Below are 288,358 nucleotides of genomic sequence, written 5' to 3'. Positions count from 1 at the left end.
GACAATCACACATTTTTTTTGGTGTTCATGGGAGATCCATGCCCCTTCAGGCTCCAACCTTGTGCATGCTTGTGAGAAGAATTGATGATTAAGGAGCCATTCTACTGAAAGCTTTTTGATTACTGAATGGATTCATTGTATAGTATAGTAATTGAATAATTTGTAGCAAGGAGATACATCTTAAAGTAATGTACATACAATTCATTTGCTATGATTTTTACACTGTCAACAAGTAATAAATGTGATGTTTTGAAGAAACAGAAGATAATGGCTCTTCATTTAAGAGAAAATGGGAATTTCATGGAAAAGAAATGGATTTTTGAGGTAATTCAAAATACAACAAAAAGCTGTCTCTTGCCTCAGATCTCCAAACCCTTTGCCTCAGTCTTATGTGTTATTTACTGATATATGAATATGATTATTGTTCAGAAACTCTCAACTCTTGTCCTTCCCTCAGTTCCAAATAAGTTCACTAACTCCTTTATTCATTGTGCCATTAAAATCAAGACTCCTCACTTTGTCTCCTACATTCTATCCTAATAAATCAAAACTTTAAACTTCTTACTTTCTTATGTCTTCACCTCACCCTGCGATTTGCGTTTTTTTTACCATAAGGTTAGGCCATCTATTACCAAGTCACTTCATCTTTTCTCAAAACAGTGTGTACTGTACTATTGGCCTTTCATGTGAGTTTCTGTATCTTTTTAAACTCTTACTAAATAGCTGCAGATTTTCCATTTCATATTATGAAAGCTATGATCCTGAATAACACGGAACAGAATTGAGAGAGATAAATGACAGCATTGCAGCATATTTTAAAAGAAAATTATAAATTTTTGTTTGTAGGTTCATTCATTGCCCAACTTGTATTAAGGCCTAAGATAGGGTCTACAGTTAAAATATATTATAAAACACAGAGGGATTGCCTGACAGCACATGTTTTCGGCAGATTTTTCTTCCTGTCAGCTAACAACATCATAATCAGCAAAAGAATGAAAGCAAAATTGACAGAGTTACAATGTATAAACTTAGGTGTGAAACCTGGTTAGGTGATGGTGCCTTGCACAGGTCACCTGGAAATTAAAATGGCAGTGGCTGTGATTTGACTTTCAGGACCTGAGTTGATGTCCCTCAGGTAAGTTTCTTACATCATGCTCTTGGCACAATTGCAGTCATTTCACTAAACTGTGGAAAGTGGAGTAATAATTTGATTAAATTTCACATTAGTTAAAATGTTTTGTATTATTTGACAATGTTTTAATTCTCGATGTCCTTTGAACTGCTGACCAAAATAAAACATAAGAAACAAGACCACTCATGTTATTTTGTGGAATTTATTTTGTTAATTTATGCAACCAATATTTTAAACACCTATTTTCCCAGCATTCTACCAGGGAGCAAAATAGCTGGTCTCCTGATTGCCAACCTGTTCCCTCAGAAGAGTGTTTGAGATTGTTGGTGTAATGTGATCTCGGAGGTATTCTGGGCTGTTAGTATATTAACCTTTCTGACACAGAAGCCTTCATTTAGCAGACCAAAAGAACAAAATCATTTCTTTCTACTGACTGCAAGGACCACACGTGAAATGAGTTCATGCCAATCTGAAATCAGTTTCTGGAAGATGTAACTCCTCAAGATAAAATTTGTTGTTACTTGCCAATATTTAGGACATAGAACATTACAGCACAGTACAGGCCCTTTGGCCCACGATGTTAACATTTTATCCTGCTCTAAGATCTATCTAACCCTTCCCTCCCACATAGCCCTCCTCTTTTCAATCATTCATGTGCCCATCTAAGAGTCTCTTAAATGTCCCCAATGTACCTGCCTCCACCACTTCTGCAGGCAGTGTGCTCCAATCACCCACCACTCCCTGTGAAAAAAAACCTACTTCTCTTTAGCTGTCTCACTTAGATAACATTCTTGCATAGTTAGGATGACGGGATATTTTTGAATCATGTTATCCTAATTCTAAATGTACAGGATTTAACCATGTCAGCTGGATGGATGGTGGTTACAATGCTCCCCACACTCAAATGGTGGAATATAACTCAATAAATCTTATTATTATCAGCAGTTAAATCAATTTTTTTCCACTTTTTTAGCAGGCCTGCTCATAAGATTAACAATAATTGGAATTGACTTCATCTATACAAATGGTTCCTGAGATTTTTGCAGTTAGCACGCAATCCAACATTACCAAATTAAATAATTTCACCATTATGACTTTGCTGTTTGTGAGATCTTTCTGTGCACAAATCAGCAACCATATATCCTTCATTGCAAAATTCACTTTCCTCAAAATTCACTTCATTGGCTGTGAAGCATTTTGGGACATTTTGAGATTGAGAGGCATCATATAAATAGAAGTTCATTTCCCTTCATTCTTTGCTCACAGATCTATTCCATTTTATATGAAGAAAAAGTTCCTAGCAATTATCTTGAATTTACCTTTTACTAGAACTAAATTGCTCCATCTTGTCCCACTTTCAGAGTAGTTGAAGGTCATTTTCTAAATCAATCATTTTCAGAGCTAACTCACAGGATTGGTCCACAACTAACACTTATAGAGTCATAGAGTATAGAAACAGGCCATTCAGCCCATCATGTCCACACCAAACCATAGCACTCAGTTAACTCTTTAAAAGCACAAGTTTCTCCGGTTTCTTTCAATGTGGTTCCCCTTTCACTCACCTTCATAAAGATTCACTTGGCCCCATCACCTATACAATTGAACTCAAGAGAGAGCTGTTTCCCACATGGACTTTTCCTGTACTCTGCTGTCAAATCAAAGGAAGTTTCACAGAATGACATTTACACTGTTACTCCAGTGTTTCCAAGACTCTTCCAGCAAAGTGATTGCGGACAGTCAGGAGAACTCCTGCTGAAATGCACCTTATTGAGTGATTGCCCTGCTGCCTTCCCCAAAATAGCTACAATTCCCAGTTTTCTTCCATTAAGAAATTTAATCAATTTACATTCAGTTTCAAAATTCAAAAATTGTCACCCAATTAATTCTTTTCCACTGCTGTATCCCTTCCATAACAAGTACAATTCTGTGTTCAACCTCTCAACCAATACTTTATCCACTCCCAAATCTTAACTTAAAACCTCCATACTTTGAGTTGAGTAAATACTTCTTGAAAGTTGAAAAACACAGTCATGTGGCATAAAGATTCCTCAGGATACTCTCAGAAGGTCGGTCAGGTGGACTCTTCATTCTGCAGTGATGCTGGCTATTACTTGTTAAATTACTGTCATTCCCAAGCATGTTCCCAATGGACAATTACTCTGGTGTATGAAGTACTGAAGTATGAAGAATGGCTCTTTGGCTGATGGCAGCTTTTCTTCCTTCAAGCTCTTGTTGCACGTTTCCAAGAAAATGAATGAAATACCAGATGGTCGGTGTTACGGTTGACCCTGATTTTTCTCTCATGCTTCATCTAAGTGATGCTTTACACAATTATGTAATAGAATCATTACAGTATGAAGCACTAAGCCAATCAAACCCATGCTGTTTTGTTGCAGGTACAATCTATTTTCTATGTCTTTCCCCTTAGTTCTGCATTCGTTTCTTCCTCAAGTATCTATCCAATTCCCCTTTAAAAGCAACATTGAATTTGCTTCCAATAACTATCCTGTCGGTCAGAGATCCCCAGACACCAAAGAGGAACATCTTCCAATTGCAATGATGCGTGTTTGTGTTGCAAGTATGTTTACAAATTTTAAAACTTCTTTGTAAACTTTTCTTTCCCCCTGAAGGCAGCATTTCTTTAACAATAAAACAAAAATAGGAATGATTCCAACAAGCTTTTTAACTAGTACCAATATTTACTGAGCGCCTAAACCAAAACTTTGCTTAGCGGAAAAGTTTAGTAACAAAACGTGCAAAAGAAGGGAGTTCAAATCAACTGGAGACTTTCTTCAATTCAAAGTTAAACAGAATCAGTGCAGGAAGTTGACTGGTACACATTGCCAAATTAGTGCATGTAGAAGGTTCTCTCTTGGCAGATAGATCTCAAAAAACTGAAGGGAATTTAAATTGCTACTGTACAATTAAATGCATTGTCCTCAAGTCAGATCCCTCTAAATTCCACCCTACAGTCAACATTTTTTATGCATTGGCCCACTACTCTCTTCCAACTTGCCCTGATCATTGGCCCTTCATGTTCTCCTGCATCAGTCTCTGCTCCTGCATTCTTGGTTCCATCACCCCTGCCTCTGAGCTGTCTCCTCCATCACCCTCCCTTCTTTCATCAGTGACAAGTTCTTTCACCGTCACAAATCTCTCTGGAATTCTAATCCTAAATCCCACTAATTTCCCTCATTTTGCCACTCTTTGAAAGTCTTTTGGAAAAACTTGACCTGTCCATCAGTTTTTATCCCCTAACTCTCCCCTATTTCCTCCCACCCCTGTAAAACATATTCGCTCATTTTGTCATTTTAAAGGTGCATGCAAATATAGTGCAGCGGTTAGCATAACACTATTACAGCGCCAGCGACCCGGGTTCAGTTCCACCGCTGTCTGTAAGGAGTTTGCACATTCTCCCCGTGACTGCGTGGGTTTCCTCCCACATTCCAAAGACGTATGGGTTAGGAGCTGTGGGCATGCTATGTTGGCGCCAGAAGCATGGCGACACTTGCGGGCTGCCCCCAGCACGTTCTCAGAAACACAAAAAGATGCATTCCACTGTGTGTTTTGATGTACATGTGACTAATAAATAAATATCTTATCTTATTTTGTTACACAAGTTATTGAATTAACTGAGCCTTTAATTTTACAGAATTTATGTATGATGGCTCATAATCAAAAGTCTTGTGCTGTCTCAGGAGGTTCAACGGAAAGATTTTCCCAAGACCTTAATGATCAATTGTGTCTTTTGTCAGCATTTGAGATTGGAACCAATTTTCTGATTCACTTTCTCAAACATAAGAATTAGCAACAGTGAATCCAGAAGAAATACCCTCATTTATCACGGTTTTTGAATGGCTGTTTACTCAATACATGAATAGGTAATGTGTTAATTTTACATGCATCCCTTCAAGGTTCTGAGATGTCACAAGGAATCTTCACCTTGAAGTGAAGCTGACATTCTGGATAATATGGCAGAATCAGGCTCTATCAATGTTAACATTTTGTGCTTCACATTTCTTTAAAATATATAAAGGAAAACATATTTCAGGACCACAAGGCTTCACAAAGTGTTTTTCAGCCAAGGAAGTACCTAATAATTTTAGATATGTTGTAATAAAGGGAAATTCAGCAGAAAGCTTTCCACAGAACTTGGTCCTGTAAACAGAAATGGGATGTATGACCAGATGATGGGTTTAAGTGGTAAGGAAGAAGTACTGGCCAGGATGCCAATGGGAACTCCCTTCTATTTCAAATTGCATCTCTTTTCGACCCCGAGTGGTTAGATGGAACCTTGGTACAAAATTACACCTGAAAAAGGGCAACTGTTGACAATGCACCAGTCCCTCAGCACCACACTGAAAGGGTCTCTGGATTCCACCAGGCTGAGGTGGAACTAGATGGAATTTATGATACAACCATATGCAATTGTCTCATTGACTTCTCAAAGTATGTTCACAGCGTAAACTATTCAAAGGCAAAATGTCATGGTAACACCATTCCATTTCAGCAAAAAGTTCTCTTTTCCTTGATGGTTTCTCCTGTATAATTCTATGTTTTCATCTCCAGAAAAAATATTGCCATTGGCGTAAAAACACCTTTGTTCCAAGTAACAGTACTGGCAATAATTAAACAACCATAAAGTTACAAGAAATACATAAAATGTAATTAATTTTCCTCAAAATGAATCAATTTGACACTTGGTTTGTCAGAGGGTGCGAAAGTTATTTTTTAACAGTCTTTTCTATTGTTTTCATGTTATGATAAGTCTTGGAGTGACCGGAGCACCAATCGCACATGTCACAGATAATAGTTAGTGTTTATAATGTACTTCAACAGCTGTGCTAAAACTGCCTCTTTGAATTCCAAAAACAACAGTCTGCTTCATTTTCCCCCTATTTGTTTTCTCACAGGTCGTGAGGTGACTGACAGACAGTATGTTTTACAACATTGCTTACCTCTAACATTACACCAAGGTGCAAGGTTCAGCACTAGTGTCAGTATTAAATGAACAACATGTTTTTCTTGAAGAAACTTTGGAACAATCTTTTACAATCTAAACAATAGCTTTAATCTGCATGAACTCTGAGGTACACTGTTTAAAGCGTGCTCTGTCCCACGTTTCATCTTGCTCCCTTACCCCATCAATAAAAGATTGAGTACTTCTGAGGCAGATGATGAATTGGTAAAATGATAAATTGGTTTATTATCGTCACATGTACTGAGGTACAGTGAAAAACTTTGTCAGCATGCCATTCTGATGAAGTCCTGATGGAAGGTCTCAACCCAAAATGTCGACTATCCATTTCCCTCCATAGATGCTGCCTGACCTGCTGAGTTCTTCCAGCATTTTGTACGTTGCTCCAGATTTCCAGCATCTCCAGTCTCATATGTCTCCTGTTAGCATGCCATCCATACAGATCATTTCATCATATCAGTGCATTGAGGTAGTACAAGGGAAAACAATAACAGAATGCAGAATAATGTGTTACAGTCACAGAGAAAGTGCAGTGCAGGCAGACAATAAGGTCCAAGGCCATTAGGAGGTAAATTGTGAGGTCGAGGGTCCACCTTATTGTTCTAGGGGACCGTTCAATAGTCTTATAACAGCAGGATAGAAGCTGTCTTTGAGCTTGATGGTATGTGCTTTCAGGCTTTTGTATTTTCTGCGCAATGGGAGGGGGGTAGAAGAGAGAATGTCTGGGGTGGATGGGGTCTTTGATTATATTGGCTGCTTTGCTGAAGTAGCGAGAAGTGCAGACAGAGTTCATGGAGAGGAGGCTGGTTTTGGTGATGTGCTGAGCTGTGTCCACACCTCTCTGCAGTTTCTTGCAGTCCAGACAGAGCAGTTGTCATATCAAGCTGTGATGCCTCCAGACAGGATGCTTTCTGCTGTAAAAATTGGTGAAGGTCAAAGGGGACATGCCAGATTTCTTTAGCCTCACTCCACTAAGATTCACTATACTTTGGGAGTTGGCTAGGGTTCTGTTTACAGACACTATAGATGCCAAATCTGTTTTCAAAATGGTATCTCACACACACACTTATGGCTTAAGTCAATCAGAATGCTATATCAGTGAGTACATTAATTTGTGTGCCACTAATGCCTGTTGAGAGTTAGCAGAGAAGACATATCAAGATATAAACGACCATGCCACTTTGACCATGCTAGCATCACTAAATTAGGGTGCAACACTCCACCCAATAGTTCCTCTTAATCTTGCACAGCTGAGACATGTTCAGCAGCAGGAAGGAACTCCTGCAGGGCTATTTAACAGTGTAATCAAAGGCTTGCCAGTAAGTTGGTGATTGATGTCTACTGGCTATACTACACGTCTATAAATTCTTGGAGTTTTCTGAAGTTCCAAAAGTTGCAGAGGCAGACAGAAGAATTGATGTATGATATTTGGCTGATTTCAAGGCTTCTGCATAAACCCCAATTGCTCCAGAGTGTGGGAACATTAACAGGCATTCCACTGCACATACAACGCAACTGATAAGATTAAGAGAGACCCCACAATACCATGTACCATATTATACTGTATTTTCTGACAATATTAAAAAGAGCCCACTTTGGCCTACCAAGTCTCTGCTTGCTCACACTTCCTAATCCCATTCTCCCCCCAATTTTCCCTATGACTTATTCTCCCACATTCATGTCAACTCCCCCAGATTCCACCACTTATCTGCACACTAGGGTCAACTTACAGTGGCCAATTAACCAACCAAATTACACATCTTTAGGCTGTGTGGGGGAAACCAGAGCACCCTGAGAAAGCTCACATTGTCACAGGGAGAATGTGCAAACTCCATTCCAAGAGCGGGATTGAACCCAGATCACTGGATTTAATGGCTACACCACTGTGCTGCCAAATTTAGGGCAAGCTGCTGTAAGAGGGAGAAGGGTTCTGGATGGGAGGCTTTATCTGTCCAGAGCATTCAAGAGTATTCATTCACAAAGTATTCAATTTGCCTACTTGAGTCTCAGTAAGAAACAGTTTGTGACGTAGGACTTCAATAAGGAAGGTCTTACCGAAATTTCCACCTATTCCAGATGCAATGGCAAGCTGAGGTTAGGAAGAGGACAGCCTTTCCAGTAGCCGTCAAGAAAAAAAAATCAGTAGCCTGACATGAAAAATCATGTATCGGAATCCATGGTTTGAGCAGGAGATATTAGCATTCTCTTGTAGATTGCCTTTCACTGTTGCATTAGGGAAGTCTCTATTCAAAAAAAGGTACCAGTCCATTCCTAATGAGCGTTGAACAGAATGAGCCAGTAACTCCATGTTTTCCCTAGGGCAGGGTGTCATTGGCAGCAAATACATCAGTTGTGGGTATCATATCTCAACTTTGAGATGAGCCAAAACTGAAAGAGATTCCACCCCTCAGCAAGTGTTGCCATACACAGCACATGATGGTGGCGTGCTGGTGTAACAGTTACTGCAGCTGCCTCACAGCTACAGCAACCAGGGTTCAATCCTGACCTTGGGTGCTGTCTGTATGATGTTTGCACTTTATGCCTACGACTGTGGGTTTTCCCCAGGCACTCTGGTTTTCTCCCACATCCCAGAGATGTGCCGGTAGGTTAACTAATCACTGTAAATTACCCCTTGGTGTAGTAAAATGGCAGAAGAATCAACGGGAATTGGTGGGCATGCAAGAGAGAATAAGTTTTATGATTACAAGGGATTAAGACCAATGGGGTTGCCCTGCAGTGAGCTGGCATAGACATGATCACTGAATAACCTCTGTGTTGTTTTTCAGCAAGTCAATACCTGGTGTCCTGGCAACAGTCATGATGATCTCATTCTGCACTGTCCACCATGCCCTTTGCACTTGAGCCTCAACAACAAACAAAATGATGACTATTGGATGCCAAGAGCATTCTGCTTATGATGTGCTCATGAATCCAGTGTAAATTCCATGCAAACTTGGGGAATTTAAATGCCAAAAATAACAATCTGCCATGTCAGGATTTGCAATGGGATGGCGTAAACTGCACAACCTCGTCATTCTGAGACTGGCCACCAGCCAAATAGTAAATAGTTGTGGAGCAGAAGGAGGAGGCAAGGTGGGGGGCGGGGTGCGGGGGGCAGAGCAAGGTAAAAGACAACATAGGCAGTCTCAATGTGGCCATGTTGTGTGTAAACAACCATCCCAACTGCTCTCCAGGCAAACAACTCCATTTACCAACCCATACCTTTCTTTCATTCTGATTATCATGTTCTCATTGCAAAACTGCAAGCATTAAAAAAAGAATCAATATTCCAAGCTAAATTTATGATTCAGACCAGAACAAATTGCAAAGATCAACCAATCACCCGTGAGCGATCTGTTAGTGCCTATCTTCTATGTGCCTTTTCTTTTTCTGTGCTGTGTTCCCACAATGACTACAGTATGCAAGTTAATGGCTACTCAGTTGCAGCGAAGGAGACTGCAGATGGAGGCAAACTTAATGGACCTAGACAGTAGAGCTTTGCTTTGGATTGTAACTGAGCAGCAGGAGGATAACAGGCCAGCCAACAGGCAACAACTAGGGCATCGGTGGAGTGCCAGTAGTGGGATCACAGTAGGTCCATGCTCCATAATGCCACTGCCACTCTTCTGGGGTGGTGTGATGTGGATGTAGAATCGATGTGGATAGATTTAAGTACAAAAAAAAGGTTTGGAATCTGTGGCTTATAGATCTCTGGATAACTGATAAAATGCAGGAGGACTAAGCATGACGTTTAGAGAAGCTGACATATAACTTACATAGAGGAAAACCACACAGAAAGATATCCATGCTGCCATTTGCTCTCCTCTTGAACCTTATCTTAGTTCGTCAGCAAAGCCTTTTACTCCCTTCTCTCATATGCATTTACAATATTGCAGAAGAGTAATTTGTATTGTCACAAAGACTTCAGGAAGCAGAATAGTTCAAGCCCAAAAGGCAGTGAATTTCTTGAGGCGCTGAGGACAACTTACTAGAATAATATATTTTTGAAACTACAATAAAACTGGCTATAAAGTTCAGTAATGTGTAAGAGCCTGCACGTCAATAATCTCACTACAAGAGCACTCATACCTGTTAGAGTTCAGAATGTGAAAGAACTCAGTAATAAAACAAAGAAAAGGAAGGTTTATTGAGTAAAGTTTTAAATTTGGGTAAAACTGACTTTAGGGAAATAACACATATTAATCATAATAGATGAGTCAGTTCTATTAATGGATAAAACTGCAAATGTTCATGAAAGTATTTGTAAGACTTAAAGACCTGCAAATGATACTGAAGGATAGCACTCTTACTTGTGTAATGAGCAATCAGGGAAAGTGGGAGTTAGTCTCAAATTAAAATAAAAGGACTTATATGAAAGCAAAGAGCATTTGAAATTACAGTAGGAAGAGACATGAAGAATAGCAAAAAGAAACAAAGAAATCAATAAGATGTTCAAGAAGGAAATATGAAAAATGTGGCAAGATATATCTCAGGAAATGAACTAAATTCATTATAAATTGAAACCAACGCAGTTGGATTTCTTAAATAAGATAATAGACAAATTCCCATGATATAATGGTTTCCACCCAAGGGTAATAAAAGAAGTAGGTGAGGAAATAGTTCATGAATCAGTTATTTTCTTCCAAACTTTTTTGCAGGAATTGTCTGAATGCATTGGGAAAATTGCCAGTATCTCTCTACTGTTTAAGAATGTTAAGGGAGATAAACTAGGAAATAGGAATCCAGTAGTACAACATCAGCTGTGAAGAAGTTCCTGAAATCTATTTTCAGGAACATAATGACAGACACTTGAACATATCAGAAAAGCACAACATGGATAGTGAATGGTAAATTATGTCCAGTGAACCTGGCTGAATGTTCTGAGGAGTAAATTTATACGGAATGACTGGAGAAGTTGGAGTTATTGTTCTTAGAACAGAGAGGGTCAAGGTTTCTTCCAAACCTTGTTGCAGGAATTGTCTGAATGCATTGGGAAAATTGCCAGTATCTCTCTACTGTTTAAGAAGGTTAAGGGAGATAAACTAGGAAATAGGAGTCCAGTAGAACATTGATAAATGTTTTCAAAATCATGAAGTGCTTTGATAGAGTAAATAAGGAGAAATTGCATCATGTAACTGGACTAATAAAAATACATTGTTTTAAGATGAGTGGCAAAAGTTAATGGGGATAAATGGAAAAAAAATTTGGATGGACAGCATCTGGTTTGTAATCTGGAATGCAATCTTTGAATGACAGATTGGTGACGTTTCCATTGTAACTTGCATCAGAAAATTGAAAGCAGGTCATTTCTGGGGGCATGGAGAAAGACCAGGAGTGATGGATCATTGAATAGCCAACATAGATGGAGTGGTTAGATGGCTTCCTTTGAAGCTGCATCATTCTCAGGCACTGAGAAGATAGAGTCCATAACAAAGCTGGTTCATGATGCTAATTCAGGCAGTACAGTAAATAGGACAATGGGAGGAGAAAGTTACAAAGTGACAGTGAGAGGTTGAGTGAAGTTACAAAACTATGGTAGATGGAATACAATATGGGAACACCACCACCTGCAGGTTCCACTCCAAGATACACTCATCACCATTTTCATTGAGGTCATTTGTGTTTTCATTGAGGTCTGTAACATTCTGTAGGAAGATGATCAGCCATGTCCTCATGTATTGTTTGCGCTCTCCATGGAAGTCAAGGTTTCGTAATTCTTACCACAAGGTCAATCCAAGCAGCTGCAGCAGATATCGACCATATCTCCCAATGTTCTGCTTACTGCTGCATTCTCCCAGACACTGTTTGGAAAGAAATAATTTCATCTACTTTGATTTTAGTGAGGAACAAGTGGCATCCAAGATGTGCTATTTGTCAGCATTGTTTCCTTCCCATGAGTAGAGGCAGATATTGGCACTCCCCTCCTTCAATGTCCAGCCTGTTGTGGATCCTGATCTCCCTCATGGAGCCAGAGAGAGACTGAGTCTGCACTGACCATCAACCATCCATTTACGCTAATTCTAAATTTGATCCCATTTATTATTCTCCCCACATTTTCATCATCTCCCCCCCCCCCCCCCCCCCCCCCCCAGATTCTACCACTCACTTACATACTCGGGGCAATTTACAGTGGCCAGTTAATCTACCAACTAACACTTTATTGGATGTGGGAGGAAATTGAAGCATCCAGAGGAAGCCTACATGGTCACAGAGAGAATGTGCAAACTCCACACAGGCAGCACCCGAGTCAGGATTGAACCCAGGTCTTTGGTGCTGTGAGGTGGCAGCTCCATTAGCTGCATCACTGTACCTTCCAGCTTTATCCATGGTACAGGGAATCTGATGGCTGGAGGAGACTACTTGACCCACCTCCTGTCAGGTTCTTCTTCTGGTGGATTTGGTGAGTCTCCTGACTCCCTCGTGCACAGAATCTCCTGGCACCTATCTCTTTGGCCACATTCATATTACTCTAAGTGAATATGGGAGCACTCTCCTACTTTCCTGCAGCCTTTGTCTCCTACAAGGCAGGCACAGTGAGTGTTGTTTGTCTGGTTCCCATGAAAGCATCCCTTTAAAGGTTAACATTCAGCCAATTATCAAGAGATGTGTAAAATTGGGTGAAATCCAGTCAGGAATCACAGGTCCCATTTTAGCACTAGTTTCTGAGTGCAAACCACTCCAATGCTGTTTCAAATGTCTTCTAGGCCAACTCCACGATCTTTTGCAAGGGTCCTGAACTGGCATTCGTGCTAAATGCAGTCTTAATTTTGCACACCAAAAATAGGCACAATTCAATTTCTCGGCACTAATCTTTCTGATGGGTTTTGCATAACTTTCTGCTTTTTATACTCTCTCCATTTGGCAGCTTTAAATCCATGTGCAACTTTCAGCTGGCAGCTGAATTCATATTTGGTTCCATCGGACCTTCTATTTATAAAGTTCAGGACCTTGCACGCTAACTTAACTGCTGTGTTACCCTGCCCTGCTTCCTTCAAAGATTTATACAGATGGTTATCTCCCTTCCTGCACCCCTTTTAAAATTCTGCAGATAAGCATAAAGTAGCCTAGAAAATGGATTTCACTCATTTTTGGTACGCTAAACAGGTATCATGTTTTGCCCTAATGCCAAAATGGGGCTACCAAAAAAAAAATTACATTCTTGCTTTAAGAAATCCCTAAAGAGGTTTTCACCCTTTCACAGGCAGTAGCGCCCAATCCGCACATTCACAGACAGCAGCTGCTAGCTGAGCTCACAGTTGGTATCTCACAATTTCACAGACTAACCCCTCTGAAATGGGCCCGCGCTGCTAATGTGAACTCTCCAGAGCAGTCAGAGGAGGATACTGGAGACTGAGTTGAGGCAAGGAGAGGGTTATGCAGGGTAATGTGCTGGGTTTCCTCTATATCCTGGCTTAGGAGAGAGCTGATCAGACCTCTTGCCAGAATCAGGGTGCTTCCACAGGGAAAACTGGGTCATAAACCATTATATCAACATTCTGCCTACTTTATTGGATCTGCCTATCTGCAGGACAAGGCAGGGCATCTTAATCAATTTGGGAACTCAATGTTTATAAAACCTGATGTACAATCGAGGACCCTTTAACTAATGTACGGCTTCCCATCTGGTTGCCTGGTCTGCCTTTGCTTTATTGTGAGTTAACAACGAACGTGAATCATGACATGCACAAAATACATCAGGGACATGACACGGACATTAGGGCAAATATGCCAGTAAGTGCCTCAGCACATTTCCCAAAGAGCAAAGTTTTTACCCGAAATGGGTGAAGTCACTTCAAAGCACACGCAAGACCCTTTAGTTGGCAATTATGCACACAAAAAGGAGCTTTTTATCCAGTTTTTAGACTGTTACCTCTCTGCATTATTCACCACAAGTGGTACCAATTCACATTTTCCTGCCCGAAATTTTATCTATCAAGTATTCATCCATTTCAACAGCCCGTGTCCTCTTAACTTTCTTTTGAGAATATATTTTTTCTTTTTCTCTCTATCCTTTAGTCACATTTCAGCCTGGAAATTGGATCCATTCATGCATGCTTTTCATATGTAAATAGTGCTTAATTGTGTCTTTATCCAGGCTAGAAAGCAATAATGAACATTTCCAGGTGAAATTGCACCCATCAGGGAAATGGCCTGGGCACGTTTATGCACGGTTGACTTTAATGCAGCTGATATTTTCTTCATCAATGAAAATCAAAAAACTGCAGATGCTAGAAATCTGAAATAAAAACAGAAAATGCTTGAAACAGTCAACAGGTCAGAAAGACTATGTGGAAAGAGAAGCAAATTTAACATTTCAGGTCATAGACCATTTGTCAGAACCATCTGTTTTTATTAAACACCTTCCTCATGTCAGTTGCATAGCCAATGACATTCAGGTGTCCAATGACACTTCCTCTATCGCTATTGCTGGCATAGATTGGAGCTCTTGGGTGTAATCTACTACATTTGTTGATTGCTTGCACAAAATCTAGGAGCACAATGAGATATTAAAAGGCAAGTACTGTGACATTAATCCCTTGCTCACAGATCTACCAATGTTAATTTCCAGTGCTTGAAGGTTTGGAAAAGGTATCACTGCTGGTCCCTCCTCTGGCTGCAGCCTTGCTGTACTGACTAATCAGTGAGGCAATCACTGGCCTCTTCATCAGCCCGCACTTCAGTACCGTGGAGTCACTCAGGGCAGACCATGACACGGAGGTTGCCCAGAAGATTCCTGTGCACCTTCTCCCTTGTGTTTTTCCTTGCCTTCATGTGCAATTGTTCTGCAGTTGCCATAGGGTGAATACTTCAGTCTCTGGCACGCTGGCCAACAATTGTAAGATCTTCATTCATTTCCTGGCAGGTCCTATTTCAGCACGATTCTGAGTACAAAGCACTGTGTTTCTGTCCAATTTCAAGAATTTTGCAGAGGAAACAAACATTAGTGCTAGACATTTAATCCTCAAAAGTTAGTGGAACTCACTTCCAGGCTGTTTAACTACAAATCTCAAAATTGCCTCATCTAATACCAACTCCAAACCTTTAATGCCTGTCAAAAGCTAAACTAAATGAGACAACATAATCATTATAATGTGAAAAATGAGCTAAATAGCCAACAAACTCTCTTTAGTCAAATCAATAATTCATATCTCCACAATCACAGCGAACAAACAGTTCAATATATGCAATGTGACCATCGACGGGAGCCCATGACAAGGTTATAAAACCTCAAAATGCGCAGTGGAATACCAGAATTGTCATTGGACTGAGCTTGTGCATAACAGGCTCGGAGATATGCAGGACCCACCCCTTTAAGGGATTTTAGCTACTGGATCTCAAGATTCCCATCTCCCAGCCAAATGTCACTTATCCAACCTCATGTAACTGAAGACAATGACCTTTGTAAGATGTTGATGTTAAGCTAGATTTTAAAATGAAAGTAAGTCTGCATTTTATTGCATAACAGGAAATGTGTTTTGCAGAACATTATGTTACCTTTTACTGGCTTATGTAGCCTTGCTTTGGGCAAGAAGTTGGTTTTGCTCACAGATAGCCTCATAAGGATGAGGACTGGGGCGGTTCACTCCCATGCCCAAATAATCCATGATTTGGAGCCCACTATATACAATGGTATCTGAGAGAGAGTCTCAGCCATTCAATCTGAGTTGTACCTTTTTGAGGCAGAACTTTTATTGTTGACTGCCTGGTTCACACTTGAATAATGGGCAGATACGTAAAGGAACCACATTGGGCATCAATCTGACTTGGACTTTAATGTCTGCCTGGCACTTCATTCTGAAGCTCAAGGGAGAATAGTTAAATAAGCAATGATTGCTGAACACTAATTTAAATCAAGTGGAATTTATTGGCCAGAAATGCCAGAAAGAAACATACAGAAGAGTTCATTAGATGAGAAATGAAAGAAAAACAGGAAAAAGATATCTGACAAACAGAGGTACCCTCAAAATCCTTCTCCAACCAGACTTTGCAGGGAAGCCACAATCTTATTGAATGGCAGGAAAGGGCTGAGGACCACTTGTCCGACTCCTGCTCCTGTGTTCTTGCGTTCTTGTGCTCAACCTCTAGTCAATACGCCCTGTAGGAGAAATGTCTATGTAAATCAACCATCACTAACACAAGGCAAGGCTTTCCTCTACCTTGCTTGTGTGTTGTATTAGGCATGTTGCACAAGAGGTACACAGATCCAAGAGGGGTGATGATCCCATGCACTCATCCCCTGCTAACACTGCTCAGGCACTGAAAAACTGTTGGTTTTATGTGTGTGATCCTTTAAAAGCTATATCCTGAGTTTAGAGCTATGATGAGAGGTGATACCATTGTGGGAAATTTGACCTCTAACACCCACAGCTCCTGAAACAGAGTGGTGTTACCTCAGAGAGGCTGCTAGCTGTGTTTTGGAAGAGCCAAATGAATTTCACATGCTTTTAGAGCCATTTTAATGCCTGAGGAATAGTGCAGACAAATTTCTACATTTCTCTCTTTTGCATCATCATGTCTACATATCCAAATCAGCCATAATTATAAAGACCACTGTCAGGTAACCATTTAGTTCTCTCTGCATCCATTCTGTCATCCTCCCTCAGGTTTCTAAGATTTATCTGAATTCCAGTTAGTATAGGCCCAGCTTCCTCAATCTTTCTTCATCTCAGTATTGAACCTAATGATGCTTTTCTAAACAGCATCCAATGCAAGCACAGCTTTCTTTACATATGGAGACCAAAATTTTACACAGTATTCCAATGTGATCTCACCATGCCCTGTGAGGTTACATCAAGCCTTCCCTTCTTGTACACACTGTACCCTTTGCAATAAAGGCTAAATCCCATTAACCTTCGAATCACTTGCTCTAACTGCATAATAACTTTGTGTTTCATGTACTTGGGCCCCAGATCTTTTAATATGATAACAATTTGTAGTCTCACTCCATTTAAATAATAAATTGCTCATCTATTCTTCCTTCCAAAGTGGATAAACTTGCATTTTCCAAATTATATTCCATCTATCACTCACCTAACCTCACTATATCCATTGGCAGGTTCTTTCTGTCCTCCTTACAACTTGTTAACCCATCTTTGTATCATCAGCAAGTATGGCTGGAGTACTTCTTTTCATCCAAGCCATTAATATAGATTGTAAATACTTGAGGCCCCAGCTTTTATCTCTATGGCACTCAACTAGTTACTAATCACCAATCTCAAAAGACTCATTTATCCCCACTCACTGTTTGCTGTTAATTAACCACTCCCAGTTCTACGCCAATATATTATCTCAACCTCATGCACTCTTATCTTGTACAATATCCTTTTATGTGCAGTAACCTTCCCTTCCCAAAGAAAAATGTCCCAGCAAGTTCAAATTTTCTTGATGCCAGTCACTTTTTGTTTCTGGTAAAATCCTGAAAATGATTTGTCATTTTCTATGATATTTCTAAATCCTATGTAACCTACAAATGGTCAGGTCCTGTGCCTTCTGGTTTGTCCATAGTGTACTAGTTCTAAAGTGCCTAGCAAATGACTTAAGGACGTATTCATGCACCAGACTTCTGTCGGTCCATTCTTTCCCTCTGGATTTCTCAAGCTGTGTTGTCACAATCCAACCAAAAAAGGTCAATGATATTCCACAAATCTTTCAGCAACAAGAAGCACAAAACACACAATGACCTTTGGGTCTGAAGTTCATGAGCCAGGCAACAGGCTGACAGAATTGGAGCAAGTGGAACAAAGTTGAGGCAGGATCTGGTTTCATGAGTATTCTAGAATTGTGAAATCTCCTTTGGGATATAAAAGGAAATAGATTCATGGATTCTGTAGCATGGGGAGCTCCTGCTGCCTGAAGCAGTTCTGTAGTAGCAAAGGGGCTTAACAATTTTTTTCCACATCTCAAAATTGTCAAATGTCATCTTTGGGTTGAACCTAGGCTTTGCAACATACAGACATCCTGCTATTTGTGAATGCTTTAAATCCAGGATTTACAGAAGACATTTCAAAATGCAGACAGCTACATTTAGATTTTCCACACATGAATAATGAACCTTAAAATAGCTTACACCAATAGAAAACAGTGAATTGAGAGGTTCAGAAATCCCATAAGTATATTAGGCTGTTCCTTCTGTTGTAAAACTAATCTGCTCAAATACTGTTAAAAAGTTACATGCAAAAATGAAAGTGTATGTCTAAATATCAGAAAAGCACAGCAAACCAGCCTTTGTGAAAAAATAACATTGGAAATTCAGCCTTGCAATTAACCCTAAATGATGAATCAGCCCGGGTTTGGGATACAATGTATTCATCAATTGTTCTGTTTATGTGAGAACCAGTTGTCCAGATTCGTTCCCATCACTGGGAAAATGTCTCGAGAATAGGGGTTGAAAAGATTGCATTCTTGCCTGTTATTAACATCTGGTTAACCTCAACCATAGCAACTTTCTGCATAATTGACAAGATATCTCTACTCTAGAGAGATAGAAGCAAAATATCTTCATGAGTTATGACATAAAAAATCTTCAAAGAAATCTGTATAATTTATTTAGGTTTTGTGATTTTTCAAGAGCCACACCCTATCAAAGAACTATGGAATCACAGAACAAAGCAACATAGAAGGACATCCTTCAGTCTATCATGTTTGTGCCGCTTCTTTCCAATTGGTATCAACCCCCTATACCCCACCACCTCCCACGCACCCACCCGCCAATAGCTGGGCAAATCTTTTCCACTGCAAGTACTGATCCAACTACTTTCTGCAAGTTATTGAATCTGCTTCTTCTACTCTTTGAGTTGCTATGATCTCCAGATCATAGCAACTCAATATACAAAACAAAAGGCCTAATATTGCTTCATTTCTTTTTCTAATTACTGAAAAATTGTTACCAATCCTAATGCCTTTATAAGCAACTTCTCCTTATTCGCCCTTTCAAGAGAGAATCTGTTTCTCTAATCTATCCACATCTTTCCATTTTTCATTCCAGACACAAGTTTGCTCAAACTTTCCCATGTTCTTTCAGGTCATGACATCCTGTTGGAAGTGTGGTGCTCAGAAATGGACAAAATGCTTCCAGCTGGGACTTAGTTTTATTAAAAATTTGTATATTTTTGTAAATTGTGTTTCAATTTATAAACCCAGGGACCCCAGATGCTTCCTTAACTGTAATTTCGACTTGTTCAGTGATTTGTTTCCTTACACCCTTTTAAACATACACAATTTCAATGTTCCTGTATCACATTTATATCTACAATTTAATTTATCTGAGGCCTAGATCCAATCTACCATCTGAACCCACTGCACCTACCTGTCCTTACTAACTTGCTCCAGATACAAAGGAGTGGCTAAGTTAATCCTGTGTCTTCCCATGCAATAGAACGTGCTACAAACAACGATAAGGCTTGAAAGATTTAAATATCTCTGGTAATGGTATCATGGAAAAATGATGATATTCAGCCCACTATGTCAGTACCATAGCATGAAATAGACAGATACAGGCCTTGTGCAGGCGGATGGGATTAGTTTAGATTGGTATCATGGTCAGCACAGACATTGTGGGCCAAAGGGCCTGTTCCTGTGCTGTACTGTTCCACATTATACCAGCATAATCTCAGCTTCCAGGACTAGCCCTGAAGGAAACAGATCTTCAAGTATACTGTACACCTATATATAGTTTTAAAGTGTTTAGAGTTCAAAACATTTAAAGGCCAGTAAATTGGGCTTAAATAATCATGAAAAATATTTTAAGAAGAAAATGAAATGTTATAAACACTAAGTAACTAATTAAAAACATTATCTTAAAAATAGTCAAGAAAAATAAATAAGCTGCAACTAGAACTTAACTCTTTCCTCATGGTCGTTGAGTCCATTTAAATGAGTAGCTAGTGTAAAGCTGAGGAGCCAGATGTGAAGTGCATCCATCCCCTCAGCTGAATACATCAGTGCACCATGGTGACTCCAGCAGCAGAGCGTGAGGTCAGATGCATTGGCACCTGAACTGCAGCTCATTACTGACACTGCCTCTCAACACGCAGTTGCAGATGTTGGAGACAAGGGGATTGTGAGGAAGATACTGCTGATGGTTTTCTGTGGAACCACCAGCCACAGGTGAGCACGCTCCAACCCATTGCCTTCTCTCACTCTTCTTCCCAAAATAAATCTTTGCACATTCTATATACTAAATCGTATCTGCCATGTACCAGTTCATTTTACCAGAGTATCTACATCTATCTGGTACGTCATTATGCTCATTAGGTTTAGTGTTATCTACAAAATTTTGAAGAGTGCCCCTGTTTACCCAGTTCCAGGTTACTAAAATGCACTAAAACAGCAGCGGTCTCAAAGCCCAGTCCAAGGGAACAACACTGCACATCTCCCCTCTGTCTGAAAGAAAACTATCTTGGGGCTGGATCTTTCTGGTAAATATAGACACTTCTGTGATGAACTGCATTAATTTACCTGTTTAAACTTTGGGAAGTTGAGGGCTTGTCACATACATGTCCACAGGCTGACCTCAAACATGCATTGTTTTTTTTTAAATTATAAACAGCTAGCAGAGGATTGTTTAAAGTGTTTAAAAGTATTCAGAAGTTTAAAACCATTCTTACAGATCACTTATTTTAATAATTGCTCCATTTGTCGGTGGCAAAGTGTCAGCTGGCAATGCTCTAAGATTCCCTGAACATCCCAGCTTCTCTACTGCTCTTTCCTGCTTTAAGATCTTCTTTAAGAACGGCTGTTTTTTATCTTTAGAGCTCGATATGGTTCAGAGTCAGATGTTGTTTGGTAATCTGCCTGTGAAGTGCCTTGGGATATTAGACAGCTTATTACAAATGTTACAAATAAAAAAACATTTAGCAAAATGACCAGCCAGCTAATTTTACTGATCTCTGCCTTTCAATGGAAATGTATTCCCTGTGAAGTAAAACACTGTCCTTGCAATTAATTCACCATGCCAACTGTGAATTAGGTTTAATTGCATGAAAAGCAGATTAACCAATAGTAAGAGTTCTATTGGAAATCTGAAGCAGCCAGAGCAGAAGCAAGGCAGTGTCATTGCTACAACACTTCTCTCAATCTTGTTCACCACAATATCATACATCACCTCTGACAAGCTTCCCACTAGGGCGGAACTAAACTACATGACAAATCTGGCCCTGCTGCACAATTCCAAGCCCTGACGATAAAGGTCCACAATGAAACCCCGGAAAATATGGACCACTTCCCATTCCTCAAGAGCAACTTTTCAGCAAAGTTGCAGACAAATGATGAAATCAACTGTTACCTACAGAGGGCCAACACAATCTTTGACCAGCTGAAAAACAAACATTTGTATATCAAGATCTCAAACCCAGCATAATACTCATGGTCAGCTGGGCAACAGTAATATCTGCCTTCCTACACACTTCAGATACAAGGACCACCTACAACAAGCCACTCAAAGAACTGAAGGAATAGAACTGATGTTGTCTGCACAAAATATTCCAAATCTACTGGCAGGATAACTGAATCAGCATCTTTCCTCAGATCAACATAAGAACTTAAGAAATAGGAGAAGGAGTAGGCCATCTGGCCTGTCGAGCCTGCTCCGCCATTCAATAAGATCATGGCTGATCTGGCCGTGGACTCGGATCCACCTACCTGCCTTTTCCCCCATAACCCTTAATTCTCCTACTATGCAAAAATCTAACTATGTCTTAAATATATTTAGTACCTCTACTACTTCCCTGGGCAGAGAATTCCACAGATTCACTATTCTCTGGGAAAAGCAGTTTCTCCTCATCTCCATCCTAAATCTATTCCACTGAATCTTGAGGCTATGTCCCCTAGTTCTAGTCTTACATACAAGTGGAAACAATTTTCTTGCCTCTATCTTATCTATCCCTTTCATAATTTCATATATTTCTATAAGATCCCCTCTCATTCTTCTGAATTCCAACAAGTATAGTCCCAGACAACTCAATCTCTCCTCATAGGCTAATCACCTCATCTCCGGAATCAACCTAGTGAACCTCCTCTGCACCAACTCCAAAGCCAGTATACATTTCCTCAAGTAAGGAGACCAGAACTGCATACAGTACTCCAGGTGCAGCCTCACCAGTACCCTGTACAGTTGCAGCATAACCTCCCTACTCTTAAATTCAATCTTTCTAGCAATGAAGGCCAACATTCCATTCGCCTTCATAATAACCTTGGCACCTGCAAACCAACTTTTTGCAATTCATGCACAAGCATTCCCAAGTCCCTCTGCACAACAGCATGCTGCAATCTTTCATCATTTAAATAATCTTACCTTCTATTTTTCCTTCCAAAGTGGATGACCTCGCATTTACCAGCATTGTACTCCATCTGCCAGACCCTTGTCCACACACTTAACCTACCTATATCTCTCTGCAGACTCTCCGCATCCTCTGCACAATTTGCTTTTCCACTCAATTGAGTGTCATCAGCAAACTTAGATATGTTACACTCAGTCCCCTTCCAAATCGTTAATATATATCATGAACAGTTGTGGGCCGAGCACCAACCCCTGCAGCACCCCACTCACCACTGGTTGCCAACCAGAGAAACACCCATTTATCCCAACTCTCTGCCTTCTATTGGTTAACCAATCCTCTATCCATGCTAATACCTTACCTTCAACTCCATGCATCCTTATCTTATGGATAAGTTTTTTCGACAGCACCTTATCAAACACCTTCAGGAAATCCAAGTATACAACATCCACCTGTTCCCCTCTATCCACTGTGCTCATTATATCCTCAAAGAACTCCAGTAGGTTTATCAAACAGGACCTGCTCTTCCTGAATCTATGCTGTGTCTGCTTGAGGGAACCACTTTATCCAGATATCTCGCTATTTCTTCCTTAATGATAGCTTCAAGCATTTTCCTGACTACAGACATTAAGGTAAAAGGCCTGTAGTTACCTGCCTTTTGTCTACATCCTTTTTTTTTTTAAAAAAAGCAATGTCGTGACACTCGCTGTCTTCCAATCTGCCAGGACCTCCCCGGAGTCCAGAGAATTTTGGGAAATTATCACAAACACCTCAAATATAACTTCTGCCATTTCTTTCAGTACCCTGGGATGCATCCCATCAGGACCAGGAGACTTGTCTAACTTTAGGCCCACTAGTTTGCTTAGCACTACCTCTTTAGTGACAGCGATTGTATAGAGGTCTTCACCTCCCATCACATCCACAACATCTCTTTGGCATGTTAGATGTGTCTTCCACAGTAATGACCAACACAAAATTGTCGTTCAAGGCCTTGGCAATTTCCACATTACCCAATATTAATTCCCTTGCTCATCTTCCAAGGGACCTACGTTCACTTTAGCCACCCATTTCCACTTGATATAATTATAAAAACTTATGCCATCTGTTCTAATATCTTGTGCTAGTTTACTTTCATAATCTATCTTCCCTTTCCTTATTGCTCGCTTAGTGGTTCTTCGTTGCTTTTTAGAGTTCTCCCAGTCTTCCAGTTTCCCACTACTCTTGGTGACTTTGTATGCATGAGCTTTTAGCTTGATGCCTTCTTTTGTGTCCTTAGTTATCCAAGACTGGCTCTCCGCACCCTTACTCTCCTTGATTTTAACTGGAATACACTTTTGTTGAGCATTGAGAAAAATCTCTTTGAAAGTCTTCCACTGTTCCTCAGCAGCCCCATATGGCCTGTGTTCCCAGTCTACACTAGACAACTCCTCCCTCATCCCATTGTAGTCTCCCTTGTTTAGGCATTATACACTGGTTTTAGATCAAACTATTACACCCTCCACTTGTATGAGAAATTCAATCATACTATGATCACTCTTTCCAAGAAGATCCCTAACTACAGAAGCATTAATTTTACCTGTCTCATTGAACAGGACCAGATCTAAGATAGCATTTTCCCTTGTAGGTTCAGTAACATGCTGTTCAAGAAAGTTATCACAGATGCATTCTATGAAGTCCTCCTCAAAACTGCCTTGACCAACTTGATTCGCCCAATCTATCTATAAGTTAAAGTCCCCCATGACAACTGCCGTTCCATTCTTACATGCATTAGATATTTCTTGGTTTATTGCTTGTGTCACTATCATGTTATTATTTTGTGGCCTATAGACAACGCCCACCAGTGACTTTTTCCCTTTAATATTCCTAATCTCTACCCAGATGGACTCAACATTCTGCTCCCTAGATTTTATATCATCTCTCACTATCGCCTTGATCTCATTCTTAATTAAGAGCTCTACCCCACCTCACTTACCTTCCTGCCTACCCTTCCATATTACCTGATACCCCTCATGGGTATCAGGTAATCAGGTACCCTCCACCTAACATCCCCTGTATTAAGTTTCTAATTACACTGAGCCAGCTCCAATGGCCAAACAATTTCATTCACATGCCAGATATCAGACTCCCAAACAGGTACTCTGTTCCAAGCTCCATTACAACTAAAGGTTACCAAGTGGACAGAGGAAACTCTGTAAGGATGTTCTCAAAGCCCCTCTGAAAATATGCTACATCTTCACCAGTTCCTGGGAATCCCTGGGTCACGACCTTTCAAGATGATGAAGCAGCGTCCAGGATGGAACTGAGAACCTCTTCATTTGGAACAAATAGAACTTCAGTGAAAATGGCTGATAGAGCACACTACCTTCCACACAACTGCCACACCAGGCACCATCTGCTCCTCTGTGGTGGAATCTGCACACCAACCACCTGAGAATTCAGGACAGGACTAAAAGTAAATCACACATGACCAAAAGGGTTTGCCTAGAAGAGAAGAGTATAGGACTTAACTGCAATCTAGCAAATCTCAGGAGAACCAGAGGCTAACTAGTTACGTTCATCACTGAGGTTTGAATATATCTGTACAAACTCACAGGCAGCCAGGTTAATCTAATGTTAACTATTGTAACTCCTTTAACACTGTCTAGAAATAAGGTTGAAGGTTACAACAATAAGTGGATATGAAAATAATCAAATAATCTGTGACCTTGTGACTTCAGTCCTGCTGAATTGATGGAGATATCATCTGTGGAAAATGAGTTCCCGTTTTCAATTCAACTCAGGCTGTCATCCCAGGCCAACTTCCTGGAAGGTTTCTGCCAACTACTTTCAAAGGAGCAGTATTGTGGAATTTTCCCTGTAGTTTTCCGAAAACATAAGCTGAGTTGATGATATAGTCAGAACAACTTGTATAAATTATGTATTTTCTGAAAAATGAGGCTGAGCAGTAGCAGTCTTGCCTCAGAGTCTGAAGATTTTGGGTTCATTCCCATCCTGGGGACTTGAGTACAAATTCTAGACTGACATTCCAGCAGAGCACGAGGGTGGTTCTAACCAAAGCCGTCACCCATTAGGTGAGACATTATCCTATGGTGTTCATCATTTGGCCCATGAGATAGTTTCATTTGGCTTGACCATACTTGCCACGCTTAGGGTCCTAATTGTCTTTGGGTAAATGTTATGACACTGATTAGTTAGAATGGGTTTCCATGTGAGTAGTCCAATGAGCAGGAGGCTTCAGTGTTGTGAAATGGGGTGTACAGCACATAGCTGGCCTCAGGGGCTTCATGGGATCCTAGTGTCCACCATGCCTCACTCCCACCCTTTACCCCCACCCATTATTTTTTGGTTGGAACATTCAAATATCAACCATTTTTTTGACAGGTAGGTTTGAGAGTGTTTAAAAGGAGTGTAGGAGGTGGTAATTGTTATTATGGTCAGAGAGATCAAGGTGTAAAGTGTCTAAAAGCATCCTAATGATAGTGAAATCTATATATATTCAAATTCTCTCTTTAAAAGAAAGGTTCATATGACATGCATTATGTTGCAAAAGATGTGATCCCCATATTCATATTATATAAATACAAAAATCATAATTCAGACTGATTTCATATTCTACCACCCAATAAAATAAAGCTCTTGGCTTCTGTCCAAAGTTCAGAATTGTATTGAACTTTTTACACTTTACTTAACTGTATTATTCAACATGTACTGTAAAAACATCAGATCATAATTAGCTGTAATGATTTGCAAATACGCAGTTTTATAGCAATTTGTATGTTGTGAATATTAGGTCATTAACTCAGATTGACACACATGCTCAATCCCCAGATACATAACTGCAGATATAAAATGTCAAAAGGTAATTTACAGATAAACCACAGAGGGAAAATATATATATAAGGTTTTTAGGGTAGGATGTGGGAGGTACAGCTTTTGGAAATACTCGAGGAGTTAGTACCATGGGTTTCTAAGGAAGGATGAGCTAGATGGTTAAAATGTCTTTTTTTCCTGAAGCTATTTCTAAATTGCATTAATATTAGTTTCTCCACTAAATTAAAAGACATACAAAAGTGTGTGAGATTCCAAACTACCACCACAGCACCACAGGCTGAGAGAGTCATTCTGTGCTGTAATTTTCAATGATTCTTTCAGACAGAGTTGCTGGTAGATGAAAGGAGAATTAATAATGCCATTCATGTTTACTAACTTTAAGCGCCAACTCTACTGTGCTCTTCTATATTTTTATCCTGTTCTCAGCACAAATGTTCCCTAAAAGTAGAACTCCATTTGTTCAAAAAGGGAAAGGATATGCACCAGAAATAGAATCACTCTGCGTTTCCATCAATTCTTCAAACTTCTGCAAGCATTTTATCCTTTGCTCTACAATCTCTTGCCAAATGAATGAATTCATTCTCATGGAGAGCACATTTATTTAACTGAAAATGTTACAACCCAACCTCACATGGTGGTAAAGGTTACCGTATCTGTAATTGTTAATTTTGTAAGTTGTTGCTGGTAAACTACAACTACATAGCAGTGTTCAAGGTTAAATAAGATGCCAATAATGAGTTTCATCTCACAGGGAGGATTTTGTTATGAGGGAGTATCGCAGCTGTCCATGTCACTGGAACTGAAAAGCAGGCACATGCAAAAAGAGAGAGATGATTAATGCTCCTCCATAAATAAAGTTCAAGTACATACATTTACTCAAGATTGATTTTAAATCTGCTATTGAGCTACAGAGAGCAGAAATACATTTTTTAAAATATATTCTATTAACTTTTAATTTATACAGATCTTTTCAACAGACCCCAGTTGACACAAGAACAACACGCAATGACGTTTTGATGCACCAATGATAGAGCAAAGGTGCTTGTCTGAATTTCTAGTTTAAACATTGTTTTGACCCCAGACAAAGATTGTTACTCCAAGGATTCTTTTTATGTGGCATCAAAGGAGAAAGACATTAGGAATTATTCTTCTGGGTTCTTTCTACAGTGACAGAGTGGCTCCCTCCCTGCATTCAATTCTGAGCTCTGATGCTGTCTGTGTGGAATTTGTTTGTTCTCCCTAGGTTTTCCCTGGGTGCCTCTGTTCCTTCCCACATCGCAAATATGTGCGAGTTGTTAAGTTAATTGGCTATGACAAATTACCACAGTGAGATGGTTGGAGAGAAAGTCAGGGGTGTAAGCAAGCATGAGAGAGAGTTAGAGAACTGCGCTGCCACAGTGGAGCAGCAGAGCTGCTACCTCACTGTGTCAGTAACCTGGGTTCAATCCTGACCTCCGGTGCTGTCTATGTGGAGCTTACACATTCTCACTGAACCTGCAAATGTTTTCTCCCACATCCCAAAGATGTGCTAGTTGGTAGGTTAATTGACCACACCAAATTGCCCCCAGTGTATGGACAAGTGATAGAATCTGGGGGGATTGATGGGAATACAAGGAGAATAGGTTAGAGAAAAAAAATACTAGAGAAATGGGATTGCTCTGAACTTGAATAGATTCAATAGGCTGAATGGCATCCTTCCATGTCGTAAAGAAATATAGAAAATATGGAAATAGATTGGAGAATGGAAATGATTGGATGGTTCTGAGATCCAGCATAGTAGGTTGATTGGCTTCCTGCTATGTCATTGGAGATATCTAACTATGGAAAGTAGCATATTTCAAATATAGTCATCATATTGGGATTGAATTTCCCATAGAAATACAACTCATTTTACCACTAGTGGGGTTAGATAGTCTCCGATTTCTGAACAAGCACAGCTTACTTGCAATCAGGTTAAGGACGTGAAAGTATGGATTTTCTAACCATTATTATCTTAGTTCCAGTTTTAATTCATGCAAAATAAATAAGTAAATTTCAGCATTAAGAAGAATATCACTTGGAAAAGTGTAGACAAAAAAGAAATCTGAAATTAAAACAGAAAATAGTGGAGATCCTCGGTCGGGCAGCATCCATGGAGAGAGAAATAAGAGTTAACATTTCAGGTCAATGACCGTTCAAGCAGAAACATTAACTGTTTCTCTCTCTGCAGCTGCTGCCTAACCTGCTGGGTATTTGCAGCATTGTCTGTTTTTATACCACTTAAAAAATTTAACTTTGTGAGTCATCGGTTGAAATCTAAGTGCAACATTGACAAAAGGTCATTTTCTAACGATAAAATTAAGTCTTTAGATTATTTCAATTAAACTTTTTAATGACCTATGTTTTTCCTCTGGTATGCAACAAAGACAATTGAGGACTGGACTGGTCTTTGGGATGTGCAGGGCAGCAGTGCAGTCATGGGTCTTGTTCCCAAATAAGTTAAGAGTCATGTTGATAACCCTTAGCCATTTCTGTGGTGAAACACAAGGGCTTAGCTTTTAAATCAGATCTCATCGGCATTTGATTCTTAGGGCGCAGAAATATCTTTCAGTGTGATGATTGGAATAGGGAAGGGATTACCAGAGAACTCGTGCGCATTCCATAGGAACATTCCAGCAGCGTTTATTAACAAACTCCTTAAGCACAAAGAGCAGCTCAGTCTGTCAACAGAAACTATTTTAGGAAGGTTTCAGGGTCAGATGACAATGAGCTACTTGCGTTTCATTGTCACAAAGCAATGAGTCTTTCAAACCACTTGAGATTATTTTCTCATAATTGTTCCAATTCATCATTTATTCCCACAGAATATGGTCAAAGTTATTATTCAACATTGAATACACTCCTGGCTATCCTTCTCTATGTTATACAGTATAACATTATCCTACACACAACAAATTCTGGCCATCTGTTACACTTTTTGTGGTTCTGCTCAGCAGTCTGTTATCTTGTATGTAATGCATTCTCATCTGTCTATCTTCCAGTATGTAATACATACCAAACTGTTCCTGGGGATAACATATTCTAGTCATCTGCCACTATGTGTAATACTGCATCAGCTGTCTAATCACCTATGTGACACATTTTCAACTGTATTATCTTCTATGTAAACCTAACCCAGTCATCTGCTATACTCTTTGTAACACTTTCCCAGCATCCTTTGTTTATCCTCCAATTTGTAGTTATTACTCTACCTAGAACATTACGACACAGTACAGGCACTTTGTCCCACAATGTTGTGCCGGCATTTTATCTTGCTCTAAGATCTATCTAACCCTTCCCTCCCACATAGCACTCCATTTTCCTATCATTCATGTGGCTATCAAAGTGTCTCTTAAATGTCCCTAATGTATCTGCCTCCACCACCTCTGCCAGCAGTGCGTTCCACGCACCCACAACCCTCTAAAAAAACTCACCTCTGGCATCCCCGCATACCTTCCTCCAATCACATTAACATTATGCCCCCTCATGTTAGCCATTTTCGCCCTGGGAAAAAGTCTGACTGTCCATGCGATCTATGCCTCTTATCACTTTGTACACCTTATCAAGTCACCTCTCATCCTCCTCCTCTCCAAAGAGAAAAGCCCTAATTCACTCAACCTATCCTCAAAAGACATGCTCTCCAATCCAGGCAGCTTCCTGGTAAATCTCCTCTGCACCCTCTTTAAAGCTTCCACATCCTTCCTATAATGAGGCGACCAGAACTGAACAAGTGTGGTCTAACCAGAGTTTTATAGAGCTGCAACATTACCTCATGGCTCTTGAACTCAGTACCCTGACTAATGAAGGCCAACACACCATACGCCTTCTTAACAACCCTATCAACCTGCGCAGCAACCTTGAGGGATCAATGACATGGACCCCAAGATCCCTCTGCACTAAGAGTCCTGCCATTAACCTTGTATTCTGTCTTCAAATTCAATCTTCCAAAGTGTAACACTTCACACTTTCCTGGGTTGAACTTCATCTGTCACTTCTCAGCCCAGCTCTGCATCCTATCAATGCCCTGTTGTAACCGACAGCAAACTTCTACACTATCCACAACACCACCAACCTTCATGTCATCTGCAAACTTACTAACCCACCCTTCCACATCCTCATCCAAGTCATTTATAACACCAACCTCCAGGCAGAATATGCTCCATCTACAACCACCCTCTGTTTTCTATGGGTGAGCCAATTCTGAATCCACACAGCCAAGTTTCGTTGGATCCCATGCCTCCTGACTTTTTGAATGAGCCTTCCATGAGGAACCTTATCAAACACCTTATTAAAATTCATGTACACTACATCCACTGCTCTACCTTCAATGTGTTTTGTCACATCCTCAAAGAATTCAATCAGGCTCCTGAGGCATGACCTGCCCCTCACAAAGCCATGCTAACTGCCCCTAATCAGCCTATGCTTCTCCAAATGCCCATAAATCCTGTCTCTAAGGATCTTCTCCAGTAATTTGCCCACCACTGAAGTAAGATTCACTGGCCTGTATTTCCCAGGGTTGTCCCTACTCCATTTCTTGAACAAAGGAACAACATTTGCCACCCTCCAATCATCTGCACTACACCTGTGGCCAGTGAGGATGCAAAGATCATCGCCAAAGGTGCAGCAATCTCTTTGCTCGCTTCCCATAATAACTTTGAATATATCCCACCCGGCCCCAGTGACTTATCTATCCTAATGTTTTTCAAAAGTTCCAGCACATCCTCTTTCTTCATGTCAACATGCCTGAGCATATCAGCCATTCTCACAAACATCAAGGTCTCTCTCACTGGTGAACACTGAAGCAAAGTATTCATTAAGGACCTCCCCTACCTCTTTCCACTCCAGGCACGTGTTTCCTCTTTTATCCCTGATCGGTCCTACCCTCACTCCAGACATACTCCTATCCTTCACATACGTGTAGAACACCTTGGGGTTTTCCTCAATCCTACTCGCTAAGGCCTTCTCATGCCCCCTTCTAGCTCTCCCAAGTCCATTCTTAAGCTCCCTCCTGGCTATCCCTAACTGCAATTTTGCCCTTTCAACTGCCTATCCTTCCTCACAGTTTTTCTACATGCTGCATCTACTTGTACACTAAATGCACCAAGCTCTTGACCTATCACTCGGGTTCCCATCCCCCTGCCAAACTAGCTTAAACCCTCCCCAACAGCTCTAGAAAACCTGCCCGCAAGAATATTGGTCCCCCTCCAGTTCAGGTGTAACCCGTCCCTTTTGTAAAGGTCATACCTTCCCCAGAAGAGATCCCAATGATCAAGAAATCTGAAACCCAGTCCCCTGCACCAACTCCCCAGGCACACATTCATCTGCAAATCAACCTATTCTTACCCTCACTGGCACGTGGCACAGGCAGCAATCCAGAGATCACTACCCTTGAGGTCCTGCTTTTCAGCTTCCTACCTAACTCCCTATATTTCCTCTTCAGGACCTCATCTCTTTTCCTACCTATGGCATTGGAACCAATATGTACCACGACCTCTGGCTGTTCACCCTCCCCCTTCAGAATGCTGTGAACCCGACCCGAGACATCCCTGACCCCGACACCCAGGAGGCAACATACCATCCCTTTCACATCCACAAAATCCCATCTTTCCCCCTTACTATTGAATCGCCTATCACTACCACCCTCCTCTTCTCCCCCCTTCCCTTCTGAGCCACACAACCAGGCTCAGTGCCAGAAACCTGGTCACTGCAGCTTTCCCATGGTAGGTCCCCCCACAACAGTAGCCAAAACGGTATACCTGTTATCCAGGGGAGCAGCCACAGGGGTACTCTGCACTACCTGCCTATTCTCCTTCCTTCTCCTGACAGTCACCCAGCTACCTGCCTCCTGTAGCTTAGGAGTGACTGCCTCCCTGTAGCTCTTATCTATGAACTCCTCATCCTCCCATAGGAGCCGAAGGTCATCCAGCTGCAGCTCCAGTTCCCTAACACGGTCTGTAAGGAGCTGCAGCTGGATGCACTTCGTGCAGATGTAGTTATCAGGGAGACAGGATGTCTCCCAGAACTCCCACATCTCACAAGATGAACACATCACTGACCCTGGAGCCATTCTAACTACTCTACCCTGGCACTGAAGGAAAAAAATCAGAGAAAGAAAGACAGAAGGAAACTCACCAAAGACTTACCTTAGCCTCCAACAACAGCAGCTCCCAAAATGGCTGCTCCGCTTATACATACCTTCTTCTTATTCACTGCTGTTAATCAGCCAAACAACTAGTAACAATTTGCAAATGTGCCTCTTGTAGACTCTTGCAAGGTGAAACTCACAAGCACACACGCAGAGACTCACCGCTTTTCAAAGCTCCCGCTCCAAATGTCCATTGCATTTAGGAAGCATTGCCATTTTACTACATTGCTGAGAGAAACTGAGTGAGAGAAATAAAGGTTCTACCTTAGAAATAATACACAAAGCGAATGAAATAAACAATTGTACTTCTTGGTTTTATTTTATGAAATAAAATGTATATTGCCAGAATGTATTTTATTTTAGAGCATTATTTTAGGCACTTATTTTTGTTGGAATTATTCCAACACATCTCAAGCAAGCCTGTCCCATATCCTTCCTGATCAACTATAGTGACACTGAGTTTTGTAAACAAACCATATCCCCAGAAAATGTTTGCCGAATGAGGTCAGATTGCAGGTGGATGGGGATGAGGAACACATTTTGCTCAGTCAAACTTTATTGAAGAAGTTGTCATGGTAGTGGAGCAGGAGTGTTTATCTGCATCATTGCTATAGCTCTGTGAGAGAAAGAGAAATAGTTAATTTTACAAGTACCCCCTTTCTGTTCAAATTCAATGAAAATAACAGTTGTGAGACATAAAAAGCAGTCTCCCTTTCTCCCCATGTTAAAGTCATGGAGTCATAGATGATAGAAACAGGCCCTTCGGCCCACCATGTCCATGCCGACCATCAAATACCTATCTATAATCTATGTCTACAATGATATATACAATGATAAAACAAACGAGCTGGTCATTGACTTCAGGAAGGGGGGTGGTGCACATGTACCCGTCTGCATCAACAGTGCTGAGGTCGAGAGAGTTGAGAGCTTCAGGTTCCTAGGTAAAGAAGTTTAGAATGTCCCCTTTGACACTCACCAACTTTTATCGATGCACCATAGAAAGCATCATATCCAGATGCATCACGGCTTGGTATGGCAACTGCTCTGCCCGTGGCTGCAAGAAACTGCAGAGAGTTGTAGACACAGCCCAGCACATCATGGAAACCAGCCTCCCCTCCTTGGACTCTGTCTTTACCTCTCATTGTATTGGTGAAGCAGCCAGCATAATCAAAGACCCCCCTATCCTGGATATTCTCTCTTCTCCCCTCTCCCATCAGGCAGAAGATACAAAAGCCTGAAAACATGTACCACCAGGCTCAAGGACAGCTTCTATCCCACTATTATAAGACTATTGAACAGTTCCCTAGTATGATAAGATGGACTCTTGACCTCACAAATTATGACCTTGCACCTTATTATCTACCTGCACTGCACTTTCTATGCAGCTGTGACACTTTAGCCTGCATTCTGTGTTGTTTTACCTTGTACTACCTCAATGCACAGTGTAATGAATTGATCTGTATGAATGGTATACAAGACAAGTTTTTCACTGTACCTTGATACAAGTGACAATAATAAACCAATTCATTTCCATTCAATATACGTTACAGTCTCACAAAATTGAAGCCTCCATACCTCCTTTTAAAAAATATAGTAAAGAGAGGTATCTTCAGATTTTCTTGCCACTTTGGCTGGAGAGGCTAACCGTTGGTTTGTTGGACATTTAGTTTCAGCTGCCCATAAATATCTTCCCAAAGAAATGAGGATTAATGTAAAATTAGTATAAAATGAATGGTTGATGTTTGGCATGATCTCAATGGGCCAAATGGCCTGTTTCCATGCTGTATCACTCGATAACTGTAAAGTCATTCCCCAAGTTGTCATTGTGAAAATGTTAGAGGCTATTATTATAGAGCAGGGCACTTCAAAAAGTTCAAGCTAATCCACATGGTTTTATGAGAGGGAAGTCACGTTTGACCAATTTATTGGAATTCTTTGAAGTGACATGTGTAGAGGGTAAAGGTGAATCAGTGGATGTAGCATATCTAAGGCAAATTGATAAGATGTAGCAACAAAAGTTATTACAGAACATAAAATGCCAAAGACAATTGATAAGGTGCAGTATCAAAGTAAAGGTGCAGAATGTAAAAGCTCATGGGGAGGGAGGTAACATATTTGTGTGTTTTGAAGGTTGGCTAGCTAACAGGAAAAAGAGAGTAGACACAAATGGGTCACATTCTGGCCGGCAAATGTGATGTGTGCGGTGCCGTCAGTCCTGGACTCGATCTTTTCACAGTTTATGTAATGCTGACACCAAAGGTATGGTTGCTAAATTTGCTGAGGTAGGAAAGTAAGTTGTGAAGAAGACAGAAGGAGCCTACAAAGAGATATACAACAACAACCAAAACACTGGAGGAGCTCAGCAGGTCAGGCAGCATCTACGGAGGGAAATGGACAGTCGACATTTCAGGTCAAGCCCCTTCATCAGGACTGAAAGATGCAGGGGAGATAGCCAGTATAAAGAGGTGAAGGGAAGGGGTGGAGCAAGAGCTGGCAAGCGATAGGTGGAGCCAGGTGAGGGGAGGGGTGGTGTTAGGCAGATGGAGGAGGGGAGACTGGAAATAGCAACAGAAGCTGGGAGGTGATAGTTGGAGGTGACAAAGGGCTGAAGTTGATGGAATCTGATAGGAAAGGAAGCTGGAGCATGGAACCAAATAAACAGTGAGCAGATGGGACCAGTAGGGGGAGGGGACCCAGTGGAAGGAACGTGTGGGTGACGGGCAGGTGGCATGTGTGGAGCAGGGGAAAGAAAGAGGGTGATGGTGGGACGGGGTGGGTGCAGGAAGAATTGGATAGATCAGGAGGAAAGGGGGAAGCGACAGAGGGGGGAGCAGTTTACCTGAATTGGAGAATTCAATGTTTATGCCATCAGGTTGTAGACTACCCAGGTGGAATATGAGGTGATGCTCCTCAAGTTTGCATTTGGCCTCACCCTAGTAGTGGAAAAGGCTGAGGACAGACGGGTCGGTGTGGGAATGGGGAGAAGAATTAAAATAGTTGGCATCTGGGAGCTCCAGACAGTCATGGCAGACGCAGCGCAGGTGCTCAGCAAAGCGGTCACTTAGCTTGCACCCGGTCTCACCATCAGGGGAGGTGACATGGTGAGCACTGGATGCAATAAGCAAGGCTGGTGGAGATGCATGTGAATGACTGCCTCACCTGGAAGGGCTGTTTAGGGCTCTGGACGGTGGTGAGGGAAGAGGTGTGGAGATGAGAGTTACACCTCCTATCGTTGCAGGGGTAAGTGCCTTGGGAGGGGGAGGGATGGGGAGGAACAAGTGGACCAGGGAGTCATGGAGAGAGTGATCCCCGCGGAAAGCAGGAAAGGGTGGGGAGGGGAAGATATGGCTGGCGGTGCGTTGACATTGTAGCTGGCAGGAGTTGTGATGTACTGGATGCGTAGGCTGATGGGATGAAAGGTGAGGACAAGGGAAACTCTATCCCTGTTCTGTCTAGGGCAGGGGGGAATGGGGTAAGAGCAGAGGTGCAGGAAGTAAAGGAGATGCGGGTGAGGGCTCCATCGATAACAATGGGGGGGAGGAGCCCTGTTTACTGAAAGAGGAGGACATCTCTGATGTCCTGGAATGGAAGGCCTCACCTCAAGAACAGATGCAGTGGAGACGGAGAAGCTGAAGAAAAGAGTTGGCATCCTTACAACACCCCCTCTCATCCTGTCGCATTCGAGGCCCCAAGTTTCAGAGGAGGGGCTAAGTTGAAACTGCAAATGCTGGAAAACCTCAGGAGATCAGGCAGCATCTGTGGAAAGAGAAGCAGTTAACTTCAGCAGAACTGAGAAAATGAGAAGCAACACAAAGAGCACAGGAGGAACTCAGCAGGTCAGGCAGCATCTGTGGGGGGAAATGGACAGTCGACATTTTGGGTCGAGACTCTTCATCTGGACTGGAAAGAAGGAGGGGAGATGGCCGGTATACAAAGGTGGAGGGAAGGGGTGGAGCAAGAGCTGGTAGGTGATAGATGGATCCAGGCAGGGGGTGGGGGGGGGGGGGTGTGATAGGTAGATGGGTGAGGAGTGGGAATGACGTCAGAAGCTGGAAGGTGATAGGTGGAAGTGACAAAGGGCTGAAGATGATGGAATCTGATAGGAGAGGAAGGTGGACCATGGAATAAATGGAGGGAGGTGGAGAGGGGAACCCGTGGGAGGAGTGTGTGGCTGATAGGCAAGTGGTGAGGGAGAGGGTGTGGGAGGGGAAAGACATGGGGTGATGGAGGTCAGTTGAATCAGGAGGAGAGAGAAAAGTTTGTCTAGGTAACAGAGAAAGTGGGGAAGGGCAATGGGTAGAATAAAGACAATTTCGATGATAGTGTGAAATAATGCAGCCATTAAATGGGCAGCTAAGCTCCTAGTCTGTATAATATGTTGCTAATGTTGCAAATTATGAGAAATATTGTGTAGTCTGGCCTAGTAAAACATGCCCAGCAGATCAGAATATGCAAATTGGATGGCAAGCAAAAATGGCCAGTCCTGATACAAGGAGAAAGAAAGAACAAGTTATCTAGATAACATCTAGATATCTGGAAGATCATGGAAGCTAAGGAATTGAGGCAAATGAGTTGTGATGCCTTCAATCATAGACAAACTACTAGTGATGAGAATATGCCAGTCCTAAAGCACATTAAAGAGGACAGATCCCCAGAACCTGACTGAGTGCATCCTTGGACCTTGTGGGAAGCCAGGCAAGAAATCGCAGAGGCCCTTGTGGAGATATTTGCACCACTTTTACCCACAGGTGAAGTTCTGGAAGACTGGAGGGTGGCTAATATTGTACCATTATTTACAAACGGTGGCAAAGTCAAGCCTGGGAACTACAGGCCGATGAGCATGATCACTGGCGGGAAAGGTACTTGAGGGGATTCTGAGGGACAGGACCTACCAGCATTTGAATAGACAAGGACTGACTAAGAATAGTCAACATGGCTTGGTACGTGGGAAGTAGTGTTTCAGAAATCTGTTTGACATTTTGAAAGAGGTAACCAAAAGGATTGATGAGGGCAGGGTGGTGAAAATTGTCTGAGTGGACCTTAGTAAGGCATTTGACAAGGTCGTGCATGGAAGGCTAGTCTAGAAGATTAGAATATGTGGGATCCAGGGAGAGCTAACTAAGTGGATACATAATTGGCTTGATGTAGGAAGCAAAGGGTGATGGTAGAAGTTTGTTTATCGGACTCGAGGCCTGTGACTAGTGGTGTGCCACAGGGATCAGTGCTGGGCCCATTGTTGTTCATTATTTATATTGGATGAGAATGTATGACGCATGGTTAGTAAGTTTGCAGATGACACTAAAGTAGATGGTGTTGTAGTCAATGAAGAAGGTTATCAAAATTACAAGGGGATCTTTATCAGCTGGGTAAGTTGTCCGAGGAATGGCAAATGGTGTTCAATCCAGATAAGTCTGAGGTGTTGCATTTTGGGACTTTCACAGTGAATGGTAGGGCCCAGGGGAGTGTTGGAGAACAGAGGGACCAAGGCGTACATTCATAATTCCCTGAAAGTGGCGTCACAAATAGACAGGGTGGTGAAGAAGGTGTTTGGCACACTGACCTTCCTCAGTCACGGCACTGAGTATAGGAGTTGGGATGGTATGTTGCAGTTTTATAAGACCTTGGTGAGGCCACACCTGGAGTGTTGTGTACAGTTTTGGTCACCCTGTTATAGGAAGGATGTCATTAAGCTGGAAAGAGTGCAAAGAAGATTTACGAGAATGTTGCCAGGACTCGAGGACCTGAGTTATAGGGAGAGGTTAGGTGGGACTTTATTCATTGGAGCTTAGAAGACTGAATGGTGACCTTATAGAGGTGTATAAAATCATGAGGGGCATAAACAGGATAAATGCACACAGTGTTTTTCCCAGGGAAAGGGAATCAAAAACTCTAGGACATAGGTTTAAGGTGAGAGGGGAAAGATTTAAAAGGGACCTGAGGGGCAACTTCATCATTGCAGAGGGTGGTGGGTATGTGGAACGAGCTCCCAGGGAAGTGGTTGAGGCAGGTACAATATCAACAATTATAACGCACATGGACAGGTACATGGATGGGAACAATTTAGAGGGACATGGGCCAAATGCAGGCAAATGGGAATAGCTTAGATGGGCATCTTGGTCGGCATGGACCAGGTGGGCCGAAGGCCCTGTTTCCATGTTGTATTGCTCTATGACTCTATGACTCTAAAGTTGGAGAATTCAATATTCAGCCCTGCAGATCGCAACATGCCCAGACAAAGGATGAAGTGTTGTTCCTCGAGCTTGCATTGAGCCTCGTTGCAATGGTACAGGAGGCCACATGCAGAGAGGTCAGAGTGGGAGTGGGATGGGGAATTAAAATGGCAGGCAATGGGAAGCTCAAGCTCAGACCTGTGGACTGAACTGAAACAGGACACTTGCTCATTATCACATTACTGTTTGTGGAACTATGTGTATCAGTTGGCTTGTAATAGGTGTGAAAAACTGTAATGCTGGAAATGAAAAACAGAAGTAGAAAATACCAGAAACACTCAGCCAGGCAGCATCCATGAAGAGAGAAGCTAAGTCGATGCTTTAGATCAAGGAACTTTCATCAGAATTGGGAAAGTGAGAAAACATGCACATATTAATTTTAGTGAGGGGCTGAGTGGAAAGAACAGGGGAATGTCTGTGATAGAGTGCAGACCTACTCTGTCAAGGTGACAATTACTTTAAACGCTGGCAGCTTGAGACAGTAAAGAAAAGAAGCAACCGAACAATTTGAAAGTGAATTAACTGGTTATATGCCTGAAGAGAAAAAAAACTTTGTGACCCAACATTGTTGAATTCAGTATCAACTTCAAAGGGTTGCACAAGAGGTGAGGCGCTGATCCTTGACTTTACAGTGGGTTTTGTTGGAACTTGTAGAAAGCCAAACACACAGAGTGGTTAGAGTGAAAGTGGGGCAGAGAATTAAAGTGACAGATGACTGGAAGGTCAGAGCTCCCCTTGCAGGCATTCTGCAAAGTAGTCACCCAATCACTGTTTCCTTCTATGCAGAGGAGACCACATTGTGCGCACCATATACAGTACACTAAACTGGGAGAAGTGCGAGTGAATCACTGCTTCACCTGGAAAGACTGTTTAGGTCCCTGGATGGTGAAAGAAATGAAGCAAAAATACAGGTGTTGGATCTCCTGTGGCTATAGGAAAATGTACCAAGTGAAGGGGACATCTGGTAGAGATGGAAGGACAAGCTAGGGAGTCACAGATGATTCATCTATTTTTTAATTTTTTTATATAATAAGATCATGTTTGATCTGACTACAACCTCAACTCTGCTTTCTTGTCAATCTTCCACCCCCTTGCTTAACAAGAATCTAATTACCTCTGCCTTAAAAACTGGCTGCTGCTTTTCTACTATTACAGCTGTCAGCACACTTCAAAAAAACTTAATTATGTGTAAAACTCCCTAGGACATTCTGGGATTCCAAAAGACACTAATCTTTCTTTCACTCATTAATGATAGCTCTTAGGGCTGCAGCTGCACATTTGAGCTCTCCCGCTACCAGTGCATTTCTACGAGTGGAAAATCATGAACTTGTGTTTCCCTGTGAAGTGTTCTCAGAGGATGCTTCAGTTCATTGGGAGCAGCAGATTCTCCCTTAGACGTAAACCTGCAGGATCATGGAATTTGAACACACTGAACAAGTATATAGTTTGCTGGTCTGACAAGTACAGAGTAACACAAATACAGAGGAATGAGAAGAACATGGTGCAGAAACAATACTTTGTTTTATCTCTCTCTTTATGAAATGTTTCTTTGGTAATATAACTAAATTCAGGTTGTTAAGCAGAGATGGCACATGTTTGCTAATGAGAAAATACATTCTCTCTCTTTTTACATCTGATCAATTTGGAGTTCTACAAAATGGCTGGATCTAAGTGGTTGGGAACTGAATGAGCTTTTCACTATTTGGGAAAGTAAACAAAAACTTCATAAATAGGCCACATGAGACCTCCTCTTCAGCCACAAAGGGTCAGTGTCACAGATTTGGAAAATTACCAAAGGGCAGAGAGTTTGTTCTTGTAAAATCTTTCAATGGAAAAAATCTGTGTGAGAATCCCAGAGCTGCAATCAATGATGGATGTAGATCAGGTTACTTCAAGCTGACCCTTCTTCGTCTATGTAATTGTCAGAGCAAGTGTCCCAAACAAGACAAGAGAGAACTTCCATCCGACCTCATCTAAGCAAACCTTACAGGCTGAGGTTAACAGGTAAAGAATGCAGTGCCTCAGCGGTGTTCATTCCTGAGATTAACCTGTTGGAGGGGAGGGCAGAAAGCGGAATACTGCTCGCTGTAGTACTTATATCTCTGGACCAGTAATTCAAATGCCTAACTAAATAAAGAAAGGAAAACAAATTCAATCATGCCATAGTTGAGGAATGTATAATTCAATTTTTCAAAATAGCTGGGAACAAAATGGGCATCAGCAGAAGTAGCTAATGTCAATGTGCACTTACACAGCAATTTTCTTTTTTTTAGACAGTGCCTTGTGATTGAGGAGGTCTAACTGTTTTTTGTGTGTTCTGAGATGGCCGATGACACCAACGCGGGAACCGGGGTCTCTTTCACAGATGAAGCAGGTGGCGCGGGACGGGAGGGTGAATGTGCAGCTTGGAGGTGTTCCACTCCATCCACTGCTCAGGCTGGGTTTCTGTGTGCTCCCAATATGTGGATTTGAAGTTCTCAATACAATGCCAAATGTTCATTCTCCACTTTGAGCTAGCATGAGCCAGAGGTTCTCAACATCCAGCGGGATTGTTGCAATTTTTCAAGAAGACTTTGAGCACATCATTGAAGCTTTTCCTCTGTCCACCTGGAAATCTATTCCCATGACAGAGCTCAGAATACAGGGTGTGTTTCAGGGGTCTGGTGTTAGGCACGTAAATGATGTGGCTTGCCCAATGTAACCAAGAGTGTAAATAGGGCCTCAGTGCTGACAGTGTCGGCACTAACGTTGGTTCATGTATCCTTCCTTGAGGAACCAACATGCCATGAGACACAGAGCACGATTGTGCAAGATCACCTGAGACTGAAAGAGGAGGAAGGCATTGTAAATCAGAGGATCAAGAAGCAACTCCTCCGGTTTAAAAAAAACCTTGGAACCCTGGCTTCACTGGTTAAAAGAAGAATATTTGAAGGATGTCAAACAAAAGTATGGACACTGAACGTGACATATAAAAATGTGCAGCTGCTGTGGGTCCACCAGGATAGATAGTTTCAAAGCATTGTGCTTGCATTATGTTCAGGTTGATTTACAAGAGAAGTCCACAAAGGCCTTTAGAAAAATGGAGAGAACCAAGCGAACAATCTAATCTTCCACCACTATAATGGGAGACCACTATATTGCAGTCTCAGTGTCTAAGGGTTCTATATTCCCTCATGTAATTGTACAAGTTCATTCTCAATAGGTGTACGGGAATGGCAACAGAATGGAATGCTAGTGACCGCAGAAACTTCTATTCATACAAAATGCTGCAGCAATTTAAGGTTAGCAAATATCTCAGCATAGTATTAATGCCAAGAGCCAGAACCCTAATCAATCTCATACCAGAGGGAATAACATGCAGAATGGGAGTGTCCAATTCAAGTCAGCATCTGCAAATATCCACACAGTGAGCTCTTGGTTTCACTGCTAAGTGGAGGCTATTCAGGAAGTGAAAAAAAACTATAGAACCATAAATAGTTCTATTATAAAAAGTCCTCTATTTTTGTTGATTTCCCCTCCCTGATCTGAGACTGTGCGACCACATGTAGCCTCTTTGCTGGCTTAGTTCAAAGAATCAAATTGTGTACTTTCATACTGTGCATGGCCAAGTCAATCAATGAACCATTAGTTAGTCCCAAGGTGGGATGTTCAACAAAACTGAACACTGCCTCATTGAATGCATAGTGCAGGAAAGGGCAGAACCAGTAGCAGTAGCAATAGCAAAAAATATTTATATAATAGTATGTCTGTTGACAACTGCGTATTAACCAATGAGTTAGGGGAGGGGTGGGGTGTGTAACTGGTCTCATAGCCAATCTATTGTACAGCAAACAAAGTCAATTTACCCAGAAAATAGAGTCTATTTAAAAAGTAGATGAAACACAAAATGAAAGAAACTACCACAGGTTTCCACATGAAAACATAATTTCTCCAAAACTGCAATATTGAGGATAGTTTCATACAAAGTATGTGCATATAATCTACTTCAGACAATTTCAGGAAAGTAGGCAACAAGTTTGACTGACAAGGGAATTACCCAATCTCCTCTACTCTGGTGGGGAATATTATTGTCATTCTCAGCAACCTTTTCATAATGCCTTTACCATTGAACGTATTCTGTGCTACAGTGGAGGAAACAGATACTGAGCAACACTGGAGGGGTCAAGAGAGATGCTCAAACGTGGTAAAACATATAGACAAGACTCAAGGACAGCTTCTATCACCCTGTTATCAGACTCTTGAATGAACCTCTCATACATTAAAAGATGAACTTTAAACGGTGGATGACCAGTGAAGAGAATCAGCAGCTTTAAGTTCCTGGGTGTTAACATATTGGTTGACCTGTCTGGGGCCCAGCACATAGATGCAATCACAAGGAATGTACGCACAAGGAAGGAGTCTAAGGTGGTTCGGCTTGTCATCAAACATTCTAACAAGCATCTACAGATGTACTGTTGAAAGTATCCTGACTGGTTGCATCATGGTCTGGTATGGTAATTCGAATGCGCAGGAATGTAAGAAGCTGCAGAGAATACTGGACTGCCCAATTCACGGGCACATCCCTCCCCACCATGGGTAGTATCTACAAGAGGCATTGCCTCAAGAAGGCAACACCCATCGTCAAAGATCCCCACCATCCGTGCCATGCCAGCTTCTCGCAGCTACCATCGGGCAGGAGGTACAGAAGCCTGAAGTCCCACACCACCAGGTTCAAGAACAGCTACTTCCCTTCAGCCATTCAGTTCTTGAACCAACTGCACAGCCCTAATCACTACAGTATAGAAACACTATGACCACTTTGATCACTGCACTAAAATGGACTTTGTTATTTTTTGCACTAATTGTGTTCTTTCTTGTAAAAATTGGGTTTAATTGATGTTTAATTTATGTTTTTCTTGTAAATGCTGCTAATATGACGCTATGTACCTGTGAAGCTGCTGCAAGGAAGTTTTTCATTGCACCTGTGCACACATGTACTTGTGCATGTGACAATAAACTCGACTTTGACTTTGAACTCTTGAATCTTGATCTCCCAATCTACCTTATAATGACCCTTGCACTTTATGTGTTTACCTGCACTGCACTTTCTCTGTAACTGCAACATTATATTCTGCATTCTGTTTTCTTTTTACTACCTCAGTGTAATTATGTATGGCACGGCAGGCAAAACAAAAGCTTTTCACCGTATCTCAGCATGTGACAAAAATAAACCAATACCAATACTGACCAATTTCAAAGAAGTTTTAAAAGGTCAAAGAAAAAGGCTGCAAAACTTTTGGAGAGATTTTGATTAAGTGAAACCAAAGGCAGAGAAAGGGAAACTGCACAGAAGGCCAATTAGCAGAGCAGAGGCTTACACATTAGCTTATAAATTGGTCATCCAGAAGAATAGAGATGATAAAATGTTTCCAACAGAGCTTTAGATGAGTTGCAGTTTGTAATGAATGAAGTCTAGGAGGCCAGTGCGGGGGCCATCAGTGGGTTTGGTTGTGAGCCAGAACCAGAATGGCCAATCTCATCATTGTGAGTGAGCAGATAAAAGAGGAGGAGGATGTTGGGATGACCATGACAGAAGAGGAACAAGTGATAACGTGTCATAGTGAAGTGTTGGAGAGGGTGGTAAGATAAGGTAAAAAGATGTGAGGTTGCCCATGCAAAGAGTCTCGGAGATGAAATGCCCACACTTGGTATTGAAGCTAAAGTCAGGGTAGATGGGGCAGCAAAGTTTGTCCTGTAATGAGGTCTGTAACTATCCCATTGAACTTGTTTCCCAGTACATCAGGGAAGATGTTCTGAATCCCAGTACTTCCAAATTTTTCTGCTCAAAAGATCAAACACGATTAGTTCAGCTGTCAGCTTAAGCTGTTGAGGCAACTTTCCAGTTTGAGTGCCCTTGCTGGAACGTTGGACTCTCCACAGAGTTCAGGATTCCAGGATAAACCACCTTCCCTACACTATTCAAGGTCCCCCAGTCAATCTGGGCAGTACCAATCTCAGTCACCACACCTGGACACTAGGGGGCAGGCAAGGCAGACTGAGGGATTTATGAACTATAAGTAACAGGTGATTGTCAAATAAATGCAATTGTATCAGAGAACTCCATCTTATGTATTAAATAAATAAAATCTCCAGGCAGAGTAACAGCAAGACTACCTCAGAAAGTTGTGAAGCAATAAAAGGTATTTGGAAAGTGCATTTATATAAAATTTTTGGAGTGGTACTAAATAAATGCATTGGTAAATGGGTTATTAAAATACTCCATTTTATGGATATTAAAATGGAGACATTAAAAATAGGGTATTAAAAATCTAGCTACTTTGTAATTCTTTCTACCTCAAATTTTTACACTGCAAGTTATAAGTAAAAGTATCAACTGTTTGCTTCCAACCTGACGCTCCAATTAATCTCTGTTCTAACTGGTCATATCTTATCTCCTAAATGATCTGACTGGATAATACTGAAAAAATCCACTCCCATCTGATTCCTACTAAGACAAAGGTAAAGACAGTTGTGAGGTAAAAGCAGGGGGCCTTTAAAACAGGACATTGTCTTTTAAGTATAGTCAATAACTGCTGCAAAGTTAGAGGGTGTTGCAGGATTTTGAGGCCTGGGGATTATTAGAAAGATGAACAAGATCAGTAAGTTACATTTATCCACAAATCCACACATTTATGCTGAAATAATCCTAAATTACATGCTCTTGGTTAAACTTTGTGTTAACTGTAAGATAAATGCTCCTCTTACCTAACAGTAAATAATGCCTGGTGGATGTTGTGACTGTGATTGAATCACTGAGGACTGGAAACTAGTAGATACAAAGGGTCTTTATTCATCAAAAGCAGGTCTACTGGAAAATGTATTTCTTCTCTCTCCACACTCAACAATACAGTGATGTTTTATACCTTTCATCACAAAGACGACAATAAACGATTAACTCCAGTTTCAATGGCTATAATTACCTACTTAACTTTAACATTTTGAGTGTAGGCATGTACCTTTGCAGAACTACATATTTACAATGGGAGCACGTTCCAACTGGCAGAACCCCTATAAGTGGACTGAGGGGTTCTGAGCACAAAACAGCAAAACCCAAAATATGCCTCTTTTGTTACAGTGGTGAGGGATGGCTCCCAGATTATACAAACAGCCAGAATATTAAGTGACAAAATATTCTGTCCTGTCCTGAACTGTGTATTAAGTGGCAGAGATATGTCTGTGCCAATGTGTTAATACAGGAGGTGGCCACTTACTGCCTTCCCTGATCTCATCAAAAGGGTTTCAATAAGGGCAAAATAACATGAATATTCACTTATTGTCTTCCCCTGTGTGGTTACAATGGTACAGAATCCAAATGTCCCACACCTGATGACTGGTTTTGATTCCCTTTAAGTATCAGTGGAAGTTAAATTGTGAACAGGCTTTTTTATGAAGACTAGTACTTGTTTTAATTACTGCCTGTATCCACATAGTTGCATAACTCCTGAATAATCTCTAACAGTTGACATCACCAAATACATAGAATATCCTTGGTGCCTGAGCAAAATACTAAGTGGCAGATTTATTTGGTGGGAGACGGGGTGGGGGCTGGTGGGAGGAGGGGTCTGGGTGTTGATGGATGCAATGTGTTGTGATTTTCTGAACCAGTGGGTGAGCAGGAGCATTTTATTCCCCGCTGGGTTTTCAGGATAGATAATATGAGAAGTTCCTGTCTAATTGGTGTTGCGTCCAACTGTTTTGGACCGGTGCATATGCAATCAGTGGTGCAGGATAAGGCCGAGGACAGCACAGAGACTGCATCTGTGAGATATAGAAAGCAATGTTCCATTGTGAATGACTTACAAGTAAGATTAAATTCGACATCAGTATCTGCATTTACCCTATAGAGAAGGTAAAATCTAACCTGGTTCTGGATCCTTGCATGAAATTAAGCAGAACAACTTGCTATTCTGAAAATGAGCACTTCATTAGCAAATACTCTCAAGGAATAATTCAAATGTTACACTGGTGTAAAGTCACCCAAGGTTGATCATAAGGCAGCCAGGAAGGCAGCGGAGAGGATTATGCCATACACCTAGTTATGCTGTGTCTTCTCTCTGTATCAGCAGAATAACAGTGGGTTTCAAAGCTGATACCCTTATACTCACAAACATCATTTATATTGACCAGAATAGAAATATACACAAAAAATTTAAACGGCTACAAAGATCAGTCTGCTGTATAGGACAGTCCAGCTAATGCTTCCTGGTACATAGTTTAGGTGCATACTGTGCCTTGAAGCGAAAATCTCTCAAGTGTGTCCAGAGGACTGTGTAGAGAAATAGAAGGAATCTGTAAAGGCCACAAAATGTGGGGAATGGTGAATACCCAGATAACAGCAGTGATATCAGCTGGGGGCAGAGCTTGCTGGCTACCAAGACCATTCAGGGCAGAGACTGCCACAGGGGTTTGTCAGAACATCCATGCGCTGTTGAAGACCTTGCCAACCCATTGGAATGTGGCTGCCCTATCAGAAGAAAGTGCCTGGGACACACTGGTAGAATCGGTTTGCTCCACTGGGTGTGTGACTCACAATATCGGACAGTTGATCTGTCAATGGAAGTTATGCCCCAACATGTCCAATAGGTGGTGGTGAACTTTCCAAATACTACTCACCGTGCCTTCATTGCCACACTTTTCCTGAGAAAAGCCTCCTGCACAGCTAAAACATGGGAACTGAATAAGATGAATACCACCTCCTAAGACGAGAAGAAGGCTTTGCATCCCTCGAGCTGCCCAATTAGTTTCCAGTAGATCTGTATTTTGACTTCATTTACATTTCTTGGATCCATCTCTCTTAATATACTTGCCTACAAAAAGCATAAAATGGTAAAATTATTGACCTGAAAGGTTATCTCTCTTTTTCTAGAGTAGATGGTAGTAAAGTTTTCAGAATAGCATAGGTATCTGAAATCAGAGGACATAAGTTTAAGGTAAAGAGTAAGTGTTTTAGGAAGGGTGTAAGGATGATTTCGTTTTCACCCAGAGGGTGGTTAGAGTTTGGAATGTACTGCCTGAGAAAGTGATGGAGCCAAGGACTGTCGTAATATTTCAAAAGTATCTAACCCAGGACTTGAATCGCTAAGGCATAAAAGTGCTGGTAAGTAGGATTAGTATGGATGAGTACTAAATAGTTGGCATGGACAGGGTGGGCTGCAGTACCTGCTTCTGTGCTGTATGACTCTGATTCTACGATTCTCTTCCTGTTCTGTTAAACAATTTCAGTCTTTATCTCTGATTTCCATCATCTGCAGAAAGAGATTGGTTTGGAAGCAACCACACTTTTATAACTGTGCTCCTCGTGAATAACTTAGTCATGTTTTAGATGAAGGGATAATTGATCTTCATTGAGTGAACCCCTTTCTTCATCACATTGAGCACTAACGGTTTTGTGGAGTGTCAAGACACCCTTTTGTAATGCTAGAAAATGATTCCTTGTAACATTGTAACATTGATGAAATTCAAGCACTTCTGATTAATTAAAAAAATAGCAAACACATTTTTAATGCCATAGTTCCTTCTTGCTTATGATGCTCAGTGAACTGGCAACCTATAGATTTCCTTTATTAGGAACAGTTCTGGTGTAAGACTGTGGCATAATGCTGCTGAAGATTGTGAAGATCTCAAAATAGTCCCTAGTTTGTGACAGTCAGCCTTCGCCAGGACTTCTCATGAATGCAGACATTAGCCTCTACACCTCTGAGGGAGTAGAAAATTCAGCCTGGCTTTATGTTGGTGACTGGTGTATGGTAAACTGCTGCTGAGAAATGGAGATGTGTGCAGGTTAGAGAAGAATGAAATGTTACAAGCGAGTGACACCAAATCAATTTCCTTCCAATACCCAGTATCCAGGTTTAGACAATGAAGATCAGCCAAATACTGGTTCTAGCATCAGTGAATTCAGACATCAAAACTAATGCACACCTAAACAATGATCTGGTGACTGAATGTTCCGCTCCAGTCCTCCTGCCATGTGCAGGAATCATATACTTCACACCCTGATACTTGACTTTCCTACCCGTAGGGCTTAAACAGAAAATTGTATTTGATGTATTTGTGACCATTAATAACACTTTAGTAAATTAGCTCTGCTTCTGTTCTGACAAACACCAGCTGTAGAATCAGAATGCTCGAGCTGGAAGGTTTTCAGCATGTTTGTTCCTGTGCCTAATATAGAGAGCTTTCCGCTTCGTTCCTCTCCCTTACCCTTTCCTCGTAGTGTTTTAAGTTTTTCATTCTGTAGTATCAGCAGGAAAGCGGCACTGTGAGGTAGGCATTGTGCATGAGCTATAACGTTCAGGTCAGAGAACATCCCCTGCTCAAGCCCAAACTCTGACCCGTGATTCCATCCCTCACGAAGCCAAAGTCACAAAAGTCCCACAACATCCCCTCTGTTGTATTAACACAAAGGTGAGATTTCACATTTTGTAACAAAGCAGCAAGATACTGTGTTCATTACTGCAAATGCCTGGGGTAAAATGGGTGCCCCTAAATGGCCAAAATTTCATTTTGTGGTCTACAGGCTCATTAGGGGAGTGAGTTGCGTCGGATTCCATTTCAGCAAGGAGTCTGATGTGAAGGCAGTGAACATCCGCCAGGCAAAGCTTGGCCTCAATCAACATTTAATGCTGATGCCATAGCTTCCCTCCTGGAGCTCAGCACTCAAGCCAATGCCCATATTAGTCACACTGATAAAAACTCACATTCAGTAATAGGTTTGGGGAATAATCTTGAGCATCTCTGAGTCTAGAAAGCCCGGCTGTGGTCTACACCATCTGGTCATCAACTGTAGCTCTCTGCGTGCCTGGCAGACAGGAAACAGCAAGGGAAATGGCGGAATAGTAGAGATAACACAGTGAACACTGCACAGGGCCACTGCCACTCCCCGGAGCAGCACCTCAACAATCCTTACAATCTGTTGGAGGGCAGATTATACCCAACAAACCCACATGAACATGAGTCCACAGCCATGACAGCAACAGTCTGACCTTCCATTGGTTGCTGAGATTTGGCTACCTGCTTGTGCTGCAATAATGACCATCAGTGGCTGAATTGTGGTTGTATCCACAGTTCAGTGAAAAGAGCGAGCCTCATTTCTACAGTGTAAAACTACCGATGACTGGATATTGAAATCATTATAGTGGGCTGATAGTATGAAGTTAATGTGTCGTCCACATTGCAGCAATAGATATGGATTAATCCTGAATCCATTATGTTCCCCAGGCTTATTTTCAGTGACTTATATTTTGTCCCCAAGTAACTGAACTCCTGTTCACCGAAATGACTAAAATTGTATGAGATACACCTCCTTATAAGGTGCTTCAGAGCATGAGTTAAAAACTGTGGCTTCCTTACAGTGGGGTCGCCTTCAGCATACTGTTCTCTCCATGTCATTCTCATGAAGTTGGAATAGCTGAAGGAAGTGGGCTTCCCTTTATAAAAATGCTTGATATCAGAAACATAGAATGCCTCAGCAATATGAATGTTATTATCTAACAACAACTGGAGACATCCCACAGCAGTATTGTTCATTCAGCAGACCGAAGCCCAGCATTCAGACAATGGGCACTCTTGCCATGATATGGTCAGGGACTGCTTCACATTAAATGTGTGTGAATGTTCGCTCAGAAAGGAAGCAAGCTCAATAGCCCCAATGAATTCCTGCATCCTGACATTGTAAACTATGTTGAAGTAAGTTTCCTGCATTTGTAAAGCCCCCAATTTATCTTTAAATATGTTCGCTGTGTTTGTTATGGTTCTGTGTTTCTAACAGACAGACCCTACTTTCATTCAGAATCACTTTAAGCAAAGCCTTAAAGACAGCATACACACTGTCATTTTCCCATGAATTGTCTGCTATTGTGAAACAACTTTATATATTATTTCAGTAAGAGGAACAATCTAACTGTAAATCCCTCGCGGGCAGCTCAACTTACTTAAACATTGAGCCTTCAAAATTGAGCTATAGAGCACCTTTTTTTGCAACACAATTGACACCAATCTATTTTCACTTTCATTACACATTTTCAAGGCAACTCACACGTTGACACATTGGGTACACAGCAGCCTCTTTGTCACTTGTAGGTGCCAGAAGTAGGCAGAACGGGCAGATAATGGTATCATCCTCGAGTGATTTGTCACCAATTTGCAACTTGGATTGCAGGAATGCAGCTAACTTCATGTGATAATCACAGCTCCCCAGAACCTGTGCCAGTGAGACGGGTGGTCAATGACTCTGGAGCTTATTGATGCCTGATTCAGATTTGAGTTGCTTCAAGAGAATTATGTCATTTATTTGTATGAAGAGCTCTCTAAATTGACAGGAAAAGCTGTGATTGAAGTTGAGACTATATCCTCAAATTATATCTTCTGCCATATCTGTTGATTGGTGGGGATTGCTGCATTGATTTTCATTCTCCCTGTCTCCACCTTGAGAGGGAAGGAGGAAGAGAAGGCCGATAAAGAAGAGAGAGGAACCTGCCAGAAGAGGAGGAGGAGAAGAGGAGAAATGCTTTGACAAAGAGAGTTTATCTTCAATGCACCTTCAGAGAGCTTTCAGCACTAGGTTCACCTTGGGAAAGGACCAATGATAGGTGAGGTGATGGTGATCCAGATCTACCAACTGGTGCAGACATGGCAGGAACCTCAGGCCCCTGTGTGGACCACTTTGACTGCGATGTGAAGGCAATTGTGGCCCTTAATTTCTTCACCTCAGGATCATTCCAGGCTGCTGCTGGCAACATCTGCATTATACAGAGCCTTCTGCATTAGGGAGGTGAAGGACATCTTCTCCTCAAGGAGAGTCACATACATCTCCGACCCTTTGGGTACAGAGAAGCAGAGAGCACATGAGCAAGGGTTCACCAGGAATGCGAGTTTCCTATAAAGATGTCAGGTACAATTCATTGCAGTCACATCAGCTTTAAGGTTGTTCTTCAAAGCATCAAAATATACCACAACCGTAAGCGATTCATTTCCTAAACTAGATTTTAATGACCATAAAGTAATACAGCATGGAATCAGGCCCTTCAGCCCAACTCATCCATGCTGACCAAGATGCCCATCTAAGCTAGTCCCATTTGCTGCATTTGACCCATATCCACCTGAACCTTTCCTATCCGTATACCTGTCTAAATGTAATTTAAATGTGGTCATCGCCAATCATCCAGAGAGCTCACACCATGCCATTATCTTGCATCTGGCAGCTGTGCCCTCCATTTCTGTAGCAGTACAGAGCAACAAATGGATGCTTGGGGATAAGGGCTCTCCTTTGTACACTGGGATCTTCATCCCAATGCACAGAGCAGAACGATAGGCATCATTCCTCTCACAACATCCAGAGGAGCAACAGAGGGAACATAAGATAAGAACTGTAGCATTTTTTTATTTTTATTCACCCTTGGCACTTGGCTTTGCCCACAGATTAGGCAGTCAAATTTGTTTCTCTGTTTGTTGATATTGTGACTCAGAAACTTTAATTCAGCAGTAACCAAAATTACTAACATCTGCAAGGCTCCAAACAGAATCCAAAAATCTGAATATTTCATTTGAGAGCAAAATTCACCTAAGTACACCAGTTTTCAGTACCAGTAACCTATATGGGGAAATATGTGTAACCAAAGTTTTTTTTTCAATTTAATCTCAGGATATGAACATTGCTGGAAAGTTACATAGGAAGAACCAGGAATTTGATCCAGTGATCATAAAGTGGTATCTGATCTGATGGGAAATCTCCTGGCATCTGTTGTCCTTCGTCCCTCTATGCCAATGGAGGCCATGGGTTTAGGAGGTGCTATTAAAAAAGTCTTGGCGAGTCGCTGTAAATAGTAAAAACTGGTGAAAGATTATTGAACTGAAACATTAATTCTGATTCTACCCCTGCAGATGTTGTTGACCTGCTGTGTACTTCCAGCTTTTTCTGTTTTATTTCATATTTCCTGCACCTACAGGCTTCTGATTTTGAATCCAAGTGACAATATCTGTAAGCTAGTTAATCTCTTTGATGGTTTATATGGACCAATTAATCCTCATTATATGTTATACAGGTGAATGAGTTCTGATGTTCATTTATTCAGACTAATGAATCCTCATGAGCAGCACAAGATCTTAACCTAATTGAGCTTAAAATATTGAAGATGGTAACAAATTCATGGGCCAATCACAAGACTGTAATCAAATACATATATAATCAGACACCCATCCCAATCCATTGGTAAAAAGGAACTTCAAAGCAGAAGGTTATTTGAACCCTCGGATTGGATCATTTTCTTGAAATCCATCTGAGTTATTTAACTTATTATTAAAAGTAATGTTCTGAACTTTACATTCTATATGTTAGCTTTGTGACTTTTCACAATTCTTCTAAGATTGTTAAATTTTATATAATGAATAATATTCTGATTTGTGTAGTATCACCATCATGGCTGTTTCATATCCTAGCAAAACTCACAAGGAACAACTGTGAGCTTATTTGAGAAATTTCTGACTGTAGTATGCTTAATTTGAATAGAAGTTGAATTGCAATTTTAATTCCTCCTTCCCAATATTTCCTTTTTCCTCTTGCAATACACATCTGTATCTGCAGAGAAGTCTGCTGTGATGGTTAATGGGCCACAGATCTTATTATAACCTTGGAACAACAGGATGCAAGCTGTGGAGGATAGACAGATGGACGCAGTAATCCAGCAGGTGAAGTTTCCTCTACAAGCAGCACAGCTGAGACCTATAAAACATCCAATCTGCGAACAGTTGAAACATGAACAGTCAGAGGGAGCCTCAGTTTAAAACACAACAGGGTAGATTTCTGGTGGTAAAGGCAGTAATCTTTGCCTGCCCTTTGCAAAATGTGGTCATTGATTATGTAGAGGCAGGGCAAATTGCTTTAACATGTTACTGGTAGAGAAGACAACAGTCTATCCCTTCTCCTCCAACAATGCAGCATTCTCTTGGTATTGCTTTGAAATATCATTGTAAATGAGATGGGATCAGGACGTGAACTCTGAGATCAGAGTGCTACCACTGATTCAAGCAGACACATCTTAGGCTCCATTTGTTAGTGGGCATGTGTCCATGTCCAGTTGGACAGTAGCAAAACAGGCTTAAGTTGTTGTGGAGATAAACCAATCACTAAATTACCACTTGTTGAGGAAAGTGTCACTTCTTGAGACAATTCATTAGAACATTGCATTAGTTTTCTCTCTCCCTCTGAACAACATCTCAGTTTGATCCTCTCAACAACAATTCTCCAGGTAGCAGTGGATTGAATTAGATGGTTGTAATAAATGTGTGGGTTCTTATTCTGGTACATGGTGCCAGGAATATAAAGAATCACTGAGAGACATGGAGAGCTGATAAAACATGAGCATCTTACTCATTCACTCCTTTTGACCACTCTGTGCATCTGCACGTCATACATACATACCACATATTCACATAGATTTCAATGTTTTCTCTTTTTAAAAAAGCAAAAATGCTTCATAAAGACAAGACATTTACAGATGTTCTCAGGTCCTTTTAGCATCTTGGATCTTTTCTAAGGTTCTTGCATCAGTGCCACTGAAACCACCCCACGACTCGAGGAAAGAATCGCTTCCTGAGACAACTCATCGGAACCTGATGTTGGTTCTTCCACAGTCTCCACTTGAGCTACTTTTGGAATGTACACATGATCACATAACTCCTCAAAATTCTCTTTTACATCTTTTAAAATAATTAATTTGATTTATTTGCATGCTTCTAATCTGTCTTCTATTTTCAATTATCATACATCACAATCATTTCAACATCCCATCTCGCAAAGTCAGCGTTGCTACATGGTTCTCCACAGTTCTGAAAAAAAATCAAACTGAAATGAACCTATAATTTTTGCAAATAAAATATCTTTTGCTTTCCACTGTATTAAAAGATTTGGTAATATATAGTACATTTCAGAACCATTTTCAGCTGGAAGGAAGCTCCTGTACAGCATCCTTTTATGTAAACAAATTCTCCCCATCAGAGTAAACTGTTATTTTGCCGGTTGCTCTATAAAACACATCCAAGCATTCTATGTGTGATTTGGAAGGTTCACACACCAAGGCTTCCAATATATTCCACTTGAATCTGAACAGTAATTTTGTCTTCTACTTCTGATACCTGTCACAACTGATGTCACACCAGAACGTGCAGAGCTTACCACTATTCCAGCAGTTTAACGGTTGCACCCTCTGACCCAGTGAATCTATGTCTTTACTTACAGTCATTTTACCATCAATTCAATGCACTTTCTTACAACATGTTCCTCGTTAAACAACACAAGCATGAAGCACTTGAGAGGCTGTTATACAGGGCCAAAGCCCTCAATGTCTAGTGGCAGCAGCACCCTAAACTGTGGTCCTTCCTCAGAGACTTTGCAGTGGCTACATCGAGCTTCAGTGTGTCCTTCAGCATCTTGCATCTTGGAATGTGCCCGTCGGCAGTACTTGCTTGCAGACATCTCCTTACACCAGAAAACCAACAAGTTTCAGACTGACCAAAGTGCATCTTTCACTGAGTTGATGGTCTTCTAGCAGCAGTTGATGAAAACATTTCTGGAATAGAACAGGAGGTCTGAGACTCACTTATCAACGAAAGAAAACAGCATGCGTCCCCAGGAACAGACCAAAGAGCAGAGTCCTGTGTTACGCAGCTGCTTGGGGTGAACCTTGACAAGTACCTTCTTGGCAAATGCACAGACCTCGAGGAGATGGGGCCACCATCTTATCCACACTGCAGCCACCTCAAGGGCAGTATGCAGTGGGATTGAGGCCCTGACTGAATCTAATAACATTACACTTCATCAATATTCTGGTCCACATCAGTGATTTAGGTTTGAGCGATCATTCAGAGGCATCGTCATCTGTTAGAAAACCCATACATTTAGGTAATGGCAGGGTTATTAATAGGAGATAAAGTGGTAAAGAAAGACTGCAGAATCTAGTGAGAGAATCACTATAATTGCTGAGGAGTACAGGGCCACTGAAGACCAGGAGCTAATTGATATCAAATACTTTTGCTGGTGCCTACCAGCACCTGATATTCACAGAAGTGATTTTCATTTTTTATATCAACCCACAAGAAATAATTTTCATTTTTTAATCAGTTTTTTTATATAGTTCCAAACAGAAAACAAGTAAGACGATTGAAATAAATTACGGAGCTTCTGTTTATGGCTGTTAAAAGAGATGACTTTTCAAGAAGTCTATTATTTGATCAATGGCACTAAATGAGAATTGGAAACTTTTCAACCATGACTTCCAACCTTTCAGATTTCCGGACATGAAGCCGCATAAATTACAGAGGGAAGGACAAGCGAAGAGTACAAATAATTTGTACATGAGAGATCAAGGCACCCTGATTAGAAACAGAGATGAACTGACCCATATGCCCCATCTCAGTAACATGGAATATATATTGAAGAAGAGTAAAAGCAGGTAAAGAAACATCTGATAAAAGGAAAAATTAAAACAGTTGAAGAAAAGAAAACTGCAGAACAAAAGGTAAATCTAGTAATTTATTTAATTACACATGTTCTAATCAGCCTGCCAGACCTCTCTGAATGTGGGAGAGTGCACCAAAAAGGATCACATACCAGGCTGATTGGGATCAGCTGTTTTCTTTTGCTGATAAGTGAGTCTCAAACCTCCTGTTCTATTCCAGAAATGTTTTCATAACAGTACAGTAAATACCCTGTGATATTTTGTCATGGCAACTGCCCTAATCTCAGAAGAGGTTATTTCAGACCCATGTGAAACTTTACCAAAATAGTAGTGTGCTGTTATTGGGAAAGTTACAGCACTTAAACAGATTCTCCGTGCATGCAAGCAAATGGAACTTTATTAAAAGCTGTCATCCCGAAATAATAACAATTGTAATCAGAGCAACACGCAAAGGAGCTGGAGGAACTCAGCAGGTCAGGCAGCATCCATGGATGGAAATGAACAGTCGATGCTTCGGCTTGTCCTGATGAAGGGTCTCGACCTGAAACGCCGTCTATCCATTTCCCTCCATGGATGTGTCTGACCCACTGAGTTCCTCCTGCTCCTTTGTCTGTTGCTCCAGATTTCCAGCATCTGCAGTCTCTTGTGCATCCACAAATGTAACCTAGTTGAGTTAATATATACAGTATTTGCAAGTTTATCACTGTAAAAGGAGATGGCCAATAGGCAAATAGTGCCACCAAATTAATACCCATGACATGAAAGGTTTACTATGACATATAGATCCCGTAATCATATTTTGACATCAAATTAATTATGTACCATTCCATGAATAGAAGGATGTACTGCTACTTGGAAGATCTAAAATTCGAAGAGTTTTCAGTTATTAAATCAGTTCTACGAGTATTATTTGCAACATTTCTAATATAATTTTCTTGCAGTTTATCCTGAAATATAAAAGCAGATCAGAGAGAGCATGGGAAAATGGCAGGAAACCCATGCCACCTCTCAAGTATAATAAGGCAGAACAAGGGTAGACCATGAACTCCGAGGCACATATGCAAGGCAGATTTACCATAAAGTAGTAATCTTCTGTTAGCAGAAATATGTAGAATTATGACAGAACCTAAATTGCACTTTCTGGCCATTGCTAACATAATTTCTGAATTTTTTTCAGAGTTACAAATAAGGATATTACAAAATGCCAAAATATGGTGTTTGGATTCTGTGGGTAGCAATAGTGCAAATCAATGAATTAGGATTAAAGGAATAATCACTTGCTTGGATATGAGATTTCTTTTGTGTTTTTGAGCTTGTATTCTCTCTGTCTCCTTGCATTTTTGCTCAAATGGACTAGGCTTCTCTTCCTCCCTCCCAAGGGTTTACTCTTCCTTTTTTTTTTCCAGTGCTATTTCACTTATATTTTCCTCCCACTCTCCTTTCAGTGAAAGCATGATCAATTCAGAGAATACTCATAACCTCACAAATGCCAGAAGAGTCCCAGCTCCCTAAAGCTGCCCTCAGAAGGCCAAATACCCTTATTTACCTTCATTTAACAGGAAATTGGAAGTTTTGGGTGCAGGTATATTATTAACCATTTTATCCACATTGTCAACTGTCAACAATGTCACAGGCAGCAGCACTCTTCCCTCAGAGTCAAGTACCACATCAGAGAAGTATCTAATCTGATACTTCAACACTATACAAAGGAACTGCTGCAGAGTAAAAGAAATGTCTTTTAGATGAAAGTTAAACCAACAATTTCCAGGTGCATCTAAAGGACTCAATGGCACTATTTAAAAAAAACACTGGGGAATCTCCCCAGTGACTTAGTCAATAATAATCCCTCAACCAAAGACCATCTTCTGAGTATCAAATCACAGTGAATCTAACCTTGTTATACCCGTATTTACCACCACATTTCCCATATTATAACAGTGATTATACCTAAGGTATTCCATTGGCTGTAAAGTGCTCTGCAAGATCCTAACATTGTTTAATGCAGAGGGATATAGATCAGTTATAGATATGGGCAGAAAAGTGACAGATGGAGTTTAATCCGGCAAGTGTGACGCGCTGCACTTTGGGATGTCAAATGAAAGGAGAAAGTATACAGTTAATGGTAGGCCCCTTAAAAGCATTGAAGTACAGAGGGATCTTGGGGTCCAGGTCCATAGTTCATTGAAAGTGGCTACACAAGCTGGTAAAAAAGGCATATGACATGCTTGCCTTCATTGGTAGGGATGTTGGGTAGAAGAGTAAGGAAGTTATGCTGCAGCTGTACAAAACTTTAGTCAGACCGCACTTGGAGTACTGTGTGCAGTTCTGCTCACCCCATTATAGGAAGGATGTGGAGACTATGGAAAGGGTGCAGAAGAAGTTCACCAGGATGCTGCCTGGATTAGAGGATATGACCTATAAGGAAAGGTTGGACAAACTTGGGTTGTTCTCCCTAGAGCATTAGGGGCTGAGGGGAGACCTGAAAGAGGTTTTTAAAATTATGAGAGGCATAGATAGAGTAGACAGTCAGAATCTTTCCCCAGGGTAGAAATGTCTGATACCAAAGGACATGCATTTAAGGTTAGGGAGAGAAGTTTAAAGGCAATGTGAGGGGCATGTTTTTTTTACACAGAGAATGGTAGGTGCCTGGAATGGGTTACCAGTCATGGAAGCAGGCAGTTTGGTGGAGTTTGAGAGGCTTTTAGATAGACACATGAATATGAAGGAAATGGAGGGATATGGATGATGCATGGAAAGAGGACATTTAGTATAAATTATATCAAGATCGGTACAACATCTTGGGCCAAATGGCCTGTCCAGAGCTGTACTGTTCTAAGCTCTATGTTCTATTGTGAAAGTTGCTGTCTAAATACAGGTCACTCATTATCAAAAGATAAAACAAACATTTTAAAATTGGTAGATGTCAATTTACAAAATATGATTGTTTCATTTTTTATACATTCTTGACAGAGCATAGATGAAGTAATTCTTTCACCAGTCGTACATACAGGCCAGCAATTGTGTTCTTCAAAGGGTAGAGTACTTGATTGAAACAATACCAGGGAACATTGACAATCCCCATAGCAATTATCAAACAATAATTACTATGGCTTTTTGTTCCAGTGTAGTTTTGTGGAATCGTGATGTGACCAATCCCACATCAACCGCTGCCCTTTTCAGACCCAAATATCAACACAATACCCACTATCTCAGGGGACTTGATGCTTTACCTAGAATTAATCCAGTGTTTCCTGTATACCATTCTGAACTCGTTCAAATGGTTTCAACACACAAATTAACTAGATTACAATTGTTTTCAATGTCTTCCAAAAATAAAATGTTTATTTTATTGTAAGTTGCTATTTAACCTTAACCATTTATAATAATAATTAGACTTCTGGAGCATTAAAATATGGTGTGGAATAGTAAGACACTATATGTTTGAATTAGAATATTTTAAAAGAACAACCAGCATTATTAAAATAATTGAAGGAATTTTATGTAATGAATTTATGTGAATGAAGAAACTATAGCTCTAAGACTTCTGTGGTTGTATTGTACAAAATCTATTCAATGGAATGAGTTCAGGGCCATAAGTAGCTTTAGAAGGAAAAAGAAAAATTGAACTTAGACATGTGTTAAGAGCATGCAGCACTTTAAAGAATTATACATTCTATTCACACATAACAATACTCCATGAGAAAACCACATTTAAATGAGGTATCACCATACTGAATGCTCCATGTTTTAGTTTGCGATATTTATCAATCAGTCTGAATAACATTGTGATGACTTTCACATAAAAAGAAAAATTATTTTTTTTCTTGGTATCTCTCTCATCACAAAAACATTTCCAGTGCATTCCTCTCCCATCCGCTACAGTTCAGCTATTTCTAAATGTCTAATAATTCAAAGTAATATTCTAATCTTCTTTAACTACAATGGCAATACAACTTGACGTCTAGGAGGCTAATTATAATTAACAACTCTTAAGGCAATATAGACCAGACGATCAGCACTCCTATCTAAAGCTGTGCAAACACGATAAGAAATTTCAGGCATGATAAGAATACTTTTACAACATTCTCATAGTTAAATGATAGGAAGCTCAATAGAATTATATTTCAGAGTTCAGGAAGTACTATGCATTTTAATGCCTCCTGTGATGTTAAGCAAATTAGTATGTGGCCCCTGTATTGTTCAACATGAGAGCATTTCAAACTCTCATAAACTCCAGAATTCCAATGCATAAAAGATGAAATGCAAGATGAAAAAGCCAGGAGCCAAATCCTTGATGATTACAGACAGATCATTATATTAAATATCATTGGATCATTGTAACTTCACTACTGCAAGCCCACCTCAGGGTATAATGAAACCCAATAAAAAGTAGAGCTGCTCCAAAAAAAAAGCTACTTTTATTCCAACTTCTAATGATTACCGTTTACTGTACCTGTGTGACACTTCTTCCAGCCTTGGTTAAGTGCTTAAATTATGCATTGTGACTTAAACTGTTGACCTTCTAATTCAGAAGCAGAGAAAATATCAGCTGGCCAAGACTGACACATTAATGGTATTTCTCTTGTTTAGTTGCCCCCTTCTCGTACCACATTCTATTCCGATCCAAGAGATCCGAGGTCCCATCTATTTAGCCACCTGCAAGGAGTACTAAATAGTGACATAATTGCTCCAGATTCCAAAATTAATTTTAAGATAAGAAATAAAGGAAGATTTTGGGAAGAACATCAAACAAAATACTGTATATCATAAAGGATATGTACATTCCAGAAATTGGAGAAAAGAACATTAACACTCCAACCAAAATGATTAAATTAATATCAGAATTCTAAATAGAAATCAAAGAGATTAATTTTTAACAACCAACCTGAAGAAAATGGATTGGGTGGAATATGCTGTTCATTTCAGCCCCTGTTCAAGTTTATTTGCCATTGAAAGTATTGAAACCCAACACATTCCCAATGGTTGAATTAGATCAAAAGTAATTCCAAAATATCTTTGATTTAAGGAAATTAGGTATTTTGGTATTGGTATTGGTTTATTATTGTCACTTGTACCGAGGTACAGTGAAAAACTTGTCCTGCACACCAAACGTACAGGTCAATTCATTACACAGTGCAGTTACATTGGGTTAGTACAAAGTGCATTGATGTTTAAATTTAAAAGTGTAGAACGATTATAGTAAGAGTAATGAGTAGATCTGTAGAGAGCAGTTTGCAACGAGTCACCATGCTCCGGCACCATCTTGAAATGTTCTGTAAAGCATAGAAAAGTAAAGAGAATGTAATTGAATGTGTTTGTAGCAGGAATAAATGGAGCCTTTCGGGGATAAAAGATTTGATTTGTCTATTTTGACTTCAATATTTTCCCCTTATGCCTAACTATTCTCAGACTAGTAACTAATATTGGCCTACTTCACTAAAGACAAGTACAAACTACCATGCCTACCTCCAAACCTATCCTGCTAACAGAACAGAGATAGATTTCCCCTAATCCTCACCTTTCACCCTCCCAGCCTCCACAATCAGTGTATTATCCTTCATCATTTCCGCCAGCTGCAACGAGATCCCACCACCAGCCACGCCTTCTCCTCCCCACCCCTTTCCACCTGCCGCAGGGACCATTTCCTCTGGTCATGGCACCCTGGTCCGCTCATCCCTCCCCACCCACCCGTCCCTGACCCCTGACTCTTTCCCCTGCAACTGCAGGAGGTGCAACACTTGTTCTTACACCTCCTCTCTCACCACATCCAGATTCACGTGCACTTCCTCGAACCCTGTCCACTGAACTTGGTGCTTCCACTGAGGCCTCCTCTACATTGGCGAGACCGAGCGCAGACAAGGGGACCAGTTTGCAGAGCACACATGTTCTATCTGCAATTGCCACCCCAAGCTCCCAGTTGTATACCATTTCATTGCCCTTTCCCATTCTCACACTGACCTGTCAGCCTTCTCCGTTGCCAGGGCAAGGCCCAATGCAAACTAGAGGAATAACACCTTATATTCCACCTGGGTAATCTACAACCAAATGAAGACTGAATTTTCCAGTTTTGGGCAACCCTCACCTTCGGTGTATTTCTCCGCTCAACATCACCCCCCCACCTCCACATCAGTCTCCTTCTGATCCTCCTCCAGTCCTCCCATTAGTGTCCCCTTTCCCATAATGCCCCTCCAGCCCCCCATCACCCCCTCCTGGATCCATCCAGTACTACCTACACATTTCACCCACTGGTTCCCATCACCCACCCCATCCAGCTCTGGATCCATGTGCCCTTCACCTCTCCCCCAGTGGTTTACATTATCACCTTGCTTACATCAGATGTGAGCACTGGTAGCCCTTTGTGTTCCTGCTTATCACCCACCCAGCTGTCTCCACATTCACCCTCACCCCACCCACTCCCTCCATCTGGCTCCATCTGTCTTTTTTATTGTCTACCTCCATCTATCACCCACATCTGTCTCCCAACTCTCCCCCCTCCCCACTCTCCCCCTCTCCCCCTTCCCCCTCGCTCCCCTCCCCTTCCCCTCTCATCCCCACCCCCCCTCCCCCTCCCCTCTCCCCCCTCCCCTCCCCCCTCCTCCCCCTCTCCCCCTCCCCTCTCATCCCCACCCCCCCTCCCCCCTCCCCTCTCCTCCCTCCCCTCCCCCCTCCTCCCCCTCTCCCCCTCCCCTCTCATCCCCACCCCCCTCCCCTTCCCCTCCCCCTCTCCTCCCCCATCTCTCCTCCCCCCTCCCCCCCTCTCTCCTCCCCCCTCCTCTCCTCCCCCCTCTCCTCCCCCCTCCTCCCCCCTTCCCCCTCGCTCCCCTCCCCTTCCCCTCTCATCCCCACCCCGCTCCCCTCTCCCCCCTCCCCTCTCTCCTCCCCCCTCCTCCCCCTCTCCCCTTCCCCCTCACCCCCTCCCCTCTCATCCCCACCCCCCCTCCCCTTCCCCTCCCCCTCCCCTCTCCCCACTCACCTCCCCCTCCCCCCCTCTCTCCTCCCCCCTCCTCCCCCCTTCCCCCTCTCCCTCCCTCCCCTCTCTCCCCCTGTCCTCCCCTCCTCCCCCTCATCCCCTCCCCCTCATCCCCTCCCCCCCTCTCCCCCTCCCCTCCTCCTCTCCCCCCTCCCCTCCTCCTCCTCCCCTCCCCCCCCTCCCCTCCTCCTCCTCCCCTCTCTCCTCCCCCTCGTCCCCTCCCCCTCTCCTCCCCCTCTCCCCTCCCCCCCTCTCCTCCCCCTCCCCATCCCCCCTCTCCCCCTCCTCGTCCCCTTCTCCTCCCCCCTCGTCCCCCCTCTGCCCCCTCTTCCCTTCCCCTCCCCTTCCCCCTCTCCCCCTCTTCCCCTCCCCTTCCCCCTCTCCCCCTCTTCCCCCTCCCCCCTCATCCCTCCTTCCCCCTCCCCCTCCCCCCTCATCACCCCTCTTCCCCCTCTTCCCCTTCCCCCTCTTCCCCCCTCTTCCCCTTCCCCCTCTTCCCCCCTCTTCCCCTTCCCCCTCTTCCCCTCCCTTTCCCCCCCCCACTCCCCCCTCTCCCCTCTTCCTCTCCCCTCTTCCTCCCCCCTCTCTCCTCCCTCTTCCTCCCCCCTCTCTCCTCCCTCTTCCTCCCCCCTCTCTCCTCCCTCTTCCTCCCCCCTCTCTCCTCCCTCTTCCTCTCCCCTCTCTCCCTTCTTCCCCTCCCCCCCCTCTTCCCCCCTCTTCCCCCCCTACCCCCCTCTCCCCTCTTCCTCTCCCCTCTTCCTCTCCCCCCTCTCCCCCCCTCTTCCCCTCCCCCCTCCTCTTCCCCCCTCCCCCCCTCTTCCACCCTCCCCTTCCCCCTCTTGCCCTCCCTTTCCCCCCTCCCCCTCTTCCCTTTCCCCTCTCCCCCTCTTCCCTTTCCCCCCTCCCCCCTCTCCCCCCTATTCCCTTTCCCCCTCCCCCTCTCCCCCCTCCCCCTCTCCCCCCTCTTCCCTTTCCCCCCTCCCCCCTCTCCCCCCTCTCCCCCCTCCCCCCTCTCCCCCCTCTTCCCTTTCCCCCTCCCCCCTCTCCCCCTCTCCCCCCTCTCCCCTCTTCCTCTCCCCTCTTCCCCTCCCCCCTCTTCCCCTCTTCCCCTCCCCCCTCTCCCCTCTTCCCCCTTCCCCTCCCCCTCCCTCCCCTCTCCCCCTCCCCCCCTCTCCCCCCCTCCCCCCCTCTCCCCCCCCCTCCCCCCCCTCCCCTCTCCCCCTCCCCTCACCCCCCTCCCCTCTCCCCCTCCCCCTCCCCTCTCCCCCTTCCCCCTCTCCCCCTCCCCCCTCTCCCCCCCTCTCCCCTCCCCCTCTCCCCCTTCTCCCCCTCCCCCCCTCTCCCCCTCCCCCCTCTCCCCCTCCCCCCCTCCCCCCTCTCCCCCCCCCCCTCCCCCCTCTCCCCCCCCTCTCCCTCTCCCCCCCTCTCCCCTCTCCCCCCCTCTCCCCTCTTCCTCTCCCCTCTTCCCCTCCCCCTCTTCCCCTCTTCCCCTCCCCCCTCTCCCCTCTTCCCCTCCCCCCTCTCCCCTCTTCCCCCTTCCCCTCCCCCCTCCCTCCCCCCTCCCCTCCCTCCCCTCTCCCCCTCCCCCCTCTCCCCTCCCCCCTCTCCCCCTCCCCCCTCTCCCCCCTCTCCCCTCCCCCTCCCCCCTCTCCCCTCCCCCCCTCCCCCTCCCCCCTCTCCCCCTCCCCCCCTCTCCCTCTCCCCCCCTCTCCCCCCCTCTCCCCCCCTCTCCCTCTCCCCCCCTCTCCCCCCCTCTCCCTCTCCCCCCCTCTCCCCTCTTCCTCTCCCCTCTTCCCCTCCCCCCTCCCCCCTCTTCCCCTCTTCCCCTCCCCCCTCTTCCCCCTTCCCCTCCCCCCTCCCCCCTCCCTCCCCCCCCTCCCCCCTCCCTCCCCCCCCTCCCCCCTCCCTCCCCCCCTCCCCCCTCCCTCCCCTCTCCCCCTCCCCCCCTCTCCCCCTCCCCCCCTCTCCCTCCCCCTCCCCCCTCTCCCCTCTCCCCCTCTCCCCTCCCCCTCCCCACCTCTCCCCCCTCCCCTCCCCCCCTCTCCCCTCCCCCCCTCTCCCCTCCCCCTCCCCCCCTCTCCCCCCCTCCCCCCCTCCCCCTCCCCCCTCTCCCCCCCTCCCCCCCTCTCCCCCCCTCTCCCCCTCTCCCCCCCTCTTCCCCCCTCTCCCCCCCTCTCCCCTCTCCCCTCTCCCCCCCTCTCCCCGTCCCCCCCTCTCCCCCTCCCCCTCCCCTCTCACCCCCCCTCTCCCCCTCCCCCCTCTCCCCCTCCCCCTCTCCCCCTCCCCCTCCCCTCTCCCCCTCCCCCTTTCCCCCCCCTCTCCCCCCCCTCTCCCCCCTCCCCCCCCTCCCCCCCCCCTCTCCCCCCTCCCCCCCCCTCTCCCCTCTCCCCCCCCTCTCCCCCCCCTCTCCCCTCTCCCCCCCCCTCTCCCCCCCCTCTCCCCCCCCTCCCCCCCCTCTCCCCCCCCCTCCCCCCCCCTCTCCCCCCCCCTCCCCCCCTCTCCCCCCCCTCCCCCCCCTCCCCCCCCCCTCCCCCCCTCTCCCCCCCTCCCCCCCCTCTCCCCCCCTCCCCCCCCCTCTCCCCCCCTCCCCCCCCCTCTCCCCCCCCTCCCCCCCCTCTCCCCCCCTCCCCCCCCCTCTCCCCCCCCTCCCCCCCCCTCTCCCCCCCCTCCCCCCCCTCTCCCCCCCCTCCCCCCCTCTCCCCCCCCTCCCCCCCTCTCCCCCCCTCCCCCCCTCTCCCCCTCCCCTCCTCTCCCCCTCTCCCTCCCCCCCCTCCCCCTCCCCTCCTCTCCCCCTCTCCCTCCCCCCCCTCCCCGTCCCCTCCTCTCCCCCTCTCCCTCCCCCCCCCTCCCCCTCCCCTCCCCCCCCTCCCCCTCCCCTCCCCTCCCCCTCCCCCTCCCCCTCCCCCTCCCCCTCCCCCTCCCCCTCCCCCTCCCCCTCCCCCTCCTCTCCCCTCCTCTCCCCCTCCCCCTCCCCTCCCCCTCCCCCCCCTCTCCCCCTCCCCCTCCCCTCTCCCCCTCCCCTCTCCCCCTCCCCCTCCCCTCTCCCCCCCCTCTCCGCCTCCCCCTCCCCTCTCCCCCCCTCTTCCCCTCCCCCCCCTCTCCCCCCCTCTTCCCCTCCCCCCCTCTCCCCCCCCTCTTCCCCTCCCCCCTCTTCCTCCCTCTTCCTCTCCCCCCCTTCCCTTCCCCTCTCTTCCCCTCCCCCCTCTCCTACCTGGCTCAATCTGTCTGTCATCCTTCACCCCTCCTGAGTCCACCAATCACCTCCGGCCCCTGTCTCACCTCTCCCCCGCTGCTCTTTATACTGCCTCTCTCCCCTCCCCGCTCTCAGTCCTGATGCAGGTTACATGTTGACAATTCCTTTCTACCCACAGATGCTCCAGCAGATTTTTTGTTGCTCCAGTTTCCACAAATGTAGCCTCTTTTTGTCAACCATGACTAATTATTTTTGACCTTTGGTTATTGATGTCATTGAGCTAATTGACAATAAACTCTGATCCTGTTTACTATGAGAGTTCACACATACCACCCACTTAGAGAACATTCAAAATGAAGGAGGTACAATAACACTGAACTGTAAATTAACAAAAATCTCCCAAAGCAAGTGTTTTGCTAATGGCACACTTCACTGAAATGAAATGCTGCAGTTTAACCCATTTTGAGTATTGAATTTCTTTTAGAACTTGCAAATTTGTTAACTGCAAAATTGTTTGTTCATTTATCTTCCAAACTCTGCTACGACTAGCAAGCTGCAGCAGACTGCTCAGCAGTGGCAGTCAGGCATGGCTCGAGTTGAAAATGATTGAAGCCTGACAGTGGGATTGAGCAACTGGAACGAACAACATAACATGCCCAATTGGCCCCATTTTGTGTGGAATTTGAAAATCAGCTCCATGGCAATTACTTCAGCTGTGGCTCAGTTGCTCGCACCCTTGCTGATTTCGAGAGTTCAGGATTCAAATTCCACTTCAGGATAATATTGAGGGAATTCTGCCCTGATGAAGTTATCTTCTTTGGGTTGAGATGTAAAACCAAGGCCCTTTCTGTCTTCTGACATAGACATGAAAAATCCCATTACAATACTGAATAAAGGGCAGGCGCTTGCCCACATTGTCCAGTCAATATTTATCCCACAATCAATATTACTAGAAGAGGTTGTTGCTTCATTTTCACATTGCCACTTATAGGACTTTACTGCATTGAATCTGCCTACTACATTTGCCATATCGCAAAAGTAACCAAACTTAATTATGTTTAAAATGTCTTGGAATGTCCACAGGTGCATGAAATGCACTCTGTATATACATCCTTTCATCTTTCCTTACTCTTCACTGTGACTGTGGATAATTCCACACAAACGAAGACATCAATGAAGTCTCAGGAACCTCATTAGATGCACAGATAACAAAGGTCTAAAGAATGGATACAATGATGTCATGAAGATTTAGTTTTTTTTAACTTACTCATTTCCAGAAGCTGAGCGTCAATGTCAAAATCCGTATTTATTGCCCATCCATCCCTCATTGCCCTTGAGAGAGTGGTGGTGAGCAGCCGCCTTGAACTGCTGCAGTCCTTCTGGTGAAGGTGCTCCCACAGCGCTGTTGAGTAGGGAGTTCCAGGATTTAGGCCCAATGACAGTGAAGGACCGGTGATATATTTCCCAGTCAGGAAGGTGAGCAACTTGGAAAGTAACCTGTAGGTGTGGTGTTTCTTGCACCTACTGCCCTTGTCCTTTTTTTTAATATAAACATTTATTAGCTAAAAGCACTATAAAAGGACAGCCGATGTCAAAATACTACAACTAATACAGAAAAGAGAAGAAAACAAAGTAAGCATCTACATAACTACGGCAATAACACTAAATAACACCCGCTGAACGCACACGCAACACAGCAGAGAAGAATCACATTCTCACCGTCCACGACACACATGATCCCCTGCGGAACTCAACCAGGGTTCCTGCAGATACCGCGTACTCCCTCTCCAAGGACCCCCGTGCGCGGACGTAAGCCGAGAAGACGGGCTGGCAGGCGGACTGGCCAGAACCCTCGGCTGCCTGTCGCCTGCCCTTGTCCTTCATGGTGATAGAGGTTGCAGGTTTGGGAAGTGCTGTCATAAGGCAAATGACTACAGTTCATTTTGTTGATAGTACACATAGCAACCACCAAGCAGTGTTGCAGGAAATGAATATTTACAGTGGTGGAAGGAGTACCAATCAAATGGACAGTTTTATCCTTGTTAGTGTTGGGCTTCTTGAGAGTTATTAGAGCAGCACTCGTCCAGGCAAGTGGAGAGTACCAGGGGCCACAATAATGGAAAAATGAAGGTGTGTGTGTGTGTGTGTGTGTGTGTGTGTGTGTGTGTGTGTGTGTGTGTGTGTGTGTGTGTGTGTGTGTGTGTGTGTGTGTGTGTGTGTGTGTGTGTGTGTGTGTGTGTGTGTGTCAGGGGAGGGTTGGTAGAGGGCAGTAGTGTGGTGGGAGATGAATTTTAGTGAAGGAAAATTCAGGCAGTGAAAGAGATAGGACACAATAGTAAAATGAATATTCATAACCAGAGTCTGTCAGGAAGGAACAAACATACAAACATAAGAGTATATTTCCTATTTGAGTTACAGCAGGGAAAAATGCGAAGAAGACAAAATTGAAGGCTTTATCCGAATGCATACAGCATCTGTGACAAAACAAATTAATGGCCCAAATAGGAATAAATGGATTAATCTGGTTGCCATTATGCAGACATGCTTGCAAAATGACCAAGCTTATGAATTAAATATTCCATGACAGTTAACTTTTAGAAGAGAAATGCAAAGTGGGAAATGGGGAGGATCAGCACTGATCGTTAAGAAAGGGATAAAAGCAGCAGAGGAAAAGGATGACAGTGCTGAGTTACAATCAGTTTAGTTGGAACTAGGAAAGAGCAAAGCGAGGGAAGCATTGGTGGAAGTTGTCCAGAGGCCTACAAACAGCATATCGGTAATGTACAACATATTATAAATCAGGGCTTTAGAGAATCAGGTAATATTTGCAACTTTAATCTACTTATACACTGGGCAAAGCAAATTAGCAGTAAAAGTATAGAGGATGAACCCATGGAGTGTATAAGAGATGGTTTTCCAGAACATGAGGAGCCAATGAGGGAACAGATTAAATGTGATATTGAGCAATGAGAAAGGTTTATTTAATAATCTGATAATGAAGGAACCTTTAGGGAAGAGTAATCATAATATGATAAAATTTTGTATAAAGATTGAAAGCAACTAAATTCAATTTGAAACCAGGATTTTACATTTAAATAAAAAATGCAAGCTACCAAGATACATTGAAACCACCCTCTGGGTGAAAAAATTCTTCCTCAGATCCCCTCTAAACCTTGTACTCCTCACCTTAAACTTATGTCCTCTGACCTTAGACACCTCTGCCATTGGGCAAAGTTTCTTACTATATGCCTCTCAAAATTTTGTACACCTCTTCAGCCTCCTCTACTCAAAGAAAACATACCCAGCCTCTCCAGTCTCTCCTCATAACTGAAATATTCTATTCCAGGCAACATCCTGGTGTAGTTCATGAATCTCTGCGCCTTCTATATCCTTCCTCTAGTTTGGCAATTAGAAAAGCACACAATATTCTATCTGTAATTTAACCAATATTTTATAAAGTTGTACCAAGACCTTCCCTATAATATGTGCTTGCTTCTTCTATATTGTATACTTGTATACTTCCCCCATATTGTATGCTCTGCTCTGCTTTTTCTCCAATTCCGTTTGCTTAATGACCAATTTTTTGAGCAACACAGTGGAGCAGCTGGTAGAGCTGCTGCCTCATAGCTCCAGCAATGTGGATTCAAACCTGACTTCTGGTGCTGTCTATGTGGTGTTTGCACAATCTCCCAATGCCTGCTTCAGTTTCCTCCAGATCCTCTGGTTTCCTCCTACATCTCAAAGATGTGCAGGTTGGTAGGTTAATTGGCCACTGTTGATTTCCTGTAGTTCGTAGGTCGGTGGTAGAATCTGTGGCGAGCTGATGGCTTGATGAGTATGTGGGCAGAGTTAAACGGAATTAGCATAAATAGATGCTTGATGGTCGGCACGGACTCAATGGACCAAAGGCCATTTACCATGCTGCGTGACTCTATGACTCTTAATCTGTTTCTGGCAATACTTGCATTCACCACCCTTTCTCCCAGCAGCATATGGACTGGCCATTTCCCCAGTGTGACTAATCCCAGTTGGTTAACCCTTCCGGACACTGATGAGAGAGCATCTACATTGAACTAAATGAGATCCAACTTTCAGCAGACCTCCAGGTCTGGGAGTTTAAAGAGCTTTCAAGGGTTGGAGGAGTGGAAGGACTGTTGTATATGTCGGTGTGATTTTGTTTTTGAGTACACGATGGATTTGATTACATCAGAGCCCCCATGCAAAATAATGTGGAAAATCAATGGCTGCATACACACCATTTCTCACAATGCGTTGCCTGTGACTGAGACTTCTAGGTGGGAGCATAGGATCATGGGATCAGCCCTGCTGTGTACAGCAGGCCGCACTTCTGTAGTTCATGACTCAAGTATCTGTCCCCCAGTTACGAAAGGTCAGATATGCATAATTAGGGGTACTTTAACTTTGTAAAATGCTGCAAACTAATCTCCATTTCTCATTATGGTACATAGTTGGACCATTGTAAAGCCTCACAATAAAAAAAGCTCCGTTGTCCCTGCAGTAAAGTAATTAACCACGTGTGAAAAGACTTCTGAAACTTCATGCTTTATTCTTCCAATGATTATCTTCTATCCACAATCCCCTTTATTTCCAATCCATAGAAATAACTTTTTGTTGTTCACTGTGTTAGAATAAACCATAAAATGGAGGTGAAACTTTTGTTCCAATCTCCTTAACCCTTTCTATCAAATTTAAGAAGGCCCAGGTTTTTGGAGCCTATTATTATCATCCTCATTTCCTGGATCACTCAAATGAATCTTAATTGTACCTTTCAATGGACTTAAACTTCCTGTAATGGGGTGCTCACAGACAACACAGTGACCTAGCCAAATATTCAGGAGTGCCAGTATAAAACTGTCATATTGAACATTTTGTTCTTTTTTTTTGGTTTCCATGCTGACTAAAAGAGAAACTACACCAAAATAAGTTACAATAGGAGCTCAAGGGATCGAAAAGCTGCCTTAAGCATTAGATTATCTTTGGTCCATGTTCCCTTTTCATTTTTGAAACGACTTTTGAGTTAACTTAATGGATAAATTTTCTCCCCTTGAAAACTTTGTCTCCTCAGCACAGTGCATAGTAGTTGCCTTGCTGTTTGTTGTTCAAAGAACCATAATTTATCTGTTAGTGGGTATTAGTGACCCCTTTATGCACAAGAAACATGAGAGCCAAACTAAATATCACATCCACTCAGTCTGGACACCACACATTGCCAAAAGAGATTGCACGTCCCGTCAGGAGCAGGAAACATGTCTGAATTTCTTTCCTCTAACCCACAATTGCTGGAGCCAATGTTGTCCCTGTTGTCATCTTAACAGAGATCAGCCAGTAGGCACTGGGAACTGGTGTTTTCGGGGCCTATGTACCTCAGAGGCAATGCAGCAAAGGTTCACCAGATTGAATCCTGAGATGAGATGGATTTACCTCGAGGAAAAATTGAACAGAATGGGTCAAACATTCTCTGGAAAAAATGATAAATGATCTCATTGAGACTTACAAGGTTCTGAGGTGGCTTGAAAGGGTAGATGCATTTCCTCCTGGCAGAGTCTGGAACTAGTCATCTCAGGTTAAAGAGTCATGTGCTAATGACTGAGACGAGGAATTCCTTTTCTCAGAGGGTTATGAATCTTTGGAGTTCTTTACTAAGAGAGACGTGAGTGCTGAGGTGTTGGGTATATTCAATACTGAAGTAGATTTTTGGACTACAGGGAACTTGAGGTTTATGGGGCTCAGGCAGGAAAGTAAAATTAAGGCCAAACATTAGATCAGCCATGATTCTATTGAATGGCAGAGCAGGCTTGAGGGGCAAGTGACCTCCTCATAGTTTCTACATTCAACTGGATAAACCCTTCCAACCTTTGGAGGAACATTTACGTAAACCTATAAAATTCTTAGGGGAATTTATAGGATGATTAAGGAGATCCTCCTTTTGTTAAACTAGAGGGAAAGGAGAACACCCACAAGGCACAATTTCAAACTTAGCAAATTGTGAACTTGACTCCAATTAACCTGAGCCTTCATGATTTAACATGATGGAAAGGGTTAAGGAGAATGGAACAGAGGTGTTCACCTCCATTTAATGATTTGCTTTAGAAGAGCGAAATGTCAAATATTAAATAAATCATGATTTTTTTTCATTGTGAAGGCCTCTTCAGCACAGAGCGACACAGAAAGTGGACGTCAGTATTGAGGGTCAAATCATCCTTAAATTTTTCCCTCCTCCTTCCTACGGCACAGAAGAGGAGAATATCTCACCTAGTTTTGTGTACTCATCTTTGGTTTCTAAACACAAAAATTCAAGTTTCTGTCTGAAATTGCTGGAGATTTTCTTCATGACTTTTCTGGGGTCTCTTGGTTGAAACAGAATAAATCCTATAATTAGTCAACAATATTCCCATTGTAGCACACAACTGCAGAATGGTAAAAGCAAACCAGATGGTCCTTGGTCTATTTTCATCCATTGAGTTCTACATTTCTGATGAGAGAGATGAATTCCGTTCCTCCAATCACCTCACCAGCACCCTACTACTCAACATCACAGTAATAAGTCATTATACAACAGCTAAAAAGTCTGCAGTAAAACATTAATACCAATAGCATTAGCGAACAGGGATAATAAAAGTGCAAGAGCTGGCAAAGTGACGGCTAAATCAGATAAGTGTGTGGCTGCACCTGTGATGTGGGGAGTGTGCAAATCTCGTGCCTGAGTGATATCAGCACAAGCATTTCATTCAAAGATACGGCTGAGCTGAAAAAATAAGTTAGAATTAATCTGCGTGCTGTGAGCTGTGGGTTGTGTTCTTTGAGACTTCCTTTAATTGAATTGGACCTCAAACTCCCTGTAAGGCATGACCTTGGAACAAAGCTCCCTGTGCTTGCAGCTCTGATCTTCAATAAACGAAGGAGTTGTGCTGAAATCTCCCACATGTGTGTACAATCAGGGCATTTATGCAGCATCTGCTAACTATTCCTGCTCTATTGGAGCAAGTGTTTGCATTCAAATATTACTTTGTCTTAATAATTTATTTTTAATGTACCAAAAAGAATGAAAGTACCAGTTAGCAGATCCTAATATGGTCTTTAGTTCTTCATTTCTTCCCCCATATAAATGTATACCAGTTGAAGGTTGATGGGCCCTATTTTGTTCTTGCAATTGCATAGTTGTCTCCTGAGTCCTGAGATGAATCTGATAAAAGTGAGAGTCACTTTTTGTACACTTAATGTCTGGAATTATTTTAAGTCTATAATGGTCTGGTATAGTTTATGGTGAAAAGTTGGAGGCATGTCCCTTTCGGGGAACATAATACACATCACAATACCTGGGAACAATATGTAACAATTGCAAAGCCAATTATACAACACTACATGCAGAGCAAAGCTCATTCTAAGGTGCCCCATAAACATTATGCTCATCAGAAGACACTCTGCTGCATTAGCAGCAATTTGCAATGATGTAGGTGGTATGGTGGCACAGCAGTTTAGTGCTGCTGCCTCATAGATCCAGGGACCCAGGTTCAATCCTGATTTAGGGTGCTATCAGTTTGGAATTTGCTCTCCGTGACTATATGGATCTCCTCCGGATGCTCAGGTTTCCTCCCACATCCCAAAGATATGATAGTAAAATATTTGGATTCTGTAAATTAGCAGTCGGCATAGGTTAATGGAAAAAGTATCAAGAAGGGGAATTGATGGGCACCTGTAAAAGAGAGTAAGTTCCACCGATGCTGGGGAATAAGGACAGGGGGAATGGAAGTAATGGGATTGCTCCCCTGGGAGCTGGCATGGACCTAATAGGCTGAATGGTCTCCTTGCTTGTCATTGCAAATGTAAGTTAAGATATACTAGCTTCACAAAAGAATTATTAAATGTAATTTGATATTGCCACATAAGGACAGATGGTCAAAACATTTTAAGGGAAGAGGAAAGTTTAGGGAAGTGGAGCCTTTACTGAAATTATCCCAGAGCTTAGGTTCCATGCAATTATGGCTCAGTGGAGTGTCAAAAATTGATGATGCTTCCAGATCAGGGAAGGATTTACAAAAAGGATGGGAATTTTTAAAAGTGCTGTTGGATCCAGAGTCGGTGTAAATCAGTGAGCACTGGAGTGATGGTTGAACGGGATTTAACATAAGTTCGGATCCCAGCAGTGGAGGGTTGAATGAGCTCATTTATTGAGAGTGGAAGATCAGTGTCCAGTCAGGAGGGCTTCGGGATGGTCGAATCTTAAGTAAACAATAGCCTTCATGCGGCAAAATGTTTCAAGGCCAATCATGTGTTACCAAGCAAAATTTCAAACCTGTGGCCTAATATCCCATCCACTTAATGAGCCTCAAAATGGGGTCTTTGTGCATAACCCTTGCACAAATGTACACCTTTTGCCATTCTTCCTCTACCTCCCTGGGTCATCAGTCTTTAATAACTGTTGAAGTGGAGTCAACTCTGTGACAAAGTCAGCTGGAAATCTACCATAGAATTGAGTCAGCTCTAGAAATGTCTAAAGCTGAGTAATGTTTGGATGTTTTGTCTCCAGCTTTCTCTTTAATTGGCTGCAGTCTGTTTTCATCTAATCACAGACTTCAATAAATAACTGCCTTCTGCATAAAGGCACATTAGCTTATTTTAAGCCTGACATTGTTGATTAAATCTGCTGAGCACCACTTAAGTATCTGAAGGTTTTTCTCCTCTGTAGCAGTTGCAATCGGAACATCACCTTGATTGCACACACAGTGCTAGACTTCCTGCATCATCTTATCCTTAGTCACCGGTAATAATTTTGACGATGATTCTGGCAGCAGGATGTGAGTATTAATTTAGACTAATATCTTTGTCTTTCTTCACCTACATAGGCATGCCACGGTCCTAATTAAAGAAGTTTTCCCCTGTGAACTTAGCTTACAAATTTTGAGACATAGGCAGACTGTATTTCTCAATATCCACTGCTCTATTAAGAATCACTGTATAACTTCTGCAGAGCTTAATGGTACCACAAAACAGGTGTTGCTCAATCACTCTGTGGCACTTTCACCAATATCTGCACATCTCCACTTTATCCTGTTCTTCTTCCATGTGAGATGCTACAGTCTAAGTTTGATGTTTGGATCAATATGCATGAGTTTGGTCTCCTTTAATGCCCGTATGTGAATCCTTCAACATATCTTCACATTCCTCCTGAACATGGCAGTGATGTATTCGCACTAAATACAATTTTACATTCTACCACAAATCTCTCAGCTAACCTCTCTATTGCAAAGTTGGTTTGTTCACATGATCAGTCTCTGTAACCTTTTGTCTATTATGGAAGACTACACATTCCATTGGTTCTAGAATTTCCAGGAGATCAGTTTAATGTGCTAATTGCTAATGGCAGTTTACTAAACTTTCGTGAGGTTTCATGAGGGGAAGGTCCTGCCTGACCAACCTACTGGAGTTTTTTGAGGAAATCTCAAGTAGGATGGATAAGGGAGAGGTTGTGGATGTTGTGCATTTAGATTTTCAAAAGGTCTTCGACAGGGTGCCACACAAGAGGCTGCTTAACAAGATGAGAGCCCATGGAATTACAGGAAGGATATTAGAATGGGTGGAGCATTGGCTGATAGGCAGAAAGCAAAGGGTGGGAATAAAGGGATCCTGTTCTGGTTGGCTGCCGGTTACCAGTGGTGTTCTGCAAGGGTCGGTGTTGGGGCCGCTTCTTTTTACACTGTATAGCGATGATTTAGATTATGGAGTGAATGGTTTTGTGGCTAAGTTTGCAGATGACACCAAGATAGGTGGAGGAATAGGGAGTGTTGAAGAAACAGGAAGGTTTAGACTTAGACAGTTTAGGAGCATGGGCAAAGGAATGGCAGATGAGATTCAATATTGAGAAATGTGCAGTATACACTTTGGAAGTAGAACTAAAAGGGCAGATTATTATCTAGATGGGGAGAAAATACAAAATACAGAAGTGCAAAGGGACTTGGGGGTCCTCCTGCAGGATACCCTAAAGGTTAACTACCAAGTTGGATCAGCGGTGAGAAAAACGAATGCTATGTTGGCATTCATTGAGAGGTATAATGTATAGAAGTAAGGATGTGTTGATGAGGATCCATGGGACACTGGTGAGACCTCATTTGGAATACTGTGTGCAGCTTTGGGCCCCTTATCTTAGGAAGGATGTACTGATGTTGGAGAGGATTCAGAGAAGATTTACGAGGATGATTCCCAGAATGAAAGGGCTTACATACGACGAGCGATTGTCAGTTCTTGGACTGTACTTATTGGAGTACAGAAGAATGAGAGGGGACCTCAAAGAAACATTTCTAATGTTGAAAGGACTGGACAGAGTAGATGTGGCTAAGTTGTTTCCCTTGGTGGGTGAGTCCAGGACTAGAGGGCACAGTCTCAGAACTAGAGGGCACCCATTTAGAACAGAAATGAGAAGAAATTTCCTTAGCCAGAGGGTCGTGGATTTGTGGAATTTGTTGCCACATACAGCTGTGGAGGCCCGATCACTGGGGGTGTTTAAGGAGGAGATTGATAGGTATCTAATTAGTCAAGGTATCAAGGGATATGGGGAAAAGGCCGGGAATTGGGGCTAGATGGGAATAGTTTAGCTCATGGTGAGGTAGCAGAGCAGACTCGATGGGCCGAATGGCCTACTTCCGCTCCTTTGTCTTGTGATCTTGTGAACTTCTGGTTATATGTATCCCATCCAAAGATAGAGCAGTCAGTGGCTTTATCAATAATCATTTCTGTCTCAATTATTCTCTATTTGTGAATTGCTGTAGTTTTAATATAACTGGTAGTGTACACTGTGTAAACTGCACCTCTCTCACATCTCAGCCTCCTCAATGTTATGTAAACCTTTCTTCAGTGGTTTCCTGCTGTAAGTGATTGCCAATAATGTGGCTCGTTGAACTCTGTTTAGCCCTGCTTCGAGAGATTATATTCCCCTGGTTTCTACAATTAAAGCATCTTTCTTCTCCAGGTGGACACACTCACCCTGAAAGATTCCTATTGCAATGGTAGCAGAGCTTCCTGCCAGACCCAATCTCCCCAACACTCATCCTCACGTGACCCAGACTCCACGCTGGAGTTCCCACTATTGCTCCTCCCATTGGTCTACAAGCTGCCATCGCACGAAGCTTCTGTTCAAATTAAAACTCCATTGCATTTTTGCAAATCATTTTCATAGATGTAACCATCTCACAACTCTAAATGTTAGATTCAATCTGTTTAGAAACTTGGACAGGATATGCTCATAAATTAGTCTACACACAAACTTATCTCACACACAGGATCCAAGAACACTACAATGCCACTACAGATTATTTTTGTGTAATGGTGTGTTGTTAATTATCTCCTCTACTTACCAGCATCAAAGATATAACTTCCCATAAACTCTGATGATACTGGGTTGAAATGGTTTGAAAACTTCCTATTACTGTGCAGTCATTCAAGTATCTGTTTCTATTCCTACTGACAAGATTGCCCTCTAGTATCATGGATGACCACATTTTTACCTTCACCTTCTTCTTAGACAATGTTAAATGCCCCCCAAAAAATCTCCCTATGTCCAATATACAAAGGGAATCTTGGAAGGTACCAAGATTTCAAATATAACCAATCTATAACCGGGGATCCATTTTGTATGGTATGCCACTTGAACAGTTGCTTGTCCTTTAATTTATAATCAATTATGCTGGCCCAGCTTTATTTTATTCTCTCACACTCGTCTGCATCCCAGACTTGATGTGATCAGTCGTGAGCTTCTCAAAATCATCCTACTAAAATACTCAATGTCTGCATCACTTTTGATACCTATTATTCTTTACTAGTGTATATGTGTTCAGGGAATTCTTAACCTCAAAGATCAGTGCAGAATGTGGAAGTTGATACGGAGACACAAGAGACAGTGGATGCTGGAATCTGAAGCAAAAGATTAACTGCTGGAAGAACTCAGCAGGTCAGGTAGCATCTGTGGAGGCAAAGGGATGGTCGACATTTCAGGTTGAAGCCATGCGTCAGGACCCATAATGCAGGGTTACGGCTCCAAATATCGACAATCACTTTGTCTTCACAGACGCTGCTTGACCCGCTGAGTCAAACAGTGTATTTTTTGCTTGTGAAGATTGATATGTGTGAGACATGAGGAGTTCAAGTAAGGTTTGAGTAGGGTTATTCACGGTCTGCCTGTCTGGAAATTTTGATACACATTTTTGCAGCCCAGGGAGCAGGTAGTCACATGCCACGATCTCAAACCTTATAGTGACAATTATTTTCTTGTTGCAGATAGGACATATCTATAGTCATAAAGCTGTAACTTTACTGACCTCAAGTCCTCACCAGACCAAGGTATCCACAGTGCAAGCATTCTGACGACTATTCTAACATGCTTAAAGTTTGATTGCTCTTGCAAACAAAATGACTCATTCATCAAAAAGATACAATGATAACATACCAGAGTTTGTTTTCTGCTTTATCTAATCAAACAAAAAAGAAAAAGAAAACAAGATTGCTTTACTTAATTACCTGATAGAGAAACTCCTTTTAAGCACTGAAAAACTTGAGATAACAAATCCCACCAGGTAAACAGGAAATGTTTGTTCTGATAACAGTCTGGAGGGAGAGGTCAATCTAGAACTCATTTGTTTCATCGGAAATGGCATCGCCTTCAGGAAGTGCCTGGTTCCATATAGTTACAGTACTGTCTTTAAACCTGGTGTTTTGTTGCATGCTTCACTGTTGATTGTTACCTTTTTTCAAAGTGTTGTATCCTTTGTTTATTCATAATTAGATAGCTAAATAGTTAATTACTGTTTAACAATTTAGCAGCATTTTGATGATTTTTTAGTTGGAAGAATCTGTACCCAGTGAGCAGGTTTCCTTTAACAGTGATTTTATTGGAGCAGAGCCTTGATCATTCCCTTTCTGGTCTGTGGCCTTTGTAAATGGCTTTTTAACATCTAAAACAAATGAGAAACAACAACAGTGATAGGGGTTATGAGAACCGCAGGTTTGTTAATGTCTGTTTCATTTGCACATCCATCTGCAATTATTATTATTTTTGGCTCTGCTAGTCAGACAAGTAAAAGAGCAAACAGTTTAGTGAGAGGAAGAAAGGCGGTGGGGACATCTAGCAGATTCAACAAATAACATAGATTTCTGTTTGCAATGGAACCTCTTTCATGCCTGTCATTCCAAAAGTAATTCCTGTAAAATCAGAATCAGGTTTATTATCACTGACATTTGTCGTGAAATTGGTTGTTTTGCAGCAGCAGTACAGTGCAAGACATAAATGTTGTAAGGGATTATAAATCTACATCTTCCCTGCTTGTGATGAACATCATTTCTAACATTTTATCCAATCTTCACAATTGGAACATGAGTTAATAGAGGGGAAAGTGAATGAGATGTGGTATAGAGACTCCAAGAGCAATCTTGCATTTCAGTACAGCATCTCTCACATCCTCAGCATTTCATGTACTTCACAGCCAATTTTACAACCTCCTTTAATACATCACACTGCACTGCATTTTCAACCTGGGGAAACCATCACGGGTATAAATCAATTTTAGGCAGGAAGTTGTTACCGATAGTAGTTTAATCAACAATACAGATATTAAAGTGAAACACTTTCTTTTTGTAATTCCTCCCCAGGCACAGCTCCAAACAGAATTTTGCAGGTGAAAATGGAAAAAGAACTGGAGTCGAATCATGAAATCTATTGATGCAAACATATAATTATAAACTGTAAGAGTATCTGCCTTTACATTATTGCCATTGACTATTCACTTCTTTTTGTTAGAGTGCAATCAAATTTTACCTTGCTCTAAAACACTTAAAAAACCAAATGTCATTAGTTACTATAATTTCAGCTTTTTATCTGTCTCCATCCACTTCTCCCAGCCATTGTCCGAGGCTGAACCATACTCCTTGTAACCACAAAATTCTATTCCACCCATTCATTTCAAACCCATATTTCTACAAAGACCATACTTCCATAATACTATTCATCGCCATCCCCTACCTTAACCTGTCAACCATTGGAAATTACATGCTCTACCCGCGTCAGAACTAATTACAATAGTCTCCCTGGCATCATCTAAGCAACCCATTTTCTGTAAATTTTCTTGTCCAAAACTCAACTGCTTACATATCCAAGATACAAATGCCCACTGTCATTATTAACCTAAACCATACCCAAACCAAAATCTCAAAACTTCCTGTTCTTGACTTTAATGGTGTAACCCTATTTCCACAAACTCCTCTCAGAATATAACCACCCACTAGTCTAAAATCTTCTCTTCTCACGACTCATGGCCTTTCAAGCATGCAACTGTTGCTTGCAGCAATTCTCTTCCTGATCCCTTGGGTCTTCACTTCTCCCTAAAGCCCATCTTTTCCAGCAAGCTCGTGTTCACTAATAGCAAGTCCTTGGCTCATCACATTTTCCTCAGATCTCTGAGAAAAATGTTGCGTGGTCACTCATTATTGCATACTGTATACATTTGGGTTCCTTCTGCTCTGCATGCGGGATTCTCAATGTTACTGATAGTTACCAAATGTAATTACACATGAGGTAGGCTATATCGCCCAGATTTTTGTCCTTTGTGTGGGGACTGTGACTGAGTTCTATATTTCCTTTTAACAGAGGAGGAAGAAGGTCATTTAGCCCATCAAGTCTATGCTGGCCGACAGAGCAATCCCATTCCCCACTAACTTTCTCTGCAACATATTCTCTCCACATTCCCCACAATTCTCTCACCCACTGATACACATAGGTTAATTTGCTATTGTAAATTGCCCAATCAACCTGCACATCTTTGGGATATGGAAGGAAACCCATGCTGTCAAAGAGCAAGCATGCAAACTGCACACAATCAGCACTGGTCAAGATTGAACCCTGGTTACTGGAGCTGTGAGACTCAGCAGCACTACCAGCTGCAACACTGTGCCATCCTCCTGAAGCTCATCTTTATAAATGCCACAATTGAGGGGGGAAAAAGTCCTGGAATGTAAAGTAAATGAACACCTGCTGCCTTTTATATAGCCCATTTAATATAGAAAATAATCCCAAGTTTTTAAACAGAAATGCAATGAAAATTGAGGTGCTGAGGGAGAGGTGACCAAAATAGTCAAAACAGAGAACCATGGGTTGGAAATTAAATTGCATAGCAATTTCTTCAGAATTGTTCATTTAAAGATGGTTTACCAACCAAAGACAGCAACACAAATTTTGGGGTTTTACATCATTTTGTAAGATTCAAATGGGTTCTTCTCATCAGTTACCCTGACAACCTTGATGATTATAACATCAGGACACAGGAGATGGCAATACAGCTGGTAAAGTTAACGCCTCACAGCTCTAGTGACCCAGGTTCAATACTGAGCTCTGGTGCTGTCAGTGGGGAGTTTGCACATTCTCCCCGTGACCACATGGATTTTCTCCGGGTGCTCCCATTTCTTCCCACATCCCAAAGATGTGCAAGTTGTTAGGTTAGCTGGCCACTGTAAATTGCTGCTAGTGTGTAGTTCAGTAGTAGAATCTGGGAGGAGTTGACGTGAAAGTGGGAGAGTAAAAGGGGAATTAGAATAGGATAAGCATAAATAGGTACACGATGGTTGGTGTGGACTTGGTATGCCAAAAGGCCTGTTACAATGCTTCATGACTTTGTGAAATCAATCCCTGTGAAATTCTCCTGTCATAAATGCTGGCCACAGTTCCATTTGCCAACCCTCCCTCACCGCAACCAGAAGTCTGCCAGTCCCACCTCATTCGCTCAATAGTTTACCTGCCTCCATCCATCCCCAATCCTTCTGCCGTCTCATCCACCTGCAATGAACTATTATCCAGGCCACCCTCAGTTCCTGTCAGTGCTATGTGCTATAACCTCCAGCTATTGGTAAGTGAGGTGAAATTAACAAACTCATTAACACTTCTGGGAAATCTATTTTGCAATTAGTGATGCCTAATTTGGAGACACATCCACTACCAAAGTACTCCCAGTACAGATAGAAAAATAACAGTTCAATAATAAATTTAATTACAGCTTTCTTTGAAGCCTTGACCATCCTTAAGGCTGGACAGATCTTCCTGATATCACCATTCATATGCATTACATTATAACAAATGAATGTATCCATAGCTAAAAGAGGGTAATAAATTGGCTAAACACCAAGGTAAGGAAAAGCCAAAAACTTAGTTACACCAGGGTAGTCATTAATAAATTGCTCCATATACACATGAGATAATGCAAGGTTTCTACAATGGCAACATGTCTCCCTTACTTTTCAAACAGGATTCAAGTAATTTCCAGCTCCATGGCATTTTCTACTGAAGATAAATGGAGTATATTAACATATACTCCTCCAACAGCCTGTCCTGGTCAAATCATGTAGATGCCACGGCCAAGAAAGCTCACCAGTGCCTCTACTTCCTCAGGAGGCTAAAGAAATTTGGTTTGTCCCCTTTGACTCTCACCAACTTTTACCAATGCACCATAGAAAGCATCCTATCTGGATGTATCACAGCTTGGTACAGCAACTGCTCTGCCCAGGACTGCAAGAAACTGCAGGGAGTTGTGGACACAGCCCAGCGCATCACAGACACCAGCCTCCCCTCCTTGGACTCTGTCTTTACCTCTCGTTGTCTTGGTGAAGCAGCCAGCATAATCAAAGACCCCAGCCACCCAGGACATTCTCTCTTCTCTCCTCTTCCATCGGGTAGAAGATACAGGAGCCTGAGGGCATGTACCACCAGACTTTAGGGCAGCTTCTACCCCACTGTGATAAGACTATGGAACGGTTCCCTTATACAATGAATGGACTATGACCTCATGATCTACCTTGTTGTGACCTTGCACCTTATTGCACTGTAGCTGTGACACTTTACTCTGTACTGTTATTGTTTTTACCTGTACTACATCAATGTACTCTGTACTGACTCAATGTAACTGCACTGTGTAATGAATTGATCTGTACAATCGGTATGCAAGACAAGTTTTTCACTGTACCTCGGTACAAGTGACAATAATAAACCAATACCATTACTGGTAGAAGACCAACTCTCTAATTAAAATACTGTCCAAAATGGGCAACAAGATAGAGTCATGAAGAAATACAACACAGAAATTGTCCCTTTGACCAAACTGACCATCAATCATTATTTACACTAATGCTACATTAATCCCATCTTTATTCTTCCCAAATTCTACTACTCATATCTCATATCTTTGAGGTGCAGAGGAAGACTCTAGCATCTGGAGGAAACCCACAGAATCACAGGGAGAACATGCAATCTCCACCAGACAGCACCTGAGGTCAGGATTGAACTCTGGTCTCTGGCACTGAGAGGCAGTGTGCTGTCCCTCACTATTCACATTATAATGGAAGATGTTCTTCATTAGGTTAACATACAACAGACAGAGACATGTCCAAACAGTAATAAATGCAAGTGGCTGTAAATTTAAAAAAAATGTTTTTATTCAGATAACATAAATATTCACTTACTTTTGTTCATTTACCATGTTGAATTAAGGTTTGACTAAAAATTTTAAAAAGGCTCATTAATGACAGCAGCTGAATTCCGTAGTTCTTACTGATAAATATTTTATTAAAGGGGCATAGTCGTTTGGTACAATGCCTTGCACTTTATACCAGGTTTACGAATAGAAGTGTTACAAACAAAGGTATGATCCACAACATGATCATAAAGTCAGTCAACTTTCAAAAAAAATTTAAAAAAAGGATATTACTGTGCAAAAGAAAAAGTCCTGCAGCACCGTGATCCCGGCAGAAAGGATACAGGTTTCAACTGGGATTTCAGAATATTTTGTTCCAGGAATCATTCCTGATTGTTCCACAAATTTTAATCTGCTTGAAAATGTCCCCATCCACCCCCCACCCCCCCCAAAAAAAGTTGACAGTAACTTTAAAATGTACTTAAATCACCGTAATATTTCAGTTGAAATATGGAAAAATGTATTATAAAATAACAGTTACTTTAGCCCATTAAAAGGCATTATGTTCTTCAATGATTAGAAAAGAACTGCTGGTTCTATTTGGAACAAACATTAGCATCTTGCAACACGTTCAGTTTTATTTAAATGAAGACACAAGAGACTGCAGATGCTGTAATCTGGAGCAAGAAAAAACAAACTGCTGGAGGAGCCAGTGGGTTGAGCAGCATCTGTGGAGACAGTGATGGGCAATGTTACAGGTCAAGACCCCAAACCAATCCTGATGCAGGGTGTCGATCGGAAATGCCAACTATCCCTTTGCCCCCACAGATGGTGCTCAACCTGCTGAGTTCCTCCAGCTGTTTGCTTTTTGCTCCAGTTTTATTTAAAACCTGATCATTTTATGATGAAGTCATTCACTTCCTAGTGAAATTATTCAAGTGTTGCTGATAAATTTGCAAAATGTACCAACTCTGAAAACTAAGTGCTTTCCAACCCTCCTCTAACCCCATCGGCTTCACCTCCTTCATTTTAATCAAACATTACTTGCTCTCTGATTTACATGATCTATAGAGATGCAAGGGCATAATGGAATTTTTGGGGAAAGCACTTGCAGTTGGTTGAGGTGATACAAAAGGCTGGAAACGACCCTTTTCTCTGGGATCTGGTTTTGACCCCCACCCAGGGCGACGGTATGAATGCTTCCTCTCGCTTGCTGGTTGTAATTACCTAAAAATAATTAAATTCAGGTAGTCTCAACCAATGCAAGCCCACAACACAATATTGCTCAGAATTCAGCACAAATTGACACCAAATTGGTACTGTCACTTAATGATGTAAAATGGAATATTTACATTGTGCGATAGGGATACTCTTCCAGACACTGGTTAAGGCACATTGTTGGGTTGGTGGAGTTTCAACCTGCATCTTAACCTTTGCTTTACCTGAACTGGGTATGGGTTAACATTGACACTAGTTGCAAAAAGATGGAAAATTCTTCAGTTTCCCAGCATTAGCTTTCAGTGAACAAAAATAAGGAAAATACACTACTAAACACTGGTAACAGGTAAATCCAGAGGGAAAGCTATTCAGTGTGGGAGAGGTTTCCCATTTATTGGTTAGGGATGAAAAGTCATGGGGATGCAAAATTCTCAGATAGGTGCTGCTGGCACGTGCTAAGGGTGCCAATGTGTTAAATCTTTCCATATCAGTCAATTTCCTCAGGAATTAAACTATGTTTCAATGACTATTCCTAACTTGTAAAACCCTTGCAAAATTAAACCCTTGTTAGGAAATTAGAAACTATTAAAATCATATTTGCCAACACTCTCTCAAGGCTGAAAGGAGACAAGTCTGATTGGTGATTGCCTTCCAGTTCAAAAAGGGCAAATTCAATGAATTCTTATGTTCCCATCATTGAGCTGTGTTCAAAGGGACTGAGAAATCACAGCTGGGGCTTCTCACTGCAGCATTAATTCTCCAACTGAAGGTCCTTTGAATATGGCTCAGTTATGAGACCACAGCTGAATTTACCTAGCAGAGAATAAGCCACAAGTACTGAGAAAGAAAATTATAGAAACAAAATCAGTGTTCCTCTCCATTGCTTTTGTGAATCTTCTAATCATAGCTTTCAGTCCAGCAGCAACCACACTACCTGCTCAATGTCTGAGCTGGGGAGCTATACGTAAAACGTACACTTTTTTTTAATATATAGAATGAACCAGAAAGAAAGTGCATTACAACCGAGTCCTTCCCTTAACAACAAAAAAAGAATTCAATGTGTCTAAATCACAGCAATTTCCATGTACAAAAGGTCTTCGTTGAAACCAAACTTAAAACAGTATCTAGTGTATTAACTATTTTCAAGTTTCCCATTGTTTACATCAATGGGGAACAGTGCGTTTCTCGGTTAATGAAGAGGTAAAAGGTACTTTCACACAAACGCCTGTTTACTACAATGCAAACTGTATTATATAACAGGGAGTACATTGGGCTTTTCTACAAATGTAATGACTCTGCAGTATGTAAAGTCTGATCAGGCTTCACATAAGCACTTATTTTATACACAGTAAAGATATAAATGTAATTAAAATGTATGTACAAAAACATATCAGCAAGAACCTAAACTTATAACAACATCCTTTTAGCTGCCCCATTACCTTCAAAATATACAAATTTATACTCATGTGCACATCTACATCTAAACTTACAGCACACACATCTCCTCTAAATAAAATGTGAGCACAGGACATTTTAACAAGGGGTTAGTAGATGCAATTCAATGTTAATTTTTTTTCCCAAAAAAAAAGTAGTTTTGTGGTTAAACAACAATCTAGAAACTAAACAGTGTTTTCAATCAGAGGTGTTAACATTTAAATGTCCGAAATACTGTCTCACTAAAAGAGATTCATTCAAAATATGTCCTTCAAACTCGCTGTAACATTCTAAAATATTGTCATTTAAATACTTCTTGGCATACTTCCTGTGCCCCTCCCCACACCCTATCCTCACCCCTTTTTCTGCTCTCCTTAAAAATGAATTTGTCACACATTGTTTTTAAAATAAAAACACATCTGTTTACACAATGAAAATCCAGTTTAACTGCATGGGGTAAAAACAGATCCACATCACTTATCCATTTCAACAAAAAAATCTTTTAAACTGTAATTATTTTAAAGCACCAAGATTTCCTGTCAATTATCAACATAGATTTTTTTTGACCAGTGTTTTCATCGACCCCCCCTTCCCTGTTCCCCCAAATCAACCCAGAAGAGGAGTTCACTATACTCCTAGCAGTCTGTTACTCTTCATAGGTACATGCATTCCAAAATTCAGTGCTTAAAAACAGATAAAAATCTAGTTTATTCAGATGCATCTTCCACTTCTGCATCTTCATGATTGACCTTTGCAAGCTCTTCGTGAACCTCCCTCACCATGAGAATACGAGTTAACATGGCATCTAGGATGGCAGGGTCAGTTGGTAAGGTTGAATACCACATTGGACTGTCAGGCACACATGAGCGCTCAGGCTGAAGGTAGAAAATGTCGCTTCTTGGCTTCACACTCTCAGAACTAAGGAAAGGTTTTAAAAAAAATGCACACATAAATGGTTAGAAGTTACCAATGTATACATTAATATTTTTATTAATAGCAAAGGATACTTCATTTTTATATGAATATGGTGAAGATCACACTGTTATACTGTTTGTTATATTTTGTTTACGTTAAATTTGAAGAATGATTTTTTTTTGGCCAGAAAACTGCTTACCACTTGGACAGGTAGAATTCAAAGAGACGCACTGGACATCTGAGTGGATTATCTGTGTTTTCAGCCATTTCCATAGCACCTTCATCCTCCTCATCACTACGCTTCCTCTTTCCGAATTGTAACTTATCTACATTAGAAATAAAAATACATAACTGCAACAGTCTCTCCTCTGACTATAAAAACCTCATTTCAAAATTAAGATGGATCTGTCCGTAACAATACACAGACAATAAGTTTAGGATAAATAATTAAAATTTATTTTAATCTAATTTTAACACTATATCAAAGATAAACTGCTTATAAATGGAATCTTTTCAAAACAACTGTAGAATCAATCCAATTTGAACTATCTTGAACTGCTATAAAATCTAAATTCATACAATATATTGTCACCTTCCTGTCAAAGATAAGGGTGCCACCCTTAAGCAAATAGAACTATAAAAGTGTCTATGTCAATATATCCTCAATGCTAAACAGAATCAATCCCATTCCATTAACCTTGCTATAAATATTTCTCTGCATTGTATTTTCTGTACAGCTACAGTGTAATTTGCTATTTGAATACATGGTCAAAGATAAAACCTCTTCACTCTCACATGAATCATATGGTGGGACCACTTGTCTACATCAACAATAACTTCCTGTCTGCTTGGCTTGTTTAAATTCCAGTGAACTCTACTTCAAATACTGCTTTATATTTGTCTCGAATGTCAGACCTCATTGGGCCACTTCTGTACCCCAGGGAACTCCCACATCATAATAGAAAACGAAGAATTTGAAGAATTTTCTCACTGTAGCAAATATTTAAAATCATAGAATTTCAAATACATGTAGAAATAGGAATAAGGAATTAGTTATTGCTGCAAAATGGTAGACAGATGCAAGTCCCTGTTTTCTGAGCACAGACTGAAGATTAGACAAGCACTCAGACCACATTCAAGTTCAAGGATATGTAATTGCCCTATGCAATATGACCAGTAATTGTGGGGACGTCTATATAACCACCTCACCCCCACCCTGACCGAAGACATCTTCAAGAGGCGGCGCATCAAGAAGGTGGCATCCATCATTAAGGACCCTCACTATCCAGGACATGTCCTCTTTTCGTTATCCGTCAGGGAGAGGTACAGGAGCCTGAAGACCCAAACTCAACGATCAGGAACAGCTTCTTCCCCTCTGCCATCAGATTTCTGAACAATCGATGAACACTACCTCAATTATTCCTTTTTTTGTTGCACTATTTAATTTTCTAATTTATAGAATCTTATGTCTTTGTGCTATACTGCCGCAAATCAACAAATTTCAAGTCATATATGTCAGTGATAATAAATCTGATTCTGAACTGCAATGTTATTGCTTCCTAATTCTGACCAAGCACGAGATTACAGGAAGGCTCAGCTTTTATATTTTGGCTGAGCACAAATTGGTTGAATCCTTGCTTTAGCAAAAACTAACCACTTCTCTATTGTGCTACTTTACATTTGCTAATGAAAAACAGATTTGGTCGTACCTATATCTTTGTCCTTTTTGTACATTGGTGGGAAGAATCGAAGGTAGGTCAGCTTTGTGTTATGTTTCAAAGACTTTGTACACCTCATTACATGAGCAAACGAAAGCTTCATATGTTCACTGACACTTTTCAACTGAAAGTATTTGGTATTGAAAAACAGTAACGTGTTGAGAAGAACTGTTGGAGAATATGCTCCAAGTTGTTTACATTCCCATAAATGTTCCTCTTCAATCCGGCAAAATAACTGGCCTGCAGACAAAATATTGAGGACAGCATTAAACGCAAGTAATAACCTGCTTATAAATTAAATTTCCTAATTTTTCCGGTATTTTTATTTCTCAGAATGTGAAATGCACAAAACTAGTACATCAGAAATGTAAAAATATCCACTTTGAAGGACACAATCAGTTCAAGATTCAAACATTGCAAGTTCGTCTAAAGCTGTATTAGACTTCCATCAAACCTAAAGTTTACATAAATTACTTTAAATATAATTTCAAAACTTTAATAGGGCATCTAATGAAGACTCCCATTAGTTAAATTGTTCTTGCACATTTAGATTTTAAACAACATTTGATAAAAGTATAAGCAGGAAGTGAGCCTTTGCACTCTGAGTGTAAAGGACAACAAATTTGCATTTCCTGTCTTAATCAGTTTGAAATGTTGGGAAATTACTAAACACTTGAGAGATTCATTCAGCTGTCAGTGGGCAAGCTCTTTGCAAATTGAGCCAAGTTACGATTGGCTTCAATTCTGCTCAAAAGCAGACAAATAACCCAATCGCTACATTCGCAGGGTTTACAATATTCTCGCTTCCGTATTTCACAATACAAAATGTCACCACTTCTGTGCAGTACAGTATGTAATTCTCATGCACGTTCATCAGAAATTGGTACACCGACAAAAAATGTATTTTTCCCCTTAGAAGTACTTTTCATTTTGTATATTTAAACTATATTTTTCAAGTACAAGTTCACCTACATGCTGACAGAACACAACACTACATCATTGCTTTTGATCTTCTGAATATCAGAAGAAATAAACGCAAACTACTAAACAGCCAGTCTTTTGTTGTCATCACAAATCTTTATGCTAAATGCCTGAATTAAACCTGGCAATTCATAAAACTGGTTTACATATTTGATGTCAAAATGGGTTTCAGACCACATTTCCGCAAAAAGATTAGGACTGGCTACTTCCATCTCTGCAGGTTTGCCCAGTTCTGCCTATTTGCTGGTGAAACTCTTATCCACACCTCTGCTACCTCCAGACTTGATTATTCAAACACACTGCCTCCCGTAGTCTGCTCTCCATACATCTAATATCATCCAAAACACTGCTGCCATGCCCAAACCAATACTGGGGCCTGATCACCCATTAATGCAATCCTTATTAATGGACAATGGTTCCTGATTAATCAACAAGTTTCATCCCTCCCTGTTTCAAGCTACTCCAGACCTACAATTGTCCTAGATGCTTGTGCTTCTCTAACTCTGCCATCTTGATCATTCCCTAATTTAATAACTCTTCTGATAGCAGCTTTCATCTACCAAGTCCTAAATTCTGATGATCACCCCACTACTCCTAAATCTCTTTAGCCTCACTTTCCTCCTTCGATATACTTGGTAAAACCTACTTTGGCCAAGCTTTGATCACCTGCTTTAAATTTTTTTTTAAATTCGGGTCAGATTTTCTTAAGGACACATCTGTGAATCATCTTTGGTAAAGGTGCTATATAAATTCACTTTGTTATTCCTATGATAACTCTACAAGCTGACAGCAAATCCTAAAATTAGGGAGAAGTGAAAAATGGCCTGAATTTCAAACTGGCACATATAAATGTACCATTTTGTTGGTTAGAATTTTCTTTTTTTCTTTGTTTGTCAATGAAACAATTTGAAACTCTAACATCAAAGAATCCCCCAAAAACAACAAGGGTCCCACAACACAAGTTATTGGTGACAGAGCGCAGATAACTAATGGAGAATCTAAAGTGTAAACTTCTACCAAAGAAATCAACAAAAAAATACTTTAAATAAAAGAATGCAGTATGTGCTTCTCCCACTCCATCATATGAAAGCTGCAATACCATTTACTCTAGATCTAATATGCTCCAAGGTTCAACAGCCTTCTCAGAAAGAGCGTCAAACCTTGCCTCAGTCATTTCACAGGCAAGTGAAAGAGGTATGATATTTAATTTTGTTTTAAGAGATAAGGAATGTTACTATTGTTCTCAAATGGGTGAGAATTCTGCATACAGACACTTACCACTCGGGAGAAGCTGTGGTTGCCAACATTTTAGAGCCTTTGTAAGCTCTGATGTGAATTTTGTATAGTAAAGATCTGTGAAGATGTTATCGATCCTGCTGTTCTCAAATATGTACTGAAAGAAATCAGAACATCTGAATTATGACACTTCTCAAAATATGATCACATGATCTCAATGGACATTTAATTATAGATAGAAATCACAAATATTCTGAAAGGTTCTCAGTATTTTAGAGCTTTAAAATTTGATGGCTCTTCCCTGGAACAATTTGCGCTGGACATTTCCTTTTTGGACATGCTTGTGAATTCTCTTTCTTTTACTTCTTTCTGGATGTTGTGACCACCACATAAATCCAGCATGTTATCTCAATTTATTGATAATGGTCACATACACACTGCATTCTACTCAAAGAACTTCCACCCCTCTCCATTTCATGATGATTTTATACTCAAGGTCAGATTGCCTGAGCTATACCAAGAGTACACACCCAACAGAATCAGAGATGATTTCATTGAAATGCATAAAGTTCTTACAGGCTCGAGACCAAGAAGTTATTTTCCCTATGTGGAGAATCTAGAACTGAGAGTAAGGCTTAGGATAAGCCATTGGCTATTTAAGGCCAAAATGAGGAGACTTTGCTTCACTCGAGTATTGTGAATATTTGGGTTTCTTTACCCAGGAAGTCTGGAAACGTTCAAGTCAACTGAATATCAAGAAGGGGAATTTTGGACTTTTGTAAACCAAGGAAGTCAAATTGCATAGGAATATGGTGGAAAAATGGAGTTGATGTAGGCATTCAGTCAAAATCGTAATGAATGGTTAAGAAAGTTCAAAGGACGGCAATGGCCTTTTATTGCTCTTGCAAGGCATGAGGAATACTCTTATGCTTAATATTTATCGACAGCATCAAAAATGCATAAATACATCCTGTTCTGCTTCTATGCAAAACCTTCCTTAAACTACTCTTGCATTCAAATAGAAGTCATTAAAAATAGAAGTCATTAAACCAGTGTGATGCTACATATAATCATTCTGACCTCTAACAAAGTCTGTCGACCATTGCACGTTCTAATTACGTAGGCTACATCTAGCTAAGACTGATAATCTCATGCCAGGCTGAGAATGTGAACCACCCCTCTGGCCTAGATTTCAAAGTTATCAAATGGTAATATTTAACTGTGTGACCAAAATCCTGTCAATAGTAAGGCAGGCTATAACAGCATTCTAACACTGCCCAGAACTGCCACACTGCCGTTGTGCCAAAGTTGCATATTTGAAAAGCAACAAAGGTTTTTCTTAATTTCACTCTCTTATCTTGCTAAATTCCTGCCCTAAACTACACAAAAAAGGCACATACTAGGAGATCAAACAAGTACCCACAAGGGAGAGAAAATCCTTAAAGTGATTTGCTGAGAACAGGATTGGCAGAGGCCTTTGTAAAGACATTAGGAGGGCCCATTGTTAGGCACGAAAGGGACAGGATGTATTATGGTAGATTGTATGTGCCAGCCCTAAACAGAAATCTTTAAGGGCAATCTCTGTGATTCATTGGTATTCAGATTTAAAACTGTATTTGTCCTTTGATGATTTCAAAATTGAGTGGTTTCTCTTTTATGAAAATAAAATTTAAAGTTGATCAGAATTTGCATGTTTTAAATGTTCCTGATTTCTCACCATTGTTTCCTTTACTATCTGTTAAACCTTTAACGACTTCAAAACATCAAGCTTGAAGTCTGATGGTTGACAGTAATGAATGTTTAAAATTTAAAATAATTAATAAATCTAAATAGGTCTTTTTTTTGGGGGGTGGTCGGTATGGACACAATGGGCCAAATTGCCCACTCCCATACACGTAACTAGGAAATCTCTAAGCAGAGGCTGTAGCATGGCCTTTTGCTCAGGAGGGTGCAGCCATGGGACCTCAGTGTTACCCAAATGGATTCTGCATGGAGCCCACTGGACAGTGCAAACTTCTGCAATTTCCCAGATCCAACTGCTGATACCATATACATCAGTTGGATACAGCAATCTCGCAATAATCAATGGGAGAAATGAGCTGCCGAGGGAAAAGCAAGATTTTTATCTGATTTCATTCCATCAGTTTAAATGTTTTAGCTGCTTGTGTCTGAGCGCATGCCTCTAATATGGTTTTAAAATTTTTTTGACAGGCCCAGAGTTATGTTGAAAATGTTTACAAATAATCAATGTAATCAGATTTGGTAGCCAGCAAGCCAGAGAGCCAAGGCTCACAACATGGCTGGAGAATGGGCGGCATGGTAGCGTAGCGGTTAGCGCAATGCTATTACAGCGCCAGCGATCGGGGTTCGATTCCCATCGCTGTCTGTAAGGAGTTTGTACGTTCTCCTGTGTCTGCATGGGTTTCCTCCAGGTGCTCCGGTTTCCTCCCACATTCTAAAAGACGTACGGGTAGGTCAATTTGGGTTTAAAATGGGCGGCGTGGACTCGTTGGGCCGGAAGGGCCTGTTACCATGCTGTATATAAAAGTTTTTTTAAAAAATTAAAAATTTAAAAAAAACTCTTCCCCGCCCTGGGTCTCCCCAACCTGCTGAGACCTGACCTCCCAGCAGAAGACTGCGTCCAGGTCCACAACAGAAGAAACGACAGGGAGCAGGACACGGTGCAGGACACAGAAGATGAGTGGACCCAAGACAACTGGAGACCTGCACCAAAGATTCATAAAATGCAGCAGGAAGTTGATGCCACCCCCTGGTCACAAGGGTGAATTACACCAAGCTATAATTTGGGAAGACTGGGTAATAAAAATGTAATTTTTTTTTGATTGTTTTTCTCCAAAAGAATGTTAATACCCAGTTAATGCCAATGAGGGTCTATCTCTAAAACAAAATAATACACTGATTTCAATGTAAAATGATAGCTTACATCGCTAATTATAATAATGTCTAAGTATCACTGTCTTTATAAACTAATAACCTCCAAATAAATTTTGGTCAGTTTTGTATCATTAGCATTGTGTAGTACCTGTTGAATCCCTAGGCAAAGGTAGAAGATACTATCCGGCTCATACTTTTCTCCATTTGGCCTCCTTACTTCTCGAATGAATTGACACAGTCCAAAACTGAGCTCAGCAGCAGTACATGACAAAATATCCTCCTTTAATTTCATTGGTCGAGCTGCATGTAAATTGATGTAATTCATTAACAATTTGGCATTACTGATAAAACAAACTTGACTAATGAGGTCAAGAATAGAGTTTAAGAGTTGGTGCTCAAACACAAAAGGTTTCTTGTGTAGTTTGAAGCTTTTACCCTGAATGAAAAGGCTTTCGCTTTTAGTGCGCCTCCTGACAAGCGTCACTGGCCTGAATGTTGGACTATACATGCATCAAACCTCATACCCATCTGAATGCGAGTATTACAACCAACTGGTCTTAAGACCAGCACATATTCTAAAATGATCCTTCAATCCAGTAGTGTTTTAAAATCCTACAGTATCGGGGGTGAACTGAGGAACTGCCTGTTTGTTCCTCAATTTTAAAAGGTCATGATAATTCTACAAAGCATGGCGTATCCACCCAACATTCTTGGCAACATTTACCGAGTCAACTCTCATTTAAACAAATTAACTTCATTTATCTTATTTGCTTATGAATTGTTGATGTTTACAATTAGGTTGCCTCATCCTTGCCTAATTTCAAAAGGGGATACAAAACATTTCAGAAGATCCTTAAGAAGTTAAGATCATGACACATTCCTTCTTCACAAGTCTATCATGCAAAGAAACCCAACAGATGCACAATCTCAAATAGTACTGCATGAAGTGACATGGAGGCATCAAGCTGAGGCTTGGTATTTGCCCAGATGGAATGAGGAGGAAAAATACAAAATGTTCAATGGCTTTAAGGTCACTGCTTGCAACCCAGAACCAACCAGCTACATAGTTGCATTAGGAAACCTAAGGAGCATATGCACACCCATTCTCTTGGCACATACATAATACATGAAAGCGTAAAGAGTGACAAATAAAGAATTAGATCAAAAATAGCAAAAGGTGGATCCACTACTCTGACAACTGGAAGAAATAATGATGACTTGTGACTGAAGAGATGTATCCAACCAGAACTACAAATCTCATATCTAATGGTATACATGCTGAAACAAAATTTGTTTGCATTGTTTATTCTCCTTAGCAACAAAGATCTTTATCAAGGAAACAAATTAAGCCCTAACAACATAATAGATCCAATCTGAGATCAATGTCTCTCCCAACAACTCACAGCCAAATCGCAGCTCCTCTGTGGGTTCTCCTTTCTCGTTCCGAAACTGTACCCATCTTTTCCAAGCTTTCACACCATACATGTACTTCAAAAATAGACCCACGTCATTCACTCCAGTTACAGGCTCCTTTATAACATCTCGGGTGTACCCAACAATAGATTTCTTCCTTCCCTAAAAAATTACAAAGGAAAGTTCTTATAGCTCATCTCAAAGTTCAGTGGCTAGAATTAACAGCTAATTTATACTTTTTATTCTGTATTGCCTCGTCAGTGAGTTAGCTTCTACTTTGGCATACTATGAAACCATTAATTTAATTAATTAGAAGATATAAAAGACGTCCTCACCCGTTTCCTTGGCTGCACAAAGCCATCTTTGTTCTTCGCACGCTGCCTTGCCCTATTTTGCCGTGCTGTTGCCAATTGGTCTCGACGCGATGATTCAAAGCTAGCTATTTCAAAAATTAATCAAAACATTAAGTACACAAATTCAATCTTCAGGAATCTTCATATTGTTTAAAATAAAAAAAAGTCAGATTCTTGACTGAAATTTCCCTGTAAAATACATGTTGAAAACTGTTCCACTGAGTATTTTCTTCTTAGTAGACATGGTTGTTGATTACTACACAATACCGTTCATAATTCCTCATATAACATAGTAGCCTATAACATGCACCAAACCTGGACAATAATAAGGGAAGAGCTGGGTGTAAGTAAATTTCACTTGTGTCATGCAAGTATCAGGCTATGAGCATAACAAACCACTTCCCCACTGACATACAGTGGCATCACCAAAGGTCACCAATGATTAGAAACACAATTGGATTAGCCAGATAAATATCATGGCTACTAAAGCAAGTCTGAGCCTGGATAGCCTGTGACCTCCAGACTTCCCGAGACCATCCACAAGTTTACTTGTATGAACTAGTGCAACCTCAACAAGAAGCTGGACACCATCCAGGGTATGGCAGCCAACTTCATTTGCAACCCATTCACAACATGACACACTGATTTACTTCATTACTGGTGTACCATAGGCTATACATCTACAAAACGCACTACAGTTCCTCCAATGATAACTGCAAAACTCAACTTTTTCCAGCAGCAAATACTTACAAATTTCACTACTTTACAATTTTACCCTCCAAATCATAAACTGCCCCGATTTAGAAAAATCAGCCCCTTTATTGTTACTGGGTGTAAATACTTGAACTACCTACTTAATAATAGTGAAAGTATCTTAACCACACAAACTACTGCAATTCAAATGGATGCTTCACCATTAACTTTCAAGAGCATTGAAGACTGCAGAAACAAAAATGCTGGCTTTGCCAGCAGTGCCCACATTACAGATGAATAAAATAATAGAAAGAAGCAATAGCTAGGATCAAGTAGGATGTTTGAATGCAGTTACAAGTAAACTAAAATGAGGCAACGCAATATTTTGTCCTTCTCCCATGCATGAATCAAGCCTCAACTGGAACATGGTGCCAGATTTGGTTCTCCTTCCTTTGTCTGGGACAATAAGGCTGTTAAAACAGAGGAAAGCCACTAAAAAAAAGACTGAGCTTAAAGCACCTTTTATTCTTACTCTTGTGACATGGTCATCATGGTTGTCAAGGTTGACTAGAAGAGCTGCAACTACACTTTTGCGTAGACAGGAGTGATCTAATTGACATTTATAAGATAACATAGGGTTTATAATGTGTTGAAGTGACAGTATGATTCAATTAATTCAATTAGATTGGATCAGATGTCACAATTTTAAGTTTTATCTGACCAGAAAGAGATGTCAGAATGCAGTTCTATTCTCAGAGAATGGTACGCCACTGGAACAGACTGCCTGGCTGTAGAGTGAATGGAGATTTGCTGAATTCCTTCCGAGTGAGACCCTGGGTGAATTTCGATCACCTGGGATGGTCAACAAGGAACCTCCCAGACTTTTCTGCCCACATTCCATCACCAAATTAGATTTTATTGTATTTTGTTGCATTTCTTCCAGGAGATATTTTGAACCTCACCTGAAAGCACATTATACATATTCTGATAACTATGCAAGGTATCACATTCATGAGGAACAGATTGGATAGACCCAGTCATTACTGTTTGTATGTATCACACATCTCAAAGATCTCACCAATATTATATTTTAGCCAGCTGAAGGTGGTCAAGAATAGCTTAGGACAATTTGCCTTCCTGACAGGAAGCACCTGCTCTTCACTTGGGCTAAGAAAATTAAGTCACTATGTAAAGGATCATTGAACCTGAATCAAAAATCACCAACTACCCTTGGAAAGTTATGTCCACGTGTATTACAGTAATCTACATTTAACACAAACCAAATATGTGATCATTCAGAATTAAACTTCCACATGTGAGCAGTTGCTGGTAACAATGTAATTGGTGCCTCTAGCCAATAGATAGCTCTATGGAGCTTGTTTCTGAAGTGAACTCAGTTATCACTTTATACAAAAAAGTTGACATTTATCAACAAGCATCAGTGACTATGAGCAATATATTGGAATATGCCAAATTGTGAAATGATATGATACACTCTGTTAATTTTATTCTTAGCTATATTCCTTCATTTTATCCTAAATGTTTAATACCAGAATTGGCAAAGTTGTTTAGAAGTCAGATCCATAAAATGATTAAAAGTATGGTGTTGTTTTTCATTCGATTTACAGGATTTGCAAAGTACCTACAGGCTTTGTTAAAGCAACAGTCTGGAAATGCTGTGAAGCCCTCTTTGTGAAAAACTGTAATAGCTTTTACAGTGGACCTATGGACATGCTGATTGTTGCAGTTCCAAAATGAATTTACTCTGAACATGGACATTACATGGAAGAACCTATTGGAAACACACAACAGTAGGCCATTCAGATCTTACAAACATGTTTCACCATTTAGTTAGATCAGAACTAATCTTAGTTCCATTACGTTCTTCTGATCTTTATGCCTTGACACTAGATAAAAATGTCAATCTCAAACTTGAAAGTTCAGTTGACAAGGAAATTTTTTTTTGGGGGGGGGGGGGGGGACAACTTTGATATTTCCACTCTTTGTGTGAAAAGGTGCTTCCTGTAGGTTTCACCCTATATTTTGGAATCTCCCATCAAATGAAACTGTTTCTCTGTAACTGCATCACTGAATTATTAACCAAAATATTTTGATTAGATCTCTCACCAACATTCTATATTAAAGGGAATACAATCTAATTTCAAGCAATCTGTCCTCATCATTCAAGTTAACAATATCATTTTAATAAATCAATATTGTGACCCATCCAGAGTCAATATATTCTTCCCAAAATGAGTGCTTGAATCTGAACATAATACTCAACTGAAGTTTGTACAATCCTCTGTGCAACAAATGCATTTTGTCAAACGAGATCTTTATTCCATAGGTTACATGAAAACTCAAGTTCTGTTACTACTGACCAATTGTTATGTCAGCTTCCAGGTCGTCCGCGAGCTCTTCAGTTGGAAGTGATTGCACTTGTGGCTCAGCTGGTAGTGGAGGTGGAGGTAGAGATGCAGATGTAAGAGACTGTTTCAAAGTAAAGTTACTCAGTTCATCCTCCCAGCTGTGGGGTGTAGACACTGCCTCTGATTCAAGATCCCCACTGTACGTGCTACCCTGATCTGAGAAGGGAACCACAATAGAGCATTTGCTCAATTTGACAATGTATTTACGTTTTGCTCCCAAAGGCAAAAAAGATAAAATCAGAACATAAGAAAATATCAGGTATAAACCACTTGCCCCTCAGGCCTGCCCCACCACTCAATATCATGGCTGGCCCCAGGCCTCATCTTCTCTTCTGTGCCAGTTCCTCATGCCCTCATTTCCCAATCTTCTGAACATTTATTTCCTCCTTAAATACCCCCAATGATCTAGCCTCCACACCCTTCCAGGGTAGCAAATTGTTGAGACTTGCCATCTTCTACAAGAAGTTTCTGTGCACCTCAGTTTTAAATGACTGTCCTCTAATCTTGTAACTATTTCCCCTTGTTTTAAGTTTTCCCACTAGCAGGCATCTCAACAACTACCCTGTTATGCCCTCTTAGGATCTTGTATGTTTCAATAAGATCACCCCTCAATCTTCTAAATTCCAAAGAACATAGATATAATTTCTTTAGTCACTCATGAAAGGACAACCTGCTCATTCCAGGAACCTTTTTTGGCCTGCTCCAGGCATGCTTTTAAGCCCATAAAAAGCCTGGTTTAGTTTTTAGTGTATTAATTGCTCTGGGAACTGTATTAAAATAAGCAAATATTTAAGCAATATCACTTTATTCAGGAGACTTGAAAGTAACTACACTGATACACTGTTTGATATATGGGTGGAACAGATCAACATTTCTTGTTATGCTCATGGCTAAAATGGTGCATTTGTCTGTCCAGGATTAAGTCACAAATAAGACTAGAATTTTTCCAACTGAACAGTTCTATTAATTCTGGCCACAAATTCAATTTCTTGCCAATAACTCTATCCCCTTCACAGCTATTTGCACAGAATGATTAAGATCTTGATGCTCTTTGAACCTATTTATAAGCAAAGCCACCTACTTCTAAAAACATTGCTCGCTTGTGTGGACTTCAGCCTCAATGCCTTATCATGGCGAGACTCACTATAACCAATATCCTTTTTGCTGGCTTCCCACCCTAAGCAAAGCTCAAACTTTTCCCAAATGTCAGCATTCCCTGATACAATCTCTTTCCCAACATTTACCCATTGCTCTTGTTATCATTCATCCATATTGGCATTCCTGACCCTTAAATTATTACATTTTCAAAGTGATCATCAAACCCCTCCACACACTTGTTTCATTCTATCTCTACTATCTCCACTATTTCATGCCATCTCACACCTTTATACATTTAGTTAGAATTCATTACTTTAAACTTTGTCATCACTCTTAACTTGTGCACTGGTTTTGGTCCATTACTTTATTCCCCTTTCCTTGTTATAAAGTGCATCAGAATATTATTTACGCTGAAAGCTGCAACAAAATGCAAGCTTATTTTTTACAGCTTAATGTCACGCTGGTAATGTGCACCCAACTGCCATCGAGTTTAATAGTGGAGTGCATATTCATTCCAGGGTGCACAATTGTTTTTACGCTCACACTGATGACATCTGGCTGTACCATTATCAGAAACAAAGTTTTAAAAAAGTAATCACTGAACTATTTAATAGATAAGACCTTGTAGCTCTGTGGTATGTTGAAAAATAAAAACAAAATGCCATCTCCATACAGTTTTGATAGAGTTTCCTGGGTAATCAGGGTCCAAGCTAAATATAAAACAATTGGATTAGAAACTGAATGATATAGCTTGAATCTATACTGACCACCATGTGAAATTGTTTTCTCTTTTTCCTCCTCTTCTGCAATCATAGCAGCCATTGTTAGAAGATCTGCTTCAAAGGGATTTGAAGGAATCTTTTCCTTTATTTCCTGGATTGTTTCAATTATCCTGTCTGCACTGTCCAGGGTTGTTGGAATGAACATTGGAACTGGTAGCTGAAATGAAAAAGAGAACTTTGTTCTTTCAAAAAATCCAGCGAGATTTTCACCTTCATCACCTTTGCAACAATCACATCAAACATTTCATCTGCACTTTACACAGCCTACCTGACTTTCATGACATGCATTTCTAAGGAATAAAGATCAGGTGGCTTCACTAAGCCACAGCCGGCCTGCTCCTCCAGGTAGCCAGGTGCAAGTCTACCCCAGAGATTGAACACTTTACAGAAGCAGCTATAAATATCTAACTTTAATATTCTTTTAATTAAAATCAAATCTGGGAATATTTAAAGATAAAACCATCATTACCCAAGTAATTTAATAGAAGAGTATTAACTGTACAACCTCCAGACAACACAAGAAAAACAGTAAGGAATGTTGTATTACTATCTGATTCAAATAATGCCTTTAGTTTATGCAATTTGTTTTTCTTTTCTACAGAACTAAAACATTCAGAATAATGAGCCAAATCATGCTGACATTCAGACACATCCAAACAAGCCCAGGCATCAGGCAGACACACTCTAAGTCTGGGGTATGCCGTGACAGCTTTGTCAAGCCTTGCTTGAAGCCTTCCAGTTGCAGGGGTTCAGTTCAATTGGCCCTCATTCAGTCCAAGTAATTGCAGGCAGATAGGGATTGCAGGTGATGAGCCAGATCCAAATGATTTGGCCCAATACCTGAAACAATTGCAGAATACCAACACAATCTTGGTAAACTCAATAAAAAAAAAGAAACTGTAATTTTGTTCAGCTATTTCACAGAATGAATCTCATCAGTGCATTGAACAATAATGAATTGATCAACTCAGCTAAAGTGTGGCTATGCCTACAGGCCCTTCCATTCTGACTCGGGTCATAAAATTAGTTTAAGGTTTAAGATCTTTAAGATATCTTTATTATTAGTCACATGTACATCGAAACACATAGTGAAATGCATCTTTTGCGTAGCGTTCTGGGGACAGCCCACAAGCGTCGCCACACTTCCAGCGCCAACATAGCATGCCCACAACTTCCAAAAACCAGAGCACCTGGAGGAAATCTACGCAGACACAGGGAGAACGTACAAACTCGTTACAGACAGTGGCCGGAATTGAACCTGGGTCGCTGGCACTGTAATAGTGTTACGCTAACCGCTACACTACTATGTACCGTTTACAGGGGAGAAGAATGACATTCAGTCCATTGTGTCCATGCCAGCTGCAGGTTATTCAGATAAATCTCACTTCTCACATCCCAATCCAGCCTTGTAGTTTACAGCACTACAAAATACTCATTCACACCCTGCACCACTTGATTTTTTTCTCCCCCAACTCCCCTTTAAGGAGTGTTCTTTTAATCTAGGATGAAGAGATTTAGTTTATAAATTCCTAAAGCTGCTTACAGAAGAGGTCAAAAAGACCTCTTTTTTGCAAAATCTAAAATTTCCAAACTTTATTTTTTGGAATATACAAGATGGCTGGCTGTAGACAGTAACACTGTCACAACAGTCTGTGAAAATGTCCAAGTTTCTGAAAAGCCACTGAAAGAAACCTATCCCAAGGCTTCTGTGATATCATTCTTGCACATTTACAAAGCCTTATACTTCAATACTGTCTCTAAGTGAGAAACATGTACTGCATCGATTTTCCTTAATTATAATTGAAGATTTCTTGGAAGAAGGAATGACCTTCATCCCATCATAAGTTCAGCAGTGGGGATGTTTGCTGATTATTGCGTGACATTCAATTTCACTTGTAACTCCTTAGAAAATGTAGCAGTCTAAGGCAGCATGAGGCAAGACCTAGGCTAATGACTGATAATTAACATGCACACCATCTGAATGCCCTATAATGGCCATCTCCAGGAGAGTCTAACCACTGACAATTGATAATCAATGCTATTATCTTCATCAAATCCCCCATGTTGACAACCTGGGGGTTGCCAGTGAGAGAAACTCAATCGCACCAACCAAGAGCAGATCAGATATTTGGTATCCTGCACCGTGACTCACCTCCTGGCACCCAAAAGCCTGCAGCGTACCATCTGCAAAATACACTATGACACAGCCTCAGGTATTCTGACAGTATTTTCCAAATCCATGACTTCTATCACCAAAGCTGACAAGTGAACATCACCACCTGCAGGTTCCCCTCTAAGTCTCACACTACATCCCAAGTTGGAAATGTACTGAGCATTTGATCTAAATCATGGAACTTCCTACCCAACAACAATCTAGGAGTACCATCACCAAAGGAGCTGCAGCAGTTCAAGCAGTGTCTCGTCAGGATCCTCACAAGGGCAATGAGAGATGAGCAATAAATGCTGGCCTTGAACAAATGAATAAAAAGGATATTGCATATGCTGGCCTTCTTCCACTAAAGTCCAAGGTATGGCATTAACAATATACTGTGCCAAACTAGCTAAATCATGATACTTGCTAATATGTTAGCAAAATAACCCAAGTTTCTCCAGCAGTTTATTGTTATCAGCAGTTATTGCTTGAATTTCTGTTTTGTGATGTGCTGGCATTATCTACTTCAATTACAATTATACAATACACAATTTACAGCATTGGCATTAGGAATAATCTTATCTGTTATTAAGATAATTCCAAATATCAATACCACTCAGATAACAGCTGTTGATATCTGTCAAAATATGTGGCACCAACATAAAGATTTTGGAAACGTTAGCATACAGGCGGGCGGTCCCTGGATTATGTAGGGGTTCTGTTCCTGAGAACTATCTGTAAGCAGATTTCTCCAGAAGTCAGAAACATCCATTTTCAATATTAACCCATATCACATTGCTCCACATACACTTGCTGTATTTCTTTCATTTCACTGAATAATTACCCCAATACTACAGGTCCTCCCCAGGTTACGAATGCCCAATTTACATACAGCCTGTACAAATGAATGAGCATTTGGGAGACCAGCGGAAAGGACTTGCTGGCTGTGGCAGGGCTTCAGGCATCTTCTGCCACTTAAGAACTCTGTTCGCAACCACATTTCTAACTTGCGAACTGCCCAGGTTACAAACAATCTACAGGAATGAAACCCTGCTCTAATCTGGGGAGGACCTGTACCCATAAATAAACTAATGGAATATATACTGCATCCAGTCATTAATGAATACCGTGAAACATTTTATCATTAGTAACTTGAAAAATACTTTTAAAAAAATGTATGGGAGAATTTGAGTTAAGTCAGATAAATCAGGTCATTTGTAAATCGGGGAGCCCAGCTATATTTAAAAATACAAGATGAAATACATCAAGAAGTTGGTGTCTCTTGACATGTAGGTGGTACTTAAAGTCACAATCAATCACTACACCATTTGCACTATTATCTACAATAGCCAATAGGAAACCTATTGACAGATGCATACAATTTAGTGCAAAACTTACAGGCACAGGCATCCCAAGTGGCAATGGTGCAAACTGTGTATAAAGATGTAGAGGCAAAGGTACATAGACTGGGACAGGAATGGGCAATAGGACCACTTGTGGCTTCCAATCCTCATCTAGAAACAAGAGAAAACATGTAATAACATAGAACCATGTACTAATTTTTAAACTACAAAATGTTTTTACTTTTAACCAATTCCAAAGCTACTCATTAAGGTAAAATGACAATTTCTACAAGGCTACAAAGGTAAGCAATCTACTTCAGAATTTCTTAGGCCCATAAACTCTATACTACTATTGGTAAGGCCAGTTCCAGATAGATAATCACATACATGGACAAAGTAAAATTCCAATATGCCAAATTATTTCAATATATTCACAAATCATGTGTTTTCGAGCAAAAAAAATCTGTGTGATCTCATCTATACTTATGGTATTTAGGAAAAGACAAATCAAGCAATTTAATGAAGCTCTACCCCACTCACCTCGCTTGGGACAGTTGCACCTACAAATCCCAGTGTGAACTGCCGCTTATGGAAACAAGATTGAAGAAAATAATACTTGCACATATCTTAAACCTTTGCACATCTCTCAGACGTGACATTGAAGCACTTCTTGTACAACTAACAACTCAGATTTATAGGTTCAGGAAATTCTTGGCTTACACTCCAGCACACTGCAATAGCTTGAGTTTATTCCATGCATAATTTCATAAACAATCAAAAAATAAAAATTTCAATAGACTGTTTTAGATTGAACTAGCATCTAATTGGTTAAGTGAACTGCAAGAAGAAGCTTCACATATTGGTTGTTTTTATGAAGTTATCAGAAATTCTATTTCCAATATACTATTTCATAACAAATAAATTAAATGATCATCAAGTAGATTTATTATGGAGCTATTTGTACACACAAGTACACATGGAACATATATCCACACATTACCTGTCTGACAAGCCTTGGTCTGAGTATGTGGCTTACAGGAAGTTGCTTTGGTCTGTGTGATAGGTTTGCACAGTAGTGCTTTATTCTTGAGCACCTTGGGTGGGGCAGAAGGTGGTAATCGAAGAGCTTCTGTTTGCGTGCTGATCTAAATCATTAAGAAATCAAAGAAACTTGATGTAGCTATTAATTGCAAACAATTCAGTTGAACTAAACAATAACTAAACTTCTTTCTTACCTCTCCTGTAACCTTAGTTCCTGAAGTAGTACAAGTCCCACCTGCTAGAAAGAAAAAATAATTATCTGCTTAGTTCTGCAGAAAAATCATTGTGAAATTACCCAAATTAATTTAAATATACCAAATGACATCTAAAACAGGAACTCAGGTAATCAGCTGATTACATATACTCTCGTGAAGGGTCATTAATCTGAAATCTGAACTCCAGTACTCCACAGAATGTTGAATAACCTGTTGAGTATTCTCAGCATTTCATTTTTACTTCAGATCTCCAGCATCTGCACTTCTTTGATTTTTAACCACTGAATAATGACCTCTTCTCTCCCATCCTGTGTGTTTCTAATTATCTGCCCAAGAAGGTTAAAGCTTACTTCTTAATAGATCTGCAACAAGTACATACACAGATAAGGAAACAAGATTTAACAACAAATGTGGAACAAAGGCAAAAAAGACCGCAATAAATTTATTCTGGGCAATGGTTCCATCATTAGATTAAGGTAGCTTTAGAAAGTTCATTCTTGAAAGGGGATTAAAGCCAACTTCAGAAGACAATGTAAATCCACCAGATCAAAAGGCAAGAGAAACTATGATTATGAGGATGGGCATGAGATACTGGGCCTACTGTCAATAAAGTAGAGAAGATGAAAAGGAGGCTTAGCACAAGATTCTGAATTATGAAAGGCTTTAAACAGGAAGAGACTGATAAATATTAGGGATAATCTGAAAATGCCAAAAAGCAAAAAACGACAGGTGGCAGAAATCTGAATTAAAAGCAGAAAATGGTGGAGATACTCAGCAGGCCAGGCAGCAACTGTGAAGAAAAAAGTGTTAAGGTTTTAGGTTAATAATTTTTCAACAAAAATAGAAAAAGAAATGCAACACTGAGAATAAAGGTCAGGTGTTGGGAGCTGGGCTTGCTCAAGTTTGGTGAGGCCATATTTGGAGTATTGTGTGCAGTTCTGGTCACCTAACTATAGGAAGGATATCAGTAAGATTGAAAGAGTGCAGAGGAGATTTACTAGAATGTTGCCGGGTCTTCAGGAATTGAGTTACAGGGAAAGATTGAACAGGTTAGGACTTTATTCCTTGGAGCGCAGAAGAATAAGGGGAGATTTGACAGAGGTTTACAAAATTATGAGGGGTATAGACAGAGTTAATGCGAATAGGCTCTTTCCACCTAGATTAGGAGAGATAAGTACGAGAGGACATGGCTTTAGGGTGAAAGGGGAAAGGTTTAGGCGGAACATTAGAGGGAACCTCTTCACTCAGAGTGGTGGGAGTGTGGAAGGGGCTGCCACCTGATGTAGTAAATGCGGGCTCACTCTTGAGTTTTAAGAATAAATTGGATAGATACATGGACGGGAGAGGTCTGGAGGGTTATGGACTGGGTGCAGGTAAATGGGACTAGCGGAATAACGTTTCGGCACAGACTAGAAGGGCTGAATGGCCTGTTTTCTGTGCTGTAGTGTTCTATGGTTCTAAGTTTTCTTATTCCAGTTGTTAAAGGGATGGATAGGATTTTGGACTCAATCTAATGTGCTGCATGCATGTCAAGTGTAGAAAGGAACCCCTGCCATGTTTAGTCTTTCACACTTCTCTGATCAAGCAAAATCAACTGAATTTAAAAAAATTTCAGGTCCTCAAAAATTAGAATTCAACAGCTATCTGTTCAGCAGGAAACCACACACGCTGGAAATCTTAAATAAAAACAGAAAATGCCATAAATATTCAACAGGTCAGCCAGCACCTGCACAGAGAGAAAGAGTTAATGTTTCACATCAATGACCTTTTGTCAGAACCAACGTTCTTCCCATTCTTTGATATGGGGCATTACAAGGAAGGGAAACTACCATAAGCAGAGAAGATACTATAAACAGTCAAGCTGCTTTACCAGCTCAAAAGTAGTTGCAAAGATCAGCAAACTCACTTGCTACTCAGCAAATGCTGTGCAATTTGAAAGCTTCCAATCAAAGATAGGGAAAATAAAAATATCAAATAGAAAGAAATGTAGTGGTGTGACAGCAGCACGTTCCTTTGCTACCATTCAACAAGTTTGCAATTGTCTTGCCACACGATAGCAAAATATTAGTTCAAGCTTTCAGCAGCCTCCATACCATTTAAAGTTGTTGTTGAACTAGTAGTATTCTGTACAGGTGGAGTGTTCGCCAACGATATCACATTTGCTATAACAGGAGTCGGCTCCTTCCTCTGACTACTGGGAACATTTGGTACCGTTACTGTTGAAGGAAAACAGTGATTTTCTTTTTAAACATTAAGTAATCACACAAGTTATTTAAGCTCACATACATTCATAGCTATCAACTAAAGTTGATTATTTTTAAAGACATTTGAAAGTTTCGATGTTGAGGACCAATGCAATGAAACAAGATGTACTTACCTCTGGCAGGCCACCTTGTTGGCAGCTGCCAATGTGTTCTTGCAGCCAAACAATTCTAAACAACGTTGATTTTTACCTCTATTTGGATATATTATGTGTTACTAATATGCAGACTATAAATTTTAAAGAACCATTACTCTTCATTGGAGCACTACCCATTTCGGTTATCACTGAAGAGGAAACCAAGCCACAGCAGAGTTTAAAATAAGCCACAGTGGAGTTTAAAAAATGCACAGATTTTCCAATGTTACATTGTGTGGCTTTTCAGGTGAGTTTCTCTCCATTAATTAGTAGTTTTGTTTTTAAATAAAATTTCAACTTCATAGGGACTAAAAGGCTGTTTTTGATCAACTAAGTTAATATCAAAATTATAAAGTCAGTGATTTTAGCTTTGCTCAAGATCAATTTGATTGAAGCTAAAAATTTAAACAGGAAGGTGACTTTCTTCATAAAATAAAGCTGTTGTAAAGTCTCACAAAAGAGTTTAGTGTGGAATTGATGGTAATACGTTGGCATGGATTGAAAACAGGTTGACAGACAATGATTCACGGTGCATCCCATGGATCACAAAGTATTTCAATGATCTAGATGAGGGAACCAAGTGCAAAATTTCTGTGTTTGCTGACAATGCACAACTGGATAGGATTGCAAGTTGTGAGGAGGAGACATCAAGGCAATTTAGATAATTGAATGGGCAAAAAACAAGGGAGACGCAGTACAATGCTGATAAATGTGGTTAGCCACTTTGGTAGGGAAAAAAACAGAAGTATTTTTTAACTGGCAATAAGATTAGGAAATGATGTACAAACTGATGCAGGATGTCCTTGTACACAAGTCACTGAAAGAAAACATGCAGGTGCAGGAAACAGTTCAGAAAGCAAACTGTATGTTGGCTTTCATTACAAGTTTGGAGCACAGGAGTAAGGATGTCTTACTACAATTATCCAGGAACTTGGTGAGATCACACCTGGAGTATTGTGTGGAGCTTTATAGTCTCCTTACCCTGGTAATTATATACTTGCCAAGGACAGCGTACAAAAGAGATTCATCAGAATGATCCCCAGCAGGTGGAATTGTCATATAGAGAGAGAGTGGGTCTACTAGGCCTGTATACACTGGACTTTAGGAGGATGAGAGGAGATCTCATTGCAATGTACAAAATTCTGACAGGGCTCGACAAACTGATTTGAGGGATAAGATTTCACCAGGCTGGGAGATCTAAACCTGGCATCACAGACTCAGGATAATATAGTAAGATATGTAGGACAGAGATTAGAAATTTTTCTCACTCAGTAGCGAACCTGTAGAATTTTCTACCATAGAAGGCTCTGGAGGCAAAGTCACCGAATATATTTGAGGAGGAGATAAATATATTTCTAGACATAAAAGCCATCAAGGTTTGCAGGGAGAGAGCAAGAATGTGGTATTAAGATACAAGATCAGTCACATTTGCAATAAATGGCAAAGCAGACTGGAAGGGCCAAACGACCTACTCCTAGTTTTCTATGTTTCAATAAAATGCAAGACCACATTGTATACCACATATGGCAAAGATGTCTAAACTTCGTCTTCATGGGGGACTGAGGCATATGTTATCAAGATTTAGTTAACTTTAGTAAGATTTAGTCTCATTTGCACTCTCACTATGGAGTGTCATCCATTGGGAATATGCACCGACTATTCATGGATGGATTGTGCATGACTTGCCCACTATTAGGTGTCAATAGATTTTTAAAAGATTGGGGAATTGAGGGCTATGAGGCCACTGTAAATCAGGCATGATCACACTGAATGGTGGAGCAGGCTTGAGGGGCTTCTATTCTCATGTTTCAAAGTTGTTTATAACAAAAGCACAACATAGATAAGTCAGTTTCATTTTGTACCTTTTCCATCTGGAGGTGATGTTTCTGTTAGGTGATGTTGATTGCAGAATGTGAGAACACAATGAAGGTTACAGAAATTTTTGGTTTGCCCGTGCCATTTAATGGATTCATTTAGTTTACCTTGACGTTTGCAGCAATCACACTTAGCCATCTACAAAAAGAAAATTCAAACATGCAATTCCATTCGAAGTAAATAAAACAGCAGATACATTTTATATTAATTTGGAGTCATTGCTCAAAACGTCAATACCAGTTTCTTGGTGTCAGAAGCTTCTGCATTCTGGTAGTACTCCAGTATTTGAGCACAATCTTAACTCGGTACCAAAGGCATGATACACTCTTGGACAAGCTCTTTATCAGATGAGATTAAACTGAGCATATAGAGAAAACATTGGTCAAATTCAAGAGATTGGTAAACAAGCATATGGAGGAATTTAAAATAGAGGGATATGGGGGGAGGTAGAGGTTAGATAGTCTTAGGCGAGGTTTAAAGGTCAGCACAACATTGTGGGCAGAAGGGCCTGTATTGTGCTGTACTGTTCTATGATTCTATGAAATGACCCAAGTCCATAAGCAAGAAAGCTCCTCCAGTGCCCTAAGATGACATTCTTCCCTCAACCAACATCAGCAAAACAACTGCTGGACACTTACAGTACAGTCAAGCTTTGTTAAGCTGGACCACTGAATAGCAGGAATTGGATTTTAATTTAATTCATTTGCAGTTTGTAGGACATAGCAATATACAAACTGACTGCTACATTTGCCTATAAAACAAACTATACATAATTCATAATTTGCTAGTGCATTAAAAGTCATGACAAAAGAATTAGCTGACCTTCTACTCCTGATCATTATCAAGTGCCTTTTCTGAAAAGCTGCTTGCATGCAGCTCAGACATGAACATGATCTACCACAAACAAATGGATAATAAAAATGCAGAATCTCAGAGCCATTCTGAGGAATATCCATTTCAGTGAGTAGACAATATAGGAATATCCATTTCACATCACATCACTCCATACCCTGGTATCTTTACCCATCATTTTGCATCTGTGCCTCCTTATACCATCTACTAATGGGAACCGTTTCTTTTCCTGTGCAAATCCTTCAAGAATGTGTTCGCCTCCATCAAATCTTATCTCAAACTTTTTGTTCTAAAGAGAACTACATCATCATCTGTCTAACATTGTGGTTGAAATACATCATTCCTGGGATTCTGCTTTCTCACAAAGTCCTTCACATCTTTCCCTAAAGGCGAATAGAATTGGACCCAATACTCCAGTTGTGGCTTGAAATGCAGGATACCATCTGGTTAACTAATTGCCCTCTCAGAACACCCTGCCACTTTCAAACATTAATGCATAGAGATATTCAGGCCCCTTTGTTCCTGCACATACATTATAATTGTGTCACTTAGGCTAGACATTCTCTCATCCCTTCAGTCACAAAGTGCCACTTCACATTTCCCTGCACTAAATTTCAGCTGCTGCTTACCTGCCCATCCTGTCAGCCTCAGTCCTCCTGCAATCTCTTAATATTCTCCTAATTGTTGAGCACAACTCAAATGTGTCAATTGAAAGTGTTATAATTCTACGTGCACACCCATATCCAAATACCATTATATATTATAAAAGGTAGTGCCTCCAGCACTAATCCCAGGAACATCACTAGCAAGCATCTCAGAGTCTGAAAAACTGCTTACCATGACTCTCCGCTCCTTGTGCCTAAGCCAATTACTTATCCATATTGCCACTGACCCTCTTATTCCCTGAGCCTCAATTCTGCAGGGTGGGCATGGGTGAGAATTTGCCAAAAACCTCAGAAAATCTGTTTAGGCAACATCTACTGCATTCCCCTCATCAACCTTCTCTGTTAACTCATTAAATTCAAAGTTATCAAAAGATTTCCCTTCAACAAATCCATACCTGCTCTTGTTTATTAACTCAAAATTCTCCAGGTGCCCATTAATTCCCACTCCCTACTCCAATTATTTCTAAAACTTCTCCACCACTGAGGTTAAAATGACCAGCCTGCAGTTCTCAGGCACCTCCGTGCACCAGTTTCTGAACGAGTGTGTTATCTTTTCAGACCCGATGTACAGAAAGGATTTGGAGGTTATGGCTAGCCTTTCCGCAATGTCGACCCACAACAACCCAGGAAACATCTCGTCCAAACCCGCTGAATTGTTTACTTTTAAGTTAAAGTCATCATTGTCATCAATTTTCACCCCATCCATTATCTCCACCTCCCCTTCCACTGAGATTTTGGCAGCATTTCCTTCATGGTAAACACTGATTCAAAGTATTCTTTTCGTTTCTAGCCACATTGCCCATCTCTCCACATAGATCACCTCCTTGGTCTGTACACGTCTATGGCCCCCTCCTCTGATTATCCCCTTTGTATTTACTACACTTTGGGGTCCCTTTTCTGTTAGTTGCCATTTTCTTCTTTTCTTTGCCTCTCATATTTTTCTTTTTGCTTGTCCTCTCAACTTATTATATTCTGGCTGGTTTCTCTTTTTTTTGTTCATCACCTCAACTGTCTTTGTCATCCAAGGGACTCTGGTTTTGGTTTACCTAACTTCCCCCTTTTGGGAATGTACCAAACCTTCACTGAAGCATTTCTTGTAAAGCTCACCCATATCTACAAAATACACAGCAGTTGCTCGCTCTGACTGTACTACTACAGCATCTCGCCAACTCTTGACCTTGACCATCAAAAGGGACAAGCACAGCAAGCACATGGCTCCACTCAGGTCACGCACCATCCTGACTTAAAAATACATCACCATTCCTTCATTGTCTGTGTTTAAATTCCCGAACTCCTTACCCAACAACAGTGACAAGTCCTGTACTTGAAGCCATGGTTGAGTTACCCGCTCAATGGATTTTGTATCTACAGCTTTCCAATCTTATTAACCGCATTTTGAGTTCACAGACATGCATTCTAAACTTGCCTTAGCCTTCCCTGTAATCTCTTTTAATCCGCTCCCTCTTAATACTGTAATAAGTACGATCTAACACCTAAGATCTTTGTGAGCCTCTTTTCCATTAAGAACACAAGAAACATTATGTGGGCATTTCAGCCTGCTCCGCCATTTAATTGGATCATGGCTGAGTTTTTGTTTTAAAAAAAGCATCAAAGACACTTTCCTCTACTAATCCCATATCCATTCATTCCCTTAGATGGATAGATTTTTAAATGCTCATTTAAACATATCAACTGAGCATCGCTGGGTAAAGAGTTGAAACAATTCACAACCAACAGGGTTCAATCTGGTGAATATTGGCTGCCCTTCCTCAATCACAAGTATATCCTTTCATAGATACGGAGACCAGACCTGTACAGAATAGTGTCACTAGGACTATATATAATTGGAAGAGGTTTATTCTCTTGTACTCAAAGCTATTTACCTTTCTAATCACCTACTGTACCCTTCAATGATTTGTATACAAGCATATCCAGGTCGCTCTGAATACCAACATCTTCAAACTCTCATCACGCAATAAATAATCAACCTTTCCATTTTTGTTTGACAGAAGAGGATGATTTCACATTTCCCTCACATTATACACCATCTGTCATTCCTTTCCCATATTTCCCTTAAGTCTCACTGCACTCTTCTCTCACTTCACATTACCACCCAACTTGGTATTAGCAGCAAACTGTGACATACACCTAAACCATTAATATTGATTGCAAAAACTAGGGTCTCAGCACCAATCCCTACAGCACCCAATTAGTTAATCTCCCAACCCAACTAACCCGTTTATTTGTAATTGGTTTCCACTGTTACATTCTGATGCTAACCCCTCCCAATTAAGTTTAAATACTCCACAAGCAGACAAGTCAACATGCAGTTTAAAGTAATGTAGAAAACAAAATAACCTTTTCCTTCAAACCTAGTACAATGTTCTAAAAATATTCAGTGCTGAATCTTTAGTCATAAAAGTTGCATAGTAAAATAAAACTGGCAGCCTTACCACCCTCTTGCGGTAATGTATTGACACTGCATGCAAAAGTGTTGGCTCAGAATTTACTGTGGGAAGTGGTGGACCGAATTGGACCTTGGAATTCCTTATGTGCAAGGGAAGCAGCAACTTTAGGTAATAGGGGATGCAGAGACAAATATACAATCCAGAAGCAATCAAAAACACTTGCCTCTCATGACTAAAATCTGGTAGTCTGTGGGATTCTAGGACTTTTTTTTAAAGATTAAAACGTTTTATTTTTCATTTTAAAACATATTTATTTTCCCTGCAGTATCAAGTGCAAAGTGAATGAAACAAACTCTGCAGCAACAGGGGTGCCACCTAGTGTTAGGATGGCTCAAAAGAGCAAAGTGTATTTACCAAAGAAAAATATCACCATTGCTGTAAACCCTAAAACAAAAACAGAAAATGGTGCAAATACTCTGCAGGTCAAGCAGAATAGCTTGCTGCCACATACACAATGTTTGAAGCATTTACCCAAGCCTCTGACATAAGTAAATGACAGCTGATTTTAGCTTAGATTCTTTAATAGCTCTTAAGGATCACAGTAATATAAAGCAAAAAAATTATTTTATTTATTCATTTTTCTGGATCTGTGTCACTACCAAAGCAAGTGTTTGTTTCGCATCCTTAAATGCCTTCTAGAAAATGATTCACAGTCTTCTTGAACCACTGCAGTCCTTCTAGTGAAGGTATTGTCATAGTGTTCTTGGAGAACAAGTTCCAGGAGTATTGCCCATTTATTTCCAAGTTAGGACGGTCTGTGAATTGGAGAGAAACCCAGAGATGGTGCTGCTCCCATGCACTTGCTACCCTGATCCTTTATGATCGAGGAGATCATGGGTTTGGGAGGTGGTGTCAGCACAGACTAGGCAAGTAACTGTAGATGGGTACACTGTGTGCAAGTGAAGCGAATGAACACAGCATGGTGAATGGGTTGCCATATACAAGTTAGCTACTTTATCCTGGATTACCTCAAGGTTCTGACCCAGGCAAGTGGACAATATTTCATTATGTTCCTGACTTCTGTATTGCATACATATATGGTGGAAAAGCTTTGGGATGTCCAGAGACGAGTTAATCAATGAAGGATACCCAGCCTCCGACCTGCTGCTGTCACTGCAATATTTATATGACTGGTCCAAATGAGCTTCTGGTTAATGGTAACCATCAGGATGGCAGGAAACTCACCGATGGTAATGCCACTGAATGTTAAAAGGTAGGTTTTTCAACTGTCTCTTATTGGTGATGGTCATTGCCTAACATTTCTGTGGCACGAACATTACTTGCTACTTATCAGCCTACGGTCAAAAGTCATAGGAGTCTTCTGCCAACATATTCGGACCGATTCATTTTCTGAAGAGTTGCAAATGGAATTAAACATTGTGCAGTCATAATCAAACATCTCCAATCCGAGTTTATATTGGAAGGAAAGTTGTTGATGAAGCAGGTAAAAATGGTTAAACCCATGACACTGCTCTGAGGATGCCCTGGGGCTGGAAATGATTGAACTTCGACAACTGCAAACCATCTTCCTTTGTGCGAGGTATAACTTCAACTACTGGAGTATCTTCCCTTTGATGCCCATTGTCTTCAGTCTTATAAGGGCTTGAGGACACAATCAGAACCATGTTTGAGCCAGAAATGCCAAAATAGGTGACCCAGCTTCTGAGGTCCCAACACCAGAGTAGTCAACCTTCAGCAAGTTTGATTCATTTGAGGAGCTTATCAATGAACAGCTGAGAGGACTGGATGCAGTAAAGGCTTTGTGACTAGACAGAAACTCGGCTGCATTCCTGACAATATGGAAAATTGCATAGGTATGTTGTATTAACAAGAAACTGGTGTCCAGCCCAGCTAACTACCGCACAATCAGTCCATTGTCAATCATTAGCAATGTGATCAAAGATGTAGTTGACAGTATTATCCTGGTCACCAATGTTCGGTTAAGATTTTGACACGGTGATTTGGCTTCAGACCTCATCACAGCCTAGGTCTAAATATAGACCAAAGATCTAAATTGGAGAGGTAACATGAGAGTGTCTGCCCTTGTGAGGGATCATTCTTCTGAATGCTTCAGCCTCTTCTTTGACATTCACATGCAGGAATTCATCATCATTGGGGATATTCTCCTCTTCCCATTAGCACTGGCATCTCCCTTTGCCTGTACACCATTGTGCTGCTACCTCCACTGGGTCTGTCCTGCTGGTGGACAGGATGTACCTAGGGGTTGTGATGGAGGAGTCTGACACATCATCCGTAAGGTACGATTTCTTTATCAGGCTGCTGCTTGACTAGTCTGTGGGGCAGTTCTCTCAGTTCCCAGACATGTGAGGAAGTCAGTGCAAGGTCAGCAGAGCTGGAAGTAACTTAGCCATGTCTGAATTTGGTGCCAAGGTCAAAGCCAGGTAGTCTGTTATTATTCTTTTTCTGTTTGAATGTGGCAGTCATGGTGTGACTGGGCAGCTTGCTGGGCTTTTTCAGAAGGCATTTAAGAGTCATAGGGTGGATCTGGAGTCACATACAGGCCAGACTGGATAAAAATGGTAGAATGGTGGATGCTGTGGCTATTACTAATATTGGCAGAAACCATAGAAAGCATCCTATCTGGATGTATCACAGCTTGGTACGGCAATTGCTCTGCCCAGGACCACAAGAAGCTGCAGAGAGTTGTGGACACAGCCCAGCGCATCACAGACACCAGCCTCCCCTCCTTGGATTCTGTCTTTACCTCTCGTTGTCTTGGTGAAGCAGCCAGCATAATCAAAGACCCCACCCACCCGGGACATTCTCTCTTCTCTCCCCTTCCATCAGGTAGAAGATACAGGACCCTGAGGGCACATACCACCAGACTTAAGGATGGCTTCTACCCCACTGTGATAAGACTATTGAAAGGTTCCCTTTTACAATGAGATGGACTACGACCTCACGATCTACCTTGTTGTGACCTTGCACCTTATTGCACTGCACTTTCTCTGCAGCTGTGACACTTTACTCTGTACTGTTATTGTTTTTACCTATACTACCTCAATGCACTCTGTACTAACTCAATGTAACTGCACTGTGTAATGAATTGACCTGTACGATTGGTTTGCAAGACAAGTTTTTCACTGTACCTCGGTACAAGTGACAATAATAACCAATACCAAGATGTTTCTCTAAATGCCAGATTATTAACTGAATAAAAATCCCACTTCTGTTGCTATAACATTTGAACCTGGGTCACTACATCATTCGTCCAGATCTCTGAACTACCGGCCTAGTAATTTCAACCATGACAGTACCTTTTATAGTACATTTGTTCAGTATCAATAAATAGCAACGGTTTAATTCTTAAAGTTCAAGCACAATATCATTGGTTTCACTACTTTCTGGTAACCCACACAAGTCTCAAGCACATAGGTGTGTGCCCAAAATGATCTTTTTCCTGGAACAGCTCTGAAAGCCTAATGAATAATTGGATCACTTCAGTCTATCTAGAATGAATTTAAATATAAGACATGAGCATGGAGGCAAGTCTCCATGCAATTACACAAGTCTTGTGATGCCACAAACTACTCTGTAGATTCAAAACTCTATGCACTAACAGTTTGACTCCAAAAAGATTTCAAGAGACTCACAAAAACATTCAGTATATATACAAAAACATGCAGCGTACATATCAGCTCAAATAATAACTGAATAGGAAGAAGCAAAGTTCCAAACCAATTAACATTTAGATCCACTTAATTGTGGCTGGATAATTGAGGGTGTGTACCTGATAAAACAAAACAGTAAATTTGGACAAACATTCTTCACTGCAGAACTCCTCTATTTTTCCTCCAAACTGTTGATTGAGCAGGCGTTTTGAAGACTGTGAACAGGAACTACAAGATTTGCAATGAAGTCCCCAACGTTTCGCCAATTCATGTTTGTAAAGGAGCTTGCAACCTGCAAAGAGAATGCTCTGAAAATAAGTATTTTCTCAAAATCGAAACAAACCCACTGTTTCTGTTTGTTGGACCTCAATCCTCTACCCACTTCTGTACCAGATTCTCATTCCTCTCCTTCTCTCATTATTATGGCCAAAACATGCAGGAGCTGCAGATTACCAAAATCGTGCCTGTTATTAATCAGTTTTTGGAGTTCCCTTTGGTCTGCTGGGTAATTCCACTGCCCAATGTGGTACTCAGTCTGGCCTCAGGAAATTATTTTACCTCTGTACTCCAACATCTAATCTCAGCATGGATGGTGGCCCTGGGACTTCCTGCAAGTCACCACTTCAAGGCTTCCCACTGTTCTCTCCTACACTTGTGGAGGCAGCACAGTTGCTGCCTCACAGCTCCAGCGACCTGGATTCAATCCCGACCTCTGGTGCCGTGTGAAATCTGCACATTCTCCATGTGACTGCTTGGGTCTCTCTTGGGTGCACCGGTTTCCAACTAGATCCCCAGGATGTACAGCTTGGTAGGTTAAGTGGCCACTGTAAATTGCCCCTAGTGTGTAAATGAAAGGTAGTATCTGGGGGTAATTGTTGGGAATGTGGGAAGAATAAAATAGGATTAGTGGGCTTCATGGGCAGCATGAACTCAATTGGCTGAAGGCCACATTTCCATGCTGTATGACTATGCCGATGACTATTCTAACCATGCACTTACAAACTTTACTATCAACATTTCACTTCTTAGCTAGGCATTCTCCAGTGCTGAAATCATAGCTCTGTAACTAGTCCGTAGCCGAATCTTTCATTTTCTTCCTTTTTATACCCACTCTGAGTTGGTGCATTATTATAGAAAGGGGGTGCTTCTACTGAAGAAATAGCATATTAAAGAAAGGTCATTCCTTTTGCAGAAAAATTGGTTTTATACCAGCATTACTTCAAATGCATATTTAAAGGTAGATCATGTCAGTAAATTGTCAGATTCTCCTCAATTTTACCTCTACCATTTTATCTAGGATTATTTCTTTAACAATTGAATAAATTTAGTGAGAAATATAAATTATCAATGAAATGTTTCAAAAAACATGCTTGACAAGTTAAACATAGACTGTTTCTTTCCCACATATACTTAAATATTAACATTAAAAATATTGCTAGTTTTCATACAGTAGCATGTAGCCTCACTTCAAGCACCCTGAAGATCCAATAGCGGCATTTTTCCATGTATTCTGAATACATTACAGAAAATACCCATTTTCTCCATTCACATGACCAGTCAGCTTGGGGCTTTAACAGAAATCAGACAGAACCATTTCAGAAATGATGGGAGGGCTAAAGTTTCAGTTCTTTGACCACAACAAACTATTTCAGAGTACATCTATTACCTTCACTACAAAATGGCTTGTCAACACTTGAAAACTTTACAGTTTCCTTTACAATCTTTTCTGACCGACAGTATTCACATATTGCAACCACAGAGTTGATCCGCTTATATTCATCACAGCAAGATTTTCCACAGAATTGAACCATTTTTCCCTGGGGAAGGAAGTTAAATATAATTGTTAGTGAAAAAGCTATCAAATCAAAGGCATCATGTGTATTATTGCACTGTCCAAATAATTTTACCAATAAAATATTATTGTAAAATATTATGATAAAGAGGGCTCAAACAAAAATCCTTTTGTCATAGGAAATGCAATCCCAAAGATATAGGTTCCTTACCTGTAAATGTAATAAAAGTCTGAATTTAATTTTATAATAATGCTGAATGGTTGGACAGGTGTTCAAAATGATAGAGATAAAATGATTTCACAGTACAAGTCATCGTTTGCTCCAACAGATCTAACCTGAAAGAGCCATACACATAGCTGCAATCACCTTTGCCCATGTCCTTCAGAATATTATGTTTGCAAATATTTATTCAGTACCCACTTAAAGGCCATTCCACAATCTGCCCCACTTATTTCTACTAGGTTTTAAAGTAGGTCTAGACTCTGTCTACAATACAAAATCAGAAAATGCTAGAAATACTCAGCAGGTCAGGCAGCATTTGTGGAGAGAGAAACAGCTAGCTGTTTAGGTCAAAAGGTTATTTGGGCTTTTCTGTTTTTATTTCAGATTTAGGGCATCTACAGTCCTTTGCTTTTCACTCTTTTTGTGATTCTTAAATTGAATACATGTCCTGATTAACAAATGGTAAAACAGATACCAGAAAACTATTAAACTCCCTATTAACATTTGTACTGCTTATCCTTGCTTCAACAAAACATCCTTTTGAAACTCCTTATTCTCAAGTTTATTTCACCAACAAATTCATGCTATGAATCCCTGCAATGATCTTCCTATTCTTTGAATTAATTTTCATCACCCAGTGGCACATTTGATTTGGAACAACTGGTAGCTTACATTAGTGAGTTAAGTTTATGTAGACAGATTCTACAAACTGCATTTTCAAACAATACATATAACCACTTTCTATAGGAGTTGTGCTGTGAACATTTTTAGAAAAAGCTCAACCAAATGACAACTTAAGGATCCGAAACAAAAGCAGTAAATTAGCAGTTCCAGCAATTTACCAAGCTAATATCAGAAACTGCTTCCAATAGGATTAAATGAAGATGAATAGATTAAGGATAGTTCCTCCTTTAATTCAAAGACACACAATGCTATAACCACATTCATTTTTTTCCTGTCTCAGCTAAGGAAAGCTTACCCAGCATAGTCAAGTCCCTGAAATCAGAGCCAAACTGGGCAATTAACTGCTGCAGCCATAGACTACTTCATAACACCTCTTTGACTAGCAAGACTTGCAAATGGGGAAACTGGAGAAATGAACATATTAACAATATGTGGAAATCCTGATTCCATTAATCAGGCAATGAAAACTTGAACATTAGAACAGTAGAGCACAGTACAGGCCCTTCAGCCCACCATGTTGTGCCGACCTATATAAACATTATCCTCATTCAATTTAACCCCCTCTCTACCGCCCCTCCCACAACCCTCCATTTTTCTTTCATCCATGTGCCTATCTAATAGTCTCTTAAATGATCCCATCGTATCAGCCTCTACCACCACCCCCGGCAGTGCATTCCAGGCACCCACAACCACGTTACTTTGAAAAACTCCTGAAAAAGATCCAGTATACTCAAAAAACACTCTGGATGTCATTTGACGCTGAACATTATTTCTGAAAGTTCAACTTCTGAAAGTTCTGACATTAGAGTTTTTTCCTCTTGCAAAGTGCACAGAAACATACAAAAGTGAAATCACTATACATCAGAAATCCTTACCTTGTATTCAAGCAGCTCAGGCTTAGAGGAGAACAACCGCTGGCAATACTGACATTTTAACCTGATAAGTGTCCGACCTACTGTCACCTGCAGGGATTGAGCAAGTCTCTGTAACCCTGCTGCCGCTGATGTGGTGACAGAGGAAGAAGAAACCACAGGAGCACCAGACACCACCGAAGTAGTTGATGGAATGTTTACCGTTACCTGACCCTGCGACAAGGGTACAACAGTTTGAGAGCCTGGAGCAGCCTGGCTGAATAATCCCTGTCAGCAAAAGAAAAGCATAAACTATAGAAATACTTTTTAAGTTGTTCACAAAATCTATTGAATTAATTTTTCATACAGATTTCAATTTGTATTAGAATATTTTTGTATTTGCAGTATAATTTTTACATTAAGACCAATTCCAATCATCCTTAACATTTGCATTAAATAAAAATTATTTATTTAAAAAGTTAGCACTGCTTAATCCACCAATCCCATAAAATCTTTGCTGTAAATTAATTTATTTGGGATGGTGGGGGGGAAGGAAGTGAGTGAAGTGCTTGGCAAAAAGACAACTCATTTACACTATGCACTTGAACTACTGTGTCATTCTTCTCATGAGACACTTAAAATTCATCATATCTAATTTCTCGCCATTAACACTATCAGGCCTGCAAACACAAATACCCTGATGGTTTACACCTTCAGGGATAGCTATTACAAATAATGCTATCCTAAACCTTCATGTAGCTTACTGAAATTCAAATTTTACTGTTACTTGTCCTGGTCCACTAGGCCTGTGCTCTAATATTTTCAATATATTCAAAATTACATAGTTGGCCAGCAACTGTAATATCCACCTCACTAAAATTAAAAGAATTGGTTACAGGAAAGTAGAACTGCATTGCACTAATGCACAAATCAAGAGAGACTTGGTAAAGTCAAAATTAAACCATTGAAACATCAAAACAGGAAGAGGAAACATTAGCCTGTTCTGGCAATCATTAGCATCATGGCTGATCCGCATCCCAACTCTACCCATTACCTTGGATCCACATCCTTTGGCTACAAAAATGTATTCATTTCAAATTTAAACTATTTAATTGAGTTAGCATCTACTGCTTCAAGTAAGAGAAGAATTTCACACTTCTTCAGACATCTCTCGTAAATGGGCACCCTCTGTTTTTAATGTTGTGAGCCTTGAACTCCCATTAAAGTTGTTTCTATCTATTCTATTAAATCCTATCAAAAAGGCCAAATCAAATTAACCCTTAACCATCTACATTCCCAAAACAATATATGTAATCACTCCTGATAATCTAACCTTTGCAATGCCACACTCATTCTGAAGCCAATATCCTTTCTAGGCTATGATGATCCATGGTCGACATCGTACCCAAAAAGGTCTTACTGAGGTTTTAGAAGTTGGTGTTGAACATATCCACAAAGAATCATTCCTCCTAACTGCCCTTTCAAAATAGCCTTTCAAATCATTTTGTTGTATCAATCAGTTATGAGGAATAATGGTTCAAAAAGTAGATCCACTGCCAAATTCTCCAGGCAATTGGGGATGGTCACTGAACAGCAGCAACACCTGAATCCCCAGATCGTTCAGAGAGCTTCATAATCTGTTTTTTCTTTAAAAAAATGCAACTAGAATTTGTAATTGTCAGAAAATTTGAGCAATTCTAATGAAACTCTTACTTTCTCCCAAAATGTTGCCTGACTTGAATATTTCTTGCATTGTTTTTAGCTCAAAATTAAATGTGTGATTAAATAATACTCTAAGTTAATGGAAAACATTCAATCTCAATTTTAGTGTTATATTTTAAATGTTCAGGCCCTACCAATTAATACAAAAGCAATCCCCTCATTTGACCAGGCATGCTAAATTTACTAATTTGTCTCAACCAACAGCCCATATCTGACCAATTACAAATTACAGTTCTCCATTGTAACAAAATACTAACTATGCAAATGCTCTGAACAACAGTCAGGTTTCTTATTCACAGTTCAGCACTTCAGAAATTAAGCATATGTAAGAGCTCAACTCATGCACCTATAAAGGAGGCAGAATTGAAGAGAATACACACAAAATTCAAGGCGATGAAAAAAAGCTGATTGTTACGAAGCCCCATGTACATTCTGGTGTGTGCACTGGCATTGAAAATTAATTCAACAGGAGAGTTTTCTCAACCTAACCACACCAACAAAAATTGTGAATAGGATCATAGGCATGTGGCTAAAATATCCTTTCCACTTTACCAAACCTTTTCTTTTCCTCAATTTTAATGGCAAAAATCAAAAATAACATTGTCTGCTAAAAATTGTACACATTATTCCAGTGTTAACAAATCCTGCAAGCTCAGATGGAAACAGGAACAACAGAAAAGATCTGAAAAAAAAATGTTTTTCAGAAATTGAGAAATGTTTCATAAATATCTCACCTGAAAGGAAGCCACACAATTATAACTGCAGAAGTTCCGAATACTACCATCAGACATAGCAAGGTGGTATTGAGGCGTCATTGTCACTTTACAGTAGTTGCACTGAACACTAGTACCTAAATGGATATTAAAAAAAGTTATGGTATGTCCAATACCACTAAATTAGCAAGACATATCCGCTAAAACCAAGGAAATAGAGTAACCATTAATGAAGCTAAACAGTTCCAAAGTAAAAGCCAAACAAGTTATCATACTAAATTTATTGACACATTTACCTCCCGTTAATATGATGCTGCATAATTGTACGAAATTAACAAAAACACACAATAACAATTTTCTCTAAGTGTTTGATTACAGATGCATGTATCCAAATGAAATGAAACCTTCACCTAAAAGCATTTAAAAACAGTGAATATGTTGCTGCAATATTATACTAATACTTTGTATTGCCAGGTATTCAGTGAACCATTTTTTATATTCAATCATTCCAAATGAAGCTGAAAAAGAAACACCAAAAAAAACCCACGTGCTTTCAAATGGCATTAACAAAGCCTTGAAGTTCAAAAAGACTCATCAAGCAGGGTACATTTTTATTTTTAAAATGTTTATTCTATTTCTCTTTCCAAAGCTATACATTATGTCATCGGAGTCTCAGGAGAGAGAATTCAATCAAAGTTGGCTCAGAAAACAAAACTTGTTCTACTGAAGGAGGTTCCCTCCTGCAGGTAGAGTTACACATTCTCCTGCATGATACAATCATGGTTCAGCACAAGGCCAGATTCATGTAATGCACGTCAAGGCTTGTCACTTCAAAATTGTTGGTTCTCATCATAGATGTACCTTGGAGATACTAAATACACAAATAATTTAAACTTCCTAAAGCTCATGTCAATATTTTTAAAAAATTATATCACTACCTTGCGTAGTTACCATTTGTACTCGATAGGCCGAAAGGCAGTTAACTGAGCAAAAGAGTTCAGGTTTTCCAAAAGAGTTTATGTTTTCAATCATTTCAGCAGATGCCCTCAGAGATTTGCACCAAGTGCAGGGAGTAATCTTTGAATGTTTCTGTTGTAAGAATAAACAGTATTAAGCGTGGAAAAAGATTTCAAAATTCTACTCTTTCACAAGATGATAGCTAAAAGGAAGCCACTCAGCACATTTGATTAATTCAACAAACAGTATTTTTAGCACTGAAAAACACACCAACAATCTGATGGATTGAGATTTGGAAAGGGGAATGGGGAGTTGGGTGAGCTGTGGGGAAGAAATGAGTTAAACAACCTTCTTTTTGTACCTTTCTATAAAATATTTCCTCAAACTGATAGAGAGCAATATTTGTGCAGCTTTTCAGCACAGAACATATGAATAACTACAATTAAATCTGAAATTCTAATTTAACTCCACTTTTTTTTTAATTCCTGTCTTCCTAAAGCAAATTTGCAGTATCATGACCCCAGTATCTCGGCTAAGTGGCCGTTACTTTTTGGTCAGCCTATACAGTGTAAGCAAAATGATCCCTTTAGGTTTCATGTTCAAGTCTAATCATGTCCTTATCTGGTCTATGTACAAACACTTTAAAAGAGGTCAATGGGCGACAATCAGAAACAGATACTTTAATGAATTCCCACCTCTCTACTTTGGTGCGATAGCCAATCATGACTCAATGCAGGTTGCATTTAAATCTAGTATTTGCAAGGCACAAACAGCCCAGGCACTGGGAAAGCATTACTTTCTGGAAGTTTTAAAAGTAGTATTTATAATTTGAAAATGGGCATCTACTGATATTTCCCTGTAAAGAACCATTTGGATCTTGCATAACTCCAGACTGGAGGTAATGTAGGATTTCACTACCATGAACTTTTAGACAGAAAACAAGTTCAAATTGTGTTCACGTTCAGGCGGGTGGGGAACACAGTCATACTTGCAATTCAATCATTGCATGAAAGAGTGATCCAAAAGCTTTACATATGTAAGAAAGACGCAAGAGTTATGTATGTCTGCACTTTCCTACGCATTTTCTTGATTTCATGCAAGCCAAAACATTTATTCATTCCAATAAATGAGATGCAATTCTTCTGAGCAACATATACAAAAAGCTTTTATACTTGTACGACATTTCTTTATGCAATGTAATACATTCTGTATCAAATCACATATCTTAACAAGTTACTTGAAATATCCAAGAGGAGTTCCATGGAAATACCAATACATTTATCACAAATATCTATGTATTCTTAAAGGTTATACAAGTATGTTTTGAGATTTATAGTGTTCCTGCAAAAGAACAGAAGGTCATTCGATCCCTCAAACTTGTTCCATTATTCAGTAAGATAATGGCTCATCTGTGATCCAACTCCACACCGCCTTTTCTCCTTTATTTAAAATTAACAACTGACCCAATGTTCATCATCACTTGCAGAAGAGTGCCCAGGTTTCACCACTACCTGCAAGTAGAAATGTTATCTAACTTCATTCCTGTATGAAATAGCTCTAATTTTTATACAATGTTCACTAATCTGAATTCCTTATTCAGCAGAATTATTCTGCGTCGATAATTACTACCTTATCAGATTCCATTAACAGCTTGAAAACTTCAATCAAATCACTCACTAACCTCCTAAGTTCCAAGGAATACAACCCTACTTCCTGTAATTTCTCCTCATAATTTAACCCTTGGAATCCAGGTATCATTCTGGTGAATCTACACAGCTTTTCGTCCGAGACCATCACTTTGGGGGGAGGGAGAGGATTGAAGTCAGACTTCACTACTGTCCTGCTGGTTTAAAAAGGCAACAAACCTGTTTAAATGTAGACAAACAAGCAGAACCACAGAACTTCTTACACTGCCCTTCAGTCTGAAGCATGTGACATTGTGTTGACCCACTGTAACAATAAGCTCCACAGTTATCACAGCAATTCATAGTGAGATTGTTGGCCATTCGAAACTTGGAGAAACATATATCACTACAAAGTTTATGTACAACATTCTGGTAATTCACTTCATGGCGGACCTGAAATACAAAACAAAGTTTTATGATGTGCAATATGATACCATTGATACAGTGATGAACAATGGTATTCCAATGAACCACATTCACCTACAAAGCTATGTTATATTGTCTCTGGTGCTATCAAGTGCCAGAAGAAAGATACATTTCCAGAGATATTTTTAACATATGCTCATGGGAAACTGACTCTGGATTGCTCTCATGCACCTCCTCACAGCTGATTACAGAGCAGAAATGCCCACCTATAATTGTCGTCTTGCTGCCCTGTAATTTGCCTAAATACAGAAAATGCTTCAGATGCTGATAAAATAAACAACGTAGCTAGAAATATAAAATATACATATTTCAGCAATCATACTTCCCAAAATACATCTCCAACCTGTTATAATGACTGTACTATACAAGATACTTGAGGTTCAGAATCAACACTATAAATGGATCTACCAGATAACATATATGACAAAATTATGTACGACTTATGAGCAGCATCTGAATGAGACGCGAAACTTATTTTCATTGCTCTTCATCATCAAATTCATTAACATCACATTCAGGGTGAATAAGCAAAATTAAACTAATAAAAAATTAAGATGGAGACACAAAAGACTGAAAATGCTGGAGTCTGGAGCAAAAAACAAGCTGCTGGAAGAACTCAGTGGGTGAGGCAGCATCTGCGGAGGGAAATGGACAGTCGACATTTCTGGTCGAGACCCTTCATCTGGACTGGAAGTTGAGGGGAAATAGCCAGTACAAAGAGGAGTGGAGCCAGCAAGTGATAAGTGGATCCAGGTGAGGAGGAGATGCCTATCAGATAGGGGACTGGAAGGGTGGTGATAGCAGCAGAAGCTGGGAGGTGAAACTGGAGAATTCAACGTTCAAGTAACCTGCTCCCCCTCTTCCTTTTTCTCTCCTTCCAATCTATCCAGGTCCTCCTATAGAGCCCCTATGTTCCAGCTACAACTCCAGCCCCCATCAACCAGTTTCTTTCCCCCTCTCCCACCTACTTCATCTGCCTTCCTCCCACTGGGCCCACTATCCCATCCCCTGACTGTTCCATGTCCCCACCATCCCTCCCTTATATGGTCCCATCTTCACCTTCCTTTCTTGTCAGATTCTATTATCTGCAGCCCTTTGCTGACTTCATTTATCACCTCCCAGCCTCTGCTGCTACCTCTACTCTTCCCTCCTCTACCTGACTCCATCTCCCAATCAACGTTGCTCGCCTGGATCCACCTATTGCTTGCCAGATCTTGCCCCACCCCTTCCACTCGCCACTTTATACTGGCCATCTCCCCTCTATTCTTTCAGCCCAGATGAAAGGCCTTGACCTGACATGTCGACTATCCACTTCCCTCCACAGATGCTGCCTGACCTGCTGAGTTCCTCCAGCAGCTCGTTTTTTGATAAGAAATTAAAATTTGCAGTGAATTAGGAAACAAATTGCACTATAATTATGGTAAGAACGGTTCCATTGTGCACCATTCCGCTATATTTCATTTCTAAATGCCATATGTTTTTTGAATATATCTTTACAGATAGTAGATTCTATCTGGCTATTCTCCCATCTACTAAGTTGATCTCTATTTCTACAACATCAGATTTTCTTTTATTATTCAAAGAATGCAAGGAACTGGAACACGATTCCAATGACAATTTCATTTTAAATCCCTAATCAATGAATAAAATGTTGAGGAGATCAAGATACCCACTAAGTAGGAGTGAAACATGATAAAAAGAAACAGACAAATAGATATTAAACTTACAACAGACACTTTCTGACAAATGCTGCATTTGGTGGTGATATTATTAGTCGTTGAGGCAGACTTCCTTTTCATCTCAAATAAGCAGTTATGGTTACAGAATTCCTTGTATGGACCCCTACCATCAATTTGACCCATTACAAGGTCCTTTAGGTTCATGATTTCTCTGGAAAAAAATGTGACATTTTTAAAGAAAATATCAACAACTTCCCCTTATTTAAAAAACACAATAACTCAAACCAAAGATGCTGTTTCCTAAAACATTTGAAATAAAACATTGTGGGGTTCTCTTCCAACATTCTCGCCTCTAAACTACTTCCATTAGATTATATTATCAAAGGAACAGTTTAAAATTCATGCCAAAAAGATGAAAGTGGAAAATTTGTTAAGTTTGAAATAAAGTACAAATGTTATCAATCCTTATAGGTAACAATCCACAGATTAAGTGCACAAAAGAAATTTTTATTCTATTCCAGATAAACCTTTCCCTTTCTGCCATTTCAGGGAGCCACTTCCATTTGTTGCATTTTTGTATTTCCCCATTTTTCCCTTTGTCATCACAGTTGTTCTTTTCTTTAAATGGGTGAACTGAACTTTGTTTTTGCTGTCAGGGTGAAGTGGGTTGAGAATTTCCTTACCATGGCAGCAAAAGTTTCAGTGCAAAGTCCTGGACTGGATTCTAAGGCATATGATGTCAGCTCAAAATGTATTTCTGCTGCAGGATTAAAAGATCAACTGACCATTGAAAACTGATCCTTGCATCTTGTCTTAATGGAACACTTTGACTACGTGAACCTATACGGAATTGGAATATTATTCAGGAATTTATTTGTGACAACACCCCCAATGATCTGAAAAAAATTCTGCACTAAGACTAGTGATTTTTGTGGCAAAAGTCTTTCCCTTTCTACTCTTTGTTGTTGTCAGTTCAATGAAACCTCCAGAACCAAATAACAGAGATGCTGTTAAACAGGCTTAAAAACCAATCTTATTAAAAGGACTATCAAAAAGAAATCAAGAAAGTGATTTTAAATTCATTTCTGAAGAACTATAGAGCATATTAAACACACTGGAGAAGACATGTTTCAAGTAGTAGGTGAAATATTGTAACATTTCAGACATTTCAAAATATTTCAAAATGTATTAAGGAAACTGCAGGACATATTAAGGGAAGCCCTAAGCCAGATAGATAACCAAGTGCTAAATATGATTTAGAATGCCATTAAAAGCTCAGACCTCATGCAACAAACAACTACTTTTCACATGTTATGAAAGGATTACTTCATAAATACCTGAAATTATCAGTTCAGCTGATTTTCAATGATTCTGTTGTCACTGGATTACTGGCAAGAACTTTGGAATTTCAACATTAAATTACATGCATAAAAATCCCAAAATTGTTGTCAGTTTCACAGATTAAAAAATATTGGTCAAATCCTATTGGAGTAGTATTTCAAATCTCCTGACCACATTGGAGGGAAGATAAATGGTTGGAATACGGCACAGATTTACTAGACTGCTACCCAGCTTTCAAGATTAAAATTATGTGGATTGGTTACACACACTGGCCTTAGATTCTTTTCCAGTTTGCTGTTTATCAGTGACCACACTGTTCAATTGCAATGGCCACAAAGTGATTTCCTTAAGGCTGCAAAGCCTTATTGATGAGGAGCTTTTTAACTCCAGTTGCTTTTATTAAAAATGGCACCATTACAAATTACAGAAATGAGAAAACAAAATATTTCCTTTCAAGTAACCTCAAGTACATTTGGACAAGAGGATCCTCTTGTTTTGTTGCAACCCCCATAGCCCCCTTCAATATCCTTCCTTTCCTAATTAAAACTCAAAACTATAAGCAATACCAAAGTCCTTATAGAAATGATGTAACCAAAACAGTAGAAAGAAGCCATGGTTATTCACCACAAAATAAATTCTGAATATCAGCTGTAAGCAAGGCACGTAACATCAAACAAAAGCAAAGCAATCCCCGGCACTGTGAATTGTAATGATTTTTCTCCTCTTGGGCAAGTGTCTGTCATCTCCAGGATGACAGATGGATAAAACAGTCTTGAAAATAACAGGTTCAAAATGACTACTGCAAATAAACGTTTAATTAATTGGATTAAATAAACAGAACAACTTGACAGGCGACATGGTGCAGAAAAATAGGGCCACATCCAGAGTTGTGAAGGGTACCTTTAGGACTGATTGTAGGAAGTATATCTCCACAAAACAAGTAACTAACTAATCAGAAGTAAAGATGAACAACTGCTGGACTGGAGTACAGGACACCAGATTCACTTAAGAAACATTTGGATACTGTAATGAGAAGGTACAATCTTCCCATCAATACAAAGGGCAGATTAAATGATTTGAGGATCCTCTCTCACCCAAATCTTTGGACCAAAATTAAGATTTTCACATCTATTTCTATGAAAGGAAATTCCATTTTACAGCATGGATGCATGTGGAATATCCTGCTACGAGTTCAGACACACGGCCATGCTGATGTACCTATCATTTTCAAACTGGGCTCCAAACAAAATTAAAATTGTTGGTACTTCCTTGCCATGACAGAGGAGAAAGATGTGTAACAAACCTTCTCTGTGGTTAAACGAAAGATATGCATTTAGCTCCCACTCGAAGATCTCAGGATATCCTAAATATGTCCAAAGTCAACTGTGTACTTTTGATACCAAGTCACCATTACAGAGCAGAGAAACTTGTCTGCCAATTTGCACGTGGCAAAGAGATCAAATATTATGTCTCAATGACATTGGCTGTGGGATAAGTTTAGGGCATGAAAGAAGGGGGAAATCTCATGATCCTCTTCAAAATAGTCCCATGAATTCATTTATGTCCACCAGAACAGGAAGAAGAAATTTGAGATCTTATCTAAAGAATGGTATGTTCAATAGCACTGTACTGGATTGTTGGACAAGGTTTTGTGCTCGTCTCTCTAAACTTGGACTTCGATCAATGACCTTCTCATAATGAAGCAAGTGTGCTTATAAATGAGCCAGTGATAAGCTGCCAATTCTTTCCCTATTAGCTAACTGCTTGCTTCCAACCACAAAAACAAGCAGAATTCAAACTTAAACCTGCAATGATCAATCAGGAAAATCAAAGATGGCCTGACAGTCAGATATTCATTTCAGGTGCAAAAGTTTTATTATTTGTTTATTGAACCAAAAACAAAGTGTTACAGACTAGGTTACTATTGGTGAATGTCCCTTTAAGATAGAGTAGTTAGTGTGTGTGTGTGTGTGTGTGTGTGTGTGTGTGTGTGTGTGTGTGTGTGTGTGTGTGTGTGTGTGTGTGTGTGTGGCATGATGACGACAACTGAAGATAAGGACGTAATGACGTTTTTGGAGCAGACAGTTGGAATCAGTCAGAGGAGAAGAGAGAGACCAGCCTGCTAGTCTCTATCGATGGATGAAAAACAATAACTGTGCTTGTCACCACAATCCACGTATGGATTTTTGGAATAATCCGGTGGAGTCCACTTTGTCGTTAACCTGTAGCGGGAAACAGGTATTTGTGTGGACGGCCACGATTCAAGAGCCTTTCGGGGTGGCAGATGCTTCGGAACAAAGCGGTGGAGTAGTCGCTGCTGAGTAGACACTGAGGTGTCGTATGAGTTCCATCGTGGAACATTTGAATATCGTAATTACTCTCTATTTTTTCTCTACCTTTTGTCTTCAGTCAACGGTGGTTGTTGAAGAAGCCTTTGCTCACGTTTCACCTTAAGGCTTGCTGAACTGAACTTTGAGAGCTATTCCTGGACTTGGAGTTTGGGAATTTGCCACACACACACACTTCGAGTTTAGTTTTTGGGGTTAATGTTTAAGATCTAACATTTTTACTCCTAACATTCTAACATTTTTACTTTTATTTTTCTTATTATCATAAGTAGTTATTAATAAAGTAGTTTTTAAACACTTATACATGACTCGGTGTGTCTCTTTTGTTACTGGTTCGTAACAGTAGTTACGTGCGCGCCCGCGCGCGCACACACACGCACACACACAATGGCCTGCAAAAGTTTGGGCACCCCTGGTCAAAATTTCTGTTACTGTGAATAGCTAAGCGAGTACAAGATGACCTGATTTCCAAAAGGCATAAAGTTAAAGATGACACATTTCTTTAAGATTTTAAGCAAGATTACTTCTTTATTTCCATCTTTTACAGTTTCAAAATAACGCAAAAGGAAAAGGGCCCAAAGCAAAAGTTTGGGCACCGTGCATGTTCAGTACTTAGTAATACCCCCTTTGGCAAGTATCACAGCTTGTAAACGATTTCCGTACCCAGCTAAGAGTCTTTCAATTCTCGTTTGGGGGATTTTCACCCATTCTTCCTTGCAAAAGGCTTCTAGTTCTGTGAGATTCTTGGGCCGTCTTGCATGCACTGCTCTTTTGAGGTCTATCCACAGACTGTCGAAGATTTTTAGGTCGTGGGACAGAGGGCCATGGCAAAACCTTCAGCTTGTGCCTCTTGAGGTAGTCCACTGTGGATTTTGAGGTGTTTAGGATCATTATCCTGTTGTAGAAGCCATCCTCTTTTCATCTTCGGCTTTTTTTTTTTTACAGACGGTGTGATGTTTGCTTCCAGAATTTGCTGGTATTTAATTGAATTCATTCTTCCCTCTACCAGAGGAATGTTCCCCGTACCACTGGCTGCAACACAAGCCCAAAGCATGATTGATCCACCCCCATGCTTAACAGTTGGAGAGGTGTTCTTTTCATGAAATTCTGCAGCCTTTTTTTCTCCAAACTTTCCTGCGTCCTCACCATAAAATTCAGCATCAAAAGTTTGCAAAGGAACAACGAAACAAGCCTGATGCATTTTGGAAACAAGTCCTGTGGACTGATGAAGTTAAAATAGAACTTTTTGGCTGCAATGAGCAAAGGTATGTTTGGAGAAAAAAAAGAGTGCAGAATTTCACGAAAAGAACACCTCTCCAACTGTTAAGCATGGGGGTGGATCGATCATGCTTTGGGCTTGGGGAGCATTTCACTGGTAGAGGGAAGAATGAATTCAATTAAATACCAGCAAATTCTGGAAGCAAACATCACACTGTCTGTAAAAAAAAAAGCCAAAGGTGAAAAAAGGATGGCTTCTATGACAAGATAACGATCCTAAACACACCTCAAGATTCACAATGGACTACTTCAAGAGGCACAAGCTGAAGGTTTTGCCATGGCCCTCACAGTCCCCCGACCTAAACATCACCAAAAATCTGTGGATAGACCTCAAAAGAGCAGTGCATGCAAGACAGCCCAAGAATCTCACAGCACTAGAAGCCTTTTGCAAGGAAGAATGGGCAAAAATCCCCCAAATGAGAATTGAAAGACTCTTAGCTGGCTACAGAAAGCGTTTACAAGCTGTGATACTTGCCAAAGGGGGTGTTACTAAGTACTGAACATGCACGGTGCCCAAACTTTTGCTTTGGGCCCTTTTCCTTTTGCGTTATTTTGAAACTGTAAAAGATGGAAATAAAGAAGTAATCTTGCTTAAAATATTAAAGAAATGTGTCATCTTTAACTTTATGCCTTTTGGAAATCAGGTCATCTTTTACTTGCTTAGCTATTCACAGTAACAGAAATTTTGACCAGGGGTGCCCAAACTTTTGCATGCCACTGTATATATAGGTAGAGATACTTTGGATTCAAGAGCACACAAGCCATCATTCTACAAAACAAATTCTACCTTACGGGAAAAGATTAAAAGTATGATATATATGCCACTGTAATTCTATGATATATTCATAATCATTCATCTGCTCTGTGAACAGGACTGAAACCACTCAAGCAGATAGCCAAAAACCACTCAATTTTTTGTACGAGCTCTGGCTGACATACTACGATTGACCATAATAAATTCATTTGATACGTCTTCTTCAGCTCATTATTGTCGCTAAATGACGAGTCAACTAATGAGCTTGTCTGGAAAGTAACAGGCAGCTCTCTACTAAGCTGCTCAACAAAAATTGTAATTCAATAGTTTTATTTGATCTACTGACAGTGGCTATTAGCAGGTGAAATATGGACAAACTGAATGCAGTACAAACGAATGCCAACTCATGGATGTCACAATATAATTGAGAAGGTGCTACAAACAACCTTAGATAAAAAGTAAACAATCATTTGATCTTTGTTCATAAACAAATTGTGTTTTGGAAAAATGGCTTTGTGGGAAATTAAAAATATATTCCCTTCCAAATTAAAGAATGACCCATGGTGTTTTGAACTCATCAGACAGAAAACTTTCCAATTTGTTTAAATACACTAACCATTGATCTCATCAACAAATTTCCTCAATGATTGACTTAGTTTGAGAAATTACCCTAATATGATATTTATAAAAAGCAAGGTTAATTAATATATTTGAATATTTAGTATAATTATAAGACAGCATTCTATCTTTTTACATGTTATTGAATAAAAATGGAGTTCCTGAAGCTGCATGAGAATATCAGCACAGTTACTTTCACTGCATGACCGACTTTCACTGATTGGGGTTTAAGAGGAATTCCTGTGCTGGCTATTTATGTCAGCTGTTGATCAAAAGTAGAAATACACTTCTCATCTGCCTAGCCCTACTTCCATTAGAAATTAAAACTGAAAGGAAAGACTTCCCATGTTCTCCTCAGCACAGACTATTAAATTAAAGGAAGGTCATACTTGCTGCACAGATAGCAGTATTTTTTTGCAGGAGGGAGAGGTCTTGAAGTTGGTGCTGAGAATCCAGTAAGGCAGAGGGTGGAACAGAAGAGCTGGGTTGAACCTTTCCTTTGATAGGCAGTCTGTCCCTTCTGTAGAATCTTCTTACAACCCGAACAAGTGACACGTACACTCACAGCAGGAGTTGAAGTTGGCTGCACACTGCCACTTACAGATGACTTTGTTGTGATAGGAGAACCCGAGGTATTTTGCTGCACCAATTGTGATACTGCAATACAGTAAGAGACAGTCTCAAAAAAAAATCGAACATGCTAGAACAAGCATACAATTCTAATATGCATTGGCCTGTTTTGAGCTGCTTTCTTTTTACTGAACACACAAATATCTTTACATCTTCCCATCTGCGACATAAGTACAGCCTCCATTGATGCTTTCCAAAGTGTGGCAGCTATGGTTCTGGCCGCAGGGAGGTTGTGTATTTGGAACATGTGCAATCACACATCTGCCAAAGAAATGGTGCTTTCTGCAGCAATTGGGGAAGACGTTGCTACTGGCTAAACAGCTGTAAATACTAATCTTGAAATAACTGCAACAGGTCAGCTGTTCTAAAGAGGTACATTTGCTGCCTGAACCACCTCATAAATGGTCTCGTGTTGGTATATACCGTAGGACCATATTTGAATTTGGGAATTAGCAGGATTTTCATTCCAAACAGTTGTTTCTTTAACTCCATTCACTTCCTCCATTCTGCAGATGCCTGTCTCTCTAAGGAATAGTCTTTGTTTCAGTCCAACAGGCCCCTTTCCTCACCTCTTTTTCATATTGATGACTGTTTCAATGCTGCTTCCTGCTCCCATGCAGAACTTGAAGACTTCATCACCTTTGGTACCAGTTTCCACCCTGCTTTCACATTCACTCTGTCCATCACCGACTCTTCCTTCCTTCAATTTCTCTACCTCCATTTCAGATGATCAATTAATGACCAGCATCTACTGCAGCCCATGGTCTCTCACAGCTTCCTTGATTACACTTCCACCTTGCTTCCTGCATAGATGCCATTCTATTCTCCCAGGTTCTCCATTCCATTACATCTGCTCTGAAAATGCAATCTCCCACCGGGGAATCCAATCTGATTTGGTTGTTCCTCAACCGTGATTCTCCCTCCACATTGGCAAGTGAGGGTCTCGATTGCTTTTATTCCCGTTTCTGCACACACCTCTTGCTTCCCACTTTCTCCTGTGGTACTGGTCAATCCTGCATGCCATGTGACACAGACTGCATTTGACATCTTATGCTGGCAAACAGTGAAATACCAACAGCCAGTATGTAGCTGGAGCCAGGAACTTTAGGAGGATTCAGGAATATGGGTAGGTTCTCAGCCAGGTTGTTTTGACTAGATGAAACTCAGAAGCTGTCAGTTCAGCCTCAAGTTTATTTACCAGTGGCCTTGGTGATATCTGCATTTTTTTGTTAACCACAGCAAGCCCATGTCCCTATGCATTGCAAATAACAAGGACTTACTTTTGTGCTTCCTGGGAGTGTGTGGAGGAGTTGGGGGGTGGGGGGAGGCATCACAGGGTTCACAGTCACAAAAGAGGTCATCCTTCAAAATTGAGATGAGAAGAAATGTTATCACCGAGTACAGTGAATCATTGGAATTCGACCCAAAAGTGCTCCAAAAGGCTTAGTGGCTGAGTATATTCAAGATGGAAGTTAGGAGATGCTTAAGAATATGGGGTTAGTACATGGAAGTAGCACTGAGCTGAAAGATCAGCCATGATCCTATTGAATGACAGAATCAGCACGATCAGTTGAAAACCTGACTCCTATTTCATAATACTGTATTCCCAATTTTTTTTAACCTAGAATAGGGAAGCCCCATTTAATCATGCAGGAGTGGGGAGATGCAAGTTTTGTTGTGTTTCATTTTGCTCTGGTCTCAGGAGAATGATCTCTGCAGACATGGCAAACCCTCTCCACTCAAGCCGCAACAAAATGGTAGACTTCAGTTATTTTCATTTGGAGGCAAGTATTGATGGAGAACAGCACACAAACCATCAACCACGAACCTCTTAATGTAAAAATACCAATAATGATTATACATTTGGAATCCGAGTCAAGCTTTGGAGAAATGATAGGAGCAAAACTGAGCATGAATGAGAGAGCTTGCGTAAGCAACAATATGGAAGTGAGATTTCAACACATATTACTCAATAGTTGAAGATGGGCCTCAAACTTCTACTGTTAGACAAGAATACCATAGAAACAATGGAAGTAATCCATTAATGTAAAAATAGCTACCTGTTCCACAAAAATCAATTTTCAGCAGCTTATGTTTGTATTGTTTTACTAATGGTTTTTGCTCTCGACTCTAACTTAATTTTATTTTAAATTAAGAACCAACATGCAGACACGGAAGTCAGTGTAATGTACAACACTTCTCTGGCTTAAGCTTCACTGGAAATACCTGTATTCTGTATATACCAAATACTGAAAACTGACAAAAATGGAATTGTGTGACTGATCATCTGACGTTTAAATCCTAGAGAAAACACATGCATAGAGCATTGAAGTGGAAAAGTACAGCAGATAGCAATACCATCTGTGGCGGCACAATGGGCATAGATAGTACAGTTGCTGCCTCACAGTTCCAGTGACCCAGGTTCAATTCTGACCTCGGGTGCTGTGTGCAGAATACACCTTCTTCTCACAACCTTAATCAGTTTTCTCCCATATGCCCTAGTTTCCTCCCACATCCTGAAGCCTTGCAGGCTGGGAGGCGAGACTTGACCACTGTAAATTGCCCCTAGTGTGCAAGTGAATGGTAGAATCTGGTGGGGGGGTGGTCACGAGAAGGAATTTGACAGTAGTGTGGGAAGAAAAGAAATGGGATTAGCATTGAAATAGTTAAGAGGGTGCTAGATGGTTGGCGTGGATTCTGTGCGCCAAGGGGTCTGTTTCCATATTCTAGAACACTCCATTCCTCATTTCCTACAGCCGAGCTTACACGGCTCACATTCTATGAACAATCTATAAATATGACAAAGAATGGGTGTATTTGGACTGGTCGTCTTTGTCAGGAATTGCCAAGAATTTCTTTAGAAGTTATCAGCTGTTCAAGTTAGATGCAGATTACATTAATGGTGTCCTCCTTGACCATAAGCTTTAGAAGAATTTTTCTTTTTTTAAAACGAGTTTTTATTACTCCCCACTTGTACAAATTCATTAGTCTCTAATTCAGTAACAATGTACAATGCCTACCAAGGGTTCTGCCACTCACTGAAAACACAGCACTGATTCGGATATCAGACTCCTGAGGCTTGGAATGTTGGCCATATACCTGAAATAGAAAGCATAAAATTATTTTTGCACTATTCTTAGATTGCACTTTTTTGGTGGTTGGACATTTTAATTAGCGACCGCCACATGAAATTACGAGAAATGAGTAAGAAAAATAATTGTAAGAAATGGGTTTAACTGGTAATACTCTTACCTCTGTAACCAACTAAGACTTGATTACATAACTGGAGATATGACTCCTCTAATGTAGTATTAACGTAGTATATGTCCCCAGATTCAAAACCATGTCTTTTCCATGTTACCTTGTCCAAGTCTGATCAATTTCATGTCCAGATTATGGGAGGGCAATGAAAAACAGGCCAGAATTTCAAATGCTCTCTTATAACCAATCACAAGGTAACTCCTAACATTACTATAACATTCCCCACAACATTAGTTATGAGATTGTACATGATGAATGGTAGGTTAGATGCTTACAGCGATGAAAGAAAATTGATGCAGCAAGCACTTATGATTCTCCTATATCACCAATACGAAAGTTGTTTTCTTTTTGGCTAAATCAGTAAGATTTGGAACCACGAAATTTCTCTGTCCACTTTTTCATTATATTTCATCAATATCTTTTATTCTGTGAATTAATCTACTTCAGCTATAGTTTTGTTTGTATGCTTAGAAGTACAGCTGTAGATTAATTCACAGAATACTAGATATAGTTAATTGTAGTTAGTACTCCCAAACTACACTGAACAAGTGTCAATAGAAAATCTTACACAATACCACACTATATTCACTTATTTTCTTACTGTACTTTTCGTACTTTGCAAGATAAAAACAAATCTACACTTTACCTGTAATGAATCAGGCTCGTCCTTAACTCTTACACCTGTTTGCGATGCCAAGGCCTTCTCGTATCCTTCATCCAAAGGTTCATCTTTTATTTTCATACCTGACATAAAATCCACACTTGATGTGTTTTTTGAAGATTCACTATGCCGGTGCAAATTTGAGCACTTTTCCTAAAATAATTGGAGAAACTTTCAATAAATATTTGAAGGTTGTCTACATTATTTTAAACTTTAAACAACAGATACCTTGACATTAGGTACTCAATTCACGGCTGAAAGTTGTGAATTAAAGTGCTCCGATAGTAATTTGAACAACATATTTTGGCCAATTTTATTTTTTTTTAAATGGAAGTCAAGTGTAAACTGGACATGCATTTATTGTCCATTTCTAAATGGTTGGATGATGATGGCAAGTTGCCTTCCTGAACACCTGGAGCTGTGAATGGAACTGAACAGTGTGGACTCACAAGTGATCATTCCCATTTCTGATAAAGCAGTTGAAGCTGGTCAGACCGAGGAGCCCCAAATTCCTGCACGCAAGTCCCGGAACTATGATGTTTCACCAACAACCACAACCTAGCTGGCAGAGTTATTTCCCCTCAATTCCTATAGACTTCAATTTTAGCGATTCTGTATGCCACGTTCTGTCAAATGCTTCTGCTATTATCAAAGGAAATCACTGACTCAGGAATTCAGCTTTTTTTTTGTTCATACCTGAACCAAGCCAGATGTTTGGAGTAAATTAGACCTGGCGGGACTCAAATTGAGTATCAGTGAGCACATCATTGGTAAGTGAATACTGCATGATAAATACAGTGAACACCTTCCATCACTTTGCCAGTGACTGAAAGTAGACTATATGACTATATTAGCTTGCTGTATGACCAATCGATGGAACAGCTCTTGCAACTAAGCTATATGTCCACAGACATTTGAGAAGGGTTGAAAGACCTGAAGATAACTTTTTCCAGAGTCCTCACCCAATGCCTTGGATGACACAAGGTTGCCTGTCGAATTTTATTCTTACTGTTTTGACATAGCAGATTAAAGCAACCAAGTGGTTTACTCAGCCTTTTCAGATAGCAGTTAAGACAGAGGCAACCAAATTGCTGAAGGTTTCTTGGGCAGACAGGGCAAAATTGGTGAGCAAAGGTGAAGGAAATAGAGGAAGCCATAGTTCAGAAAGAAGACATTTCAGCCAACCAGCCAATGTTTGCACTTCAACAGCTCATACCAGGTAAATTAGCAGCAAAACTGAGACAAAAATCCTTTGTCAGGTCAAACCAAAAATCAACAATGTACCAGAAAAAAAAGGCAAGGGAGATGACCCAAGTAGGATTGAATGAAAAACTACTTCATGGAGCCCAAAAAGAAACAGGTATAGCCTGCATCTGTAGATTCCAGAGCAACATCTTTTATTTGGAGAAAGTGAGCACAGAAAAAAAAAATCAGTATGTGTACAAGTTCAAACAGACAGAAGGGGGGTGATGGAGGAGGGCTAATTCCTGATCAAGGAAGAAGTGAAGGGTGAATAGACATTTTGGAGGAAGGGAGATGCAGAAGGATGCTACCTTTGAAACTTGTGCTTCCAATACATCTTCCTTTTTCCTCTACTAGAATCTGACAGGTCTTTTGACAAAGTCTGTTTCTTTTCTCACATTTCTAACCTCACCTGTTCCCCCTCAGAATGGGTACTCATTGTCCTCAAATGCCACTATACTCGTATGCACATTGATTTAATCATCCTCTGCTACTTATACTTATGCAAGTTGGCACGAATGGGGATGACGGGTGAACAGAGTTCACTGAGAGGCAAAAGGCCAACCTCTGGATGAGGTCAAGTTTATAAAGACAAGAATAAGGGAAACCAACCAGGAGTATATCAGAAGTAAAAATTGTAGGCAATAGCAGCATAAATAAAAGTTTCAGTGGCAGGTGAATGACAGAACTAAATTCTTGGGACTACTCAATGATTCAAAATGCTGGCAAGTAGCACACAGTAGACATTCCTACGGCATTTAAATTTAATTCTTAAAACACACTTCATTCTTCTCATTCCAAAGACTTATTTTTCTCCCGTGCACAAATAAACTGATATATTCTATTAGTACAAGCCAAGGGGAGAAAGCACGTTGCATTCTGTGTAAGACCTAGGCTTCCAAATCAACAGCAGATAAGTACTCAATTTACATTAATGCTTCTTACCACAGAGGATGTTGTAACTGCTGTTATAGTTGCTTCCGATTCAAGACCATCAATATCATGTGTTTCATCTGAGAATTGCAAAAATTTTAACAAGTTATTTACAACAATAATTCACATTTGTATGATGTCACAACAGAAACTAAAATCAATCATGAGTTGCCTATTGATAAATTTCTGGATTATGTTTATGACTTTCTAAATTCCAATTACAGATTTAAGATGTTAATTAAATTTAAATGCTACGTGTTCCCTCCATAGAAAAGTGTTTTCCTGTATGCCCTGCTTATTTGTTTACTTGCTATGCCGACAAACATAATCATTGAATTATTATTATTGGATATGAATATACACATACATTTTATATATATAAAACATCAATATAAATCAGGAATCAAGCTCATTATTTGATGGAAAATCTTGATCAGAACACTGGTCTGAATCACAGACTTGGCACAAAATTAATGGAGGCAGTGGTTCAAACACGATCCACAATGCTCACAAGACAACCAGGCACTACAGAGCAGTGAGGAATACGGAAGAGAAAGTAGCATTTAAGGGTTATTCCCCAAACCCTGTACATCTGCAGCTACCTCTTATCTCCTCCCCCACTCATCAGGAATTGAGTTGTGCATCAGGCTCAAGTAAAGTCCAAAGATTATAGTATTTTTTTTAAAAATCAGAAGATGTATGGATTATTCATACTTCAGATTTTTCTCAAAAACAGCTTCCTTGGCCGAGCCAAGGTAGCCTGAGAGGAAACTCACTGTATGGGAACAATTGCTTGCACAGAGAAGGAAAGAACAAGAAAGTGGAGTCTCTTTTTTGTCCTGCAGAATGTGGGCATCAAAATAAAAACACACAACTAAACAGATCTCCAAAACAGTTGGTTATTTTCCATGGATTATCATAAAGTATTTCAAAAAATTGCTTAGTTCACTAGTAATTTGTATAATGGTATGGTGAGAATATATTTTATCCTCGGTCAATTGTTTCGTACTCTCTAATCCCTTTTCTCCAAATAGGGGGTAGGCACGTGGCTAAAAACAGAAGGCAAGTGATGCAAGGACTGAAGGGATGATGCAGAGAAGCCCAAGTTTCAGCAGCATTAAAATGGGGTCAATTTGCTGCCAGACAATCTGCCTACTGACAAGGTGGACCTGACAGCGCTGGGTGCGGTGAAGTACAGAACGTGGAAAATCAGCCGTGCACTCAGACATCATCTCAACATGTCCGCAAACCAAAACTCTCATGTCAAGTTAATCACCCCAATTTATGTCAGCAACGTCCCCAAAGTCGTAGCCAGGAAAGCTCAAGTAGTACCAGTACGTTCAAACAAGTAAATAAGGCAGACTCACCCTGAAAGTTACCAATGATTGTGTTAAAAACTGTTGCCAGGAGTAGATGTCCATGACACTCCAACAAGTATATTTTAAAAAATAATTCATACTTTTCGCTAATTTAGAGCAACATCTTATTTTCCATTCCATTATCTATTTCCTCCACTATCTTTGAAGAGAATTAGCCACCACATAGTTACCTTGGTTTTGCATCCAATAACACAGCCAAGATAGGGAAAAACATGTCTGGGAAATTATGGACACAAATATGCAGTAAGAACACTACCTTTTCCACCACTCCTACAGCTTCAATGGGTGAACTGAATCACGTATGAAAAGAACTGCAAGCACTGGAATACATTCAGAAAGTTATAAAATAATTTGACCAATCAAATCCCAGCACAGACCACTAGATGAACTGACACACTTGCCAAACAATTACATGCAAAACAGGATAAAAATCAGTGCTCTATTTTCCATCATCAGAACAAACAGAAACAGTTGGCTGTAAGGCCCCTCAGCACTGTTTCTCGATTAAAAATCATGGCTAAACTTGAACAGAAATGCAACTTTATTCAGCATCCACAATTCTTTGATATTCCTGTGATTCAAAATGTTTGTGTCTTCAATATGTATTCAGTCCTCAAAGCACAGAATTCCAAAATTTCAAGAGCAAAATAATTTCCCCTAATTTCTTAGTGATAAGGTCCCCTCGAGATCTACACTCTACAACCAGATGAAATAATGTCTCAGTATCTACCCTGTTAAGTCACATTTCTTTGAGATCGAGGCTCATTCTTAACTCCAGAGAATGCAGTCCCACCTTACTCAATCTCTGCTCAACTGATATGCCAGGAAGTAATCCAGAAAATACCACTGTATAATCAAAACACATTACAATCAAATATCAAAGCAAGTTACTATTCTAGTTAGCGAGCAGATAATCAAACACCAACTTTGTTACTTGCTTCCTCGTAATATATTCTGCATGAATATAAATATTCAATGCACAGTTTAATGAAAAAATTCCAGTATCTATTTTGTACCCTAAACATTCCGTCATACATATGCTTGATTTATTTTGTGGGTGAAGTTAAAGTCCACAAAATTCATAGCTTTCATTTTGAGATTAACTACTCTGTGGGTCAATTACAGACAGAAACTTACATGAGAACACAGTAAGTAGGGGCAGCAGTAGGCTACTTGGTCGTCACACCTGCTCTTCCATTAATCAAAATCACATTTAATCTTCCACATGAAAGTTGAATATCATAGTACTGTTATTTCTGGTCCTCTGAGCTCTTGCTTTGTCATACAGTCACGGAGTTATACAGCAGGGAAACAGGCCCTTCGGCCCAACTCATCCATGCCAACCAAGATGCCTTCCTGAGCTACTCCCATTCGCCTGCATTCGGCCCTTATGTCTCTAAACCTTTCCTATCTGTGAACCTGTCCATATGTCTTTTAAACGTTGCAACTGTACCTACCTCTATCATTTCCTATGGCAGCTCATTGCATATACCCACCACCCTCTGAAAAAAACTTTCCCCTCAGGTTTAAGATTTAAAGAGGACCAATGCACTCTAGTTTCAGATTCCCCTATCCTGGTAAAAAGACTGTGACCATCCATCTATGTCTCCATGAATTTATAAACCACTTTGAGATCACCCCTTAGCCTCCTTCACTCCAAGGAAAACAATCCCAACCTATCCAGTAGCTCCTCATAAATCAAGCCCTCCAGTCCCAGTAACATCCTTGTGAATCTTTTCTGGACTCTCTCTAGCTTAATCACATCCTTCCTATAGCATGGCAAATAGAACTACACATAATATTCTTGGCACAATTTCACCAATGTTCTATACAGCTGTAACATGACATCCCAACTCTTGTGCTCAATGTTCCATCTGAAGGAGGAAAACATGCCATAAGCCTTCTTCACCACTTTGTCTACCTGTGTTACCACATTCAAGAAACCATGTAATCTTAGCCCTAGGCATCTCTGTCCTACAACACTCCCCAGGATCCTGTCATTTACTATGCATGTTCTGCCAAAGTTTAACTTCCCAAAATGTATCAATTCACACTTGACCAAGTTAAATTCCATCTGCCATTCCTTTGCCACTTTCTCAGTTGATCTAGATCCTGTTGCAAGCTTAGACAATCTTCATTCTCCACACCTCCAATTTTAGTGTCATCTATAAACTTACTAATCATGCCACCTACATTCTCATCCATATTGTTAATATATGTAAACAAACAGCAATGAACCCAGCACACATCCCTACGGCACACAACTGGAACAAGCCTCAAAGCTGAAAAACAACCCTCCACCAGCACCCCCGACTCCTTCCACCAAAGTCAATTTAACATCCAACTGGCTAGTTCACCCTGGATCCCATGTGATCTCACCATCCAGACCAGTCTACCATGTGTGGCATTGTCAAAGATCTTGCTAAATTCAATGCATACAACATTTACTACCCTGTCTTAGTCAATCCTCTTGGTAACTTCTTCAGAAAAATGAAATTCTTGAGACACGATATCCCATGTACAAAGCTATGCTGACTACCTCTAATCAGTCCTTGCCTTTCCAAATGCAGATAAATCCCATCTCTCAGAATCCCCACCAATAACGTTAGGCTCACCAGCTTGTAGTTCCCCAACGTCCTTGAAGGCCTTCTTACATAAAATACACAACATCAGCCACCTTCCAGTACCTCACCCCGGCTAAGGAAGATACAAAAATTGAGACTTGGTCCCCAGCAATTTCTTCCCTTGCTTTCCGTAACATTCTAGGGTACATTTGGTCAAGCCATGGTATTTTACACCTTTATGTATCTCTGCATGACCAACAACACCTCCTGCATACTTCCAATATGTTTCAGGACATTGCTATTCTCTTCCCTTAATTTTCCAAGCTTCCATGACCTTCTCCACGGTGAACAGATAAGAAGTATTCATTTAAAACCTCACCCATCTCCTGTGGCTCCACACACTGATCCTTTAGGGGACGTATTAGCTCTCTTGTTACCATTTTGCTCTTAATATACTTCGGGGATCTTTTAGGATTCTCCTTCACCTTCTCTGTCAAGGGTATGTCATGACCTCTTTTTGCCCTCCCAATTTCCTTAAGTCTACTCCTACATTCATTATTCCAAGGAACTTGCTTGATCCCAGCTGCCTATAATTGAGTCCCCTCCATTTTCCTGAGCAGAGCCTCAATTTTCCCCATCAGCCAGGGTTCCCCAATCCTACCAGCCTTGCCCTTGACTCCAACAGGAAGATGTTGACCCTAACTCTCCCCACCTCACTCTCAAAAGCCTCCCTCTTACCAGACATTCATTTACCTGCTAACAGTCTCTCCCAATCAACCTTTGTAAGTACATGTCTAGTACCATCAAAATTTGCTACTGACTGGGGTGACATCATGCAGATTCCTGGAGCAGAACTGAGCAAATAGATTCCCAAAACCTCAATGCCGCATTCTCTCTCAATTTTTTTTGCTCACTGCCCATCCACAATTTCCATGGCTAAAAAGGTGAGCCCAGATCTTCCCAATTATTTGTCAAGTGAGATCTGACTGCAGTTGGGCAGTCCCAAGAAAACTTGGCTGAATCACTGGAGTTTCTCATTTAATGTTAAAGATGACGCAGATTTAAATTAGTTTTACTGAAAGTTCAAGGCTCTTCATCGATACCTTTTACTCGCAAAGGACACAGTAATCATATACAAAGGACAAAACTGCTCATCTGATCACTGTTAAAAAGTTAAACAAAAATTCCATTTCCATTAAAAATTACCCCAAAATAAATATTTATTATTTAATACTAACACCACCAATAAAAATACCAGTATTCACTTTTTTTTACAGTGAAAGAAAATCATTTTCAATTTTTATAGCTCTGGATATCATAGAGATCACCCACAAATGTAGAATCCTTTAGAGGTTGTCAGCTGGTAGTGGCATTTTATAAAAATATACTTCAATATCATGAAGTGCAAAGTTGTGGCAATACTTCTACACCAGTGAGGGCCAGCAGAACCATCAGCATTCATTTGAATGGCAAAGAACAGCACAATGGACAGAGTTTTCAGTGAATGATTTTGAATTGTTTAATTTTGTGTTAATTGTTTCATATTAAAAATTTAAAGAAGTTAAATACAATTAACAAGTAAAAATTGACTAATTTGAATAATTTTGATGGCTTTGGAATGCTTTTAAATGTTTCTATATGTCAAAAATGTTTTTGACAATGAATTAAGCAGAGGTCTAAGCCAGCTGTTAAACGTTGTTCAGCATTTTCTAAGCAGGGTCCGTACCATCCTCACCACCAGCATCAGTCAGCAACATCTACTCGAACAACACCCTGCTGTCCCACAGGATCATGCTACTGAGGACTGGGTAAGCTTAGGAGCACGTTAATGCCAAAGTGCAGACTTAGCCGAAAGATCAGCAGACTGTTGCTGCACAAAAATCTTACTGATGATTAACTACCCAAGCATGAACATATTTGCAATACTGGTAAAGAGAGAGCCAATGCATATATAACAAGCTCCCACCAACAATATTAAGTGAATGGCATGATACTCAGTTAGTGATGATTAACATACAAACACTGGCTAGACAAATAGGAAAATAACCTAAACCATCTTTGATTGATGGCATTCACCCAAGGGCCTCGTTTTCAAGTCTGTACCAAAAAAATGGAAGCCCTAACAGGGCAGCACTTCCGACTCAATTGAAACGTCGGGTTAGATTATGTGCATGAGCCTTTCAAGGCTTGAATCCTCAACTTTGACTGAAAGGGAATAGTAGCAAGGCTGACACTTACAGCCATTGATTGTATGCTCATCCAGCAATTGTGTTATGAACTGAATGTCTCCACTCTATTGGTTTAATGATGCAAATTGACTGTGTATTAGAAACCACTACTGTACAAGAGGGCTCTATGCACGAGATTAAGTATGCTTTCATATTACATGGCATAAAGGCTCTCACAGTTGGGAAATGTATAACAACCCAAAGTTTCAAGGAACCAGCTGGTTATTTTTATTTACTTCTGTAGCCATCAGGAAATTCAGAACTCCAACACCAGTTTGTACGAATGCACAAGTCCTGAACTTCCATCCAGCTGATCATCACCATCACTCCAACTGCAATGTGCCAACTTCCTGCAGTTACACTGTGAAATGCCTGCTGTACCTACAGCAAGTTAGCCTAATCAATTGTTCCAGGAAATCCCAGGCCAATATTTCTAAGACCACAAAAATGTAGTCTTAAAAATATGATCACATTAAGTAATTCAATTTTAGTGAAATAAACATGAAATAACAATGCTCTACATTTCTATTGATAAAACAATTGAACCTCCATATTCTATGGAGTAACTAAACAAGACCAACATGATATTAAAATTTGAAGCTTAAACTAATGTACTGCTAGCAATCTCCCTAAGCAAAGTTGAAGGACCTACAGGGCACAAAAACCTGGAATTTTAATTTGGGGAAACATTTACAACATCAATTTCCACTCTTTCACATCTTAAGGTCTTGGCCCTTGAAAGATTCACTGGTTGCCAAACAGCATAGGAAACCAAGGCTGATCTTCCTTTTCCTCGAACCAAAGCAAAGGCAGTTTCTGGCCAATACCAGCTGCAGAAGGATTGATAAATGCCAGACAAGATTAGAACCTGTATGCTTTGTACTGGACAATTCTTCATTTTGAAACTAACCTGCAAATATATCTTCATGCTCTATTGCTTTCCGATTTTTTTCATTTTTTCCCTTATCTGGGGCTTCAACTCTTGGAGAGTCAACTCGTTCCTCCAACATTCGTCTTGGCAAAGAATCAACCACTGTCTGAAAACCATCATTGATTGCTAACCTACTTTCTGGGACAAAATCTTTGTCTAGCCTTTTCACAGGAAACCCCAGAGATTCTTTGAGGGTCACTGCTTTACGTGCTAGTGTTGCAGATATTTCATCTTCACTCAGAGCAGGGTTACCACCTGCTCTCAAAATATCATTTCCATTTTCAGCAATATTAAATATCTCTGTATTATCCAAGATTGAACCATCTTCATTCCTGCTAGACAAAGTTGTTTTATGAACATCCCGATTCCCATTCTCACAGTCAAAGCCCTTGTTACAATCGTTATTTTTTAATAAGAACCCTTTCTCAAAGTTGTTAGCATCATCTGATTCACATTCATCAGGTTTGCTTCCAACAGACTGCTTCCTGCATTTCAGCTCATCAAACTTAGACTTTCTCCTCTTTTCTTCAGCTTCCTTAAATGTAGTCTGTTCAACTCCATTCTCTTCTTCACAAGTAGTTTGGTTACTCTGAGAGACCTGGATATGTGGACTGCTCACTGGATGAAAATCAACTTCATCATCATTATCTTCCCCTAAAGGCACAGCAACAAGTTCACCCGAACTCATGTAATCACTTGTATCTTCAACTGACAAAAGATGTCCTCTGTGTAACAAAGTTTGCTCTTTATTGTTAAAAACATCACTTTGTCTTCCAAATGAGTCTCTCTGGCCAAAGCTGCTTTCATTCACTGTTGTAGACAATTCAAGTCTTCGGTCAGCTTTAGCTCTATTGGTTGTGCTGAAGTCTAGTGCCTCTGGAGAAGGTTCTCTGGACAGAACCCGTGGCCAACTGCCCTCGGTATCCATATCATCCTCGCCTAAGAGGAAAGCAGAAAGACAGATCAATGTGCATATTTTGTTAATATCATTAGGCAGAATGCAGACCAGACAAACATTCCTCCCTCAATAAAACTGACATTCTGGGAAAATATAAAAGTGCACATCGACTCCCAAAACCCCAATATTCAAAATGCGTCACTCGCTTCCATCCACAGCTGAAGCAGGGCAGCCTTTTGATGCCAAATCTATTACTTTCGACATATTTGCTTTAATTACAGTTTTCCTTTTTAGGGGTATGTAATCAATCACAAAAACATACACAATTACACAAGAATAATCAAAGTGATAGAAGAAAAAAATGAAGGAAATGTAATTCCGATAATAAATATCAAAACAGAATTATACACAATTGTGTATAACTGGCAAAAATATAAATTTATAATGCAAGGTGCACTATTGTCTTTAATCTTTTATATTCACCTAAGGGCCAAAACATTTTACAGCCAATGAATTATTTCTGAAATGCAGTCATTGCTATAATGCAAGAAACATGACAGCCGATCTGTACATAGCAAGCTCCCACAAAGAAAATGTGATAATCTGCTTTTTCCAATATAGTGTCTGAGGGATAAGTATTGGTGAGGATATTAGAGACAAACCCTGCTCCACTTCATTAAAATAGTACTGTAGAATAATTTGTATCCACTTGAGAGCAGACACACTTCAATTTAATATTAATCCAAAGGAAATCTGCTCCAAGAGTACACTGCAATGGAATGTCAGCCTAGATTTGTGATTCCAAATATTTGGAGCAAGACCCGAATCATTGATATTCTGAGTAGGGAATTTCCAACTGAGCAACTCCATTTTTTAATTATCGTAAAATGATGTTGTTAACAAGCAGCACAAAATCTCTTTCCACTGCCCTATTTTTACTGCTCCATAAGACATTGAGGCACTCAAAATTTTACTTTCTGTTGTCACACATTTATTTTTAAGTAATGATAAAACTCCTTCAGATTAACACCAAGAGATTTCTGTAAAATGTGTGAATATTTTCCTTTTAAAAACAGAAACAAGAGCTTCTATAAATACCATCTGTTCCAAAATTAGTAAAAGCCAACTAGGCATCAGCATGGATTTTCTAGTTGGGAGATCTCTTGATGACCCAGAGGCAAATCACATTCTCTGAGGCATCTGGACTGAGAAGGTGCCATATCTGAGTTAATGTAACAACCAGCACTGCTGCAGAGGTTCTATAATTATCTGATCTGCCTTCAATTTTCACTTATTCCCCTTTCCCATTTTTAAACGGAGACAGGTTAGAAATGCATATGTGCCTTGGAAGGGAGAGAACAGGATCAGACTGACCCAGTGATATCAGCTTCTGGCAGATAGCCTGCTGATGCTTACCATGAACACAAATAATTTCTACTTGGAGAAATATTAGAGACAGAAATGAAGTTATTCCACCAAATATCCATCTTCCTATTGAGAATAGCTGTGTTATCATCAATATTTTAGTTTCATATATAACTTAAATTAGCATTTTTCAGAATACTTAGATTTTAATTGCTTTCACATAGCAGAATGAAGCTTAATATCATTTAACCTCATACACATCCCTATGTTTCAGAGAATGTAGTTCAATTTAAAGAGAACACAAACTTGAGAGATTGAAAGGGCGATTGATAAGAGCCATTATTACAATAATACAAAGTTATGGTGGGAAATAGTGCCTAATTTATACAGATATCCAAAATAACAGTCATTATGTTAAAAGCATAGATCAACATGAAAACCACACAAAACATATTAGAACTGCAGTTATTTCAGATTGTAGTCTCATCATATAGTTAACGCTATTATTTCCTCCAGACAAGATTACAGCCTTGCAGCTTTCGTTTATCCAACATGTAACTACAAACAGTTAAAATGCAGATTTTGAGGATAAATATCGGCCAAGGTACTGTGGCATCAACAGGAACATTTCTAAATGTTTTAAGAGGACCAATAATGCCTTGATTTCAATAGCTTATTCTATTTCAACTATTACAACTACACAGCTCTACATAGGTTGGTTTTATGATTAGATTTATTTGTAAAAACTTTGAATATTTAGAAACAATACTAGTCCAAGGACAAAGTACCTCAACAATCTTTATGAAGATAAACCTACAACTTAATTTGAGTGATTCTGTAACACGAGATGAACTGGCAACTGTTTACAATGAATACTTTTGGACTCTGCTTTTAAACCAAATACATTACAATTCTCTTCATCATAACCATATTCATTCATTATATTTCTTACACAATATTTTAAACATTATATTTTAACTTCTCACAAGATAAAAAGTTTAATTTCATCATGCATTATATTTTTATATTTTGTAAGGAACTAAATTATACTCCACGATATTGAACTTCCATACTTGACTCAAGATCGAGCTTAAAAAGATCAATATAAAAATTCTTCCTGTGGAAACAATACTAACTGGTGCCTTAATTGCAAAATACAGACTAAAGTAAGACACCGTACCTAAAATTTGCAACAAGCATTTATAAAACCCCTCTGAAAAAGTGGAATTTATAGAAGTGTAACTAGCCGAAAACAACAAAGTTTACCAAAAAGAAATATTATGAGATACAATTTAAGGTTTTGAGCTTTCAGAGGAGGACAGATGAGAAATACAGGAGCACATGAACATTGGAATAGGTGTAGGAGCAGAAAATAGGACCTAGCCCATTACATGTCCCTAAATTCATCAAGTTCATGGCTGATCTACCCCAGACCTAACTCCTCTTCTATGCCACTTCCTCATCGCCCTCAATTCCCTCATTTATCTACCTCCTTTTTAAATACCTTCAGTGATTCAGCCTCCAAGGTAGAGAATTCGAGTAATTCACCACTCTCAGCAATGACAAACTCCTACAAACCTCAATTTTAAATAACCACCGTTTATCTTTTTACTATTTCCCTTTATTCGAGACTTGCCCAATAGACATCTACCTTCTCATTTCCCGTGAGAATCTTATAGGTTTCAATAAGATTACCCATCATTCTTCAGAGTACAGATCTAATATGTTTAGCTGTTCAAGTTAAGACAACCCTAATAAATCCACTCTGGTCTGCCTCCAGTGCTAGTATCTCCTTTCTTAAATAAGGGGAAATTATTACACATAGTACTACAGCTGCAGACTCATCAAAACCCTGAACAATTGCAGCAATACTTCTCTGCTTTTAAACTCCTAACCCCCAGCAATAAAGACCAGTATGCCATTCTCCTTAATTACTTGATACTCCTGCATGCTATCTCTGTGTTTCTTGCACAAGAACACCTTGATCCCTCTATACTTCACTCACTTGCAGTCGCTCTCCATTTTGATTCCTCCCACTGAAATGCATGATCTCATGCTTTCCCACATTAAACTCCATTTGCCAAGTTTTCTCCTACTTACTCAACCTATCTATATCCAGCTGCAGAATCTAAATATCTTCACCACAGTATGCCTTCTGACTTACTTTCATTTCCAAGTCATTAATATACAAAGTAAATAGCTGAGGGCCAAGAAATGATCCTTGGTGGGGGGGGGGTGGGGGGCACTAATTACATCTCACCAGTCTTAAAAAGACCCATTTATTCTGTCTTCTATATGAAAGAAGCAACAGTGGTCAGCTGTTGCCAATGATTAACAAAGGGAATGGGAGGTTCAGAAGTGGCAGTTGGGGGAAAACAAAATCTTTGGATTTTTTTTGTAGCAGTACATTAGAAACATATGAAGGAATGAGAATTTGCAGGTCATCAAACACAAAGTTTAAGTTTGAACAGGATAAAATGCAGATTAACATAAAAGCAGCATAGATTTGAATGAAAGGAAGATGGGAGGCCAATCAGGATAACAGCAGATTAATGCGTGTCCAGACCCAACAAGGGCATTAACAAACCTTTTTACAACACATGGTTTTTCAGTAAACTGTGATGTTATTGAGATAGAATTAAGTAATGCTTGTGATGAAAATCTTATGGAATGAGAAGCTCCGATCAGCATCAAACAGGACACAGACTGCAAACAGGTAGCTTCAACCTGTGACAGTGGCTGATGACTATTTGAAGACAGCCATCTAGTTAAGAATGATGGAAAAGGTGAATGATATAACTGCAGTGCGAAGACTGAGAAAGGCACTGGAGCGATAGAATTGGTATCAGTGGACTTGATGCTGTGACTTTCGATGATACTCCCAAAGACAGCAAGGACAGATAGCTGGAAGTCTCCAGAGTTAACAATGCAAGTGCAAAGCTGACAAGAGCATCCAAAGAATTTACAAAGACCAATATTTGATTCCAAAGATGCTTCGATTATTAGATGATGACAACAGACAGTGAATCAAGTACGAAACTTACGGTGCAAAACAAAATAAGCTAATATTCAATTTTAATTGATATTAGTTAACACAAGACATCAATCTGTCCTCAGCAATTATTCAGATAGCAAACCACGTTGCATAGATTTATTATGGTTATATTTCTTCATATCAGAAACTTAAGGTGGGTGCAAGGCCTAGTGAAGGCAGACAGCAGTAATGAGGGGAGCTAACCATAACTAGAGAAACAAAGGATTGCAAGAGGTGACACCAATGCCACCTCTCACACCCATGTGGAACTCAGTTTCAGATATTTTGCCACAAATTTTCACCCTGCTCTCCAATTCACTTGGACTATCTCTGACACCTCTCTGTCCTTCCTCGATCTTTCCATCTCCATCTCAGGAGATTCCTCATCCACCAACGTCTACAAACCCACTGATGCCCACAGCTACCTCGATTACAGCTCCTCCCACTGTCTCTTGCAAGGATGCTGTCCCCTTTTCTCAATTTCCCCGCCTCCACCGCATCTGCTCCCATTATGAGGCTTTCCACTCCAGGACATCCAAAATGTCCAACTTCTTTACTAACCATGGCTTCCCCCCTACAGTGGTCGAGAGAGCTCGCAGCTGCATCTCTGTCATTTCCTGCACCTCTACTCCACCCCTACCCCACCCAGAGCCAACAGGGATAGGGTCCCCCTTGTCCTTACATTTCATCCCACCAGCCTACGTATCCAACACATCATTCTCTGCCACTTCTGCCATCTCCAATAGGACCCCACCACCAAGCATATCTTCCCCTCCTGTATTGTGGAGGGCCAAGGCTGTCACGTGACAGCACAGGCCAGCACCTGGTCGAAAACCACACCACTGTCAATCAAGGCCTGGTTCCACCCCCACCCATCAGGGCACACCTGATGATTGGCTTTGGTAAACACCTCTGTACCTGGGCCCGGGTCATTGGCCTGTTCGAACTACCTGGGCTGGGCCACCCCCAGCCCTCCAGCACTATAAAGAGTGCTCCATGTGTTGGTTCTGTCTCTTTGTTGCCCCGGAGGAATCATGCAACAATGCTGGAAATACCACCGGTCAGCTGTGCACCTCGACAGATTTAGAAGCGTTTTAAGTTTGGATTCCCGGGGGCGTGGAGCCGTGCCTGCACTGAGTCAAGGGGTGGCGGGTAGCGTAGTGCTTTTCCTTGATTGTTTGTGCCCAGTTCATTGTGTGTGTGTATTTTACCCCGTTGCGATTTTCCCACGTGTGCTATCACCAGTGCGTGTTGCCCTCATTACCTCTTCCTGCATTTGTCTTTGTAAATAAAATCCTTCCTCGCCAGACTGTATTCAGAGTCCATTACTTTCGAGACCTCGGACTTGTCTCATAACAACTCCCCGTCCCTTTCTGCCTTTCTCAGAGACCGCGCTTTCTGCGACTCCCAAGTTCACTCCTCGCATGCACCACCCCCCCCCCCCCCCCCAATCCCAGGAACTTTCCACTGCCCCTGCCATAGGTGCAACACCTGCCCCTACACCACCTCCATCCTGGGACCCAAACAGTCCTTTCAGGTGAGACAGAGATTTACCTGCACCTGTCTTAATATCATCTACTACTCCAAGTGTGGCCTCTGCTACATTGGCGAAACCAAATGCATACTAAGTGACCATTTCGCAGAATACGTGTGCTCTGTCTGTAACCACAATCTGCATCTCCCCATTGCCAATCACTTCAACTCCCCCTCCATCACAGATCTGTCAGTCCTCTATCTGCTCCACTACCAGGAGAATTCCAAGAACAAACTGGAGGAACAGCACCTCATTTTCCATCTTGGAACCTTGCAGCCTAACGGCATGAATGTTGAATTCTCCCACTTTAAGTAATCCCCACCCCCAACCATGCCACTTCTTTTCTTCCCTTTCCTAGCTTCCCTCTCTCTTTTTCTACCCCCCTTTTTTTCCTCCTTAGCTTTGACCCATCCCCCGGTGGATCTGCTCTCCCCTCCTCCCCCACACATGCCTATCACCATCTCTTACCTACATCTACCTATCACCACCTTGTGCCCACCCCGCCTCCCCTCTTTTGTCCATCTATCACTGCTCTGCTTTTCCCTCCTATGTATTAGGCTTCCCATTTTCCTACCTTCATCCTGAAGAAGGGTCCTGACCCAAAACATTGACTGCCTGCTTTTCTCCACGGATGCTGCCTGGCCTGCTGAGTTCCTCCAACATTATAGTGTTTTTGAGCTAACAAGAAGATTTGCCAACACATCCATTCCATTATCTTAAACCTTCTCCAATTCAAAGACAAAAAATAAAATTTGACTCAAATGCCAGTTTGCCATATTATTTTTGTTTAAAAAATGTACAAGTTGCTGGAGGTCACACAGACAAAGAAATTTTAATCAAATCCCAGGTGATGTCAACAGATACTTTCAGAAGTTTACCAAATCTTTGAACTGATGTACTTTGTATATTGACTTTTCGGAACAAATCTGAACAGTTCTTCAGAAACTTGCCAATTTTTGATGGTTCTCCAACTCCTCTTCCTTTGTGTTTTCAAACCCTCAGTGACATCACAGCTTCAGTTTGCAGTAATTTCAAATAGTTACAATGAGCATTCTCGACCAGTATCTGAACTATGCACACCATAACATCCAGCTTTATTTCCCCTATGTCTAGCTGTCCAATTTCAGGCACTGATACAACTGAGCAGTCCAATTAATCTCAGCATGTTTTCAGCATTTATTATATAGCAAACTAAATGCCTCAATTTTCCAGGCAGTCAGGAAACAACAACTTCATGGAGTAGAATTTTCAAGCACTTATCCAAGTCTCATCATTAATCACATCTCCCTCCCCTTTCTAATTCTGCATGATTTCACCATATCACTACAGGACATTCATCACTGCACAATAAAATTTTACATTGGAAATGAATTTCTACACAAGTTCATTGGGTACAAAAATTAACATTGTCTAAATATTCAATATGCATTAAACTAATATATCTGGAAAATGTATTTCTAACTGGACAAGCTACTTTATGTACAGCAAAATAGTAATGAGTTTTACAGTGATGATCTGCTGACTTAAGTTTTATTGCAGCATATCAACATATGGAGATTTAATCTTTCATAGGATGAAATAGTTTTGTTAATAAGCAAAACATTCAAAATTGAAGTACTTACTAGCATCACCATCTTCTTCCCATGCGCCAGGAGAACGACAAGCAGCATTGCCGAATAACTCCTCATCATCCTATAGGTAGAAATGGGGCAAAATATAGGTAATCATTCAATACAACAACACTATTCTACTTCTCGGCATCCAGAAAGTTAAATCACCACAAAAATCACATTATTTGAAACTCTTGTTTATTAATTCTTTTTCAATTAAGTCTTGCATACAATGTACATTTCCCAGAAGTCTAACACTTGGTTCTGTCCATCCCTTCTACTTCTTTACAACTTAAAACATGCTTGTTTTCTAACTTTTTATTTTTGCGATGAAAGGTCATCAACATGAAAGGTTAACTATTTCTCTCCATAGATGCTTCCTGACCCAAATCTTTCCAGTATTTTAAGTCCCACACTTACCTTTTGAAATAGTTTCCTGTCATGCTTTCAAATATTCTTCTATCATTCTTGGTTGTAAGTTTATTAAAATCAACCCAAGTTTCTTCAAACCTGGATAGCACTTATAACAACATATTCACAATGCAATAGTAAATAACAGAAGCACTACTGGATCCATTGAAATAAAATTAAAAGGCATATAGAAATTGGGGCTTTTGGAAGAACACAAGTCTGATTAAAACAAAACTTCAAAATTAACAAGGGCAGATGTGATAAATGCTTATTTCTGTCCATGCTATTGGATCATCTGAACCAAGCTGGTCACTGGGTTGCTAAAATAGACCATGAGATAGAAAATACAATAGACCTATATATTTCTATTCACTGCCATACACAGTTGTGAATTTGATTAGGCTGCACGAAAATTAAGGAAATATGAAAAACAGACTATAATATTTACATAATTCACAGCAAATTGTTACATGTTGAAATTTGAATCAAAGGAAAGGATCTGCCACAACATACTAAAAGGTGGAATGAATAGGCAATCAGAATTCTTCAGCCTATTCAATCCTCACTTTATGCCCTTTCTTTTACAGCTTCCAATGTGTACTCCAAGGTGTGAAAAAAATGAAAATTTAACAATGTCTTCCGAGGAGGTCTGACACCTTCTGGGGAAAGAGAAAATGTTAACACTTCAGAACCAGAAAAGAGACATAAACAAGTTAGTTTTCAGGAGAGACGGTGGGGGTAGAATAAAGAGAATATCTCTGATAATGTGTTTGTAACTGCTCACCCTAAATTTTCTTCGCCTGTGCCATGTGTTGTAAATGACGAGACTGTGGGACATGACCATCAGGCCAGACTATACAAAGAGAATAAGAAAAACTGAGCCAAAACAATGACAATGGGCAATTGGTTAAAGTTATCACATGTTTAAGTTATCAAGGTGAGGGATGTCAGTGCTGAGGAATAGAACAATTTTGCCATTCTGAACACTCTGCAACGGCATCATATTTATGGTTCCAGTGTAAAATTTACAATAACTTATCCAAGATTAACGTAACACCTCTCAGAAAAGGCAAAGTGACAGTTTATATTTACTGAACTAATTGTGACAATGTGCCAATTTGTGAGCAGCAACTCGAAGTGATGCTACAAACAGTGCTAACTGATCGGAAATTGTTCATTATTTAATGTCAAGTCTTTAGAGCCATCAGTCCAAATTAAATCTAAAACATATCTGATCAGTTACCAATGCATTCTGAGGAAGAGTCACTGTCAGGAAATGTGAACAAGTTTCTTTCCACAGATGCTGCTTGACTGGCTGAATTTTTCCAGCACTTCCATTTTTGCTTCATTAATTCAGTATGTCCCACAGTTCTGATTCATACCAAGGAAGTTTTAAAGCAACCCAATTCCACATTCTGAAAGCACTGTCTTTTTGTAAATATTATACACTCTTTCAGACATAATAGTCCACATTTGAAGCAAATAAAGGGATCTAATTTTTCACTCTTGCATAAATAGTTTTTGAAATTGAATCAGACATCATATGTAGAAAACCTTGAAATTGAACTCATCACAGTTAGAAAGTAGATAACTTGCTCTTTTTCATTAAGTCTACAGATTGATAGCAGTTTATAAAAGACAACTACTGGAAAGCTAAAGATCATTTATATTTTGGATCAGCATCAGTACTACCATCAATCTGAGTCAAATGTTTCCACCAAGGAATATGAAGACTGGTTGTTTGTGATTTGGCCCATCAAGCCTATACCTGCTTTCAAAGCACTCCCACCTGTCACATTCCACCACTTATTTTCCGGTAACATATTCCTTCTCAACTCCCCGCTGTTTCTCCTGCCACCTAGGAGCACTCGGGGTAATTTAACCACCAACCATTTTTAGGATGTGGGAGGAAACCAGAGCAATCAGGGAAAAAACCAGAGAGAATGTACAAATTCCATATGGACACACACCCAGGTGACTAGAATTGTAAGGCAGCATCACCAACTACCTCAAAGAAATTACAACTGTCAAAATTTTGTTTTGCATCAGTTAATAACATAACTTTGCATTAAGAAATAAGTTCATAGCATTTAGGTAACTATCCATCTGTAAATGTTTGCAAAGCATCTCAATGGTTCAAAAGTGAAACCTCCATTTCAGATGACAAGACGGACATAATCCACAAATGAGAACTCATCTCTGGGTTGTGACAAGTTGAAATGATTATACAAGCACGAACATGCCATTGTATTACAGTTTCTAAGTTGTTGCTCTGATCAGGCTGCATCTTAAGTACAACATCTGGTAAATGTTCAAGAGAAACATCCAAGGCCTTGAAGGCTCAGGAAAAGGCCAGAACATTAACCTTCAGTATCAGAAAACTCCATTATGAAGAAGGATTACAAACCTTTACGAAATCAGCTGAGAGAAAGGCGATTTCAAATGAGACCTGACAGAGATAAATAATTGTTATTGGAATACGAAACATTAATCTCAAGAGCTAATTCATGCCACAGGACAAGGCTGCAAAACCAACTGGTAACAGGAAAGTCACAACTGAAAACAAAAAAACACTTATTCACAAAAGGGATCAAGTCTTAGAAATGGGGTAATGAAGTTTAAGTCTCCAGAGTTATTTAGCAGGTAATTAGATACCAAGCTTTTAATAGTGAAAGGGATTTACAAAAGGAGTGTCTACAGAAGAATATGCTAGATACTTCAACAGTCACTTTCATCCATAATTATATGTGGAATCTTCCCAATGATTGGGCTAAGGAAATCACAATTGCCAAAATGCCTCTGGGTTCAAGAAGGGGAAATTTAATCAAGATTCACATTCTTATTGCACAACAGATTACCCTGTCAGCTCAGAACTCACATGAGTAACTGTTTATGGCTTCTTTCACCACCTGTGATTTATTAAACTCTGACATGAGTTTATTTTAAAGCGTTAAAGTATTTTAAAGCGTTAAAGTATTTTAAAGCGTTAAAGTATTTTAGCCATCATATTCCATCCCCATCACAATCAATATTCTCTTTCACAAACTCCATCCCTTTCCCTGCATTTCTCTGCAACTAAACCAGACTATTTGCAAACTGTATACCACATCTGACCTCAATATTACCTCCAGACCACACATCTACACCATTATTAAGACTACCTATTGCCATCACCAATCTGCCCACCACTTCCTTTCAGCCAAAACCCACAACCATGCCCTTGTCACTTCAGCACTTGATGATTCCAATGCACTGTTGCCCCCCGCCCCCCACCCCCCACCCTTTGCTTTCCTCTTGACGGAATACAATTCAAATGAAAATCTGCTGGTCATGTCCTGACTCACAACAAGTGTACTTCACCCTTTATCCCCAAAGTTCTGACCTACGCTAATCCCTGATGAAGTAACACCTGGCTTTAAAAAAAGTCCGTTCACAGTCTCACCCCTCCCATATCTTTGTAATCGCTACCAGTCCAATAGCTATTCAAGATACATGCACTCCTCAAATTCTGAATTTTTAATCCCAGAGTATATTGCTTCACCTAGGAGTCTGTGTCTTCAACTGCTATGGTCCTAAGCTCCAGAATTTGTTCTCTAAACTTCTCCACTGTTATTTCTCTTTTTCCTACATGAAACTGTTTAAAATCTCATCTTTGACAAAGTCTTCGCTCACTTGTCCTGATAGCTCTCTGTAGTTTGGTTACTTTTGTTAAAGGAGCTACATAAATGTAAAATGGAGTTACTGTCTTTTCTGAAAAAGTTTGCACAGTCTGTTTCAAATTTGTCAATAAAGGTGAACAGGTTCATTTTAATTTTAATATGAAACAAACTACATCTTTAACAGTTTCCCAATGCATCAAATGTGACTTGGGACCAGAGCACAAGATGCTTTGTGCCCAGATTTGTATCAACAGCCAGTCTCAACATCACAGCTGTTAAAATTGGCAGCTACATCCAGGAAAAGAAAAACAAAACAAAAATCAACAAGAGTTTTGATGATCACATTGAACAAAGAATAGAACTGAATTCAGGCAATGGTGTGCTCATTCTATGCACTGACAAAACAGCAATGATTTCTCAGGTGAATAACAAATCATGGCATTATCCTGAAAAATCATATCCCCTAATACATGACATCCTTCAGCAGTAAAGGAAACATAAGGACAAAAACATTTCTGGTTTGGAAGCTGGGGCAATGGGATAAAAAACTAAATTTAAAGGCAAACCCTTTAAAGTAGCTCTGGTAACAGAAATTTGCCCTTTTAGCGAATTCACAAACACTGACAAAAATTCACTGTCACAGAATGTGTGTCAATTTTTATTTTGTTTCAAATACGCATTTCTTGATGCAGGCAGAGATAACACGGCTTTGTGCTACACAACATCGTTATACGGACTGTTTTCTAGGGACACAGCCCCAACAACCCCCAACCCCCACCCGCTCCCCCCGAAGCTCGTAATGCAGGGGTCGCCATTTAATCTTAGGACAGAGTCCAGAGTGAGGTAGCCGAGTTTCCTGAGATTAAACCAATGATTTCTGATGTGACTTCTCAATCAGTGGAGTTGGAGGAGGAAGAGTTAGAACAGTTTCCTGGGAGGATACCAGAGCTTTCAGAGGCCCAGGTGCAGTTAGCAAAGATAGCATTAGAACGAAGGAAACTAGAGTTAGAGGCTGAACAGGAACAAACTCAGATGAAGATAAATGCCCAGACGGAAATGAAGAAGATGGAGTCGGGAAAGAGAGCGAGAGAGAGACCAGCCTGCTTGTCTCTATCAATGGATGAAAAACAGTAACTGTGTCTGTCACTACAATCCATGTATGGATTTTTGGAGTAATCCAGTGGAGTCCACTTTGTCGCTAACCTGTAGAGGGAAACAGGTACTTGTGTGGACGGCCACATCTTGGACACCTTTCCGGATGGCAGATACTTCAGAACAAAGCAGTGGAGTTCACTTTGTTGTTGACCTGTAGAAGGAAACAGGTATTTGTGTGGATGGCCACAATTCGAGTGCCTTTCGGGGTGAGGCAGATGCGGTGGAGTCGTCACTGCTGAGTAGGCATTGAGGTGTCGTATGAGTTCCATAGTAGAACATTTGGATTTCGTAATTACTCTCTATTTTCTCTCTACATCTACGTTTTGTCTTCAGTCAACGGTGGTTGTTGAAGAAGCCTTTGCTCATGTTTCACCTTATGGCTTGCTGAACTGGACTTTGAGAACCATTCCTAGACTTGGAGTTTGGGAATTTGCCACACACACACAAAGAGTTTAGTTTTTGGGGTTAATGCTTAAGATCTAACATTTTTACTTCTAACATTTTTACTTTTATTTTTCTTATTATCATAAATAGTTATTAATAAAGTAGTTTTTAACACTGATACATGACTCGGTGTGTTCCTTTTGTTGCTGGTTTGTAACAAAATTGGGGGCTCGTCCGGGATTCGAACCCGGGATGGATGGATAAGTCACTGCCTTAGTGTAGTCACCTTGTTTTCTCGTCTCACCCAAGATGGAAATAAACTCACATTGAGTTTGCTCCATATAATTGTCTCATCTTGTACCACTGTAAAGCACTTCATCCCTCAGAAAACACTCTTCCTACAAGCTGATCACACACCATACAGCTGTCAATCAAAGCTATGACATCACCTATGGCATGAGTCTTAGTTCAAGCCCCACATCAAAAGATTGAATGCACGATGGCATTTCAGAACAAAGGTGCGATATTTCAGAAAAAAAGTTCCACCTATGTCCTATCTGCTCTCTCAGATGAAACACTGTTTACAGCGCTGTTCTCCCACAGTTATCCCAATCAACATCCGGTCATATTGCTGTTCACAGAACCTTGCTCTGAGTTTCAATGTTTCCTACAACAGTGGCTGCATTCCACTGGATGCAAAACACTTTGGGATATCCTATAATAGTGATGGACATTTTCTGAATGAGCGTTCTCTATTACTTTTAGCAGCAATATATAATATTAAACTTTTTCCGTACACAAAAGTCTGAGAGAGAAATATGGACAATAAAAATTGCAATGAAGTAAATATTACAATTGTTCTTATCTATTTAAAATGCCAACCATGATTTCAGCTCAAAAAATCGAAAAGATTTATATTCTCATGCAGAGGACTTTCTGATCGATGACATCCTTGTCTAAACTGATTGAAACAGCTAAAACCCATCAAAATTCAAATGTCCTACCATTTGTAACAGCAAGCGTGTTTGATAACATCTTCACTGTTTCTGTGACTAGACGTGAAAGGAAAGTTGCAAACAAATACTAAAATCTACCGGGATTCCCGCATGCAAAACATTTTATGTCCGATGCACTATCGACTGAACTTATCAGTTTAACATTAAGTTTGCCCTAAAGATCCAATGAATATTTCGCATGCCATTCTGAAATGTGTATAGTGAAACAGAAAATGCTTAATCCGGTAAAACACATAACCTAATTGTTAATCCTTATATTTAAACAGCGTACGGTATTACAAGAAATATACAGCATTGGAATTGCAGGGAAAAAGAATTATGAGAACACAATGAAACGGATAAAAAAACAAATTATTGCAATAGCATTTTCACATACATAGCACAAATCCTGACTGCTCTTATCTAAAGAGTGGATTTCCCACATTGAACACACAAAAAGCTCGCAATGACTGTGCAAACTACCTTGTATCCAGAGTTTGAGTAATTAAATAACCATATAAAACTTTCACTACTTTGTTAAAGTTCTGATACATATGTGCATGCAGCTTCATCGGACTAATATCAAAACGAGCAAACGTGGTGCAGATTTTTTTCCTTAAAAACTCACGATCCGGCTTCCAAGGAATAAATCTTTACTACTCTCTCAGAAACAAAAGCACACAACACGGCATGGGCCACACTAAGTCACTATCGCGATATTAAAAAGACCCCCATTCAAAGTTCCACCTTGTGTCATTTACAAGCTATAAAAACAACCACAATAGCCAGATAGCCCTCCCGCCACTTGGGCAATATTTTGAATTGCAAGAAGCTGCAGCCTGCAACGCGCTACATGCCTCACTGGTAAATAATGCAACTGCACGCGTATTTCAGTGTAAATAAGGGGGTTCGCGGTTGCCGTGCCACCGGCTGGGCCGGCCTTCCATGTGTGTGTTTGTGTCTCTCCTGGACTGACAAGTGACCCCCCCTCCTCCCCTCCCCAGCAGACCACTCGCCTCAATGCGCTTCCACCTCTTGTTTCCAAGCGGGGATTTAATATTTAAAATACTTTCCCCCTCTCCCCTCCCCTCTGAGAAAACACAACAGTGACGCGGGCGGCTGTACAGCTGAAGGCGGCGGACTTGCCGGACCTACCGTGCGCGGTGAACCTGTGCATCTGGAGGCGCAGTGATCGCCCTCCTCTCTCGGGTCCGCCATGTTGCTAGCACCAACACCGAGACGTCACGCAAACCAGCGCCACGCTCCGCCGGGGCTACGTCACACGCAACGGGGCATCCAGCCCGCCGCCTGGTGATGTCACCGAGCCAGGCCCGGTGAGAAAAGTCTCGCGAGAGGTTAGCGACTTCCCGCCTTTGGCTGCTCACCCTGTTGACTTCCCCTTCTCAAAGACACCCAGTTGTGGCTTGATGTTGCACTGGTTCAGCTCTCAGGGTTCACATTCATTTCAAGCTTGGTGGTGGACATGCAGTCAAAATTGTGCACAACGAATTTCCACAAAGAGCAACGTGATTAGAATATAGTGTCTTTACAATATTGATGCATTGCAAAAACCAAAAGAGACCAAGAACAAATTACTGCAGGTGCTGGATACCTGAAATAAAACAAAATGCTTAAAATATTCAGCATCTGTAAAGAGAGAGAAACAGAGTCTATATTTTAGGTCAATGAGCGCTCACATCTAGAACTCTCACCTGGTCATTTCCATTAGTATTTTTTTTATTTTAAAGGAGACAATAATGAACCGAAACACAAAATCAAAAGAAACTAATAAACGTTACTATCAATTCTTTCCAGTTCCTGTGCTGCTCACCAGAAGGAGCGCATGCTCCCTCTGGAGTCACCTAAAACGCAGACAATACGGCAGAAAACAATAGTCACTATATTTATAATTGGTTTTTAAGTCTTTTTTTCCTTTTTCACCATCAATTTCATTGTTTTAGGTCATGCATATTTTTAATACATGGCAAAAATTGCAATTCTGATAATTAAGAATGAATACAAAATGGAACCGACCTTCATAGTGCAAAATCCTATGGTACACGTAGATAATCAATTAATATTTGCATTTGAGTTGTAGATATAATAATGTATTCTTCCCTCATATGTAATTAATACATTCAATCATAAATAAGACAATATCATACTTATCTATTAATGAGCCATTATACCATATGGTAAATAGTATACATAGTAGATGTGATCAGTGTATTCCAGGGAAAAATGTATTCAGATTTGTCTGACAATTGATAAAAGAAACTATTTTAGATGATTCAACCAAGTTTATCCACAAAGCAAATCTCATTCAGCAGAAATATATTTGAATGACCTTCATACGGCGCTCTAAAAAAGTAAGGGGTGAAATGCAAAGAAGTTAACTCCAAATTTAAACAAAAAAGTATTTGATTTTAACTTGCAGGCAGCCAGTTTTAAAAATTCTATATACATGTATAAAAAACTCTATCTGAAAGAAATTTGAATGTAATTTCATGAGAGATACATACATATATATGAAAATATTACATTTCCTCACACTTTCTGTTAACTTGTCCAATATAACTTCCTTTGCCCATCACAGGCAGATATAAAGGGATTGAAATAATATGGCTTCTTTTTAAATGTGGACATAACAATTTATAATGGAAATATAAAAAAACTTGGCAGAGTGAATGACTTTAAAATGTTATTGAATTGCATTTGAATATGCTGGTCTGAAATACTTCAAGGTTAATCCTGCTCTTGACTCCCCACATGTAATAATATGAGAGATGAATTATTAAGGTTTTTATATGTGTATATTACTATACCTAAAGCGGAAAGTATGGTCCAAGATACAAATGTACAAGATTCAGCTGATATTCTGACATTCACCCATTCATTATCTAGCATGGTCCTGCAGATCATCAGTGAAATTTCTAGTAAAATGTCCAGTGCAAAGACCTCTAATGCAGTTGATAAGAAAGAACTCACATTTATATATTTCATTATTTTGTCTCAGAAACAGAGCAAAATTTTTCACACAGTGAATTTCCTCACTGCACCAATTGAAAAAACACAGGGGAATAGTGCAATTTATGCATGGTCTACAAGTGTAATAGCTGTGCAGAGATTGATATCAACAAGCAGTATTAGATCTGTTTAACTGATTTAGGACAGTAAATCACGGTGAGTAAGAAAGAGGCTCATGGAAAGTTATTAAGTCAAGTCTATAAGTAAATGTTGCAAAGACATACAAGCTTTGAAGAATTTGGGCATGCAGAAGTCTTCAAAACTAGACAACAAAATATAGTGCAGAGACAGGTTAACGAACACAATGGGACTGATGTACTGAAGTGTGTTTATTTCAATGCAAGGAGTATTATGGGTAAGACAGATAAACTTAAAGCCTGGATCAGTACATGGAACTATGATGTTCTGGCCATTACGGAGATATGGTTGCGAGAGGAACAGGACTGGCAGCTCATTGTTCCTGGGTTTTGATGTTTTAGACATGATAGTGAGGGAGATAAAAGAGGTGTGCGAGTTGCAGAGAGAATGTCACCACTGCACTCAGAGAGGACATACTGGAGGGATCATCCACTGAGGCAATATGGGTAGGGCTCAAAAATAAGAAAGGTGCAATCATTCTGATGGGATTATACTAGAGGCCTCCCAACAGCCATCGAGAGATAAAGGAACAGATATGTGGACAGATTATGGAAAGATGTAAAAGCAACAGAATTGTCATAGTGGGTGACTATAACTTCCCCAATATTGACTGGGACTTCCTTTGTGCAAGAGGCATTGACGAGGCAGAATTCCTTCAGTGCATCCAAGAGCATTTCTTGAAACAATACATGGATAGTCCGACTAGGGGAGGGACCATATTGGACCTTCTTTTCAGAAATGAGCCTGGCCAGGTGACTGGCCTTTCAGTGGGATAGCATTTTGGGAACAGTGATCACAACTGCCTAAGTTTTAAGATAGTTATGACTTAGGATAAGTCTGGACCTTGAGGGAAAATACTAAATTGGGGGAGGGCAAATCATGCCATCATTAGACAGGAGCTGGGGGGAGTTAATGGGGAGCAGCTGTTATTGGCAAGTCCACATCTGACATGTGGGAGTTGTTTAAAGACCAGCTGATCAGAGTTTAGGACCAGCATCTTCCAGTAAGGAGGAAGGACAAGGATGGCAAGGTAAGGGAGCCTTGGCTGTTGAGATATTGTGAATTTAGTCAAAAAGGAAGCATATGTAAGACTTAGGATACTAAAATCAGACTGGGCCCTTGAGGAATATAAAGAAAGCAGAAAATAACTTAAGTATGGGATTAGGAAGGCCAGAAGGGACCAAGAAATTTCCTTGGCAAATAGGATCAAAGGGAATCCCAAGGCATTTTATATTTACATTAAAAACAAGAGGATAACTAGGGAGCGGGTTGGACAACTGAAGGATAAAGGAGGGAATTAATGCTTGGAGTAAGAGAATGTGGGTGAGGTAGTAAATGAGTACTCTGCGATGGTATTCACCAAGGAGAAGGACGTGAGAGATAGAGAGAGCAGTGTGGAACATGCTAATGTGCTGGGCATTTTGAAATCAAGAAGAAGGTGGTGCTGGGTCTCTTGAAGAACATTCAGGTGGATAAGTTCCCAGGGCCTGATGGGATATATTCCAGGTTACTGAATGAGGCAAGAGAGGAGATTGCTAGATCCTTGATGAATACCTTTGTATCATCACCAGCAACAGGCAAGGTCCCAGAGGACTCTGAATAGCCAATGCATTTCCTTTTGTTCAAGAAGGGAAACGAGGATAATCCAGGAAACTATAGGCTGGTGAACCTCATGTGAGTGGTTAGGAAGCTATTGGAGAGGATTCTTAGGGATAGGATTGATATGCATTTGGAAGAGTATAGCCTGTGTAGGGACTGTTAGCATAGCTTTGTGCAGGGCAGGTCACGTCTTACCAACCAGTTTTTTTTTAAGGAGATGATTGATGAGGGTAGGGCAGTAGAGGTTGTCTACATGGACTTCATTAAGGCTTTTGACAAGGTCTCTCATGGTAGGCTGATCCAGAAGATTAAGATGCATAGAATCCATGGTAACTTGGTAGTTTGGATTCAGAATTGGCTTGCCCATAGAAGGCAGAGAGTACTGGTGAAAGATGTGTATTCTTGCTGGAGGTCCGTGACCTGTGGTGTTCTACTGTCGTTATATGCTGTATAAATGACTTGGAAGAAAATGTAGATGAGTGGGTTAGTAAGTTTGCAGAAGACACAAGGATCGGTGAAGTTGTGGACAGTGAAGAAGGTTGTCAAAGGATATAGCAGGATATAAATCAGTTACAGTTATGGGCAGAGAAATGGCAGATGGAGCTTAATCTGGGCAAGTGTGAGGTATTTCAATTTGAGAGGTCAAATGTCAAGGGAAAGTAATGGACCAGAAGATAATAGGAGCAGAATTAGGCCATTCGGTCCATAAACTCTGTTTTGCCATTCAATCATGGCTGATTTTCTTTTTCAATCCCATTCTCCCACCTTCTCCCCTTAACCCATCAAGATCCTATCAATCTCTGCCTTAAACATACCCAATGACTTGGCCTCCACAGCCCTCCATGGAAATGAAGTCCACAGATTCACCACCCTCTGGCTGAAAAAATTCCTCCTCATCTCAGTTTTAAAGGGATGTCCCTTTATTCTGAGGCTGTGCCCTTGGATCCTAGATTCTCCAACTAATGGAAGCATCCACTCTATCCAGGCCTTTTAGTACCCGGTAGGTTTCAAGGCAATGTCCCCTCATCCTTCTAAACTCTATTGAGTACAGGCCCATCAAACATGCCTCACAGGTTAAGTCCTTCATTCCTGGGATCATTCTTGTGAACCTCCTTTCGACCCTCACCAGGGCCACCAAATTTTTCATTTAATACAGGGCCCAAAATTGCTCACAATATTCCAATTGCAGACTAACCAACTCCTTGTAAATCCTCAGCAGTACATCCTTGTTCTAATCTTCCATCCATGCTAGTACCTTGCCCCTAACACCATGGGCTCTTGCCTCATGTGCAGCACCTTGTCAAAGGCCTTCTGAAACTCCAAGTAAAATAACAACCACCGACTCTCCTTTGTCTAACTTAAAACTGTGCTCACTTTGCCCTATTTTATCACGTACTTCCAAGCACTCCAAAACTTCATCTTTAGTAATGAACTCTAAAATGTAACTAACCACTGAAGTCAGGCTAACCAGCCTTAATGGCAGGACCTTAACAGCAAAGTTGTACAAAGGGATCTTGGGGAAGCAAATATGATAGTGGTGTTTAAAGAGGCTTTTGGATAGACACATGAATATGGAGGGATATGGATCATGTGCAGGCAGATCTACTTTAATTTGGCATCATGTTTGGCACAGACATCATGGGCCAAAGGGCCTGTTCCAGTGCTGTACTGTCCTATGTTTGTGAAACACATGTTACAAAACTCTGTCAGCTGGAGCAAAACAAAGAACACATCAAAAATGTTTCAATCATTTTAAATGTGCTTCGTATTTCAAAGAAAGTGAATAAAGAAAGGAGCAGAAACTGAAAATGTGTAGAGATGACTCCTGATAAATTAATGACTTATGCTGGGATCCATGAATAAAGACAGGAAAGATTTTGTTTCCCAAACAACTTAACGACAATTCCAAAAGATTGGCAGAAAGAATGCTTATCCATTCAAGAGTAGGAAATGCAGCGGTAACAGATTTTGCTCAGAATGATACTCCTTGTCATAATACAGTCAATATAGATTATTTCCTTGGCTTGAATTTTCAAAAGGTGTAGGCTGGTGAACTAGACTTTTAAACTGAAGCTTGTGCAGTGTTAAATGGAGTAACTGCTGAACAAAAATAATTCATTTGTCTCATTCAATCGTGATTTTAGAATGTGGAATTGTCTCTTAAACTCCCAACTCCATATATTTGGTAAATGCAATTCTTCTTTTGCATTTGAGCAGTGAATTGAATATGTTTCTTCTGGTGAATTTAAGACTGAATTATTGTCACATCATTTCTATTACATCTAGCTCTAGAATTTGTGCAATAATATTAAATCGGTGATTATAATTCAACAACAATTTTACATTTTCCTGTTTTTTTTATTTCCCCATATTTGATTTCAACGGAAATGTCAAATGACCCTTCTGCAACACATTATGGGGTAGAATGGTCTGCCGGTTCACTCAGCTGTTCAATCACCCAAAAGTTAACATCTATTTAGAAATAGACACCTCTAACATCAGCTATTGAGAACATTAGACTGACGATGCAGTAAATTTCATTGAGGGATTTGAAAATCAAACAACATGGAACAATGATAGTCCTGCTTCTTGCACCATGGCTCAACTCCATTGGTCAAACAGAAAACCTGTGCATGTGTTGGTGTGGTTACGTCTTGCATCCAGTGTGGACCCATTACCTTTCAAATGCTGTACAGAAACATTTTTTTGTAACCACCCATTCACTACTTGATGGATTCTTTTTACCTGAAAGCAAAAATTTATAAGCAGATGCAATTAACTTTGGATGTTCACAAGCAGCTACCACAATTTGCCTAATTAAGCCGTTTTCCCAGAAGAATTATTTTAATATTGACCTATAAGGGAGGCAGACTAAGTTAAGCATAGCTAATTTTTTGCTGTTAATATGTACTACAGACTACCTCTGTGTTAGACTAATCCATTAATTTTATATTAAATGTTCTCTCTCAGATGTTATGAGATAATATAAGTTGTGTCCTGATTATTCTGTGGTAACTTAAGAACCACTTGTATTTTCAATTCCCCCTTCTACTTGCTTTTTTTCCCCGTTAAACTTTAAAATGCTGTTTGCTTTAAAAAGTGAATATTGGTTTTGTTGTGGACCTTTGAGGTTCTAACTTATACCTTCATTTCTTCTTTCTCCCTGGATAAACTTGAGACTGAAAGTCTTTTTTTTGTTTCTTGTTATCTTTTTCACTTTGAAGTCTATTTACTATCATGATATAGACATTGAATTACCCAGTTATGAAAATAATCTTAATTCTAAGCAAAGGAGACCAATTCTCAGATTAGTTTGGATTTAAGTTATTCTTTCCTTAGTTGGAATTTAAACCTCCAGACTGGAACAGTGTACATTCTACTTGCATACAGATGTAACATTTACACAGAACTGTTAATTCTTGTTCAGAGTCTGTTCTCATCCAAGTGAAAAGCTTGTGCACACATCCATCATTCCCTTCCTGGTCTGCAAGATGATGAATATTATTATATCAGCATCACATATTCCATTAATATTCCAAGGTTACAGCATGAGGCACAGCTACTTTGAGAAACTCATAACATCTCCCCTTCTCCAAGTGGACTGGGAACCAGGGGTGCTGAACAGTACCAAAACATCACTAACTCTCACTAGTAGGGTTTCTTAGTTATGAGAAAATTAAGCAAAAGAACTGTTACTACTTCAAATCTAACCACTGGATCCAGCACAAAGATCCAGCACAATATCTTGTTTTAGTGCTCTGTATTTCTATTTACAAAGCCAAGGATCCCAGATGTTTTCTTAATAGTCATATCAACTTATCTTGCCACCTTCAACTGAGAACACCATCTTTCTGTTTCCCTTCATTTACTTTAAAATTGTATGTTGCCTGTCATTTAATTTGTATTGAATGTATAATATCTGTGTATGATGCTAGAGGCAAACCTTTCCATTACTTTTTGTTTCTTGCGCAATCCCGTGAAGTGTAATCTTAAGAAAAGGGTAGATTGCACAATATTCAAAGTTTTTTTTTAAGAAAAAAAGAACTTGGCATTTTTTTGTCCTTCATTCACAACAAATTTTCTACAACTAATCTGCTCAACCATTTTTGATGTCCTTGACCATTGAAAACATCACTTGGCCACATTTTTTTTTCTCCTCCAAATTACCTTCCTAAACCCCTCCCCACTTCTCTTCCACTTTCACCTCCAGCCATAACTGTAAGGAGGTCATGGCTCTCTTTCATCAGTAAGAGCAAGGCTATTTCTTTCCTTTTCCCCTAACCCATCCACCAAACTTCTCAGGTTCACTTGAGCTCTACCATTGAACTTGCATCTTTCTCTAATTCTCTATCCTATTGCCCTTGAAATTCAGCTAGTCCATTATAATGATTTCCTGCTCCCTCAATCCTAACTCAATACTGACCATTCAAATTCCCTTCCTAGCCCCCAAGTTAGCTAATACTTTCAACGGCTCACTTTCTCCATACACCGTCCCACCCACTCTTTCAAATCCACCATCGTAACCCCTTCCACAAAAAAGTTTCCCCTCGCTACCAAGCCTTTGTAAATTACTGTCCCATCTCCAACCTCCACTGTCCTTCCAAAACTCTTGAAACTGTTACAGCCTTTCAAATCCTTTGCCAATCTCTCTTGAATTTCTTCATATGAATTCTTCCAATCAGTTCTTTATCACTGCCTTTGTTCTGAAGGTTATTAATGACTATTATTATTAGGAATGTGATGGAGGAAATCCCTTCTTATCATTCTCAACCTGCCTTGGCAGAGTTGACCACACCATTCTCCTTCAATCAGAATCAGATGTATTATCACTGACCTGTATGACATGAAATTTGTTATTTTGTAACAGCAGAAAAGTGCAAAGACATTATTATAAATTACAAAAATAACTAAATAGTGCAAAAAAAAGGAATAACGAGGTAGTGTTCATGGACCATTCAGAAATCTGATTCATGCTGCCCATTGTTGTTCAACTGGGTGGCATTGCACTCGCCTGGTTCTGTTCTGATCTATCCTGTCATATCCAGAGAATCACCATTTAATGGCATATCTTCCTGTCCAAACACAGGAAAAGTGAACTCAAATTAAGTTAATGAATCAGTCAATTGACAAGCAGTGGCAGACATTTAAGAGGATGTTTCAGAATACATAGTATAGATTCATGCCAAAAGGAAAAGTCCAGATAAAGCTACCCAGAAAGATTTTTTAAAAAATAGTAAGAGTTTCCACAGGTATTTAAAATTATAAAGAATTAACAAAGTGAGAGATGGTCCCATGGAAAGTGAGTCTGATAAATTAACAATGGAAAATAAGGAAATGGTAGATAAACAGATATTTCCCACAAAGGATACACATAAACATCCCCAAAATAGCTGTAAATTGGAAGGAAGCAAGGAACTCAGGGAAATTACAAAGATTCAGTGGGACTGAGCAAATTGTTGGAGCTGCCTGACAAGTCTCTTGAGTTCTGATGGGTCTGAAGAAAAGTGGCTAGTATGATAGCTTGTGTGTCAGTTAATTTTCCAAAATTCTCTACGTTCATGGAATGTTCAACTAGAATGGAGGAAAAGCAAAATTAACTATTATTCTGAAAGGGAGGGAGACAGACAGAAATCAGGAAGCTACAGGACAGTTAGCTTAACATCTGTCATGAGGTAAATGTTAGAATCGATTTATGAATGACATTATAGCAGAGTTCTTAAAATCCAAGGTAATCAGGTAAAGTCAACATGGTTTTGTGTAAGGGAAATCATGACTGACTATTTTGTTGGATTTTTTTTTTAAAAAGTAACATGCTGTGGATGAAAGAGAACCAATGGATGTATTGTACTTTGATTTCCTGAAGGCATTTGATAAGGTGCTGTTTAAAAAAGTTTACTGCAAATTAAAGCTTATCATACAGGAGGTTAAAATATTGATATGGATAGAAGATTAGATGGCTAACAAAAAGCAGGAGTGCCTTTTTTTTTGCAAAATGCCTGTAAACAGGTATTGTAAGTAATTAGGAAAAATAATATACTGTTATCCTTTATTGCCAAAAGAGTTGAATATAAAAGTAGGGAGTTTATGCTACAGTTAATTAGACCACATGCAGAGTATTGGTTCCTTTATTTAAGGAAGGACGTAAATGTGCTGCAAAGAGTTCAGAGAAGGTCAACTAGGCTGATACATTGATGAGCAGGTTGTCTTCTGCAGAAAGGTTGGACAGGCTAGGCTTGAGTCCACTGGACTTTCCTCTTGAACTGGAGATCACTTTTACTTTGAAGAAAAGACTAGCCCATTTAAGACAGATGTGGTGAAGATGTTTCTGAGGATTGAGAGTCTTTGGAATTCTCTTCCTCAAACTTTTAAGCCAGAGTTGGACAGATTTTTGATAAGCAACAGGGTGACGGGTTACTAGGGATAAAGTTGAGGTAACAGTGGAATAAACCATGATCTTATTAAATGATGGAACCAGCTCAAGGGGCTGAGTGGTCTATTTCTGCTCCTAGTTTGTATGTATGCTCATATGACTGGAGGTGTGGTCCAACAGCAAAGAAGTTGGAGTCTGGCAGCAGCAGTGGAGAGGGCAGATCAGCATGTGGGACAAGAGAGCTTGTATGACAGCTGGAATGTTGCCAGTCCTGCAGAGGGAGTAGGCAGGTTGGTCTATAAACAGGAGGGAAGAGACCAGTGTGACAGCAGGAATGGAGTAGTTAGTCTAGCAGTGGGAATGGAGGAACTAGTCCACGAGCTAGGAGTTGTAGTCCAAAAGCATGAGAGGAAAAGGTACTCTGAGAGCTGGAGTAGTGAGACCATCCTGAATCTAGTCCAGAAGGACGTCTTTCAAGCAACTTTTCCCTGCTCAAAACAGCCAACACAGTGAATTTTAAATTTTGGTCCAATTTAAATGTTGGTGGTTTCAGTGGTAAGTACTGTGAAAATGAAGAAAATTAAGCTTTACTGTGAAACAATAACATGTCAAATATCTCCATATACTTTTAGAATGGACATCAATCTTGCTGAAAGGTCATGAGAAGGATCCACTATCTTGGAATCTTTGGAATTCTTTACCTTGGGGAATTGTGAATGAGGAGTCATTGAATATATTCAAGCCAGAGATTGATAAACATTTAAACCACAAGAGAGTCTACTAGTTTAGGGAGAGAGTGTGGCATTTGAGCTTGACACTGGGTGAGATGTTACACAGGTGAACCAGACATTAGATGCATAAATATCTCTTAACTTAAAAAGGGGTAGCAAAACCTGAGAACCTACAGAAGTGAAAGCATTGAAGTGATTAGTGTTGCTGGCATGACAGTGAAATAGTAAAGGCAGGTTAAAGCTTCAGCACTGGTACTTGTTGCAAGCTCTGGACCTGTTGGGAGGGAGCTAGCTGGAAGAAATTCCCCCGGATTAGAGCAGCATCCATTTTATGACAGGTGGAACATTGTGAAGTATGAGGGAGATATGAAGGTATTTTCAAAGATGAATTGATAAGATGAGCACATCGAAGGACACCCAAGCCAAAATTCATCTTGATCCGAACACTTCATTATGGGTCTCCAAACCTGTGCCTTGTGCAATAAAACCAAAGTTGGAGGCAGTAATGGACAGGGCTCTCAGAAAATAGTTGAATCTCTGTTAAGTTCTCTGACTGGGTATCACCCATTGTGCCAGAGTTAGAGCATGATGGATTCATCAAGATTTGTGGAGATTATAAACAGACTGTTATTCAAGTCCATTCCTAGAATAGAAGACTTCTTTGCAGTTGTACGTGGAGGACAGCAGTTTACTTTTGGATATGGGTCATGTGATATTAACAAATAGCATTAGAGGAGCAGTCTAAAAAGTTTTTGACTGTCAATGCATTGCAAGGGCTTGTTCACATATGAACAATAACCCTTCAGAGTTTCATCAGCACCAGCTACCTATCAGAATATCCTTGAGGGGTTACTGAATATTTGGAATAATATCCTGGTTTTGGAGGCCTCGAGACAAATATCTGCGGAATCTGGAGGAAGTATTGAGCAGACTGAGAAAGGAAGGCCTCTATTCAAAGAATTCTTGGTGAATGAAGTAAATTCCTTGGGACACTGTCTGGATGCTAAAGGACTACATCCAGTTCAAGGAGTAAAAGCAATTATCAATGATCCTGTCCCATCTAATGTAACTGAGCAGAAAGTACAGTATACCTGGGATTGTTGAATTATTATAGCAAATTACTGCCAAGGTAACAGCACTCTTTGCTCCATTGCACCAACTGCTTCAAAAGGAGGTGGATTGAAGTTCAAGAATAAAATTTTGTGCATTCCAAAAAATTGCTACATCCTGCTGATGTACTAGACCACTACACACCAGATGGGAGGTTAATCTTATCCTGGGACACATCACTATTCAGTGTTGGTGCTATGTTGTTCTGTTGAATAGGTGGGTCAGCAAAGCTGACAGGGTTTATGTTCAGAATGCTGACTACAGCAAACAGGAAGCTGGGTAAAAGTTTAACTGTCATCTTCCATAGGTGCACTTATGGACAACTTGCCACCATTTACGCAGACCACATGAGTTCCCTGTTCAATGAAATGAAGCCAATGCCTTCAAATAGTTTCCACAAGAGTTTGAAGCTGGGCTTAAGAGCAAATGAACACAAGTACTATTAATTTCAAAACAGTGAAATAGTATGGAAACCGCAACACTCTCAGTTTCCTTCCTGTGCCTGAGATAACCGCTGATGAAGGAATAAAGGGCCAAGTGTTGATGATGGCCCACCTGGATACTTTATCTGTGAGTACTGTATAAATCAGGCAATGGAAGGCAAAAGATCTTGTACCATCTCAAGTTTGAGAACATGTCATAAGTAGACTTCGGGGCCCAGAATTTAAAGTAAGAATTGGAAGCAGAAAAAAAACACGCAGATTTTTGGGGGATTGAGGACGTTTAAGGCCTGCAGACTGCTAGGGATTCAGAACCTTGGGATTACCTTGGGATTTTGGGGGAGGTGGAGACAAGAGGCTTGTACATTGTTGGGGCATCAAGGTATGGAAGACTGACAAATTGTTGTGGGCAAAGATCAGGAGAAGCAGCAAGTCACTTTTTTTAAACAGCTGGCGGGGGGGCCATAGATTAACAGTTTGGTTTGGAATTTGAGCTTGGGGATGGAGCAGGTGGCGTGGGAATAGAGCTGATGAAGTGTAGCAAGGAGGTCTCAGAATATAGATAAATGACTTGCTTACTTTGCAGGTCTCCGAGATAAGTGCTGTGGTATGAGGACCAGGTTGTCCTTGAGGAGTGCTCAGTGACTTACACCACAGAACAACTTGGTCCAAGCTCCCCTGCCATGCTTTAAAAGAAGCATTGCATGGGAATTGCATCGTCCCACATGCAACTGATGTAGAAATTTCCCCTAAGCTGGATCGCATGGTAAGCTTAGATTTTTGCATTCGGTGCTTTGGACTGGGAGACAAAGAGAAAGAGCATTACCAAATGAACCACAACTGACAGTAGAAAGAGCATAAAACTGGGGGAAAAGTTAACAGAAAATTTTGACTCCTGACTACTATTGAATAAGTATGTATGTGTTGCATTCAATGTGGGCAAGTTTGTGCTCATTTGTAACTCGCAAATTGCTTGTGACATCCATTATCTGGAAGGCCGCTTATGTGGGATTCCCACATACCTCCTGTCAACAGAAGCTTGCAACATTGCTGTCTTCAAGATTAGGTGGCTAAAAATTGATTAGGCAGTTTCCCAGATAGCATCCAACATTGCAGTAGGGCAGGTATTCACACATCTTAGTTGTGGCATCAAGCTTTCAGTCTTAGTTTCCTTCTAGACCTCCACCTGCATTAATAGGCTGCCAAGCCAGGATATATTGAAATCTGTCCAGATATGCATCTGTGTGAGTAGTGGTGGGCAGGCAGAGAACATCTTTGCTACAACCTAAGCCAGGTGCCAATCTTCCTGTCGTAGAAACAAAGAATAATGCAGCATGGAAGGGGCCTTTTACCACATTATGCCTGCATCAGCAGTTTCAAGAAGCTATGCAATTAGTGCCACTTCCCTGTTCATTCCCCTTATCTATGTAAATTTTTCTACCTAGTGTATTTTTCCAATTCACTTTTGAAAGTTATTACTGAATCTGCTTTTCCCAGTCTTGGGACAGTGGATTCCTAATCCTAATAACATGCAGTGTTTTTTTTCCCCCTCTGATTCCCTTACTCCATCCCAAAAATTAATGCTGACTAATTAATGACCCTAAATACATGAAAGCATTTCCTCATTTATTCTGCCAGAAGTACTTGGAACACCCTCATCTAATGTCCTCTCAACCATTGTTGCTCTGAACAGAACACCAGCATCCCCAAACTCTCCAAACAGTGCTAGTGCCTTATTCCTCTCTGGTTTCTCTGAGGCCTTCACACCTTTACAGAAGTGTGGACAGAGAATTCTCACTGGTACTTTCTTACATTTGTACTTGAGGGTATAAATTCATCCTGTCACAAGAGCCAAACATTCAGTGTAGTAGTGGGTGAATGTTCAATTCTGCTTCCTTAATTCGATTCCATTGACTTCAACAGGACCAAATTTCAATAGAAGAATATAACACGTGGCTGCTGCTATATTATGTATTTATCTTCAGTGAGCAAAGATAAGTTTCTATCCTTTGGATCTCCTGGGATGGAAGTGATCAAATAGCCATTAGGACCAGAATTTCTTTGTAACTTATTTCTCCAGACTGGTGAATTGAGCAGACACATGGAGAATGAAATTTAACTGAAAGAATTGTTAAATCATTGTGTGGGGAAATTAATGGGTGGCAATGTAAACTAAATAGTAAAACTTTATAGGCTGCCAGAACACACACATCCAGGGGTATCTGCACATAAATTGTTGATGTTGGCAGGATAAATTGCAAAAGTTGTTAAAAGGTACCCAGGATACCTGGCTTCATGAAGAGTTGTATCTGTTAAATTAGTTAGCTCTGAAAACAGGCACATGGAATACAATCTGCTAAGCAGTGCAAAAACTCTGTGCTAATTAATTATAATTTCTGCATTCACCCAGTATTCCCCTGCTGCTTATCACTGCTGAAAGCTAACTTGCAATGTGTATAAAGAGTTGGAGCAAGTGGTATATATCATTCTCTGAGTAACTCTGACCTGGGAGGCTATGAAGAATGATGTAACATGGGCAAACAGCTTTTCTGATATTGCAGTGAAAGGCTGGAGAGAGGAGATGGAAATCCTCAGGAAGGCAGAAAACCACCAGACTCATACTCAGGAGGCTAGTATCTCTAAGGATCTGTTCCCCAAAGGCTGTTTACTGATGTGGCCTCCCATTAATTGTCCTCTCCTATTCCTCTTTAAACAGCTTGTCCTGCTCTGTGTGGCCTCCATCTCATACCAAGACAATGGTTCACTCAGCCACTGATGTTTGGAAGAATTGGGTTTGTGCCCAAGTTATTCTATCCCAAAAAAACAGAGGTGAAGACAGCTTGAGAGTCAGGGTCATTGAGGGAATTTTGAGCTTAATGCAGTCATTCATCATTTTGTTTTCCAATGAAATTCTCACTCAGTGAACAGAAATATTGCAATTAGCAATAGAATTTTCTGTCACCGAGGTGTATCTAGAGGATTTAACATGAGGTCAAAAGAAGTTAGACATGCTGAACAGATCAATTTTAAGGAAAGTATGACGTGCAAGGGAAAATTTTTCACTGCTTACAGGCGAAGATGCAACCTCAGCCATCCACTTAATCTTTGTTAAAATTAATGATTCACAAACACACACCACTCATAAACCTGAGAAGAGCAGATGAACAGCTTCAATAGAGCTGACAATTCAAAAAATAATTAATAACTGGAAAAAAAATCTCAATTAAGGCCAATAATCAAGGCCACTACTTTAAACAGTGACTAAGTTTTATTGCATTTTTTCATTGAAATCCAGGTATTCTGCTGATGTTTTAGGATGACAATTACACAAGCCAATTATTGTTTTTGTAAAAGTTTAAATTTAATGGGTTCTGATATACAAACCGATTACCTGGAAGAGCAATGGGTCATGAATGTCAATGATTAAGTTGAAGCTGTACCCAATATTCCAATTTTTTTGTATATATCAAGTACAAAATTTTAACATTGTGCAAGTTTTGAAATGCCAAATCTGGGATTTTTTTGATGGGTAAAATGAGAGGCAGCAGAGTTACAAGGACACTGGGATAGTGACAGGGGTCTCCCTTCTAACCCAGATCCAGTCATTGGCGCAGGAGTTTTAATTTTAGTTCACTGAACCACCTATGCACTTCAGATTGTGAAGCCACAGGTTGCCCACCAAGGAGGATTGGTGGACTTAATCCCAAAGGCATAATCAGAGATGAAAGTGTACAAAACCTGTAAGCAGAACTATACTCCCCTTGAGCCTTGTAAGATGAAATGAGGCATGATTGACTAACCTGCTTTCAGGAGGTTCACTGGTCATTTAAATATTGTAATAAGGTGACTTGTCTGCACTTTAACAGTCATTCTATATTTAATCACAGGCAGAGAGTTTCAAAGGCTTGAGGAAACTCTGCAGGTGGAAGTAGTTAGGGGGGACTAATGAGGTGTTAGGTGCAAGGTCTGTATGCCTAGAAAAGGATCCATTTTCTCCAGGTCCAACAATCTACTGAGTAAATCCATCCATCACCCTATGATCTGTCTGCTCCAACTTTGACCACCAATGATGTTTCACCCCACCCCCTGAACCCCAGCTGCTTTTCTAAACCATCAGCAGGGACACTGACAGTCATTCTGCATGCCCAGCCACTATTGGACAGCCATAACAATCCAATGTTCTCCAAAATCACCAACTGAGCACTCCCTATGCTATCCCACCCCTATTGTATTACACCCTGAACAAAACGGGAATGTTCCTCTGTTATTGGAATTTTTTGACCACCAATGCCCAGTCTACCAACCACCCAGATCACAAACATCCCACGATCCACTCACCAACCCAGTCTGGATATCTACCACAGTTTATTCCCAACTTGCCCCTAACCCACCCATAATCCTGACTCCATACCCCATACCTTTACAGTCTGGATTCCCTCCCTCTGTGTGCACCCCCCCCCCCCCCCCCCCCACAGTACATCCAAGTGTTCACATCTCATGGCCTTTGGTATTATGAAGCAGGCTTCCTATCTGATAGACCTTTGGCTTGCCAATCATGCTGCCTGTAGGTGAGAAACCTACAGAGAAAACAATCAAGGAGCTCTACAAAAAAAAAATGATCCTATAGATTTGGTAAACCTATTTATTTGTGTTTCCCAGACTCCCAGCAGTAACTCCACACCACACAGAATTTGTCTCCAGGCTAAAATCTGGCTCATTAATGAGCTGTTGTACTTACAATCATAGCCTAAGATTTACTTGTGGACCTCTCTTGGATTTCAACTGTTTACTTACCTGCACATTTTCTGGTGAGCAAGTGGCGTGAAAATAATTCTTGGAGAATCACAGGGATTGAGAGAAGCATGGATGCCATAAAGCAAGATGGGCACAAGGTATGCTATAGATGAAGTAAATAATAGTGAGATTAGTTCAGTGATGGAAAGGGATGAAGATCAAGAGATCATGAGAAAATGAAGTTAAGATGACAAAAAAAATGACACTTGTAGATGAAAACAAAGGGAGGAAAGTGGGGATTTTTTTTAGAAAAAGGGACAAAGAATTTGAAGAGACAATATCAGGGAGAAAAATGGATATCAACAGGACAAAATAAAATTAAACCATATCTGAGAAAAGGGTACGCTTTAAGGGTTATATTGACTGCTAGAAAATGCAATCACCTTCACCTAACTAATAGTAACCACTTGTATCAAAGTTGAAATACACCGCAAGACATTCAGAGGGATATCTTCAAATTAAACTTGGAATTAAGCCACGTATGGAAACATTTGGGACAGATGATCAAGATCTGGGAGAGAGAGGGGGAGGTTTAATGAGGAAATTCTGGAGCTTAGGATCTTTTGCAATTATTGGGGCTATGCCTTTAGTTGTAATCAGGGAAGGGTCAGATTTGGAGGGGCACGTTGATCTTGGAGAGTTGGATGGTTAGAGAAAGTTGTAGAGATAGTAAAGGGTATGGTGGCATTGGTTTTAAAAAAAAATTAAGGGACTACTGCAGTAGGAGTCAATGTCTCGGCTGAGAAATGAACAAGATGATCTCAGGTTTCTGTCGGGTGGAAGAACAGCTTCCATCCTGCTGTTATAAGGCTCTTAAATGGACCTCTTATAAAGATGAACTCTTGACTTCTCAATCTACCTCATCATGACCCTTTAAACTTGTTTGTCTACCTGCACTGCACTTTCTCTGTAACTGTAACATTTATATTCTGCATTCTGTTATCGTTTGCCTTTTGTACTAGGTCGATGTACTTGTGCATGGAAGTATCTATCCGAATGACATGCAATCAAGATTTTCACTGTACCTCCTATGTGACAATAATAAACCAATTACCAGATGCAAGGCCAGCCAATAGAGTACTGGAATGGTCAAGTTAAGAGGTAATTAAAAATAAGGATGAGGATTTGAGCCAAGCTAGGGCTTGAGTGGGGTTACATTAAATGGAAGCAGGTTTGAGTGGAGTGCCTGCATGGTCAGATAAGCTTACCCATAGGTCAAATGTAGCACAGAGATTATGAGCAGCTAATTCCAGCCACAGACAGTGGCACATAGAATCAATATTAGGAAAAAAGTGTGCTGAAATCAAAGACAAGTTAATGAATAAGAATAAGCAGGAAACAGCTTTCGGACAAGATAAGCAGCATGACTTCAGTATCCTGCAAATGTGGATTCCATCTGCAAAAGACCAGAGGCTTAAATTGTGATAGCTCCTCTTATAGCCACAGGGAGTCGTGTCTGTAATGGATTAACTCCAGCTGTCTTGCATTAATCCAATGTAAAATCTAGACACAAGATTAAGTTATAAATTAATGATATTAAGGCTCTATTTTACTTTGCTACATATCAAGATGAAGTATGCCATTTCACCAGCAGCCTAAACCTCCATTCCGTTCACCATCAGTGCACCATGGCTACAGCATGCACCATTTCCAGAATGCAGTACAGCCTTTCACCAACCTCTCCTTTCGCCAACCTACACTCGTAAGGATAATGGTAATAGACAAATGGCCTAACACCACCTCCCACACCAATCTGATCTAGTCACATACCACAGCTCATCATCACTAGTTCAAAATCCTGAAAATCTCCTCCATAGGATTACCATCACCACATGGACAACAATCAGCCCGAGTGCAGTGGAAAATACTCACTGGTACGTGCCCATAAACAGTTCATCTGTGAGGTTGCAGCTGAAGCACCTATGGGGTGGAGAGAAAAGAACGCCCCTCTGCAGTAACCAGGCGAGATTATAATGCTCAATTCAGGTCCTGCATTCCTGCAATGGAAAATATTCCAGTTCCCATGCATTGATGTCCCACAATTACTTGGGGACAAAATTCACTTTAAATGAAAAGTGCTTTTATAAATCTAACAAAATTGTCAGAAAATTTAAGTTGTAGGTGAAATAAGAGTCAAAACGGACAGAAGCAAAATGGGCTTTGGAAAAAATGCATTAGTTAAACTGTAAACTTTGTTTTCTCAAATAAACTTGGATTACAAGAATGAAGTTCCAAAATACAGATATATACAATCTCAAGACGAAAAAAAACCTTGTAATCTGCAATCTTCAGCATATTTCCTGCCACAATGATTCCAAATAAAATGTTAAATTACTCCAAAAGGGAATTCCAAAATGATCTTCAAACTAGATCCTGGGTTCTGGACATCCTCCAATTTGCATTTATCTATTTCCTTATTCTGGTAATAAGTTAATTTGTTTGTACCATGTGCACACTAAAGATTTTGTTACATTGATGTGTTCTGTGTATTTGGAACACGATTAATTGTTTTGGAGAAACTGGCTGACTGTAGACAATGGATGACCAACTATATACAGTCTGCAGTCAGCCATCTTGGAGGTGTAAACCATTTTGTTTACTGATATTCTCGATGTCCATCCTGTCTCTTCTACAGGATGTAACTCTTGAACTTAAGAGCAACTCAGGTGACCATAACTATAGTGCTATTAGCGTAGCTCTTGACCAGCCCAAATTTTATTTGCTTTCCCCGGTATTTCCCAGACAATGTCAGGGATCATATTTCCCTCTGAAAAGTACCTTGAGAAATCACTCGCGCTGTTGTTCTTCTAAAACCATGGTTAGTTTGCGTATTACATGCTAATAATATCCAGCTATACCTCTCCTCGCTTCTCTCAAAACTATGCACACATATATTGCCAGATTTCCTTTATATCATTAAGTTGTGGAGGAGCAATTTCCTTTGTATTAATACTAGGAAGATTGAAGGCATTGGCCAAGACATTTATTCACTCAATGAAAGCATGTACAGTGCTAGAGGCACATGATATTTTTTTAAACTGGTGCTGCCAGTGAGTGATTTTTCTCATACAAGCACTTGGAAGTGGCCAATCACAGTATTTTATCAACTAATACATGTTAAGCATAAGTAATCCCAGGAGTCCCATACACTAGTTGAAATTAAACTATGCTGATTCACATCGTGCCTGCCGTGCTTGAATGGGAGGAGAGCAATGAATCCAACCACTGCTGAAAGTAACTGTGCAGTTTGAGGAGAACTGACTACAGTGGTGCAACACAGGCAGACTCTCAGGCAGCCTGTTTCATAAACACTGACCTTAAGGTCCCAGTTTAAATGGAAACCTAGGGAGAAATACTGTATGCTGGAGGCTACAGGAAGCCAAGTGCTTAGAAGTAAGAGGCCAGGCAAAAGCAAACAGAAGGCTGGCAATAATTGTTGAGTTCTGGTCATGACAGCCTGCATAAAAATGTTTGGCATATTGATTTCTTTGGCTTTTGGGATTTTTGCAGAAGGGGAAACTGAGAAAATCTTTAAATGAGGGATAACAGCTTATAAACTTCTAAGGGTTTCACTTTTTTCATTATCACTTATTGATGATGGATTCCATTAGGTTAATAATTTATATTTGCCATTTGAGGATGGTGAAGAGTCATCTTCCTGACTTGGTCCAGTACTCGTAGTGAGGGACCTCCAACATTGCTCCCATGGGGGCAAGCTCCAACACAATGAATGACTAAACACAGAGGAAAGGACAGATACACTTCCAAGTGAGGATGTTGGGTGACCTGGAGTCCACCTCATAGGTTTTTAAAAGACTCGAGCAACAGTTAACGTTGATTTTCCAGATGGTAAAACCCAAGGCTTCTCCCCGTGATTGGGAGGAAGTTTTGATTCTGACTATTTGGGTGGAAAATGGCAAAAGCTGGAAGTAAATGGAGAGCAATTTTCACACTAAAAGCGATTTGCAAAGCTTTATTGGGAACCCACAGCCATGTGCAAGGACTTGTGCTTAGAAATGTCATTGGACTGCAGAGACCTTCTACCTCAATCATAACATGTGCTGTGCAAGTGATGGAACGGTTTAATGTGCACAAATGGGTAAAATATCACAAATAGCCATCTCTAAGTGCAAGTCTTTGCACAATGGCTGTGGGTTCCCAGTAAAGCTTTAGAAAACTCTTTTAATTCGCCTACAAGAAGACACCATCATTGCTTTCTTCTGCATTGAAGAAATGTTTCTTTCCTGGAGTTAAAAATGCTATGTAAATACAAGTTAATTTATTACCCAATGATCCAACTCCAATGAAAGGTTGCCAAGTGAGGTACTTCCTTGAAATATGGAGAAAACAAGGTGATATGTCATATGTCAGAAAGTTTGGAAAGAGTGAAAGGAGTTAGTTTAAAGTGGAAGTAGTTAGTGTATTTTAAACACTGGAGGGGAAAAGAATGAAAACATAACGAGTTTGAGGCTTTATATGCAAATTCAGTTGCACATTCCACAGTTGACTCGAGGAGGTCTCTCCAATCATGAGTGGGAGGACTGGCAATCTAATTGCAGAGGGAAAGGAGGCAGGGTGGAATCAATCTGATTGTAAGGAAGGAGCTCTATCTAATTGTGGAGTGGTGTCAGTCTGAATGCAGGAAGATAAGATAAAATACTGAATGCAAGAGGGCTGTCATGGCATTCACAGGTGGGATGTCTTCAGGAGATCTGATGGTGAGCAGGCAGAGTTGGTCTGAAAGTGAGCAGTGTGAGGTGGGGTAGGTTATCAATCTTATCACTGGAAGCATTGGTCCAATAGCAGAAAAGTTTGGCTCAATCAAAGCATTGGATGGTGTTCGGTCCATTTGGAGGGTGTGATTGGGTGACAGTTGCTCTGGTTACAGAGGGTTTTGCTGCCTTCATGGGAATGAGATGGTTTCAGTCAGATATCAGTGATGGGGAGGTTGTGGCAGACAGGGTAGATGTCAATTCACGGGGGAGTCAATTCATTCATGGGGGAGCACAATCAATCCAAACTAGAAAGGTGGAGGGTTTGATCGTTCTTGTTGTGTGGAGAAAGTGGTTCACACACAACATGGATTGAATAATTTCTTCCCATCCCTGTCCACATGCATTGCCGGAAAGACACTTGCCTCTGGGATTCCCATCTCACATCCCTTTAGCTGCCAAATTTCCCAAGGTTCTGGAAACCCAGCCCGCAGATATTAAATATAATAATCTTCTTAAGATGGAACAATATGATCTCAATCTATTGGTGATGGACCCGTCTCCTAAGGTCTGGGTAGTCATCCTCAGACACCCACCTCCATCTCCATTAATCCATGGAGTGGGAATGCTGTTGAATACTGTCAAGCTCCGAATTTTTGAAATGAGTGAGTGGACTTCCTACGACCTCACTCCCCAGCCTATCATTGAGGCAACGGGAAAATGTTAACGTTATTCCAATGTATCTGAGTCCCACTTGCAGAACAGCACTTTCTATGATAATTCTCCTGTTGAATTCCTTTAAACTGTCCAACTTAGGTACAAATTTCACATAATTTTATGCTGCAGGCTTATAACCACTGACAATAGCATTAATAACCTCTACAAATTAAAATAACCTGACAATACCTTGGTTCCTGTATCCTGTACTACAGATATACAAGGATGCTCGGGAGTTGATTGAAGCAATGCCCTTGCTGAAGAATTTATTCTGTGATATCGGTTGGTAAAATCAAGATGAGATGGCCCTGCAACGTGAATAGATTTAATGGTACCCTTGTTGGTCAAGTCCATGGCTTCCTCAGAACTCTCTTTGGACCAGAAGGTGGGATGTGATGCTACTACTTTAGCTGCAGGGTCCATGTGTAAATGTGGAATGTAGTCAGGAGAACTTGGCTCAAAAGACAGCTGGCCACAACTGAAATGTTGTCCACAAATCCGAGAATACATTGTTGGTGTCCAGCCCTTTCTGGTAAGCTGGATAGCTTTGGTTATGGCTGCAGTATGACTTCCTTTCTTTCTGATGACAGTGAACCAGCGAATGTGTGTGTCCTTGCCTCGACGGCTTCGACATCCAGCAACACTGCAACAGTCTCCGTGGCTGTTTGAACGTGAAGTGGGTTTTTGAACAATGACAGATTTTGGATCAATTCCAAGTCTTTGACAGAGAACCCTTTGGAAGTACACTCTTGTTCCTGAAATTGGGAGCCCATATTGTTTACAGAGCTCTCGAAGTTTGGCTTTTGGGCCTTCTTTAATCTGCTGGATGGTTAATGATATTTCCTCTGAATTTATATGATCCATTGTTTAATGCTGAAAAACAAAGAATCACCATAATTAATAAATTCTTCATGACCATTTTCCTCCTGATATACAGTGAGCATGTTCCAGTCTGTCAGTAAAGATGCAATTCTGCAGCATCACTTCTGATCAGAGAGAGAAGCTGATTATCTGTTGGTGCCACTTTTCTGATTAAATGTTAAGCTGGGGGCATTGATACTTTCTTAGGTGGTTGGTAAAGATGCCTGACAGTATTTTGAAGAATAGCAGGAGAGTTATCCCGTGTCCTAGCCAATGTTTATCCCACAAGCAATATCCAAACAACAAATTAGCTGATCATTATCACCCTGCCCTCAGTGGATCTTGTTGTGAAGAAAATGGTTGCTGCATTTATTGAATTAGTACAGTGACTACACTTCAAAAGTATTTCTTTGGCTGCATAGAGTTTTGGCACACAGAGGTTCTTAGGGTGCTTTATAAATGCAAGTCTTTCTTTTTTCTTTATTCAGGATATCAGCTCCATTTGAAGGAAGGCATGAGGTTGGCATACATCCAAATCATTTAGACATTGATAGTAGAGACTGGATTGTAAGTGCATTGACAGTTCAGGACAGGAATAAGTACAGTTTCTTGGCATGAGATGAAAGCTGATGATCTGTATTTATAATTAGGTTTCACAGTTAATTGCTTCAAAGTAACTAGTGTAGAATTTAGATATTAATTGAAAAGAATTTTTAAAGGTAACAAACTGCTTATGTAAGAATTTATAGGCTTGCTGAAGAATACTGAAAGTTTGCAGTCTGTGGTTTGTAAACAATGAAAGATTGAGTTCCTTTAAACTCATTAAATGTTTTGGTTATGCGGATTAGATTCAGATTATATTCTTGGACAGAATCGCTGAGTAGCAAATGCTGTGTTAAACAAAGTCAAGCAAAAGTTGCAATCAGCAGTGAAGGAAAACAGAATTGGGAATAATATGTGTATTCAAATATAAACACTGTCATCACAATTTACGTGGTGTGCTGTGAATTTTGCTAACTGTTAAGAGGTGAAAAGAAATATTGTAGAATTATTGCCAATAATCATTAAGTTCAAGGGAACTGGTGAGGGCTAGAAGTTCATATCCATTCATGTAAAGTAAGGGTCGATGTTAATGAGCGCAAGGGCCAGTTGAGGGAAATGGAATAAGGAACAAAGGAGAAGTGGTGATCAATAATAATGCAAAATAGAGACATGCTCCTCCCGCATGGTGTGATTTTGGGTTTAATCCTGACCTCCACTGCTGTCTGTCTGGAGTTTGCACATTGTCTCCGTGACTACATGGGTTTCCCTGAGGGGCTTCAGTTTCTTCCCACATTCCAAAGATGTGTGGGTTTCATTGATTAATGCAGTTTCTGTGAATTACCCATTGTGTGTTGGTGAGTGGTAAAATCTGGGAGGCGGGGGAGTTGATAGGAATGTGGGGAGAATAAAATGAGATCAGTGTAAATAGGGATTTGAGAGGAAGTGGGGGGGGGGGGAAGGGGGGAGGTCCTGCTTCCGTGCTGTACAGCTCTGTGACCTTTCATCACCGGAGGAACTCCCACTCAGTTTCTAGACTTGCTGGCAACCCCATAAGGATGGGAGTCTCCTGCTGTGATCCACCATGAGGAAGTACTTTGTCAGATGGTGAAGATTGAGCAGGAGCACTATAGGATTCGGAGTGGCATTAATGGGGCAGGATTAACCTAAAGATTACACAAAGAGCACCGACAAAATCCACCAATTAAGAAAACTAATACTAACTGAATCAAATTGCTTCAAAAGAGTCAAATACCTTTTGCATACTACGTTTCCCACAGTAACATTTATAAGTTAACAAATTTTATTATTTTAAAATGCACACATTTCACTGTACTAACAAAGTTTCTCAGAGGACTAAAACTGAGTAACCCTAAGAGTTATTGAGAAAGTTGGAATATAAAATGAAAGCTCTGAATCCAAGGAACGACAGAATAATTATGGCACATTCTGCCCATTTAATATATGCTATCCCCTTGTACAGCAACCTATTCAATCCCTTTTCCTGCTCTTTCCCCTTGATCTTAAATTCTTTTCCCTCATATGCCTATCCAATTCCATTTGACTGCCAATGATTGATGCTACTTACACCCATTGTACAGGCTGAGCTTTCTTGCCACATTCAGTCACAAATGGTGGTAGACATTTGAGTAATGAGAGAAGGAAGCTCCATGAACATCCCACCTTCAGTGATGGAAAAGCCCAGTAAGTTAATGAAACAGAACTCAGTCAGGAGTACAAAGTGGCTGATCCTTCTGGGCTCCTTCCCTGGTCCATTCCAGTACAAATTACACCTTCAATGAAGTCTATTCAATAAGTGTGACATCGGAGGCTGTAGTCCAAAACCAACTGCACCCCTAAAAGGTGAGGTCTGTGGTTGGGAGCAGGAGAGATTGTGACAATGCAGGTAAAAGTGCAAGGTGAGAGAGGCGGTGATGGACAAGTCAGGAAAAGGTGTAACTGCAGACTTGTTATCTAAAATTGCCAGAGGAATGTGGGATAAATGCTGTAACTCTGAAGGATGGTTGTTTGGCTGTTCTGGATAAATAAACAGAATTGGCTCCTGTTGATATTTACCTTGTGAACTTATGGGAACTACAGTTATCAGACTAACAAATTTACGAAAGATTAAACACAGAGAATCAATTTCTGATTCAAGATCGCAATTATAAACCACGTCAGGCAGATTTTCAGGAAGTTGATCACGACGGTCCCCGTGCATAGAGCCACTCACTTAACAATCTTTTGGTCTTAAACTAGTTCATAAAACAGGAAGATTCACTATGTTCATCACCAAACAAGTACTGAATATCTAAGTACTGAATCCACAGCAGCACAATGCATGTATCCTGAAACTATATGCAATGCAGGAGCAGGTGACAAAGTGGGACGGTAAATTCCCATGTGCGCTTTCCCAAAGTGTATTAAGCTACATTGTACTCCCAGTGTTGCATAAGGGGCACAGCATTTAAAATGATGGAGCATTCTTTGAGAGAAGACTGGGACTTTAAAACATGGTGAGACTGGACAGAGTAGATGCTGAGCAGCTTGTAACCAAAACTAGGGGTCATAAATATAAGATAGTCAGTAACAAGTCCAAAATGAAATTCAGAAGAAACCTTTTTACAAAGTAAGTAGTATGAATGTGGAACTTACTACCATAGAGTAGTTGATACTAGGTAGCATAAACATAGGCAACATGTTAACTATTTTTAAAACAATACAGCAAAGTGAGTTCTGAGGGTTTTTTTTTGAAAAACACTTTGTATAGCATAGATGAAAGGCCAGGTATGAAGGAGAAAGGAATATGAGAATATACATCAAGGGTTACATGAAGTAAAGAGGCTCGATTTGAACACATATACTTCATTAGACCATTCAGGCTCAATTTAAAAAGCCCTGCCAGGTAGATATCTCGTCTTGTCTTACCATCTCATATTGTGTTGTCACCTATTATGTTCCAGCCATTGTCTGATATCTATTCACCACCAAATATATTTTTATCTGAAGAAAATAAATAATCCTTGTTCCTTGTAAAAAAAAACATGTTTATTGCAGAAGAGAGTATGTGAAGATGGTACCTGAAACTCTGAGCAGCTGAATCAAATTAGTTTCTTAGTTGGCTCTGAAATACAATGTGTATCATGAACATTTAGAACTCAAACTGAAAAATTATGTCATATTCCTCACAAACACAGACAAAATGTTAATGATACTTAACACCTAATATAGCAGAATGAATTCTAAGGGTTTTTTATTTGAAAAATACACTTTCTATTCATAAATGTTTTTTTTCATGAGGTCATGTGGTCATTTTATTTCATGAATATTCTTAACTTTGGAATAAACCCATCTCCCTTGGCATAGTACACGGTAAGTCAGAAAATGTGTTCACTCTAATTGACTCAAAATTTATTTGCAGAATGCCAAAAACACAGTTGATAAATCATATTATGTCATGTGAAACAAATTGGTTTTACCACCAATTGCTAACATCATCTACTCTTTTTTGGATAAGATTTTGATGTTCACATAGTTTTTCATCAACAGACTTGCCTGTATGATATCCACAGCAGTGCAATGTCCAATGAATCAGAACATGCCACCTACGTTGCACTTATATAGCTGAGCTCAGTGCTTTTCACTTTAAACGATGGTGTGAATGTTATGCAAAGAATGGACTAGCATCACACCAGAACAGGACTTTGTACTTACGCAATACATGAGGAATAGGTTACAGCTTGCATCCACTTATATTGGCATTCATCTAGTGCTTTGAAGTGGCAGCTGAACAAACACTTCTATGCATTCAGCTGATTTACCTTGGTTAAATCAGGGTAAGGAACTAAAAGATTCACAGTGTGAGTAATTACAGTCAGTTAAGTTAAAAGACTTCACTCACCACAAGCTTCTCAAATGGATAAATGGTTTTATTGGGAAAAAAATACTTGGTTGTAAAGCAAGCTTGCTGAAATAGTCTTTTTTGGTCATTCTCTTTTAATTGAGGATGACTTGCTTCTACTCAGTCTTATGGGTCCTGATGAGACCAATGTGGGAACTGCAGACTCTTTCACAGATGGGACAGACAGCGTTGACCTGGGGGGGGCGGAGGAGAGGAGGGGGGTGGATAGTTTGTGAGATGCCGCAATTCTGCCACTTTCGCAGCACTTCTGTGTGCTATGATGCATGGCCTCAAGATTCACAAAACCATTCCAAATACTACTCCACCACTTGGAGCAGTCATTGATGAGAGGTTCCCAAGAGTCACTGAGAACATTGCACTTCTTCAAAGAAGCTTTGAGCACATTCTTGAATCTTTCTCTCTGTCCACCTGCTATTCTCCTCCCACTACAGAACTCAGAATAGAGTGTCTGTTGGGGGAATCAGATGTCAAGCACACAAACAACATGGCCAGCCCAATGTAACACAAATCAGTGAATCACAGTCTACTGATCACTTGTGTCTCTTTGTTTTAAGGCACGTTTGGAAGTCCTACCACTCCATTGTGGTTCTTCCCCTGTGGATGCCACCTGGCTGCTAGAAGGCATGATCTCCACTTAGCTCCAAGATAAAGGTGTCCTCTTGGGTTGTCCATGAAGAGCTTGTGTTCTTGAGGGGCTGGCTCCAGACTGCGAGGTTAATAACTGGTGCACCTGCAGTCTGGGGAAGCAAGCTTGGTTGAATTGGCAAGGATGGTGCTTGACAGCCAATAGCCACAGGAGAATTCCTGACATCCTGAGAGGGGACAGGAATCTCAGCTCCTGCACTGCCAACAGAATCCAGGGAAGGCTGACAAAATAGACCTTGTGGCTTGGTTCTCTCTGCTCCCTGAAAGCAGCACCAATGTTCTGCAGAGCAGCAAGCTGCTGCCCCTTGGAATCACTCTGCTGCTGGGTTCAGGATTGAGAGGGTTCTAGGGAACAGGTACTGGGTCTCAGCTGAGGCAGGAATCTGCTCCTTCAGCTACTGCTACCTCAGCATTGCCATTGCTTGGCACAGAAGAATGAACCACTTCCAAAGTGAAGGGAGATTTTCCTGGCTCTGCACCAGCTCCTGAGATGATGTGGACATGGACTCCTCTAAACTCCCTGATCATCTCATAGATATTGTTCTAAGTGTGTTAACTTCCTAAATGCCTCCCTATCATAGGGCTCATCTGCCCCCTCCAAGTCAGCACTTCCAATGGGACTCAACCTGTGTGAATCTGAGACAATATCCTCTTCACCACTTGCTTGACTGCAGTCTGCCAGAGGCAGATGTCTCTTCTTAGCAAAGTGTGCCCCTTTAATTTCATCTCTTCCCTCACAGTGCCAGTATCTGAGCTGTATTGTTCTATAGCACTCCAGAGGGACGAGTGCACTGGCACATTGGGAATGCTCAAATGCAGCATCACTTCTCCTCCTGCTCTGTAGGTGACTCCAACACATCCTCTGCAGAAGCAGACTGTGCCTCAGGGTTCTCTTCTCTGTCCCTCTCTGAGGGAACCCTGAATAGAAAAGGAATCCATCTTAGGTAATCCTGCAGCAATGCTGAATCGCAAACATTACATCTCATCACCAGGCATGCCTGATAACTGCAGTGACAATGCTTACTCCATGTTGCAGCTTTTTGAAAGTATTGATTTCTGCACACATGTGAAGGGACTCTTTGTTAACTGTGTCAATGACATGAGCTCCTGCTGAAGAGGCTGACCTGGGAATGGCTGCCTCTACAGGACAAATTTGCAAGACACAAAGGTTTCCAGTGAAGCCTTAAATAATCTATGACCAGCCAAGATTATAACCATGCACGTGACTACAAGCTTCCTCTGCACAACTATAATGCTGTTGTAGCAAAGGTTCTCATATTGTGTTTCACAAGCACTCTCATTTATTTATCCCTTTGTAATGGAGTGTGTGTGCACATATAGTGCTGATGACTGTGTTAAACACGTTTTTATTGGACTGCATGCATATTATGATTTGCGTTGATGCAAGACCAGGTATGTGTTAGTGTCTTCTTATCCTGGTCCGCTGGATTGTGAAAGAAGTCCTAACAAGTGACAACTGCAATGCTGCAATGCAGAAACCTTTGTCTCTAGGTGTTTGCTTGTCCAAGTGCACCTCAGCGACACATCTGCAATGAGACATTGTTTACACCAGGCTAAAGTACCAATTTAACTACTACTTATGGAGAATGGTTGGATTATATATATGATATATAGCTATTTGGTTATAGATGCAGTCCTAGCAGGTGAAGACACCTGTACCAATGTGGGAGATTGTGCTAAAGAGCAATGACATCATACCCAGCAGAATCTAAACAAGATCTACTTCTGGTGTCTGGGGTTTATTTGCTCTAGCACTCATCAGATCTACCACTCCCTCTTTTCAAAGAGGTCAGTCCACCGTGCTGAGGTTTGCCCCTCCAGTCTGGAGAAACATCCACCTATTCCTGGTAATCTTGACCTAATACAGGTAACAATTGCAAAAGTAGTTGAGTACACAAGGCATGGTGTATTCTTGCATGGTTCTGGGCAATAGTCAAGGAGAAGGTGAGAGTATAAGAGCGTGGACCTGGGCAATAAATGGAGAGGGAGATGATGCATACCGTTAAGTTAATGAATGAGTGAGTTGGCGCATCATGGTGAATGATTGTCCTGGACTAAGGGTGCTAGTGCTGCGTACAGGGCACAGGTCTTTTGATCTCATTTAACAGCAAGCCCAGAAGCAAAGAGAGGAATACAACACAGACTGAGTGGTTGGGAGGGAGAGGGAGAGGGGAAGGGACAGGGATATGAGAGGGGGGGCCAGGAAATGCAGTGAGGCCCATAGAGGAAGAGCGGTACACATGGAGAGCAACAGGGAAAGGGAAACAAAGAGAGCAGCAGCGATATGACAAGGGAGACAGAGGTGAGAAGAGAGGCAAAAGCAGCTTATGTGTTTGAGTGACGGAGTGAGTGTTTCATGGGAAGATGTTAACAAACCATGAATGGAAGTGAAGTCTTGCATTGTGAGGACTCACCATGATTACTGTTCTGAGGTTATGAAATCTTTTTTTAAAACACAGCTCACCAATGCAGGCAATGTTGTTTCTTGGCAAGAACTCTCTGGCAACTTCCTGCCAGTGCTGTTGCATCTAGACCTCGAAGATCTCCATGGCCCCCTTGCCTTCTGTGGGTGATGAAATTCAGCAGTTTCTCAAGATCCCTCTTTGTAAGCATGGGAGCATGTTCGCCACCCTCAGCAGATGGAAGAATGCTGGCGGTGTTGTGCACCTGTTCCTTTAAGGGCTAGCTAATGATGTTGCTGCTGTGAGAAAGTACGAGGGAGCCCGACAATGCCATTTATTAAATAACACAACAAAATATCGCAGTCTTTTTTCAAGCTTTAGGGAGACATAAAATGCAGTTTTAAAGCAGAAAAAACCGTGTAGATAAATTTCTAGCTCACTATCTCTAATGTTTTCATGTTGTTCTTTCTCTTTCTCTCCTCTTCTACCTTTCTCCCATTAATTCTTCATTTTACTCCTCCATTTCTGCTTTGCTTTGATTCTTTTTTGGGAAGCAATTTCAGATTGCTTTTGAAATGGGAGTTATACAGAGAATGGCACTTCTCTTGCTCAGTCACTGTGTTTGTCCCTTTCCTTATCCATCCCCAATTCTCCCTATCACATACCGACACCACCCTATCTTTCCCCTTTGAGTTACCAACTCATTGGCTCTCTTGTTCTTTGTTCAGCTGTTACTCACCTCACCCCCAAATGTACATCTGTACTTCACTGCTCCAGTTCACTTCCCATGTGGTTATTCAGAAGATGGAGATTTCTCACCATCAAGTTTCCCCCCAACCTTTCCCATCTGCTCTTTTCAATTAGATTTGACTTTCTCTCAAAATTCAACTATTTCTTAAATCAAATAGAATGAGAAAAGGAACTGCACTCTTTTTATGTCTTTCTGATGCCTACTACCTCAACATAAAACATCAGTTACAATCAGTTTGGAGGATTCAGAACTGCTGAAAGCTTAAAGACAAATTAAGCCTTTTTAACATCACCATTTGCTGTTCTCCTATTTTTGCTGTAAATGTAGTTTGAGTGCGACTAGCAGAGCTCCTTCTCCTTACTCAAGTGATGAACACTTCAAAACAAACAGGTAATCTTAAAATTATAATTGCAGAGAGAGTATTGTGTATACTATTTACTATTCATGGCTATACACAAGGTATAAAAGAGATTCACTAAATTATGCCAAAAGGAGAAGGCTTTAGTTATGAGGAGAAACCAGGAGAAATGCAACTCACGTTAGTTAAGAAGAGTTAGATGTATACCAAATTGTGAAGGGTTTTGCTAAGATAAATGGGAGAAATTTACTAGCTCAAAAGGTACAAATTTAAGATCACCACCAATAGAACAAAGGGAGAGGGTATGATATTTGTACGCAGCACAGTCACAATTAGGAATACCTTCCCTGTAAGAGTGACGAAAGCAGAATCCACAATAGCTTTTAAAAACAAAAAAAATTGAAAGAAAAACATTTAGAATTTAGAGAAAAGACAGGAGACTTGGGCACTAAGTGCCTTTTCAAAATGCATGCATAAGAGCAAAAGACCCAATAGCCCTTTTCTGTGCTGTAAAATTAGATCATTCCATTTAATCACAAAAGGCAACATAGCAAAGCCTCACACCATAAAATAAATACATCAGTGAATCCTGTCAAAATGCCTCTGCCTGGATACATCTGAGCAGAAAGTCTAAAGAATAAAACAGTAATCAGAGGTAACTGATATGCACGAGTGTGTGTGTGGATATTTGCTTGATAACATTTAAATGTTGGGGCAATTTGTAGCAACCATTTGCAGGTTTCTTTTCTGTTCCTTTTCTTCCCTGGAGCTTTCAATTAATCATCCATTTCTTATAATACACACATGCCAGGCCCCTTTTAGGAGGCCTACTGTCCATCTCTGAACAGTATGAGACCAGAATACAGTTAAGGATCAGCACTACAGTGTTTGAAAATTGCTTACCAGTTATTTTTTCTTTAACCTTTTAACACACCTTTCCTGCAGATTTTTCTTTTAATACAACCTATTAAATCTCTGTACCTGCAGTCCTTGACATAAATATGTCAAGGGAGGCCTCTTTCTCACTCTATTAAGATTAAAATGTTTAAAAAATTAATATCATTTCAGCTGCTAACAGCGAAAAAAGCACATATGAAGCACTGCAGTGCATTTAGTTTTAACATCTGATCCTGAAAGACTGTAGTACACATGGTTTGACACTTACCCTGTTGTTTGAACCCACACACAGTGAAGCCAGGCATCCAAGCTGACATAGAACTAATCACCCAAGGAATCCCACAATGCAATAGGGGTGCTGTAAACTGGGTTACTGCAAGTGCTGAAAAAGCAGGGACTCTCATTATGCACTTCAGGATGTAAGAACATGATCCTTTCACAAAATGATAATGAGAGGCCTTTGATTATTTATTTGCTGTGTTCATTCATAATAAAAAATAAAATTCCAATTGTTTATTCAAAATACAGTATCAATTAAAAAATTAATGACTGAGAGCAAAAGCAATTAATATGACAAGATCTATCTTTGTACATGATTTATTTAAGCTTGTCTTTTGTATCTTCCACCCATTTTTGCTTCATCCCTGTCCTTAATGCTGCTTCCCACCTCCTCCCTTAGCCAGGAATACAATAATCAGAGTGAAAGACTTCTCAGTTTCACAGTCAGTGTGACCCACTACTGCCTTTCTTGTTGGGCTTATTTAAGCAGTAACAGATGTTGAGGTACACGTATATTAAGCAATTGATCACACAAATTGGGTAGTTTATTTCTACATAGCTCTTTAGAACTAATTTCTTTCATGCCTCCTTAAGTTGCCCTTGCACCATGCATTTCCACATCAAAACCAAAGAGATTAACTTTGTTGCAACTTTGTAACCATTCTGAGCATCTAAGACTAGAAATATTTTTCAAAATCACTGTTTATTATTGTACCTTATATATATGGTCTATAGCCATTTGGTTATAGATGCAGTCCTAGCAGGTGAAGACATCTGTACTAAAGAGACAGCAATTAAATCGTACGCAGCAGTAAACAGAAAAAAAGGGGAAATGCCTGTGGCTGAGTTTTCATGAGATTTTGAACCACTATTCTACGCTATTATTTGCACAGTACTAATATCAGTATAATAAAGAAAACCTCAATCTGGCATGTTGGAAAGTGATGCGTCCATTTAATGAAACCCTCACATCCCACCTGCACTGGTAGTTTAACATCCATCAGTTTGGCTTATGATTAAAGCAGAATGCCTTCCCAAAGGGTAACAGATTATTATGGCAGCACCTACATATGTAAATATTTAACCATCTATGATGTTGGATATGGCCTCAGAAGCACCCATTCACGTTGTGGTATCGCTTTCTGTAGCAATGCATGAGTAGCTAGTGTAGCTCAGTGAGTCACACCCACCAATATGGCACTACTTTAGATCTGCTGCTTCACCTATTTGACAATGATCGTGGAGATCAGTTTTCTTTGGGTATGGTTTGGTGTAGCTGTTCCAGTTTCTGCAAAGAATACCTATAAAAGCTGTAATAAAGACAAGAATGGAGACTTTAAATTTGGCTCTACCTCCTCAAAGGAAACTGCAGTGAAGTATCAAAAAGGTTAGACAACTCTCCACATTGGCAGCTTATTGAGTCCTTTCCCAACATCAACAGGCATTCAACAAAGTTAGGATGAACTAAAGTTCTGTCACATACCTGCAGAAGTATCACTGAATCTTGGGTTTTCTTTTCCTTCATTTTTGCAGTCCATGTGAATCTCCTGTCCATTTGCTTTCTTAACAGCTTTCAGAATCTTTGCCACCCTCTCTGACTAATAGACAAGTACCTTCTAACTCAAATTAGTGACCACCAATCAAGTTCTTGGATGCTATTAATTTAACTTTCACTTACTCCACACACATCTCATTTTCTGCCATTTAGGGTCAAAAGTTATGAAAGTGGAATTAGAGCCATAAGAATACAAAGAAAGTTCATTTTAATGCGGTTAATTTATTTGTTTTTTGTTATGAAAAATAGCTTAACATTCTACTTTTGAAATGGGATTTCCATTGCTCATTTTCCCACAGTTGTGAAATGGGCAGGTATTTTCTGTTTTCTTTCTCTGGTCCAATTCAATTGTGGAAATTTTGATTAAAAATAAATTCTCCCATCAGAAAAATTGAATAACGATACATCAGTGGGTACATGGAACAATTATATTGAAAGTAAGCAGCAGAGACCCAAATTAAGACATGGGAATTCAGAAGTTAAAGTCTGTCCATTCCTTCTCTCTTCGATGGAAAGATTTAGGATGCACTTAAAAACAGAATGTATAATTTTCTCAGAGTATTGCAAACAGAAACCTGTAATTCTGATGCTGTAAATACCCAGTTAGATTGTATATTATTGTGCAGAGGTAGAGTGATCTCACAGTAATCAAAAGCTATCATAATTTGGAAAGGTCGTGAATACCTTCATGGATTGAATAACGTCAGATACTACTTTAAGCAAATCCAAACTATTCCTGACTTGACTCAAAATGTCCAGTACCTACACATAATATAACATAGAAAGTGTAAGGATATGTACCAGTAACTTCAATATACAACTCCACACAAGCTGGTGAACACTCTGATGAGATGAAGTCAATGACAAATCAAGAAGCTATTTTTTTGTTGCAAATGATGTGTCATAGAATCACAGAATGACTCATGATAGAAGGGGACCATTGAGCTCATGCTGGATCTTTGAAAAAGAATCAGTATTTCCCAATATTTTCCCATTAACCTTGCATCCAATTCCTTTTTGTAAATTGTGAATTATTAGCGAATCAACTACCACCATCCTTTCAGGAAGCACTTTGAAGATTATAACAAGCTGCACCTTTTGTCTTCTAATGTCATCAGTATTTCCTTTGACAATAGATTTAAATCTTTTACCTCCAGTTACTAACTTTACCTCCATTAGAAAATAATTTTTATTATGCTTTCTCTTAAAAAAACTCATGTTGAATATCTCTATTAAATCACATCTTGACCTTCGCTGCATTAAGGAGAACAACCAATTTGCCCACTTTTTTTCATATAATTGAGGTACCACAATCTGACATCAAATTAGTAATTTCTCTCTTCACTCTTGCTGAGGCCTTGTCACCTGTTAGAAAGTATGACGCTAATTGGGGTTGAGCAACTGTTTTGTATTAGCTTGCACTTGTACTCTGTGCCCCTCTTCATAAAGCCCAATGTACTCTTAACAACTTTCTCAATTTGACCTGACACCTTCATGTAGAGGTATATCTGTAGCTGTATGTTTGTCTTTATAGCTTCTTTAAATGTTTTAGTATGAATTGTTGCTCCTCAGTCTTCCAACTAACATGAAGTGCTACATACTTTCCTGCATTAAGTTTCATCTTTTATAAGTTTTCCTACTTTATCAGCTTGATAATGTCCTCCTGAAATGTATTACCATCCTCTACACTGTTTATTGCATCTCTAAGTTTGAAATCATTCCCTGTATACTTCGTCCAAACTATAAATGTACATCAAAAAGTAGTACTTTATCTATTTCCCTTTATTACATAAAGCAAACATTCACTACCATTTTCAACATTCTGTTGCATACCTAATTTTGTATACTTTAGCAATATTATTTTAATTCCATGGGGTTGAACTTTGCTAATGTCTATTATCAACATACTTTATCAAAGGTCTTCTGAAAGATCACACATAAATCAACTGCAAGGATTCAGATTATGGCAATTATAAATTAATGAGCAATTCAAAACCAGGTCCTTTATTATTTGCATGCTAACAGCTATAACTACTTCCTGCTTTTGCATGCACGCATGACATTCTAGGTGAAACAGCTCTGGACAGGACTCAGATCCTGTCTCTAATAATGGTGTTCGAGCCTTTATGTTGACCAATTAGAGCCTGGTTTCCCCAATCTGAACTCCAGTTCTGGGTTAAAACTAAAGCTTTGGTTAATATTCTCATTAACATCTTTCATCTCTACAGTCCTGTGAATTTAACTTATTGAGAGCTGTGTTAACATTTGTGGCATTTTAAACAAGTATTGCATTGTTAGAAATCCTGAATTTGATATGGCTGGTTTCGTGTAGGGCCTAGATAAAAGAACACTTGGGGTGGACACTTGCTTTGTCACTTTGGACTGGAAGGCCCTTAGCAGAAAATCACACATGTATATGATCTGCTTGCTTTCCAAAATGGAGTTCTGGGATGACATCCATAATTGGATATGATTGTTCTGCACAACATCACTGGTGCAGTCCTAATTAGTGAGTGGGAGATGATCTAATCTGAAGCTAAGCAAGGCTGCCTTTTCTCCCCTTTCTTAATGTGTGTTGTATTGATTCTTTTGCCAAGCCCATCAGGAAGGAAGTGAGTTTAAGAGGGAAGATGATCCCATGCCGCAGAAGTGCTAAGGACAAAATTTCCCTGTATTTGGATGACTTCATAGAAACATAGAAAAACTACAGCACAATTCAGGCCCTTCGGCCCACAAAGCAGTGCCAAACATGTCCCCACCCTAGAAATTACTAGGCTTACCCATAGCCCTCTATTTTATTCAGCTCCATATACCTATCTAACAGTCTCTTGAAAGACCCTATTGTATCTGCCTCCACCACCGTTTCCGGCAGCCCATTCCACGCACTCACCACTCTCTGAGTAAAAAAACTTACCCCTGACGTCTCCCCTATATCTACTCCCCAGCATCTTCAACCTATGTCCTCTTGTGGCCACCATTTCAGCCCTGGGGAAAAGCCTCTGACTATCTACCCGATCAATACCTCTCATCATCTTATACACCTCCATCGGGTCCCCCCTCATCCACCGTCTCTCCGAGGAGAAAAGGCCGAGTTCCCTCAGCCTGCTTTCATAAGGCATTCTCCGCATTCCAGGCAGCATCCTTGTAAACCTCCTCTGCACCCTCTCTATGGCTTCCACATCTTTCCTGTAGTGAGGCGACCAGAACTGAGCTGTCTTTTGTCTTTTGTCATTGTCTTTTTCCTGGATCCACCGTTGTTCCACAGATGGATGAGCATCTGCAACCAACTTAATCTGCCCTTGGGACTGAGTTAATATCAGAAAAAAACAAAACAATGCTCTTTGGCAACTGGTCCAACTGATTGTCTGTCCCTTTCACCGTCAGGTCCAACTACCTGAAGGTGCTGGGACTATGGATCAGAGGAGACAGGGCATGTCATCAAGATCTGGGTGGAGTGTATAGCCAAAGTGAAGCAGGCATTGGGATTGTGGAAGTGATTTTCTGACCATATTGTGGGAAAGAACCTGATCATGAGATGTGAGATGTCCTTGGACTTGTAGTATGTGTTGCAGGTGCTCCTGTACTGCAGCAGTCATCTAATCTGGCTTCCAAATTGTCTGGAGATTGAAAATGGACTTTATCTGCAGAGATACAACATAGAGATCTCCAAATGGAGGCAGAATGTACCGCAATGTGGCCCTCATTCTGATGGCTATCTTGGTGTGGACTACGTCAAGCTGTACAAAAACTAAGTGTCGCCACGGGGTTCTATCTGTTGTAAAGGCTAGGTTTGACCATCTTGCTGTGGTGCACTCCATTCAGTTGAACTGTACCATATCACCAATACCTCGTAGAATAGTTTGTGCAGAAGAGCACCTTGATCACAAGTCACTCAGGCAGTGGTCTGAATACAATGTCCTTGAAGCTCTGCAGAAGTAGATGGTGGGCCCTGTTCAATGGTTCCCCAGGAAGAACTGTCAAAGTCATCTGACAGAATGCTTCATCACTGGAACTTTCAAACATAAAGACATTATTGGGATGGTGGTGAGGACATCCCCTCCCCACTCAAATCCTTCATGCAAAGCAGCATTCTGTATTCAAAGAAGCCACAGTGGGGTTGAAACAATCATCCACCTCCGTCTGAAATACGTGTTTGTCAAGATGGGCTAGAAAGAGGCATTTATTGTGTTATGCAAGTTATAGAACATAGAAACATAGAAAAACTACAGCACAATTCAGGCCCTTCGGCCCACAAAGCTGTGCCGAACAAGTCCCTACCCTAGAAATTACTAGGCTTACCCACAGCCCTCTATTTTTCTCAGCTCCATGTACCTATCCAACAGTCCCTTAAAAGACCCTATCATATCCACCTCCACCACCGTTGCCGGCAGCCCATTCCACGCACTCACCACTCCCTGAGTAAAAAACTTACCCCTGACATCTAGACTTGACCCCTGACAAAACTTACCCCTAACATTCTGTATAATGTTAATTTAAGTTTATGTAATTTATGTTTGTAATATACTGTGCTACTACTGCAAAAAGGTAATTTTCATGGCATTTATAGTCTGGGTATGTATGCCCATGAAAATAATCTTGAACTTGAAGAGATGCAATGGCCTTTGTCGAAGTCCAGCCTGAAAAACTGCATAACAAAGTGCTCTGTCAGCTGTGCCCATGGTTGCACACGATGGCAAATACCAGCTGATGCCGTAAGATTATCAAGTTGGTGAAAGACACACTCCAGTCTGCCTGAAACTGACTGGATCTTTCAGTACAAGGAACTATGCAAGAAGAGCAGCTTAACGACAACTCACTCAGGCAGTGACTGAATGATGCAAACTGGCACATTCTGAGGGCAATGACTACATGGAGAGGGATGTCCTTAAGTTTGGTATGGCTCTTGCAATGGCTCTCTGGAGAAAGGCCAGAGATTAGAGATTCTTGAACTCTTGAGTTCAAGAGCTGCGAGGTAATGTTGCAGCTCTATAAAACCCTAGTTAGACCACACTTAGAACATTGCGTTCAGTTCTGGTCGCCTCACTAAAGGAAGGATGTGGAAGCTTTAGAAAGGGTGCAGAGGAGATTTACCAGAATGCTACCTGGATTGGAGAGAATGTCTTATGAGGATAGGCTGAGTGAGCTAGGGCTTTTCTCTTTGGAGAGAAGGAGGATGAGAGGTGACCTGATAAAGGTGTACAAGATGATAAGAGGCATAGATCAAGTGGACAGCAAGAGACTTTTTTCCAGAGTGGAAATGGCTAACATGAGGGGGCATGATTTTAAGGTGATCGGAGGAAAGTACAGTGGGGGATATCAGAGGTAAGTTTTTTTTTACACAGAGAGTGGTGGGTACGTGGAACACACTGCCAGGTGTGCTGGTAGAGGCAGATACATTAGGGACACTTAAGAGACTCTTAGATAGGCACAGGCCTTGGTTGATAGAAAAATGGAGGGTACATGGGAGGGAATGGTTAGATTTATCTTGGAGTAGATTAAAAGGTCGGCACAACATCATGGGCCGAAGGGCCTGTACTGTGCTGTAATATTCTATGTTCATTAGTAACCTCTTGCCACTGCACACTGATGGGCTGTTAAAACCCACTTGCGCTGTTTGCTCAAGGAATGAAAGGAAAGGAAAAGTTCATGTTATGTTGATGTAATGTAAATATTCTAAGCAAGTAGAATGAGATGGCTTGTATTGACAATGGTGACATATAAATGTACTGTATTAAATATTTTCAAATTTTGTGAATAAAATATATTTTAGGAAAAGTTCTAAACATGAGCAGGCTGATGAAATTTGCTTCATAGAAGTACTACATTTTTGAAGGAGGGATGCCATTTTCAATAGCATGGAGGAATAGAGATAATTGGTGATTCGCATACATCTTTGAAGATGGCAGAAAAAGTTGATAATGCAGTTAAATGTAAGTACATTAGCCCCAGTTTTATAAACAGATTTACCAAGTGCAAAGGCAAGGAAGTTATATTAAATCTTTATAAATCAATGGATAGGCCTCAGCTGGAGTCCTGTGACCACCTATGAATTCCACAATTTAGGAAGAATGTCAAGACCTTAAAGACTTTGTAGATATTTCTATATCAGAACTGTACCAGGGCATGACTTAAATTTAGCTTTGGAGGTGGTAAGGGGAGGTTTATAGTGTTGTTCAAAATCATTCTTTGACAAAGTAAGGAGAAATTGTTTAAACTGGTAGAAGAGTCTGTGGTCAAATGACACAGATTAAAGAAATTGGCAGAAGCACCAGAGGAGAACATGAGTAGAATTATTTCTTATTAAAATTAGATTTCATTCCATTTCAGTAGTTATGAAACGAACTGAAATAGAATAAAGTTCCTTAAAGATTGGTAGAGATAAATTCAGGCAATTTTCAAAAAGGCATCATATAAATGAAGGGGAGAAAATTCCACAGTCATGGGAAAGGTGCTGGAAAGTAAGAGTAACTGGATAGTTCTTTCAGAGAATTAGCACTTGCACAATACGATAAATTGTGTCCAAATATGCTGCAAACTTTTGCCATTCTGAGAGTGCTGTAATATACTGATTCCCCAGAACTTAGTGATATTCTATAAATGCTGGCAGCAAGGCCATACGTGGATTAATATATTCAATTTTGATAGCTGTAAAATGTTTTGCTTAATGACACATAAAACTAATCTTTCCTATGACAACAATCAGAGGAAGAACTTGAACTAAAGCTACAAAAGTGATGGTTAAGAAAGTCAATAAAGAAAATATTGCAAAATGCTTATAGGTAACAGCAGAATATATTACTTTAATGTAAACCAGAAGATTCAAACCAGAAATTAACAACAAAGAAATGCATAGAAAAGGCTCTCAAGGGATGGAACAATCTTTCAAGTAACTCGAGGGCCACTTTGGAGAGTTTGAGATTAATTACAATATATTAGTCGGAAATTATAGAATTATATTGATAAAATTGTATTTACATAATGGACGGTTAAGTGGTGAACCATTTACCAGTTTGGAGAGCAGAGGGGAAATAGGGACCTCCAACATTCAGATGTGATCTCGTGTTGGTCAGTGAGGGAAGTGGGTACAGGAGGCTCTACGTTAGGTCCAAGGAACAAGGGCCTCCATTTCTGAAAGGACAAGACGTTTGCCTCCCTCCCCCCAACTAAAGAAGCAATCCTTTGTCTGCAAAGCCGTTGAAGCTGATTGGTCGTTTGACCACCACTATCAACGCTGTGCTGCTGATCGACATCGGTCATAACCAATCGGTCTTCAGGACTTGGGCGTGCGATGCCAGCAACCAACCAATCGGACACCGACGGAGGCGGGATCCCGGTGGAGTATATAAGGAGCCTGCGCCCGCCTAAGTGCCTACCAGGCGCCATTTTGTGCACTTCTCCACGTTGACCTTTGCAGTCGGTTTGGAATAAACACTGCAGACCCCCCTCCAGAAAATAAAGGACAAATCCACAGAATGTCTCGGGATCGTTTCAGGAACCGCACCGGATTCCAGAGGCGCGGCGGCATGAGTCCTCCGTTCCGCGGCGGCAACCGCAACAATGTGCCCAACCGCCCGAACGGAGCGGGAAACCCGGCCGAGGCCCTCAAGCAGCAGCCGGCGCCCTCGTCGCAGAGCCAGGTGACGGCTCCAGCGCAGACGCCGCCTCAGAAGTCGGCCGCCCAGGCCTCGCAGAAGTCCCAGGAGCCCGACAAGAAGAACGGCGACGCGGCGGCCGCTCAGTCCCCCGCGGCGGCGGCGGCCCGGGGCGGTGGCGGCGAGGGCAAGCCACCTTACCCGGGAGGCGAGGGCCAGGGCCGGCAGCAGCGTGACTCGAAGCCGAACGAGGGCGAGATGCGCCAGGCGCAGGAGGTGCTGCGGGCCCAGCTCTCGCTGCTCCGCAAGCCCGGCGAGAAGACCTACACCCAGCGGTGCCGCCTCTTCGTCGGCAACCTGCCGGGCGACATCACCGAGGAGGACTTCAAGAAGCTCTTCGAGAAATATGGCGAACCCGGCGAGGTTTTCATCAACAAAGGCAAGGGGTTCGGCTTCATCCGGCTGGTGAGTGTGGCCCGGGCCCCCTGGCGGTCGGGGCTGAGCTGGGCAGTGCTCACCCCCGATCGTTGCGTGAACGCGCAGGAGGCGCTCTCCCGCGACGCGGGAGCGTGCTCCCAACCTTCCCGTCGACTCTTCCCCCCCCCCCCCCCCCCCGTGTTCTCCCACGCGTTCCGACATCATAAAGGCTGCACTTACTGGGTATTCAACCTGAATGGGTTTGGTAATTTATTATTGTCACATACGGTGTCAAGCTGTTTGCATGCCAACCAGACAGGTCATTCCATTCCAAACATGAAGTAGGTAAAGTGTAAGAGCCACGATGAGGTAGATTGAGAGATCATCTTTAAGAGGTCCATTTAAGAACCTGATAACAGGGTAGAGGCTGTCCTTGAGTCTGGTTTGGGATGTGGGAGGGGATTGGAGCGCCCAGAGGCATCCCACTCGTGCACAGAACATGTTATCTCCCACAGTTTAAGAGGTCCATTTAAGAACCTGATAACAGGGTAGAGGCTGTCCTTGAGTCTGGTTTGGGATGTGGGAGGGGATTGGAGCGCCCAGAGGCATCCCACTCGTGCACAGAACATGTTATCTCCCACAGATGGCACCAGAGTTCAGGATTAAACCCTGGTAGCTGGAGCTGTGAGGCAGCAATTCTAGTAGTGACACTATCTGCCACTCAACAGCTTAGCAGCAGGATGGCACCCATAGCGCTGCGCAGCTTTTCCCTTTCCAGCATTGGACAGCTGGCTTAGCAAGCAAGTTGTGAAGCTTAGCTCCTCTCTCTGAGGAAATGAAAATCTGGTACAGCTCCCAAAATACACGGTGCAGGCAAGTGGATCCCTGGTCTTGTTGGCCCACAAATGTCCTTAAAACTTGCATTTCTCTCTTTGTAAATGCAGTGTTTGGTGAAGGCAGTTGTCCCTGAATGAGTTCTTTGTCATGCTTTTGGCAGCTAAGCTCAGAAAAACTTGTGTGGACTTCAGGTGATTTTTCATTCCTGTCTTTATTGTGATGCTTGATACCATTCATGCAGACCTCATGGTCGATTTTTACATTTGTGCATTTGTTACGTTTATGTTGGCATTTTCAACCAGAATTAGATGTTCCTTTCATAAAGTTTTTTGTCTTTCTCTTAAGGAAAGCAGAACTTTGGCTGAAATAGCCAAAGCAGAACTTGATGATACACCCATGAGAGGCCGGCCACTTCGTATTCGTTTTGCCACGCATTCTGCTGCACTGACTGTCCGCAATCTCTCCCCATATGTCTCTAATGAATTGCTGGAGGAAGCTTTCTCTCAGTTTGGTCAGGTGGAGAGAGCCATTGTAATCGTAGATGATCGTGGCAGATCAACAGGCAAAGGCATAGTTGAATTTGCTACAAAACCAGCTGCACGGAAGGCACTTGACCGATGCAATGATGGGGTATTCCTCTTAACAGCGTAAGTAGTAGTGCTTTTTATATAAATCACTTGGTTCTTATTTAAAACTTAGTTTCAAGTAATTGCTGAATGATACTGTGATATTGTCATAATATCACAATGAGTCAAGCTAGTCTGAGGTGGAATTTATTTTGTTAGCATTGTGTTTGAGTAGGCAGGAAATATTAGTATACATTCTTGATTACAACTGATTGTTTAAATTTCAATATTCCAACAAGAGTTTAATAACAATAGGGCTGCCTTAGGTGCAGCCCTAGAAATTTTAAAGAAAACTAAACTGTCAAATTTTATTTACTCCCTTGCAGGTCTCCTCGTCCTGTAATAGTGGAACCAATGGAACAGTATGATGATGAGGATGGCCTTCCAGAGAAACTTGCCCAAAGGAACCCAATGTATCAAAAGTGAGTTTTTTTAAAACAATACTTTAGTGTAATCTTGTTTGGAAAATTAGGAAATTTGACAGATTTCCTAACCTTTCATTATTTGCCTTCACGTATTTCATCTTTGTTGCAGATTAGATTTGTTTGAAGTAGTGGAATAATTGATGTGGGATGTTATGACTTTTTGTAGAGAACGAGAGCATCCTCCTCGTTTTGCTCAGCATGGAACATTTGAGTTTGAATATTCCCAGAGATGGAAGTCGCTTGATGAAATGGAAAAACAACAGAGAGAGCAAGTTGAAAAGAACATGAGAGAGGCCAGGGATAAGCTGGAAAATGAGATGGAAGATGCATACCATGAACATCAGGCAATGTTGTTGAGGCAGGGTATGTTGGAAATCTGTCCTGATGCAAGGTTTTGACTCAAATTTGACAATTCCTTCGTTCTATAGATGCTTGACCTGAGTTCTTACAGCAGTTTGTTGCTCCAGATTCCAGCATCTGTAGAATCCTGTATCTTCTATGTTGGAAATAATTTGATTAATGTTATCTTGGTATTAAAACCCGGTATGCCTTTTGTAGGAAACTGCCTAGTATGAAAGTAAGACACTTTATTGTACGTATTAATTAATATTCTATTGAAGTTGGTGTTTTCTATGAAAATATTAGCATGCGCAACGCTTGATGTGGGATTTTGTAAATGATCTTTGCCCTATCAATAGGATGGACTTGATCTCTAGTTGATTCATGCTTCTGTTAAAATTTAACACAGATCTCATGCGGCGCCAAGAAGAGCTGCGGCGTATGGAGGAGCTCCACAGCCAAGAAGTTCAGAAGCGTAAACAGCTCGAGCTGAGGTGAGAATTCAGGCTGTATGTGAAATTGCTATAACATGAGCATCCTTACAGGTTATCTGTTATTAAAACTTATCTAATTGTTAAAATTGAGTTTCAACCATGCGATTTGTACATTCATCAGGCAAGAGGAAGAGCGTCGTAGAAGAGAGGAGGAAATGTTGATGCGGCAAAGGGAAAAGGAGGAGATGATAAGGCGCCAGAGGGAGGAGAACTTCCGCATGGGATACATGGATCCTGTGAGTTTCCTTATTTCAGTCTTGGAATTCTTTTAAAGCTGTCAGTAGGTAGTTACTTTGAATGTTCGATTTCACAAATAACAATGAATTAAGAGTCCTATTGTTGCACTAGCACTTGAGTGGAGTTGAAATGAGGCTTTTAATGCTAAAATGAAAATGTGCCATGAAAATCTGTAGGCCTCAAATTCTATCTGCTTCATGTTCTGCAATGTTAATGCTAAAAGTCCTTAGATTTCCATTTTACATTGGCTAGAGTTCAGAATGAAATGCCATTTGCAGAAGGTAGTTCAGTGCTTGAGACTTGATTTATTGAACAGTTGCTCTTTCGAATCTTTAATTTTTTTTAAACTACACTTTATTTCTGTATATCAACCACCCCGTTACCTGTCTGAAGTTAGACCAGATTTGACCCCGAGATGGGCCAACCATTTAGCCGCACCCATGACTAAGACTGATAATGTCCATGACCATAAGCTCTCTTGATGTCGTCCACCTCAACTCGTTTTGAAACTAAAACACAATGCTTTTGTGGTCTCTTAGGCTTCTGTCTATTGTAGTGTGGTGAATATCCATATTCTAGTTTTCTCCAGTTCTGCAAACTTTTGTGCTTGTACGTGTGCTGCTCTTGAAGCGACAATTGATTTTAAAATGCTGGACATGTAGATTTGCTTGGTGGCTTTATTTCTAACCCATGACCACTGAAATTTCCTGTTTCTAGTTTTGGTCTCTTACCCTTCAGTTTACTACCATGACACTGTTCCTTAATTTGCTAGCTCCAAAGATTTAGAATTCCTCCCCTGAACACTTTTTAACAGCTTCCCACTTAACTGTAGCACTTCCATATTGTTGAAAACATTCCTGACTACTTTTATGGTCCCAATATCCATTTTATGGTTTGATAGCTAAATGCCATGGACTGTACAGCTGGAGTCTAAGCTATTGCATGTTGTGAGGCTGGACTAGACATGTTTAAATTGGAAGACGTACCAAGGCTGACAATATTCTAGTGAAGCCTTTGGAGACAAGTCAGTTGACACGTGCATGTGGATATCTGCTTTATACCAGGTATCTAATAAATTTGTATTGCTTGTTTGCATGTTGATAAGGGTGTCATGTATGCCAGTGTCTTGTAATCCAGTCAGTTTTAAGCTGTCTTGTATATGTACTTAATTTGCACTCATTGCCACTTGATCACCTGAGCACTTCCCTTTTTCATTTGAAGGTTCTAATGTCCATTGTCTGGTTTTAAATCCTCCAATGCAATTGTGTAGAACTGGTGATTGTCTGCATCTAGGTGGTGTCAGGCAGTGTATGTGGTAGGATAAAAACATTTACAGATGCCATGTGTCTTTACTTCCATGAATTTAAGGATTTTCTGTTGTCCTTGTGTCAGGCTGTTGTAATTTTACAATATTAATTTCAGCTGTTTTGCAGAAATGTACTTATTTCAAATTTCAGTTGGACTTGGCTCGGTCAACTCTTCATGCCTAAACTGTTTGTGTAAACTTGGCAGTAAGTTATTGTCTATTATAGTCACGGATGATTTTTATTTCCTTTCTAGAGGGAGCGTGAAATGCGTATGGCTGGAGGAATGACAGGTAAAATGCAGATTTTTACCGTGCAGGCCTTTCTGAAATATATAATTTAGTGATTTCAGTAATTTTTGTCAGCCCGATTGCAATCGAAGGGAGATTATTGATGCTACTTGAGTGATGGCTGAGCAGGTGGTGACTGAGATAATGGTCATACTAATTGACAGGAACTCCACAGTTGATATTGTCCGCTATATATTGGTGGGGGAGTCATGAGTTTGTTTGAGGGTAGCATCGATAAAAGATCAGATTACAAATGTTAACCTTGTGGGTAAATGTAGCAACTGGATTTCAATGTTGTTAAATGTGATCTCTATTAGAGTATTTAGTAAACAGTGACAAATTAAAATTAGTGTAGTCCCCAGAGATGGTGGAAGGATGTGGGTCATAACTAGGTGGAAGCGGAAATTTGAGACTAGTGGAATGTTGTCATTTAGATAGAGAACTGAAGTTCAAGTTGTGTAATGATTACATGAAGCTCTAGATAGACCTAGATGTTGTGCAGTACTATGGATCACATGTTAGAAAGGTTGTGACCTTGGAGGAAGGTTAGGCAACCTGTGGTTGTATTCACTGAAATGAAGAGGTGATTTTAATTTTCCTTTTAATGGCAACAGTGAAGACAAATATGTTTGTACAGTTAAAGTATAAAGTTGTCTACTACACCATTTTGTCATTTGAAGGGGTGACTACATTGGCTTGGCCTGTGCTTTTGATGTACTTTGTTTAAAGGGAAAGTATTGGATTAATGAATTCCTGCTTAGTGGGATCTTTTGATTTCATATAATAGTAGACGTTATGTATTTTTTAAGGCATTTGCAGATTTAAAATGATGAAACCCGGTTGAACTGGGTACAGAACTCCAATGGCTGATCTGTATGACTTCAAAATTTACAGATGTGCATTTGAAAGTTATTGGTGTACAACTGAAACCTACTGAAAGATTTTTTTCCTTGAATTTCAGTTTCTTCAGAGTTATTATTAGTCGTCTCTGATATATGCAGATAATGTCTATTGATTTGATTTCCAGCATAGTAGTCCTAATGTTTGTAGCTTATGTATATTCCTTGAGTTTTTTTGATAAACATACAATAACAAGCTTAACACACTTTATTTTAGTGTAAACAGTTCATTATATTGCTTATTCTTCATTGAATTGGTTTTAAATTTCAGAGCAATATACTACTGCAAACCAAAGCTTCCCACCAATGGCAGCAATGGCCTATGAAGGTCACAGTACACTGAGTAGCCCTGGAGGACCTAGCGCGATGACTGGACAGATGATGAGCACCAGTGCAAACACCAGCGACATGGCAGGGGTAAAGCATACTGTGGTTAAGAGTGAATGCTTGAATGTATGGCCTGGTTGTAGAGTGAAATGTGAGAGGGTAGTTGGTATGAGAAAGTCTAGAGAAAATGGTAATTGATATTGTGCAGTATGAACAAAGGTCCTTTTGTGGGGTCCATCTGCTTAGCTTGTCATTATTGAAACAAAGCACAAAATGGCAAACTTGGAAACAGCTTGAATAAGGCTATGATAGGAGATGAATAATTTAGTTTGGACTTGTCATGGGGGGGGGGGGGGGTGCGGATTCAACAGTTTCTGAAAAATGCGATTACTTGTAACATGTTAAAATGATCATTACAGGAGATGTTAATCAATTTTGCATCTTAATTGATCACAGGATCTGTTGCCATGTCACTGCTTAAGTTTGGCTGTGCCAAACATTTTACAGCATAGTCATACTATGCTTGTAAGTTCAAGTGAAATCAATGTGATTATAGGGTAGATGTTTGTAAATTTGACCTAGTTGAAATGCATTTAAATTACCTGCTTAGCTGACTGGATTACCAAAGTTCCAGTTTTTAGAATCTGAACGTAGGATTGATGGTTTGTGCATGGGGAAATTGGGTTTGCAGGGAAAGATGGGTTTACTTCAATATCTCAAATTGCTACTAGGGGGATACTAATGACAACTACTTGCATTCATGCCAGGAATGAAAATATTCCCACAGTAACTTCAGATTGGCTAGTGGGGTATTTCAGAGGTTCCAAGTGGTGTTAGAAGTTGCATTCCTTCTGATACAGAAGGCCAGTTGTCTTATTCTATCCGGTAAAATCAGGTTTTTGTTCTACAGGAAGTTGATACCAAGTTCTGATTTCCTATCCTAATGTTCCAGCATTTGCAATCACTATTTTATATATATATATATATATATAGACATTGAACACGTGATTCCAGCTTACAACAAACTGCAATATTGAAATAAGTGAGGATGTATTGTAATTGCAGTGACTCCATTATAAATTGCAGAAATGCTTACATTTTAATGGACAGTTGTATAATCATAAAAATCGTAGCACAGGAGGAAACCAGATATTCCATGGCTCCTGTGACTGTTCAGCTGCTGTTAAGAAATAATATATCCCTGCTTCTTAAAATTTCTGATCCTGACCTTTGGTCTGGTACAGTTAAAAGATGCAGTGGATGTGGGTTTAATACTTCTAAGTGGAAAAACTGGGTCATCTGGCAAGATGGGGTGTGTGTGGAGATGAGCAGATGTTTCTTCAGTTTATTCATAATTTGAGATTTGAGGCTGGTCCTGATGTCCTTTAAATTCCAAATGGTCTAAATCATCGATTAACTAATGTTTCAGCATTATTTTGGTGAATTGCTTCAAAGCCCTCGGGTCTTGTACTGGATGACTATTGTTTTGGCAGTATATGCCAGCACTTAGTTGGGCTTCAGTGCACCATTGTAGCCCCATGAAGTAAATTGAAAGAGGCTATTGTTTCCTCTAGCACAACAGCATGCCATGGGTCATGGCAAACCTGCTTGCCCTACCCTCCAAATGTTTGAGGTGTTCTGTGCAAGTGGTAAGTTCAGTGAGGCATATTAAACTGAATATTAAGGAAATTGTCCTGGTAATTATGGACTTTAATAGTGCATTGTTTTGCAGCATACTTGATATTACCCAGGTAATCCTGAATGGTAACAATGATCCAGTGTTGTAGTACTTGTGTTGTACTGTGATTGTAGTTTGTAGACTAAAATACATTTGACAAAAAAATTTAAAAACAGTTTGCAAAGGCAAATGATCAAAGATTAATTTTTCCATTGAAGTGAGAAAACTTGGCCTATCATGCCTTAATGGTAAACAGTTTTCTTTGCTGGAACATACTTATTTGCACTCAGCAACTCTTCAGTACTACAATACTGGCTTGTAAGTCAGATTGTGTTAAAGGGGAAATAGGTGGGAATAAGTCGGTGGTTACTTGTGACTTCGATTGAGGCCAGTGGCTATTTAACTTGAAGTGCTAAAACTCTGCATCTCTGACAGATTTAATGTAGAGGTTGCAATGATGATCAGCTCTAAGCCCAAATCAATTATGTGCATATTACTCTGCATTCCTATATTGCTAAGTGGTTTGTTTGCACTAAAAGCAGAATAGCCATTGTTCTTAAGCTGTCACAAGTCATGGGAGGATTATACCCACCATGGATTCCTCCATGTGCTGGTTGGTAAACTAATGAACAACTTGCCCTCTTTTTTTTCTTTTTATGTGCCTGGTACCTGTGGATCGCCCCATTCCTGGTTGTAATCGACGAACGTTGACTACGGATGCCTTCCCTGACCTAAATGTTACACATTTTCCTCACTTTGTAATGTGCAACTTGTATGGACTTTGATTGCTACCATGTGTGATGAACTTCCAATAGCGTAATGACCGTTTTGGACAGGGAGCCCCAGGTCCAATGAATGCTCAGCCCCCACGTCCTATGGGGCCTGCTGGTCCCAATTTTAGTAGAGGGAGAGAAGAATATGAAACTGCTAACAAGAAGCCTAGATACTAAAATTTATAGCTCTACTTTAGTGTGCATTCCAGATGGTCTCATTTAGACAAGAACTCTTCATAATTGCGTTTTTTTTAGTTGGTGGCAAAGTTGCATTTTATGCCTATTCAGATTTGTGTATTGACTAAACTTTGTAAACTGTAACAATTCACGCTGGCACATTGTGAATGTTGAATTATGTCAAGCAAGTGATAGTGCAAATAGGCATCTTTTCCCAGTACTTCAACTGTACACTGAAGTGCCATTAAACCTCTAGAAAGTATGCTCCATGTATTTTTTGAGTCATTGTAGAAGCATGTTAAATTGTGTAGGCTAAATGCTTGTTTTGAAATGGTGGAATTCTGTATTTTGGTTGTCTTTTTAAATTAAAACTCATTCATAGTGCTAATTTGAAATGAGTTGTTTTTAACCAAAAGTAAAGCCTTGGTTGAGTTGAGGCAAATTGTCTACTTCCATAAGTGGAACAAAGTATTGCTGACTGTTGCAAACTCTGTGCCACTTATCAAAGTTAATTGCAATAAGGTAAGGATTTGGGAATCAAGTGCACTGAAAACACAATTAGCAGTTGTCTCTGGTTTTCAATAGTAATTTTGGGCTGAGATCTGACCATTGTTTTGATTTAAATTTCAGTACACCAAAGAACCCAGTGGTGTTTTGCTTCCATGCTCAATGGACAGCCAGGATTTGGATTTTTTTTTGCTGGTGTCATTAACTCAAATTGTTGGCCAAGTAGATTTTACTAATGGAACCTTCTTAATTAGATATTATTGAAACTTTCAAAAATTCTTTTGTGGTTCTAGTTTTGGGTAAAGTTGGACTGATAACATTGGTTTAAATGAGTTTTTCTTCCCAGAAACCTGCAAGCACACGCAGTTGGGTGTGGCAGTGAAGTCACTGACAAATCCAAGTTTCTGATTTGGCAACTACATTTCAGAGATTTGCATGTTCTCAGATATTGGGAGGGAAGGAAGATTATGCTGCAGCTAGTACTTAATATCTTAAGTGTTTAGACCGATGCCAAGCACAACTCTTTCAATTTTCCTTCTGTTTTAACTTGTTCTAACCATGAAAATTAAAGCTGAGTATCTGTGGTTGCTAGCTTTGCATCATTCTGAGTGATCTTTTCCATGGAAACCTAGATTGTGAAGATGTAAACTTGGATGCAAGTCTGCTTCTGCCCGTACAGTGCTTTTCATTAAAGGTGGTTTGATGCAGCAATTGGGCACCTAGCTGATGATTTTCCTTGCCCCATGGAAACTCAATCTCATTGCAGTGTCCTACTGTTGGCTAAAATCCATCTAGATTGGTTGGCACTGCTAAATGTTGAGGTTCCTAATTCTGGGCTCGGGCACTTTTCGTACATTGAATCTTTTGGCGCTGGGTTTGATCCATGGTTTAGCAAATTGATTTTTTTCTTTGTATTTTCACTATATTTAGGTAGGGAAATAGGAGTATTTGGGGTAGGGAGATTTGTTTTCCTTCAAGGATTTCAATGTGGTCAGTTTAACAAACTCTGCTTTCCTGCAATTTGGCATCCTGACTTCTGCATCCCAAAAGTTACCTGTCTAGTTATAGTAGAACTACTGGCTTGCTGGTGTTTTTGAGCAAAATTTCTAATTCATTTGCAATCTAAAGTTATTGCTACTACACTTTTTCCAGCTAGGTCTATACAATTTTAAATAGCCATAGTATTTCCCAGCTTGTGTTTGAACTGTTTGCTTCTGTTCCTATTTGGGTTGATCGAGGCAGTCTAATACTGTCTACCCTGTCCTAAGTTCATTAATAGATTAGAAATGACAATCTGTTTATTAGCACAACTCAGTTTTGCAGGTAAAGACCCTGTTATGGCTTGCTGCCAAATGGCATTGGTTGTGATGCACTAAGATGTTACTATAATTCCCATAACTATAGTGACACCAGATTACTGTCCTGCCTAGATAGTGGATACATTTCAGTGTTAGGCCTGTAAACCAATCTATTGGGTCTTGTAGGAAACAGAAATTTGGGCCATCGGTATCCCAAAGTTTGATATTTTGGAACTTGAGCAATGATAGAAATATGTATTGGAGCAGTCAATGCAGTGCAAAAATCATGTGCACAATATTTTGTTAACACACCCAAGAGTTACTGGTATTGATGCACATTCTTTCATCTCTGGACCATTGCATCAACAATGCCAGACCATTTTGTGGGACCTATTTGGACTTGGAATTTATTTTAGTTAAGTGTTGTGTATGTGGTTATTAAAGTTCTACCAGACAGGTTTGCTGTGAAACTGGGACAGGATCTTAAAAGTGGAGTTCGGAAGACTCAACTGATTTTTAGTTTCTATTGAACTTTATACCTGGTGAAAGATGTTCTCTGAAAGATCTGCAATTAATGATCCAGAAACCCTTTTTTAATCTACTGACCTAATATGGGTCCAACTGTTAACTTATGATGGTTTCACCTAAAAATTATTGATTTGAGAAGTTGGTCCTCTTGCATCGTGAATGACTAATTGGAAAATGCTAATTGGAATCCAGTAGCACGATCTGGGAGGTGCAGATCTGCTCATAAGAATGAATTTGCAAACAGGATACCTGGACTACCAGGAACGTGACTTCTATATCTTCTGCCTGTAGAAGCTGAAGGTTCAATGGGTACTGGAAACCAAGCAGTAACATGCTGTGCCAACAAATAATTGCTGTTTAGCATTGTGATAATGGTAAGTGTTAAAACTTATTTGTGGGGATGGTTGGTGGGGCATGTTTGAATATATAATCAAATCCACTTGTACAACTTTTACATGGCCCTGCTAGGTCATGGATGCAGTTTTCTAGTGAGGGGCAACTAATTTTAATCAATTGTTGAGTTGATATTCCTGAACATAAACTGCAGTCGAAGATCGGATTTTTTAACTAAAATTATGGGATTTAATGTCGCCTATCTAAGGGCTGCTTAGTTGCAACTAGGGTTAAAGTTTCTTTGACATGATCAGTTTGGAGATAAAAATATCCCAGGGTATGCAATGCAGTTGATTGCAAATGTGGGTAATTTGCCCCCTTAATAACCCTGTAATTGATCATAACCAGCTCATATAGATTTAAATGATCAACTGCTCTGGCTTGCTGTTTGGTACCTATTACAGGCTTGGAATAACTTCATTTCTATTCCCTTAAAATTGCTGCATTTGAACATGGGTTTCATAATTTAAGTAGGTTTGGTACATTTAGGTGGGGCTGATAATCCAGGGTTCTATCTTTTCAAATCTGTAAGGTAACTATAGATTTGGTTTGGTGATATTGTAACTAGGGGCTTCTGTGACCCCTTTGAGTTCACCTGTTTAGGGCAATTTTCAGTTCTTTAGGTGGCGCAAGCAGAGCTTGGAACAATTTTTGAAATGCCCCTTTTCTAATTCTTTTGATGCCACAGCTCTTGCATTTGGTTGCAATGGGTATGTTTTTAGTGAATCCTTTCATTTTTTTTGAAATTGAAAGTCTCTGGCCTGAAAGGCTGACTTACATATTTTTACAGATATCTGAACTTGGTTTATGGTATCAGTTAATTTGAATACGTGTAAAGGAAAGTTTAGTTGTTGCCATTTTGGTATTCAGGTGCTTGAATTTTGCAATGCCCATTAAGTCTGGGAACAAATTGAATAACTTGTCTTCCCCAGTATTCTTCAGTGGAAGTTATAACAGTTTCAGATTCTCAGGTCACATGGCAACGCATCTGAGAGTTACAAGCCAGCAAGTGGCTGCTGGCAGCCATTGTGCTGCACCCTTGCAAGTAATGCCACTCTACAGCGAATAAATACAGTCAGCTTGTCTGCAATACATTACATTGAGGATCTGTAGTACTGCAAATGGGATTGGGCAGTAAGACCTGGAGAATAGTATTCCTGCTTGTTCTGCGGTACACAGTACAGACTGCATACAGGTATGTACAAATAACTTGTTAAAATGTCTTTCGTAATTTCTTAAATCAAGTGTAATGGTTCGGGCATCACCCTTCTGTCAGTGTGATTACAGTGCAGCACTTTTAGCGGTTGGACTGTTGGCATTCAATGCTGACTGGTATCAATGATGCATTACAGCCCAAGTGATGTACAGCTACTAGTGCAGCTTTCAAATACTGTACCACAGCATTAAGATTTGAATGCACCTGTGGATCGTCAACAAATGGGTAGATGTGCCTTCTGTCTTCAATTGTACTTTTGGCTTCATAAAGCTGTTGTGTGACTTAGGCATCGAATAGGAAGGTTGTAGCTTGTCTATTCAATTTGCCTTTATTTAAGCACTGCACTTGCACTTCAAGCTTTGCCAGGGCCATCAATAAAGCGACATGATCGTCATAGACAAATTTGCAGAAGACCACTTAGTGCAATAACTGGAATGTCACTTGTAATTTTTGGGGTTTGGAGAAGGGGAGGGGTGGGTGTGCAATTGCCTGCAACTATGGAGGAAATGGCAGCCTGATCTGCCATTGAGTTTTGGAATTGTGGAAATTAAAAAGTAAAACTTTCAATCTGCTTACTCTTGAGCCTTTGTCAGACCCCCTTACTCTGAAATGTGTACACCTATTCATTGTACTTGGTTTATCTCCTGTAATTTTTAGTATAGCCTGGATACAGTATGTTTTTAGCTTTTGCCAAGCCAGCTTTGTAATGACTAACTACTATCTACATTGAACCACTGGTTATCTGGCCAGAGATCCTAAGACCAGACCCTGTACAATGTACCTGAATATAGAAAGATCTGTCTAAGGTTCAGATTTTTAATACTTACCTGTTGCATATGGCAAGTATCACTTCTGTAAATGTCATATTCAGTACTCAACAGTTCAACTGCATCTGGCAATGTATTACTGAAAATAAGGATAATTTACTACTCATTTAGTATTTTAGTAGAAAATCAATGCTTGGACCATGCTTTGACTGGATATAGCTATTTGTTTGGCTGTTCAGGCTTCTGACTTGTCATCAAAATTCTTCAATAACTGGAATGGGCCTTAGCCAAATCACATTGCTTTGGTTTTGCTTTCTTTGAAGCTGTTAATCAGCAAATGGCTTGCTAGTCAATCCAGTAAGAGATAAGATGACACGTTTCAATAATCAAATGGATCACACAATCAGTACTGAGTTCGACATAGTGGGTAGCTTTCTGATGATAAGCTTGTCTCTGGTAATATAATTCCACATTCTTAAAAACGTGTAGGGGGGAAGACTTGGTGAACATAGTGGAATGTTGGTCTTGACTGCTTAGTTGTTTGGATTATTTGGATTAAGTAATCTGCTATAAAGAATGTTTAAGTTTAGGGTGCAAGAAGTTGTAAATGTTGTCATGGTCCTTGACCTGATTTGTTCAAGTCTTTGACCATTTTAGGGTTTATCCTGTTGCAATGCTGGGATTTTGACACAGAGGTCATCTGTGTAAATTGCAGTATTCTCTGGTGCAAACTTAATTTGGATCACAAAGCTAACAGCAAGATTAACACAATGCAATCTTAGAGCTGAAGTGTTAATCACATTTGTATTCCATTTTTGGGAGCCATATTTGTTAAGTCAAAAATTACTGCCTGTTTGGACTGAGCAATGAAATGTGCTTCCTGTGTAAAAGGCAATCTCTGGTTTGTCCCTAGAGCTGAAATCATATTTCAATTCATTACACTGGACTTGTGGGATTTGAAAATAGATAGCTAAGTGTCTGCACTGTATTCTATCTCAATTATCCTCCACATGACTGAGTTTTCTCAGTTCAATTTGGCTACAATATTTTGAGCATCTGTGCAGGAGAGTGATGCCAGAACATAATAGGGATACTTGTGTCTATTAGTGTTGTAAAAGAGGTTAGAATCACTTCTAAGATGAGTAACTTCCCTTAAGTGCACACTTGCCTGATTAGGCATCATCTTTCTGTGCCAACTTGGTCAATTTTAATTGGCCTCTTCAAAGCTTTAGAATTATTAATTTTCAATTGTTTTAACCTTGTTTTCATAATGCCTTACTTGCCAAAGTGAAGCTTGGCTTAAAGCACAACTTCTTGCTTTGCACCTTTCTGTTGGGCTATGCAGGCAAGTCAGTACAAAGTACAGAGGTGCTTTTCTGGTGTAATCCACTGATACACATCAGTTGTATGAAAGGTACATCTCCTTTGTATCCTGCTTCCAGTCCACCTATTCCTTCCCCATAATTATTAGTCTATGGGTGCTACTGTGGAAACAGTGGCACTGAGGCTACTGGGGAATTCAATCAACTTTTCTATTCCAGATCTACATTTGGGCTGGATTTGAATGGCAGTTTTCTGATGTAACGTGATCTGAGAATTTATTAATGTTATCAGTTGCTGTTGAATTCTTACTAACTTGATGTGTTCTCTTTAGGCATGGAAAGAGCTTGCATGTTGACAAGCTGCTGGTGCATTAAAATTGCTGGTAAGTAACTGCCAAATACTAAAATTCTGAATTAGACATTTGATCATGCTTTCTAAGAGGACTGAAAAATATTGAGCTATCAGGCTAGGTATTTTTATTTGCACAGTGGTAGGAGACAGCCATTTGGCCCTTTGTGTCCTTGCCTGCCCCTCCTGAAATATTGTATTTATTGTATCTGAATCTGCTTTTTACCATGTCATTGACCCTGTAGCTAATTGGCAGTTTGCAGCCATTCATGTACATTTTAAACTAGCTTCTGGTCTCTGCCACTGTATGGATGAAGAAAAATTAACTCTAGTTTCCCAAGAAATTGACTGGAGTAGGTAAACTCTTAACTAAAATTCTGCAACCCTGGCTATATCCTCATCTCTTGCACATCTCCTTAAACAGTGACCAGAACTAAACTGATCTCGTGGGCTTTTATTTTCCTTTCGTTGGTTTGTCTTGTGGGGCAGACATGCTTTGAATTGTTCTTGAATGCATGTCACTGTAAACCCCCATGGTGGACACTACCCTATTTCTTTGCTCTAAAAATTCAGATGTCTTGCATCTTACGAACAATGTAACTGGTGTGTGTGCTTGTCATTACACTGACTAATTTACCCATTGATGGAATACAAGATGCATATTTTGGCTAATATAGTTCACATAGATGGGGAAGCAAGTTTGTGATAAGAATGAAACATCCTGATTTCTGCTTTCATTTCCAGCTTCTGTGTAAAGCCACATAACCAGAATGTTTCACATTTGGTCAGTCAGTCTAAGTCATGAAGAGGGGTGAGTGAACATGACAAAACTGTCAAAAAAAAATTGAAGGGCAATGAATTATTTTTGTCAAAGTAGGTGTCTGTTTTGCATGAAGCCTTTCAACTGTTAGTCTTAATTGCATTCTCAGTTTGCATTTTAATACATTGCTCATGTTAAATGCTCTGTTGCACCTTAAGTGCAGAACATTAGAATTACTGCTGCAGTATGGAAATAACAAAATTGTGAAATCAGCTTGGAAATAAGGTATAAGCTTTAGTGGCAATATATTAAATTTTCAGTAGTCAATATCTATGGCAGCAAGTGATTGGATACAAGTGCCCAGAAATCCCCTGTGCATCCAAACTGGTTTGCTGGTGTTGATGAGATTGAACAGTTACTGTTTTTGAAGCTGTCCCATCATATTGTATCAGACTTCACGAGCCACTGAACCTAGAACCTTTGTAAATGGTTACGTAATTTACACTTTTAAGCTTGAATATCCTGCTTGATCTCCAATTGAATCTCCTTCAGAGACTGAGCTATAATAAAGAACTGCAATGGAGGTGGGTGGATGGTTGAACTGAAAGTCATTTGATTGGGCTCATCTAAGTTGGGAGGAGTTGGATATATCCTTAAGGTTGATCTCTTTAGTGTGCTGAGAGGATGGAAGGGCCCAAGAATGTAGGCTCAGATCAGCACTGAAATCAAGACTGTCTTGTATTGCTGCAAAAGGAACATTGCACTGGAAAAGATGTCATGTGTCCCTGATGTGGAAATGGTACTGGCATTGCAATATAGTAAGTGCTAGCTGCAGAGATTTACCCTGGAAATAGTCACATGTAATTAACCCTGTATTAAATCTTTTTATTTGCATAGGCATTATTCATAGTGCTTCATGATGCAATTCTTACACTAATTTAGTTGAAGACACCTGAGCCAGTTAATAGCCTTCAACAAAACAAATTTCCATTCATGTAACTTGGGGATTCATCTTTGTGAAGAAGATTAAAAGATACCATAACCATCTCAGCACTGAGAACATATGTACTTACTACATTGGGAAGTTTGTTAGAATGAATGTACTGGTCTGTTCAAAATGGACAGATTGTCATAGCAAGCCTATAACTTTCCTTTTCTTTAACTCCCCTCAGGATCTTGGATGGAGGTTCACCTGGATGTCACAGCCTCGATTCATGACACCAGTGTATTATCAATGTAAATAAAATTAATAACTCTGAGATCAGCTTTCAAAGTTGTGTGTTCCTTTGTGAGGATGTGGGTTATGAGTTGGGCTGCTGCTTTGAATCACTCACTATAAGCACATGTGGTTGATATAGTTCTGACAGTAGGAGTTAAAAGATTTTGATCCACATGCCTCGTGTTCAATCAATGAGTTTTGGAGTAGTCCTTGCAGGTGGTATCCATATACCTGCTGGCCTTTTGTCCAGCTAACTTTAATCAAATGAATTGGGAGCAGGCCACTTGCTCTTCCTCAGCTTGCACAAGGTAGCATCTACCATGTCAAAATCTTTTCTGTTTTAATCATGTCACTTGTGCACTTTAACTCCAAATGCAATCTTAGTGTGTCCAACCTTGCAAGATAACTGGGTTAATCCAGTTATCAGTCTGGTAACCTCTGAATTGCTTCCAGTACATGAATATCTGTAAGGAGGCCGAAGTGTATGGAGTAGGCCAGATGTTATCTCATCAATTCTCTAAATAACAAGTATAATTTCCTTATTTTTGTATCTATTTCCCTTGTAATAAACATTGCTAGCTTAACTACTTGCAGTTCTTGCATGCTTGCCTTGTGCATATCATGCACAAATCTTGTTCAGATCCCCCACCGTCTGAGCTTGTATTCTCACTATTTGGGTAATGCCATGAAGGACAGAAACAAGCCCTTTAGCACATTGACTCCACACTGACCATCATGCACTGTTGATCCTACCTAACCCATCTTATTCTCTCCACATTCTTTGGTACATGTGCAGACCAAAGGAAACCCTTGTTATGTAAAGAAGGTGCCAACTCTGGAGTTGAAAGTCTGCATTAAACCTGGTTGCTGACACTGAGGTAGCAGTTGTGCCACCCTGTTTTTGTGCCAAGATAGTTCCACATCTTCCCATATCCTTTTACCAAATTTTTGCTCATTCGCTTAACCCATCTATAATATGTGACCTTGTGCCCTCTACAACTTGCTTTTCTACCTGTCATTGGAAACTTTAACTCTGCCTTTAATGGTTTCACTTGTGCAAACTGGTTAAAGTTGAAGCCCCAGACTATGCCCTCTTAGCCATCCAGTCTTTCTATTCCTCAAACTTGTGTCCCACAACAGCTTTCATTTTCCACAATAGGTTTTGAGGCAATCTTTCAAATGCCTTTTGGAAATTATAGTATACCATCAAGTTCTCCTCTATCCATGGCACATGTTAATTCAAAGTTCTAAGGTGGAAAGCATTCAAATACATGCACTTTAGTATCAGCTTTATGATTTTTGTAACCTTGAGATTTGTGTACTCATTCTTTGTACATATTAATGTGCATATTAATATCTTTCCACTTTGATATACATCTTCCCTTGTCCCCATTTAGTTTTTAAATCATCTTTCCCAATTTGTACAGTTCAGTAAAACATTCTGAGCATGGTTCAGATGTAGACTAGAGATGATTTGGAAGTTCTGCATGATCACAAGACAAGGGAGCAGAAGTAGGCCATTTGGCCCATTGAGTCTGCTCCATGAGCAGAGAAGAAAACTATTCTAACCCTAATTTCCAGCCTTATCCCCATATCCCTTGATTTAGATATCTATCTATCTCCTTAAACACCTCCAATATTCTGGCCTCCACTGCTGTATGTGGCAAGGAATTCCATAAATTCACTACCCTCTAGCTAAAGAAATTTCTCCTCATCTGTTTTAAATGTGTACCCTCTAATTCTAAGATTGTGTCCTCTGGTCCTGGACTCACCCACCAAGGGAAACAGCTTGGTCACATCTACTCTGTCCAGTCCTTTCAACATTTTAGATGTTTCTGAGGTCCCCTCTCATTCTTCTGTACACCAATGAGTACAGTCCAAGAGCTGTCAATCGCTTGTCATATATAAGCCCTTTCATTCTGGGAATCATCAAGTACAACTCAAACTAAGCAGAACCTTTTTGTCCTGCCTATATTGCCACCTGCATACCACCACGATTTAAGTTTCTTCTCTCCTCCACCCCTTGCCCCCATCAAGTTGCCCTCCAGCTCAGTGCAGATGTATTGAACCCTGGTGTCAGGCAGACAACAGAGCCTTAGGGACACTTGATCTTACTGTGGAGAAATGTTAATCCTCTATACTGCTGTTAATTCTAAATTCTTTGACCCTTCTATATCCCTGTATAACATAGTAATAGGTAGTTCATTTCTACCAGCTGAAAGAACTTTAACCACACTCTCCTACTGGGCAATTGAGAAAGCTGAGATCCCTGATTTGGGAGCTGTGCAGTGTACATTGTAGTCATAAGTAAATTGTGGAAGGAATAGGTGACTGGGTTACTGAATGGGATGCCAATCAACTACATGATCTTATGAAGCGTACTGGGCTTGCATTGAAGTTGCACTTCCAAGCAACCAACTGAGTCTTGCATTACCCTTGTCTTTGCCTCGCAAATAGTGTTGGAAAGGTCTTGAAATACCAGCCTCCAACCTCTTGTGAGGATTCTGTAGCTGGACCACTTAACTCCATTGGGAGTGTGAAGAATCATGTTTGGGAATCTGGTACAACTTTTAAGATTATTTATTTCCCATTACCATGGTTTCGATAGAGCAAGGTGACTCTTCAGTTCTGGGAGGTGGAGGAAATAAATTCCTTAACCCATAATGCCCAGTGGTAATACAAAGACTGGTCTGCTCCAAATTGGCCCAAAGACTGGGAAGTTAATCTGTAAGATAATGTTACATATTTGTGGAGAAAATATCGATCAGTGTTAAATCACCCTTCTCCCAGAGTTTGACTTCCCCATGATGGATCTCTGGGAGCAGAATGATTTAAGACTGGTTCCTGAAATTGAAGGATGTCATGACTTCACATATGCATTTACTAAATGCAAGGACTGGCACAATTTCATTTGTAATTTCAGAAAAGGCACTGCTGTTGGTATGTTGAATTGGTGTAACTGAGGAACTACATTTTAACTTGAATTTAAGATTTGATTAAAATCGAAGTTGAGTTTATTGTCAGAGACACAAATGCCTGTATACACAGGTGCAGTGCAAAATTTAATTGCATGCATGCAGCATTCACAAGAAAAGCATAACTTGTATAAAAAATTATACCAGTAAGAACACAATTGGAACAAAAAAAGGTCAATTGTAGTGGAGAATGGTCATGGTGTTACTATTACTGAAGTATGATTAGGGTTGTGCAGCTTGTTTCAAGAACTGAATGGTTGATTGGAAATAGCTGTTCTTGAATATAGTGGTCTGGTATTTAAAGCTTCTTGCCTAATGGTAGTTGTGAGAAGATGGCATAACCTGGATAGTGGGGATCTTTGACAGATGTTGCTGCCTTCAGGCAGCACCTCTTAGATACTACTGATGGTGGGCAGCTTGTGTTCCTGCTAATTCGAATTGCTGTACCAACCATGATGCACCCAGTCAGAATACGTCAAAAGTACATCTGTAGAAGTTTGTAAGAGTGTGTGGTGAAATGCTGAACCTCCTTAACCTTCTATGAAAGTAAAGACACTAGCACACCTTCCTTGTGATTGTATCTATTTGGTGGGCCCAGGACAGGCATCTGATATGTTAACGCCCAGGAATTTAAAACTGCTGACACTCTCCACAGCTGATCCACCAATGTAGATTGGTGCATGTTCACCCTCCTTTCTGAAGTCAACAATCAGCCAACCTTTCAGCCAAATGTCTTACTACTGCAATGAGTACTATAATGGTGGAGTAGATATTCATGGTCTAAAAAACTGAAATTAATACAAGCAATTAATACTGCAGATGCTTAAAATGAAAACAATAGGCTGGGTAATATTTATGTAGACCCCTGACTCCTGAAACAGACATTCCATCCTGAAATCGCATGGGAAGAGATTACCAGGTTAACAGGAAAGAGTCAAGGATGTGCCTGAGGCTATGTTGGGAAATTTAATTTTTTTAAGTTTTATTTACAGCGTGGTAACAGGCTCTTCCAGCCCGAGTCCACGCCGCCCATTTTAAACCCATATTAACCTACCCATACGTCTTTGGAATGTGGGAGGAAACTGGAGCACCCGGAGGAAACCCACGCAGACACAGGAGAATGTACAAACTCCTTACAGACAGCGACAGGAATCGAACCCCGATCGCTGGCGCTGTAATAGCGTCACACTAACCGCTCTGCTACCGTGCCGCCCTATGCAGTATCCCTACTGACTTGCAAAAGCTTGGACTGTGATGCTTAAAGTGGAATGTTTGAGATGGTATTCAGAACCTCAGGTCCATGCATTGAGTGCACACATAAGCCCGGTGGAAGGACCAGATCACCTCACAAGCTGCTCACCCTATCAGTCACCATCTGCCCCATGTGTGGAAGGGTTTGTGGTTCTCACATTTGCCTCATTAGTCACTTTAGAACCCACAGCATTGGAATGGAAGCAAGACATCCTTGATTTTGAGGGAATGCCTAAGAAGAATAAAGGAGGAAAATTTTGCTTCAGGTCTATGATCTTTTACCAATCTGCTGAGCATCTTTGAAATAAGTCTGGAGTTGACCACAGTACCAGTGGCTAGTGAAATATCTAACCAAGATCTTGAGTTCAAAGAATTAAATATCAAAAGTTGAATTTACTCAGTCTCATTGACTGGAATAATGGAACATCTCTCATAGAGTGAGACCATTCATAGCAGTTAAGGTCAGATCCAGCTGCTTTGTCTGCATAATGTTTTGCTAATGGCAAGCCTTTGGGATATGCCACAGCCTATAAATATATAGAGAAAAAAAAGGAAAAACATCCAAAATGACCATGACAAGTAGAAATGGCCAGTTCTGAAGCAATGTGTCCAGAAGAAATATGAGGTGTTGTTTCTCAAGCTTACATTGGGTCTTATTGTAACAGGCTTTGAGGTCTTGGACAATAGGCAGATTGGTCAAAGTGGGAATGGGATGAAGAATTAAAGTGGCAGGCAATCAAGCTCAGGGTCACTCCTGCAGATTGAGTGCAGGTTCTCTGCTAAATGATCATCCAAACTTTGTTTCTCCAGTGTACAAGAGGCCACATAGTGAACACAGAATGCAGTGCACCAGATTGGAAGAAGTGCAGGTGAATTGCTGCTTCACCTGGAAGGACTCTTTGTGTCCTGGTTGCTGGGAAGGAAAGAGCTGAAACAACAGGTGTTTCACCTGCAATTGCATGGGAAAGTGGAGTGGTAGGCGGCAATGGAAGTGCGGAGTAGGAAATCACAAAGGAAGGCGATCGCTTTGAAATGCTGAAAGGGTGTACCTGTTGGGGGAATCTTGCTGGAGCTGGTGAAAATTGCAACGGATGTATTGTTGAATGGGCTGTTGGGGGTGAGAGGTGACTGCCTAGGGCTCTGGTTGTGAGGATAGAGGAAGCCACAGTTCAGGAAGAAAGTGTTGGGGGTTGTTAGCTAAAAATAAACTGGAGGGTGAACAACCATTCACTAGGACAGACTATACAATGCATGACATGCAATACATTCCACCGACATCTACTACAAACCCACTGACTCCCACAGACTACACCTCCTCCCATCCTGTCACTTTCAAGGATGCCATTCCTTTTTCTCAGTTCCTCTGGCTCCACCGCACCTGTCCTCGAGATGAGGCCTACTCCAGGACATCCAAGATATCCTCTTTCTGAAAATGGTGCCTCCCCCCACTGTCATTGATGGAGCTCTCACCTGCATCTCTCTTCCCTGCACTTCTGCCCTTGCCCTATCCACCTCCTAGGCAGAACAAGGATAGAGTTCCCTGGTCGTCAACCACCACCCCATCAACCTACGCGTCCAACATGTCATTCTTCGCAACTTCTACCTTCTACAATGGGATCACACCACCAACCACGTCTTCTCCGCCCCTCCTCTCTGCTTTCCGCAGAGATCACTCTCACCATGGCTCCCTGGTCAGCTCCTCCCTCCCCCAGGGACTCTCCCCTGTAACTGCAAGAGGTGTGACACCTGCCCCCACATCTACTCCCTCACCACCATCCAAGGCCCAAAACAGCCCTTCCAGATGAGGCAGTCTTCCACATGTGAATCCCCCAGTGTTATTTATTGCATCCGGTGCTCCTGTTGCAGCCTCCTCTACGTCAGTAGGACTCGGTGCAGGTTGGGTGACTGTTTTGCCGAGTACCTTTGTCTGTCCACCGTGGCCGTCTGGATCTCCCAGTTGCCAGCCATTTTAATTCACCTTCCCATTCCCACACCAGCATGTCTCTCCTTGGCCTCCTTCACCACATAATTGAGGCTAAACTCAAATTAGAGGAACAGCCCCTCATATTCCACCTGAGCGGTCTGCGACCTGGCGGCATAAACAATGAATTCTCCAACTTCTGGTAATTGCTCCCCCTCTGTCTCCTTTCTCTTTTCTCTCTCTACCTGATTCACCAGGCCCCCATCACCATAGCTCTTTTTCCTCCCTGTCTGCCCGTCACCTACATACTCCTATTGGTTCCCCTCGTCACTTCCTTCCCTTTATTCCATGTTCCATCTTCCTCTCCTATCAGATTCCATCATCTTCAGCCCTTTGTCATTTCCACCTGTCACCTCCCAGCTTCTGACGCCATTCCCACTCTCCCCCTTCCCCCATCTGCCTATCCCCCCCCTCACCTGGATCCGCCAATTCCCTCTCAGCTCTTGCTCCACCCCTTCCCTTCATCTTTTTATACTGGCTACCTCCCCTCTATCTTTTGTTCAAATGAAGGTTCTTGACCCAAAATGTCAACTGTCCATTTCCCTCTATAGAGTCGTAGAGCAATACAGCACAGATACAGGCCCTTCGGCTCAACCAGTCCATGCTGACCACGGTGCCCACCCAGCTAGTCCCAATTTCCTGCGTTCGACCCATATTCCTCCAAGCCCCACCCCTACATGTACCTGTCCAAGTGCTTCTTAAATGATACTATTGTACCTACCTCAACTACTTCCTCTGGCAGCTCATTCCATATACTTACCCCCTCTGCGTGGAAAAGTTGCCCCTTAGGTCCCTTTTAAATCTTTCCTCTCTCACCCTAAACCTATGCCTCCTAGTTTTGGACTCCCCTACCCTGGGGAAAAGACTATTACCATCCCACTTATCTATGCCTCTCATAATTTTAAACACGTAAGGTTGCCCCTCATTCTCCTGCGTTCCAAGGAATAAAGACCCAGCCTGGCCAACCTCTTCCCTATAACTTGGGCCTTCTGGTCGTGGAAATATCTTCGTAAATCTTCGTTACACTCCAGTTTAACCATGTCTTTTCTATAACAAGGTGACCAAAACTGTACACAGTACACGAAGTGTGTCCTCACCAATGACTTGTACAACTACAACATCATGTCCCAACTCCTGTACTCAATGCCCTGACTATGAAGCTAAACGTCTTCACCACCCTGTCTACCTGTGATGCCACTTTCAATGAACTATGCATTTGTACTCCTAGGTCCCTCTGTTCCGTTACATTACCAAGTGCCCTACCATTTATAGTACAAGCCCTATGCTGGTTTGACTTTACAAAAAGCATCACCTCACACTTATCTGTATCGAAATCCATATGTCATTCCTTGGCCCACTTCCCTAACTGATCAAGAACCCCCTGTATTTTTCACTATCAACAACACCTAATTTTGTGTCATCCGCAAACTTACCGATCAAGTCTTGTGCATTCGCATCCAAATCATTTATATAAATAACGAATAGCAAGGGTCCCAACACTGAACCTCTTGGGATTTTCCTTAACCTTAACAGCCAGATCCATCTCATATACTCTCTTTGCTCTCCTGATTTCCCTCTTAAGTTGTCACCTGGTGTTGCCTGACCTGCAGAGTTCCTCCAGCATTTTGTGTGTTGCTACGCAATGTAAGGTTACAAAGCCGTGTACTATCGACCATCCAGCTGATATACACTGTATATCTAAGTTTAAATCAACTACAAAGAGAGTAGTATTCCCAACACCAACCACTGGGGGTCACCTCAGACTTCCCAATCATCTGGAAAATGGCTAGTCACTGCTAATGCATTGCATTTCTTAGAAAATCTTGCAAGCTTTCTCCATCTAATCCCTTGGTCTGTTTTTCTTTAAATCAAATCTATTCTGGTTCTTCATCAAGTGCTTTTTGAAAATATGAAAGTTTACAGTCCATTATTTTATCAGGAAACTCGAATGAGCCAAATAGAACACCAACATTTACTGCTTTCTTTTGGCAGCACACATTTTTCCAAGTATGGACTAATTTTGCTCTGGATTATTATTTAAATTCCCCATGATTGATATTAGACTGATCACCTTGTAATTATTCATTTTCTCTCTGTCTCTTTTATTAAACTCGTGTTAATTGTCACATTTCTTTTGACTGTGATTTACTGTTTAAGATTTTTGGAAGCCCTTTCGTGGCACCCGGAAATCTATTGTCATATACCCGCTTTGTCACTTTCTTTTTTTTATTTCTAAGAGTACCTGTATTCTGCAACATTCCCCTGAATTTTGTATTTATTAGGTTGCCCTTTTCTGTATAGTTTTAATCCTTATTTTAATCACCTGGCTAGCATCCGCTTTGGATGTTTCTCTATTGTTGGACCCAAGTCCTGTAATTTGGCATGTTCATACATTTTTAAAGTGCACATTTGGTGAAAAGTCTGCATCAGATCACGTTTAGGTGTGGGTTAGCAAATTTACTGGGAAATGTTGCTTATGAAGCTGATGAATGTTTATGCCATTTTGCATATTTTTATATGGTGATATGTCACTAAATAGTTTTCAGTAGATTAGTTCTTTTGCAATCAATTCTAGTTGCATGTAACAGTGCCTGAGCCAATTGGTTGTGAACAAGGAGGACAGAATGTATTGATGTACTACATGCCAATTTGTCATTTACTTACTATATGTCCAAGAACACATCAGAAAAAACAACAATGATTTCTGGAAGCAGCATGGTTTAGATATGGGAAAATATTAGTAAAAATGGCAGAGGAAAGGTTTTTGCCATTGTACATCCTTAATAGTTTTGTTGTCTCATTTCTTTAGGAGTGAGAAATGTTTACTGCAAGTGTACATCAAAGGTTCAGGTACAGGCTATTAAATGTCAAAATTCACAGGACAATAATCTTCTAAAAGCTTGTTATGAAGGGTGGGAGTTACCCATCAGGACTTGTCTAGGCGGTTGATCAAACTCTAGTTTAATCTTTTCTTTGAATGATACTTCTTTCCAATATACAATCCAGGATAACAAACAATTTTACGGTTTCTCTATTGCATGTGATACAGTACCTAAGAGTATGAGGCCTGGCAAATTCAAGAGTGATAAATAGGGCAACATAATCTTGGACATCTGCACTTGCATTCATTGAACCAGGGGCTTAGGTCACCTAAAGGAGACATGGAACCAAAAATGGACCAACAGCTTCCCTCTCATTAAAGAGAAGCAGAAGGATATTGCTGGTATAGATCTTGAAAGGAATTGGTCCAGTGGTTGGAGAAGGGGACGTGGGGTAGAAGAGAAGCGGGGGAAGGAGTCATGGCTTGCACAATATTTCAAGTAGAGGCCAAATTGAAGAAAATTTTTTGTAAATTATTCTTGGTGGCCAGCAACTCACTACCTCAACAACCTATTTTTTTAGCCTCATTGCAACTTTGGATAAAAAATGAACAAGAAAACCAAGTTTGAAGTAAGCACTGTAAATAGTCCAGGTTACAACAAAAGGCCATTTGACCTATTAAATATTAAATATGCCAACAGAATGCAAGACCAATCCAACAAATTAACTTCCCCCACATTTCTCCACTGCCCTGTATTTATTTTCTTTTAAGCATTTATCCGGTTCCCTTTATGAATACTGCAATTGAATCTGCCTGCAACATTGCACACTCCCTGACCCCTTTCCCTTTGTGTATTCCAACTTAGAACTAATTGCCTGTATTAAAAGAAGTTTTTCCTCACCTCACTTATGTTCCTTTTGCCAAAGCACTATTAAACTGTGTGGCATTAAGGAGTCTTCATAAAATTGAAGTCAGTGGGCATCAAGGGGAAAATTCTCTTCTAAGTGGAATCACACCTAACAAAAGAAGGTTATTTCAGTCCAGTTTAATACATCAGAAATTCACTTACTTGAATGATCATACCTTCTTTATTAAAAAATGAAATTAATATGCTTTTGGTTAATTATGCAGAGTTCAATTATATTTACATCTTTTAGGTAATGTAGCAGCAATTGAAAATGAGCTGAAATATCAAATATTAGCTAAGCTTCAGATGTGCCATACAATTACTATGAACAAGAGAGACTCTAACCTCACCTTGACCTTCTTGTAATGAGGAAATGATCGAAGCATACAAAATCACTAAATATGCTAAGCTGTGCAGTTGGATGTTCAGGCCCTATTTTGAATGAAACAATCAATAAACTTTAGAAATAATCTGCAGATCCATCAGTATTTGAAAATGAGATGAATAACCTTTCAAAATAAATTTTTTCAGGTGCTATGACTGACGTATAGCAATAAATATTTCTATTCTGAATTTTCAATTATCACTACAAGCTTTTCACAATAATTTGTGTTTCAAAAATCCTCAAACTATCAACCCATTTTCTCCTTTTTTTTTACTTAAGTGAAGTAATCTGAAAATTCATTGTTCCAGAGAAAATTGATGTCTGTTGAACCGGGATAGTTGATAACCTGGATCATGGGTAGTTCATAAAATCTATAATCCAATATTAGGTTTCACACTGTTGCACACCAATTAATTATTTATATAATGAGCATTGTTAAATATTGAAAAGGCCATTTATAAATGTACTAATACCAATGGCATACTGCCTAATCACACTGAATTAACGGTCTTAACACCTTGCATTGTTCTGATCTTTGAATTTTACAGAATTGAAGATATAGGAACAAGTTGTAAGGAATAGTCAGTTTTGCAAACTGTCAGAATTGCAGTAGAATTTACACCCAAATTGCAGAAGACTGGCCCTGGTAAAACAGTCTAGTCAGTCATTTGCCTTCTGCCCTGCTATTTAATTTCGTGAGGTGGAGCTGTGGAGAATAAAGACTGATGACAGGACAAACATGGAACCATTAACAGGAGACAAGGCTCAGCATTCATAATGGATCACAGAGAAAGACCTCATTATTCTAACTCTCCTTCCACTGAAACTGATGATTCTTTTTCGAGTGCTTTTGCGGAAGAGATTATTCTCTATCACATTAACCTGGACAAGTAGTTAATATTTGAGCTGGAGGGCGCAGCTGAGCTCAAAGCTGCCTCACTGCATATCCAGGTGTGCAGCAATTGGACTCAGCAATCTAATTGATTTTGTTGCTTTGTTGAGGCCAATTGTTGGACCCTCATGCTGCCTGGACGAGATTAACAATTATTTTTATTATTCATGAATGCAGGCAATTATCACCTATTTTCAGTGATCCTGAACAAGGGATGGAAGGCCACTTTGCCTTTCCTTTGTGCTAATGTAGCTCCCTCAGTGATGTTAGATGGAGAATTGCTGACCTTTGACCACTTGATGGAATGTTGATGTGTGTTTACCACAAAATGATGTAGCCTTTGTTTCCCCCTCCAATTTGTACTTCATGGTATAGATAGCAGAATTTGGCCTGATTAGTTGATGTGTGCATCCTCTATATTCAAGTTACTCAGACTCAATGGGTAGAAATCTTTCTGGTCCATATGCCATATTTTCACTTCCAGCAGTTTATAAACCAACATTTTATCAGTTACCTTAAACTTGTTTCCTCTGTTTGCTTACCTTCTGTCACTGGAAACAGAAGAGGGAAGTTGGTTGAGGACCTTTATCTTGTAGATGTTAAGTATTAGACCCATCCCACCACATGCTTCAATAAAAGAGCCTTGACCTCTTAGCATGCATAAACACAAACATCAACTACATTCTCCAACTCACCTACTGACCTTACTTCTGGAGTGTAGTCTCTTGTTAAACGGCTTCCCATTAGTTCTGAAGATTAGTGCCACTGCTTTGGGAAGTTCGTTGGAGGTGAGATACAACATCACACAAAATGGATTGAAAACAGTGTAAGCAGTTAAACCAGACCAGTCTTGCCAGCACTATACTCCAACTAAACAAAAAACAAAGCCTCAGGAGCAGATTATATTATCACTGAAATCCTAAAACTTGACATAAAGACCTTCAGCCACAAATCCACAGCCTCATTATCTACATCTGGGAAGAGGAAGATATTCCAGGGAACTCAGAGGTGCTGTAATCCTGACACTCTTCAAGAAAGAAGTCTGACTGGTAACTACAGAGGAGTCTGTCTGCTGTCTGCCACATAGAAAGTCCTTCTGAATTAGTTCTGTGGCTGAAGCACAGTGGACGTGATCTCAGTCAGTGCATTGCAGGCTTCAACGATGCTCTGGGTGAAAAGATTCTTCCTCAGATCCCCTCTGAACCTCTTACTCCTCATATTAAACCTATGCTCTCCAGTCTTAGACACCTCTACCATGAGGAAACGTTTCTGACCATCTTCCCTGTCTATGCCTTTTCATGATTTTGTATGTCTCTATTAGGTTTCCCCCAAGCCTCCTCTGCTCCAAGGAAAACAAATCCAGCCTATTCAGTCTCCCCTTAACCCAGTTTTTTGTAGTAGATTGCCACAGTAACTGTCATTTCTTTTCTGCTCACTGGGTCACAGCACTCAATCACGCTCACCTTTTTGTGTCTTGAAGGCAGTGCCTTTATTGAAGCACAATTCCAAAGCTGTTCACTGCTCCCTCATCTAAATGCCAGTTATTCTGTCTAGTGAGTATTGGCTGCAAGCAAGGAACATCATGGTTAAAAAAATGATCTGGTCTCTACCAATAGTGATAAATGCACAGCTTTCAAGATTGGAAGTCTAAGGCATTTGGGGGAATGAATCTGGCTGTTATTTAGGCTTTTGAAAGTCAAACCAGTAGTTGACGAGTGTGGGTAACTGAGATTGTATTAATGCCATGGCCATTTTACAGATATGTGGAAGATAATAATTTATCATCCTGTTGTTCTACAAAATATCAGTTGCCTTGAACTAAACTGTGTGCTTGTTCATTTGTAAGTGAAGGCACTGACTATCTATTGGAATTGGGATAGGGTTAACTTGTGTGCAAGTCAAAGCCTATTATGTTCCATGACAGATGGTGGGAGCTCCAAGGCCACTTATTTGTCCCAGAAAATCAGGCACAAACACCCTAGTGACACAGTGTGTTCCCATAGGAACACAAATGAATTGAAATGATCAGGGATTGCTCAATGGTGCACAGCAAGTGACATGGCAGAGAAGTTAGACTAAGATAAAGAAGGCAAACATTTAAATAAATAATTCATAACTCTCAACTAATAAATACTCCCTTAAGAAATAAAACTTATCAGAAGACTGGTCTGATTGTGGCTGATAATGAAGATTGGTATATAAAAGGAAGAAGCTTTTAATGTGGCCAAAAGTAGTAAGCTTTAGAATGGAAGGTTTTCGAATTCGGCAAAAGGCAATCAAAAATTTAGTAGAGGGAGGTAAACAAAATAAAATTAAACAAGAAAATAATGTAAGCAGAGACAGTAATAGCTTCTATATGCATATAAAAAGGAAGATGGTAGGAAAAGTAAACCTAGTTCCTTTAAAGGGAGAAGAAGGAAAATGTTTAATGAAAATGACAGAGGTATGTTTTGTATTTGTCTTAGGATCAGTAAGTCAAGTGCTATTGTGTCTCAAAGGACTTGCTCTCTCCAAGACAACCCATCATCAACTACATCACAAAGCTGCTGTAAAGTCATACCATGGCCTCTTTGATCCCATCATCCACCTTATTTTCAGTCTTCCTTTTATCCTTCTACTTTCCCAAACAGGATTGTACTCTCTGTCCCATTGACTGAATGGTTGGTTCTCCTCACTGTTCGTGGGAATTTGAGCAGTCTTCTCCAGCACCACATTTCAAATGAGGCAATCCCTTTCTCTCACAACATCCAAGCTTAATATCCATACAATGATACTTTAGTTGCCACACTAATATCTTTGTCTCAATCATGGCTGACACTGCTATTCTGCTGAATATTAGCTGTCTTCTTCTTTCTGCAGTGCATCCCTATTTCTGTCCTGGTCACCAGGATGATGAAGATTCCCACCAACTACACCTGGTCATTAACTGCTTTGACAGATGGCACATCTTTGTCTTTCTTAATAAAACAGAAAAAGCTAGAAATGTTTGGGTAGCCTGCAGAGAGAGGAACAGAGTTAATGTTTCAGGCAGATGAACTTTCAGAGTTGCAGTGCTTTGCTTTTGTCATGTTGAAATTCAATAACAGACCACCCCTTATGATGGAAGCATTCTGGAAATAGTGGGGGACCAATGATCTTGTGAGAACAAAGAATTTAAATAAGGAAGTAGTACTGGAGAAATTAATGAACTAAATCTTATCGTCCTGAGTGCCTACACACTAGGGTTTTTAAAGAAATAGCTACAGAGATAGTGCATTGATTTTGATCTTCTTGAATTCCCACCATTATAGAATAATTTAGGGGGTGGGGTGGGGTGGGGTGGTGATAGGGAGGTGGGAGGATGGAGTGGGGCTCCTACATGAGTAGCCCTACTGTTCAAGAGAGAAAGGAGAGACAAAATGATCAGAATAGAGCTGGGATGAGGGAGTGAGATGGAAGATCAGCCGTGACTTTACTGGATGAAGGGCAAGCTCAAAATGTCCAACAGACTGACTCTCCTCTGCCTTCAGCGTACTGTGCCTGTGCTGGCCCTTTGGAAGTCTCAGGAACCTGTCGTTCTTCCCAGCACTCTGTAAATCAACTGCCTACAAATAGATATCCAATAGAATCTGATTCCACTCTTTCAAGTAGCATGTTCCAGATCAGAACTTCAGTTGCATTAAATAATTTCCCAAAATCTAACTCTGCATCTTTTGCAAATGATTTTAAGTCTATTGCTCCTTGTTACTAATACACCCAGCAAAATAAAAATACTTGGTCTGTTGTCGCAGAAAACTCCCTGATAGTCTCTAATACATTGTTAGGTATCTCCTTAAGCTTCTCTGCTCTAAGAACAACCATCCCAGGTTCACCAGTCTCTTCACTTAAGTATTTTATCCTTGACACCATCCCATACCATATACCTAACTATAAGAAGAGAGGTACACCGGGCTGGTGTCAAGTGTGGACTTCGGACTTGTGGTCAGTACTCGAGCTGATGCCTCACCAGTGATTTCCAAAGTTTTGGTATGATATTCTTGTTTTTGCATTCTGAGCCTGTCTTTAGAACATCAAGTATCCCAAGCTGGCTTTTTAATTTTTTACTGTCTTGTTAACTGCTGCTGGCAGCACAGTAGCGTAGTGGTTAGCGTAACGCTGTTACAGTACCAGCGATCAGAGTTCAATTCCCACCTCCATCTCTAAGAAGTTTGTACGTTCTCCCCGTGACTGCGTGAGTTTCCTCCAGGTCCTCCGGTTTTCTCCCACATTCCAAAGACGTATGGGTAAATAGGTTAACATGGGTGTAATTGGGCAGCATGGGCTCGTTGGGCCGGAAGGGCCTGTTACCCTGTTGTATAAATAACGTTTTAAAGTTTTGAACTCATCCTGATACATTCATGGATTTTCTGATGTGCAGCTCCAGATCGCTGTCCCCTGTCACCCTCCTTAAACTAGTTTAATTTTGATTATATTGCCCTTCAAAGTACATCACTGGTCTCTATTTAACATTAAACTGCACCTACTGTATCTGCCTATTTCACCAATTTATGCATATCTGGCTGAAGTTTTCTACTATCCTGCTCACTACTTCCTTCATTGCAAAGTTTTATATTGTTCAAAAATTTCAAAATTGTATCCCCTGTACTCAAATCTAGATCACTTGTATATTCGTATTGGTATTGGTTTTTATTGTCACTTGTACCGAGGTACAGTGAAAAACTTGTCTTGCATACCGATCGTACAGATCAATTCATTACACAGTGCAGTTACATTGGGTTAGTACAGAGTGCATTGACGTAGTACTGGTAAAAACAATAACAGTACAGAGTAAAGTGTCACAGCTACAGAGAAAGTGCAGTGCAATAAGGTGCAAGGTCACAACAAGGTAAAGCAATGCTCCTATATTCCCGAGGAGGTCCCCATTGTATAATTCTCTCCACTTCTGCAAGCATCTACAGACACACTAAAGACAGTGCCAGAGAGAGGCAACAGTTCCTGGCAGCTACCGGCAACATAGTTTCATACCTTAATGCTCATCTACCTACTTACCCAAGTAATCAGATTTCTTTCATGCCATACATTTCTCATTTATAAATAAGTCTGTCCCATGGAAAACATTTACAGTGCAGCCTTTATCAGCACTTTAAGTACTTAAACAAAGAGCTCAGGCTAGCCATAAAATTTGAGGGCATCTCTTTCTAATCCACGCTTCTTCAGGTGAGAGTTAATCTTGGCCTTCGTCTCTAGTTGTTTTAACAGTAGTGGTTTTAGACTTTTGGAAAGTCCCAACTTCTCAGTGGGAATATCTTCCATGGTGTTGTGGCACTACAAGGATGATAAGTGGGATAGATTCAAAGTAGGTATAGCAACCCAAACTTGTCACCAGTGAGGTACTCCTTTCCTCAGCAGCAGCAGGTTGGATTCCACCACAAAGTGTAACCTCATGACTTGGCAGCTGCCTCCATCAGTATCATCAGGCCAACTGGAATAGTTTAGCTAAAGGGATGGATGATTCTGGATCAATCACCTTTATAGTTGGAATACAATTTTAGTCCATACCCTCATTTGATTACAGTGTTTTCAGCTATTTCTTAATATGTAGTGAGTCAAATTAGCCTCCTGTGATGGTGGTGACCTCAGGAGGTGCAGATGGATAGTGCACCCTACCACAGGGGGTTGTGGAGACGAGATCATGAGAAGCATTTAAGGTGGCAACAGATAAATTTTTGAAAGATCAGGGAATTGAGAGCAATGAGGAAATGGCACAGAAGAGTTGAGGCCAATGAAGATCAGCAATGATCATATTGAATGTTAGAGCAGGCTTGAAAGGCTGGGTGGCCTACTCCTGCTATTTTCTTGTGTTCTGGCAACTGGAACTTCTGGCTGAAGGTAGTGGCAAATGCATCAGCTGTGACTTACATGTTGATCTCTTCCATCACTGAGGATGGAGATGTTTATAGAGCCTCCTCCTCCCTTTAATAGTTTAATTGTCCACCACAGTTCATAACACCAAAGATTTGATCTAATCCTTTGAGCATAAGATCATTTAGCTCTAACCTTAACATACTTTCGGCACTGTAATGATGCTCATGTTATGAAACAACAATGCACGTCAGTCTGCATTGTCACTTCACTAAGGAGGCAACTTATTTTTGGGTTTCTCCATGCTACTCATTGAATGGAGATTTGTTCCCTGGCTTCATAGTCACAGTAGAAGAAAGGATACTCTGGGACTGTGAAGTTACAATTTATGGTGGAATAAAATTCAGCTGCTACTGAAAGCCTACAATACCTCATGGATTCCCAATTTGTGATGTTAGATTAGATCTGAATTTAGGAAGGGAGTAGTAACATAAAACATAATGGTGAAGACTTGACTTTTTCCCTGAAAGGATCACTCCTAACAGTACCTTTAAGATTATGAAGAACAACTTTGGCTCTTGCATATACTCCCTCTCCTCAGCACTGACTACATTCCCTTCCCCAGCCATTGTTTCAGGTCAAAAAGACATTTTTCAACCTGGAAATTACACCTAACTGCAGACTGATCTTAAATCTTACATCCTTTCCTTCATGGTGATCATAGATTTCCTCTTATTAGGGTTAAAAATATTCAGCTGAATACCCTAAAAATATATCTTGTGTTTTCTCAAAATGTATCTATTTATTTGATTATGTAAAGTGCCCATGTATTCCCATCATTGTACTTTCCGTCATGTATTTGCTGACAGTTAAAGTAGCTATTGTAAATTACCCGTTACTGTTGTTAAGTGACAAAAAGAATCAAAGGGGAATTGATGAGTATGCGGAAGAGAGTGAATTGCAAGGCTACAGGGAAATAAAGATGCGGGGAATGGCAGAGATGGTATTGCCCAACTGAGAGCTGGCATAAACTTGATGGGCCAAATGGCTCCCTCCTGTGTTGTAATGTGTAGGTAATATCCTGCCCTAACTCACATGATGCTGAAATTGCCAGTCATGTCATTGTCACCTCTGTGTTGAACCAGTCCAATTTGCTGATCTCTGATCTTTAAATTTCGCCCATCAAGAACTATGCTGCCTATATCCCACCTATCATACACCATCCAACTCTCCCATCTTTCCTGTTCTTGCTGACCTACAAAGTCACCAATACCTCAAATTCAAAGTTTTAATTCTTGTGTTTAAATTCCATAATCTCCCTTCCCTTCCCTTTCTTTGGTATGCCCTCCAGCTCTATATTTCAACCACACCCACAGAATTCTGCATTTGTCTGACTCTAGCCTCTTGTGCATCCCTCTCATATTTCATCACACCATTGGTGCCCTTTAGCTGGTTATGTCCACACTGTGGGACTCTACCTTCAAACCAACCACTTCTTTTTAACGCTGCAAACTCCATGAGACCTCCAAATATCTGCTTTCGTTTGGCATTTATTTTTTCTGTATGGAGAGAGCACTTTGGGAGACCATTCTACATTTGAAAGCAAGTCATCAATGTGATTTGTTGTTGTATATAGCAAAATTGAATGGTGAATGCTGTAACTAAAATTTGACATGGTAGGGTATTTATTGGAATTGGTTTATTATAGTCACATGCACCAAGGTACAGTGAAAAATTTGTCTTGCACATCATTCATCCAGATCAATTCATTACACTGTGCATTGAGGTAGTACAAGGTTAAACAGTAACAGAATGCAAAATAAAGTGTAACAGCTACAGAGAAGGTACAGTGCAGGTAGACGATAAGGTGCAAGGTCATAATGAGGTAGATTGTGAGCTTAAGTCCGTCTTATCGTACTAGGGAAGTGTTCATTAGTCTTATAACAGCAGGATAGTGTTGTGACTGACTGAACTGAGCCACACGGAAGCTGTAACTAGGAGATATAGAAGTCTTTATTTTTTTATATACAAAATAAACTTTATTCATAATAAAAGACAAAATATATACAATTACAAAACAGTGTAAACCTTTACATTCTTGTACAGATCATTCATTAGTGTTACCTTTTTATATAGAAAACAGCACCGATGCCACACGTGTGGCTCCCTTGAAACTAGCCGGTCCCGTATTTACAATACTTAGGGGCTTTCTCGCCTGTCCCCACCCCTCCCTCTCCAGTGGCAGAAGAACCCTAAACTGTAGTCCTTCCCCACCGAGCCTTTGCGTTGGCTGCGCCCAGCTTCAGTGCATCCCTCAGCATGTACTCCTGCAGCCTGGAATGTGCCAGCCGGCAGCATTCCCCTACGGACATCTCGCAGTGCTGGAAGACCAACAAGTTTCGGGCAGACCAAAGAGCATCTTTCACCGAGTTGATGACCTTCCAGCAGCAGTTGATGTCCATCTCTGTGTGTGTCCCCAGGAACAGCCCGTAGATCAGAGAATCCTCTGTTACGCTCCTGCTGGGGATGAACAGTGACAAGGACCCTTGCATCTTTTGCCACACCCTCCTCGCAAACCTACAGCCTGCAAAGAGGTGGGCGACTGTCTCATCCCCAGCGCAGTCCTTCCGGGGGCAGTGCGTGCTGGGAGTGAGGTTCCAACCATACAGGAAGGATCTGACTGGGAGGCCCCCTCTCACCGCCAGCCAAGCACACAGCAGATCTTCTGGAGAGGGAGTCTAAGAGAATTCTACTCTCCCGACGCAATGTTTTATACCGTTTAAACACAAAGATAACAATAAACAATTAACTAAAATTCAATGGCTCTAATCACCAACTTAACTTTAACATTTTGAATATAGTCAGGTAACTTTGCAGAATTATGTATTTACAATTAGAGCACATCCCAACTTGCAGAATCCCTTTGAATATTCAGTACTGGTGTCTGTTCCAAAAACTCTGTGCACAAAATCCAGACACCCAAAATATACCTCTTTTGTCACTGTGTTGAGGGATGGCTCCGTGAATATACAACTAGCCAGAATATTAAGTGACACAACAGACCTGTCCTGAACTGTGCATTAAGTGGCAGGGATATGCCTTTAACAATGTGTTAATACAGGAGATGGCCACTTAATGCCTTCCCTGATCTCATCCTGAAGTTTTCAATGACCACCAATTAACATGAACATTCATCTATTATCTTCCCCTGCGTAGTTTCAATGGGGCAGAATCAGAATGTCTCACTCCCAATGATTGGTTTCAATGACCTTAAAGCATCAATTGAACAGTTGAAGTTAAATTGTTAACAAGTTTTATTTCCTGAAGACTAATTTTCATCTTAATTAATGTCTACTATCCATAATTTCATAACTCCAGAATAATCCCTAAACAATAGAAGCTGTCCTTGAGCCTGGTGGTATGTGCTTTCAGGCTTTTGTATCTTCTGCCCTATGGGAGTGGGAAGAAGAGAGAATGTTCAAGGTGGGTGGGTTCTTTGATTATACTGGCTGCTTTACCATATCAGAATGATACCTGAGAGAGATTACATAAACTATACCTATATTTGCTTGAATTTTGAAGGTTAAGGATTAATTAAATTGAAGGTGTCAAGCTATCAAAGGGAACTGATAAAATCAAAAAACATTGCACTTTCCCATGCAACCACAGGATAAGATATCTTTATTAGTCACATGTACATCAAAACACACAGTGAAATACATCTTGGTGTAGAGTGTTCTGGGGCCAGCCTGCAGGTGTCACCATGCTTCTGGCGCCAACATAGCATACCCACAACTTCCTAACCCTTTGGAATGTGGGAGGAAACCTTACAGACAGCCGTGGGAATTGAACCCGGGTCACTGGTGCCGTAATAGTGTTACGCTAACTGCTACACTACCGTGCCTGCCCATATGCAACATTTGCTTTTTTTATATCCTCCTATCCATCCATTCAGGGACCCAAATAATTGTTGAGAAGGCTTTTGTTGTAAAATTGTCCTAGGGCTGCAACTCACTTTGGGTGGAGGGGGGGGGGAGTGGTTGCTTTGAACCCATTGTTATAGATACTATCCATTAATTTCTCACTAATGTACAGTGGACCATTCTCCATGCCTGCATTTACATTCACTGATTTTCAGATGTCTTCTCTTTAAAAGTGCAATCCAGCAGATCTGGGTCCTGGAAGTCTCTAACCAAGAATCAGTAACTCCTGACCTTCCTGTGAGCAATGTATTCCTCTCCATCTTCCAGCCACAATTCCTCATGGTTGGTTGTGATCTGTATATCACTTTGTTCATTCTTCATTTGACCTACACTCCAATTCCCCTTTAGTGGAGATCTCCAGACACATTGACACATCTCATCAGAACTAGCATGACACCCTAGTTCGAAATCCTCTTCTGTTTTTTTCTCTTGCTGAATCACCACAAGGGTAGAAGGGTTAGAATGAGTTCTTGCATGTGGTTTATGTGTGGCTTAGTGAGAGGATAAAAGGCTCCAGTTGCCAAACCAAACTTACAACCAACATATAAGAATATAAGAAATTGAAACAGGAGTAGACCAAATGGTGTCTGCTCCACCATTCAGTAAGATCATAGCTGATTTTTTCCTCGGGGCTACTTTCCTGTACTAATCTCATATCCCTTGATTCCCTTAAAATGTATCTATCTCTGCCTTGGATCTACTCAATGACTGAGCTCTCACTGCCCCCTTAGGAAGAGAATTTCAAAGATTCACTACCTTCCGGGTGAAGAAATTGCATTTCAGTATTGAAGGACTGACCTCTTATTTTGAGATTGTGACTCTTAGTTCTGGAAACCTCGGTCAGGAGAAACGTTATCATTGCATCTTGTCAAGCACTAGGTTGCAATGAAATCACCTCTCTTTTATTTTAAAACTCCATAGGTCCAAGTCTGTTTAATTGCCCTGCATAGGACAACTCACCCTCCCCCATCCCAGAAGTCAACTAAGTGAACTTTTGTTGCCCTCTCTCTATTGGAAGAATATCCTTCCTTAGGTAAGGAAATCAGACCCTCGCATAGTAGTGCACTTGCAGAGGTGCGGTCTCATTAGTGTCATGTATAATTCAAGTCACATGAAGTGAATGGGCAAGGCTGTGGTAGATGGAATATATTGCGGAAAAATGTGAGGTTATCCACTCCAAAATTAAAATGGGGTGTATATTTTAAATGGTGAGAGATTGAAAGGTGTTGGTGTTCAGAGGGATCTGGGTGTCATTGTGCATGGATATGTGAAGACAGAGCAAGCAATTCTGGAGCCAAATAGTTTAAACTGGCTTTCATTGCAAGAGAATTTAAGTACAAGTGTAAGATGTCATCCTAGAATTATATAGGTTGCTGGTGAGTTTGTATGTATTCTATTGAATACAGATCTGGTCTCCCTTCTTAAGAAAGGATATTCATGCATAGAGCAACAAACGTCGAGTGGTCGAACAGTCAGGGCCTACGCTCTCTGGAGTTTAGAAGAATGAAAAGTGATCTGATTAAAAAAACCAGAATATTCTTACAGGATTTGACAGGGTGGATGCAGGGTTGATGTGTCCCCTGGACGGAGTGTCTGAATCCATGGGTCACAGTCTCAGAACAAAGGGCTGGTCATTCAGGACAGAGATGTGAAGAAATATTTTCCCCCCAATGGGTGGTAAATCTTTGAAATTCTTGACCCAGGTGGGCTATGGAGGCTCAGCCAGTGAACATAAACAAGATAGCAATGATTAAATTTTTGGATATTAAGAAAATCTTAGCAAATGAGCTTAGTGGAGGAATGTGGCACTGAGGTAAAAGATCAGCCAAGATCTTATTGAATGTGAAGCCAGGACCAAATGGGCTTCTCTTGCCTCTGTTCACGTTCATTTTTACTCTTGTTCTTAAATCCTATTGCAATAAGGCCAACATATAATTTGGCTTCCTATGGCCTACTATATCTCCATGTTAACGTTCAGTGATTTCTGCACAAGGACATCCAGGTTCCTCTGAACAACTTTTCACTCCCTCACCAGTTAAGAAAAATATTCTGATTTTCTATTCTTTCTGCCAGAATGAACTTCAGATTTTTCTCTTCCATCTCTAAATCCTCTTCCTGAAGTTCTAGCAGTGTGTAAAGCGTGATAGGGCAGATAATATGCTTACTTCACTGCTACCAACCTCTCCTGTTTTGTGTGGAAAAATGCAAATGAGAAGAGTGCTTGGATTTTGACAGAACAGAAAGCATAAAGGGAAAAGGACTGTAAGTAAGATATTTAAGGTTTGTTTATTTTAACAAAACACGATGTGCAGGATTTCAAACGCTTATGTGGATTAAAGATTTTGCTGCCCGAAGCTTGGATTGTGCTTGGAGAATACTGTGAGCAGTGGGTACATTACTGATGGTTGAAGTTGTGTCATGTTGACCCAAGCAGTTATATTCCAGGTGAGGCACAGGGTGACATCTAATCAAGGTCCATTTGCAATTGATGGTTGGAATGTAAAGGAGTCTTTGTCACTCCTGGACATTGATGGTGTGTCCCTGACACTTCAGTGATGTTCTCAAAATCTCCTTGAAAAAATTGACTGATAGATATCTTTGGGATGGGACCATTTAAGATGGGATAAGAGCATCCAGGAAGCCACTGAGCACCTCAGGTTTCTGTGACAGGAGTGCATGGAATCCATGCGCAAACTATGGAAAGAGTGGACAACTTTCCTAACAACCCACCCATCCATCCAGCAACATCTGCCCCAGCTCTGGCAGAGTCTGCAGATCTCACATGGGCCTTTGGCCACCTCAGAACCCTAGGACCTGGAGTGGAAGCAAGTCACCTCTTGAACCCAAGGGACTGCCTGTGAAAAGACAGAATAGGAAACAATGGCTGCAAGTAGTAAACATGTTAATTGCAGAGATGCATACAGTATTTTTCTTACCAGGGCTAAACTAGTAAAGTCATTAAACTCCTTCCAATATTATTCATTTCCTGTGGTTGTGACTATGGAGCATTGTGGTTGCTTTAGGGAGGAAAATTCAAATATTTTATTTTAACGTGATATATTTATTTAATAGTGCTTCATGGGATGATGCACTATTCCAGCGCTGACATTAACTGACCACAGGATTTGCAAGATTCCTGGATCAGATCCTCGCTGTAATATGGGGACTAGGCCACGTGTTGTGAACCATTTTATTGCAGTGAATGCACAGTGAGGGGAGTAGAAACTGGATACAAAGCAATCCCGTCGCCCGCTTTAATTACAAAAAAACATTGAAAATGTAAATTTGTTGCCAAAAGTCGGTCGGTTGGCAACTCAAGCCTTTCCAGTGTGTTCTGCAAAAAAAAAATCTGGACCTTCTGTTAGCAGAGTTGTAAACATGAGAGCAGGAATAAACGCCAGACGAGATTTATTGAAATTTGCAACAGATTAAACCCTGTTTTAACAAACAGAGGAAAGCTTTAAAAGTTTTGCATAGAAGCAAATATCGGTTCAAGCACAAAAAAAGATTGCTTCAAATGTGTGGACTTGCAAAGGAATGCAGAGGTTGGGAGGAGGGCTGTGCTGTTGGTGGGTTGGCACTTGGCAGTGTGGATAGTGTATGCGTGGGTGCCCCTTTAAGAGTCCTTGCGTTTTGCCCCCTGTTGCGAGTGCACTTGATGAATCGATGCCCATGGCGCTTGTGTGTCGTGGTTCTTCAGTTGGTTGTCGGGTGTTTATTCGTGTTTACGGGGACGATGAAGGTGACGGATCGGATCTCCTCCGAGCTGTACGCCGAGGGGGTGAGTGTGAGCCGGGGCAGGTGCCTCCATCCGCCCTGTGTCCCGGGACAGCGCTCCTTTCCACTCTATTATGGCGATTAAGTGAACGTCAGCGGCAGTGGGCAAGCTGGCGAGTGGTGGGACATTCTGTGCAGAGTTAAAAACAAATAAAAAATCTGCGCAGAGTCGTAGAAAAGAGAGGAGCACGATGCAAGTTTGTGTAACCTTTTCCAATAAATGTGCAATAGTTTTGAATGTGGTGAATTTTACTTTCACTGCAGCTGCTGTAATCCCTGAGATGTTGCAGTTTCAGGCCTCTGAGCGCGGTTATATCTCAGCTCAGTACCCAGTTTGCACCCAGTTTTGTTTGCAAGGATCTGACACAAATCCAGGGCGAGGCGGCTTTGTATCGACTTGCCAAGGTAAAACGGGGGTATATTTTGGGGGGGGGGGAAGGTGAAAACATCAAAAATAAAACGGAACGGCGCTTATTAATGTAATAGGATCACTAAGCAGCATGACTGTGAAGTTGCAATGAAATACAGTTTTGAAAATGCTAAAGCCCTCAAGGGTAAACTCATGAGGGGTATAGGTAGTGAATGCACTCAGTCTTTTCCTTAGGGTTGGGGAATCAAGATTTAGAGGGCATAGGTTTAAGGTGACAGTGAAAAGATTTATTAAGAACTTGAAGGGCAACATTTTTACACAAGTGTGGTAAGTATGTGGAATAAGCTGAGGCAGGTACAATAACAACTTTTAAAAGACACTTGGATAGGTACGTGGGTAGAAAAAGTTCAGACGCTGGCAAATGGGACTAGCTTGGATGGGTATCTTGGTTGGCATGGACCAGTTAGGCTGAAGGACCTGTTCCTGTGCTCACTGACTATGATAACAAATATAGAGGCTCTTAGTGGATCATTCCATTGGGTTTTCTATTACAACAAGGAGGGCAGGCACGGTAGTGTAGCGGTTAGCGTAATGCTTTACAGCGCCAGCGACCTGGGTTCAATTCCGGCCACTGTCTGTTAGGAGTTTGTACATTCTCCCCGTTTCTGCGTGGGTTTCCTCCGGGTACTCTGGTTTCCTCCCACATTCCAAAGACGTATGGGTTAGGAAGTTGTGGGCATGCTATGTTTGCGCTGGAAGCGTGGCGACACTTGCGGGCTGCCCCCAGAACACTCTACGCAAAAAAGATACATTTCACTGTGTGTTTCAATGTACATGTGACTAATAAAGATATCTTATTTGTGTAACAAACAATCTGCCTGAAGAACTCAGCAAGTTGTGGGAGGAGAAGAATTGTTGATGTTTTGGGTTGAAATCCTGCATCAGGACTGAGTGGAGAGGTGTGATGGCCAATATAAAGAGAAGGGGAGTGGTGAGAAAGTGAAAAAAACAGATCAAAGTATTTGTGCATCTCTTAAGTACTTATGTTATCTGATATACACTGTTAGAGGTGATGGAAAATTTGGTAGGAGAAATGGGCAGGCAGTAAACATGCAGAGGGAGTTGGAGGTTTGTAGAGGATAACAAAGGATTAGGGGTGAAACTCCAGAGTTGGTGAGGGATGAAGCAAAGTACAGGGCTAAATGAGAAGTCAGAGCCGGAGGAATAAAAAACTGGGGCATTGTTGAAATTGCAGAGAGTGCGGTATTGAGAATTTTTAACTTGGACAGTTGGATCAGCAAGGGTGGTAGGGGTGAGGGTTCAGTGGTGAGCAGGTCTGGAACAATTACAGCAGGGTTGAGAGTTACGTAATGGTAGAAGGGTGGAGGCAGCTGGTGGTGGTGGGCAGTGTTGTGGAGATGGAAGTACCCTGTCTTTGCAGTGGAAAAGATACACGATCAAAAGGCCAGCTTGGAGTCAAGTAAGATGCTAAAACTACTGACATCCAAGTTGCGGATCTGATGAGAGAGAGAGATGGAATCAATGGTACAGATGTGGAACTTATTTATGGAGACACAAGAGACTGCAGATCTTATCTGGAGCAAAATCAAACTGCTGGCAGAACTCAGAGGGTCGAGCAGCATCTGTAGAGGGAAATGGACAGTTGATGTTTCAGGTCGAGACCCTGCATCACTGTTTATTTATAGTGGTTAAAGAAAACTTTGCTCTCAATCTTTTAGTGGATAGAATGGCAGCTCATCGAGGCAGCAGAGAAATAGTGGTGGCAGCAAGAGAGGTGTGAAGAGTTAGAACTGGTGGTGTTTACTGTCTCTGGTTGGTAGGAGGAAGTGTTCAAGGGCAGATCTATGGGAAGTTCAGAAATTAACAGTGAGGAGTTGGGGTATAAGAGGGCCTGCTTTCACTCCAAAGGTAATGGATAGAATCAGGTAAGGACAATGTGACTGAACTGTGTAATTGAGAATCGTGTCAATGACAGCAGAGAATTTGAGAAGGGAGACAAATAGTATTGCATCCTGGTCATCGAGGATATCTTTGAGAATTTGGGTAGGGTGATTTCAGTGCTGTGGGAGAGTTGATTTCAGAAATGCAATCATTTGGCTCAAGGAAAGATGGAGGCTAATTTTGGAGGCATCTAGGAATTCAAGGAATTTTGAGAGGGAATTTAAGAAGGGATGGTTCTTTCCTAATGACATCAAAGGAGGCATTTGGCCCATCGAGTCTATGCCAGCTCTCAGAGCGATCCCATCAATCCGATTTCCCCCACTTATTTTCCTGTACCAGGAACACCCCCCCCCCCCCATTACTGTCATCTGTCATCGGGTTATGGAAATTTGCCCTTACAGAATTCGCAAATCATTACCCAAAAATTTGAGATGGAATAAAATTCACTTTCACAGAATTTATGCAGAAAAAGAAGTAAATAAGTCAACACAATTTTTTCTTTAACTTGTGTTTCTTGACGTTGATGTGCAGATGATGCAGCTTCGAGTTAAAGAAAATTGAAGTAAGGACCATTTTCTAGGAATGCAATCCCCCGTAAAGTGAGGGTCACCTGTAATCAGTTCTCCCACACATGCCCATTAACACAGCCATCCATCACCTACAGAGGGGTAATTTACAGGAATCAATTAACCCAATAGCTAGATATAAGATATTTATTTATTAGTCACATGTACATCGAAACACACAGTGAAATGCGTCTTATTGCGTTACTAGGAATGTGCAGGAGGCAGCCCACAAGTATCACAACTCTTCCAGCACCAACATAGCATGCCCACAGCTCTTAACCTGTGCGTCTTTGGAATGTGGGAGGAACTGGAGTACCTGGAGGAAACCCATGCAGACATGAGGAGAACGTACAAACTCCTCACAGACAGTGGCGGGAATTGAACCCGGGTCCCTGGCGCTGTAATAGTGTTACGCTAACTGCTACACTACACATCTTTGGGATGTAGAAGAGGACCAGAGCACCTGAGGGAAACCCATGCAGTAACAGGTAGAATGAGAAAACTCCTCACAGACAGCGCCCAAGTTCAGAATGGAACCTGGGCTGCTATAGCTGAGGCAGTTGCACTACTTGATGTGCCACTGTATTGCCCTTTTTGTGTTCAGAGAGGTTCTGGTGCTTTTTTGACAGGTTAGGACAGTGATGTTGGCAGCCTTGGTGATCATAATTGAGAAGAAGTGGGGTGCTTAGAATATCAGTAATATGGGATCCAGGAAAAATGTTGGTTTATTGTGAATGGGGTCCAGGGAACATGTCTGATGGTGTGGACAAGGTGAGCCCAGAGAAAGCAGGACAAGAGATAAGAAAGCCCAGAATGTCGGGTGAAGGTACCTGTCTGTCCCACCAGAGCCTGTAAATGGGGGTGGAGACCTTGGGTGGACTATTACATTTGTAATCCCTGGTTGTTTTCTTGCAAAGAACTGGAGGGGCTGCTCACTGTCCCCACAGAATGGCAAAGTCCAGGCTTAGAACGGTGACAGTCTCATCTCAATGTTGGAACAAAGCCAATTCAAGATTTTGTTTTGAAACAAAATCTCAAATATATGTTTTGTTCTTGAAGATATTGGTAAGTGAGTGGAGTAGCACTTCCATCTGATGCTCAAATTCCACAAGTGGTTGTTAACTTTCAGAAGAGAGGGCACCACATCCAAGCTCAACACTGGGCATCTGTGAACTCAGCAATAGTTACTGGCATTGAGAAACTCAGGCAGATATGTTTCCCTCATCAACCCAAGGGAACTGCTGTCAGTTATAGCTCGCACATGACTTTCTGGCAAAGATCACTGAAGTCAGTGATATCTTGGGATACGTTGATATGCAGAACTCTTTGACAGTGAAAGGTAGAAAAGCCGAGAGATCAGTGCATCGACTCTCCTTGCAAACCTCAAGAGGGACCAGGACAATGCTTGTTTTGATGTGAATATGTCACTGATACATTGCTCCCAAGGGCAGTAAAACAGCAGGGGCCTTGTGCTATGCTCTTCCTGGAACCAAACCTGAACATAAACACTTTCCACCATGTGGGAACATCTTAAAATTGTTTTTAAAAAGATACACAGCCTCAACAGCTACATTCTATTTATTGTAATGATGTTGGGAACTAAGATCAACAAAAGTAAGATGGATTCTGAGTTAATCTAGTTTGCAGCAATGCTGCAAATAAAACCACTTAATGTACAGTAGTTGGTTGGCATCATTAACTTCCTGGTTTCCATTATAATTGGGAACATAACTGAAGGAACATAGGGTTTAGATGTTTCAAAAAGGACAGGGGCGGAGATAAAAGAGGTGGGGGAGTGGCTTTGCTGATCAGGGACAGTGTCACAGCTGTAGAAAGGGAGGACGTCCTGGAGGGATTGTCCACTGAGTCAGTGTGGGTGGAAGTCAGAAACAAAAAGGGAGCGATCACTCAATTGGGAGTATGCTACAGAACCCCCAATAGCAGCAGAGACACTGAGGAGCAGATCTGGAGGCAGATTTTGGAGAAGTGCAAAAATAACAGGGTTGTTGTCATGGGTGATTTCAACTTCCCAAATATTGATTGGCACCTACTTAGTGTAAAGGGGATAGATGGGGTGGAGTTTGTTAGGGGTGTCCAGGAAGGATTCCTGACACAGTATGTGGACAGGCTGACTAGAGGAGAGGCCATTCTGGACCTGGTACTAGGCAATGAGCCTGATCAGGTTTTAGATCTCTCGGTGGAGAGCATTTTGGAGATAGTGACCATAACACTTTGACCTTTCCATAGCCTTGGAGAGGAATAGGAGCAGATGATATGAAAAGTATTTAATTGGGGGAGGGGGAATTGTGATGCTATTAGGCAGGAACTTGGGAGCGTAAATTGGGAACAGATGTTCTTGGGGAAGTGCACAGCACACATGTGGAGGTTGTTTAGGGAGTACTTGCATGGGGTTCTGGATAGGTTTGTCCCATTGAGGCAGGGTAAGGATGGTAGAGTGAAGGAACTGTGGTTGACAAGAAATGTAGAATATCTTGTCAAGAGGAAGAAAGAAGCTTACCTGAGGTTTAGAAAGCATGGATTAGACAGGGCTCTGGATAGTTACAAGGTACCCAGGAGGGAGCTTAAGAATGGACTTGGGAGAGCTAGAAGGGGGGCATGAGAAGGCCTTGGCGAGTAGGATTAAGAAAAACCCCAAGGTGTTCTACACGTATGTGAAGAATAGGACTATGACTAGAGTGAGGGTAGGACTGATCAGGGGTAAAAGAGGAAACGTGCCTGCAGTTGGAGGAGGTAGGGGAGGTCCTTAATGAATACTTTGCTTCAGTATTCACCATTGAGCGAGACCTTGACATTTGGGAAGATGGTGTATGACAGGCTGATACACTAGGGCATGTCGATGTGAGGAAAGAGGATGTGCTGGAACTTTGGAAAAACATTAGGATAGATAAGTCACTGGGGCTGGACAGGATATATTCATAGTTAATATGGGAAGTGGGGGAAGAGATTGCTGTGCCTTTGGCGATGATTTTTGCATCCTCACTGGCCACAGAAGTAGTGCAGATGATTGGAGGTTGGCAAATGTTCCTTTGTTTAAGAAAGGGAGTAGGGACATCCCTGGGAATTACAGACAAGTGAGTCTTAATTCAGTGGTGGGCAAATTACTGGAGGAGATTCTTAGAGACAGGACTTATGGGCATTTGGAGAAGCATGGACTGATTAGGGACAGTCAGCATGGCTTTGTGAGGGGCAGGTCGTGCCTCATGAGCCTGATTGAATTCTTTGAGGATGTGACAAAGCACATTGATGAAGGTAGAGCAGTGGATGTTGTGTACATGGATTTTAGTAAGGCGTTTGATAAAGTTCCTCATGGAAGGCTCATTCAGAAAGTGAGGAGGCATGGGATCCAGGGAAACTTGGCTGTGTGGATTCAGAATTGGCTCGCCCGTAGAAGACAGAGGGTGTTGGTTGATGGAGCGTATTCTGCCTGGAGGTCAGTGACCAGTGGTGTTCCGCAGGGATCTGTTCTGGGACCCCTGCTCTTTGTGATTTTTATAAATGACGTGGATGAGAATGTGGAAGGGTGGGTTAGTAAGTTTGCTGATGATACGAAGGTGGTGATGTTGTGGATAGTGTAGAAGGTTGCTGTAGATTACAACAGGATATTGATAGAATGCAGACCTGGGCTGAGAAGTGGCCGATGGAGTTCAACCTGGAAAAGTGTGAAGTGATGCACTTTGGGTGATCGAATTTAAAGGCAGAATACAAGGTTAATGGCAGGACTCTTAGTAGTATGGAGGAACAGAGGGATCTTGGTGTCCACATCCATAGATCCCTCAAGGTTACCGTATAGGTCGATAGGGTTGTTAAGAAGGCGTATGGTGTGTTGGCCTTCATTAATCAGGGTATTGAGTTCAAGAGCCACGAGGTAATATTGCAGCTCTATAGAACTCTGGTCAGACCACACTTGGAGCATTGTATTTAGTTCTGGTCACCTCATTTTAGGAAGGATGTGTAAGCTTTAGAGTGGGTGAATAGGAGATTTACCAGGATGCTGCCTGGATTGGAGAGCATGTCTTATGAGGATAGGTTGAGTGAGCTACGTCTTTTCGCTTCGGAGAGAAGGAGGATGAGAGGTGACTTGATAGAGGTGGACAAGGTGATAAGAGGCATAGATCGAGTGGACAGTCAGAGACTTTTTCCCAGGGCGAAAGTGGCAAACATGAAGGGGGCATAATTTTAAGGTGATTGGAGGAAGATATATGTGGGAGGGAAGCGTTAGATAGATATTAGAGCAGGATAAAATGTCAACACAACATCATGGGCCAAAGGGCCTGTACTGTGCTGTAATGTTCTATGTTCTATAAAGATGTGCAAAAAGCTCCATTGTTTACAAGGGGCATCGCATAATCAATTGCTCATCTCCCAAGTAATTAAATGCTAGTAGGAACATTAGAATCACCAAGACAGGCCCTTAGTATTTGAAACAGACAGCATTTTTCCCACTGGCACTTATTGGCAAAAATTAATTTTAAACTGACATCAGTTTGGAGAGACCAGATGCAGATTGCGTGATCGCTTTGCAGAGCACCTGCATTCAGTCCACAGGGGTGGTCCTAAGCATCCACATCAGGTCACCTTGCAACCACGTCTCCGATATAGCTATTAGATCATACTCGTAAGTTGCTAAATGTTCCATCAACTCATCCATCTTATTGCAATTGCTGCATGCATTCAAATAAAGATTTTGTTTTACAGTCTTACTTTGGATTTACTTTTGTTGCGCATCAGTTTGCTTGTTCTTCCCAAAGAATGTCAGGTAAATTACTCTTTGAACTCATTCTTAAGCACCTACCTCTTTTACCCCACAGTGTGGTATTTCCCGGGGTATGAGATTTGGTTATGAGACTGAATTATTCTTTGGCTCTGGCCACCCTATGAGTGGGATTACATGAGCATGCAAGTAGCCAGTGAGTTGACAGCTTTGAAATTACATCAGTCATTTTTAGCATCCAAGTGTTTCCCTTGAATGAAATCCTTTATTTAATTACGTTAAAAGAGAAGGCAGTGTTTCATATGAATGAACTTAATTCCAGTGCTTGTGTCTCTTAACGACATGGGAATGTAAGTCACCTAGTGGTGTGTTCACAGTTTGATTGTTCAAAGATTTGTTTGTCAGCAGTTTTAAGGCTAAGACCGCTGTCGGTGTTTTTGGCAGCAGTTCATTTAACTGAGATATAATTATTGATTACCACTTTGCTCTTTGAACGTCACCCTAGACACTTTGACAGAGCTGGGATTAGCCCTGCGCCAGGGTGATTGGGGGTTGTTACTAACTGCTGGTTGGAGAGGAGGGACTTCTTTGAAGTAAATGACCTGCATGGGTCGATTACTGCATGCGTTGGACTTTGTTCAAAAACCTCTCTGGTTAATCTTCAGCAGAAACGGTATGGGGTTGACCCACATTCCAAAGACATATGGGTTAGGAAGTTGTGGGCATGCTATGCTGGTGCTGGAAGTGTGGCGACACTTGCGGGCTGCTTTGTATTTCGATGTACATGTGACTGATAAAGGTATCTCTATCTCTATCTCTACATACTAGCCTAGAGGGGCTCTGACTTGACATCTGTTCTCCTCAACTTTTGAGGGATCACATTTTGTGAGGTCTTGGGGGAAGTTGGCGCCTGTGATAATGTGTTGCTATAGCCCAGCAATACTCCTGGTGTTGACTTGTCACACTATCAGAGTGGGTGGATTCATTGGGGAAAAGCCTGTAGCACTGAGAACTCAGGCACCAGCTATGAATAAGTCTCATTAAGGCCTCAGGTTGATGGGCTCATTTCAATATGCACATAACAAAACAATTTAGTCTGGGTGCCAGCTTTGCTCATTTTCCTTCGTTTGGAATGAGATCAAAAGAGCTTCATGTACACCAGGAGCTCTTTGTAGTAGCATAAGCTTTCTGTTGGTTTTTTTTAATGTTTTTGTTTCATGTGGTATGGCTATTTTTTACTGATAATCTGTACTGCTGACAGTCAGTTTTTTTTTAACATTTTAAAGTAAATTTTAGGGAGCCAGGTTAGTTTATTTCTTAATTCCTTGTATAAGCCTAAAAGAAAGTTCAATGGTTTTTAAGGTACAAAATTTTATTTGAAAAACTTGGTATTAAAAGTGAATTACTTTGATTTACTACACCCCGTGGATGAGGTAAAGCCTCACAAGCAGGAGGAGGAACACCTAAACCCCTTTTTTTTAAAGTAGGGAAGTTTCCCAAGACCCACTGCAGAGCATTTTGAAGATATCATTGTGTTTAAAGGTACAATGCAACTTGAGTGTGAGCTCAACATTCGTGGGAGGGCACAGTACCCAGGAGAGATTTTTTCAAAGTCAAGGAGGAGAAGGTCCTACAGAGTGTAATGGCAGGTTCAGATAGTGATTTTTTTAAAATTTCCATTTTTCAGCTGTCCAGTAGGTAGGCTGGTTGGCATAGAGTAACCACAGATGTGGTCTGTTTGGAATAGACCTTGGTGACGATGATTACAGGGAGGATTGCAGGTCGTTAGTTAGGGAGGATTGCAGGTCGTTAGTTAGGGAGGGCTGGGCAGGGAGAATATCAGCACAGAACAGGCTGCAGGTTAGAGTGGGGTTTTGGAAGTGCTGACCGTGAACACAGGAGGGATCAGTGAGTGACTGAATGGCAGCCAAAGGCATCTTAGCTAATCTTGATAGAAGAATCTACAGACATCCCACTAATATTAAAAAATACAGGGGAATAGCTAAGTACCATTACTGTCACTATTTGGAATAAAAGGCTGAATAAGTCCCCTGGCCCAGATGATTTGCCTCTCAGGATCTTAAATGAAGTTTGTAGTTCTGGACAGCTGCTTAACAATTGGAAAAATTGTTCATGTGCTACTCTTATTAAAGAAGGGTAAGTAAAAAATTGAGTTATTATAGACCAATTAGACTAATGTATATAATTGGAAATGTGGTGGAATCAATTATTAAGGAGATAATAATTTGAATAACTTAAGTTTAATAATTACATTTGGAAAATCATAATCTGATCAAGCTGAGTCAGCATGGCTTCATAAAGAGGATTATTTAGCACAGAACTGGGTCCTTTGGCCCACTACATCCATGCCAACCTTTTTGCCCATTTATGCTAATCCCATTTGTCCTCATTAGGACTGTATCATTCTGTGCCTTGCTTATATAACTTCCTCTCTCAAAGCATTGTGAATCTTTGGAATTCCTTGATCCAGAAGGCTATGGAGACTGAATCCTTGAGTATACTTATGTGGTGATTGATAGTTGTTTAATCAGTAAAGGAATCAAGGGTTATGGGGAGACGGTGGAAAATGGACTTGAGGAAAGTAGGATCAGTTATGATCATAATGAATGTAGGAGGAGGCTTGAGGGGCTGAATGGCCTATTCCTGTTCCTTCTTCTTGTGGTCTTATAGCCCAGAGGAGTGATCTGGTCCCTCTTGACATGAAGATTGCTGTAAAAAGTATTTGCACTCTGGGGCTTAGCTCTACTGCTCCCCTTTTTATGCACCTCATTCCTACAATGGACGTGTATGTGGTGGGTTGTGGGCATGTTCTTTTTTATATAGGTGTTTAGGCCTTTTTCCTCCTCTTTGTGAGGTTGTTTCCTTGGGCAGCATGGTGGTGCAACAGTTAATGCTGCTGCTTCATAGCTCCAGGGACCCTTGTTCAGTCCTGATCTTGAGTGCTGTCTCTGTTGATCATGTGGGTTGCCACTTTGTGCTCTGGTTTCCAAAGATGTGCGGGTGGGTTAACTGGCTACTGTGAATTACCCCTTGGTATTGGTCACTGGCAAGAATAAAGAATCAAGGATAGTTGATGAGCATGTACGAGAGGGAATAAGTTACGGGGTGCCGGGAAATAAGAGGGGGATTATTTCCTGGGAGCTGTCATGGACCCAATGGTCTGAATGTCTGACACTTGTAGCGTGACAAGTGTAAAATGTAGCAGCAAGTGCAATAATGCACTGTCATTTCTGACTTGGCTTGTCCTGACATAATACTGGTTGTAATAGCTCCAAATGCTATAAACCTATTTTGTGTCAACCCTGGCAATGGGTTCAAAGCACAAATTGCCCCTGATTGATGTCACCAAATTGGAAAGTGTACTTGAAAAGAATGACTATTGAGGGAGTTTACTTGGATTGAGCCAGACGAGCCTACACCTGTTTAATGCTAACATTAGGTACACTACAGAGTGGAAACAAAATTCTTTCTTAAAGGTCTCTTCATGGTGAGCATCCAATTTTCACCCACGTTTTGGGGCATCTGCCCTCTTTCAGAAAACCAAGTGGGAGTTATGTATTAATCCTATTCAGTGAGCTGTAGGTGAGCATCAGTAGCCAAGTGATATTGCCCTGTAATCCTTTGATATCATGAGTAACAGATTTAAAACAAAGCGTAAGCAACATTGCTGAGGCAGCAACTTGGTGGATTAGTTTCAGGCAGATCGGTCACAATGGGACTTCTGGAGCATAGATATTAAATGAGGGTAGGAAGGGATGTTTAATAAAACTTGTTTATGTAAAATGTAATAGATACAGAATAAGAATCTGGTATAACTGGGATAAATTGAGCTATACATTCTTGAGAGGGAAGATGGTTGAGGGATATCTTGACAAGATCAACCATTAACGTTGATCAAAGAAAACAGACAAACTTGAACAACTTAATGATCCCTTCCTCTTGTTTCACTGGTGGTTATGTTTTTGTTTTTACTTTAGTCTTTTGATGTTCTTTATCTGTGTTTTGTCAACAGCTGGAAGAGTTTGTGAAGTTTACAGAAGTACTCCCATTAAAGAAGTTTGGCCTCCATGTAGAACCCATCGTTTTCCTAACAGCTGTGGGCTGGATTGAATTGGTTGGAGGTTTGCTGCTGATACTTGGGCCCAGAATCTTACAGGAAGTCAGTAACATTGTCCTCTCAATCATTATGATGGGTAAGGAATGGTGTAACATGCACTTCAGTCAGACACATAGCATGAACACAGCTGGGTCTGTGTGCACATTGTTCAAATAATTGATTTGTGATGTTCGTGCAAAACTTTCAGGTCTGCAAAACACTTTGGGTTTCAAGCAAGAGCTCTCAGAACCAGAGAAGTGAACTTGAAGGTACAATGGAGAAAAGGGGTATCTTGTTTAAAAGGTAAATGAAGGGTAAACAGATGGGTATTAAACTCCACAGACAAAAGAAATCTAGAACATTACAAGAGGATAGGAGATGATTCCAACTGGTGATCAGCAAACTTAGGACTAATGTCAGGATCGGTCTCCTCACCATGTATGTATATTTGACAGTTGGAATAGAAGTTGAGGAGAAATCCTTGTACATTATTGAATAGGCAATGGGAAGGTTTTCCTTTTGGGTGGACAAGTTACAATGGTTGGCTGACCTTTCTTCCCTTTGCTTCTGATATAAAAGTCTCTTTGGCGATCATTCTTAGTGAAAAACACATCTGACAGTAGTGCAGAATGTTGCAAAGCCACAGAAGAGTGTGCATGCCACCGGCACAATACTCCCACATGTGATGTATCCTGATCATTGCTATCTGAATTGTGTCGGGCATCTTGTGTTATAAACTAAGATAAAATAGTGATGCTCCCAACCACCAAAGGGGTTGGGGTGGGGGAATGACTTCCTTTTCATTCCTGAAGTCTGGAATGAATTTGAGTGCATATTCCAGTGGTGGAAAAACAGTTTGTGTAAATTACCCCAGTGTAGGTGGATAGTAAGAAATAGCCTTTTTTCTACCCATTGTGTCTGTACTCAGTTCATTTTAAAACTTAAAGTTTAAAATTTTCAAACTTTATGTTGGCTTAATGCTGTTAAACTAGCCATGAATTTATAAGGGTTCTTCTGTTCCCTAATCCTTGCAATGTATCGCCTTGGGGCAAGGTAAGGTTAGTGCAGCAGGTAGTGCCATAGCCTGACACCTGAGTTCAGGTCTGTCCTCCATTCCTGTCTGTGTTGAGTTTGTATGTTTTCTCCATGACTGCAGGTGTTTCCTCTGGGTGCTCTGCTTTCTCCCACATCCTAGAGAAGTGCTAGTAGGTTAGTCGGGTACTATAAAGTGCCCTGGTGTAGGTGGGTTGTAGGAGAATCAGGATAGAGTTGAAAGCATGTGGGAGAGAACAGCTTACAGCAAAATAAGTCTGGGAACAGGATTGATGGGATTGCTCTGAGATCCAGTGTAGACTTGATGGGCCAAATGCCCCCTTATGTTCTAAGAAAATATGAAATATGTAAATATGAAATGTCGTGTCCATGCTTCCATTACAGTTGTTTTTATTTGAAGCAATGGCTAATATCTCAATTTAATCCAGAGCTATGAATTCTATATAAAGGAGTCTTATTCTCCGACTCAGCCAGAGAATGTTTTCATGCAGGAGCTGCCCGGTGTGGAGGAGTATTGCAGTGCACTTGAGGGTTTTTAATTAGTTTGCCTTCACAAAGTGAATCTTCTCCATGGGAAAAATGGTACCGAAACAATAATGTGGATGCTGGAAATTTGATATAAAGGAAACAGAAAATGTAGTCTACTGAGAAACATGTTGAGTGATATCTATGGGGGAAGAGAGAGATAGAGTTAACAATTCAGGCCAGAGGAATTAAATAGAAGTTGTAAGGAATGGAGTAGGGGAATTAGAGCTTTCACAAAGTTAATCCTTATGCCACAACTGAGGGTTTCAGTGGTTGAGGCTGTGGCTGAGGTGGGATATGGGGACGGCACCTGTGACAATGTTGGGCTATCCATGAATAACGTGAGTACTTCATTGGCCCTGGAGTGCCTGTGGTGATTGGTGTTCATTGTAAACCCTTGAAAGGTTTACTCCAAATGTTCTCTATTGTCAAACAGGGCTAGAAGGAGAACGTCATGGACGGTAGTTTTGAAAACTGACAGATTACTAAAGGACTCAACCCCAAGCTGCCTGTGATCACATCCCATTTACCTGCCCCCTCTCCCCACTCCTCCCCACCTTTCTTTCACTCATCTCCTTTCTCTAGAGATGGGAAGGGAATAAACCAGGATACGCACTCTTGATTATTACCAGTGATTCTTGCTAGGAAGTGCATCAGTTGTTAACAATCTTGCTGATCCTGAGCAAGCTACACTGGGCAAGGTTGGTAATAAAAATTACGGGACTAATTTGCATATTCTCTGCATAACTTTAGGAAATGAAGGGTAACAATTCCTTCCATTCATCGTCTTTAAATTTAATTGAGCAATTGATTAATTGTGCCAAAATTCTGGTGTACGTGCTGTGTAATTAAGAGGATGAACAATCAAAGCTTCTAATCTTTTCTCCATAAAGGTGCAAATTGTGCTGAAGTACTGTTCTGTGGGAGGTGTTAGTGCTTCAGTACTTCACCCCAGTTGCCGTTTTTCACATATCCTCATTTACCCCATATTGATTTAAATCCCCATGAATTAGATTTGAAACCTTGGTTCATTGGTTTATTTATCGATTTATTATTGTCAGATGTACCAAGGTACAGTGAAAAACTTGTCTTGCATACTATTCATACAGGTCAATACATTACACAGTGCATTGAGTTAGTACAAGGTAAAACAACAACAGAATGCAGAATGAAGTGGAACGGCTTCAGAGAAAGTGCAGTGCAGATAGACAATAAGGTGTAAGGTCATAACAAGGTAGATTGTGAGGTCAAGAGTCCATCTTATTGTACCACGTTCCAATCCTGAGGTAAGGAGGTTTATTTCTCCCTTCTGTCCCTTGCCCCACCATCTCATCATCTCTATTTCATCTCTCTATCTCTCCACCTCTCTCTCTTTCATCTCTCCAGCCCTCTCTATCTTTAACAAGGATGCTGCTGGGACTGAATAGCTTGAGTTACAAGGAGACTGGGTAGGCTGGGGTTGTTTTCCCTGGAGTATGGGAGGCTAAGGGGTGACCTTTATAGAGGTATATAAAATCATGAGGGGCATAGATAAGGTGAATGGTCACAATCTTTTTCCTGGGGTGGGACAGTCAAAAACTGGAGGGCATAGGTTTAAGGTGAAATAGTAAAGATTTAAAGGGGAACTGAGGGCAAGTATTTCAAAGATGGTTGGTATATGGAATGAGCTGCCAGAAGCAGCTGTAGAGACAGGTTCAGTTACAATAAAAGACATTTGGAGAGGTACGTGGATAAGAAGGGTTGAGAGGGATATGGGCCAAATGCGGGTAAATGAGACTAGCTCAGGTAGGCACCTTGGTCAGTATGGATGAGTTGGGCCAAAGGGCCTGTTTCCGTGCTGTATAACTCTAAAGGTGCCACATGAATGTGATCTAGAAGAGTGCCATGACATTTGGCTTGAGGCTTTATCACCGAAAGCACTGAACCTACACTTCATCATGTCTGATGTTTAAACACCTGCAGCACATCTGATCGGGGATCAGGAATGGGAAGTGGTTGATTCCAGCCCCCTCTGCCTTTACCCTATTGAGTGACTCCACTTTTTTGATTTAGATGCCCCAATGCAAAGGATTGTAATTGCAGCCTTCTAATCTGACAACAGTAAAAAGCTGGGTCAATGTTGAACCAGACAAGAAGCTCAGCAGTTTCATCAATTTCAGTACAATGGAAGGGGATAAGTGGTTTAAGTGATAAAATTAAAGGCTTTGTTGTCACACTAAAAATTCTGTGGAAGCTGAAACTACACGTCAAAATCCTTGCAGCGGTTCAGGCCTTGTGGAGAGAGAAGCAGAGAAAATGTCTCGGCAGGGTGGGGGGGGGGGGGGGTGATCACTGCATCTTCTGTTTCTCCTGAGTGGACTAGAAATTAAACATTTTTAAATAAGCTCAAGCCAGAATTTAGCAGGGTAGCGGCAAAGAAAAGTGGAGAGCAGCTGGAGTAATTCACAAAAATGATGATAGTGAAAGACAAAAATATTTCTCTATTTGTCTCATTTGCAAAACTAGGCTTTGTAGGATTTGTAAATCATCACAGGAGAGCAACAGAGCTGGGAGGGAGCAGGGAGAATCTGGCAAAAGTAGGCAAGCCTCGAACCAGGGAGAATGTCATGCAAGAAAGGCCCCACAAGTACTAATTTGGGATTTCCCCACCCCGATCTCCTCTTCCATCCCCAGCACCTTTTGTTCAAGAGAAAATGGTTAAGATGTGAAGTTATTGCATTATCTTAGGAACTCAAGATTAAATTGCAGGGTTCCAGCTGCTGGAAAAGTGAAAAGAAATCCACACTGATTCTCTTTCTTATCACTTTCTTAACTGTGCTGGTCCCCAGGGTATGTAGTCCAGTGACAGTATGGTTAATGGATTACCACTTAAAACTCAATTTATTCTAAAATGGACCACTAGATGGCTCCAGAAGCAAAAGTAAACTCAGAATGAAATGAAGAGCCTCACAAGTTAGTGTGGAGAAAATTCATTTGAAATCTGAAAAATATGAAACCTGTTAATACAAGTACAAGCGGGGAGTGGGAAGTCCAAATTTTTAAAAAATTGAATTCCTTTAGAATCTGGATAGTATCTCTTGAGCAAAAAATGAACTGCTGGAGGAACTCAGTGGGTCTGGTAGCATCTGTGGAGGAAAATGGACAGTCGACGCCTTGGATCAAGACCCTTCATTTGGACTGCAGTTCTTATCTCAAATGTCCTTGACCGTCCATTTCCTTCCACAGATGCTGCCTGACCTGCCGTGTTCCTCCAGCATTTCGTTTTTGCTCCAGAATTGCAGTGTCTGCAGTCTCTTGTGTCTCCAGTATCTCTTGAAGCTTGGAGCCCAGAGTAATGAGGCTGCCCAGTACAGAGGACTGTGAATGTCTCTGAGCTACATGGAAAAATTGCAACAACAAATGACCAGGTCAGGCACTGAGGTGCGAGAACCATCTTCCAAGCAGTTGAAGTAGGACTTCCGTTTCTGGGCTGCAGAGTGTCATCATTCTCACACCTTCGGTGGAGATACATACTCTTAGCCACAAAAGTAAACCGGAATTTCTAAACTTTAGTATTGAAAGAACATACAGGATGATGGTGATGATAAGACAGACACTGGCATTGTCATTTAACGCTATCTTCCCCATGTATACCAGTCCTAGGAGAAGGCCTTATCAGTGGTTCCCTGACAATGTGGTCTCACTGTCCATCAACTTTAGTTCCTTCCTCCTTTGCCTCTCCCTTCCTTCTTGGCAGCTGAAGCTCCAGTTTGACTCCAGCCCTTCTACCACCAACAATTCTCCAGGCAGGTGCTGGAAGTTCTGCAGCATATGGTGAATACAGGTCACTGATCATATTAGTTGGGGGACAATAATATAGACTTCCTCCAACAGGCCTCTTTTGGCTCACCCAGATAGTTGTGCCCTGGTCATATGACACGCATACTGTGCAGATAGGCTTCAGACAACTGAGGTACCTTTTTTTTCTACCTCTGCATGAAGGATATTCAATGGAAATTAAAACGCCAGGTGAGCAATGTGCAGGGAATACCATTTGCTGGCTTGCTGGAGCTGTGGATCCCATGGAGCTTGTTGGGAAATGGTTGTGTTGGAGCTGTGCAGCAACGTATTGTGTAAACAGCAGAAAACCAGCAGCAACCAACAGACAAAGAGAAGCTAATCTCTGGAGCAGAAATCTCTGTTAATCAAGCTTAAAAGAACAGTCAAATGCAGTTCCCACACAACCAAGCTACTTCTTAACCACTACAGTTCTGCTTTGAACAGTTAGCATGCCCTTAACCATTCATTTTGTGCAAGTTCCCAACAAATAATAAACTGAACTGAAACAAAGACAGGGGAAATGTAAAGTATAACCTATTGTAGTGGTTTTGCATAATGGTACAATTTAGAACACGATCAGAGCATATACGCAGTGCTGCCTTCAAGATGGGGAAACCTTTTCTTCGACATACTCAGGAGTATGGCAAGTGCACCAGGTCCCACTTTCACACCGACACTGGTATCATGCATTTCTTTGTTTGTTGGAGTAGGAATAAATCTTCCAAAGCACTAAAGGTTAAGTATAGTGTTGCCAGAATGTTGAACTTTGCCTTAAAATTTCATTCTGTTCCCTTCAATGGAATGAATTTTGAAAGCAGAGTATAACATGCACATGCAACCAACCAAGTGGGGATCAATCTCTAGCCATACGTTCTTTAGCAGGTATTATAATGTTCCTGTTATAAAACATGAACTGTTTTCTTGTTAATATTGTTATAGAAAATCTACCAAAATATTTATCTATATAATATACACATGCTTAGAAATTCATCTCCAGTTGGTGGTGGTAAATATGCAGTGTGGTATCCGAAAGTTGTCCAGTGAATTGTGGAGACAGTGTACTGCTTGCTGATGCTTCAGTGTTGCCAGGATAATGTTATTGGGAGATGATGAATTTCTAGGTATCCTGTTAGGATAACATTTTGGAATCTAATTTAGAAAATGAGTGCAAGGCTAGCAATATGTACCCACTAACCTGTACCCATTTGACATACTGAAGCTGACCCACAAAGTTCTTGCTGGTATTTTGTCAACATAGTTTCTTTGACCAGTCAATGCTAACCTACTGTTTTTCACCTTAGCACATATCCATGGGACTTGTTCCCTAGCTAGCACTGCTTGAAGCAAAGTCCGTATTTCTTAAAGAGTGGTATTCTGGCTGAAACAGGTGATGTAAGTTGTCCATGAGCTTCTGGGGCTTGGACATGGCTGATCAAAGGCAAGAGTGGGCACCAAACTTTTCTGACATGAATCCTGAAGCCTTGGTAAATGTGGTGGAGAGTGGAGGGTAGGGCCATTAGTTAGATGAGGCCAGGTAATCTCAAGGCAGTTAGACTCAAGTATACATGGTACCATCTGCATACTACGGGGTGATATCTCTTGCAGTTCCTTTGCCTCTCTTTGCTTCTGTGTGTTGCCTCAAGATGATATGAGTGGAGTCATTGGCTCCCAGCACAACTGGGGAAGCCCAGAATTCTCAGATCCTGACAGGCACTCTGCCTGCTGTTAAAGTGAAAGTCAAGTTTATTGTCATATGCATGTACATGTATGCACAGGCGCAATGAGAAACTTACTTGCAGCAGCATCACAGGCACATAGCATTTGATACACAACATTCACAAGAAAAACATAAATCATACAAATTATACAAGAAAGAACACAATTAGAACAAAAAAATATGGTCCATTATCATGCAAAATGGTCATAGTGTTGCTATACTGAGGTAGTGATTAAGGTTGTGCAGGTTGGTTCAAGAACTGAATGGTTGAAGGGAAGCAGCTGTTCCTGAACCTGGTGGTGTGGGACTTCAGGATTCTGTACTTCCTGACCGATGGTAGCTGCAAGAAGATGTTGCCTACCAAGGAGGAGATGAGCCTAGCTTTCCTTAAATGGAGTACCTCCATTACCATCCTAATGCAGTAGCAGGCACTGCCTGTTGAGAGTAATAGTTGTCCTGGAGTCATACAGCATGAAAACAGGCTCTTTGGCCCACTGGGTCTACATCAACTATCAAGCACCCACTTTACACTGATTCCATTTTATTCTCTCCACATTCATATCAGCTCCTCTCAGATTCTACCACACGTCAACACACAAAGGGTAATTTTACAGTGGGCAATTAACCTACCAACTCTCATGCCTTTGGGATGTGGGAGGAGACTGGTGCATCCATTCATAGGGAGAACATGCAAACTCCACACAATAAACACCAGAGGTCAGGATTGAACCTGGGTCGTTGGAGCTATGAGACAGCAGTTTTACGACCTGCACCACTGTCCTGACTACCATTGTGTCTGCTGTCTGGAGATCTGTGGATTGTTCGTGCAGTGTCTGACAGTGTAATGGGTTTCAGTTGAACCACAGGATCACCGTTTGCCCACTTTACTACGCGATGTTTCCTGTGAAAAATGGTGGTGTGAGCAACTACTGATGATGTTGCAATAGCATGCTGCAAGTTGAATACTGAAAGTTCAGATAAACACCTACACACACTCAGAGTACAACATTAAAACAGCAGTGCCCCACCATTGACCTATAGCAACAACAATGTTTTTAAGAGAAATCTTTGTATATAAAAGTTTGAGAATCTAGCTCAGTTGACTCAGCCTGTGGTGTGTTGTCTGCTGTGGAAAATAGTTTGTCTGTCAGGAGAGAGAGAGACTTCAGTGATGCACACTTGCTGCAGTTTTGCTTGGCAGTTCTCTTTCCCTTCCTACAATGTCAAACCTGTAATGAGAACCTCTGGTTCAAGCCCCACTCCTGAGCCTTGAAATCCTGGCTGACATCACGGTGCCATTGTGTGGGAGAGCTGCATTGTTATCAGTGGCCTCTTTCGGATGATCCATTCAGCCAAGGATCCACGTACACTCTCAGATATTTTCCACTGACATAGAAAGTCATTCAGCTCATCAAATCTATGCCAGCTCACAGAGCTATTACATTCCCCTACTCATAGAACAGTACAGCCCAGGGACAGGCCCTTCGGCCCACAATGTCTGCACCAAACATGATGTCGAATTAAACTAAATCTCTTTTGTCTGCACATGACCCATATCCCTCCGTTCCCTCATATTCATGTGTCTACCTAACAATGTCTTAAAACCACTATCATATCTCCTTCCACCGCTATCCTTCACAGCCCATTCCAGGCTCCTACCACTCTCTGTGTTAAAAAAACTTGCTCCACTTACCCCTTTAAACTTTCCCCCTTTCACCTTAAATGCATATCCTCTATTACTTGATACTTCTACTCTGTGGAAAATATTCTATCTATCTATGCTTCTCATAATTTTATAAACTTCTATCAGGCCTCTCCTCAGCCTCTGCCTCTCCAAAGAAAACAATCTAAGTTTGTCCAATCTCTCCTTTTTGCACATACCCTCTAATCTAGGCAGCATCCTGGTGAACCTCTTCTGCATCCTTTCCAAAGCCTCCACATCCTTCCTGTAATGGGGCAACCAGAATTGCACACAGTAGTCTAAGTGTGGCCTAACCAAAGTTTTATATAGCGGCAACATAACTTCCTTGCTCTATACTCAATGCCCCAACACCTTCTCTACCACTCTATCTACTTATGTGGCCACTTTCAGAGAGCTATGGTCTTGGACCCCAAGATCATTTTTCCCCCGCATACCCATCACCTTCCCCAGACTCTACCTCCTCATCTGCACACAAGGGTCAACTGCCAGTGGCCAATTAACCTACCAAACTGCACACCTTTGGGAAGTGGGAGGAAACGAGAGCACCCAGGGAAATCCAAACAGTCGCAAGCAGAACATGCAAACTCCATACAATAAACACCAGAGGTCAGGATTGAACCTGGGTCGCTGGAGCTATGAGGCAGTAATGCCACTGTGTTGTCCTAGATATACACAAAATATCCAACAACACCATAACACCATTTTGATGTACAGCTCAACCAACGTCATTTTTCTGCCTTTCTGCCAGCCTCAATAAAGGATATAATGATTGGAGAAGGCACTATACTGACCTATTTGGCTTTACATCTTTAATCACAACTCCACCAAGCCTCAAGCAGTATCCTGATTCACACTGGTATATGGCTTCCTGCGATCCCCTGATTCTTTGCCCTATTTAAAAGGCTAAAGGATATCAGAAAGGAGTCTTGAGTCCTGCCAAAGAGGAGGCTGAGACCAGTTAATTCAACTTAACTTTGAATAGGAAGGGTTCCTACTTCTACAGCTGAGGCAATCCATTGACTAATGAGTTGATAAGTGAGCTTAGTTACAGAGCCTTAACTACACGTTAACTGATGATGCTCGGGGAGGGAGACAATGGAATTCTGGAACAAATTGCCATTGAGAAAGAGGAGGTATTAGATGCGTTGGTAGGTGTAAAGGTGGATATATCGACGGGATTCGGTGAGATGTATCCCATGTTCCTGTGGAGGCAAGCAAGGAGATTGCTGGGGTCCTATCAGATTTTTAAATCTTTGCCGGCTACAGGTGAGATGCTGGGTGACTGGAAGCCAGCAAATGTGGTACCTTTATTCAAGATGGGTAGCTAGGATAAGCCAGGTAGTTATAGGGCCGTGGGTCTGATGTCAGTGGTAGGGAAATTATTGGAAGAAATTCAGAGGAGCAAGATTAACCTGCACTTGGAGAGGCAGGGATTGATCAGGAATAATCAGCATGTTTTTAAGGGCAGATCCTGTCTGACTAATTTGATTGTATTTTTTGAGGAGGTGACTAATTGTGTTGATGAGGGTTGTGCAGTTAATGTAGTCAACATGGATTTCGGTCATGCCTTTGATTAGGCCCCACAGGGGAGATTGGTCCAAAAGGTAAGAGCTGATGGAATCCAGAGCAGTCTTGCAAATTGGATCCGAAATTGGCTCAGGGCAACTTTTGTTTCTGGAAGTCTGTGACAAGTGGTGTACTACAGGGATCAGTGCTGGGACCCATGCTGTTTGCTGTACACATTAACAATCCAGAAGTGAATTTGTGAGGTGTTAATATTCAGTTCTCAGGTGACATGAAGTTTAGAGGTGTTGTTGATAGTGAGTCTTCGGCTACAGAAAGATATTAATGAATTGGTAGGATGGGCAGAGCAATGGCAGATGGAATTTAATCCTGAAAAATGTGAGTTGGTGCACTTGGAAGGGCTGAAGGGGCGATGATTCGTTAGTAAGGGCGTGGAATATAAGAGCAGAGAGCTTATGGGACAACCTTATAAAACATTAATCAGGCCAAAGCTTGAATATTGTGTGCTGCTCTGGTCTTCACATGTAGGAAGGACGTGATTACTTTGGAGAGTGTGCAGGAGAGATTCTCCAGGATATTGCAAGGGATGGAGCATTTTGGTTGTGACGACAGACTGGATAGGCTAGTTGATTCTCTGTGGAGTGGAGGAGGCTGACGGGGCAATGACCTGACTGAGCTCTGCAAAAGGGGCATGGATAGGATGGACAGTGAGAGACTGTTCCTCTTAGCAGAAGGACATATATCCAGGGGCATAGGTTTAAGAAAAGGGGGTGGGAGATTTAGAGGGGATTTGAGGATGAACTTTTTCACCCAGTGTTCGAGACCTGCAACCCACTGCCTGAGAAGATGGTGGAGACATAATATTTTGTAATATTTATTTTGATATTTGTTCTGTATAATTGATGTATAATTTATATTTTGTGTGTTGTCTGTACCTATGTGCCTGTGATGCTGCTGCAAGCAGGTTTTTCATTGTACTGTAGCTCACCGTACTTGTGCACATGACAATAATCTCGACTTGATATTTTGATGAGCACTTGAAACAGCATGACTACGAGCTAAGTGCAGGAAAATGGGCTTAGTATGGATAGGTACTTGGCTCTGTGGGCTGAAGGACTTGTTTCCCTGCTCAGTAACTCTTCGTCTCCTGTCTGTTGGAAAATCCATTGCAGGATCACTGCTGATTTGTAACAGACAAATCCGTTCTGTACCTCTTTTGCCTCGCAGAATTTTCCATCTCTGCCTCAGTGAGCACAAGTGATCCATTTAAACATTCAGCCTCCAGAATAGAAACCTCTTTGCATGCATGGTGCGAAGATTACTTGCTGGTTATCGGTCCATTCCACAAAGTTGTCCAGTTGGGAACCTGCATTTGGACATGAACGTTCATTCACTGGCAAGTTGGAAGTAGAACTGAATATTGTGGAAACATCAGTGAACACTGATGAACACATCAGTGAAACATCAGTGAATGGATGAAGCAGCTGAAGATGGTTGGGCATAGAATACTACACAATAAAACTCAATTTTCTAGAACTGAGAGGGCTTTTCTGCAACCACAACATGTTTTTTCAGACTAGGTATGACTGCAGCTCGTGGAGAGCCTACCTCCAGGCTTTAGTGAATTTATGTTTTATTCTTTACCCTGGACTCACTTAAATGGCTCTTTGATGCAAAGGGAATTCATTCTCACCTTGGGTCTTTTGTCTATAATTGAGATGAGGACGTACAGCTTGCAGATAAGTGCTCTTGACAGAATCTAAGGGAGCATCGCTGACAACACCTTATATTGTGGCCGCAGTGGTGGCACAGCAATTAAGTTACTCAGCTGGTAATCCAGAAATCTGGACTAACAGCCCACCCTTAAATTCAGGTTAATTCACTGCACTGTTCCCCAAGGACAGCTTCCTGCCTTCCACGCTAATAACAATCACCACACCACAAATATCTCAAATGTGACTTCCTCCCCTCATGTTACACATATCAACCACACTGCCAGCACATTTTCAGACTTGTTCCCCCCTTCTCACCTGATCACAGCTACGAAAGTCCCCAAGCAGCTGATCGCGACCTATGACCTGGTCCTGAGGCATAGCTCTTCCTTTGCCTGCTCTGCAGCATAAACTGAGCAGTGGAAGGATCTCAGAGTGCGTCAGACATAAAATTCCTTTTCTATTGTACAGGATGCCTTGGGCCTTAAGCACAATAGAATTTGCTCAGGCAAAACATCTATTGGCCCATCATGTACTGCATACTTTTGTGCCTTTTTCAGTGCGAAAGCAAGTCAGGATTTTGTTCCTGACAATTTGTGTCAATGCTGCCAACCAGGCTGGAGGAATTAATTGTTGGGATGTGCTACAGTGGGATTGACCCGTCTACTTTGGCTCAGGTCCAGGAATTCAGTGGACCTGACTGGTTCCCTCCGATGTTACAGAATCATAGTGAACCAGCATTGACTAATTGACTTGTTCACAGGTACTTTTTGTGAATCTGGAACATTGGGTTAAAACCATGAAATGTTCATGAACTCAGTATCCTAGTTTTGTTCGTCTGTGTTGTGGTTAAAAAGAGTCTCGAATGGTTGCAAGTCTGATACTAGGGCTAGTGGCAGGAGAGATTAGAGGCGATCAATTAAAAAGTCTATTAATGTAATAATTATCATTTTCCCACGGATTATCAGTTTCAGTACATTAAAAACATCCAGAAAAATATGTGGAGCTGGGTATATGATAAAATATGATGAAGTTTACTGTCTTCTGGATGGGGAATGATTTAGTATTTATTTACTGTGACCAGAGAAGACTTGTGGGACATTAGGTAACTTCAACATGATGCTTATCACTTTTTGAATAAAATTTACGATTGTGGTTTTATTTATTTTGTATAGGAAATTGCTGTTTACTGCGCTAATTCCGAGCACTCCTCTAACATGCTGGTTCAAAAGATTTGATGTATGAAAAGTACCAGATCATTTTTATGTCGTTTTTGAACCCTTATGCTGACTTGTGGTTTTCATTATTGAAAAGTTCTGCAAGTTTTTAACCAGTTCTCACCACTTTGAAAACTCAACGTAGATGGAAAGTACACAAGGAATGTAACTTTTAACAAGTACTTAGCTCGACTAACCACTACTGCTGAATGAGACAAGCTCTTTCTGGAGAAGGTCCTGTCTGTATACAGTGAATTACAAACAGAAAATCTATACCTAAAAGCTGGATGTGTTCTTCCATGAGACTGGCATCCAATTCAGTGCCTTATCCTCGACCACCTGATCCTGCATGGTGAATGTTTGGTGAAAAGGAGCCTGATTCTGATCCTTCTGGTGACAAGCTGTATTCTTTCCAATCAAAAGTGAGACTGGTTACTGATAGAAAGTACAGCACAGGAACAGGCCCTTTGACCCATGATGTCTGCGCTGAACACGATGCAAATTAAACTAAATTTCTTCTGCCTGTACATGATTCATATTCCTCCATTCCCTGCAGATTCATGTGTCTAACAGCCTCTTAAATGCCACTATTGTTTCTGCTTCCACCACCACCCCTGGCAGCCCGTTCCATTCACCCACCGCTCTTTGTATAAAAAATATTGCCCCGCACATTTCCTTTAAACTTTTCCCCTTCTCCCTTAAATACAGGTACTCTCGTACTTGACATTTCTACCCTGCGAAAAAGATTGTCTACCCTATCTATGCCTCTCATAATTTTATCAATTATCAGGTCTCCCCTCAGCTTCTGACACTCCAGAGAAAACAACCCAAGTCTGTCCAGCCTGATAATACAAAACTGTGGGATTGTGAGTAGTGAGGGTGATTAAAAGAGCCTTCAAGGAATATAGACAAGCTGGGTGAGTGGATGAGGACATGGCAGATGGAATATATAATCTTAAAAAATGTGTGGTCATTCACTTTAACACACAAAATAGAAAAGCAGATTATATTTTAAATGGTAGATTGAGAAATGTTGATATTCAAAGGACCCTTTGTACCCTGAAAGCTAACATGGAGCCGCAGCAAACATTAGGAAGATGTTGGCCTTTTAACAAGAAGAAATGAATACAAGAGTAAGAAATGTCTTACTGAAAATATATAGAACCTTGGTGATACTGCACCTGGAGTATGAAGTACAGTTTTGGTCTCTACCTAAAAAGGATGTACTTGTTAAAATAGGGAGTGCAACGAAGATTCATTGGGGAGGTTCCAGGAATGGTAGGCTTGCCATATGAAGAGAGATTGAGTAGACTGTCAACTTACAAGAGTTTAGAAGAAAGGGAGAGACTGGAGCTGATCAATTAAAAAGTCTATTAATGTAATAATTATCATTTTCCCACAGATCATCAGTTTCAGTCCTGTCAAACCCTATAAGAAATTTGTAAGTTTTACAAATAATTACAAATTTCTTATAGGGTTTGATAGGATGGATGCAGGGTTTCCCTGAAAGGGGAGTTTAAAACCAGAGTCACTATCTCAGAATAAGGGCTAGGCCATTTAGGACTGAAATGAGGAAAAATTTCTTCACTCTGAGTGGTGAATTTTTGGAATTCCCTGTCCTGGAGGTCTGTGAAAGCTCAGTCACTGAGTTCTTTCAAACAGATCAATAGATTCTGGATATTAAAGGAATTAAGGGATATGTGAATAGTGCAGGAAAGTATAGGAAACTGGTGTTGAGGTAGAACGTCAGCAATAATCTTGAATGGCAAAGTAGGCTCGAAGAGTCAGTTGCTCTTAAATGTTATGTACTTATGTGGGGCCACTGAGAGAAGCCATTGCTAAGCAAGCAACCTGCAATCTTGAATTTTACATTAAAATAAATAATTCCCCAGCTTGGTCCCTTGAGTAGCATTCCATAGGCCTGTCACATTCCCCAGGGAGCTTGCCAGGAAGTGCTGGAGATGTGCCTGAAACTCTGATCATTCCCATTCAAATGAGTTTACCTTCTCCATAACCTCAACTCTCGGGCTGGAGACACTGACATAATCTTTCAGTACTTCGTTACAAAGCTACTCGTTTACACCTTCCTTTGATTCTGAGGCGAGTATTTTTCTGCATGATGTTCAGGCAAGGGGATTTGCAACCACTTCCATTTATTCCTGACCACTCTTTTCCATCAACCCTTCTGTCTCTGTCCTGGAAAAGAACTCTTCTGCCTGGCAATTTACCCCAATTTTCTGACCAGGGTACTGACATGGATAGGAAACAAGAGTTTTTTGTGTTGGCAAGGTGGAATGAGTGATGTGCCACAGGGCTTGGTGCTGGGGCACCAACTGTTTATTATTTATATAAATGACTAGGATGATAGTACTGCAGGTATATTTGCTAACTATAGTGCTGACACAAAAATAGATAGCAAAGTAAGTTGTGAAATGACATAAGGAGGTTGCAGAGCGATATAGATAGGTTAAGTGAGTGGGCAGAGATCTGGTAAATGGAATATTGTGGGAAAATGGGAATACTGTGGGATATTGTGGTATCACTGGAGCGGGACGACTCGTTGCAAGCTGCTGTCTGTAGATCCACTCATTACGTCTATTATAATTGTTCTACTCTTTCAAATCTAAATTCGATGTCTCTGAGAATACACTTTATTCTGCATTGTGTATTGTTTTACCTTGTACTAATCTCAATGCACCTTGTAATGAATTGATCTGTATGAACAGTATGCAAGACAAGTTTTTCACTGTACCTCAGTACAAGTGACAATAATATTCCAATTCCAAAATGTGGAATTGTCCATTTTGGTAGAAAAAAAGAAGCATGTTATCTAAGTGGTGAGAAATTGTAGGGATCTGGGATGCAGAGGGATTTGGGTGTCCAAGTGCATAATTTGTAAGAGGCTAGAATGGAGGTTCAGTAAGTAATTAGGAAGGCAAACAGAACATTATCATTTCTTGCTAGGGAAACTGAATACAAGATTAGGGAGGTTATGTTTCAGTTGTCTAGGATGTTCTAGATGATTACAGTGCTCTAATTTCCTTTCACATCCCAAAGATGTTTGGTTGGTAGGTTAATTGGCCACTGTAAATTGTTCCTGGGGCATAGGTGAGGAGTAGGATCTGGGACAGGAAAGGGGACGTAGAGCGGAGGTGAGAGGGGTGGAATTGATTGAAATGTGGAGAGGATAAGCTTGGGATTGTGCAGGATTGGTGTAGATGATTGGCATGAACTCAGTGACCCTACAGGCCTTTTCCTGTACTGTTTGACTATGCATGTATAGTATTGGTCTTTGATGCTAATGCATTGGAAGCTGTTCAGAGAGGGTTTGTGAGACTAAAACCTGAAATGAACAGGTTGTCTTGTGAGGAAGGGTTGGACAGGCAAGGCACTGGAGTTTAGAAGAGTATGAAGGGACTTGATTAAGACATATAAGATACTGGAGGTAGGAGAGGGGTAGTGGACAAGGTGGCTGTGGAGAAGATGTTTGCTCTTGTGAGAGAACTTAAAACTAAGACAAAGATGAAGTGAATTTTTTTTCTTTCAGAGGGATGTGAGTCTTTGGAATTCCTTTCCTCAACGGGCATAAGAAGCAGTGTTTGAATACTTTTAAGGCAAAAGTAGACAGATAATCAAGGGGATGAAAGATAACTATGGGTAGATTTGAATGCAGGATGGAGATTATAATCAGATTGGGTGCAATTGTATAAAATGGCAGAGCACATTTAAGGTGCCAAGTGCCTACTCCTGTTTTAAATTCATATGTATTCATGGAGCTGATGATCCACTCAGCTCCCTCCCCCCTCTCCTGGTACTCTCATCCTCACCCTCACCCTCACCTCCACCTTTCTAGTGAAAACCTTTCTCCTAATCTGGGGTTCCCCTTGATTTGCTCCCAGTCTTCATGCTCTCAATCAAAGGAGCATAAATATGACTATGTTTACTATACAACTGGTTTAACCATTCATTACAAGATCTGACTTGGCCGTATCAAAGTACTTTATCCTTGGGTTCATCTGGAAAGCACAGATAACTCTTGCTGCTGTTCTCAGTCTCCAAGTTCTTAACATGCTCCTCACCTTCCAAAAAGTGACAGCCTTCTTTGTCACTAGCATTGAGACCACCCATTCAACTCCCTCGGTCTTTGCCCACTAGCCCAAATGTCTCTGGTTCCCTTTCCCAGTTGACTAAACCTTTACCAAAGATGTCCCTGCTCTTCCTAAATTTGCTTTGTTTCTTGGTTTCTTGCTTATTTCCACTCATGCCCTCTGAGCTCATCCTGTTCAAGGCACTCAGTTCTGCATTCACCCTCAGTCCCACTCAGCTGCTGACAACCTACCTTCCCATCCAGGCTCCCATGGTATCTAAGTATCATGGATTTCAGAAAACAACTTTGAATGTATTCAACAGCTGACCATCCACAGCCCTCTAAGAGTAGAACATTCGAAAGATTTGCAATCATCTAAGTGAAGAAATTCCTCTTGACCTCAGTCCTAATTGTTTGACCCTTCATTCTATTTTCTCCTTCCAAGAGAAACATCCTAAGCTTCTGTAGAATCTCATATGTTTCAGTGAGTTCACACCTCATCCTTCTAAACTCCAGAGAATACAGGTGCATTGTCCTCATCCTCAGTGACAGCTCCTCATTCCAGGAATCAATCCTTTGTTGCACTACCTCCAAGTCAGTTATTTTCTTTCTGAGATAGAGGGACCAACCTACATACAGTACTCCAGGAATGTACATCAAATCCTTTGCGATCAAGGTTAACATGCTTTTTGACTTCAGTTTTGCTTGCTGTGCCTATGTGTTAGCTTTCTTTGATCCATATTTTGGTGGCTTAGACATCTTGAGTCTGTAAGCAACCCTTCACCCCAACAGCAGCAGGCAGTACCTTCAGTGATAAGGCCTTAACGTTTGGAATTCCTTACTTACACATTTCAGCCTTTGAAGCTGCCTCTTATCCTTTCTGATCCTTTTAAAAATGGCTGCCTGTGTACAGTCACCATAAAGCTTGCTTCCTATAGGTTATCCTTTTACCTGTGAACATTCTTTTCAAGTTGCTTTAAGCACACAATACATACAGTATACACTATTTTGTGTTTCATTTTGTTAAATGGTTCAAGGTGTGCAAGGATTTAATTTATAAATATTCTGCAGTTTGTAATCAGAATGACATTGGCCTGGATTATATGGTAAACAGCACACAAGTGGGATTTGCAACTCTTTACCCTTGCAAGGTTTTCTGTGAGGCTTTGCATGGCAATTTACAGTCATGAGAGAGCTAAAACAGCACAACATTCTCAACAAAGGATTTGGAACCTGTGTGAACAAGGTAAGCAATGCTCTATCTGCTTAACCATCAGATTTAAATATTCTTAGAGGGAGATACAGTCTTAACCAGGAAGTGGGAGTTAGTATTGGTAATTCAGTGGCAAATCTGGCAAAATAAAGAGAAGGAAAGAGATGGAATTGAGAAAGAGAAATGAAAGGGGCAATAAAAGAGTGAAATAGGAAGATATTTTAATTTTTTATTTCCTATTATAATTGTGATCTAGAGGAATGAAACTCCATGTTTTAATAAATTATTATGAGCATCAGTTTGTTTGGCAGTAAGACATTCCATTGTTCAAGATTTGAGCAGGCAAGCCCAAATCTTTTCAGGTGCATTTAGTGGTTATGTCCAGTGTATATATTGCAAATGAGCTCTTCTGTACATACAAATGCTTAAGTTTCTCTGCAAGATTCTGGAGCATTGCAACTTGCAAATCAATTTCTGTGTTTACTAGCAAACATACAGATTTACTCCTTACTAACACAGAGCACTGTTATTTTTACCTCAGAATTTTGACCAATAACATAATCTGGCTTTCATAATTAGAACTAAAAACTGTTGTCCATTATAGAAACAATGATGGCAATAAAGCACCATGCATAACGTCAGAATAAACCACTGTGACTCACAGCCAATAAATTATGTTTAAAGTCTGGCTGCTGTTTTGTTGGCAGCAAGAGGCCAATTTTTGCTCAGTACGCTTGCAAATATCAGTGAGGTGGCTGACTGATTTGATCTCTGATGGTGTTTGTTAAAGACCAATAGCTTGTTAATTAGTTGTTAAAGTTTTGATGGGTCATTATTATATAGATGGCTGATTTTTTTATATATTACTGTATTCTTTTATTATGTACTTGCATAAAATTTGTTATTTGTGAATCCAATTATTTTGTTAGCATGTTATAAATAACTATTTACAGGTTTCTTTACAACTTCATTTAATAAATCCAAAGAGTTGGTTGAAAATATGTGGAATGGGTTAAAAGAGGGATGGATTGACTTTAGTTTGATTTCAGTTGAGATAGCATTTCAAAATGAGTTTTTGTCAAGTGTTTTCAGAATCAACAATTAATCCTGCATTTGATCAAATTTTATTTTAACATTTAAAGTTGCATAATCAAGTCTCCAAGGTCCCACTATCACAAATGTATATTGACTCCACTTTGTCCTGCAGAGGTGTTCATTATCTGTCGATGATTATCAGGTTCTTTGTGATCATCGCCTTCTCATTTCAACTATTATTTTTCTTGAATTATTTTTATTCCTATCCTTGGTTCCTTTCACAAGTAAAAAAGCCTCTGTCAGCATTCTTTGTAAATCCACCTGCTTATGTGGATTCACAGGGAAAGAATGTAAGGGTTGTGAAATGTTTTGTGTGCAGAATGTTACCTGGTTCTTGGAGGGAAATTCCAAACCATATCTACTTAATAGATAGAATAGTGGGAAAGTATCTGGTTACACGCATTGATTCTCTTTTTTAATGGTTTCGTGTACAGAGGAAGAATGTGTCAGAATGACTCACTTACTGTTGACTGAGGAGAAGACTAGGTTTGTTGGTAGATTCTGATTTTTATCTGATTGCCTCAATTTGAAGTGCTGTGGTTTTTAAAGGTTTAAGTTTATGAGGATTATTGTCGTATTGAAGTTACTTCTGTTTAAGTTTCACCAAGATAAATTATTTGAGTATCTTATTTAATGTTCAGTCCCAACTTGAATGTTTTGCTCACCCTTGAATGGGTTGCTCACAATGTCCACAATGGCTGATTTCTATCAATTGAAATCATTCCCTAACAAATAACCAATATCCCTCAGAAATGGAGGTCAATATCATCTGTGTAATATGATCTATATGTAGTAGGATTATCCATTGTTCAGTCTCTGCTGAAGCCTAGCTTTGAGCTTACTCTTTTATGTCCTAATTTGTGTTTAGAGTTCAACAGACTGATGTGTGGTAGGACTGTCATATGATGTGAGTCGACTGGGCTTGTGTGCACTGGAGTTAAGAATGGGAGTTTTAAAGAAGTTGAGGCAGCATTTTAAAGTGGTGAACCCCTGCTCTGATTGAAAAATTCTGACAGGGTTCGACAGGCAGAATGCAGGGAGGATAATTGTCTCAGCTGAGGAGGGGGAGCACCTAGAACTAGTGGTCACGGTCTTACAATACAGGATACATTTAGGACTGAGGTGAGGTGGAACTTTTTCACTTGGAGTGTTGAACCTGTGGAGTTCCCCACCACATGGGTCTGTGAAATCCAAGTCACTGAATATTCCAAGAATGAGATATATAAAAAAAGCTCCAATAATCTTCTGTTTTATTTTAAAACACACTGGGCCCCCATACCCACATTCCCGCAGAACTCACCGGGTACCATTCCCATGTTTCCTTTGTACTTGCCTGGTTCATTGGAATTTTGCTATACTACTGTGTAACGTTTTAAAATTTGTGAATTAAATGTGTCTTAGTGTGGGTAAGTTAAAAAGGTTATTACCCCAGTATAAATCAGCACCCATAGAAGGAAGTAATGAAAACTGCTAAAAGATGATGAATAATAATTTGGATGTTGGAGATTTTCCTTGAGACTTTCTTTAGAAATAGTTTGTCCTTAAAATCTGGAGTTGTGGTCTGGGAGGCAAGGGGAGCAGTGAAATTTGTTCAAGGTAGACTGTAGCATATTTAATTCTTTTTGTTTATGACTCTGCAGGTGAGCTGTATTGCATCCTGGCACTAAAGGAATCCCTTTACATGTGCATACCATCTGCTGGCTTCCTTGGCGTACTGATACTGCTGCTTTATGTCTGGGGAAGAGAAAAAGAGAGAAAGGAAAAGTAGCCATCACTCTCCAGGTGCTGGGGGATGTTTGGAATGTCCATAGAGTGATAATTTCAAAAGGAAAAGTAAAATGAAACTATGTCCTACATGTCTACTGAAGGGGAATTAATACAATGTTTTGATCTGAACTCAGCAGATCAGCTGAGAACAAGCAGTTAGAAAAGAGAAAAGGCAGGGAAAGAGAGTGTAACATTCAACAGTCAATGCCTTAAGTTTATAGTTTGAGTAATATGACTGAAAACGTCAGGTACAGACAGCCTTAGCCTAAGATGTATCCAGCTTCCAGTAGCTATAACTTAATTTTAATGGAGCACTTGGAAAATAATTTTATGTGTATTTTTTATGTGTACTGATCTTTGGTTTGAAATAGAAAATGTGGGACAGCCAAAAGCATCTCTAATTGTCTTAATATTCTTGGATAGTGGCCCATTTTGCTTTGATTGGTATCAGTCGAGGGTCAGTTGCAAGGGCTGTGTAACTGTGCTCCCCGTTCCTGATCGGTCCTATATCAGATGGTGGAGTGCAAGACCTGGACTGATACCTTCAGTGTGTGCTGCGCTGTCAGCCGTGCCACCTTTCAGTTAAGGTGTTAACTGCAAGTTAACTGTGACCTTGCCTGGCCTTACAGATGAATAATATACCTTCTGGTATTGATTTGAAGAATAGCATTGTCCTCTTTGGTATCCTGGCCATTAATTATCCTTCAACCAATGTCACTAAAATATGCTCTCTGCTCCCCATCACAGTTTGTAGGAGATTCCTGTATGCGAACTGGTTGCCCCATTTCCTATATTGTTACTGTTGTGCAAACTTCGAACTTACTCCATTGGCTGCAAAGGGCTTTGAGTCAGTCTGAGATTTGAAAGGTGCTATTTAAATGTAACTATTTTTATGTTGAAAGACACAATTGATCAAAGAATTGCTTTTGTAGCCAGTCTGGTGGAAGAGAAATGGAAAATTACTTGAGATTTAAAATGTTAATGCAGGAAAGTTTATTGTTTATTGCATGTTCTGCATGTTTTCAAATATGTTCACTTGCACTGAGAATCCTTGGGAGCTGACAAAAGGGGATTGTATTTGTGCTCTAAATGCACACTTCTCGCCCTGCTGTGGTGGGATTTATAATGATGTTAATTCCAGTAGATTTATTGTAATAGTGACAGTGGTTTATATGTTAAAACTGTAACGTGCTTTTAAAGTTTATAGTTCATTATTAATGAATTTTCATTATCTTACTGTTGTTCCTGTCACTTTTAGCCAAGTTTGTAATACTTGCTTTTTTCCGCTATAGGACAGAAAACTTTGTTAACGTTTAAATATTTCCATTTTTAAAGGAGAGCAACAGCTCTCTAGCTATGTTTGTGTATTTTACTGAGCCTTGCACTAACTCCTTAAGTTTAGCCATTCATCATCTGACCCTGCATCCCCATTCCCTAGTTCTGTATTATCTCTGCCTGCTGCACGCTGTGCTTGCTTTGTCATTTTGCAACTTGAGATCCTAATAAAAAAAGATTGTATTAAAATGAGATATATTGTAAATACATTGATTTGAATTAATCACCTTCTAAACTGCACTGACTGTTCTGTTGACCACTCTGAATTTTATGAAACTCAACATTTGTTTTATTACTTGGACTGCTTTGTGAGTCATACAGCAGAAGAAAGGCGCATTCCAGAAAGGGTTTTACATGGGTTCTGTGCTGATGGGAAACATGACAGGAGTGTCTGATCCAATGATTGTCATATTTTGAAAGTCCTTCCTGTATTGAAAGGAAAGCCAGCATCGGGGAAGGTAAACTGGGAGGTTCTCGCGACTGGATGGTGCTAGGTGAGTGGTAAGTGGAAAGTAGGTCTCCATCCTATTGAGTTCTGGTGCAGGAAGCCCTTTGGGTTTGACTAAGACTTGCTTCCACTTCAGTTCCTTGGGATCTGAGGAGACTGACAAAACCAAAGTGAGACCCGGAGTCTCTGCCTTGGGTGGAGCAGTTTGGGAGATGGCGCACTCCTTGCACCGACCATGCTGAGGTTTTGTGAGCTCCTGGGCTTGAAGTCCTCAGTGCCAAGTAGAAGTTCTGCACCTGTACACGTCAGGATGCAGTTTCCTGGCATTTCCACTTGAGTGCTGGAAAACTGACCACAGGAGATAAAATCCTCAACAGAGTTCTGAACTGCGACTTAATTTAAGGAGAGTAAATAGGTGCTGTCAAAATAGGTGACAAAAAAGTTAAGGAAGGGACCTTGTTAAATCATCACTCATTCATCAGCAATATTTTACAGTTCACATCTTTTTATTGCTTACACTGACCTAACAGGCATCCTTTGCTGTTGCTTGCTGACTGTGATGTTTTTTTTGTCCTTGCCTTCTTCTAATTTTCATTTGTGCTCAATGTCCTACTCTCAGAGTTTTACAGATTGACTTTTCCTAAATTAGATTATGTTATGTGTGGAGACGATTGTTATCTTTAAGGCTGAAAGTGTCCACCTGTCTTCATGGTTCAGTTTCCTAACAGTAGGTCAAGAATTTCTTTGCCATTTCCACTCTAGAGATCAGAGATGGAGATTCACTGTCTCCCTGTTCTCCGGCACTTCCAGTCTTTTTGGCTGAGACTGTCTGAATGCATCTGCCCAAATATCATGAGTGTGTTCAAAAGGACTTGTCATTTGTGCCCAAACAACTTAGGAATGCATGTTTAGTTTGTCTTGTTGCTGCGGTCTGTTAAACATTAAAATCCAGCAGAGAAATGAATTAGACAAAGGGCCCAACTTATCATATAAAAAAAATTCTCTTTAGAGTAACAACTAGTTCTGACATGATGTGGCCGACTGGTTTGAGTAGTTTTCCTTTCTTCCTTAGCTAGGCATCCTGACAGAAGCAGGAACCCTTATCTTGAATTTTCCAGCATTAGTTAACTGGCCTTCACCCCCGGTAGTTGGTTGGGGTTAGGATGGTTCACCAATGCAGGAAAAAATTCTGCCTTATTGTATGATCCACTTGTATTCGGCTAAAAGTCTCTCTGACCTAGATCTCTGGATTCAGAAGTAAATATCTCCTTCGTGCACCATTGGCCAAATCAACTACAGCATTTAATGCAATATGACCAGACCAGTTAACCATTTAAACCTGGCATCCTCTGATTTTTGCTCTGTAGTGCACATCTCATGTTCAGATGTCTCCAGCCCAAGAGCAAAGCTAATCCAAGGGATGCAATCTTTAAAATTTTTAATTTTAAGGAATAAAGGTCTGATTCAGAAAACACAGCAGAAAGCTCTTAAGGTTCTGTGAAAATTTAATACAGGGTCTTGGGATTGTTTTCCCAAATACTTTGTTAGTTTGCACAGTTGTGAACAATGTTGAAGACATGGCATAAGAGGAAGTTGTTTTGCTGTTAGTTCATCTCTTCTGGCATGGTTTTTGACATGTGGACTAAAGAGGATGTTGTCAATGGAGGTTGCCATCCCCAGTCTCTGTACATGATTGCCATCCAGCTAATCTCACTGGACAGGGAATGTGTTGAACATTAGCCATCAGGATCTGGCGTGTGGTTCGCCACTTGCATTTGGTCTCCCAGCTTTTACTGCCTGGTGTTAGGGGTGGTGAATGAGTGAGGTCCAGAGAAGGCTTTGGGTGTTGGACCATCCCCAGCCTGAGGCAGAACCTGAAGACAAGAAGGAAAGATAACTACAAGAAAAATGATGGAAGTTGTTTAAGAAGCTGGAACTTTCTTTGATGAATGGCTATGCCTTGTCATGGTACATCAAATGGATTTTGCGTTTTAAGGTGGTAGATTCTGGGGAAAGCCCTGAATTTTGTAAAAGGCAGCTGGTAATTTAATTCTTTTACATATAATGTTACAGGTGCCATCTATTCCCTGCTGATGCTGAAGAAACCGCTTTACATGTGCATACCAGCCACCATCTGCCTTGGCATATTACTCCTGCTCCTCTATGTCTGGGGAAGAGACAGAAAGAAGCAGAAGGATGAATGACCAACTCTCTTCTCAGTTCCAGGTGCCGTGCACCAGTCTGGCTTCTGCACAGTATCAGAACATTATGTTAAATCAGAAATTATGTAAAACATGCTAACTGAAGGGAATTAATGCCATGCTTCGATTAAAAAATTCCATAGGGCAACTGGGAATGAGGTAGAAATGATGGAATACTATCTATCAGGAAGATAACATACTCATGAAAAAGTAATCAAACTAGTAACATTGACAGCAGGATGTGACTGGGTTTTGGCATCAGGGAGGGAGGTTCAGTTACTGAATATCTAAATTGACAGGACTAAATCACCAGATTAATGTCAGAACATAAGAGGTAGAAGCAGAAGTATTTGGCCCTTCAAGCCTGTTCTGCTATTATTCAAGATCATGGCTGATCTACCCAAATACCAATTTCATGCACTCAACCCATTTGCCTTAATTCGTTTTATATCCAGAAATCTATGAATCTCTGTTTAGAATTAACTCAGCCTCCACAGCCTTCCAAGGTAGAGATTCGCCGTGCTCTGTACAAAGAAATTTTCCCCCATCTAACTCCTAAAGAGCCATGAACTAATTCTGAAGTGGTGACCTCTATTCCTTGGCAACTCAGCCAGGGGAAACACACTGCCTGCATCCAGCCTGATGAGCCCTGAAAGAAGTTTGTAAATATTAATGAGATTTCCTCTCATTTTTCTAAACCTTGGAGAATATGGGCCTAATTTACTCAATCTGTCCTCATGCTAAACCTGCCATCCGGGAACGAGTCTGAGGAGTCTTTGCTGCACTCCCTCTGTGGTAAGAAAATATTTTCTTAGGTAAGAAGATCATCAAGCTTCTCTGATTAGTGCCAAATACTCTCAGATTTCAGCAGATAGAGTCATAGAGTCATACAGCAAAGAAACAGGCCATTCATCCCAACTGGTCGATGCCAACCAAGATTCCCATCTAAACTAGTCCCATTTGCCTGCATTTGGCCCGTATCTCTCTAAACTTTTCTTATCCACGTACCTGTCCAAGAACCTTTAAATGCTGTTAATGTACCTGCTTCAACCATTTCCTCTGGTAGCTCATTCCATATACTGACCACCCTCTGGGTGAAAAAGTTGTCCCTCGGGTTCTTATTAAATCTGTCCCCTCACATCCTAATCCGATGTCCTCTAGTTTTTGAATCAACAATCCTGGGGAAAAGACTGTGCGCATTCACCCTATCTATGCCCCTCATGATTTTATATACTTCTGTAATATCATCCCTTCTTCTTCTATGGTCAAATGAATAAAGTCCCAGCCTACTCAACTGCACTCTCTAACTCAGTCCCTCGAGTCTTGGCAACACCCTTGTAAATCTCCTCTGCACCTTTGCCAGCTTAATTGCATCTTTCCTCTAGCAGGGTGACCAAAACTGAACATAATATTCCAAATGCAACCTCACCGATATTAGTTTTTATGAAACATTTTCTATACATGACCTAATGTGAGATGATTATTGTAAGAATTTAGAAATAAGCTGTAATCACTTATAAATGTTATGATATTCATGGATTTATGACCTATTCTTGATTGTCTTTTGTTGAAATCCTTTTTTATTTATCAGGCAGTTAATTATGTAGCCACTGTGCAGGGAACTAGTATATCATCTCACATTCAAAGTGCAAATGGTGGAAGATGTATAGTTTGCTCTGTGTTCTGTACCTTTTGAAATTTGACCAAGTTCAATCTGTGATGAAAGATACTTGGCAGGTGTGGACAGGATTGAACTACTTCACTGCAAACATTCCACAGTGCTCAGGGGCAGGATTCAAAATGGTATTAATTCCAGCATAATTGAACTGGTAATTGTGATAGTTCATCGTTATTAAAATATATCACCGCTGAGGTTATTGTCAGTGAAGAGGAAGCAGCAAGTCCCTTTCTACCGGCTTGTTTTTTTTACTGATGTCTGAATGGAAATCTAATTACACATCATCAGGTCCTGTTGTATCATCTCATTCTGTATAACCCTTTGCCTGTTCCATTCTGTGCTTACTGAGTAACGTCACGATTGAGAATCAAGTAAAAAGATTGTTTTAATAAAAAGTCTCACATTGTAAACCTCTGAATGGAATTAATTTCTAACAAAATTAAAATGATTTTGTCTGAACAGTTCCCTTTGCCACTTTTAATTGACTTTCTCACTTGGAGGGAGACTAGAACAAGGAGAAATCAATGGTCACTAAAACATGGATTAGGGAATTCAAGAGAAACTTCTTTAACAGCACGGTAGCGTAGCG

The 288,358-nt window shown here is 40.7% G+C and overlaps 4 protein-coding genes across 10 annotated transcripts in view; 3 read left to right on the top strand and 1 right to left on the bottom strand.

Annotated features, from left to right (window-relative positions):
• The window catches only part of LOC127581765 (gap junction alpha-4 protein-like), an 8,098-nt gene extending 6,806 nt beyond the window's left edge, over positions 1 to 1,292 (top strand). The window contains exon 2 of the mRNA XM_052036455.1: positions 1 to 1,292. This exon is cut by the window's left edge and continues 2,197 nt beyond it. The gene's annotated coding sequence lies outside the window, so the exon portion shown is untranslated.
• An 82,484-nt stretch (positions 1,293 to 83,776) lies between these two features.
• LOC127581721 (zinc finger MYM-type protein 4-like) lies at positions 83,777 to 197,835 on the bottom strand. Of its 5 annotated transcripts, none has more exons than XM_052036380.1 (30): positions 197,777 to 197,835; positions 187,301 to 187,984; positions 156,882 to 156,951; positions 148,408 to 149,367; positions 141,339 to 141,406; positions 139,137 to 139,304; positions 138,250 to 138,328; positions 134,989 to 135,256; positions 128,309 to 128,471; positions 126,336 to 126,548; positions 124,452 to 124,602; positions 123,535 to 123,650; positions 121,103 to 121,366; positions 119,195 to 119,345; positions 117,648 to 117,820; positions 109,899 to 110,049; positions 107,732 to 107,854; positions 105,618 to 105,661; positions 105,383 to 105,527; positions 104,923 to 104,967; positions 104,438 to 104,553; positions 100,873 to 101,044; positions 98,960 to 99,163; positions 95,868 to 95,971; positions 95,523 to 95,694; positions 94,268 to 94,419; positions 91,267 to 91,381; positions 88,999 to 89,247; positions 87,489 to 87,615; positions 83,777 to 87,292 (listed from the first exon to the last, which is right to left on the bottom strand). In XM_052036380.1, the coding sequence occupies exons 2-30, from the start codon at positions 187,973 to 187,975 to the stop codon at positions 87,082 to 87,084; spliced, it is 5,649 nt and encodes a 1,882-aa protein (XP_051892340.1). In that variant the 5' UTR covers positions 187,976 to 187,984; positions 197,777 to 197,835; the 3' UTR covers positions 83,777 to 87,081. The 5 variants fall into 5 exon arrangements, with proteins under 5 accessions (XP_051892340.1, XP_051892341.1, XP_051892342.1 ...); XM_052036381.1 differs by having other exon boundaries at positions 105,618 to 105,658; XM_052036382.1 differs by lacking the exon at positions 104,923 to 104,967.
• Positions 197,836 to 206,220: 8,385 nt separating this feature from the next.
• On the top strand, positions 206,221 to 224,156 carry LOC127581605 (splicing factor, proline- and glutamine-rich-like). 2 transcript variants are annotated; one of them, XR_007957977.1, is made up of 11 exons: positions 206,221 to 207,399; positions 208,534 to 208,835; positions 209,141 to 209,236; positions 209,406 to 209,602; positions 209,988 to 210,072; positions 210,194 to 210,308; positions 211,870 to 211,906; positions 213,074 to 213,219; positions 222,121 to 222,171; positions 222,882 to 222,948; positions 224,070 to 224,156. XR_007957977.1 is itself a non-coding variant. In XM_052036107.1 (9 exons), exons 1-9 carry the CDS (start codon positions 206,815 to 206,817, stop codon positions 215,755 to 215,757), a joined length of 1,698 nt encoding a protein of 565 aa, XP_051892067.1. In that variant the 5' UTR covers positions 206,225 to 206,814; the 3' UTR covers positions 215,758 to 216,141. The 2 variants fall into 2 exon arrangements, 1 of the variants encoding a protein (XP_051892067.1); XM_052036107.1 differs by lacking the exons at positions 222,121 to 222,171; positions 222,882 to 222,948; positions 224,070 to 224,156 and adding an exon at positions 215,623 to 216,141 and having other exon boundaries at positions 206,225 to 207,399.
• Positions 224,157 to 248,802: 24,646 nt separating this feature from the next.
• Positions 248,803 to 288,154, top strand: LOC127581745 (transmembrane protein 35B-like). 2 transcript variants are annotated; one of them, XM_052036423.1, is made up of 4 exons: positions 248,803 to 248,933; positions 260,593 to 260,773; positions 281,981 to 282,122; positions 285,964 to 286,090. In XM_052036423.1, exons 1-3 carry the CDS (start codon positions 248,811 to 248,813, stop codon positions 282,106 to 282,108), a joined length of 432 nt encoding a protein of 143 aa, XP_051892383.1. In that variant the 5' UTR covers positions 248,803 to 248,810; the 3' UTR covers positions 282,109 to 282,122; positions 285,964 to 286,090. The 2 variants fall into 2 exon arrangements, with proteins under 2 accessions (XP_051892383.1, XP_051892382.1); XM_052036422.1 differs by lacking the exon at positions 281,981 to 282,122 and having other exon boundaries at positions 285,964 to 288,154.
• The last annotated feature ends 204 nt before the right edge of the window (positions 288,155 to 288,358 follow it).

This window comes from Pristis pectinata, chromosome 22 (assembly GCF_009764475.1).
Source record: "Pristis pectinata isolate sPriPec2 chromosome 22, sPriPec2.1.pri, whole genome shotgun sequence".
NCBI lineage: Eukaryota > Metazoa > Chordata > Chondrichthyes > Rhinopristiformes > Pristidae > Pristis > Pristis pectinata.
Note: the sequence above shows the minus strand (reverse complement) of the source record. Positions and strands in the feature narration are given on the sequence as shown.

Coding starts and splice junctions, on each gene's coding strand:
- LOC127581605 (XM_052036107.1), top strand. CDS start 206,815: ATGTCTCGGGATCGTTTCAGGAACCGCACCGGATTCCAGAGGCGCGGC. Junction 209,237..209,405: donor AGGAACCCAATGTATCAAAA/GTGAGTTTTTTT, acceptor GACTTTTTGTAG/AGAACGAGAGCATCCTCCTC. Junction 213,220..215,622: donor ACACCAGCGACATGGCAGGG/GTAAAGCATACT, acceptor AACTTCCAATAG/CGTAATGACCGTTTTGGACA.
- LOC127581745 (XM_052036422.1), top strand. CDS start 248,811: ATGAATCGATGCCCATGGCGCTTGTGTGTCGTGGTTCTTCAGTTGGTT. Junction 248,934..260,592: donor CCGAGCTGTACGCCGAGGGG/GTGAGTGTGAGC, acceptor TTTTGTCAACAG/CTGGAAGAGTTTGTGAAGTT. Junction 260,774..285,963: donor CCTCTCAATCATTATGATGG/GTAAGGAATGGT, acceptor ATAATGTTACAG/GTGCCATCTATTCCCTGCTG.
- LOC127581721 (XM_052036380.1), bottom strand. CDS start 187,975: ATGGATCATATAAATTCAGAGGAAATATCATTAACCATCCAGCAGATT. Junction 99,164..100,872: donor GAAAACAATTTCACATGGTG/GTCAGTATAGAT, acceptor TTCCCTTCTCAG/ATCAGGGTAGCACGTACAGT. Junction 94,420..95,522: donor AGAGGAGCTGCGATTTGGCT/GTGAGTTGTTGG, acceptor ATTTACATGCAG/CTCGACCAATGAAATTAAAG.